The 275159-nt window shown below is 34.3% G+C and overlaps 13 protein-coding genes across 20 annotated transcripts; 3 read left to right on the forward strand and 10 right to left on the reverse strand.

The window, feature by feature from the left end:
* Positions 1 to 30792: 30792 nt before the first annotated feature.
* LOC126753387 (lysosome-associated membrane glycoprotein 1) lies at positions 30793 to 46290 on the reverse strand. The gene is made up of 5 exons (XM_050464786.1): positions 46194 to 46290; positions 45886 to 46134; positions 32977 to 33357; positions 32498 to 32716; positions 30793 to 32443 (listed from the first exon to the last, which is right to left on the reverse strand). Exons 2-5 carry the CDS (start codon positions 45947 to 45949, stop codon positions 32106 to 32108), a joined length of 1002 nt encoding a protein of 333 aa, XP_050320743.1. The 5' UTR covers positions 45950 to 46134; positions 46194 to 46290; the 3' UTR covers positions 30793 to 32105.
* Positions 46291 to 46991: 701 nt separating this feature from the next.
* Positions 46992 to 48045, reverse strand: LOC126753400 (uncharacterized). The gene is made up of 3 exons (XM_050464809.1): positions 47935 to 48045; positions 47643 to 47863; positions 46992 to 47205 (listed from the first exon to the last, which is right to left on the reverse strand). The coding sequence occupies exons 1-3, from the start codon at positions 47935 to 47937 to the stop codon at positions 47061 to 47063; spliced, it is 369 nt and encodes a 122-aa protein (XP_050320766.1). The 5' UTR covers positions 47938 to 48045; the 3' UTR covers positions 46992 to 47060.
* Positions 48046 to 51381: 3336 nt separating this feature from the next.
* LOC126753388 (sodium/potassium-transporting ATPase subunit beta-2) lies at positions 51382 to 171530 on the reverse strand. Of its 6 annotated transcripts, none has more exons than XM_050464787.1 (8): positions 171416 to 171530; positions 162367 to 163182; positions 100760 to 100900; positions 96984 to 97103; positions 95203 to 95369; positions 95015 to 95125; positions 94208 to 94373; positions 51382 to 61186 (listed from the first exon to the last, which is right to left on the reverse strand). In XM_050464787.1, exons 2-8 carry the CDS (start codon positions 162494 to 162496, stop codon positions 61083 to 61085), a joined length of 939 nt encoding a protein of 312 aa, XP_050320744.1. In that variant the 5' UTR covers positions 162497 to 163182; positions 171416 to 171530; the 3' UTR covers positions 51382 to 61082. The 6 variants fall into 6 exon arrangements, with proteins under 6 accessions (XP_050320744.1, XP_050320747.1, XP_050320749.1 ...); XM_050464790.1 differs by having other exon boundaries at positions 171467 to 171521; XM_050464792.1 differs by having other exon boundaries at positions 162367 to 162802; positions 171416 to 171520.
* Positions 171531 to 179588: 8058 nt separating this feature from the next.
* Positions 179589 to 180497, reverse strand: LOC126753695 (tigger transposable element-derived protein 4-like). The gene has a single exon (XM_050465371.1). The coding sequence runs from the start codon at positions 180495 to 180497 to the stop codon at positions 179589 to 179591; it is 909 nt and encodes a 302-aa protein (XP_050321328.1).
* A 16789-nt stretch (positions 180498 to 197286) lies between these two features.
* LOC126753365 (cytosolic 10-formyltetrahydrofolate dehydrogenase) lies at positions 197287 to 205826 on the reverse strand. Its single transcript, XM_050464757.1, has 4 exons — positions 205488 to 205826; positions 198741 to 200452; positions 198293 to 198680; positions 197287 to 198216 (listed from the first exon to the last, which is right to left on the reverse strand). The coding sequence occupies exons 1-4, from the start codon at positions 205491 to 205493 to the stop codon at positions 197587 to 197589; spliced, it is 2736 nt and encodes a 911-aa protein (XP_050320714.1). The 5' UTR covers positions 205494 to 205826; the 3' UTR covers positions 197287 to 197586.
* A 4330-nt stretch (positions 205827 to 210156) lies between these two features.
* On the reverse strand, positions 210157 to 215866 carry LOC126753384 (putative gustatory receptor 39b). The gene is made up of 3 exons (XM_050464780.1): positions 214954 to 215866; positions 211526 to 211696; positions 210157 to 210240 (listed from the first exon to the last, which is right to left on the reverse strand). The coding sequence occupies exons 1-3, from the start codon at positions 215851 to 215853 to the stop codon at positions 210157 to 210159; spliced, it is 1155 nt and encodes a 384-aa protein (XP_050320737.1). The 5' UTR covers positions 215854 to 215866.
* Positions 215867 to 220198: 4332 nt separating this feature from the next.
* On the reverse strand, positions 220199 to 230254 carry LOC126753363 (dynein axonemal assembly factor 1 homolog). The gene is made up of 6 exons (XM_050464753.1): positions 229887 to 230254; positions 229445 to 229815; positions 229269 to 229367; positions 229113 to 229177; positions 228414 to 228499; positions 220199 to 225638 (listed from the first exon to the last, which is right to left on the reverse strand). Exons 1-6 carry the CDS (start codon positions 230080 to 230082, stop codon positions 221206 to 221208), a joined length of 5250 nt encoding a protein of 1749 aa, XP_050320710.1. The 5' UTR covers positions 230083 to 230254; the 3' UTR covers positions 220199 to 221205.
* A 3242-nt stretch (positions 230255 to 233496) lies between these two features.
* LOC126753364 (uncharacterized) lies at positions 233497 to 244562 on the forward strand. Of its 3 annotated transcripts, none has more exons than XM_050464754.1 (12): positions 233497 to 233857; positions 233939 to 234193; positions 235044 to 236396; positions 236459 to 236950; positions 237322 to 237439; positions 237504 to 237639; positions 237901 to 238030; positions 239116 to 239313; positions 239695 to 239763; positions 241508 to 242269; positions 243094 to 243549; positions 244045 to 244562. In XM_050464754.1, the coding sequence occupies exons 2-12, from the start codon at positions 234100 to 234102 to the stop codon at positions 244500 to 244502; spliced, it is 4266 nt and encodes a 1421-aa protein (XP_050320711.1). In that variant the 5' UTR covers positions 233497 to 233857; positions 233939 to 234099; the 3' UTR covers positions 244503 to 244562. The 3 variants fall into 3 exon arrangements, with proteins under 3 accessions (XP_050320711.1, XP_050320712.1, XP_050320713.1); XM_050464755.1 differs by having other exon boundaries at positions 239701 to 239763; XM_050464756.1 differs by lacking the exon at positions 239695 to 239763.
* A 555-nt stretch (positions 244563 to 245117) lies between these two features.
* On the reverse strand, positions 245118 to 247229 carry LOC126753370 (THO complex subunit 5). The gene has a single exon (XM_050464765.1). The coding sequence runs from the start codon at positions 247120 to 247122 to the stop codon at positions 245191 to 245193; it is 1932 nt and encodes a 643-aa protein (XP_050320722.1). The 5' UTR covers positions 247123 to 247229; the 3' UTR covers positions 245118 to 245190.
* A 375-nt stretch (positions 247230 to 247604) lies between these two features.
* On the reverse strand, positions 247605 to 248533 carry LOC126753398 (transmembrane protein 138). The gene is made up of 4 exons (XM_050464807.1): positions 248285 to 248533; positions 248150 to 248222; positions 247898 to 248069; positions 247605 to 247831 (listed from the first exon to the last, which is right to left on the reverse strand). Exons 1-4 carry the CDS (start codon positions 248416 to 248418, stop codon positions 247722 to 247724), a joined length of 489 nt encoding a protein of 162 aa, XP_050320764.1. The 5' UTR covers positions 248419 to 248533; the 3' UTR covers positions 247605 to 247721.
* Positions 248534 to 248920: 387 nt separating this feature from the next.
* On the forward strand, positions 248921 to 249821 carry LOC126753399 (60S ribosomal protein L24). The gene is made up of 3 exons (XM_050464808.1): positions 248921 to 248968; positions 249128 to 249203; positions 249266 to 249821. Exons 1-3 carry the CDS (start codon positions 248964 to 248966, stop codon positions 249653 to 249655), a joined length of 471 nt encoding a protein of 156 aa, XP_050320765.1. The 5' UTR covers positions 248921 to 248963; the 3' UTR covers positions 249656 to 249821.
* A 618-nt stretch (positions 249822 to 250439) lies between these two features.
* LOC126753379 (protein disulfide-isomerase A5) lies at positions 250440 to 252641 on the reverse strand. Its single transcript, XM_050464775.1, has 4 exons — positions 252427 to 252641; positions 251730 to 252375; positions 251065 to 251670; positions 250440 to 251006 (listed from the first exon to the last, which is right to left on the reverse strand). The coding sequence occupies exons 1-4, from the start codon at positions 252451 to 252453 to the stop codon at positions 250720 to 250722; spliced, it is 1566 nt and encodes a 521-aa protein (XP_050320732.1). The 5' UTR covers positions 252454 to 252641; the 3' UTR covers positions 250440 to 250719.
* A 2178-nt stretch (positions 252642 to 254819) lies between these two features.
* LOC126753366 (uncharacterized) lies at positions 254820 to 259774 on the forward strand. Its single transcript, XM_050464758.1, has 4 exons — positions 254820 to 255588; positions 255666 to 256518; positions 257200 to 257960; positions 258440 to 259774. The coding sequence occupies exons 1-4, from the start codon at positions 254998 to 255000 to the stop codon at positions 258782 to 258784; spliced, it is 2550 nt and encodes an 849-aa protein (XP_050320715.1). The 5' UTR covers positions 254820 to 254997; the 3' UTR covers positions 258785 to 259774.
* The last annotated feature ends 15385 nt before the right edge of the window (positions 259775 to 275159 follow it).

Below are 275159 nucleotides of genomic sequence, written 5' to 3' on the forward strand. Positions count from 1 at the left end.
GTCAATAAGTTTTTGACCAACTTTAAGCGAGGATTTTTTCCGTTACGGCCCATTTTCGGAGCATCATCCGCTAAACTATAAAACAAGTCATATTCATAAACCTACGGCTCGTCATCAGTAATGATGCATTTGATTTGACAATGTAGGGCCTTCAGCTATGTTTTCAAGAATCTATTATGGGATCAATACTCGACGCCGTTTTTGCAAAAGATTTAGGTATTTTGACCAGAGGGTATTCGACACGCATTACACCTAAGCCATTAATGTGAACGACAAGATTTTCAAGCAAACTTGTTATTCAATTTTTTTCGTGGTAAATATTACAATATAATCTCTTCTCATCGTTAACAAACATATACAAAACAATTATATAGGGATGTTAAAAACTCATATCATAAACACCTCTTTCTGAAACAAAGTTTAATGCAACTTCGTCCAGTTTACTGAAGGTGCGAAACCACCTCTGTCTAGCGAAAGCAGCACAGTCGAGAAAAAAAATGTTGACATGTTTCTTCGTCGTCTTTTTGTAGCTTCAGCGAATATATACCTACTGAGCGATATCCGCTTGCGTTCTATTTGGAACCAGAATATCTTTCCATGCAATTTCTTGTTGGTGACTTTTTCTGAAGGTATTGAACTCCCTGGTAGAATATCAGCTGGCAAATAAAATCCGGTTACCTAAAACTCTACCATCTATTGTCACTATCTATCACAAAACGACCTCGGAGAACCGACCCATTCCCTATCTGATGATATTTGGACGGTAGTTCACTTCCTTATTAAGTCAATGGTAAAACTCTACCAGTGATGCCGCTATCTATGGTGAATCACTATCTACATCAGTCAAAACGAAAGTGCCGGAATAAAAATATTAGAATGAGGCCCGGAGAAATATTTCTTCAATGACAACCATCTGATGATATTTGGAGTCTTGACTAAAGCTAATGAACAGCTCTCAACAGAAAACTTCAAAAATCAACCTTCCTTTGAACCGGCCGTGTGGGCCGAATAAAACATTAATAGAAACACATTATGAAGCCAATGTAGAATATTTAAAACAGAAAAATATATCTCAACAAATCCATGACCAATTAAAATGAGCAAACTTTGGTCACATCACGAAGCAGGTTTGAACCAGAATTCTGAACTTACTTTCTAAGAGTACGAGATCGACCACAACACGTGCGGGATGAATACCGAGAATTGAAGAAGAAAGGAGACGCATCTGCAGACAGAAAAATGCTATGAGATTATAAGCTGGCCGGACAGGGGAGCTCGACCGAAAAAATGGCCGGAACCGGAATACTCTGAACCCCCAAAGGTGGACTGATGCCCAGAGTATATATTTGGAAGGATACTTCTCCAGGCCTGCTGAATGGCAGTGAATGCACAAACCAGAACCCGATTCTCTGATGACAAAACGTACCATTACCCGACCAGAATGCCCGCCTGAAGAAAGGGGCCCTGCTAAAACACGGCGGCGAATGATAAGGAGCAAACATAGATTGTAAAAATCAACAAATGCCCAACGATTGGAATTAAAACTTGCTATGAAAATACTTTGCGACATAGCCTCCTCAACATCGAAGATGGTTTGATGGTGAAAGAAAAGCCCACCGTCAACAAACTGATTGGACCTTATCAGTGTAGCTTTAGACCTGGCAAATCAACAACCGACCAGATATTCAATGCGCCAAATCTTGGAACAGACCCGTGAAAGGAAATCGACACAAATCGTCGATTTTGCTTTCTCAGCACGAAAAGGACTTTATGCCGCGGTGTCTGAATTTGGTACCACAATAAAAAACCAGTTGAGCAACACCAAAATGATTTTTATAAAGACCGTTCGATACCAAACGATTTCAGACAAGGCGACTCCCTATCGTGCACTTCTTCAACCTGCTTCTGGAGAAAATAGTACGAGCTGCATAACCAAACATAGAAATCATCTTCTATAAGAGTGTACTGTACGCCGACGATATTGAACTCATCGCCTCACCAATTCGTTAAGGCTGGACAAGGAAACATGGGTCTGGTTAAGAACAAAATGATTCCTGTCATCAAACAAACAGTCGTCGCAGATGGCTTCACGTCACTGTTGACAGAAAACTTAATAATTTAAAACATAGACCAAAAATAATCGCAAACAGGTGCTAAAGTAGGCAATTAACCTAAAGGTCTCTGATGAAACCTATAAGTCGCTCAAATTGTTGAAAAGGTTTGGACGTTGTCAACAACTGATGAGTTTTACGAGTTTTCGAGAGAAAGTTCTGGTAAAGATTTAATATTCCTTTTCGCGTTCAGCGAATTAAAAGACAGCGGCTAGAAGGTTGTTTTCTTTTGAATTTCTGGAAGGACCAAGTTTTTGAATATTTACTACTAGCGAAAAAGTCACTGGCGAGTTGTTTGCTATAATCACGTAACTGTGCCAATTAAGAAGAAGAAGAATTGACAACTTTTTGCCCTCACAATTTCTCATAAGCACGAAACAACAAAAATATAAATGATTTTTATAAAGACCGTATATAATATCAGTTGTATTTATATAAATAAAAATGAATCGTCAAACTGTATGTACGAATAACGTTCAATAACGCCTGGACCAATTCGCAATTCTTTTTTTAAATGTTCTATCCAAAGGAAAAATTTTTGAAAAGGGCTGAAATAATCTTGATGAAATTTTCAGAGGTTGTTTGTTGTGGATCGGGAAAAGAAACAAAATACCTTTTACTTTTCATGAGAAGTGTGTTTCAAAAAGTAACATTTTCCAACATTTTTTTAAATTTTTGTTTGTTTGGTTTTTCAATATTTTGATTTGTAAATTATTTGAATCGTGTTATTGCGGTCGCTTGCTTTTTTATTCTGGCTATCCAAAGGAAGAGAAAACTTTACGTGTGTTTCACAAAGAGGTCAATTAATGAAATTTGTTACGAAGCCACGAAGAGGTCGCGCGTTCTTTTACCATCAACGTATGGCAGCACAAGGAAAGGCAAGAAGTACTCCCAAAATGCGATGACATACGAGCGGAATTATGGATCGCGGTCAATCAGCTCGCGATCGCAACGATATCACAGCACGACTTTTTAAACAATAGCTGCGATGTTTGATGGTCTTTATCTTGAAGCAACCTATGGTATATATGGTGCTGTTAGATGCTGAATGTATTCTTGTGAGTAGCAAAAAAGAGGTTTGCCGCACGCACACATTCGTCTTTAGATGCGGATGGTGATTACACCAGATCAAATTGATGAAATCATTTCAGCGGAAATTCCTGATTCAGAGATAGATCCAGAATTATATCTCATGTGCTTTTCTTTCGGAAACGGAAATGGTTATTGGCCGTGAACGATATGAGATCAGCAGTATCAAATGGGTCGATATGTGAACTGCAATAAAGCGCTTTGTAGGATATTTACTTTTGCAATTCATGAAAGTTTTCCGACTGTTGTGCGTCTCACGGTTCAACTTCATTTAAGTCATCGCGTATTGTGAATGGTACAGTGTGTGCAACTTTTTGAGAAGCATGCCAGCAGTTGGATTTGCTGGAACATGATAATCACTGGAAACAGACGAAGGACAATGCGATAGTTACTTTGCATGCCACTGAAGTTCGCACACTTTTCGCGAAGATCATTTTGACATATCAGCCTTCAAATCCATGTCAATTATGGTTTACGAACAAAAATGACATTGCCGATGACATTTTACATTGTATTCGCTAAGAATTGGAAATGGGCAAATTTCGGTTGATACTTCCAGTGGTTTGATATCAAATTTTACCTCCCTTTTGTCAATTCGCTTCAACGGAAGATGAACTCATCACGAATGTTTATCCGAACATTGGCCAAATTATCGTAACTGCAATTGCTTGAGTGCACGCGCAATTTTAGCTGCCAAAAATTCCGATGTTAATGACTTAAACTGGAAGATTCAAAGTCAAATTCCGGGAGGTTTGCGCTGATATAAATCGATCGATCGTCTTGACAATGAAGACGAAACCGTAAAGTGTCCAGTGGAATTTCCAAATTCTTTGGAGAGGCTTGGTATGCCCCAGCATCATTTGCGTCTCAAAGTTGGATCTGTCATTATTATGTTTCGCAATCATCATGCGCCGAAACTGTGTAATGGAACCCGACTGATTATGACGCAGTTATCGAATACAAGGGACAGCCATTTCAGTTCAAACGTATTCAATTTCCAGGGAAAATTGCCTTTGCGTTGACAATCAAAAGGACGCAAGGAAATTGGAAAATGCTTTGTTTTTCACACGGCCGATATACATATGTGGCGTGTTGACGAGTTGGAATCCCATCTTCTCTGTATATTTACGCAACAGAAGAGAAATCAAAAAATTATGTTTATTAAGCTGCGCTACGTTAAAAAAATGCAGAAAAGTCGAAAATAAATCATATTGGACACAATATAATTTCAACTTTTTTTCATTTCAAAACACATAATTTCACGCAGGACAACGGCTGCGGGGTCAGCTATTATCTGGATAAAAGTCTATCAGAAAAAGGACAATAAGGTTCAAATATTTTCAAAATCCTATCTATCATCTCTACGTTCTTGTTATATTTATTATAAATATTTACTATATGGTGGTTTTTCGTAAGATGAATGGATGGATTCATGTGTACAAATGAGGAAAGTTCTCTGATTGCCACTTACTTGGGAGTGGCCAGAAACGATTATTTTACATCTGGCTCAAGCAGCTTACGACTTTCGACCAATGAACATCCGTTTGAAGACGTGCTAAAGTGAGAAACCGAAACATCCACTACACAGGGTTGTGCGCTGGGTTTGGAAACCCCCACGAAAAAAACGCAATGTTTGGAAACACCACGTTTCATCACCAGTCACAATTCACGCACAGTTCCGATGGAATTTCCGATGGAATTTTCCGTGATTTATGTCCTCACGACCACTTTAAAAACTTTGAAACCACTCGCGCACTCTGCTACAGGATAGGCAATCATCGCCATAAACTTGTTTCATCAATTGTGAGGTTTCTGTAAAAGTTTTACCAATTTTCAAACAAAATTTAATGTAGGCTCTTTGTTCGGAGCTCATTTTCGCACCGATAACACAAACATACTAACACTTAAAATGCAATAACTTCACTTCCAATAAATGAAATGTCGTGAAATTCTTACTGGCCAATCGATAAAGATAGTAGATTTTAACGCACCAGTCGACATATAGATGGCGCCACCAGGGGGCGCTAGATTCAAAAAGTCCTGTTTACTTTGGAATGCACCTTGTATGTCAGCAAAGGGAATAACTGATTTTATTCATTTTTGGTATCAGAAAAGATGTTCGTTTATTGTATTTAAAAGTTTCCCACACTGACCGCTTTGTTCAATATAAAGTTAGACATAGGCACATGAAGTGTCCATACTCAATATCAGGTGGTTTAAAAGAATAAAATCTTATTCGACACTTTTTAGATGAGAGTTGCCATATCTTAGCGGCACCATTTCTGTGGAATTTGATATTTCCATTGGTGCTTAATTTATCTTTGGTAAAGTGAAACAACATGAATTCGAAATGCTGTCATATGGGAAATGAGAGTGATTTTTGGTCGGACTTATTCAAAACAAAATTTTATTAATATTTTATAAAGCTATTTTATTAACAAAACTGTTTAAATACCAATTATCAAGCTTTTATTATAAACATATATTGTTTGAATAGAAAATAATTATCTGCTATAGTTTGATATCTCTTATATTTGTGGTCATTTCGTATACATATTTAATGCCACTAACAAAATATATTATTTTCAAAATAAATCAGCATCAATTTATGTACAAAAATTTACTTATATATAAATAAATACTATATTTGTAAGTATATATACATATATTTATGTATGATATGAATTTTGAAAGCCGCAAAAAATCTCAAACTGCATAAATAAATAGCATTTTGCGGTCACACTGCATGCCTCGTATCTACATAATTCAGTTAAAAATATGATTATATAAATGTCTGTATGTGTATGTTCGTAGCAAAATTTAATGTATTATGACAATCAGTATTAATGGAGCAATGATATAATAAACATATTAAATGTGTCTGCTTTATTTGCATTTTATTAATATACTGTAGTACATCAATAAGCAAAATGAAAATTGAAATTCTTCTGCAATTGTGGCTGAAATGTTGCCAAAGTATTCGTTTTTGTTTTAATGTGTTTGTTTATTATGATACGCTCATTTACACGTATTAAAATAATTAAATATTCATTCTAATTAAGTCACATTTAATAATGAATGTCAACGAATTCACATACATACATAATTATTAGGAATAAATCATTCGTGCATTTAGACAAGAGGTGGTTTGGACATACCATCACCTTAAATGGAAAATGTCATTACGTAACCATCATGGCGTAAAAGTCATGAATTGAACGAATTCCACAAATCCTCGTACGTTTTTGGATTGCTTCACGCAGTTAGCGTTGAACTTGTAGGTGGTACTCCGTATCGACCGTTTAACCTTGAGGAAAGGATACATGAGTTTCTAGGTCATTTAAGTCGAAGAACACAATAAGCATAACCTTCACGCTCGAACGCTCTTGATGAGCCTTTTTAGGTCATGGCGAGCCAGGATGCATTCACTGAGACGTTTGAGCCTTACTTTAGAACGGGTAGATTATTCTACTATAAAATCGCATATGCGGGAAATATTCGCATTATACTGAACAACTTTGCCTAAGTGAATATGGACCAAAAACCGGTTTCGAGGTCGCGATTTTTAAGGCGAGTTTTATTTGAAATAATCAACTTTTGTTTTCACACAAGCTCTCAAACGATTCAGCCATTGATCAATACCAGCACTCACATTTTCTACTGTTATCGACGACGCCGCTCGAACCAGAGATTTTTTCAGACTCTCCAAATTTCTGTAAAGCATTGTTTCACCGAAAATATCTCTGAAGAAACTGGTTGAAGAGTTTGTTGAGTTCCTTAACCAGAAGCATATGGGCCTCGCTAAATGGGGTAAATGTGCTACTATATACATTCAGTTATAGTCCGGAGTGCAGTGTTCTGACATGTCTGAAGCTTCTTTGTCGGGGTTTCACTGCATCCAGACGACCTCGTTTCTTGGTCTTTTCTCCATGAGTTGTCAGTTAGCAACTTGAAGATTTTGTTGCGTCTCTGTTATCGCGGTCGTATGAGGTATGAAGGAGCGCAGAACTACAATTTTAGGATTATTAAAAGTCGGACTTTTAACGTCAGCAACTGCAATGTTAAAGTGAATATGATCGCTGTGGACTTAGAGGAGAGTATTAGGTTCTTTGCAGAGATTGGAGGTTGGAGATATAGAAGTTTACTTTGGAACACATGCTATCGATTACATTGCCCGTCGTCAAAATCGTGTGATTGTCAGCGTAGAAGGTGATTGAAACCCGCTCTGATGTTTAAGGGAGTTTTGAGGTATAGAAATTAAACAATAACGGGGCGAGGACAGTACCTCTCTTTAATTATTCTCAATTTGAACTTTTTACCTCGAAACAGTAAACTGGTCTGGTGGTGAGTGAATTTCGAGAGTAGCAATTTTTCAAGTGTCTTCTCAACTGGGGAATGGAGAGCTAACGGGCAATAGAACTCCTCTTTTTTTGAGGGTTCAGTGGTGGGCCACTCTTCCACACATTGAAACGTAGTCTGCGACAAGTTGAGGTTGAGTTGGTTAGGAAGCTTACTCCCAATAAGCCTAGGTAGATAGGCCCTTCCCTTCCCTTCGGTCGATGTTATGCAGTGTGTAGGCTAGGCCTCCATCATTATCTCGCTCGCGATCCTTACGTATAACGTTGAAACCTGCTCAACTCGGAAGATCTGAGAGGTGGTTTAACTTGGTTTCTTTGACCGTAGCTATCGATAGGGTTTCCCGGCTCATGAATGCAGCAATCTTCTCTATCTTACTTATGGGAGAGAAAAAGTCGCTGGAGAAGAAGACCGATGAGCCTTTTCGGGATCGGTGAGAGCTCACGGGAAATATTGGAAAATACTTCGGGATGCATCAATTAACTCCAATTTCAAGCTACCTAACCAGTGCAGCGTCTTTCAAGCATAAGTGACTGTTTTTAAAGGCGCGGTAAATCAAAACGTAGTCTCATCTAGAGCGGGAACCATAGTAGGAATGTGGTACCAGCTTTGAGCTCACTGACCGTATGCTCGAGACTAACTACTGGATCGAGTTACTTCATAATTAGGCTGATTTAGGTGCAAGTACCTACTTTCGTCTCACAAAACTAAGACTTAAAAGATTTATCATAGTTCCATAATGTACTTATATATAAATGGAGTGTGATAACATTCAAAGTGGCAGCTCTTGAAGCTTTCGAAGAAAACAATATTTAAAATATGAACTGAACAGCACTTCATAAATATAGTTCAGCAAGTTAAAAAATAACAGCCAAATTAGCTTAATCATGTCGTCAGAACGGTTATGAAGAGTTGCAATATCTTCAGTTCTGAAAATAATGAACGCTTTTCGTACAAGTAGTAACCGAAGTAGACCTTCTTTACAATTTTAGGATTCGATTCATTTTTTAAACTAAACGATTCATGATTAGATAATGTTCCTTCTCAGAAGGAAATGAAAATCTTGAGAAAAAACGAAGTGTTATACATACATTTTTATTCACTTTATTTCTTCCTCTACCAAACATCAGCAGATCCAAGTAAATTCTAAATTAGAAAATTGAGAAAATCTAGTTAAATATAAATACATTAAAAAACGCATAAATTGAATAAACGCCCAGCGCCTATGAATCGTTGTAAAATGTGACATATGGACGATGTGTCGAAGGCGGTGAGAAATCAAACTGAACATTCGCCAAGAGAAGCGCAATCGACAGGCGGCTACGTCCCTATACGAATGTAGGTGGCTACATTAAGGTGCTTTCGTGTTGACGCAAAAATCGCTCAAGTGGCTAAACGTGACTGGAATATGAAATAAAGCTATTACCTATGCTAAGCGCTTAGGCACTCGCTTACTACGTCCACGCATGCCGAGAATGCAGCGAATTTAAAAGACATGCGAAAAATGTGCACAGCTCAAAGCGAAAGTGTGGGAAAAAGCAATCCTGTGGGAGTGCACATCAAAGGATGTGCACACGTGTGTAGATTTACATATACATAGACATATGTCTGTATGTATGCGCTCGTAAATGGGGATATTCAAATTTGAGTACTCAGCATCGCAGCAGCACAAAAATTCAATCATTCGGCGCTATTGCAAATGTGCTCGCATGCTGATGCATACTGCAACTCTAACCGAGCTAATGCTTACCCACTCTCTCATTTGGCTTCGAAAGCATTCTTCCTTAGTATATTGCATCGAGCGAAGCTGCATTTCACACATCATTTACTGAAAGAAACTAAGCAGCAGGGTCTTACCCACACTTCTTGCTCTCTACCAATCGTAGCATACATCAAGGCTGTCAAGCCGATAAACCGGAATGCATGTAAATGGGATTTGCTGCTTTAATGCAACATGATGTGCTTACTTACACTGATACGATTGATGATTATTTTGTTGCAAAATTTTAGAGCTTATATGCATTTCCTTAATTTAACTCTACCTTTAATGAAAAAAAAGAATCATTCGGTTTCATTCGGATAATGGATAATTAGCACTAGATTATAAATAGTCTATAGTTCACAACATAAGACATCATATATCAAATATACCTGTTGGAGTAATGGAGTAGAGACAAAAATTTCAATATTGAAATGTTGTCCACAGGCATAATGGTAAAATAAGGTGATCCATTTGGAGGGTCCATACTTAAAAAAAAAAAAATACAGAAACTTCAAATATAATGGAACATTTTCCATTTACCATTCGAAAGAACATTCTCTTGCATTTAATTTTTGAAGATTATCTCTTTCAGATGGCCCATCCGTTGAGTCCAATTTTCGATGACTCGTTACAGCATTTCGACTGGTAATTGGCGAATGACACGCCTGATGTTTTGCTCCAAGGCCTGAATTGAAGTGGAATTAACCGCATGGACTTTAGACTTTACATATCTTAACAAGAAAAAATCTAACCTTGTGATATCACATGATCTTGGTGGCCAACTGACCGGCCCAAAACGTGAAATTATCACCGAAGTGCTCTCTCAAAAAATCCACTGATTGATGCGATGTGTGGGAAGTGGCTTGTTAAAAGCAAGTGTCGCCGTGATCAAGAGCTTCAATTTCAGGCCTCAAATAGTCTGTTATCATGGCGCGATAAAGGTCGCGATTGACGGTTACGTTCTTGCCGGCAAAATTTTTTAATAAATATCGACTGATGATTCCACCGGCCTACAAACTACACCAAAAGTTGTTTTTTCTGGATGAAATGACAGCCCTTGATTCTCTTCAGGTTGCGGTTACTCTTCCGCTGAACAAAATTTGTATCGAAAACGTCGGACCTTCTTGGAAATTTTCAAGAGCTCTTCACGTAAAATGCGCCAATGTGTTCCACACGTCAAACCGAGTTGTGCGAACGGCGCCAAATCAACTCTCCATGGTCTTCATGTACACACACAACTACAGCTGCTATACGTACGGCCGAAAAGTGTATTAACGAAAGGTGCGTATTTTTTCTGTTCACAAAACATCGACAGAGGTAAGTTTGGGAAGGTTAGTGGAAGAATACACTATCAGAAACCATCTATATCAAATTCAGTTTCGGGCTTCTGGATGCAGCGCTTGCCAAGCGGAAGTAGCTGGCGTTAAGGTGGCAGTAGATGTACTGCTTCAGCACGTAGCCTCCTCCAGAGCGGTGACTATCAACTCCGATGGTAATGTGGCGATACCACCCTTAAGTTTTCCGACCGTATATGATCTCTACTCCTTTTTTTTGGCATCGAGTTACTTTATAATTGGACTGGTTTGGATGCCTGGCCACAGTGGAATTGGAGGAAACCTAGGTACCTCTGTCTTTCAAGTTGTAGGTGAACAAGTGGGAGCTGCGCTAGCTTCTTGAAGTTCCCTACTGGATGTTTGGTTGGGATAAGAGATCTAAAGATCTTTTCACCCTCAGCAAAGTTCACCTTTAATAGTTGTAGCTGTCCACTGTCCAATCGTAATTCATTCAGTAAGCTTGATAATCTCACCAGACGCCAGTTGCATAGGCTGCTTGGATGAAGGTTAGATGGAATTATTTCACTATTTTAGATAATTATTATTTCAGTATATTCCTGTTGGATAAAGCTACTAAACTTAGTGCATACTTAATGTCTACGAAAAGATGTGGCGACTAAAAGAAAGATTCAAGACCGGTGCATACTTTTGTAGAACCCCCAGGGGTGATATAGCATACTAGAATTATGGATATGGAAAGACTGAAAAGTAAATCTAACCAAAACATTTGTTTGAGTAATATATTTTAATAATAATCTGAAAAATATACACACGACTCTCCCATTATCATAATTTACATAATTAACAATAGTACCGCACGCACGATTTCCCTCAACAAATACGCACATTATCGAGTTGTAAAAAGCATTTTTAATCCTCTCAGCCTCCTTTGCCTAATAGAGTAATTTAATATACACACAATTGCTTTTTAATACTCCCAATGACATGCCAACTAAATACTTTATGGCATTTGAACACAACACAGCACAATATAACGGGACATAGCGCACATAGCATACATTGCAAAGCAGGCAACTTTTTGTCGAGCATAAAATTGAGCTTTTAATAGCAGAAAGAACTTCATTTCTACGCGCAAACAATGCTGCCAGATTCCCACAACTACGTGTGGCAATATGAAGGCAAGAAATGCAAATAAGTGTCGAAAAGTTGACATCATTAAAAGTCGAAATAATTGTTTGCTTTGTTTATGCAAAAAGTTTCGGTAGGCGTTTTGGGTTGCCACACGCTTCACTTGCCACTACTCACTGGACTCATTAAAATGTGCTGCCAAACTATGCAAGTACGAGAGTGGCCCCGTAAATACTTACTTTCATTTATTTTTGAATAGTCCTAGTAGACGGCTACTGTCAAAATTACAGCTGATTCGTACTCGTAGCTGTAGTTTGATAGCGTACGAAAGCGAGTGTTTTCGCGGATTTTAGAAAAAAATAAAAATAGAAATTCGATTGGAAAAGAATCCAAAGGAAATAAAAATTTGGATGCCGAATAGATGATAAGAAGTATTCTATTTTAAACGAAAATTGGTCTTAGATTAGCCACATCCAGATAACGTGAGAAAAGTCCACGAGCTCATATAGCTGAGACTGCAGGTATCCTGCAGTAAAAATTGAACATTAAAACCCTATCGGCGAGATAGGTGCCGCGTTTGCTCACTTCAGACAAGAAACACATTAGTGTTTGACAATATTTGAGCGCTATCCGAAGTTGTTTCTGTATCGTTGTGTCATCGTCGAAAAAGCATAGATCCAATAGGACTCATCAGTGTGGTGTAACTGTTGCAATGAAGACGAAGACTTGCCTATCGACGAGAAAGGTAACGATATGAACACCGTTTTCTGGAATTCACAAGGTCGCTTGGCTCACGAACTACTAACCCAAATTATTCAAATTTGGTCCCGTCAGTTGCAAGAATGGTGGTGTTGGGTAAACTCTCCAAAAAAATTTGGGGTTGGTGGATTAATAAGACGGTATACCCTCACGCTTTAACTGGGAGTATAGCTTTCAAGTAGATGGCGCAGGGGCATACGACTCGCCATCAAAACTTGCAAGAGATGGATCAAAAATGGCTAATGATGTGGGAGCCAGAATCTATTTTTCTTAACTGGATCTCAGGCGAGACTTAAAGCTTCTAGAATACTGAAATATCTCCCAAGCGGAAGTCCTTATGGTTAAAGAAGCTGCTGAAATATCTAACAACGCAGGGAAGAGCATAAAAAAGATCGATTTACACGTCGATAGTCAAACAGCAATTAAGGCAATAAACTTACTTCAGAGAATCTCCTTAGAATCACGGTTTCAGTAGATGTAGTGGCTGCATATATACTGGGTTCCAAGCCAAAAGAGCATTCCGAAAACGAAATAGTTGATGAGATACGTAAGTCACCAAAAACGATACATAATGATGTTTTCGAGAGGACTAACATACGGATCAAGGTAAGATGAAATACCTTAAGGACATAGAAGATTACCAAAATCATGTAAATGGGCCCCGAAGAAAACCACGTTTGGTTTTTACTTACACGATATGGAAAAAACTGTCGGACTGTAGTTTGTCTAATGGCGTCATATAGGAGCCGGATGGGCATTAGTAACCACGATACAAGCAGAAAGCGCAAGCAAGTAGGCAAAAAAAAACCGCTGAGCTTCTCCTCTAGTTCTGTCCAGTCTTATATAGAACTTGTCTTAGATATCTAGGAGCTTCGCAGTTCAAGAGACTAAATGAATTAAACTGCAGACCCGCAAAAAAATTTTAAAGATGTTTTTAAAGATGAGTATTATGTGTAAAGTGCTTCGAGCTAAAAAAAAATAAATATTTTTATTTTTCTTTTGTAGCATAAGTACTTATCGATCCTCTCTCACATATCTACACGAAAAAAACTTCTTGCTTGAGGCTAAATTTCCCATTTCTATGCGCTGCGATGCAGGAAGCGGCAAAAATGTCAAAGGCAAAAAAATGTAAAAACTTCACAATTTAACGAGGGGAGTTGAGAGTTCGACAATTTGGCTATAGATTTTTTAGGTTCATCAACCCATTTAAACCCACCCACATTTATTTTGACACAAAAACGAAAACGCCAACCATCACTTGGCAAGCAACAAAGTCTACAAAAACGAAATAAAATTAATGTGCAATGAAGTCATAAACTGTCTGCAAAATGGCGCCACTCATTCTCCGCACCCATGCAAATATATAAACGTACATAAATACATACGGACATATATATATATGTACCTAAAATCATGCATACAATATATCCTTGCGCGAACTGCAGCAAAAGTAGCTTAGCTCTGCTCAATCCGCACGTCCCCAACTCCTCTCACGCTTTGAGCAACGAAAAATTTCACAGCTTGAGGTCATTAAAATGACGCTATTTTGTTTTTTTGCGCTTGCTTATTGTTTTTGTTTATTGCTTTCCCTTTTGCTTTTTCTTGTTTTTCTTTTCCGCATTTCTCTTAGCGCTTACATCACCACTCTGCTTTGCTTAATCGCCGCCTTTTGTCGTTTGTATTGCCGGAAAAATTTTCGGGCACATTTTCCAACACTCGGCCGATGATGTCAACGTTATCAACACCGTTAGCTGCAGGGTATGAGCGCCGCGAGTGCGCCTCCGCATTGCATTGCTCGGCAATATTCATATTTGCAGTCCGCTAGGCAGCCAACCGACCACTCAAGCGTGGTAATAGGCAGTTAACCAAGCTTGAAGTTGATGAAAATTTTGGTTTGGCGCGTGGAAAACAATAATTTTGCATTTTATTTGTCACTTCAATGATCCTGTGCGTGGGCGGGGCGTTTTTCGCACTGCTGCAGAAAGTTAAACAGCAGAAATAAACTTATTCAAGCGTACTTGTTGACAAGTGTGTAATGAAATGTGCTAAAATCGTTTGGAACCGGATTTTATAGTTCTGTTTTTTGAAGGGTCATATTTCTGTTTATCTGTTAATGCCGAGGTTTCTTTCATATATCGACGGATGGGAAAAATGCGTGTAAGATCTACCACAACGGCCATATAAAACAGCATCGAGTTCTTATATTAACGCTGGTGAACGTCTACCTACAATCTGTATAAAACCAAAGATCTTCAACATATTGCAGATATGCGCCCATGCCCGACGGAAACAAAAGACATTGTGACCAAAGATACTTTTTATGAGTGTCAACTATGAGAGCTGACATCACCAATCTATCAAAATTGCTTGCGAAAAAGAATTGGTGATTTTAACGCAACGATGGATAAAGCAAGTGCTTTCGGTAAAATAGTCAAAGAATTCAGTCGCCATAATAAACACCTACTTCGTCGGCGTCCAAAATATTATTCTACAAATAACCTGGATTCCCAAAACTAGATTCTGGCAATAAAAAATACGTCAAGTTACCTGACTGTCTCCGGATCGAAAATCGCGCAAAAAAATTAATCGTGTAGGACTGACCATAATTACTATGTCAAATATAAACGCAATCTGTCAAACCAGTTTGTTTACAGCAGCTGCTTAGGTCGGTACACCTCAGTAGTGCGTTCCGATTTCTACAATGGACAAAAATATCGAACAAGTCAATTGTCTTAAACTTTGTATTTCTTACCACATTTCGAATGTTGGAAAAGGCTTACAGTGATTCAGTTTTGTCAAAAGCACAAGCCTACGAGTGGTACAAAGACGCTCGAGAGATCGTTGAACACATGCTTCGTTCTAGACGACCTTCGACGACTTCAACTGGGGAAAATATCAAAAAAGTGAAGGATATGGTGCTTGAAAATCGCCAGACAAGTGTTAGAGAGATGGTAAGAGGCCCAACATCGCTCGCGAATCCGTTCGAATGATTTTAGTGGATATTTTGTGTAAGAAACGCGTTTTTTCTCGACTCGTCCCGATAAAGCTGAATTTTTTTCAAAAAGAGTACCGTAAACAGGTGCCTGTGGAAATGCTTGATCGTGCGATTCCGATCCCACATTCATGGAGAGCACGATAACTCCCGAGAAGTTTGGGTGAGAACATCTGTCGAAAACAGCTCGAATTATAGAAGCACAATTCATGGATTTTTCACGATGATAATGCCCCAACACATCAAGTTGGAAAGATACGCTGGGGAGCGACGTAAAAAACTGATGTGATAATAAAGTTTCAAAACTGTGCTGAACACAATCTTTACCTTTCTCTTAGAGAACAGTCACTTCTTCTTCTTCTTTACTGGCGTAGACACCGCTTACGCGATGACTTTCAACAGTGACGTGGAAGCTAAATCGTTAGTTCGACGACTATTTGTTTGATGATAGGAGATATTTCGTCTTGCCCTCGCTCACTGCCAGACCCATTTGCTTTGCTTAGAACAGTCATTTACCTTTAGTCATCGTAATAAAACGGAAAAGGTGGCAACTATTATTCAAGTTATATTTTCTTCAAACTTTTCAAAAAGTACACTTAAGCTGATTTTCAGGTTATCTAAACCGTTTAAGTTTTAGGATAGGTAGGTTGGTAAATATATTCAAAAAGATGACTTAAAATTTAAATTACTTTTACTGGCAAACATTTTTTGAAATGCTCAACTCCATTATTTTCGAACTGTACTGGGTTAGGTTAGGTTTTTTTGGATTGATTTCTGAGGTACAGACAATTAAAAACAAGTTCTTTGTTATATCAAAAACGGCAGATAATGAATCTAGACCCTCATGTATTGACAAAGTGCTTTGAATCTATTGAGTTTTTGTTTTCTTTTGTTTGAAAATTGTCATTTTATCTACCGAAGCCGAACCGAAAATTAGGAATATATCATTGGAACCAATTGACTTACCGAAATAAAGTTTAGGTAGAAATATTTATATCGTAAAGTAATTTATTAGAACCAATTGATTTAACCCAAACCCCAAACAACCACTTTCGAACACGTAGGACTTTAAGGCCTTAGGACCTCTCTCTATAACAATTAAAAGTTTTCTATCAAATTATGACCTTTCTCACACCAGTTTACAAAATAAAATTCGTCAACTTATTCCGTCACCCCCGGCTGACACGTCAACCACACGTTGCCTTCCGGGCCAGCCAGCAGTCACGTGCATACGTTCGACACAATTTCCACAAATTACTATACAAAATTTCACAAACCGGAGAACAACATCGAAAACACAATTTACATGCAGACGAGTACGGAAGACACAGACAGACACACATACACAAAGGGTAGTTGAGAGTAAAAACCGCAAAACCAACGCAGCTGATACTCGGTTGAGAATGTAAATCGGTGAAAATTAGCCGCTGGTAGTCAACAATTGTTGTCCAAAACTGAAATTCGTCGAGATATTTTTTCTCATGTGTCAGAATTACAGCCATGTATAGTACATATGTAAGTATATAAAGGTGTGTACGATCACGGTGTCACGTGCTTATTTTATTTGTGAAAAATAGTGTCGAAAAAATTACACTTCCCAGCGAAAACCGCTGAATATGACGCGGGAATACGAAATTTCCATTTAACTTGTTTTGCTACAGACTGCTGTTGACCTGTTGTAGTTGTTCTTTCGCATAGTGATTGTTGATTGATTGTGTCAGACCGCTGCCCACTCATTTGGTTGCGGTATTCGGAAATTCAGGATTTTACTATTGAAAAAATTTGAGCTGTTGACAAACTAAACCAAAATATAAAGGCGCTAATATTATCAAATCTGCTTTGGAACTCAGTTCAATTACATTGGGGCTTTTAAATAGCAGATATCGCTTTAAAAACCATCGAAATAGTTTCGATGTAAACTTGAACACTAAGTGAGGAAACTCAGAGGATGTCGGTGTAAATTTCTGATGGAGGGCATATCCTGCTGAAAATGCACGAATTTTACGCCTCCAAATCTGATTGTTTAAGACGAATTACTTCATATAGACGCCTCAAAACGGCCAAGTAGTATTCCTTATTGCCCATTTGACCCAGTAAAATGATTTAGTGGTGAACTAGTGGGCTTCAGTAGCTAGATCACCGCTGGAAGCTCTACAAGCGTATGCTTCGGTATTGAAAACTTCTCTTAGTCGCCGCATCTTTTCGTAGAATTTTTGCCACAATTACCACTATGGGACAGCTTGTCAAAGTCTACTCACGCATTTCGGCCTCTCTCTTTTTTTGTCTGCAAATGCGTTTCGCTTCCCTCTTCAGCTTTCGGTATGTATCCCATCCCGCACGTGTTGGGGTCGATTGTAACGTTGCGAGGTAGGCAGTCTGTTTTCTCTCCGCTGCAACACGGCACTCCTCATCGTACCATCAGTTCTTTTGCATTTTCCGAAAACCAATGGTTTCGGTTGCAGCTGTACATAAGGAGCTTGAAATGCCGTCCCACAGTTCTCTTTTATCGAGTTGTTGACGAGTGCTCTCAGAGAGCAGGAGTGCAAATCGAGTAGAAAATCGTTCGGCTCTCTGTTGTGATTGCAGCTTCTCGACGTCAAATTTTCCTTATGCTAGTTGACATGCGTTTTTTGCTGCCCAGAGGCGGGTGCGAATCTTGGCTGCAACAAGACCTCGGAGCGTACGCACGTTTAAAACACTGGAGGCGTATCTTTCGTCTATGACAACATGATCGATCTGGTTGTTGGCTTTAATAACCGGAGACAGCCAGGTAGCTTGGTGAATTTTTCTATGCTGAAATCTAGTACCACATATAACTATATTTCGGGCCCCGGCGAAGTCGATCACCCTCAACCCACTTGAGGATGTTTCCACGTGGAGGCAGAATTTACCGCCTGTTATGCAAAAGATAACTTCACCCACCCTGACATTAAGGTCGAAAAGCACCATTTTGACATCGTATGTAGATGCGTTCCAAGCTCATATTAATCTTTGGTTACATCGTCCTTCTCTTCCGTCGGGGCATGGACGCAAATCAGCGATATGTTGAAGAACTTCGCTTTGATGCGGATTGTGCCTAGACGTTCATCTACCGGGGTGAATGACAGTACTCGGCAACGGAGTCTCTCTTCCACCACGAGTCTCACACTAGTGTGCTCCTTTATATTGCCACTGTAGTAAATGCCACAAGGACCTACTCGTCTTAGTCCTTGTCCCGTCCATCGCACTTCTTGGACGGCAGTGATGTCAGCCTTCACTCTTACGAAGACATCAACCAGCTGGGTAGCGGCACGTTCACAATTAAGAGACCACACATTCCTTAAATCGTAATCCTTAATGCGTTTGCAGTCGTCATCATCAAAAAGGGTGTCTCTCATATGAGGCTGTTGATTCCTTTTCATTGGGGGCGTTTATTTACGTGGCGGATCCCAAACCCAGCGCACAGTCCTGGGAAGGAATGGTTCACCTTCTCGCTTTGGAGATAATTTTTAAGAAAAAAGAAGAAACCTAAAGGATACTTGGTCCAAGACCGAAAATCGTGCGCTGCTTGAGCCATATGTAAAACTCCAGTGGCGACTCCCAAGTAAATGGCGCTCAGAGAACTTTCCCCACTTGCGTGTTTCTTGTTTTTATAGTATGGAGAAGCATCCAAAGCCGGAGTGCGGAACTTAAACCGCTAAACCTAATTTACTCCCAATCCAAGACTCTCCCACGGAACCACAAAATAAGGTATTACTTCGTGGAAGTGACAAGGCATTTTACATCTCCTCTATGGCAAGGACGGATTGACGGTTATTAACTTTGTCATGATGGAAGTTGCCGCTTCGCAAACAGCTTCTCAGAGGACTGACACATAATTGCAAATAAATTTTCCACCGTTAAACTACCATTTGTTTTACAATCGCTGCAATCCTTTTTTAATCGATGTCTTCGAAAAATTTTGCGGATATTCTGGCCTAACGTTATTAGCAATACTAATCTCTGGACCGTAACCAAACAGCTACCGGTCCATATCGAAATTCGACGTCGTAAATGGAAATGGATCGGCCACACTCTACGAAAGCCTCACGACGACATTAGCAGAACAGCGCTAGATTGGAATCCGCAAGGAAGCCGAAGACGCGGGAGACCAGCCAACACCTGGAGATGGGAAGTCGAAGCAGAAGCACAGAGAAGTGGTTATTCTTGGAAAGAAATTAAATTTATAGCTGTAAATAAAATGAATTATAAGTTGTTTATTGAGGCCCTATGTTCCACCTAGGAACTACGGGAAAATATATATATATATAAACTCCCACCTAGTGCGTTTCTAACTTTTGTCTATTGTTTAGAAACCGAGGACGATGGAAAAATATGTGTTCAAAGTCTTCTATGGACTCCATACACCTCGAACAATACAGACTGATGTCATTTTGAAATTATTATAGCTAGCCTCTGAAGCACCCATCCCGCTTAATATTTGAGTCAGGTGTCTAGTTATCCACGTATAGATGTCAGGTATAAGTCCGTGGATCTACCGACCATTGGTTGAGGGTTGCCACCGTTGTATAAATTGTTATTCCTAAAATATAATAAACAATTCCGAAGTTTGCTAACCCTTTAATCTAATTAAAAACTTCGTAGACATTTTCAACGACACACTTTTGTAATGAATATTGAAGACGTAAAAATCCCAAAATATAATAAATTATTTTAATGAAAGTAAGCTTGCATAAATCTTTAAAGTTTCTTGGTCTTTAAAGCTTACGAAAAGCTCACAAAACACTTCCTGCTATTTGCGTGAAATCTTAATAAACCTGCTTATTGTGACTGAATATTAATGAAAATTCCAAAAATTGTATTTTCCCCTTTTTAATCCCTTAATTCATTAACAAAAATACTTCCTTCCACCCGAGGGCTTTACGTCTATAAATAGTTATAATAAAATGCAAAGAATTTTTAAATCCCCTGCCTCATTGAAATAAAATATTTGCAAGTCAACTCTTTTCTTTCAATATGCCAAAGTCACACAGCCTCACACTCAGCCGAGAAAACAGTCACCGAAGCAATTTTTCACAAGTCAGCCGCATTTTCTTTCGCTTCAATAACATCAAAGTCGAAAAAATCCTCTTTTACTCTTACTTTTTCGTTCCTCCTTCTATTTGATATGCAAATTTCTTCTCACTTGTTTCTTCATTTTTTCCGCATAGACTTCAAATTTTATTTTCATATTTCGCATATTATTCGTCTCATGCGATTATCGTTAAATATATATTATTTTTACTCGGTAATCGTTTCCGCCAATGAATTTTATTTGCTTTGTGTGTGTGTGTGTGTATTTTAAGTACCAAAATTTGATGGATTTGTTTTGCTGCAACATCTTGGCTACAAGGAAACACTGAAATACACTTTCTTTGATTTTTTTATCTCCCCAGAATACATACTGCATATTTACTCATACATATGTATATATGCTCCTTCTATATACTCCTCAATAAAAATTGAATTTTCTCTTAACCGTTATTGTATTTATACGTATTTCTTACTTTCCTCTTTATTGCACAATATAAAAAAGCAAATTCTTTTGTGAGATTTTTCGCTTTGTGTATTAAAATTTCATTTATTTTGTGCATTCAAGCGTTAATTAAAATTATTTTCAAAATTTCTATAAAACTGCTAACAATAATACTCACACTTTAACATAAATATGTATATACTACTGTGATCAAATAGAAAGGTGAATTTTGTCCATTTCATCTCCTTCAAAGTAGATGAATACACTTATGCCAACGAATTTTCCAGTCATCATAGCAATTGGAAAAATTATCCATCGTGATCAGATCGGAGACTTCTTCGATTCAGCTTTTATACCCGCAGTTGAGTCAAAACCTTGTGCTCGGAGTGGTCACGTGAATTTGCTGAATAGCCAGAAGTTACACGAAGGTAAATCAGGCGAATGCGGTGGTTGCGGCCCGATATTAGTTGAAAATGTGGCGAAATGATCACGAATAACCAATGCAGTATGAGATGGTGCATTATCGCACTTCTTTGTTCAATAAAATCATACATAGTAAAAATCACAAAACGACGCGTATCTCAAATACTAATGAATATTTTATACCTTAGCTTTTATATTTATTATATAACTAGCTGACCCCGAAACCGTTGTCCTGCGTGAAATTATGTGTTTTGAAATGAAAAAAAGTTGAATTTATCATTTCACTTTATTTTCAATGCAACGCTGCTTAATAAACAACATTCTTTGGTTTCTGTTGCGGTCTACAGAAAAGATGGTTTTCCAACTCGTGAGCACGCCACATATATCTGGCCGTGTGAAAAACATAGCATTTCTAAATGTATGCCATACACTATGTGACTATCCTTGTGTCCTGTTGATTGTCATCTCAACTGCAATTTTCACTTTAAACTGAATACGTTATAATAACGACAGATCCAACTTTGAGACGCAAATGAGGCGGTGGCATACCAAGCCTCTCCAAAGAATTTAGAAATTCCACTGAATAATTCACGGCGTCGTCTTCATTGTCAAGACGATTGATCGATTTGTATGAGCGCAAGTTCTCGGAATTTGATTTTGAATCTTCCAGTTTAAGTCATTAACATCGGTATTTTTGGCAGCTATCGTAGTTACGATAATTTGGCCAATGTCCGAACATTCGTGATGAGTTTATCTTTCTTGAATTGTTAAACGGTAGATGGAATTGATATCGAACCACCGGAAGTATCAACCGAAATTGTACCATTTCCAATTTTTAGCGAAGACGATGTAAAATCTCTTCGGCAATGTCATTTTTGTTCGTAACCCATAATTGACGCGGATTTTAAGGCTGATATGTCGAAATAATTATCGCGAAAAGTGTGCGAACTTCATTTGCATTCGAAGTAGCTATCGCATCGTCCATCGTTTGATTCCAGTGATTATCATGTTCTAGCAATTGTAATTGCTGGCATGCTTTTCAGAAAGTTGCACACACCATACCATTCGCACTGCGCAATGACTCAAATTAAATTGAACTGCGTACATTTATCAATAGCAATCGAAGTTAGAAGCAATCGTGGTTTTTTCGTATGGATTGTAAAAATTCGTCTTAATGCATTAGTTGAGAACACACCTGGATGTCCATCTACTGGTTTGCCTTGCTTTCTGCGCAACTATTTCTTCGACGATGCATTCCATGTATAATATCAGCGTATTTCCGAATAGAGCAATGTTCTCGCAAACGGATCACTGACGAAAGTTGAGAAAAAACTCGTCAATGTTAATTTTTTTGCTGGTGGTGTTTCCACTGGCTGTACTGTATTCTTTGGGTTGAAATACACTCTTTGACCATTCTCCAAATTAACTGCGAGACGCACCACAGTAGGAAAACGATTTCACCAAACTGCAATACTCAACATTGATATGAGTTTTGAATGTGAATTAGACAATAGTGGTGAATAGTACGATCCGTGTGTTGTCAACTTCGATATTCACTCTTCTAAATTGAATGCTGAATATTCTGCCATTGTTATCTGGTTAGCGATTGCCGATAGAGTGGATATCCATCATTTCTAGTTTGTGTTTCCGAAAGAAAAGCACGTGGATAGTGTTTCATGCATTTATTGTCAGACAAACAAACCGAAGTGGTATTGTGATGTCCGCAAGGTACATGAACCATATTGGTTTTCAGCAATTCTTATAATTCTGGATCTATCTCTGGAACAGGAATTTCCGCAGAAAAGATTTCATCAATTTGATCTGGTGTAACCACCATCCACCATCCAAAGAAGAATATGTACGTGCGGCAAACCTCTCTTTTGCCACTCAACAGAGTACATCCAGCATCTAACAGCACCACATATACGTTGCATCAAGATAAAGTCTACCAAACATCGCAACTGTTGTTTGAAAAGTCGTGCTCTGACATCGTGACGATCGCTTGCTGATTACCCGCGTTCCATAATTTCATTCGTATGTCATCGCATCCTGGGAATACTCGGTCATGTGCTGCCAATATATGTTGATGTCAAAACGAACGTGACCTCTTCGTGGCATCGTAACAAATTCCAATCTGTAATTGAGCACTTTGTGTGAAACACACATAACGTTTTCAGTGAATAAAATAAGTAAAACGACAAATTTGACAATTGAAAAACAAAAGAAAAAAAAATGACAAAAAAATTTTTGTGAAAAAAAGGTAACTTTTTTGGAATTGTCCCATTTTCCTACTTTTCTTCACAAAAAGCAATGAAAATTTTATCAAGATTGGTTCAGCCGTTCTCGAGCATTAGCGTTACTAACAGCATTCATTCGTTTGTATGGGAAAAAGAAAAACCATCTTTGAGCCTCGATGAACATTTAAAAAAAAAGAATTGGCAAAATTGGTCCAGGCGTTGTTGAGTTATGCGCTTAGCAACACATTTTGCGATTCATTTTTATATACTACATATATAAGATTTAGCGATTCGAAAAACACGCAAAGTATGAATTAAAAATTCACCTTTCAATTTGATTACGGTACTATGTGCACACATAAAATAAATATTGTCCGGGAAGTAATAGGACTGAGTCGATATAAAAAAATTTATTGAACCAATCTTTACAATTCTTTAAAAACTTTCAAAATAGACTCCTTCTGCGTTGATGCAGCGCTGCCAGCGCGATTTTCAAGCATTGAAGGCGTCACGGAAGGCATTCTCCGGAAAAGCCTTGAGAGCCAAGGTGCATTCTGCTTGCATCCCCTCTGTCGTGTCAAAATGCTTGCTTTTCATCGGCCTTTTCAGGCAAGGAAACAAAAAAGTTTCTTGGCACACTTCCACTTGCCGCAATTTCTTAGCGTCAGTGAGCACTTTTGGGACCATCTTCTGCTCTGTCATAATGTCATGAACCACAGATTTTGATAAATTTAACATTTGGGCAATTAAACAAATACTTAGTCGCCGGTCTGAGTTCAAAACTTTGCGCACACGAGACACATTGTCGGTGTTTGTCGAAGTGGCAGCTCTCCCAGCAGGGTCTTCATCAGCGACCTCTTCCAGGTCCTCCAAAAAGGCCTGATGCCACCGAAACACACCATTTCTTGCTAAAGCAACATCTGGGTAAGCCTGCTTGATCATACCAAACGTCTCTGTCGCAGATTTACAGAGTTTCACACAGAATTTAATCGCGTTCCTCTGCTCTAACGAACGCTTCATTTTCAGCTTGCACCACTCACAGAAACACGTCGCGCGAAAATGTTTTTCCTGACTCTCCAGGTGCTCGGAGACAACTGACCAGTCGCTCGTTAGCTATGAACGCCTTTTACCGAATCCAGTCGGTGCGCGCACGCTTTGAACGTCCTATTACTTACCGGACATACCCTATACTCTAACCATGGCACTTAACGCCATCTTCACATAGTGCCAATAGACGGTGCGTCGCACGCTTCTTGCTCATATACCCACAAAGGAGTATGGGTGGGAAGGCGGAAGAGAATCAGGTGGAGGGATTTAATGGCAGGATAATAGATAGATAGATAGACTGATAGAGAGGCAAATACAGCTTCTTGAGTAATGTCTTCCAAGTCGAGGTTGCAGCCATTAAGGTAGCAGTAGAGGACAGCTTCCTTAAGAGCCATCCACTCAGATAACAGGGTGCCAATAATACCCTTAACAGTCAGTCCGTTACCCTAACCTCGCTATCAATAGCATCGAGTCTCTTTGTGATAATACTGATGGGTGTCAGGTCACAGCACAATCGGAGGAATGTGTAAAACTGATGAGCTAAAAAGGAAAGACACTGTAAAACCGCTATCAATAGAATGGGAGAGGGTCGGTGCTTCCGTATCCTCTTGTGTTCTACTACCAAATAACTGGGCCACCATCGGTACGTGCGCTGTCGCAAAATCCATAGTTGTGGGGCTTTTATCAGGCCATTGCCCTATTGGCTGTAAGACACAGAAGCTGCATGGAAGAAGACGAGGTAGAAACAACTCAACACTTCCTTCTTGACTGTCTCTTTGTCCTAAGTTAGCCTAGGCTCTCCATAGTTGTGGGGCGTGTGCATATTTGTATTGGCTACTAGGCATTTTCCTAATTTATAAGTTCGAACACAGGAGTTCTTCTTTTCGATGGCTTCACAAAGGACTACACATAGCAGTCCACGTGCGATCTCTCTAGATCAGCTATTTAACCTAACTTAGGTACAAACTTCGACTTTTTTTTTGAGAAAAAAAATATTTGTTGTTTACACTTCAAATGATTGGTTTAAACTGAAAAATACGCAGAAGAACAGTGGCTTTCCAACGCATGCTCGGAGCAATGGCGTCATAATCAAGGCGTAAGCCATATATTTGAAAATGCCATGAATATAGTTATCCAAAAAGAGACGAGGGAGATATAACAATTTTTCATCATGGAGACTGAATTTACCGACTGTTGTGCCAAAGATACCTTCTTTACCCAGCCTGACGTTAAAGTCGCCAAACACAGCAGCTCTCATAGGTGCACTCCAAGCGCTGATAGAAGACATCTTTGGTCACATCGTGCTTCTTTCTAGAGGCAAGACGTTCATCCACCGGGGTGAATGCCAAGACTCGGCGACGGAGTCTCTCTTCCACCACGAATCCCACACCGAATTTGTGCATCTTTATATGGATTATGTAGCAAATGCCACAAGAGAATAGCGCTCAGAGAACTTTCCTCACATGTGTGATCTTCTACACATGGGTCCATCCTCCAATATATATATATATATATGTAAGTTGTAAGTAGTTTTGTGTAAAGGAACGATTTTAAAAACATTCCATAGAATCGGAAGAATGGGTTGCAGTTCGAATTTTAAATCCGAATATGAGTGTGTTCAGTGGTGATTGATGGCACAGCTTTCGGGAGCAAAATCTTTGTAAATAGCTTTGCTGCCAACAATTTTCTCACTCTATCGAAAGCTATAAATTAGTTATTAGTGAACCCACAAGCCCTATACTTAGTTATTATTCATATATACCACTTTTTTCAAAATATGCTCCACAAAGTTAAGTGCAAAAAAATATGGCACAGACTTAAGTAGATTTTGAGGAAACCAATTGACGACGAGCAGACTTATTAAAAATATTTAAACAAACAATATTAAATCTGTCGTTCAATTTCTGGTGAGCCACTGATGTCGCAGGAGCACGCCATAAGTACGCATATTACCATATTGCTCATGAATATTTAATCGCTTCAATGCGTTCCTTCAAATCACTTTCGATCACCCAACAACGCCGCTTCCCATCGCCCTTTGTAGCCATTAAAAATAAAAGGGCAATAGCCTTTCGAATTTTTATTGCATACACACAGGCGTTCAACATCACGCTCCAAGTGAGCCCGGAAACAATCATGTCGTTTATGTGGTTTGCGCCCACCACCTCTTCTTCTTCTCATTTTCTCTCTAACCAAGCGAATGCTGGGCATTTGCCTGCAGTAACAATTTCGAACGAGTATTACAGTTAGTTAGCATGTCGGCTATTGAAATCAGGTCGTGCAGTCTCGCCTTTAGTCGCGGCATTTGGCTCGTTTGCTGTTGGTTGCCCTCCCAACTTTGCTTCGTCGCCTTTTGGCCGCAGTTTTCCAATTTTTATTGCACCGCATCAAATCGAATTGTTATGGTTACGCTGAGGCCATGAAATTCCACTCAATTGAAATGTTGTGCTGCCGCAATGGGTGACTTTATTAAAATTCCATGCGAATTTTTATGCGCCCCTATATTAACAAAGTCTTACGGTGTACTTTAAGCCAATACCGATATGATCAAATATAGATAAGAGCATAAACATTTAGGGAGAATATATTTGGTTCATAGAGAGCTCCATCAGGGAGTCCATAATTAATCTGAAGCAGTGTATACGCCTTCATCCAATCGGTAAAAAGCGTCAACTCTAGAGAGTGTTAAATATTTTGCAGTGCAGGGACACGAAAGTTCGGAGAGTAGTTTCTGTTAAGAGAGATATCAGCCACGCCAATTCCAGACTTGTAAGTGAGTCTGTCTATAGTCAAAAGTCGAATATGCTGGGTGTTGAGTTTCAACCACTGAGTTCATTTATGGTTCACATCTTCCGAAAAAGAGAATCAGCCCTATCACGACCGCCGAGTTCCCGTGACTTTAAGTAAGTGCTTTCCTCTTTATTTTTGGTAAATGGTGAATGTGTTAAACTACCTTTTGGTCTTCTAAACTAACGAATTTGCTATACTATTTGGACTAAATACGCCTCCGTCGTTCTAGTCAAGGTGATAAGCGCTGTCGAACTTGAGATAAACATCGAAAAAACGAAAACAATGAAGGCCAATCACTCCACCTGATGCCAAATAAAAATTGACAATTATAAAAACCAGTTCTTCGACAGCTTCTAAGGCACAAAACTCAGAATATTTTCAGCAAGCGTGAAAACATGACCGGTCTCGAACTTTCAGAAATTTCAAGTATTCATCAAGTACCTACGAATCATCTACAAAGTAATATATTCCAAAACTCTAAAGAACCAAGCACTTTGGAGTTAACAAAAGCGTTTAGCGAAAACGGAATCCGTACTGAAGCAATTAAAGCGCAAAAACTGTTGAAAAACTGACATCCTTAGGAAGGCACCAGATGCTGGAATCCGCACGGAAAAGAAGAAGTGACCAACCAAAAGCATCATGGAGAAGATTAGTACTGTGCAAATTGGTAGATTCAGTAATCACCTAAAACATCGCAAAGACCAAACCCTCAATCGTGTGAGATGATACATAAAGAAGTAACAGCAAAAAAATGTTAATTGATAAGTCCAGAGAACACCGGAAGCAACTTGTTATCAGGCGAAGTCAGTTTCTTAAGAAAATCGGCTTAAAATAGTTTAAAGCTTTATATCGAATAAGCGACCCAAGCCATAACGAATTTGTTGAAACAATTTTTTCAGATTTGCTAAAGGAATGGAAGCCAATATATTCTAATTTATAACTCTCTAAAGCAGGGAAGTTAAGAAAGAAGTATTGAGAAAACTTTACAAAACTGTCTTCCAGACAACTTTCACAATTAAATTATAGCAAGATTTTTAGCTATACCCAATGAGAACTTTATAACTACAGAAAGATAAACCTTACTGAAGGCATTGAGGTCTGACAAGAGACAATGGTGTTCGTACTTAATAGGGCAATAATATTAAGAAAATGTTCTTTCTTGGGAGCTTATAAACCGGCATATCACTAACGAAGTGAATACTAGTCAACCCAAAGGAGCTCTACGTCCAGTACTCTAGACTACAGTGATGTGGAAAGCTGAAACTTTAATTGAGGAAGAGTTCACGACTGTCCTTTCTTCTACCGAACTACCAGGGGCTTAGCCATATAAGGCATCCATTAAGTATTGATTACCCTTGATTATTTTTGTTGAGTCATAGAGTCTTCAAACGCAATTGATGCTTATAACAATGAAAAACCGCAAAGGACCGCGTGTTAATTTAGTTGATGATACAGGTCAAGTAATCAAATTGACTAACGGACGGATGTTTGTTTATATGCTACTTAACTGCTAGATGGGTGGAAAATATTAAGTTCTTGGAAGTATTTCGAAGTTTTAAGTGGGTATGCACAGTACCCACAATTCCACAACAGCTTACCGGAATTGATCCAGATTTTATCCGGCCAAGGACTGTAGTTTCGGCGATCTAACCTCGTTTGGGTCGGTAAGTGTTAGAATAAGATTATCAACACTGGACAAACACTTTGCAGCAGGGTTCCTCCGTATCCTCCTGACTCGTGCTGGCATTGGGTCCAACCCGGTTCCGTAGGAATTTTTCTGCTGCATCTGCGCCAAGAGAGTCATACAAATTCCACCGCGGTTAGGTGTAATGCATGCAATGGATGCAGCCACCTTAAGACCTGCTCAGTTCTTAAGACCCACCGGGAATGGACCACGAGTTACGAAGCCCCAGGCTGCCAACGCACTACTGGGACCTTAGCCTCTACGGCTGTGTAACCTGCACATAGTTCGCGCACTACGCTACCACTCCACCTGCTCCGTCAGGCAACATGACTTCCACTCTGATCTTTATCACTCACAAAAACCCGCAACTATTTAACTGCAACGGACTCCAGAGTAAGATCGAGGAGATAGTTGCACTTATGAACCGGCAACGCGTATCGATAGCTGCGGTTTCAACGTTTTACGCAAAGATCGCAAGCGAGATAATGGTGGAGGCCTAGCCTTCATAATGCACAACACCGTGCAATATCGTCTAATCGATGGAGACATCGACCACAGGGATACTACCGTAGAATGTCAAGGTATTGCATTTCGGTCAAGCGATGTCGACATCGACATATGTATATGTACATACATATGTATATGTACATCTCCCCAGTTACATATTGCCCTACAAGATATCACCCGAACACGCATCACGACCTTTGGCATTCCTGCTTGTCAAATGATCGTTGGGGGTAGAGCTGGCGGAACTGATTGACGATTCGACATTCTGCACAATGAATGACAAAGCCCCCACCAGAATTAAGGGCGCCTGTAATAGCTCGCCCTCTATTACCATTGCTATAATATGATATATGTATAGCATAACCTGGCGACTTATGCTAACTCTCGCATCAGACCACCTACCCTAAATTATCTCGATCGAGAAACCTCCCGATTTTGTTTCTGTGGACAACCGTACCTTTGTTAACTTCAAAAAAGCTAACTAGGTCTGCTTCACAGAGTTTACTGAGAACAACTTCACCGCTCTTCCTATTCCAACGGACGTAAACGTTGGCGAGCGTCGATTCCGCAAGGTGATCGCAGCAGCTGCCGCTCGCTTCATTCCGGCTGGAAGAATTGCGGAACTCCGCCCTATTTTCCCAGCCAAAGCAGCTGTTTTAGCTAACGAAAACAAGCGAATGAAATGAATAGAGCACTTGAAGTCTTGCCTCCCCACCGGCGTGAGTAAGCTTTGAACTACTGTTAAGGCTTTGTCTAATCCAAAGAGACATGACGACCGACTTGAAATCCAATTCAATGGTCATGCCTCTTCGGACCCTAAAAAGTGCGTGAGCTATTTTAGCCGCTTATTTACATTGCACCCTTCGGTAGACAAAGCCAAACGATGTATTAGCCGACGGGTGCGCAAAATGCCAAAAGACCGCGCATCACTTACTTTCACTGTTGAGGAGGTGCAGAGTATCATCAACAAGACAAAAACGTCCAAATCCGTTTGCACTTATAAAATTTACATGCTGAAGCTAAAGCACCTAGGGTCGACGGGCATAAACTTGTAAATTTATGAAAACCTTGTATGTGTATTTTGACCGAATTTGTACTTAATAAAAAAATACAATCCGTTCAGTTACCTCACTTTATTTAAGGCCAAGTTTAAATTTTACAATAAAAATTTTTAAACAAAATATATATGCCAAGTACCTAATTTTAAACTAATTTTCTTCATAGATTTCATATACATTACTGAGATGTTTGGTAAATTTTTTGTGATTACACAACGATATGCAATATAAAAAATTGTATATATAACATAGTTGTTGTATTTGTAATGAAATCATAATAGCATATACACATACTTCAATTATGCACTGAAGTACATATTTTTCGAATACATACAATGATTAGCCAATTCTTTAAAATATTAAAATACAAATACATACATATGTAGATATAGAACAATAAGAATCGTTTAATAAAGTATAGAAGCGTGCTTATAGATACTATTGTTTTTTTTTTTGTGTTTGTTTTTCTTTTATTTTATTATTGTTGTTTTTTTCTTCTTCTTCATGCTTTAAAATATTGATGTTGTTGTTGGTGAAGATTTTTAAAGTGTTTGTATATATAGCTATTTTGAAATATTTAAGTGTATAAGGTTATTTATAAAAGAACAAAACATTTTTGTATGTAAAAAGGAAGGCGTTTTTAGAAGTCACGTCTCGCAAGTTGACGACAAACTTACTAAACAAAAGAATTCGTTTCATATATAATGTTACTAATTAATATATTTTGCATATGCGCACTAAATCGTTTTGAGTAAGAGCTATAAAATAATAAAAAATAATAATAATAACCGATTAAAAAAATAAAATCTGAAAAAAAAACTTCTGCACTACAGTGCACTGGGGCATGCAAAACTAAGTAGTTAATTGTTGGACACAATGGTCCGCCTATATTTTAATATTTTCTGTAACTGCACCCTGTTTGCTATAGAATTATAACTGTACTTAGTGTTTATTAAAAGTCTGTTGGATTAAAATTGCTAATTGCAGTGCATTTACTTGCTTGTATTACGCTCGTTTTTACTGTTTTTTGTTATTGAATGAATATCTTAAATGACTGCTCTGTTTTTTTTCTATTATTTTGCTGTTTTTAGTTGTTATTTTGCATATTCTTTCCCTTTTTGTATGTTACGTGACAAAGTAAATCAAAACTCGGCAATTCAATCTTTTTACTCATTCTCTCTCTCAACCAAAAAAAAAAAAAATTAAAACGCTAATATTTTTTTTCCTGCTCGATTTAAAAGAAATTGTTTCGCAGTATAATCCTATACAAAAAATAACCACCCAGCGTGCCCCCCACAAAATCTACGACCGCCTATGCCTACATACATATATAATTACTGTCACTAACGCCAAACAAGCAACATGCTAATCGCTTAGAAGCTCATGTAGCCACGCGATGTGGAACGACGGCGCGCACACAAGTACGAAATCAATACGATTAGTATGAGTGCGGCCATGGCAATGCCGACAGCAATGGGTACAATATCCATTGTTTTCGGCCCATCACAATCCATGGCTGTGGAGAAGGTGTTACGATGATCCGTGATGAATGCCTCGGTTTGTACATTGCTCAGCGTAATGGTGCCAATTACTTTGGTATCTTGCATTACCTCAGTCATGTTGAATTTTTGTGCACGTGTGCAATGGTAAGACATTTGTACCGGGGTGACGAACTCATCACCGTTGTGGATCAGTTGGATGGTCTCGTTATCTACAAAACATATTCGTTAGCAACAGTTATTTATAACTGCAAATACTTATTTACCCTTAGCATCGGGGAAGTGTTCGCTGGTGAGTGGTAAAGTAATGAAGATCTGTTTCAACTCGCTAGTCTTGTTAACCATATCGAATTGTAGTACCATAGAGTGTATGGCTTCAACAGGTCCCCAAATAATGTGAATCGTTTGTGAAATGTTGGCACAATTGGAGTCTTCGACCTTAGCATCCTTGGGGATATTGTATAAACGGGAAGCAGTTTTGTTTTCTGTAATTAATTATTTAAAAATCATATTACAAATATTTAAGTAAATATAAAAAAGGGAGGGGAAAGGTGGATAGATATCAAGGACAATTTATCCGGAGTACGGAGTTTTCAAAGGAGCAACAATGAGATTTTTTTTACTACAATCATCCCCAAGCACGAAATTTTCTCTCTACGGCACCGTGTATAAGTAAATCGAAATCACATAAATATTTTTTTCCAAATAATAATATTTATGTAAAATTAATCAAAAATTGCCTCACCTTTGGTCTCATAGGTAACATTCAACTGTGCAGCAAAGTGCATAATAATACAGCTGGAGTTCCACATGCCAATCTCTGGTGCTGGGAATGGCGCTGGCGCAGGTGTTGTTGTTATTGGCGCTACAGTAGTGGTGTTGGGTGCAGCGGGTGTAGTTGGTGCCACTGTACTGGTGGTCGGCGCTGCTGTTGTAGGTGCTGGTGTAGTAGTTGTAGTTGTAGTTGTTGAAGTTGTAGTGGTTGTCGAACTTGTGCTGGACGTCGTGGTTGGTGTGGTAGATTTCGGTTTTTCTACACCTTCATCCTTTGCAACAACTGGTGCTACTGATGCTGCTGCATCAGCAGGTAATTTTGCATTGTCCAGGCTCACATCGAGTTGGGCGGCTATATTTATAAGAAAACATATATTATATAATTATAATCAACAAATGAAACACTTCCAAAAACATATTAGATTAAAATTTGTAATAAAATAAAATAGTTAGTAGTAAAGTTTAGTATAATAGTTAATATTTTACCAAAATATTCTTAGATATTCTCTTTACGATACTATTTTTTATTAAAAATAATTATATTTTTATTTAAATTTAATAGTACAGTAATTATAGCTTTGAACTAACGTCTTTGAATTAAAAAATAATTTTAATTTCTCAGCTGAAAGAGAGTTACCCAAATGAAATCAAAGTAGGCACGAATTATGTGGGAAAATTTTTATTTTTATAAGTCACCCTGTGTCACCTGTTTATTTACATATTTTGTTGTACTAGAACAAAAGATAGCAAATAAAATCTAAAAACGTGCAAATTAATAGTTCAATATGCACATACACATAATATAATCTAGAACACAAAAACAATTTGTGAAACAAGCTCAACTAAATACGAAGTAACTGCTTTGTCTTTAAAGTTTAAACTTACTTTTTTCTAGTTCACAAAAATATTAAAAAAAATTATTTTGAACGCTTTTGTGAGAATATCTGTGTTTATAAGTTATATTAGTGGAGGCCCAGGTTCCATTTAGACACTTTAGAAAAGTATTTTCAATCTCATATATGTACATACTAAGTGTGTTGCAATCGAGCAAAACTCTTCGACTATTGTTTATTTACTATCACAGCTTTTAATTTCTACAAATATACTAATGTTATCTACATATCAAATCAAATCAGATTTTAAAATCGCATACAATTACATATAAATAAAACTTGTGACAACAACTTTTCTAGGACAGACTACCAAAGTTTAGCGAACTTTTAGTTTCAAACTTGCTATAAAATTACATTTTATATAATATGAAGGTAAAATCAAAGAAATTGATAGTATATTAATGGTGCTAAGACTGCAAATTTCAACACATGCACACTTGTTAAGCTCTAAAAATAATGTAGCTTTGCGACAGAGGGTAAATGAGAGTGATTGTATGGCTTAAGTCTTGATTTCCCTTATGCAGCTTGTTTATTTAATAGTTGTCAGTCAATATTATTATCAATTTCTTTGTGCAAAGCATTCGCACTCGGTTTTCTTCCACGGAAATCAAGCGAATCGTCGTCATCAACGACTACTTGTTGGATCAGCGAAAATAAAAACTAGTCACGAAAAAAAGCAAATAAATAAAAATAAGTAATGATCATGATTCATAGAATGTAAAACGAAACCGCGATAAATGCAGATTATTTATGTAGGTTTGTATGTTTTCAAGTGTGACTTGTTTAGCGCAGAGCTATAGTTGTACTTGTATATTAAAGTAAATTGAGTCGTCAAATCTTATAATAATGTAGAAAGCTGCACATGTCCAGATGTATGTAGGTAGTACATACAAACATATATGGAACAGATGCAAATGATGAAAATAAACTTATTTATATCAAATATGTAACACAATATCAAGATAAGTGAGAAAAGCAAAAATATAAAAGAAAAAAACATAATTAGTTAGAATTATTTTTTCAGGATTATATTAAAAAACAGTATCTTTCATTCAGTTTTTCATGGCAGTTAAGTAATTTCAAAAATATAAAAATTAATAAGAGAAACAAAATTTATATAGCGAAAATACAACAAAAGGGCGGAAAGCAGACCCGTAGAGATAAGATGTGCAACTGGCTGGTACTGACAATGAAATCGCAACAAAAATAAGAACAATAAAGTGCAAACGCAGTGCAGTCGATTGACAGTAGCAATGACCACACAAGCAATTTGCATGGGTGAATGGAGGTATGGTATTAAAGTACAGTAATAAGTATGACGCACAAAAAAGAGTTAAACCAAAAACAATAAACACAGCATATGTATATATTTTATTTAACAGCAGAAAGTAAAGAAAATAGCTTGCTGTTTTGTAGCGATTTTTTTTTTTTTTCAATGGAAAAGTAAATATTTGCATACATATTTATGAGTATTCATTTCAGAACGTTCTTATAATTTGCATAAAGAAACAAATTATAATTTTTTTATTTAAAGTTATAATATAATAATTCATACACATATACCTATATTAGAAAGCAAACTTTAAGAATATCATCTTGGGATTTTCCATTGTAGAAACAAGTAAGGAAGGGCTAAGTTCGGGTGTCACCGAACATTTTATACTCTCGCATGATAAAGTGATAATCGAGATTTCATTATCCGTCATTTACATATTTTTCAAATACCGTATTTTTGTAAAGTTTTATGCCGCTATCATCATTGGTTCCTAAAGTACATATATACTCGTATTATACAGAAAAGGCATCAGATGGAATTCAAAATAGCGTTATATTGGAAGAGGGCGTGGTTGTGAACCGATTTCACCCATATTTCGTACATGTCATCAGGGTGTTAAGAAAATATTATATACCGAATTTCATTGAAATCGGTCTAGCAGTTCCTGAGATATGGTTTTTGGTCCATAAGTGGGCGAGGCCACGCCCATTTTCAATTTTAAAAAAAAACCTGGGTGTAGCTTCCTTCTGCCATTTCTTCCGTAAAATTTAGTGTTTCTGACGTTTTTTGTTAGTCGGTTAACGCACTTTTAGTGATTTTCAACATAACCTTTGTATGGGAGGTGGGCGTGGTTATTATCCGATTTCTTCCATTTTTGAACTGTATATGGAAATGCCTGAAAAAAACGACTCTGTAGAGTTTGGTAGACATAGCTATAGTAGTTTCCGAGATATGTACAAAAAACTTTGTAGGGGGCGGGGCCACGCCCACTTTTCCAAAAAAATTGCTTCCAAATATGCCCCTCCCTAATGCGATCCTCTGTGCAAAATTTCATTTTAATATCTTTATTTATTGCTTAGTTTTACGCCCATTTTGTGGGCGTGGCAGTAGGCCGATTTTGCCCATCTTCGAACTTAACCTTCTTATGGAGCCAAGGAATACGTGTACCAAGTTTCATCATGATATCTCAATTTTTACTCAAGTTACAGCTTGCACGGACGGACGGACAGACGGACGGACGGACAGAGACATCCGGATTTCGACTCTACTCGTCACCCTGATCACTTTGGTATACATATGTATAACTCTTTTAGTTTTAGGACTTACAAACAACCGTTATGTGAACAAAACTATAATACTCTCTTTGGCAACTTTGTTGCGAGAGTATAAAAAAATAAGAAGTGATAAAATATTATACGCATACAGTTAAATAATAAATTTAATGTTATATTATTTTCAGTCAAAGCATTTTTTGATAGCTGCGCAGAGTTAAAACTTACATATTTACGTACATATTATATGTATGTAGATGTACATATACATATGGGCATTTTCACAAAAAGGTCCACCACGCGTGCAAAATTCAAACAGTTCCTGAAAACTTTCTGTTGATGAATAATAAATCTCAAATGTGTTAATTTTATAAATATAAAGGAATTTTTATTTTCTTCTAATTTTGAGCCGAAATATACAACGAATACACAAAATTTACAAAAATCTGACTTTTTTGACCAAATATACCAACGGTTTTCCTTGTTAAATTCCCTAATTCAAAGTAATACTATGATGTTTTTATAATTTAAAAATCTTCTGCTGATAGTAACATAATGTTCAACAAGCAGACAGACTGAGTGGAGATCGAATAACGGTAGTTTTTTGTGTTTCTTCTGCTTATATTCGTATGTCGCGTCCGTTACCGAAAAACATCATTTATTGTTCTCATTAGTGAACAAAGTGTTGAAGTGTAAATTGCTTTCAGACTAAAAGCAGATACATCATTTCACTTAAAAAAAGTAATAATTGGCTCTCGGCAAAAACGATTAAAAAAATTTATTGGTGTTTGAAATTCGTCGCGTCCGTTACCGTAAACCTTAAATATTAAATAAAGTTGTAGAAATTGCATAAAATTAAAATTTTATTGATGGCAAAAACGGCAAAAGAAACAAGAAAAGTAATAACAATGAAGTATAGAGAGAAAATGAAAGAAAATGAAAGAAAACGTCGAGAAATGGCAGGAATACAAGAAGAAAGAAGCAAAACGAAAGCAAGAGTACCGAAAAAGATTATCGCAAAAAAAGAGCATAAATAATATTGACAATTTGAATTGCGAAATTTACAGCTGTAAACAAACGATGGGAAAAGCAATTAAAAAAGTTGAGGCTGCGCTACCTAAAAACCTGAATAGAAAAATAGCTATCCTCAAATATTTATGCAATAAATATATTAAGCCAACAGAAACGATGAATGAAAATACAACCAAGTCATCAAAAAGCCAGATGCGCGAAAAATTAATTGAACAATTCTTTTTGCAAGATGGAATCAGCGTTCAAGCTCCTGGGAGAAAGGATACAATGATAATCAATGGGAAAGTAGCCTCAAAACGTTTTATGCTTATGACCTTAACAGAAGCATATCAACTTTTCAAAGCCGAATATACCGAAGAAAAAGTCTGCAAAACTATTTTTATTCGTTCTAAGCCAACTTACATTCAGTTAATCAATAATTTACGACACAATATGGGTATCTGTAAGTACCAAGCAAATTTTATTTTTCTACTAGAAGGCTGTACAAAGATTATACCGCAGATTCCTGCCAAAGCTGAATTATTTCTTACATCAGTTTGCTGCGACGTTATGAATAAAAAGTGCATGGCTAATAATTGTGACAGCTGTGTACGCGATATTAAAGACGATCTAGTTCCAATATAGTTTATTAATAAATTTAATACGCAAATCAAATGGAAACAGTGGAGAAAAGTAGATGATCGCATAACTTTAAACTACACTATTGGTCCATTAATCGACTTAATTCATGATGTAGAGATTCAGCTACCAGCTTTTAAAATGCATTGTTTTGTTAAACGTCACCAACAAAATTACTTTGAAACTAAAAAAAAAATGTAGCAGCTAATGAAATTGTTATGCAAGTTGATTTTGCTGAAAATTATCGCTTGACATTCCAAGACGAAGTTCAAGATGCCCACTTTAGTTATAGTTAAGAGTTTGCATTGGTTTTCATATTTCGACAGTAAATTTATTGAAGTTGCTCGGACCGCCTATTCATTAAAGAAAATAATTAAAATAGACCATACTAAAAACTAATAACTTTCTTCTTAATTTTTTAAGTCATTTTTACTAAAATGTTACTTGAATTTTTAATTTACGTTATTGGTTTGCTTAATTTTCAATAAAATTGAAGTGTTATAATGAAAAAATTGTATTTCTTTGTTCTTGGAAGATTTTGTCGCGTCCGTTATGTCGCGTCCGTATTTCTTCTATACTCAATTAAAAAAAACTAAGGGAAAATTAACATATTTCATAAACCTACGAATAACAGTCATCTGTTCGCATTTATTAATATATATATTTTTATATATATATAAATCCTTAATTTGCTGAATTTTGTATATTTCTGAATGCGCCTCAAAAAAACTTCTATTTTTTGTCGCGTCCGTATCACTTTATAATTGCTTATAACTACGTACTTATTTGTAGTAGAACCTTCCCGTATATATTAAAATCTAGTACTGCGTCAGCCCTTCAAAACAATGTCAATATATATAAACTTTTCCTTGTCTTCTTTGTTTTGGACGCACTTAAAAGCGTACGAATGTCGCGTCCGTTACCGTGAAAATGCCCATATGTATATTATGCGCTAAATACAAAGCCTTGCATATAATTCAAAATGACTTCATCATGTGAACATGTGTACATGAATTTTTTTTAGGGGAGTCCCCGAGTGATTTATATGTATAGATCGTTCTCATAAATAATTGAAATCACTTAAAATATTTAGCAAAAAGAAATCAGAAAATTTTAATAAAAAAAAGTATTACTTTGGAGGATGATTTAATTATTTACATATGTATATTAAACATTTTTTAATACAAATCAAATAAATTTATTTTAATTTTTTTACATGAATTTCTTTTCTTTACATATTTTACGAGTGTGTGTGATTTACAACCCATTCTCCTATAGTTATCACACAAATACAAAATTTCTTGGCTGAATTGACTGAAAAATATATTTTTTATCATAAAAACAAAGCAAAACAGCTGATTTTGACATTATGAGTTAAAATACTTTTGACAAATTAATTGATTGACAAATTTCATTTTAGTGAATTAAATAAATTAATTAAGAAGTACACGCATATTATACGAGGTATTAGTCCCTCAGTTCTTAAGATATACATAGATTTTACCTCCGCTCTTTCCACCAAGAAGCTGCTTTGTTGCAATCAATATCGAACCATTAGACAATATTCAGATCGGACCACTTTAAATACTTATAACTGTCATACAAACTGACGTAACAAAATCAAGATAGAGATATTTTTGCTTTTTTTGCTTTAAGAAATCAATTGTGAAGGCTGTGGAGGGCATTATAACTTTTTTCTCGTTTTTAATTGCTAATGTTATCTACACCTAAGATTAATAGTTTTTTCCATTTTGTTTTGATACGATTTACAATTTTCTTTTACTCAAAAGCCCACATTATCCAAGTTAACAAATTCATAGTTCTATTGTTTATCTTTCTACGCAATTATATTGGTTGCAGTAACGCAATATGCGTTTTCAACTGTCAACAGAATCTCTAAAACCACTTTAGATTTGTTGTAGATACCTACATAAATTCATATGTGCGTATGTAAAATTAAATGCATATACCATATTAAATTTAATAAAAAGAACACATTTTTATTAGAATTTTCTCCAAATATTTCTAGCCTTCACTTATCACAGAATGACTGATTAGCTAAAATTAAAGGAAATTACAATCTTTAGCCAATTGCGATAAGGAATGAAAGAGAGTTATTTACATTTTTTAACAAACAAAAGTAAGATAATGCACAGAAACTGGTTAGTGGGTGTGCAAAGCAATGAAAATGCAAATACTTGCACAGATAAGCATTTGTAAATGGGCAAAGGAAAACAAATAAACAATGCAAATAAGTACATATAACTGATTTTAATTGTTTGCGCAAAGATGCATTAAAGTACAACAAGTAAATATGTATGCAGGTAACAGCAGAAAAGCGAGAAGTAATATAAACTCAAAGTTTATTTATTTAACTTAAATTTATTAAAATTAAGTTGAGTATACGCTAAAGCTCAAATACAGTAATTCCATATAAGCCAGACAATGTAACAATTGTTTGTGCTTTTGCTGATAAAAACACGATAAAAGCAAACAAAAATGTGGAGAAACACGAAATTACAACTGTTGTGTTAATAAATGTAAATACCTAGCTATTTCGTTGCGAGGAAATGCAGATATGGTTATTTGTACATGTTTATACATTTTTTAAATTTTTCTTTAAATAAATTAATATTTTTATACCCTGAACAAGGTATATTAAGTTTCTAGCAGACAGAAGGTAACGTTGGAGGTCTTATTGAGCCACTAGATCGAACAAAATCAAGTCATTGTATACAAAACTTTTTTATTTAACTAGATATCTTCACGAAATTTGGCATAGACATTATTTTCATACGCTTGTTTTTGTTCTTGAGTATTATATATAGTTTCAGTGCAGACAGGTTTACTTTTTTATTGCTTTCTTTAAATTTAAGAGCTGTGAAAGCAAATATTTTATTACAAAAATTTATTTTTATATTTTGAGCACTGCTGCTGAGTTGACAATGTAGAATAGAAAATAGTAATATTATATTACTTTAAATAATATTATTTCTACGCAGTACTAATTTTAATTTTTCAAATCCGCTTGTTCCAGAAACATGACTTACTTTTTTAAAGAATAAAAATATTTTTTTTTATTACTCAACACCTGTGTCGCTTTAGAAAATATAATCATAATAGCATGACATGTGACATGCATATTACGCTAGTAAACACATGTGATCGAAAATATTTGTCAGTGAAAATAATTCCATTTTTATTTTATTGTGAAAAAAATAAAACTAAAAAAAAAAATTTTGAATTTTAAAAATAAAAATAATTTTTTTTTAATTTTAAAAATAAATATACAAACAATTATATGCACATATTTATAAACTTAACATATTGTTACTTTTATAATTCAGTATAAATATCGCAGCTAGGCTTCAGTGAAATTTCGTATGATATCACGTTTTCACTGAAACCAAGCAGTTGTTTCACAACCGGACATTTTTATATACTTACAAATTTTATTATTATTTAAACTTAATATAGTGTGTAGACACCGTTAATAAACAAAATAAACTAGTTTGCGGTTAGTAAATAATAAATACACATCAATGTTATGTAAAGCAAATTACCTTCTTAATGTAAATATTGAATAAAATACTTTTTTGCACACTACACCCACAAAACCGCTAGAATAAGCCACAACTATCGATTATCCTAAGTGCTTTATGAGAAAATACTTATTTGTATGTATGCATTGCAGCAAAAGTATAGGTACAAATACTAGAACATGTGTAGTGCTCTTGCCAACTTGAAAACCGCAAGTCTACATTTGCACTTTAGTTTGTCCAGAGTTCTAGTTCAATGCCACAGAGGCTGTGTGTAGGCGTTGGCGGCTCGACTTATGTAATGCCAACAATTTACCACTAAATATTACGCACATTATCGTCAAGCATTGCAATGACATTTAAATGCCATACTATATTTATTACTGTTATATAATAGGCAAATGCGACCAAAACTTGGATTCAATATTTATAATAAATAATATGATTTTATATGGCAGTTTCCCGTTTCTGAAGCGCCCAATTTGGCAGTTATTCTTAACATTATTGTACAGGGAGTTAGACGTGCACCCTCTTTACACAGCAACAATTAAATAATGACAACAAAAATGTAGTGTAATTGCATAAGAATGATGCAATTGCTTGAAAAGTGAATAACTACACTAATGAGTGATGAATTGAAGTACAAATGTCGTCATAAAAAAAATATGACCAAAAAATTTAATGTTTGATGAAAAAAATCGCCGAAATGATCGTAAAAAAATAATAACAGAAAAAACGTTATGTGCGACTACATTGGAGCTATAATACCCTTCACAAGTTTATTTTGATAGGATAATAGGGTATAAAAAGATATTTATACCGACCAATCAGCTTGTATAACAGCTACAAGTTATGATGGTTCAATCTGGAAGGTTGTACCGTGGGCGATCGATCGAAACAATACGCTCGGCAATTAAAGCGTTACCTTGGAAAAGAATCTATGTTAAATTTCGTGAAGATATCTTGTCAAATGAAAAAGTACGTCATAAAAGAACTTGATATTGAACGGTCAGTTAGTATGGCAGCTTTATGTTATATTCTTCCGATAAGTGAGCAGCTTCTTGGAAGGAAAACGACTTGTGCAAAATTTAAAATCGATATCTCAAAAACTGAGCTACTCAGCTCGACGCGCTTATCATTCCTATATATACTTCATAGTGTATCCGACGTTTCTTTCAGAGAACATGAAAAATAATATAGTGGGCGGTGTAAATAATGAAACCAGCATCACAGCGATTATTAAAAAAAAAATAATCGTAATATTTATACATATGTGTACGTACATACATATGTATGTAGGCAAGTACGAATCAACTTTAGTTGAATCAGCGCATATTTGTATACATATGTATGTATGTAATTCTAAACGTAATCAAAGGAAATTGAGGTCTAGCAACTCACTACCAACCGCAGCGATTGGCCGCGGAACAAAAAGTCACAAAGTGCAATGCAATAGTAATGGCAATTCATACATCCATACATACATATGTACATTTGCTTATAAGGTATATGATGATAGGCATATTTCTAACTGCAGCCGGGTGGGATTTACTTAGATACATATGTACATCGTAAAACTGCGGATGGAAGGGGGTGTTTGTTGATCTCATAGAACTGAGCTGAGAATATTCGAGACCTAAAGTCGTACAATAATAGTCGGGTATTTATGTACATTTTGAAACCATGTACATACATAAGTAGATGTATTAGGTTGCTGGCAGTGATTGGTACCAAGAACTTTCAGTAAATAAGGATTTAAGCATGTATGTAATATGCAAAATCCTATTTGACATGGCAAAATGTAATTTATTTTTTTTTTACAAAAACAGAAATAATTAAAAAATTAAAAAACAAAATCAGGTATAAAAGTATATAAAAATATAAAAAATTAAAAAAACGTTAATTTTGTTTTGGTAGAAGAAAAAAATCAATGACGTACAAAATTATTTGCATGCATAAGTATTTAAATATACGGCAGTGAAATTCACATATGCACAGACATACTTAGGTATGTACTATATGTATATGTATATATCGGGTGATTTTTTAAGAGCTTGATAACTTTTTTTTAAAAAAAACGCATAAAATTTGCAAAATCTCATCGGTTCTTTATTTGAAACGTTAGATTGGTTCATGACATTTACTTTTTGAAGATAATTTCATTTAAATGTTGACCGCGGCTGCGTCTTAGGTGGTCCATTCGGAAAGTCCAATTTTGGGCAACTTTTTCGAGCATTTCGGCCGGAATAGCCCGAATTTCTTCGGAAATGTTGTCTTCCAAAGCTGGAATAGTTGCTGGCTTATTTCTGTAGACTTTAGACTTGACGTAGCTACGTAAATAAGCAAAATTGCCGCATTTGGGGTGAAGAGCAACCAGAAGCCGTTCAAGAACTGCCCATGCATCCCGAAAAATGCACTGTTTGGTGTGGTTTGTACGCTGGTGGAATCATTGGACCGTATTTTTTCAAAGATGCTGTTGGACGCAACGTTACGGTGAATGGCGATCGCTATCGTTCGATGCTAACAAACTTTTTGTTGCCAAAAATGGAAGAACTGAACTTGGTTGACATGTGGTTTCAACAAGATGGCGCTACATGCCACACAGCTCGCGATTCTATGGCCATTTTGAGGGAAAACTTCGGAGAACAATTCATCTCAAGAAATGGACCCGTAAGTTGGCCACCAAGATCATGCGATTTAACGCCTTTAGACTATTTTTTGTGGGGCTACGTCAAGTCTAAAGTCTCAGAAATAAGCCAGCAACTATTCCAGCTTTGGAAGACAACATTTCCGAAGAAATTCGGGCTATTCCGGCCGAAATGCTCGAAAAAGTTGCCCAAAATTGGACTTTCCGAATGGACCACCTAAGACGCAGCCGCGGTCAACATGTAAATGAAATTATCTTCAAAAAGTAAATGTCATGAACCAATCTAACGTTTCAAATAAAGAACCGATGAGATTTTGCAAATTTTATGCGTTTTTTTTTTTAAAAAAGTTATCAAGTTCTTAAAAAATCACCCGATAGTACATAACACAATAATATTTTTGACTAACGCAATAACAAAACGGCACTTTTGTCCTATACAGGCATGTGCTAATAGACTTCTTCCCAATTATATGTTTGTACATATGTATATGTATGCATATATTTTTTCTTATTTACTATTTAAAACTGTGATAAAAACGTGAATAGCGAATAACTGGAAATGCTTTGTTTCTCTGTCAAAACAAAATTGGTAAAAATAGAAATTGGCAACAAATACACTTCAACGATTATATTTACCTAAGTCGTGTATAAGTATAAGTATTTATTATATACCTATGTATGTATCGAATGCTTTGTTTTGAGTTTGCGATAACAAGACTTAATATGAGGGATGGATAAGAAAATAATATGTATATTTTAACACAATTATAATGAGAAATTTTAACTAAACAAAATTGGTGCTTCTTTAAGAAAATTTCTACTCCAATTATATTTCGAAAAGTATTCGCACTAACTATTCTGACTAATATAAGAGGTTTGTATGGTAGCTGCATATATGTATGCTATAGTGATCCGATATTGGCGTCAATTTAGCAGGGTCTCGGAGAGAAAGGGAGGAAATTTTCTATGCGATTTCTCAAAAACTGAGGGGTTAGCTCACAGATATACAGTCAGACGGATAAGGCTAAATCAGCCATTGAGAAACACGAAAATACATGTAATAAAATACTTTGCAGCTTATCATTTAATTAAGCATACATTTTACATTAAAAACGTATTTCACAATAAATTAATATGCAAAGAACCTTAAACAGATAACAGCAGCAGCGCTTTAAGCACAGTGAAAACGGTGCAATTCGGCGACATTCCCGCTATCGCTACTTGCAGCTGGCCGAAGCAAACCCTTTAACTTTTCCCCATATAGTATAACTAATTAAAAGCATTGGGAGAAGGCACAACGCAAATTACAGCGTGAAAATAGAAATAAAATCAAGAAAAAAGCAAGCATATGATTGTTAGCTAAAAAAAAACATGAAAATTTGTGCACAGCTCAAAACGGATTGCGCTAATGGGCTGATATGTCCAACCACTACATTACCTGTCAGTAATCAAATTAAAGTTTTTTTTTCATATAGGCTACAATTCAAAGCTTACGTTAATAATATGTCAAGTGGAGAATATATAATCAAATTACTTTAAATTAATGCAGTAATTGACAAATAAATATATAAGTATGTACATTGTTATTAAAGTTTATTACTCACCACAAACTAGAGCGCTGCAAATACTCAGCACCAAAGTCAAAGTCAAATATTTATTATGAAACATGTTGATAGCACTAGCCAACACACAAATATTATTTATTTTTCGGCTTTCCAAATGGTGCAAATGTCAGTGTTTATGAAAACTTTAACTGCGCTGCAATGATTTTTCCAATTATTTTCCGTACTCCTTTGTATCCAAAACGTATAGCATTTAAAGTAGACGAAATACTAAAAATAACATTTATTTGCCTAAAAAATAAACCAACGTTTTAAATTTGATGCTTCTACTTTTTTTATTGGCAAAATACAATTTATTTGGTATTTTGACTTTAAATTTCAGCAAGCTCTTTAAAATTTTCTACGTCTTTTGTTCTTGCCACTTCTTTGCGTACTTCAAAAACTGACCGAAATGCAACAACAAATGGCGAACAAGACGAATGATTCAGCTGATTCAGCTACATAGCGCCCTCTGCCGTAAAAGCAGAAATGTCAAAAAATTCAATATGACTACCATAAATGTGAACGTGCTCGAAGTGAAAATGCAAATGTACAGTGTCTACCAATAATGACGTGTTTTTGACACGTTCAGACCCACAGTCTGGGCTACGTATGGTCTCAGTATGTACTGTGGTATGGTTATGTTCGTTTACGGAATTAAAAAATTTTGTCGGTGTGTTCTGCAAAATTTGTCATTTCATCATGTCACGTTTCTCTTTGGTCCAACACTTGATAATTATCCAAGATTGTTGAGCAAATTCACATTCTCCGGTGGGTACTATAAGAGGAGTTCGCGCCACTATGGCATGCCACCTCCCCACCTGAGAAAAGGAAATATCGCTGCCGTTCAGGCAAAGTGCAGTAGTTGATATTTAGATGAGTTTATCCTTAGCTCTTAAGAGGATATTAGCTTTATGGACGCATGATGCAATGTACCAATTGACAGGTTATAAGAAAATATTTATTCTAAAATAATGTTTTCTGTAATCCTATATCGTATTTCCATATCACCTTGGTGTTATAATTTTCGTGGCAAACTTAATATACTTTATTAGGAGATGTTAGAACCTTTCATCTCCACAATTTCGTCACGTTAAAAATAAACTATGTTTATGTTACAACTAAATATTTATGTATTTATGCAAAACTCTTCTCCATTTCTATTAATGAAATTACATTTACAAATAGCTGGGATTGCGATCCATCATTTTTTCGACGGTGGCATGTGGCTGGTTCTGGAACTCAAAGTGATCGGGATGACCGAGTATGTCGGAGAAGTCAATCATTTCATCTCTAGCTAATATAATATCACGCATCATGTGGCTAAAAAATATAATAGATATTAATAATAAAAGTGAAATAACTGAGGTTCAAAAAGCTGTATAAACACGAGATGGTTAATGATACAAGTTTAAAAAGTTGCTCTAAGCTCAAATTTTCATAATGCAATACAATCTTTGTATTATGAACTTCGAAGTTTCACTTAAAATTCAGTTTTTGGGATTCTTATAAAGAATTCCTTCATAGCGAATATTTCTATACTACGAATTTTTCCAACCCCTATAACTGGAATCTTCAGGGAATTTTTACGGAATGTTTAACACAAATGATGGAAAATGGATGTTTCTATATAACGCAGTTTTTTTGAGATTCGCTATATGGAATTTCGACTCTATTATACGCCATATGTTACTGTCTAAATGGGTTTGAACTTAGCTCTGACACTTTCTAGAGTTCGTATAAGCCACACTCGCACTCACCTCGAATTGAGGAATGGTAGACGTCCTACTTTATTAGCGGCATATAATTCCATACCCATTTTGAGTGGTACTCCCTCTCCTTCCCTATTGCGTACAACTTGCATTACCCAGTCTTGTTCAGCATCTTCCACGGGTAACTTCAATTTCGTTTGCATTAAGGCATTCTTGTGAACTGGTGTTGCCCATTCTGACGATGCGCTCAAAATTTGTTGTGCTGGTTCCTTTATTGATTGGAGACGACATATGTCGTTAAATATAATTAATAAACTTTTTATATCAATGAAATACTTACCATTATATTATTTGTTAGAATTATTTTTTGCCAAACTGAATGACAATACAAATTGTGTGGGGATAATAATTGCGCTGCCACCTTTTTTGGTTGTCAATTTAGACATAAACTTAGTGGGATGCCAGATGAATTATAAACTTTATCGAATAAAATTTTTATGCTCTGTTTACATCATTCTGTTTTAATGATTTCTTTTCTAGAAAATATTTAATAATAAAATTTAATTTTAGTTTACAAATTATATGTTTTTATGGTATGATTTATTCGATTGTCTTCAAAACCTGTTACAACGTAATTCATATTTACAAAAATGTAGAAACGTTTTCTATTTGAAGTTTTTCGAATAACGAAAGTGTCTATTAAAAGCAATTGTTGTTGTTATTGTTATAGTAATTTTAGTAAGTTGTAGGAGTTTAATTGGTCGCGGCAGAATTGTAGTAAGCCTGGGAGTGAGGGAGTGACATACAATCGGAGGTTGCTGCTAATGGACTACCAGCGACACTGAGGTTTTTGCAGTGTTGTATTACTTGACAACGCCATCGGAATTTGTTGTGGGGACAGACTCCTATAATAAAGGGCAACGAATAACAACAAGTCACGTCAGGTGCGCAGGAACAAGGAACATGTCAAAAACTGTCACTAACAGGAGCAAGAGCTGTAGTTGACGGATGTAATGTTCCGACCTACTCCTTTTGGTCTGACAGACGCAACAGACTGTGCGAGATGTCAGGAATTACCTTACCGTTCTTGCACAAGGATTGGAGTGGAGGATAAAGATTGGGGATGGTACTGATCATACTGTCTAGTTGAGCTCCTTGAAAACACGGGGGTGCTTTTCTGGCCACTCGAATGGACTGGAGTACGCCTCCGCAGCAGCGTTTGTGAACCTATTGGACAGTGTTCAGTCATAATACTTACAATTGCAAGGTTAACTTGGTTAAGAGCAAGTTGTAATAGGGACTTCTTATCAGGGCCAGAAAGATCTCGAAGTCGTAAAAATAGTCTGCAATGGGTGACGGTTTGACTCCAACTACGCCAATCACTGAGAGGGAGTCGGTGAAGATGTTTATGGCTCCATTGTGAATGGCGGTCAATGCAAGCCTGAAGTTAGTAACGTCCGAAGTCTGTCGGCGTATTGTCTTATTCTAATTTCCAAAAATCGCCGGGTTTAGGCTGTCATATTAGATGTCTATCACCGCAGGCTATAATTTCAGGCTTATTCCATCAATTACTGATGATTTTTATTACATAACGGGTTTTTTCAATAAGAGCGTTACAAAAGTTTTTTAAATAAAAACGGTTTGGCATATCAATGAAAGTCTTTATTTATGTGGAAGTACATCCGTTGCCATTATGTATGGAACTCGATTTCTTTTGCATGTCCACCATGCAGAAGTCAAGACGCTAAACCCAATTTTCGACGATTTTCAAGCATAAATCTGCCGATACTGCTGCAATTTCACGTTTGATATTAATACGAAGTTCATCCATCGTCGCGGGCTTGTTGACATAGACTATTGGCTTGACGTATCCCCAGAGAAAATAGTCTATCGGCGTCAAATCACACGACCGAGGCGGCCAATTGACTGGGCCATTCCGTGAGATAACACGTTCACCAAACTTGGTTTTCATCGATCATGACATTTGCTGTGTGGCTTGTGGCGCCGTCCTGTTGAAACCACATATTGTCCAAATCCATATCATCCAATTCGGGCCAAAAATATTCGGTTATCTTTGAGCGGTAGCGAATTCCATTCACAGTAACGTGCCGGTCTTGATCATTACGGAAGAAGTATGGCCCAATGACGCCGCCGGCTCATAAATCGTACCAAACCGTAATTTTTTCGGGATGCATGGAGTACGTATGGTTAAAAGTATATTTTGCTGATTAACGAAGCCATGCAGCCAGAAATGAGCTTCGTCGCTGAAGATGATTTTTCCAGATGAAATCATCCGGTTCATTTTCAAGTTGTTGCTCAGCCCAATTCACGAACATACGACGATTCTGGTGATCGAGCGGCTTCAATTCTTGCGTCAATTTGATCTTATAAAGATGTAGGCGAAGATCTTGAGAACGGCGTGTGAGAGACTGATTTGGGTTTTTCTCAATTGATGCGCTAGCGGCCACAATATTCTCGACACTACGCGCGCTTCTTTGTCTCACTGGCACGGGAACATGTACTGTGCCTGTGAATTAAAATTTTTCCACTAGACGCTCAATTGTTGAAATGACAGGACAATTATGACGAATGTAATTGTACGTAGTGCTCTTAAAGTTGAGGCCACTGACTCCGAATTTCGGTAGTACATTTTAATAATTTCGACTCGTTGTTGGATCGTATATCTCTCCATGATATGGTAAAATGGCAAACTTTACTGAAGAGAAATGTGAAAAGAGCGGAAAAAAATATGGCGTCGTGTGCCATATTTCCTATCGGTCTAGTTTTGTAGCGTCCCCTTATATGTTATGTTAAGAAAGTAAAATTTGGAAATGGAATTTTTGAAACACACAAAAGAATTCTAGAAAAGTAAAATTAATAGTTTGAAATTATGAGAATTTTCGAAACACGCATAAGAATTACTGAAAAGGAAATTATAATATTTGGAACGTTTGAAATTTTCGAAACACATATGAGATTTGAAAATACAACCTTATTTAAGTTTATAACTATTAAACGTTTAGGATTTTCGAAACATATATAAGAGTTGCTAATTGTAATTTTCGAAACACGCATAAGAACTATTGAAAGGTAAAATTAAATGTTTGGAATTTTCGAAACACTAATAAGAATTGTGGAAATGTAAAATTAGTAGTTTGAAATGATTGGAATTGGAACATATAAGTAATTGAAAAGTAAATTTAAATATTTGGAACGCTTGGAATTTTCGAAACACATATGAGATTTGAAAATACAACATTATTTAAGTTTATAACTATTAAAGGTTTGGAACATTTGGAATTTTCGAAACAGTCATCACAATTGTAAAAATGTAAAATTCATAGTTTGAAATGATTGGAATTTTCGCAACACGCATAAGAGTTACTGAAAGTAAGTTTAAATATACGGAACGTTTCGAATTTTGGAAACACATATGGGATAGGAAAATACAATCTCATTTAATTTTATAACGGTTTTGCGCTTATGTGGAACGAGTGGAATATTTGAAACACAGTTACAACAGGCGCTAGACTAATACAGAGCGAAATTTAAAATGTCCTTAACCTACGAGAAAACCACAAAGTATTTTTAAAAAATTTGCAATCGAATTTCTCTCTGTTCCTCACCCAGCCATTGCGCCTATATATGTATGCATTAAATACTTCATGAAATCTTTGTTTTTTGTTTTTTTTTTCGTGTGGTACTTTATTAGCTTTTTATTCAGTAATTTTCAATTCAAAATTTGTTATACTCTAGAGAATACGCAATGTTACTAATTATGTATATGTTTTTTTGGTTTTGTTTTTTTTTTTTTTTATTATAGGCATTCTACAACGTTCACGATCCTTCGGCTCGTTTTTGTATTATACTGGTTTTTTGTTTGTGTTTTGCTTCACTGCAACTTCATTGATGCTGCCACTGTCACATGGTCCCAACGTGGTGTGTTTGTGTGTGTCTGTGGTTACAACCGCTGCTACAGCTGAACGCTCCTGAACTTTTAAAAACTCTTGCCGCCATTGTTTTTGCTTTATTATAATTTTTTAACATTATTATATTATTGAAATGTTAAATTTATAAATTTAGTTTTTTCTTTTCTTTTTTTTATATTTACTTAATCGTAAATTTTACAAGAATCTTAGTTTTTTCTGCTTTTTGTTTTTGCTTTAACTAATTAATATTTTTTCACCTGCTCAGTTGCTACCAGCAATGCATATTTAACAACATACTCTTCATTTAATAAATTTAATTATAATTATCTTAAGAGCTAAACTGCTTAAATTAGAAGTGTATTCTCTCAATATTTCTTTGCTGTTTTTTTTTATTAATTTATTTTATTTTATTTTGCTGCTAATTTCTTCTATGCAAATATTATTTGTTCACTATTTTTATTTTTGTTTAAGTAACTAGTACACCGCTGTCCATTAATTTTTTTTTAAATTGAAATGAATAAAAATTAAATAAATTATGTGGCATGAAAAACAATAAAATTTCAATTATATAAATTTATAAAGCAAAAGCAAATTTATTTTTGAGCATGGCAACCACCAATAATAAAAAATACATTTTTTTAATTTTTTTTTTTTTTTGTGTTTTTGTTGGGAGCAACTTTCGCCGCTGGCGTCAGGTTGTTATTGCTGTCATCATCCACGCGCAAAACTCACCTGCTGATATAGTACGCTACCCTACACACTCTCTCTCTCTCGCTAAAGCTGTGCTCAGCGCTCTCACGCTAACAAGCAAAAATATTATAACATTAAAATGCCAAAAATCATTTCGCCAACATCATAACGGTGCAGCGGTAAATTTGACAGCTTAGACCGCCATACACACCAAAGACCAATGTCATAACAGTGTAGCGGTAAATTTGACAGCTTAGACTGTCAAACGCAACACTGTCAGCGAACGCCTACTCGGCCTTCGCACTCGTTTGCCCAATATCTCTTTGACGTTGTGTTGTCTTGCGCGAATTTTCATGCGTTCCTATACCCCGCTTAATAGTGGAAACCCGTTAACCATACCCTATTTGATCGTCTTTGGGGAGTTGTGGCGTGTTTATATGTATGCAATATATCTAGGTGGCGTCATGTGGTGGTTATGTTGAATTATGCGAAAATGTTTGTGTTGCATGTTGCTTAGACGTTGTGACGATAAACTGACGCCCGTGCTGACAGTTGTTAATGCATGCATACTTATATTTTTTTTTATTATTTTATATATTTATTTTTTTATTTCAACAACTGAGTAGTTAAAAATTGTGGAAATGCATTAGAAATTTATAAAACTACAGACACAGTTGTTAAAGCGTATATAAAGCTTGCTAAAATTGCTAATTTTCGCAAAGTCATTATTGTTGTTGCCAACTGCAGCGAATCGTTATAACTTTTAATCTTTTATATAATATGATTTGTATACAACATTTACATAGTTGTTTCTAACATTAAAAATTTACAGTAATGCATATAAATAAGCATACATAGTGCGAGCATGTATGGGTAGATGGTATGTATATGTGTACACTGATTTTGTGTATAACTGTGTATGTGTGTGTGTGAGTAGCATTGCATACACTCAAATAATTTTTACATACATTTGTGTAAAAAATGGCAGTTTATTCTCCACTCTTATAATTAATACGAACATTTCCAACACTTTATGTTAACATGGTTATCCTTACAACACATCGTGCAAAGAAATGATGCTATTCGCAGGCTTGGCATTATGCATATGGAATATATGCGTGTTTTGAATGTGAAATTGAAAGTGCGGAACGTTTGGAATTTTCGAAACATGCTAAAGAAATATAGAAAAGTAAAATTGAATGTGTGGAACATTTGGAACTTTCGAAATACGCATAGAAAATATTGAAAAGTAAAATGAAAGGTTTGAAACGTTTGGAATTTTCGAAACACGCACAAGCGTTGTTGTTAATATAACGTTATTGCAATTTATAAGTATTTTACGCTTAAGTGGGACGAGTGGAATATTTGAAACGCAAGCACAAAAGTCAGTAGACTAAAACAAAAAGTGATATTTCGTATCTCTTTAATTTACGGGAAAGCAACAAAGCATTTTTAATGAATTTGCAATGGAATCCGATATAATCTGAGTGTTATTGGGACTCTTGGAATAAAAAAATTATTATAAATATTTGTAAATTTCTATAAAAGAAGCATGTTAACAATTTAACCTCAGCACTGGTATATGGTCTCAATTTGCCTGCCGTTTTAATTGCAGCACTTTATTTAGGAGCAGTTTGGAATTTTCGAAATATCTTACGCAACTTGATTGCTGTGTTTAGTTGAAACACAAACAATACAATTTCTTATGCGATCATTACTGCATTCTTTTAAAACACAAACAACAAATTTTATTATGGGATCATTATGGAGGTTTTGAAATATCGCACACAATTTGAAGCTTGCGTTCTTTTAAAACACACGCAAACAACTACAGTATGGGAACAGATTGGAATTTCCTAAGCACCCCACATTCATTTGAAACGCAAACGGAAAAATTTAATAAATCTAATTTCAATTGGGACACAAATTTTAATAACGGTACAGTTTGGAATTTTTGAAACATTCCAATTAGTTTATTGGCAGCATTAATTTTGAACATAGACGAAAAAATTTAATAAATCTAATTACAATTGGTACACAAAAGGCATATTTTAATAACGGAACAGTTTGGAATTTTCGAAACATTTCACATAGTTTATGGGCCGCATTCATTTGGAACACGGGCCAACAAATTTTTGTACGGAAACAGTTTGGAATTTTCGGAACCCTCCTTGAAACACCCTCATTTGAAACACAAACAACCAAATTTAATAAATTTCACCATTCTTTGCAATTTTCAACGCACCTCTGCTCACTCGCTCGCTATTTGTTATTAGTATTTCTTTAAAAAATAAATATTTAAGTACGACTACTTAATTTTGTTGGTTTTTATTATTATTATTATTATCATAATTATATTTGTTTAGTTAGTAGCATACGAAAAAACATTTACTAGCAAAAAGTTAACATTGTTTTCAATTATCATCATTAGCAATTTTACGTTCGTTGCAATCCAACACTGCTGCTCTCAACACTCGCACTCTACCAAATAGTGCTAACTCAGCGTTATGATATTTTATTTTAGTTTTTAAATTTGTTTGCAACAAATTAAACTCTCACCACATGCTACTTTTGCTGCATTATTATTTATAATGTGTTCATTAATATATAGATAAGTATATAATTTAATGCTAATTCAAATTAAATTATACACATTAATTGTTATGTAATTTTCTTACGTGTGTGTATTGCCATTATTCACGCTGCGTGGCAGTTACGTTAACGTTACAGACAACTCAACGCTTACGCTTACGAAAACAACTTTGACTTCAGCAGCTAACGCTTACTTTCGTTTGCATTGACATTGTTTTTGCGGTTGCTGTTGTCAGTGATTACGTGGCGTCAGTTTATCGTCACAACGTTAAAATAACAATATTTTTTCTTTAAGGTAATTTAAACGTAACGGCTTTTGCGCAAAAAAGCGAAAGTGTTTAAAAATATCACACACTCACACAATTACATAGTTGAGTTGCGTGTGTGTGTTACATGTGTGGAGAGCATGCGTGCGAGAGCGGTACATACATACATACGTACACTCGTATTACATATATATACATACATATACATTTATGTTTGATTAGGCAGTTTAAATTTGCAGTTAATAACGCTGCGCGGCACTTTACGTCATCATTATACATGCACATAGTACCTACAGTGTGTTACAAACGTGTCGAAAACAACCAGCACAGCACAGCACAGCGTGAAAAGCCTGTTGCATACATATACTACATACATATGTATAGTATAGTTAATTAAGTAATTTTTTTTTTTTGGTTTTTTTCTTCTCTCTCACTAGTATTTTGAATTAATTAGTACTTTCTTTTGCTTACTGCTGTCATACAAATCATATACATACATATATATTTATTGTTTATATTTCTTTTTTGCTTGGTTTTCTTTGACTATATACGAAATTACACACAGCTTACAATTGTTTATTTGTATTTACTCTTTTATATGCTATTTTATACTCATTTGAATTTCTGATAATGCATTTTTCACATTTTTCCTTTACTTTTATTTATTATTAAAAATTTATTTACGCACTTGTATTTGCAATACTTGACTAAGCATGATTTTCAATATTTGAGTGAGTAAGTGTGTGTGTGTGTGTGTGTGTTATACTGAGCATCTGTACCGTTATTTTACGCATGCGTGAGTGGTTGCGTCGCCTGAGCGCAAATGAAAAGAATTTCAATGCAAATATAAATGACTCGAACGTATGAGTGCGGTTGCTGTCCACGCTTAAGAATTGCTTGAAAAATAATGGTTGTGAACTTGGCTAAAAGATTGATTGTAGCAAATGTTAGAAGCAAAGGAAACAGCGTTTGAGTGCAAGGAAAAGTTTTTGAGAGCGCTTACAATAAAAAAAATAAGTTTAAGTTATTATTAGCGCCTAATACCGTTATGAGTTCATTAAGCAATATCTTACTCAGCTGTTGTAGTTTTCTTGAACTCCAAGGTTTATATTGTGCATTTTATTGTATTGTGTTTTTTGTTTTTCCTTCATTTTCTACCTGGTGGGCATTTACTATTCTAATTAGGTGTATACTTTAGTTTTTAATAATTAAAATTTAGACGCCGTAAAGCTGCTTGGTAACTCGTTCTGGGTGGGTGGAAATTGCATAAGCGCGTAAAATAAATTATTATTAATATATTACAATCGAGTGTCCATACTTTTGCTGGCAGAAAATGTTTAAGGAACTTTATTTTTTATTTGTTAAAACAAATGGTTTTCGAATTTACGCTTTTCTAACATGAAAGAATTATCTTAAAAGGTGTTGCTGTCTTGGTTAAAGTGAGCACAGAGATTGAAGGTGACAGTCTTGGCTAAAACACTGCGAGAAAGTGTTTGAAAAATGTTTTGAAGTTAATATAATGCAGGTAAAATGGAAGATTAAAAAAAAAGAAAAAAAAACGTAAAAAAAAAAAACAAAACAAAATAAAATAATTAAAAAATATTATAATTATTATTTTTTAAATTCAGAAAATTAACAAAAATTTATTAAATTTATAAAAAATATTAAGTTTTCTTAAACATATTTTTTAAAATAAAATAAATTCTTTTTTTTTTTGAAAAATTTAGATTTTAAATTTAATGAAAATAATTGAAATCATGTTTGTTTTCATGAACATATAATTTATAAAAAAAAAAATATTTTTATGAAAAAAATAAATTTTAAATTGTATAAAAAAAAATATTTTTGTGGGATATTTTAAAATTAAAAAATTTTGGAAATTATAATTTTATAAAGAGCATATTTTGATTAAAAAGAAATAAAGTTAATTTTTTTTAATTTTAATATTTTATGACTTTATTTTTTCCAAAAATGTTTAAAAATATTTTTTTTTCATAAAATTTAATTTTACGTTTTTTCATAAGAATATTTCATTAAAATTAAAAATAAAATTTTTCTGATAAAAAGTAAAAAAAAATTAAATTATTACTAACGAAAAAATAATAATTTTTATAATATAATAAATAAATCATGCCAAATGTAGCCTGAAATAAATATTAAAACACCAGCAATTTCTTTTAACACAAAAATACAAAAATTTAAAATGAAAAATAATACAGTTTGTTTTGTTCCCAACATTATTTTTTGAAATTCAACAAAGTCAACAATAAATTTTCTAACGATTACAGCTAAGTTGTACATGTGTGTGTGTCGTAGAGGCTTGTTACAGTGTTCTTAAGCGTACAGTGTGTAAAGGCAGAATACTTATTGCATAAAATGCGAACACAGTTTAAGTACAGCTTCATAAAATAAGCAATCGAAAAATAATAACAAGAATATATTATATTTTTAAGGTAAAGGTAATTTTCAACTTCCGGGCGATTAGAAAAAAATTTACTACAACGAAAATTTTGAATTTAATTTCAACTTCATTTTATAATTTTTCTGCAATGTGTTCTTTTATGTTTTATTGTATTTTTTGTGTTTATGTGTTGTGTACTTTACGTATGCTTAATTATTTTTCATGTTCTCATGTTTCATTTGCTATTATTTTGTTTGATTTGTTATTTTTTACTTTGAAAAATTTTCTATTATAAATAATTTGTTTACTTTTCTGCTTCATTCTTAACTGCACACTATACTCGATTTAATTATAATTCAATTTTAACTATTTGCTAATGTTTTTGCTTACTTAGTTTTTTTTTTTCATTTCTCGCTAGTGTAATAAGTGAAGGGGATTATTACTTTTTAATGTTAAGTTGTCATTGTTTATTCATTAAATTTTTTTTTTATTTTATGCTGTCACATTGCTGTAATTTTATATAATTTGTATTATTTATGCTTATATATATTATAATTAACTAATTTTTGTTTTTATTTTTATTTTAAATGTCAATTATATGCTCACAAGTTATTTGTATTAATTTTTATTTGCATTTCGTTTGTTGTTAGCAATCGGCGTTTGTGTGCTTCATTGCTAGCTGCTTTGTTTATTGTTTTTTTTTTATAATTTATTTTTAATTTGCTAAAATAATGCGTTTCTTCTCACAAATTTTATTTAAAATTCTACAATTCATGTACCGTTTAGCTTATGCTTTCATAAGCAGCTTATTATTTTTAATACTTTTTGCTTTAATTTATGCTTTAAATTTTATTTTTTTATTTAATTTCAATTTTGCTAAACTTTTATACTGCCTGCTTGCTTATTTTTATTTTATTTTATTAATAAATTTAATATTATATATATATATTTTTTTTTAAAGGGGAGGGCGCTTAAATTTTAATAACAAATTTAAACAAAGTTTTCTTTGCATAACTTTTACTTTTTTTAAATATTAATAATAATTTAATTTATTAAAAGTTTAATTTTCGCTGTCTTCAAACAGCGTTTACAGCGTACGTTCATACATATTTGTGTGTGTTGGTGAGTGTTTGTGTTGTTGGCATGATTTTTTTTTTATGGTTGTGTTGGTTAGCTGTATATACTTTTTGGGGCGTGGTTAGTTTAGTTTAGCAATACATACATGATGTTATATATATGTACATATAGGCATATTGTATGTTTGTAAGACTGTTAGGGCAGGTCAAAATGTGATTTTGTTTAAAAAAATAATAATATTTAATGTCATGCGATATTTTTTCTGTCAAACAAAACTAAAAAAAAAATAATATATTAAAATTATTTTGTTTTTAATAGATTGTTTGACATTTTTATTTTTTTCTTTCAAAAAATGTCATGCGATATTTTTTTTTTGTAAGTAATTTTCGAAGCGATTACTGTGAAACAAGTAAAACTGTTCCATTCTTATTTTCTGCTGCGTTTATTATTTCATCTGCTAAGTATTCTCTTTGTTTTTGGTTGTTGTTTATTTTTGGTTGACATTTTAATTGCATACGTTTCAGACATGTATATGTATTTATTAAAAAAAAATGGTATGCAATATTTTGTCTGTCAAACAAAATTTTGAAAAAATAATATATTAAAATTTTTTTTTTAAATTAGTTTACTTGAATTTTTATTCTGTTTTGTTGACATTTTATTTATTTTTTCTGTCATGCGATATTTCTTCTGTAGTAATTTTTGTAGCAATCACTGTAAAACAATTTTTTACTTTAAATGAGTTTGCTTGTCATAAATTGGGAAAAAAATATCATGCGATTTTTCCTGTTAATTGCTGGAACAGTTTCAAAATTAGTTTGTTTGAGATATTTATTGAACATACTTTTTTGTCGCAAACGAGTTCAGACATATGTATATCTAAGAAAAAATTTAATTTTTATCCAAAAATTTAATTGCACATACTTTTCATAGCATGCGATTTAGCTTGTAAACGGAAGTTGTTTGTAAAACAATTCAACAATAAGTTTTCTTTGTAATAGTTTAACATATTTTATTTGCACTCTGCTACTTAATTTTTGCTTCTGCTTTGCATTTTACATACTTACAAATGTTTTTGTGTTTTTGTAAATAAGATATTTTGTTTTTCAAATCTGCTGCCCAGTGTAAGCATGTTGTTTATTTTTGTGGTTATGTATTTGTTTGTTTTTGTTGCTTTTTGTATTTTTTCGCTGCGCTGGTTTTCGTTAATTACCTTTTTTTAATTAATTTTAATTTTAATTATAATCATAATAATAATCATAATTGTTTATTAAACTTGCATTCACTAGTCAAAAATATCAACAAATTCTAATAAGTATTTTCAATAATTAAATTCTACTGATTTTCAAAAAACTTGTTTTTCTTTTTGCTTTTCATTTACTTAAGTAAGCGCTAAAGTAAGGAAATAAGTACGAAAGAAGCGTTTGCATTTATTATCAAAATTGTTAGCGCTGTTGCACGCTTTATTTAAAGCAATTATTTCTTTTAACTACATACATACATACCTCTTTTCGGTTTTGGGTACTAAATACCATAAATCGTATTTATTTCATAATTTATTGCGCAAAATAAAATTAATTACAAATAATCATATTTTTCGGTCGCTGCTGTTGCTTTTTATTATTTTTTGTATTTTTGCCTTTTTTACTATTTTTTTTTTGTGTCTCCAAAAATAATATATATACGAGTACGTATGTACATATGTATTGAATGATGCCTTGTTACGCTTTGTCTATTAAATTAATTACTTTAATTCTTATTTTTTATGCATTTTCATTTAATTATTTTACTTTTTTGGTTTGCTCTCGCTCTATTTAGCAGTGTTGCCGCAGTGTTTTTTTTTACTTTTGTTTGCTTCAATTTGTTATGTGTTTGCATGTTTTCGTTCTCGCAAAATAAATATTTAGCAATTTTTTGTTTCAAGTATTTTTTTTACTATTTTGCACACATTTTTTAGTTTTTCTTTGTATTATAGCCTTTAATTTTGCTGCTGCTGTTGTTGTTGTTGTCACTGCTCGCATATGCACTATGCAAATAGCGCTTTTTATTTATGCTTTAGCTCATTTATTTTTTCGGCTTGTTGTTCTTATTCTTTGGTTGTTGCTGTATTTTTCATGCATTCATCTTTCAGCTTTCTCCTAGCTTGCTCTCTCATTCACTCCTTCAAGCACATAGCTACATTGCACTCTCTTTTATTGATCCTATCTCTCTCTCTCTCTCTCTCTCTCTATCTATCTACCTTCGCTCCTCTCTATTTATGCTGCTTTTGTTTTTGCTCCTTCCTGCATGTTTCTTGACTTAATTTTGCTACTATTTTGTTGTTGTTTTTCTTTGTTTTTATTTTTACCTCTGTTATTGTTTTCTTTTAATAACTGTAGTCCATTTTTATTTACTGCTGCGTTTATTATTTCACCTGCTAAGTATTCTCTCTGTTTTTTTTTTGTTGTTTATTTTTGGTTTTGTGTGGTTGTTATGGTTTTTTTTATTAATTTATTTTCTGTGCTTCGTTCACTTATTGGCTGCGCGCAAGCTCTTAATCAACCATCAATTCGAAGTGGACGGATCCTTTCCTTTCTGCGCGATCGTGTTTGATGTTGCTTGCCCAGGCTTTGCATTCAATGTTGATTAAAACGCCGGCTATAGGAAGAGTGAAGAAAGACAATTTATAGAATATGATTTAAAATATAAAGGGAAAAAATAAGTAGAAAGTTTCGAAAATTTATAATAACTGTTTGCAACAGTTCGAATATCAATTTAACTTCATAAAACTAATATTTGCTTTACGTCGGCTTAATAAGGGCTTAACACTTATACGTGCATTTCGAAACACCATTTCATTTCTTGTATATGGCTCCTAAAGCACTTAATAATAAATATAGAAAAACGGAATTATCAGTTTGAATGTCAATAAAAATTTGTAATTTCAATTTATAACGTCCCTAAAACAATTACATCCTCCGAAAAAAAAATAAGTTTTGAAAAAGTGATTTTTACGGTTTGAGTGTCAATTGAAATTTGTAAGAGCGAATAATTTCTCTAATTAAGTGGATTTAATAAACCTCAATATGTAGACTATGTAAATTTTTATATGAACGAAACGAACGGAATTTTCGAAACACCACTTCATTTAGTTTTTTGTACATCGAAGTATGCGCGCGCAAAAAAAAATTACACTCATCTGTTGTTATACAGGATTTGTCCGGAAAGTAATAGGACTGATTTTCTTCCGTCGCGACTGTACTTCGGAGCGTGCGCGCACCGACTGGATTCGGTAGAGGGCGTTCCTAGCTAACGAACGAGCGGCTGGTAAGTTTTCACCGATTAACTGGAGAGTCAGGTGCAAGCGACCGCGATAGAGACGTTTGATATGATCAAGCAAGCTTACCCAGATGTTGCTTTAGCAAAAAGTGGTGTGTTTCGGTGGCACCAGGCCTTTTTGAAGGGCCGGGAAGAGGTCGCTGATGAATGAGCAAATCCAAAATGAAAACGATGCACATTGTCTTATTTGACATCAAAGGCATCGTTCAACATGAATATGTTCCTCCTGAACAAATCGTCAACGCCAAGTTATACGTGGAAGTCTTCAAGAGACTCAAGGTCTGACAAGACATCGCAGCCGATTGTAAGTTGCACCACGACAACGCCCCGGCTCACACCGCCGTAGGACTTTTTTGTTTCGTTGCTTGAAAAGGCCGTTGAAAGCCAAGCATTTTGAGACGACAGAGGGAGTCCAAGTAGCATGCACCTCGACTCTCAAGGCTATTCCAGAGAATGCCTTCGACGCCTTCAATGTTTGGAAATCGCGTTGGCAGTGCTGCATCGACGCAGAAGGAGCGTATTTTGAAAGTTTTTAAAGAATTGTAACGATTGATTCAATAAATTTTTTTTAATCGACTCAATCCTATAACGTTCCGGACAAACCCTGTAGGTTAGGTTAGGTTAGACGGCTGATAGATGATCGCACGTGGACTGTTATACTCGTATATAGTTCTTTGCGAAGCCATAGAAAATGAGAATTCGTGTGTTCGGACTTACAGATTGGCAAAAAGTTTAATAGCCAAAACAAATTTGCAAAGGCGCTTAATTTCAACTCCCGCCAGGTCGGTGGATAATATAATTCTATACCGTAATATTATAACCATTGATTGTTGTCTACACCGGTCTACAGTGGTTTTATAGCCATAAATATATAAATAATATAATATCGATTTTGGATATATCTGTGCCTACAGTTTATAAAACTAAAACTGGCTTGAAGCAAAACAACAGACATATTTATATGTCAGTTTGTTTTGAAAAATAGACATATATTTGAGTAAACAACGAATGAAATGTAGAAATTCCAAATGACAATATCTTTTTAAGGTCCAGCAGTACTCTACCATTATATGACTATCCCATCTACTTTGATACCTTGCTTCCATTACTTTTAGGCAATGGTGGAACCGCTTTTCACTTACAAAAATTTATTCACATATTTTAGATATTCATCATTGCTAACGTTGATTTTGAGAAAATAACTTTGTTGTAGTTGTTTTACACTCTTATTCAGATCCATTGGCGAACTGTACCAATATCTGGGTATTTAGCGACATCAATTTCATTGAGGAAAACAAAGTTAAATATTGTTATTTTAGATAATTTTAATTTTTAGTAAAACCTTGAAACCTTCAGCATATTTTCGGCAATCTGAGAGTAAGGATCACTTGATGTTTGTATAAGCGAAAAAGGTGCGCATAGTCCTTATTATGACTGCAAAATTTTAATTACTAAAAGGCCAATATATATCAAAATACCTTAAAAGCACTATTTGTGCGTTTGGCTTAATACATACATACATACATATATACTATATAAGGAAATAATCATATGGAATTTAAAATTTGAGATATGGGGAAGAAGACGTAGTTTTCCTACTACTTTCTTACTTTTTACAATGCAATATAAGAATATCACGATAATATTATGAACCAAACTCAAAATTGCTTTAGTTGCTCTTGAGACATGAAGAGATATTACCTAAAGACGGCCTACCCATGGAAGGCTCTTTTATTGATCCTTATCAAGCCTTTATGCTCAAATATTGGGTGTGAAAACTATTTAAATTTAATTTATATGGTAAGTTATCGCACTCGTAGTTTTCAACATAACTATTATATAGGTTGTGGTGTGATTCTCATACGAAAATGCTAGAAGCATATGTTCAAAATCCAAATTCCCTAATTCAATTCATTGTACTAAACTACTGGCGTATCCGCAGCATCAAACTCCTCAGCCTCAGATGCATTTGTACCAAGTTTCATTAAAAAATATTAATTTCTACTCAAATTAGAGCATGTTCCTGATCAATTTAATTTTACAACTATATATCTATTTCGTTTAGTTTAAGGGGGTATTCTGGTCTAGAAGCATGAATTTCAGGTAATTTTTAAAGTGTCGTAAAAACAAGGCACTTAATATTTTTACTATCCATTTTTTATTAGTTATTTGATAATTTTAGAAGAGTACAGAAAAAAATTAAAAAAAGTAAAAAATTTCAAAAATTATGAGCTGACGAAGTGGGGGGTCTCTAAAAATTTCCACGTGACCACACCCATGATTTCAACCCTCCTAGTTGTCTGAAACCAAAAAAAAAGATTATTAATCTAGAATAATGTCGCAATGGCCGGAACTACGGAAAAGTGGAAAAATTTTTTTCACAAAATGGCGACTGCCTGAAAAAAAAAGTTTTTTGGATCACTTTTTCTGACTATTTCGTATTTTTAAAAAATAATAAAAATAAAAATTTGGGAATGGGGCTTGTTCCAACCATAGACAAGCCTATAAAGAAGACTCTATAAAAATTTCAAGTAAATCGGTCCAGTAGAACCTGAGAAATCGTGGGTATCGTTCCGAAAAAGTCAGTTTTGAGAAAAACGCCTTTAAAGTTTGGCGTAAAGTCTTTTGTTCGATTAGTTCCGGCCGAACCAGTTTGGATGCCGGGTCAGAAAAATGCCTATATCTCCGAAAATAATTTGAATTTTGAAAAATCCGCTTGTAGTTAAACTTTGAAAATAAAAAAATAAAAATTTCAATTTTTTTAAACTTTTAGACCAGAATACCCCCTTAAGTGGCTATAAAGAACCTTTAGTGAACAAAACTATTATACTCTGTAGTAGCACATTGCATGAGAATAAATTTAAAACTTCAAAAACAAGCTGTCCTTTATGCAAGACCTCTCATTTGTCTATATATACTATAAATGTACTTATACTCTGTGATTGTATGGTTTTATGCAATTATGTATTTTTACCAACATCAAGTAGCCAAATGGTAACGGAAGCGGAAACGGAAGCGCGACAACAACGTTCATTTTCACGCTGATGAAAATTAAATGCCAACCACAAACAATACTTCACATACTTAAGTGGAACAAGTAATAATAAAGCAAACAATAATGAGTAAAGAAAAGAGAATAAAACTGGCACAATGGTTAAGTAGAATGCAAGATGTGATTACATGTAAGTTATATGTACTATACATACATACAAGTGTATCTTCGAGGCAGGCCAGCTGAAGAAAGGAATCATTTATATATACTATTTATAAATACATATTTTTGTGGCATGTGTATATACATACATTTGTTGCATGTATTATAATATATGAAATTCATGCCACAAGTGTAAAGAAAAGTTGAGCACAAAATTATACCTACAAACGCTTATGTGCGTATAATTTTCAATTTAAGTGTACTGTGTACTGTGGACACAGTGGGAAAACTTTTCTTATTTATAATTTTCCTTCTAAGTACAGCAATTGTGCACACACACACACACACACTGATACATGTGTACGTGTACTTTTATTAGGGTAGGTGAAAAAAACGAAAGTTTTTATACTCCAAAAAAGATCTTCTCTTAATATTCAGTAAAAGTATGAGCTCCTCATATTCATAGGAAAGTCCTCCGCTTCTAAATTTACTATTTTTTCTGTATTATTGGAAAGCACAATTCATACCTATAAAGTAAAAAATTCAATCGACTTTTTTGACTCACCCTAATTTCTATGGTACATACTACTCGAGAGAGTGACAAGTGTCCGCTGCTGCAAGGAAATTTCTACTACTTCTTCTCATACTCTTTATTGCTTGCCACAAGTGCTTTTCGTTGTTTTTAAGCGCACAAATAAAATAAAAAACACACATACACACATGCACGCATGGATATACAACTGTAAAAGTATTATGTGTGTACAATACAATCAAATAGCAGTAGCCTTGAAGCATTTAATGTGACAATTGCAGTGAGCAAACATCAACAATAAACACCTACACGCATATAGTTGTACATATATGTATAGTATATGCACACAAATGCAAACGTGTAATAGTTGGAGTGAAATGCCTACAGCGATGACAAGCGACCAGCACAATGTGACATGTAAAAAGTTGCTCATACGCCCTGGAGTATGCAAGGCGTACGTAGTTGCTTGCACGCAGCTGAAGGCGTGTGCCAAACAGAAAGTGTACATGCGTGCACATACAGTTAAATATAAAAATAGAGCGATATATTTATACGCAAGCTGCTGCACAAAACTATTGTGTATATCTGTATATTTACTTAACGGTGTAGAACATTGTCAAGCAATTGAAAATCAAATCCTTGTATTTTGCTGCTAAATTCGCCAGCTCACGTATTTTCTTGGAATCCCATTCTAATATTTTACGATTTCTATGTATTTTCAATGCAATTTCTTGTCACAATTGTTCCCCAACGTTTTTGTTATGTGATTTTTTGTTTTTTTTTTTTGGTAAGCAATCAAATTGCCAGCGCACACTCTTTATTTTTCGCCTGAATTTGAAAAAATAAATTTTCCCATTGTTCGTCCTGCTGACCACAGTTGGTTGGTCAATATTTATTTTTATTTTAGTAGTCGAAATAAGCTCGCACACATTTTTTGAGTATGCTCTGAGGCATTTATTGTCATATAACAGAATAGATATAATAGAGGATATGTATGAATACACTTGGGTGGGTGAACACATTTGATTGCCTTGAATTTTTAGTCACACGTCATTAATATTACGTCTACGTATAAACACTTCAAGAAGTACTAGTTAAGATTAAGGAATATATGCAAACATTATTAACCACCCTTTAACACACATAAGGTCTAGTAAAAATAGATGCAATATGTTTCCCAATAGCCGAACTTAGTAATCTGTAATCTAGAAGCTAAATTTGTAGATTATGCGCAAGTTAACACAAAAAATCCTCATGAACTAAAGATAATAGTTACTAGTGACGAAAAGTGGATCACTTAAAATGAAATGGTCGTAGTCGAATCGTGATGAGATGCCAGTTACGATGGCTAAGCTAGGAATGATGGTCAGGAAAGCATTGCTATGTGTTTATTGGGATTGGCACTTAATCATTTACTGTGATCTGGCCCCTACCGCCAATTCTTGGTTCGGCTTCTACTGTCAACAATTGCAACGGCTGAAGGAAACAATCGCCAAAAAGCGACTAGTTTTAACCAATAGAAGATAAATTGTGTTCCATCAGGAGAACGCCAGAACGCACATATCGAAAAGTTAAAAGTTAAACATTATTTCCATTTAACCGAAACTTAGAAGAAAAAGATATAACTGTACTCATTGAATGCCTTGTTAAAGGTTTTGGGAAAATCTTGCCATTAAACAAAGAACTACAAAAGTCGAAGCTCAAAGCAATAGTAACGCTTTGGCAACAGCAATGGAAGAAGCAAGTGACTACGAGAACACAAGTGCTTTTTGCCTTAAAAGCCCTCAACACTTACGATGAGGATATTTATCTGAAAATTCCTACTCTTCTTCACGTACTTTGCACTTTGACAGCTACAAATGATAGCGTTGAACGATACTTTTCTTCTTTGCGCCGATTTAAGACGTGGCTCAGAAAAACAATGCTCCAGAAAAGATTGAAGGGCTTAGCACTCTTCAACCTAAACTACGACACTGCTGTGGGACCAAACTTTCGGGTTAAGTGATTGATGTAAAGGAGTTTCGAACTCAAAGTAAACCAATTATTTACTGACAGCTATGCCTCTAGCAAAAGTCTGATACTTTATACAAAGTTCTTTTTCAATAATTGTATCATTGCATTATTATACATAGTAAAAGTATAATAATTGAGGAAAATATTATTTCTTTGTGTATCCGAGGGCAATCTAAAGTTTATAGACTTTTTGGAAAAGTAGTGAAATGAGAAGTTTAGAAAAATACGTTACATCGCATATGTTTTTAAGAAGGTATTTTAGTCTAGAGATATGAATTAAACTTTTTTTCATGTTTCGATAATCTAGATATTTAAAAATTTCTCCTTTTTCAATTTTCTTGATTTTTCAAAACTAAATTATATATGTCTATTATATGAACCAAGAAATACTGTAACACTTGATAATTCGTAATAATAAAAAAATAAATGGAAAATCTATAATTATTTTTCGGCTTTGTTGGTTCCTACGATAATGACATTTGTAGCAAACAAGAATACGTCATTGTTTTATTTCAATTGACTGCAAGGCTAACATATCACATTCGATGAAACGATCAGCTGTAAGAGATATACGATGAGCTGACATAATTCAGCGCATTAAAAGACAGCGGCTCCGCTGGCTCGATCATGTTGTCTGAATGGACGAAAACACTCCAGCTCTGAAAGTATTCGACGCAGTACCCGCTGGGGGAAGCAGAGGAAGAGGAAGACCTTCACTTCGTTGGAAGAACCAGTTGGAGAAGGACCTGGCTTCGCTTGGAATTTCCAATTGGCGCCACGCCACAACTCGGCTATAATCGCGTAAGCGGTGTCTACGCCAGTAAAGAAGAAGAGAGCTAACAATCGTGACGACAAGAACGAGGCCTCTTTTCAACCTTTTTTTGAAAATATATTATTAAATTATAATATTAAAATATTATACTTTGAATCTTTACAAAATTGGATGGTAAAAATATCAGTTGCTTTTTATCACAAAAAAAAAATAAAAAATAAAAAATAAAACAGTTCGATTCGAGCAATACCCTTTAATTATATTTTAACAACCTATAATTCATGTCGCAGCATTCTTCATTGAGCGGCAGTTACGACCACCTTAAAATGATAATATAATATTAAAAAGATATTGGTTTTCAAAATATGAAAAAGTCCACTGAATGTGCTGGAAATCTTGTCAACAAAAAAAAGTTATAATACTTTTTTTAATATCTCATAAAAAGCTTTTGCAGAGTATTTGGTACCATGGAGTATTCATGTCTCCACTTTCAAGTTTCATTCAGTTCATGAGTAAGTATTCATGAGTAAGACAAAATTTAAATATTGGTTAAAACTGTTTTATATCTGATAGCAGAACCTTAAAATGTTGGACATATGTACTTGTACATATGTATGTAATTTGAAGTGGTAAATCGTACTCAATGAAACACTCAATGCCGAATTTTTTGAACATACGTTATTTTGCATTTTAAGTGACGATATCGTCCCCTCAATATAACAATAGCGTATAATTTTTTTGGGGTTTTGAGAAAATCGAGTTTAAAGTTTTTGTCAAATCAGATGTCTATTAAAACCTCAATATCCCGGTAAATAAAAATTCTTCATTGGATTTTTCGATGAGTACATTATACCGTTTCTTGTCTTTAAATTTAAAGTTTCTTTATTCTACGCATCCTTTAAGACCATAATTATGTTATTCAAAGCGCAAGTCCTCCATATAGGCCATTTTATTTTTTAAGGAATTCGTATGATGTATCTGATACACTATTTTATTTTGTATGGTATACGCTGTTTTATTCAATAATTTTACGGTATTTTTATTAAAATATTTGATCTCAAAAATATCAATTTGTAACATTATAAGACAGTAATTAATTCATAGTTTTATTAATTCAGTGGCATTTATTCATTACCTTCCAATCTGGGTTATTATAAACCAAAAATTGTGACAAATGAAGGTATACATTGCGTAAATCAAAAATAACTAGAAATTCATTCGTCTCTTCCTCTGCTACATCTGGCTCATCTAAACAATTTCGCTTGTTTCCACCTCGTAAGTTAAAAAAAAAATGACTGCGAGCCACGAGGAATTACACTCTTTTTGCACAAATTTTGAAGATCATGCAGCTTTCGATTACAAATTGGCAGCTCTTTATTGTATTTGCCAGTAAACGAAAAGTTGAACACCTCTTTTTGAGGTATCTCTATGTCCGGCAATCCCACAGCGAAATCAAACTCATCAGTCTTTGGAGCAATTTCCACAACGACTGGTGGTTTCGTGTCACAGCCTGTTGATATTTACCTTGCTTACTTCACTTAAATTATATAAAAGACGATACTCACTCAGATGTTTAAAATCCATATTTTTAATGAACAAACTTTCTCTGCGAAATGAATTTACAAGCTGAAATTTCAAATGACTACAATATTTCCTTGGCATTCATGTAGTCAAAACAACGTAAAAATCGCATAGGCTACTACTCTTGTAAATTTCTGATAAAACTTTCGAATTTGTATTGAAAATAAAACAGCTTATGTGGAGTATAGAAATGGTCGGAATAAAACTATTTCTCAAACAATAGTGTATATTATTATAAGCTATTTTATGAGTTAAAGTTTTGATAAATTGTACTTATTTCTACAGGCTAAAATGGAAAATAATGCGCATACAATATTATTCTTTTAACAACTTTGCAGTAGCAATTTCAAGCAAAATAGCGCATATGAGCTTATACACTTATTGAAGGAATTTTTTGAACATGAAATTATACACCATTTTTTCCAATGACATTTTGACCCACTTTGTGGAAGTAGAATTTGACGAAATTTTGACCAGACATAGAATCAATGATGGAGATTCTAAATGCTCAATAAAAAAATAATGGCGTATGAGCACATACGCTATTGTTATATTGAGGGGACGATATATACCATGAAATTGTAAAGCTTTCCTCTCATTTTAAGCTGTAAACTACATACTATCTTTTACATAACATTTCAATCAATGTAGTACATGTTGCCGACTTTTGCCACAAACCGCTTAAACTTAATTGAATTTCACTTATGGCCAAACGGCACCCACAGAAAATCGTATAGCGTTTGCCACAAGAACCGCAAAAAGCAGAAAATCTTAAACTTTGCAAGCAAACGTGACACTGCAGCACACAAGTTAAAATATACACGTATTTTTCACTGTTCTAACTTGCAGAGACATTTATGCTATGAAACATATATATTTATATCACATACAACATATCATCTGCTTGTATATTACACTTATCTGCTGTGGCAATTCGACCGAATTCCAGCGACAACTTCATTTCATGCATGTTTCAGTTGATTTGGGTACTTTAGTATAGCCAGCGATTGCTGTGTGTCCACACACTATATAGAAACACATATATTATATAGAAAATTATATGTATGATATATATAATGGACCACATTTCGTAGCAAGTTCCTTACATAAACCAAGCTTCGCTAACTATTCGTATGCCCAAGTGCTGATTGCTATTTAAGGGGCAGCATCGACCCTGCGCTCTTTATAGCTGCAGTGTTTCAGGGTATCGCAAAGTTTGTGGTCATTATTGTTGTACGTATTACACATGTGAGAATCCTAGTACATACTTGAGGTTCCCCTTCAATATTATTCGTTTACTATTTTCCACTATTATCAAAGTATTTTGTTAGTGGAGACTCTTGCTTATACGCTCTTCTGGTGCATTACTCTAAAATTAAAGCTTAAATACCCTATAACCCTTTTTGCTTGTTCTTTTTTAAGTGTGCTCTAATTTTTCGAATATCAATCAATTTGATTACTTAACTGAATACTTAGCCCATTTTTTGTGGCCGTAGAAATATACTCAAAACAGTTCTTATATAATGTGTACGTTTTGTACAGGGTTTTCCAATAAGAGTGATATGATTTCTTAAAAAAAACACACACACTAATTGTTTTTTTATTTAATGTGAAGTACAATTGATACAATTAGGTTCTGAATATAACATCATTCAAATGGCCTCCACGATTTCTTTTGCCGGAACGAATTCGATGAACCCAAATTTCGATTACTTTTTGCACTAAATCAAGTCGTATGTCATGTATAGCATGTTCGATATTGACATCTAAAGCTTGAAAAGAGTCTGGTTTATTGGTAAAGACCAACGACTTCAGATAACATCACAAGTAGTAGTCTAGTGGTATGAAATCACAGCGTCTTGGAGGCCATTCAATGTCACAATTTCTTGAAATAATCCAATTTCCAAACTTGTCTTGGAATAATTAAATTGTTGCACGTGCTGTCTAACAAGTAGCCCCGCCTTGTTTGTACCAGTTGTTGTCAAAATCAGAAAATCAGCTTCTTACAATTGCGGCCATAAAAAGTTGGTTATCACCGACCTATACCGCTCTCCATTGACAGCAGCGGTTTCACCAGCTTCATTTCGAATGAAGGACAGGCCGATGATTCTACCAACTTCTGTTCTTGAATGTGAACAATTTTATATGTACGCCCAAATTTCTTATTTCTGCTTTCTCAAAATCCGGCAGGTTATGGTTTGAGACAGTTCCAATTCTTGAGCACGTCTTAGAATCGATAAATGTCGGTCTTCAGCTACACTTGCATGAAAAACAGCAATGTTTTCATTACTTTGAGCGGTTCTTGTCTTATTGACACTTGAACATTATGTAAAGAAACAAGTAAGGAAGGGCTAAGTTCGGGTGTCACCGAACATTTTATACTCTCGCATGGTAAAGTGATAATCGAGATTTCATTATCCGTCATTTACATATTTTTCAAATACCGTATTTGTGTAAAGTTTTATTCCGCTATCATCATTGGTTCCTAATGTTTATACTCGTATTATACAAAGAAGGCATCAGATGGAATTCAAAATAGCTTTATATTGGAAGAAGGCGTGGTTGTGAACCGATTTCAGCCATATTTCGTACATCTCATCAGGGTGTTAAGAAAACATTATATACCGAATTTCATTGAAATCGGTCTAGTAGCTCCTGAGATATGCTTCTTGGTCCATAAGTGGGCGGCGCCACGCCCATTTTCAATTTTTAAAAAAAGCCTGGGGGCAGCTTCCTTCTGCCACTTCTTCCGTAAAATTTAGTGTTTCTGACGTTGTTTGTTAGTCGGTTAACGCACTTTTAGTGATTTTGAACATAACCTTTGTATGGGAGGTGGGCGTGGTTATTATCCGATTTCTTCCATTTTTTAACTGTATATGGAAATGCCTGAAGAAAACGACTTTGTAGAGTTTGGTTGACATAGCTACAGTAGTTTCCGAGATATGTACAAAACTTAGTAGGGGGCGGGGCCACGCCCACTTTTCCAAAAAAAATTACTTCCAAATATGTCCCTCCCTAATGCGATCCTTTGTGCCAAATTTCACTTTAATATCTTTATTTATGGCTTAGTTATGACACTTTATAGGTTTTTTCCGCCATTTTGTGGGCGTGGCAGTGGGCCGATTTTGCCCATCTTCGAACTTAACCTTCTTATGGAGCCAAGGAATACGTGTACCAAGTTTCATCATGATATCTCAATTTTTACTCAAGTTACAGCTTGCACGGACGGACGGACAGACGGACGGACGGACAGACGGACGGACGGACAGACAGACATCCGGATTTCGACTCTACTCGTCGCCCTGATCACTTTGGTATATATAACCCTATATCTGACTCTTTTAGTTTTAGGACTTACAAACAACCGTTATGTGAACAAAACTATAATACTCTCGTTAGCAACATTGTTGCGAGAGTATAAATATACGATAAATAGCGAGCACAGGTGGACGATTATTACTAACATAAAATGTCAAAAGCGCATGAAAAAGTTGCAATTTGAGAACGTTTTTTTCATAATAAGATTGAATAATTTGTAAACGTTGTTCTTGCGTATAGCTTTCCATGATGAAATTGTAAACATTACTGAATACAATAAAAAATAATTGCGGATCATGACTTATTAAAAATGGCCGAAATGAGACTTAGAAATCATATCATCCCTATTGGAAAATCCGGTATTTAATTTTTAAATTTAAGTAAATATTAGGTATTATTTCATACTAGTATCTACCAAAATATTAAAAAAAGGTCCCTTTATTCTTAAGGGTACTGATTAATACTTCATGGAGTAGCACACGTATAACCGACAAAAATATTTTCATTAATCTTTGAATTATTATCTGTGAAAAAAGTTTGAAAATGCCCGAAATCGGGTACTGCAGTTCAATAATCACATTTAACTAACAAATTAATGTTTTTTTTATGAGTTTTGAAAAAGATTAACTTCATTTATAAGTACGTTCACTCGAAGTAAAAGGCGCAGCCGGCAAGTATCAACGGCTCTTTGAGCCAGAGAAAGATTTCATAAGTGAAAGAGCAAACAGCCTAAAACCAGAAAAACAAAACAAAAACATTCCTACTAGTAAGCGCTTAGCATCACTTTCTGGAGTTGAGAGTTCTTGAATACGATATTCCGTTACTATATCAATATCGATAGAACTCTACCGAAATCGATTGCTATCATTAGAACTAAAATTGGTGCTACGGCGTATCTAGAAACGTTTTAAATGGCACGAATCGTAAAACTAATCAAAGCTGAATTGTCCCTGATGACAAAATACCACACACCAATACCTCTACCTCAATATCTCTATGTATACTGAACAGAATTATAATTTCTTCTGCTTTTCACTGGAATTTTTAACGCATATGCATATGTATCTCTCAGAATGGGAGATGTTTTAATAATGGCATGCAAGCCATTTACAATTGATGTAATGCAAACATGGTAACAAATATTTTTAAAAGCGGTTCTATTTTCCTTAAGACCCTGTAGGAAACATGACAATTTCCTTACTTCTGGTTCAGTTTACCTCGAATTTAGCTATTAATATATGTGATAGTTTCTTAAAATTAAGCGAACATGCTGTTGTAAGGGATTTAATTTTAAAATTGATGAAATTGGTTTACTTCTTCGTCTAGCTTCTACACGAGTATAATAAATATACTGTGTGGACAGTGAGTCGCCGATGACTAGTGAAATAACTTATTGAAACTGAATGTGGATGTTACATTAACCACAAGTTAGTTTATTTATAATAATCTCTCTCTTACTACGTGAGATAATTGGAAACCAATAACCTTGACATGACCATACATACATATATACTAGTATGAATATATCATTGCATTGGCTAATTGCTTGTTTTGTCCAATATCCGTATCTATTTTGTACGAGTAGCTGCAATTGTTTCTATTTCCAGGTTTATATGCCTAAAAATATGCATGTGTATATATTAGGGTGTTCGTTATTTCTATGTATATTCGATTTTCTTTGTAGACGCTACCTGAGGTTTCATTTTTGAAGAAATTTATCCAAAACAGCTTTTTATTTTCAATTTAAGCAGCAACTCAATAACTTTGATTTTCCCACATATTAGACATTGCAATTTTTGATATTTTAAATAAAAGTTTTATACTAAAACTTTTGACCTTTAATTTCGAAAATATTATATTTCGATATATGTACATACTAAAAAAAAAGGAATTTTTTTGTTACATAGAAACGTTCCTTTATCCGATGTCAAAAGTAATGTATTCATATAGTACACCATGTCGTATGAGCAACACAAATTTCATAACTCAAAAAATGCAAACCTGCAGCACAGTTCATTTGATGTATAAATATAACTGGATATAACTTTTAAAGAAATGGAAAAAGCATTCCGAACTTTTTTGTAGAGCGGAATAATTTGTATGAGAATATCACTCTTTTAAAGTTGTAGCTTTACTTTCTTAATGCAAAATATCAAACAATTCCATGTTATATACGTGATGAAAGTAATATAAGAGAGATACGATTTATATTGAAAATAAAGTGCTTATTTATGTTGGATATTATTTTTTAGGGCAAAAGCTTAAATTTCAAGCGGAGTCCGCTAAAAATCAACTTGGGAAACAACAGACACCCTAAAACTTGCACATATACATATAATATATAAATTTATAGAAACAGCACCACTGCGTTTTATCTACGCTTATCTACGCGGTTTTTTGTGATTGACTATTAGTTCGTTGTTTGCAATAAATGTGATATTTTTCTACATCCTTTGTTTACCCTTTATTTCAATTTATACCATTTATTTGATTACTGCTGCACTGCTTGCCTTATTGATTGATTTCCGGTGTACTCGATGGGGATAGACAATATTGTATGCCTTTCAATGGAGTGCAATTCATTTGTGGTTTGTTGATTTTTTCGATTATGTTCTATATTATTTCATATATTTCAATATAAAATATTTCTTTTGTACTCTCGGTACTCTATATATGTATTTTATTTCAATTTATACACCACACGCAACAATTGCGTAAGGCAAAGCAAACTGATAGGTTTGTATACGTACATATATACAGGCAGGCGTGCTCTGAAAGTTTACATACTGTTATATTGTACTCCCCTATACTCAATTTCTTCACAAACTACAAACATATATGTAAGCACATGTCTATCTATAGTTTCTCAAGCACCATCACCAACATATTGTTCACCCATTTTAATCATTAAGTGCCTTTGTGTGTATTTTATTATTAAATATGTCCGCATATACTTACATGTGTACACGATTAAAATATAGTAATGATAATGTATTTAAATACATACTATTTTGTATAACAAAGGACATTAAGGTCACCATTGTTGTGGCTGAAGCACGGCGTTAATGAGTAAATGATTTATTTATAGCATACATATAGGCGCCATTTATTTAATAGACAGCATTGTAGTGCACATATCACATACCGTATGCGTATGATATTATGAAAGTAAAATAGAAAACAGATTTTTTTTACTAATTTCCATGTAACGGTTGTTTGTAACTGGATTATGAAGGCTATACAGACTTTTGCATATATAATTTCATGTAATGAAAGTATTAAGTGATATTATATGTCTGTTACCATGTGCGATTACGCAACTAAAGACCATAACTTAAGGGATTTCGTTGTTAGGGAAGATTTTCAAGTTTGTTTGCAACCAGGGAAAGGTTGTAGTTATATTAATTTTAACAATATGAACGGCTACAAAAGATGATATGAATATCGTCAGCACTTGATGTAATAAAACTTTGATTTGAATTATATATATATGTACGTTGCAACCTAGCATTAATTTGTTTACGAATATATACTTAAAACGCTAACAATATCGACAATTGATAACAATAAATAGAACAACCGATAAAAAAAAGAAAACAAAACGAAGCACGATGTAGGGGTGCCACACGTGCTGAATCCCAACGAAATCGATCTGTATCATAATGAAAAGGGAGGCGCTAACGACAACATCAACTAAGCACAGTTGGCGTCGTTATTTGTTAAGGATTAGACCGCCTGAAGCAGAAAATCACCCAGAAACGGCCAAAAGGAGATGAATTGTGTTCTATCGGGGCAACGTTATTGATTCGACAAAGATTCTGGGATCTTGGTTAGTACGTTGGAGTAGACGCATAACCATATAGTAGGGTCCTAGCACCAAGTGATTACTACCTGTTCCTGTATATTAACCAATAGGGACGAGGGCTTCTATGAGTGCGGCATTATAAAATTATCTGCAAAACAGTACCAAGTTATCAAAGAAAATTGTTCATATTTACCAGTGTAAACCAAGCCAAATAAAATCTTCAATTTAATTTTAAAAAATATATTTCTTTTAATTGCAGCTATTACAAAATAAAACAAGAAAAAACGGTAACTTCGGTTGCACCGAAGCTAAATACCCTTCACAGGTGCATTTCTGTTAGTAACTATGTGTTCAGTTTGTATGGAAGCTATATGCTATAGTTAACCGATCTGAACAATTTCTTTGGAGATTACATTGTTGCCTTAGAAAATAACATATACCAAATTTCGTTAATATATCTTGTCAAATGTGAAAGTTTTCCATACAAGCAAATGATTCCGATGGTTCAGTTTGTATGGCAGCTATATGTTATAGTGGTCCGATATCGGCCCTTCCGAAATATAAGCGGCTTCTTCAAAAGCTAAAAATTGAGGGACTAGTTCGTATATATACCGACAGACAGACGGACAGACAGACGGACAGACAGACGGACATGGCTAAATCGGCTCAGCTCGACATACTGATCATTTATATATATATTTTATAGGGTCTCCGACGATTCCTTCTGGGTGTTACAAACTTCGTGACAAACTTAATATACCCTGTTCAGGGTATAAAAATAAAATTCCTTTAGCGAATTCTATCATATATGCTTGAAATTGTGAAACGGCAATATTTCGTTTTTATATAACTAGTCTGAAAAATTGAGCGAGAAGTTATCCCAAAATATGAACTACAAGTCCGCAAAAGCTTCAGAGCAGAAATCAGTAGAAATTCTGCCACAAATCTTACAGAACAGATACAGATCTTTTTCAGGTATTTTTATTTCGTATGGTTGAAATGAGCTGACAGAATAAACTGATTTATTTATTTCTATTTCATGACTAGAAAAAAAATCGATAGATGAACTGACACAAACTTTTTCTGTAGCTCAAGTCATATGTATTTAACATAACTTGCTTCTATATTCAGTGGCTTGTTCTATCAGTTTAAAACTTTAAGATATACCCTATCGATGAATGGTTTATATCATTTTTGTAGTTCTGAAGAATTTCACTGGTGCTTTTAAGCAATTATTGAAGTTCAATGAGTATAGTTCTTGATTATTTATTTCTACCGATAGTTATAGAGAAATAATATATTGAAACACTATTATAAGGTTAATTAAGTTATGATTAAAGCATGCATTAGCTTCTTTGTAGAATATGGTCGGACGAAGGCATGCCCAACGATTGGAATTTAAGTGTGATATGCCTAATCCATAAAAAGGGAGACCCCACAATCTGCGCCAACTAGCGTGGGATAAGCCTCCTCAACATCGCATATAACGTTCTATCGAGCGTATTGTGTGAAAGATTAAAGCCCACCGTCAACAAACTGATTGGACCTTATCAGTGTGGCTTTAGACCAAAAAATCAACAACCGACCAGATATTCACCATGCGCCAAATCTTGGAAAACCGTGAAAAGAGAATCGACACACACCACCTCATCGTCGATTTCATAGCTGCTTTCGACAGCGCGAAGCTGTCGAAGCTGAAGGCAGAGGAGCTGCCTTTACGCCACGATGTCTGAATTTGGTATCCCCGCAAAACTAACACGGATATGTAAACTGACATTGGGCAACACCAAATGTTCCGTCAGGAGGATCGGGCGACTTCCTATCGAACGATTTCTTCAATCTACCCCTTGAAAAAATAATTCGAGCTGCAGAGCTGAAAAGAGAAGGTACAATCTTCTATAAGAGTATACAACTGCTGGTGTACGCCGCCGACATCGATATTATTGGCAGTAACAACCATGCCGTTAGATCTGCTTTCTCCAGAATGAATAAGGGTGCGAAGCAAATGGGTCTGGTGGTGAACGAGGGCAAGACGAAATATCTCCTGTCATCAAACAAACAGTCATCGCACTCGCGATTAGGCTCCACGTCACTGTTGACCGTCATAACTTCGAAGTCGTAGATAACTTCGTCTATCTTAGAACCAGCATCAACACCAACAACAACGTCAGCCTCGAAATCCAACGCAGAATACCTCTTGCCAACAGGTGCTATTTCGGACTAAGTAGGCAATTGGGAAGTAAAGTCCTCTCTCGACAAACAAAACCAAAACTCTATAAGTCACTCGTTATCCGCGTCCATATATATGGTGCAGAGGCATGGACGATGACAACACGAGTTTTCGCGTAAAAGGTTCTGCGGAAGACTTATGGATGAAAACACTCAAGCTTTGAAAGTATTCGATGCAGTACGCGCAGGGGGAAGCAGAGGAAGAGGAAGACCTCCAATCCGTTGGAGAAGGACCTGGCTTCGCTTGGAATCTCCAATTGGCGCCACCTTGCGAAAGAAGAAGAAGTTATGACTAAAGAAAGCACAACAGATTTTGTTAAAGCTTTTTGAACAGACACAGTTATGATCTGTTGAGACGATACAGACATTCTTTATGCATGCACGCGAACTAGTAACTCAGTTATTGAAATCTGAATCTGTAATTTTGTTAATGTCTTTTCCCTTCCAAGTAACTGTTCATTTGTCGGAACCGATAATAATGGAGCACTATAAGTTATATCTGCCATAAAAACTGAGCGCTAAAAATCGAGTCTTTGAATGGAAAACTTTTTTATTTGGCAAGATATCTACGCAAAATTTGGTGTAGAGTGTAATTCAAGATAACTCTCAATTCTTGAATACATTGTTCAAGATGATACCTTTTATGCTATAAAAACTGCATCTGTGACGGATATTCTAACGTTTAATATATACGAAGTTATTGTGAAACTTAAAACTTAAATTAAGCACCACTGATAGCAACGAAATTTATAGCGCTTTATGTTTGATTTCCGTTTCCTTTGCGAACAGCATTGCGCTGCAATTTACCGCTTCCTTATGGCAACTCAGTAAGCTTCCAACTAAGCAATTTATGAATGTTGGTGAGCAGAAAAGTGAATGATTGCTGACAAAAGCTGTGCGGTGTCAAAATTTTGAGTGAACAAAAATACCATTTATAAAAAATTATGGTTTCAATGGAATTACTTGTACATTTAACGTTGTAATATTGTGGAGCGTAAGATTTTCATTTTAACATTATATAAAAGTTTGCATAACTGTTGCAAAAATGCGCAAAAAAATCACGTTCACATCACGTGACTGCATTTACAAAGTTTTCACAGTGACCACATTTTTTCCGCGTTTATAATACTCTACTTTTGTTTTACTCATGCCCTCATCTAATATGCCGACATATTTTAATTGTATTCCCCCATATACATATATAGTCGTAGTCACCTGCGGACATAAGTAAACCGGCAATAATGAGCACATTTAATCCCATTAGCGCCGCGTAGGCAAGCAAACATGCACGTATATCTGACGAGAGACACCAGCTCTGAAGGTTGTACCGCCAGCCGCAAAAGACCGCGCGGATAACCAACGAATGCCAGCAACAACAATGAGATAGCTGGTGTGTAACAAAAATTGCAGCCTCAGGCAATCAAGCGCTAAGTCACGTACTTCCCGGTGTCACGTTGCTGTCGTTGAGGACCTTAAGGGATTTAGGTCGCCATAGTATGCAGTTTTTACTGATTGCATTTATGTAGTTGCCGCGGCACCAGTAGTTGTGAAAGGGGATTTCGCGATAGTCAATAGAATTTTAATTTAAGTGACGGTGATAAAAGAAAGCAGCACGAAGAGTGTGCGTTAGTGTGGGTGCGGTGGAATTATGCATTTATGTTAGTTAAAGTGTATCCTTGAAGGGATTTAAATTCCTTTTTTTTTGGTACTCGCATATAAAAATTTAAAAATAAATTGCTATAAAAGCAAACAATTTTATCTTATCCATGCTTTCCTCTATAATATTATAAATTGTTTGTCTTTTATGTATAGAATTTTGCTTAAAACTCTAATATAATATTTATAACTCCTCATTAATTAGACCACTCGCAACTTGAAAAATATTTTGATGAAATTTCAAAAAAAAAAATTTATTTTTCGTTGCGATAATTTATACCTTTAAAAAAGCATACCAAAATTTTAAATCAATATCTCAAATAATTTTTGAGTTATTGCTTACTAATGTGTAGCCGCTCAACTCAATCGGTTTATCTTTAAACACGTTTTCAAATTGACTGCAGCTGCAATTCTAAGGTAAATTATATTATGCTCCTGATTTTTCCCGCTTACTTTGTATATACAAGGTCTGTCGCAAAAGAAACAGGACTGTTAAAAAAACAACAAAAAATTAATATTTTTCAAAAGTTATATCTTTTTATTCAAAGTACTTTCCTTGTGCTTCGATACAGCGTTTAGCCCGGTCAATTAGCATTTCAAATGAGTGTTTAAGGTCATTTTTCGGAATGCTCTTGAGAATATCGGTCGTCGCCTTTTGGATAGCTGAAATGTCCTGAAACCAGTGTCCTTTCATGGGTAAATGAAGTTTTCCAAATAGGTAAAAATCACAGGGTGCCAGATCAGGTGAGTAGGGTGAGTGATTAATGGTTAATATGGAGTTTTTTGTCAAAAAATCAGTGACAAGAGTCGACCGATGAAACGGCGCATTATCGTGCAACAGGCGCCAGGACCCTGCCTCACGGTATTGTGGTCGAGCACGACGAATGCGTGACAAAAGGCTTCATAACACCAAGGTGAAACACAGCAATAATCGTTTGGCCAGGTGGGACGAACTCTCTGTGTACAATACCCTCGGAATCGTAAAAACAAATCAGCATTGTCTTTATTTTTGACTTCTGAAGACGGCCGCCTTCTGATCATCACTGTGGTTCTCACAACCTTCTTGGAATCGCTTAAACCACTCATGCACATTACTACGGGATAGGCACTGATCACCATAAACTTTTTTCATCATTTGAAATGTTTCAGTAAACGTTTTCCCAAGTTTAAAACAAAATTTAATATTTGCTCTTTGCATTTTACGACCGATGACCACGAAATGTCAACAAGAGATCAAACTTTTTATTTCATATACCCACCAATAGGTGGCGCCACCAGAAACAGTTATATTTAAAAAGTTCTGTTTCTTTTGCGACAGACCATTTGTATGTCTCTATAAAATGGCCTTCCAGTTATTCGATTGTACGAGTATGATAAATGTAATTTAGCGGCCAAAAATATCTCATTTATGGATAAAATCCTATTTAATTAATTCGCTTATAACTAGTGTTAATTTTTTGAAAATTTTTATGTTTATGATATTCACTATATGTGACCTGGTCTACGGAAAGGGGGCTTAGGTGTCAAAAAAAGGAGAACAATTAATGAGATAACGAGAAACTGACGATTGTTTTTAACAGCTTTTCCCAGAAAACTAGTTTTCGCACGTTAGCTCCCTTTTTGTAGACCAGGTCACATATACATATCTATAAAAATATTCTCAGAATTATAGAATATTTCGTTGAGTAGTTTTCTTTATGAAATCCTAAAACATCCTTTTATCAAGCGCTCACACTGTGTTTGGCTTCAACAAAATATTTGATAATACTTAAATTAAAATTCATTTAATTTACTAACTCACTTTTTTCACAATATCAAATCGATCAAGTGTGCCGTTTCGAAGTAAACCGATAAATTTCTCAATCAAATTGACAAACGACTTTTCCTTAAAAATGAAGTATACTACTGCAAGCAAAAAATTGGAATTTTTTTTTAAATTCAACCCATTCGGCGAAATATCTTTTTTTAAAACAAATGATCAATCGGCCAATCGGCAATATCGGGGCAAAGGTGAGCAGAAGCCGAAAAAACCACGTCAATGCAGGGCAAAAATCAAACTGTCAACAAGGAACACTATTTGAGTGTCATGCGTCGTTCGCACGAGGCTATGCGTAAGTAGAGGCCGGAATTGTGGGCCGACAACTCTTGGTTTTTGCAACACGATAATGCACCGTCACATACTCCACTGATTCTTCGTGAGGTTTTCGCCAAATTTTCAAACAATATCTTGCTGCAACCATCGTACTCGTCAGATTTAGTTCCGTGTGACTTGTGGCTATTCAGCAAACTTAAACGAACGCACCGGGGAAACCGTCTGGATTCAATTGAAGACGTTAACGTGAATTGCTTCGCGCATTGAAGGCTGTTTCAAAAATTACTTAAACAATTGTTTCAAGAATTGGAAAAAACGTTGGCACAAGTATAATGGAGCCAGGGGGGACTACTTTGAGGGAAACGATATATATTATGAAGATTAAATTAAGAATTTTAGATTTATAAACAAAGTCGTACTATTTTTTGCTCATAATAGTAATATTTTTTCAGATATGGAAAATTTGTTAGGTGACATCACGAAAATCGTTGAAAATCTCCGATTTCGCAGAAAACTGATAAATTTCTCTTGAAATGATGAATAAATTAAGATAAAATATATTAAATAATTATTAAAAATTATTACATACACAATTATTTTGTTTACGTTTTCTTAAATGAAGGCCGTTACCGTTCAATACTAACTTGAGATTATATCTCGAACGAAATTTGGTTTTCACTCTATGCCTTTGAACAAAGTTAGCTTTCCATGTTCGAACCCAACAGTCAGCGAGAATATTAAGCATCATCGATTCGTCATTTCGTAAAACGTTAGTCTCTTGTCAAAATATTTACCTACGAAAGCAAGCACAAAGACTACGAGTTTAAGTCGGTACAAGAAAATTTGCAGATACTTCACTAACCGGCTTCTTTATTGCTCTCAAGTTTTGCTTAACAGATTTTCGATAGGGTTTTACTATTGTTAATAGCTCTATCGTGAAATACTTGCAAAAAAGTAGAATATCTAATTTATTATTAAACAAACATTATTCATTTATTGACTCTACTGCCTTAAGACTTTAATTAAAATAAAAGACTTATAGAATGTATGAAGCTTTGCCGTTGTTATAAGCTCAGAGGATTATGAAATATTATCTGGTAGGGAAATACAAATTCCTTCATAAAAAAAATAAACGAAATCAAATAGACAACTTTTGTAGAATGTAAGCTGTCTGGGTTCTTTAAAGATATCAATTAATATACTAATTTGAAAAACAAAATTCAAATAAAAATACAGCAAAATATACTTCACAAGTCATCGTGGGGATCACTCTCTTGAAATTTCAAAAAATACTGCTGATGTCAACGATCATCCAATTAGGTATGCAGCCCTCACGTTTATTCAATTTGTTTAAACAATTTCATAAAAATTGAAGAATAAATATTTTTAAGCCTTTTTCATATCTCTCCTTTTCCAATGCTATTATAATACCTATAATTACGAACTGCACAACTGGCACTAGTTCTCATGTAAATGCCATGAAATATTTCCTTAAATAGCTTTACAGTCATATATGCGTATATAATAAGTAAGCTGTTCTCGGTACCAGCATAAAGAATTTTCAGACACCACCCTTGTACAAACATATATTTTACACACCGTATTCTTGACTACCCATATATGTAAATATAATAACAACAATGCTACCATCATAACCAATGAAAAGTTCATTATATAACACACAACCAGGTACAGTAAGCAATTGTGTGCGTGTGTGATTATATGCACTTGGTGATGACACAACGTGACATACTGCCCTTATTGTAAACTTGCTACTTGCTGTATTTCACAAAAATAAACACAAGGAAGACACACAAACCCTTGGTATAGTACAGCAATTGCAGAAGTAACGATTTAAAATAATATTATGTGGAATTTATGCGGTTGCACACATACTTGTAAATACATACACGGTTGAGAAAATTCAATAATAAGTGGAGGAGAAATATAAGTATAAACAAGTAAGGAAGAGCTAAGTTCGGGTGTCAGCTTATTTGAGATACGCGTCGTTTTGTGAGAGTAAATTCTTTGAACTTATTGAACAAAGAAGTGCGATAATGCACCATCTCATACTGCATTGGTTATTCGTGATCATTTCGCCACATTTTCAACTAATATCGCGCCGCAACCACCGCATTCGCCTGATTTACCTTCGTGTAACTTCTGGCTATTCAGCAAATTCACATGACCACTCCGAGGACACCGTTTTGACTCAATTGAGGATATAAAAGCTGAATCGAAGAAGGCTCTGATGGCCATCACGACGAGGATTTTACCAAGTGCTATGATGACTGGAAAATTCGTTGGCATAAGTGTATTGCAGCGGGAGGGATTACTTTGAAGGAGATGATATGGACAAAATTCACCTTTCAATTTGATCACAGTAGTATGCTATATAAAGTCATCCGGTGGTTCGAAAATCTTTATATTGGGTATATGGGGACCAAAGGAGGTATTAATCTCATTCAACCCATTTGTGGCACACAGACATATTACTACCAAGAAAGGATTCTCTCTGAATTTCAATTATAAATTTCACACATTGATCGATATTTTAGGTAAAAAGTCAAGTATAAGCACTGGGTCCACTTATCCAGTACCTAGGGGCTTGAACTTGAACAATTTTTGGCCATACTCTAAAGGCATTATTCGTATGACATTTTCTCACGTTACATTAATTATTAATTGCTTCTTCATTTGTGCACTGGAAAGGAAAGAGCCAGATGGAATTTCAAATTGTGTGATTTCATTGATTTTCTCACTGTAACATACAAGTATGAATGCTATAGGATTTCCACATACCAAATTTGGTTAAAATCGGTTGGGTGGGTCTCGTGATAAGTGTTTTCATCTTAAAGTGAGCGCTGCCACGCCCGTCGTGCCTCTGACGTATTTAGTTATTAATTTATTTAATTTTTAGTAGTTTCGAACATTACTCTTGTTTGGAGAGTGGGTGGGGTTATCTTCCGATTTCATCAATTTCCACACTGTCGGTATGAGTTCTTATGCTGTTTACGCTAGATCAATTTTGTTGTTGTAGCTTTAGTGGTTTGGGAGATATGTGCATTAACCTTATTAGAGGGCGGGGTCACGACCACTTTTTAAATATTTTTTTTCACACAGATACCCTTGCTACTACGATGACCTGTGCAAAATTATAGTTTCATATCTTAATTTATGACAACTTAAAAGCTTTCGGTTAATGGAACCATTTAAATGAGGCTGAATACAAAAAGGAAAACGATGTCTGATCCCCTACGGGCAAACTCTTAATATGAACCTGTACTGTCAACAATTGGGTTGTCTGAACTATGCGTTTTCGCAGACACTGTCAGCTTTGATAAATAAGATAGGAATTGTATTCCATCAGGACACACACACCGATAGTGGAACTCCGGGAGGTTTGTTCGATGATTCTTTTGCATCCACCATATAGTCCGGACTTGTTATCAAGTGATTGGTGATTGTCAATCGGACCGAGAGTTTATATGAGAGCGGCATTATGAAGATAACTCTTCGTTTTAATTAACTTCTGTTAAGTGACTACAACCTTAATAGGAAGAAATAAAATTTTGTATGCGAGTTTGAGTGTCCACTTTCATCACTTTCAATCGGAGAAAAGTAAATCTGAGTTCCAGTGTTCAGATTAAAGAGAAAACCCGAAAATAAGTATGTGAAGAAATATATAATTAGTTGTGTCGGTAATAATTTTTTGCAAAACGTTTTAATTCGGATCAGTTTTTTTCAACTTTTCGAATATGTTGTCGAGACACTGATGAAGTAGTTAAATTTTGATGCATGAATAGCGGTTAAAAAGTTTAATAGAAATTATTTTATATTTGCTTTTGAGAAAGCAACGTTAATGCCTGGAAAGAGGATAATATCGTTTTATTTTGAATAAACATGTGCGAAGATTTGTTCCGATGAAACAATTATTTCATGGGAAATTTTAAATGAAATTTTGGGTATCCAGTTATGGCTTCACTTATAAATATTTTCTATGTGTAAAATCATACGAGACTTTAATAATAAAGTAATATTTGAAATATGTGCTTGGCAGAAAAATTGGATTCTACTTGAAGCAGTTCATCATGTGCGTATGTTTTTCATTCCTTTCATGTGTCTCCTTCTTCGACAAAAAGAAAGTGTCGACAGTCAAAGCTGTTCGCTGCCGGGTAAACCCTCAGGACAGTCTGTTAACGCTATGCATGCTTATGATAGCAAATTAATATTTTTCTCCCTTTGTGCATCGCTATTTTTCTCTACTCTTTTGCAGACATCCGCGTTCTATATAAACTTCAATATTTTGTTATACTCTAGCAACATATTGCCACAGAGTATAATAGTTTTGTTCACATAACGATTGTTTGTATCACCGCAAAATCAAATCGGGTTAGATATAGCGTCCGAGTGACACTCTGACTGTTCGTCCGTCCGGTTTTGTAGTGGTAGTAGTTCTTTTTGTAGGGCCAGAATACTGCCGAGTTGACAGGATAAAAAAATCCGGGTCCGTTCCGCTTACATAGACCAGACTGTCTTGTGTCTAGTCTGTCTGACCGTCTGTGCAAGCGATAATTGAGTAAAAACTAAGATATCTGATGAACTGGCTCCAATTTTTTCCAGGCAAAAAAGTGAGGAAGAGTTCGTAAATGGGCTCAATCGGACCACTGCCACGCCCACAAAATTCCATTAAACCAAAATTAATATATAATTGAAAATTGGAGACGATCCTTTTCTTACAGTTTTCCTTTGTATTACAAATGGGTTGAATCGTAACAAGCCTCACGTACCTAAAGTTTTTACCCCGACTTTAATCCATGCAAGTTACAAGATTATAAAGTATTTGGTTATACCCAAATTTAGCCCTTCCTTACTTGTTTTTTGATAATTTCGTTGGTGTTTTTTTTGCTTTTACATTGAATAATGTCTGTGCTACTTCAGCAAAAATTTGCATATCTCTTTTTACATTTTGCACCAATAGTTTGCAATGTAAAGCAACGTTTACGCAAACACAAAGCGGAAATGAAACGAAGTCACAATTACAATAAGTACCGTTGACTTGGTTGGTTACAACTTTTGAATGCCTGAGTGTTGGCACATTTGCATACGTCGAACATTTGGTGAGGACGGTGTCATTTACAAGCCAAAGAACTGGAGTGCAAGAGCTTATGGATGAGTCGACGAAACAACGGAACCGGCTAAATATGCACACGAATGGCAGAGAAATTAAAATAAACTCGTTTAATGGCTCAGAAATGCTTGATCCACTTTGACGCTGAATGCTGAACTGTTACCGTTGTTATAACCGCTTGTGCACGTAACTGTAGTATACATACAAGTATGAAATATATTTATATGTAAGAGACTAGTACAGAGAGTTACATACGATTTTGTACGTGTAGTACTGAAGCTTATTGCATAACAACTGGCGCAAGCTGGATAAACCTAGTAATAAACAGCACAACGCAGCGCTTTATTTAATTGCCGAGGGTTTCCTTTCCAATTGACATATTTTTATAAAATTTTTTATTTTTTAATATAATTTTTTGCTTGCAAACTCACGTACTAGCACATATTATATAATGGGTTATTAGTGCCTTTCATGCATAATAAAAAGTACAATTAATACATAATTAAAAGTAAATAGTGTAATTAGTCAGCATTTGTGTTTTACACACAAATAAATCCGTAGCAGTAACAAATTAAAAGTGGATTAGGGTGGGCCTTTCAAGTTATTAATAAACGAGGTTAGTATGTAACAACTGTTATTTATTGTATTTTGTATTATTAAAAAAAAATTTTAGTTCTTATACCCTGAACAGGGTATATTAAGTTTGTCACGAAGCTTGTAACACCCAGAAGAATGCGTCCGAGACCCTATAAAGTATATATATAAATGCTTAGTATGTTGAGCTGAGTCGATTTAGCCATGTCCGTCTGTCTGTCTGCCTGTCCATCTGTATATATACGAACTAGTCCGTCAGTTTTTAAGATATCGTTTTGAAATTTTCTCGTCATTTTCTCTTTAAGAAGCTGCTCATTTGTCGGAACTGCCGATATCGGACCACTATAACATATAGCTGCCATATAAACTGAACGATCGGAATCAAGTTCTTGTATGGAAAACTTTGACATTTGACAATGTATCTTCACGAAATTGGGTATACATTATTTTCTAAGGCAACTATGTAATATCCGAAGATATTGTTAAGATCGGGTAACTATAGCATATAGCCGCCATACAAACTGAACACATAGTTACTAAAAGAAATGCACCTGTGAAGGGTGTATTAGCTTGGTTGCAGCCGAAGTTAACGTTTTTTCTTGTTTCTTATTAAACTTACTTTCGTAATTTGTTGTTGCAACAAAAAAGTCATGTATACGTTTTTTTAGAGCTTAGAGCCTCAAGTTATGCACTACAGCCATACATAAACTGTATGTAGTTCCAGCCTTTCTCTAGTTTTAGACGGTCTAACTGACCACTGCCCTGTCGGCGACCATCTGGTATGGTAGGGAGTTTTACCGGATGCCAGTTCTAGAAGCTGTTTGGAAGAAGATAACGTACTGAGCTGGTTGATATATACATTAAGGGGCTACATGGGTTTGAGTTTCAAAAAGTCGAATTTTTTTATTGTCTTATTAAACTTCACAACACCTCTAGAATATTATTTTAAATTTTCAAGTTGATCCGAGTAATAGTTTCGGTGATGCACCCTTGAGAACTTGTGCGCCCGAGGCTTGGTAGGCTAAGTGGCCGTCTTTAAACTCGTTTTTCTCGAAACTGTGTTTCTAAAGCCGGTTGGATTTCTCGAGAACTACTTAACTGATCCTAATGAAATTTTACACAGGTCTTTGAGATACAATTCTTAAAGACTTGGATGAAGAATTTTTTTTCGATTACAACTATTTGAAAAAAATGTAGCGAAATTTTCACTGAAATTTAAATTTTTTTGTAAAAATTTCTGCCAAAAATCCAATTTTCAGTTTTTTTCCTTCGTCCAAGTTCTAATTTAAGGTTTTAACTAAAACACGTCTTTTTCACTTTAGATGATCCTGTAAGGAGTTATCATGCCAACGCGGGCGCATCTTTTTTCCGAGGGGTCCCCGGAAATGTTGTCGCATAGGCCGAGTTTAAATTGATTTTTTCTAAAAATTTCTGAATTTCTTTGTTATTAGTGTATATTTGTAACAATAAAAAAATTGTAATAAAATACAGGGTGGGCCATCTAACGTTTTACATTTGAATTATCTATATTTCGACATTGGAAACGTCAAATACCATTCGGAATGTGACAGATATCAGTAAAAAGTCTAAAATTTACGAAATGGGAAATATTGAAAATTTGAAAGTTTGACCGAGGATGGTCAATTTTACCGAAAAATCATCTTTTCGGACGAGGCTCATTTTCACCTCGATGGTTAAGTTAACGAGCAGAATTGTCACATTTGGGGCGCTACGTGCCATACAGCAAACGCTACACTCAATCTTTTACGCCCTATCTTCGAAAATCGCATAATCAGCAAAAGAGGTGATGTGAATTGGCCTCCCAGAAGCTGCTGTTAACTTCATTGGACTAGTTTCTGTGAGGAGCTGTTAAAGATAAATGTTACGCCAACCATCCAGCAACAATTCAAGATCTAAAGTACGAGATTCAAGCTGCTGTAGCTGCCATAAAGCCTGAAACCATCGAGAAAGTACTCCAAAATTGGGTGGATCGGATAAGCTACTGTAAACTCAGCTTCGGTAGTCATTTGTCCAAAATTGTTTTCCACAAATAAATTTCATAAAACAACCTTTTAAATAAATGTTAGACCTTTGAAAAATATAAAGCCGTGTTTTCTTTATTGACTTTTTAAATACAAAATTCCATATGGCCAACCCGTTATTTATTTTATTTTTTTTTTTTTTTTTTGAAAAAAGGCTGTTTTTTACCTGAGGCAACCTATGTAACCCCTAATAATTTGTTAAATTTTGATGATTGCGCCAACTCAAAATCTACACTCCGTTAAGAAAGCCCACAAGCGGTAGTAAAACTGGAAAATGATGAACTTTAACACTTTTCGTGATATTTGTAAAATTGTGACAGGTGAGTTAAAATGAGTTGCGTGAGTTATCATCATTGACATATCAAAGGAATGCATAGCTTAAGTATACCATTCGCTCATTCAGCTTGCGATACGAGGAATAAATTGAAAGAACTATGCTACGATGTAGATTTCCATCCACCGCATTTGTCAGGTTTTGGTCGTCAATGACTATTTCCTCTTTCTCAGGTTCAAAAAGTTGCTCCGTGAAATAATATTTCATTCAAATGTGCAGGTCAGGACGGAAAAAGTTATATTTTGAAGGAAGCCATATATTTTCAATCAGTATCAAAATGTTGAAGCAGTTATTATTTGAACATATAGAAATCTAGTGGAAATTATGTCGAAGAAAGAAGTCACATTTTCATTCAAAACACACATTATTTCATTACGAGGCCAAAAGGTTTTTAGTTCATGAAATAAGACTCTAGTAATGGAAATTGGAGAAGCTCTAATTAGAATGCAAACAAAGTAAATGAATAATTTTTTTTAAAGCTCTTAAAATTAGATAAAGTTATCGGAAATTAATTGCGGTTTCGTACTTAAAAAAATTTAATAAAGTATAAGCTCACCATATCATACAGTCGATATAACTCTTGAACCAATAATTGAGAGATTTTAAATTTTGATAACTTTCTTAATTAAAAAACTATAAAGGCAATTTTTTGAAATTATAGAAATGTTCTTTGAACATATTTAAATTAAAAGAAATTTCTTCTATTTTTCTTAATAATTCACTTGAAATCCTAATCGACAGTCGATAAAAAATAGACAAATGTGTATCATCGACCACTTTTTGCCATTTTTCCGCTAGAGAAGTTATTCCATCAGTGTACAACTTTCATCAGTGTAAATCGAAATTTCCAAAACGGAAACGAGCCTTGTGGTACACCAACTAATACTCGTACAGTATCGTCTCCGTAAACTTCACAAATTTCATTGGGGCTGGTGTGGCTTTCCTCCCTTTTTTATACGAAAATTTCAAAATGTAGCGAACTTCCTCATTATTTTCACTCACTTTTGAACAGCTGTAATTTTTTTTTCAAACTTCCCCGAATTTAGCGCACTTTTAATTATATTCACTCACTTTTGAAAGCTGTAATTTTTTTTCCAAACTTCCCCGAATTTAATTTTTAAATGAACCTTAAAATCTCTCATTTCCATCGCTTTATGGTATGACACAATGTGATTGGTAGCACTGGAGATATACGACTGCATCGACAGCTATTGACAAAATACGAAAAGACTTTCTCCACTATCCAATATTTTTAATACAACCGTCAAAAAATATGAATGAGAAACGATGAAAATTACACAAATGTCATAATATCTAGCATGAAAGTGCAAGTTTTAATATATATACTTAATGTATAGATTAAATCTACTGCACAGTCTAAAGTATAATTTTCTATGCGCTCTTAGCATATTATTGGTATTAAACATATTGCGCAGTAAAAATTTATGTCAACTTATCTACTCGAATTAAGAGCATAAACCATGAAACCCAATCTCATAACATAAATAATATTTTTTTTTTTTCAAAATATTCAGGAAGCAGTGCAGCAGGCATTGCCACAAAATTAGTACACAAATGTCGTATAGAATTGCCTGAAATGTGATAGCAAATCACAAAACGGGGGCGGTGTCGTGAATAAACTCAAATAAACGTCACTACAACTTGCGTGCCGTTTATTTCAGGATGGCATACATAAATACTGCTTAGGCAGTGGTTTTGGTAAGGGTTGACAACGATTGTGATGCCAGAGAGGCAGCTGTGTGCGCGGTATGAGTGGCATAACAGATTTCGTAATACTTTTTATGGTGAGAAGAAATATGAATGAAATTTAAGTACATCAAAAAAAGCTTCTATTATATATGTACATAAATGGAAGCAGAGTATTACCGAAAATATTTTCATTTTCTTTGTCATAAATAATTTTAATTTAGAAAATCGTTTCAGCTTAGCAACTTATTGGATCTACTTTCGAAAGCTTTTCAAGTATTTTTCGTATTACTCTAATATATATCATTTGACTGGAAATTTGAAAATTTATCAAGTAGTCTAAAAGCAGTTTGATTGTTTGTCTTTGACGCCTAAATGTATACTACATTTACTCGAATATTAGTTTATATTATTTTGCTGTAATTATTAGTTGTAGTTCTTATCGAAAAGTTTTCAAGTAGTGTAAAACATGTTACTGGTTTTTAGTATAACAACTTCATCCAAAATTATGTGCTTATAAACATATTTATGTATATGACGCCTAATTGTATACTATACTCAATCTCAAGTTTATGAAAAAGTATCTATAGAAAGTGCATGCTCACAAAGAAGAAATAAAATATCTTTTTATAGTGCTTTCAAAGTGAGAAGCAACTAAATTGTTGGCCGTAAGTTCTCTAAGTTAGGGAAAACTATTGCTGACAAACACTAGCATTGTCTATTTTAAGGCGCACATATCTCTAAATAATAGACTTCTTATATTTCAAGCGCATTTTTTGTGAAACTAAAATGCAGCTTTATAAAAACTACCGTTAGAATACGTAAATAATTCTATAAATAAGAAAATATATAATAATTGGCATTTTGAAAAGGGTGAGTCTGCAAGGCAGCATTTCGGAAAATATTATATCACAATTGCTCACTATTTTTCAGCGTCAAAACGTTGCAGCACGTCCATAAATATTCAATGACACATTAAAATGTACCGAAAATGTCCCTAGTGTGACAGCTGTCAATTACGCTGTCACTGTAACTTCATTCAGTGATGGCAATCTCGTGGCACGTGTAACAATAGCAGCTGCTTTTACTGCGGATTTTTCGCACCGTTCGTTATTTTGATGGGCAATACATTTTGAAAGTTTCTAAAAATAGCAAAATCTATCCTTTTTTCTGTCGAATTACAAATTCATTTTACTTCTATGTAAATAGGTAATAGTTTTTGTGAGCGCTGCTCACTTTTCTACTATAATATTTTATGGTTTTCTTAAAAAAAATTAAATTAAAGCTTTGGCTAGGTTGACATTCAACCTGCTTTTTTCTTATTATCTTTGGTAATTAATTATTGAAAAGTATGTATGTATTTTGGAAATTTTCACTTACTTTCAACGGTAAATTGTACGGCAACAATTGGCTGTACATAACCTTCGATATTTTTGAATGGGAAATAATAGCCGGGGAAACCCATGCGTGGATAGTAATCGCGTGCCTTAATATTTTCCACATCGGCAGGGTTTTCACCTTCGCAGGAGATCCAAACGACGCTGGTCTGTGAAATAAAAATTAGTAAAAGTAAGTGGTTAATAAAGTAAAGTAATAATAAACTTCTTTAATATGCATATAAGTTCGAGTTGTGAATATATATTTGGGTCTTAACACTTTTTATACGTGAGTAGCCAAAGAACACTTAGCTCGAGATGAATTGTTCCTGAAAATGCCGGCAGCATCTCTGAGGTCAAATGTTTGTTTCAATTTCCTTATTAGTATTAATGTCTCCAGATAGCTTGGCTCTGGTTGTTTGAAAGATCTTCAATCTTATACGCGAAGTCCCTTATTTCTCCATTGAAATTGCTTAAACCAATTAGTGTTCTTTTAATGCTCACCAGAAAACCCATACTTTTTTCAAAGTACCACGCAATATTAACGAATTTTGGTAGTTAATATTATGTTAACGTTTTTTTTAGTTTAGCGAGTGTTCTTTTGCTACTCGCTCATTAGAAGTGACGAATTCGTTCGAATTAACCAATTACGCTAAACTCAGAAAACAGCCGAGCTTGTGCTCTTGCTTAATAGCCATTTTGTTAGTTTAACGTGTGATCTTTTGACACTCGCTTACAAGAAAAGAAAACAATTTTTTTCTATTAAACGGTGTGTTTTTTTCAATGAAATCTTATTTCTTCACGCACTCACCTGATTTGGTCGCAAGCTTTCCTTCTCTTTAATATGATTCTGCAGTTCGAGAGGCATATCAACTGGTAGGTGTTTTGAGTCGTTATAGATAGCTGGTTCCCAGTTGTAAATCTGTATATAAAAATTGCAAAGAAAATTTTTTTTTTTTAAATTTGATTTTCTCAGTTTGTAGCAAAGATCTGTTCTACCTTATTCAACTTTAGGAATATGCATGGTCTGGCCTGATGATAGCCAAAGTTGTTTTCCTTTGTGCATGGAGCAAAAGAGTTGGCATCAAAAGCGCAAACTTTACCTTCTGGTGGTGGATTTTCGAATGAACAATTCACTTGATTCTGCTTTGGTAGATCTTCATAGGCTGTGTGTGTTTAAAATAATATTTGTAATCAATAAATAGTTATGAGGTAATGTATGAGAAAGTAGGAAGAAAGCATTTTAGTAAAGCAATAAAAGTAAGCCACTTAATCAAGCGATAATTTATGGCTGTAAGGAAGTTGTAATACGAAAAGTATAATTAAGGCTAAATTTTAAGTACTTCAACGCAACTAGAATTTCATATTATTTTACAGCGATAGTTTTTATTATTTTATAGCAATAAACTACATATACATGTAAATATCTATATATTAGCAAACCTTTCTTTTTATTTCTTTTTTAGCAAATTAAACTTGTAGCTGAGATTTTAGTCCCTGCTACAGCTAGTATTAGCATTTACGGATTTTTTCATTTTGAGTTCATCTACTATACACACTTACTCTTAGGCACAGCTAGAAATTATGCCAATTTCAGCATTGAGATAATGTAATATGTAATTAAAAATAAAAGATTTTGAGTAACTGAAATTTTCAAATGGTCTAAATATAAATTGATAAATGCCGAATTCAAACCTAATTCATTTCTTTTGTAACATTTGTGTTTTAGTTTAACTGAACTGTTTGGTCCTTTAGTAACGCATTGCTTCGAATTTCAGTGAGGAATTAAGGTACTTATCTCATTTCTCAGCGCAAAAAAGTGTCCAAATATCTCTTACAAGATGAATTTTGACATACAAGATGAATTCAGACATTTTTTGGAGACTTTTGAGCGCTAAAGTTGCCACCACGTTCTAAATTGGAAAATTGAAAATACAAAAAATTTGCTAATTATAACGCGTTATAGCCTTATATTTTAGAAAACTTTCTTGAAACCACCGATTTGGATAAATTTTCAAAAAGAGATGCCATCTAATTAAACAATTTTAGATAAACAAATTATTACTGCGGCTTCAGTAAACATTTAAAAAATAACACATTATTATAAAGAAAGTATTTTAGAGCTCTACATTTCATAAATTGTTTGGTATAGAGTTGCCACCTTTTTTTGTATAAAAATAATAAAATTGAAAATATTGCTAAAGTAGTCCTAATTATAAACACCGTATATGTATATTCTAAGAATCTTATTTTTGGACCAATTGTTAGATAGTGTTGCCACCTAACAAGAAATTAAGATAAACAAAATAAAACTACGACTGTAGTAAAAAATTTGAGGCTACTGAAAATAATCGAAAAATCTTCTTTTTCGATCACATTCGAAATAGAGTTGCCACCTAACAAAAAAATTTAATATAAACAAAATATCACAGCGGATACAGTTTTGCGTTCAAAAAGACTCTTCTGAAAGTTTTAAATTTACAGTTTTTTATAGAGTTGCCACTTATTGAAAAAGTAAAACTGTATACAATTTTAAAATTTTTTTGAGAAATCTTTTCGTTGTATTCGAGGAGACTTAACTTCAAAAATTCTTTCAAACAAAAATATAATATTCAAATTCAAATGAACAAATTATCCCTTATAAAATACCAAAACACTTAATCTAATCCTAAAACATTGACTGTCTAACACATTTATTACAAATATTGCACACAGAACAATGAAATATAACTTGGGAAATTTAAACTAATAATTTTATGATAATTTGGCTTTATACTCACATTGAAGGAATGATGCAGTTTCATCGACCCAGTATTTGTAATTTTCGGGTCTCGATTTCTCGTACCAGATTAAGGTGCTCTCTACATTTGCCTCTGGGGGCATTGGTCGAAAGCCAAGACCTGAAAAGAAAGAAAGATACATAATTTGTAAATCTTGCAGAAGATAGCAGTGCTTTTAAAGATACAACTATTTCAGTTTTACTCCTTCGCCATGCCTTTCAGTTCTCAACTCTCTTCATTTCGACAATATATCTCACCAATTTATCAAACAATATAAAATAGAAATCAAACCACAAATATTCTGAAAATTTTACTTTTAGATATTTTTTGGAAAGAGTTGCCACTTATAATAATTGAACACTTTTTATTTTAACAATATATGTACATATCTCACAATGTACTATAAAAAATACAAAATGGGTATCACTCTATCAATATTCTGAAAATGTTTAATTCAGAAATGTTTGGCAAAGATTTAAACCCACTCAGTTCGAAAATTTAGCTCACAAATGTATAATACAAAATGGTGCAGAGCCATAAATTGCAAACCCTAATTGAGGCAATTTTCATAAAAGAATTGCCACCTGTAACTATTGAATTGAGAAAAATATGGAAAACATTTTGTCGATCTTAACTTAACTTAAGTTCAAGAAAAACTTCGCTTTTTAAGTTTTTTTTTATTTTTAAATATTTCTTGTAATGGAGTTGCCACCTATGAAAAATAGCTGAGAGAAATATTGAAAAGTATGTACCAAGAGAGAGCCTTGTATGAAGTATTAGGTAAACTTTTGTTTTGGGCAAATTTTGTAATAGAGTTGCCACCTATTCAATAAAGTTTGGAAAAGTATCTCAAATAGTGTAACATTTTTCAGAAAGCATAATATTTGGAAGAGTTTTAATTTGATCGTGTTTTAGAATAGAGTGGCCAAAAACTCTGCCAAATTTTGTAAAATGCATATAGAAAGCTCAAACATGATTTTTGAAAATTATTCAGAAAGTATTTAATATTTGATGACTAGGTTTTTCATATAATTAATTTTAATTTTTAATATTTAATAAGTAGTTTTTTCATATAATTAGCTAGTTGCTCATACGCCCCACCCCACTTATACACAGCATATCAAACGTACTAACCACATTTAATCACTATTAACGGCAGCCTATAAATTATATGCTACCATTTTGGTAAATGATTAAAAAAAAATCCATTACAAAGTAGCTGTAAATTTTCAGCAAGCTCATAAATTTATTTCCAACCCTGCAATTAAAGCTACTCATTAGAAGAACGCTCCCTTGCACAGTGTTCGCACATTTCCAACATCAGTGGTTTATTTTGAAGAATCTAATAAAAATTCAATGTGTATACACACCCACATCATTATAACAACAAAAAATAAAACGACTAACCAAAATTGCTGGCAATAAAATAGAAAAGAGCACACGCTCGCCTGCGATTGCTCATGTAGTTAATCATACGCCATGCTGATCCCAAGCTATTTGCGCGTGCAAATTTTGGTGGCGCCACGAGTATCTAAAATTATTTATTTATTTTCACATTTAGCGTTGTTGTGGAATAAAGAAAATTGAATTAAAATACATTTAGTAATCCTATGCATATACACACAAAGACTATTTGGGAGAGCAGGCACGACCGCATGGCTATAAATATGGAAATTCTACGCCTGACCGCGCATAATTTTTGAAGTGTTCACGCTATCACCACAAGAATTTGAAAGCAGCTAAAACCCGTTTCTTATACTATGCATATTTATTAACTACATACAAATATATACATATGAATAAATAGTATGTATATTATGGTACATACATATATAGTCAAATTACATTCACAAATAATATATATTTGTATTAGAATAAGACATGTTTTGTCATGAAACTTGGACAGCTTTTCGCATGATATTTCTTCATTTCAGTAATTGTCACATGCTTATTGAGAATACCTTGGTTGGTTGAGTAAAAAAGAGAAAGGCAGAAGCGCTCATGAGGTACCAAGTTTTGACCAATTAAGCCTTATGGCAACTCGATGGATTTAATAAAAAAAAAAAGATTTTTTCTCCCCTAGCTGTCAAATGCCTTTTAAGTTGAAACATTTGAGAGTCGTGAGAAATATCTCGTCTCAACCGGCTGAATACTAAGCATTCACAAAGATAATGTTACAGTGTCTCATCATCCTCCGCATGCTCTGTATTCCGTCGATTCCAATTTACCAATCTTCTGATGGTAGGTTCCCTGTAATAACTCCTACAATGTTACTTAGTTTCCTCTTGCCTAGAAGTAGAAACGTTTTGGTCTGCCCCCATCTACACTACGCTAAAATACCTATCTGGTATGCCCTGTCTTGCTATTATTTCAAGACTTGATATATTCCTCTAGTGTCCATTGCTTCAATCAACTCTTGAAGGAGTAGAATGGTCTAAGAAAGTCTGAGGGAATTATATTCCTGGCTACCTCGAGTGAGCCCAGCCATTTGCTTTTTATTTCCTTCAATTACTAATAACTTGGTATCCAGACACTTGCATATGCATTGGTTATCTGGAGATTCAACTCCAGAGTCTTTGACATAATAGCATTATCAATATTGATTGTTATGCTATTATACGACTACTGACTGCAGAAGAATTCGGCCATAGCTCGGTGAGTAATGCGGTTTAGCAAACACCGATAACATGACCCCACTTTTCAACTGGGAAAGAAGGTTTAAAGTAAACATAGGAAAATATACCTAAGCAAAGTTATGCTAGCTACGCGCAACACTCTAAACCTCGACACGGATGGCTCAAAAATGAACGATAGAGTTGGTGCTGGAATATGCAGAGTTAGACATAATGTAATCTTTTAAATTGCCTGACCACTGCAGTATATTTCAAACTGAGGTCTTTGCTATTATGAAAGCTCCGGAGCTAGCCTCTAATGCACCTCCATCCAAATCCAGAGTCAACATCTACGTAGACAGCCAAGCAGCAATCAAGGCCGTAATCTCGTGTCGCATACCGGCAAGAAGTGTCTGGGGAAGCAGAGCAGCAGTGGAAAGTGTTGCCAGATGTAAGCAACTTCATTTCCACTGGTCAGGCAACAAAGACAACGACAGTAATGAAATAGTGGACGAGATTGCCAAGAATGGTGTACGGCTAACATCCGAAAACGTGATCAACATTGGAAAACTCATGCAATGTCTATACGATGATCTTAACAGAAGCATGGTAAAGAAAATCAAAATCCGATGGTACGAGCCAAATAGGTGCAAAACTGCAAAAGTCAATTGCAAAACGATAGGTCGGAAGTACACAAAATTCCTGTTGGCACTCGATAGAAGAGACTGTAGGTACATGATGGGAATACAAACTGGTCACTGTCTGGTGGCGACACACGCCGGAAGCCCCGATCGAGAAACTCCAGGAAATGTCTAGAGCAGGGCACCAGGGAAGCAATGGAGCATCTCTTGTGCACTTGTTCCGCATTGGCAAGACTACACTGTAAGCATCTGTGGTCCCCACGGTACACTGGAGGAGGTATCGATAGGGAAGCCGCAGAGTCTGTTAAAATTCGCTTCAAGCGCAGGCATCCTAAAGAATGACTCTTGGACCTTGGAATTCACTATTTTCGTCTGACACTTAAATCATAATAACCACGTGATTGAACCTTTCTGCACCTAAAATTTCTTACTAGAACATGATTTCCGTTCCTTTCAATACAAATGTTTCCGCCCTTTTCAACCTTTTTAGAAACAAATAATTGCCCAAATAAGCTCAACTTACCTGGATTCGAACCAATCATTCCATCGCCCAATGTCCACTTGGGTTTATCCACTTGCAGTGTTTGATAAAACACAGCCAACATGGCAGCGAAGAATCCAGTTAACGCCGCATAAAAAATAATGTAGAAAAATAAAATTTTTGCTGCAAAGAAAAGAAACGAAAGCGTATAGATTATTAGTAAACATTTTAGAGTTGTGAAACAGTTATCATACAAGTTTTGGTTGGTTTTCAAGAGCTTAAATATACATTTTTAAGTATTTTAAAAATTTATAAAAATTGCATATGGTTGTGAACTTGGATACTTATATTCTAGCAAAGACATATACCAAGAATTTTCCGGCTTTTCCGACATAACCAAGGTACAAGGTCTTTTTTATTTTACCGAATTTTTTCGTAATTAAATTGCTTTTCAGTCGAGAACTGTCTTTGTATGACTTCGCTAATGAAGAGTAGTAGTAAAAACAACGGTATCATGATTCTTATTAATCATGCTAACGCTCGTTTAGTCTTACTCCAGATTGTACAAAAAAGGCAATTGAATGATTCTGATGATGAATAGACAAGATATTCTAAACATTTACGTTTTCGGACGTAATAGAAAATTGTGAAGTAAAGCTTCTTTCTCCATAACGTTTTATGATTCTGTATTTTGAGTATTTTCAGAAAAAATGCCGCGATCTATTATGGCAAACAGCTTGATAAATGATCACTTCATAAAGAACCTTTCTCAAAACAAACAAGAAAAAACGTTAACTTCGGTTGCACCGAAGCTAAATACCCTTCACAGGTGCATTTCTGTTAGTAACTATGTGTTCAGTTTGTATGGAAGCTACATATATGCTATAGTAATCCGTTCTAAACAATTTTTTCTGAGATTACATTGTTGTCTTAGAAAATAACATATACCAAATTTCGTGAATATATCTTGTCAAATGTGAAAGTTTTCCATGCAAGCATTTGATTCCGATCGTTCAGTTTATATGGCAGCTATATGTTATAGTGGTCCGATATCGGCCGTTCCGACAAATGAGCAGCTTCTTGAAGAGAAAATGACGTTTGCAAAATTTCAAAAGGATATCTTAAAAACTGAGAGAGAGACTACAGAAATTACTTCAGAAAATATTTTTGTATTCAATGCAAATATATTGAATGAAACATCAATATACGCCACTGATATGAATTTTAATTAAGATATGATTTATTTAAAATTACCTTCGTCATTGATTTCAGTTAAGCTATCTTCAAAAAACCATTTACCCAGCGCTCTAAGTGTTAGAGCCAATCGCAAGCACACACCTCTGCGACACGATTAAATGTACATCAAATGCAAGAGCGAATTTTTAATATCCAACCAGCTGATACTAATCAGATTCACATCTGTCAACTGTGGTAGCGCCACCGCAGCAATACACGCACGCTCTGCTGCGCCCTCTTCTCTCTGCCTACCTCCATATTTCTATCCTTTACTTTTCTACTGCTTCTAAATTGATATTTGAAAATTTTGTTGTTGGCATTTCAGCGGCGAACCCGCTGCCACTTGCAGCCACGTTCGCGGTTTTCCGAAGCAAAGTAAAGCCATAGCAAATATTGCTGCGTTGGCTTAAGTGGCGGCAGCTGTTTGTATTTATAATGCCTTTTCAGGGTTGCTATGCCGATTTGTGCATAATAATTATTTTCGTTCAGGTGTAGGCTTGTAGGCACTGCGAATTTGCATTTTAATTGACAAGCCAACGAAAGGCTAGCAACTGTTGTTTCTTCTTGCGCCACGATTTTGAGGTTATAAATAGGAAAATATGAGTTTAAGTGGATTTTGAAAGAGATCGATAAAAACATATATGACGTATGTTAAGTTTTCATTATTGTTATTGTATCAAGTACTTGTATTCAGTTTATAAAATTTTATACCTTTGAAATGTTTGTCTGGAAAATATACAAACAAAATCTGCTTAAAGGCTTACCAGTTTTCAGACTTTACATCTAGAAATCATTTTTACTTATTTGTGATATACTTATTGATCCTTTTAGAAATATAGTAGGTCAGATATCTGTCTACTCGTTGCTACATTACAATTAATGTTAAAATAATTATTGAAGATTTTCCTTTTCTGATCGGATTTAGGTCCGTTAGAGATTTGATTAACGTTAAAAATACCCAAAACCACAAAGTGTTTGGCCGCAGATTGAAACTAACAACTAACAACTAAGTCTAAGTAAGAGTGTAAAAGAAGTTTAACTCAATACAAAGCTTAAATAGATCGAAGAAGGTTAAACATTTGTTGTAACACATCTTAGTATTATATATGTAGCATGTATGTACGGTATATTTATATATGTATAGATATTGAAAATAGCATATGTGGTAACCTGCTTGAAGCGGAATCGCCTCCTAGGAGCATCAAGTGGTCCTTCCTCAACTACGTCGACGACATAAGATAATACGCTGACCAGACTTCAGACGCAACTAACTTCAGACATGCCCTGACTGCCATTCACAGTGAAGCCATAAACTCCTTCACCGCCTTCCTCCCAGTAAATGGCGTACTTGGAGTCAAACCACCACCCATTGCAGACGACGAGCTCCAGTATCCGCGAGCATCAAGAGTGATCTTCGCGCAGCTTCATTCTGGATATCAGGTTAAACTCTTACTTATCCAGAATCGACCCCGACATACCAAGTATATGTCCAACACGCGACGAGTACCCACATAACTCTAACTACTTCTTTGCATACCCAGTTAACCCTGCACATCTGACACCCTGGGCCTACCGTTGCATGACCTTGATGACAACTTATCTGAACCTTACCACGCTAAGAAGGATTAAATAACCGTTACAATAACAACAACTTTTCAAGATTTCACCTATTTCAATGATTCAACCGATTGAAAAATTCGGCTAAGGTTGGAAAAAACTGTCGTTGGTACAGGGTTGCTCAATCAGAAGTTAAGAGAACACATTTGTCTAACAAAATCATAACTGACTCAGTTTGGCTCTATATACTTTGAGGAACCGATATTCAGAACTACCATTATAAACATAAAATTGTCTTGGCGCCGACTCGCAATCGTGTCACGCTCTCTCTCGACCCCTCGTTTTACACTATCTATCTTTTTTCTTAATCGAAAAATTAAGATTTTGTCAGGTCATTCAAAATTAAAATTTAATAAAAACTACTTTAGTGAAATCTATTCCAGACTGAGGTGCTAGTTAATGAATAGTATACAGCTAAGCATTTCTAGAACTGAGGCTAGCAGTTCCACATTAAAATCTATTGCGGGAGATTTATTGAAGATATTCTTCTAATATGACAACTCGAGTCTGACATGAGGTCACTTATGGTCACAGAGCCTAATTAACTGGGAAAATTTCCTTATATCTTCCTAATATATCTGTCCCGTGGGTTGACTTACATGTAACCTAGCCATTGAAACTGAGATTTTGATTGGACGTGGTTTAGAAATAAGTTAATTACGTTCTTTTTAGGGAAAAGAAAACTCACTTAGCTTTGTGAGAGCAAAAAGGAAGAGTAAAGGTTGTAATTTGGAATTGCGTAAATACTATCACAACAATTTTCTTTCAGATAATAGGTATGAAAAATCCACCTCATTTGTTAGATCTACATTTCAAATTACACTTCCTTTACTTCGTATTTCTGATTGCTGGCATCCGTTCGAACAAATAGTTTTACTTTCCAATTTTTCATTGTAATTAAAATAGCTTAAAGCGCACTAACATACATATACACACACACATTTACTGCGCTGTATAAAGACATTCCACATTTCATTTTCTTCTAAATTCCATTTTTCCATTTTCCCCCATAGCAATTGAAAGTTAGCCATTGCTTGGCTTGCATACATTCCTGCTGTACATGCATGCCTTTATTTTACCGTTAGTAATGGAGGGAAAATTGCTTGGCAACGACAAGCCAACTAAAGTGCTAGCAATTAGTTCGTACTATACTAATTTTAAAATTTATTGATTTGAAAATGTTGTGTGCGCCAACAATGCACAAACTCTTCCCTGCGTCTGTAGTTGAGGACTAACGCAGCTAGTTATAATTCTATTATGGTTTGAGTTGATGGAATTTTCTTTTTTGTTCGGCGTAGTGAGTTTTCTTAACTATTTTCTGGTTGTTTAGGTTATTTTTAGATTAGCAATAACAAATGCCGTTAAAACTGCATGTGTAAAATAAATAACGAATTTCGGTTGGTAAACTTAAAGTTTTATTATCTGTATAGATCTAGCATACTACATATTCGAAAGTAGTATTAGTATTTTTTCTTGAAGAAACTATTAAAGAAAAAAATAGTCTTAGAAAAATGTAAAAAATGAAAGAATTTTGTATCTTTGTAATATATTTTAAGTAAGTCGTTCCATCTGTTCTCGAACTATAGTGACTTCACACTTTAAAATATTTTCAACGTTGTTTCAAGCTCAAATATACATATGTGTTCAAATGTTAAAAATATCATCTAAGCCCTTTTAAGAATACACTTTTGCCAAATCCAAAATTGAAAAGTCGGAAATTTAAGTCCTTTTCAGTAGCCTTAATTTATTCAATAAAGATTGTTTTTCGAAATTTAGATCACTTACTATAGCTCCTTAATTAAGTCAATTAATTTATCATTCAATAATTGAAAGTCTTTCTAATAGCTCCTTAATTTAATTAGTTCACATCTCTTTCGAATTTTTAAATGTTTTCCAATTGCCACTTAATTTAGTCGCTTAATAACTCACTAAGAAGTACAAATCTTTTTCAAAGCTTTTTCATTTAGTCAACTGTTATTTCGCTCAGCAATTTAAATATTTTCCCATCGATTCTTAATTTAGTCAACTAATATATCTTTCAGAAAATGAAACTCTTAAACTTAGTTAATTAATATCTCTTTCGAATTTTTAAATATAATCCAATTTCAACTTAATTTAGTCACTTAATAAATCTCTAAGAAGTTTAAATCCTTTCCCTAACCTTTGTAATTTAGTCAACTATTATTTCTCTCAGAAATTTACATCTTTTCCTATAGCTCCTTAACTTAGTCAATTAATATTTCCCACAAAAATTTAATTATTTTTCCATGGCTTCTTAATTTAGTCCATTAATAAATCTTACGGACGCCCCTAAATTTAACTGATTAATATTTTTCTTAGAAATTTCGTTAATAAGTTAATTAATATTTCTCTCAGAAATTTAAATCCCTTCCAGCAGCAACTCAATTTAGTCAATTAGTATTTCTCTCAGAAACTTGAACCCTTTCTCATAACTTCTTAATTTAGCCAATTAATGCTTTTCTTAGAAATTGAAATGTGTTCTCATAGCTCTTTCATTTAGTTAATTAGCATTTCTTTATTTTTATTAATTTTTTTAAGGGTTCCTTAATTTAGTCAATTAATATTTCTCTTTTTAATTACATATATAGTAAATATTTGAAAATTTGAAAAATGTTAAATAAAGTTACTGCGTCAAAATGACTATTTATTTCGCTATATAGGCCCAAAGACTCCTTACAAAATGGAAAAACTTTAATGCCAACATGCCGAACAATTTTCTTTTAGCTGCTGCAACAAAATGCTTCGAAATATGTCGATGAAGAAGCTAAAAACTAGCAGCTGTCACTTTGTAATGAAAAAGAAAAAGAACGAAGAAATTGTTTGAATTCTCGTAAATAAGACATGTCGAAAATTGCAAGAAAATATTTGGAATGGAAAAACGAAATAGAGAATTTCTAGAATTTGCCAGCGAAGGGTGGCTAAATGAACTAGCGGAAAAACAAATAAGAAGTTGAGACATATATAAGCAAACAACTCTGCGTTTGTAACTGAAATTGAAATTAAAGATTTTTGAATAGTTGTTGAGTATGGGACGTTATATGCGTTTTTGACATATGTAATTTACATATGACATTTTTTTGAAGATAATTTCATTTAAGGCTGTCTTATTGACCGCGGCTGCGTCTTGGGTGGTCCATTCGGAAAGTCCAATTTTGGGCAACTTTTTCGAGCATTTCGGCCGGAATAGCCCGAATCTTGGTGGCCAACTGCCCATGCATCCCGAAAAATGCACTGTTTGGTGTGGTTTGTACGCTGGTATCATTGGACCGCATTTTTCAAAGATGCTGTTGGACGCTTTCTCGTTCGATGCTAACAAACTTTTTGTTGCCAAAAATGGAAGAAGAAAAGTTTTCTGCAAAAACTCCATCAGAAGTAGGAGCAAACTGCAAGTATATAGCAGTCAATTAAAGATTTCGCTTCGGTAAAATTAAGTTAAGAGTCGGAGCTAGTTGAGTATGGTTAGACGTTATATGCGTTTTTAAGGAAGTATATGCATACAGTGGAAAAGAACCCAATTTATCGTTTTTATTAATATAGAAAACCGGATAAATTCTATATTTTTATTTTCATAAAGCCCACATTTTCGATCTAAATTTTTACATAAAAATTTCCGACTAAAATCACATATTGCATTTATTTTGCTCTTAGATGTTTATATTGGTATTTTGAACATTTTCGTGGAACAATTTGAAACTTCAACTCCTACGAAGATAGCAAAAATCAACATATGTTTTACATGTGTATATGAATGTAGGAACACCAGTGCGTATGAGTAACGAACTTCAGCTATTTATTTGTATTTTCTTGGTATACAATCGAGGTGCTCTTAAACTGATTTATAAAGTTAATTAGAAACATATTTGTTGCACTTTATATTAGATAAAAAGAAGAAAAATTTTTATTGGGGAAGATATTAAATCAATACGTGTATATGGAAGCTTTTGGTTGAAAAATTATTTATTTTTTAAAAAACATATAATAGTGTGTATTTATATGGTAAATTGCAAAAGACATTTTGTATATTTTTAGATAAAAAATAATCATTTTATTTCAGATAGCTTTTTTTATTAACAAAAGTTTTATTTTAACAGAGAAAACTCCTCATTTCTTACAACAAAACTCAATCGTGTAAAAACTGCTTAGTTTAAGTTCTACTACTTTAACATTTCTTCATATCTTTAACATACATAACATAACTGTAGAAAATTTCTCTACACTTCATTATTTTAGCGAAAATTGCACACGCACTTATAAGTATTAACTTAAGTAACTGATAGCCGCAGAAGAATAAGTGCATATGAGCATAATAATAAAGAAGCCACACACAGAGCTTTTTCGCTATTTTCCACCGAGAATTTTATTATTTTTTCACTTTCTTTGACTGCACTTATGACAGTGAGCGCAAAATGTAAAAGTTGCATAGAATTCGCTGAAAAACACATGAGCGTAATATGCCGTTAAGAACATTGTTGATGGTGGTGGTATAATGTATGTATAAGTCTGCTTTTGCATATTAAATGTTGTGCTGATGCAGCTTTTCAGCGGTGGCAAGCGAATGTGATAGCTGTGAAGCTCAGTGAAAACATTTTCATATTTATGGTTTGCTTTCTTTTTTTTACAAAAGCAAAGAACGATAACACAAAAGATATGGTAAAATAGTTGCAAGCATGGATCAGCGCAGTGGAGGAAAATATACTGTTTGCAGTGGAATTTTCTTTATATACAAATTTAAGAAGAAGTAGTAGATTATTTTGATAATAGTAGCTGGGACAACGCTATTTTCTTATGTCAACTTTCGCTTTTTTGTTTTTAACTGACAAATGTTTTTAAAATTAACATAAAAAGTATAAGAATGGTAAGAAAATTTCAAAATTAATTAAAGAAAATAAAAAATTAATTTAATTTAATTTATATAGTAATTACATATTGTAATATATTATTAATTTAATTTAACTAATTATTTAATTTTTTAAATAAATAAATTAAATTAAATTAGTTTTTAATTAATTTTTTTAATTAAATTCCAATTTCTTCCTTCCTTTCTCATATATTTAATTTATATAATAATTATATATTTTAATACAATTTTAATGAATTTAATTTATTTGAATTTAATTAAATTTTTTTAAAACTAATTTTTAGTTTCTTCTTCTAATTCTCTTATATTTATTGATAATTTTAAAACTTAAAACTTAACTTCATTTACTAATTTTTTTTTTAATTTTCTTTAATTAATTATCAATTTTTTTAAAATAATTTTTAATGTTTTGTTTTAATTCTCACACATTTTTGACAATTTAGAAAAAACAATTTCGATAAAAATAGCAAAGCGAATGTTGACATAAGATAATAAAGAAAATAAATTTCGAAAATTTTAAATAAATTTCGAAAATTAAATTAATTTCATATTTGAACTAATTTGTTCCAAATTTTTATTTCAAAGTAGATTAATTAGCTTAACTTAATAGATTTTTAATTTCAAAAGTTAAATTATTTGTTAATTAAAAACTTTGTGGACACCAAATAAGACACCATATAAAATATTGTATGTTTTGTATTGTATTGTAAAAATTAATTTAATTTAATCTAACTAATTTAATTTAAATTTCGAAAACTAATATAATTTTTATTTCAAAATTTGACTAATTTGCTCACATTTGTTATTACAAAATTTAATTTATTACTTTAATTTATTTAATTTTTAATTTAAAAAATTAAAATAATTCTTAAATCGTTTACTTAAGAACTTGTTTGACACCAAATAAGCGTGTCACTATAAAAAATGTTATGCAAAAATTAAATTAATTTAAACTAAACTATCTAGTTTAATTAAATTAATTTTTTTTTATTAAAATTAATTTTTTATATCCACAGGATGAAATAGTGATACTACAAAGAATCGAATTAAAAGAAATAGAATAGCAAAAATAAATACATTAAAAACACAAGAATTCTGAATTAAAATATTTATTTTTTAATGAACATAACAAACAATTATAATCCTTTCGGGTCTAATTTTTGAGATTTTAGGAGTAACTTAAACAAATCAATGAATTTAAAGTAAATTATTAAATTTTTAAATGATTTAAAAAAAAATCTTACAAACGTTGTGGTTATGTGGATAATATGAAAAAAAAATATTTAAAATATGTTATGATAAATAATATTCTAAAAGATTATCAGCAAAAAATGTATTTTTTAACTACTAATTTTACTTTCATAAAACCTGCTTTAAAACTCCATAATTTTTATTGTTCGACTATATCCAGCTCACCTAATATGATTTCACTTTATAAAGAACTGTTCATAACCTTTTTTCTCCATTTTAAACACATCACACACACACGAACGCATGTAGATTACGGCTTTTCATTATTAAGCACGTTTTAATTAAATATCTTGTGTATGCATTTAATAGCGAGAGCAATTTAATCAAGAAGCCGTGATTATGGCGATCGGCTTTTCAGTTTTTTGTGAAAAGCTAACGTTGGCGTTAAAATATAAAATGAAAGTGATTAACAATGGATGATTTCAATCGATGACAAAGAGATGAGTGGGAAACATTATATTAAAAATATATTTAGCCAATGTTTGATATTATTTTTAAAGTGAAATTAATTAATAGAAAAATCTAAAAATATATAGCACAGAATAAAATTTGAGACAAAAATAATACACAAAGCTTTGAAAATTTTTAAACGTCTGCTAATATAAAAACAGTATTTGACAGGGCGTATAAGTAACGTACATATGAATCAAAAGAGTAATTGACTGATAGGAAATAACCAGGCGTCCATTTACGTTAAGTCAAGCCATTAACTGATGATAATAATTTTTTAAAAATGGTATAATTTTGTTGATTATTATATTTTCCAAGCACTTCTATGCTTGGTTTTGAAAAAGTAGCTATTGATTTACCTTAAAATACTAGTTATTTAGGGACTAAATTGCGTCTTTTCAATGTTTTCAATATGATTAAAGAAATAGTATAACTAATGTATGACATAATTCAATCGGCTGCGACTATTTGATTCAAAATAACGAAAAAGACAAAAAATGTTGCTAATTATATTTAGAGGTGATTTATCTATGTCCATCAACCTGTCGGTATAAAATTTTGTACACGTCCTTTTCTCCTCAAGAAGCTACTTATTGGAATCTCTGATATCGTACCATTATAGTATGCACCATTGCTGCTATACAAACTGAAGGATACAATTAAAATGCTTGTATGGAAAGCTCTTTCATTTGACGAAATATTTTCAGAAATTTCGGCATTGATTATTGTCTAAGCCAATGGTGCAATCTACGAAGAAATAGTTCAGATCGGATCCTTATAGCATATATCTACCTCACAAACTGATCGATTAAAATCAAGTACTTATATGGAAAACTTTTTCATATGGCGAGATATCTTTTCGAAATTCGACATGAACCCAAGGCAGCGTCACAAACTCGGAACGAATTGTTCAGATCGGGCCAAAATAGCACATAGCTGTCATATAAACTCAAGTCTTTGTTTAGAAAAATGTTCATGTCACAAGATACCTTCTCGAAATTCGGCACAGATTACGCTACAATCCTCGAATATATGGTTCAGATCCGCCGCCTATAGCTGCCCGACAATCTTCAAATATTATATTCAGATCCGACCCATATAGCTATATACAAACGGCCGTTCAAAATCACTATAAAGCTCTTTTTATGCGCATTTATGCTATAAAAAATGCATCTGTAAAAGGTAATATAGCTTATACGGTAGTTAACATTTTCTTTTTTTATTTGATTTTATCTTTATAAAGTTTATTTTTAGCTTATATTTCAAAGTAACTCATTTCTTTCAATCATTACAATTGTATCTCACATGCAGTATACTTTTAGGCTGTTACCAGATGGCACGAATTTTGCGAAATCGCCCTAGTTCTGTATTCTTTTTATCGTTTCGCAGTTTTCTATAGGTGAACTAGCGGTACAGAATTACATTGGAACAATATGTACCTAAATTATATATAGACAGTATATATTTTACCTATGTATATACTATGTATATAAACATATTGCACTTTTGCTACACCAAGGTTGAGCAGTCAAATGAGAAAACAAAAGTTGCAAATCGTAAAAAGTAGCAACAACATGAAAGTGTAAAAATCACATATATTTGGTAACAAAAGAAATTGTGTAAGAACAAATACAAACATACATACTGTGAATATTAGCAACCCAGAGAACGTGAAAAATTTGTAGAAGAGTAGCAAAAATGTCAAATTAGATTATGTAATTTACGAGTGAGTGAAGTGTAATTTATTTGCAACCTGGCAACAATGGTGAACGTAAGCGCATAAAATGGGAAAAGTTAAAGTAGCAAGGCAGCTGGTGGATAGGCAAGTTGCCACATAAATATCAAGTACGCAGGTGTGTACATATATTTCTTGTTTGTGTTCATAGCTGCGCTAGCACAAGGACAAGCCAGCGTACAGTATGAGGAAAACGCTAGCAAGTTTTATATATATGTATGTATGCAAGTGGTATATATGGTAAGATTATTTGTTTCTGCGCTGCTCTACTCACTTTTTTTGTTTTTGTCTTTTCTGTATTTTAGCGTTGCAATTTAATGAAAGCGTTGCCGCAGGTAACAGAGCGCTCAGGTTAAAGGTGAAGAGAAACTATTGCCACTGGCTAAATATTCGCATATATATTTGTGTGTAGATATATCTATATATTAGTTATATTTGTATAAATGCCTAGAGTATTTTCTTATAAGTATGTAAATAAGTAGATTTGTAATGAATTACAGTTTTAAAAGAAAAGACGTTAACTTTGGCTGCATCAAAGCTATAATATCAATTATAGGTGCATTTTTTTCAAATATAAAAGGGTATAAAATATCTTTATAATGACTTTGAGCGGTCAGTTTGAAGTCAGTTATTTTTTATAGTAATCCGATCCGAACAACTTGCTCGCAGATCATAGCTCTCTTTTGAGTTATAATCTATGTCAAATTTTATGAAGATATTTATAAAAACAGTTTTCTATACAAGAACTTGATTTTTTATGACAGCTACTAGTATAGCCTACAGTGTTTTGGTTTTGTTTGATGGCGGTTTCAACAAAAAAGCAGCTTCTTTGGGAAAAAAGGATGAAGGAAAAGAATTTGAGAACGATATCTCAAAAACTGACAGCCTAGTTCGCGTATATGCAGACGGTCTGACGAGCTTGACTAAATCGATTCAACTCGTCACGCTGATCATTTGTATATGTATGGCAAATGCAACGAGTGCATGACTCAAGTTTAGAACTGGCGGAGCAGAAAACTGAAGTCTTGCTCATAAGTACAAGAAAAGTGGAGGAAAACACCATAGGAGAGTATCAGATTCATTCGCAGTCATACCTAAAATATTTGGGAGTAACAGTAGACTCAAGGCTCAAATTTAAGGACCATCTAGAGTACACTTGCATTTCATATATGGCAAAACTGGGCATAGCATATGCCAGACAAATAAACACAGTGCACAGGCTGTCGGCACAATTATCAGTGCTTTCCGAACAATTTCGATGCACTTTATATGATGTCCATTGACATCCAGGGTGATGAATACGTGCAAATTTGAACCAACTACAGGAGCCAAAAGAAGAAAGAAACGTTTTCAAAGGGCGGTGGACCTCGTACCGGATACCTGGATTTATGGACATCAACATACAAATTGTCCGTCGTGTTACTCTTGTTTTCTTTTATTGCCCGCGCTTTATAAGTGCAAGGGCGTTTTGTGTCAGTCCACTGAGAACTGAGAGCTGTGCCTCAATCATGCAAAACGACATATTAGGCGTCCGTCAGTCCGTGCCATTGAAGAGACTTAAAGTCTTAACACTCCCACCAAGTAATACTTAATCAGGTGGTTCCTTCAGAGAGTCAGGAGGTGGAAGTAGGTTAGGTTTAGCGGATTAAAGTTCCGCACTCCGGCTTTTGATGCTTCCCCCTACTTTAAAAAAAAAGAAAAAAAACAACTTTATAACGAAAATTCACGTTTTGTAAAGAACGTATTTCGCACGCCTCGCTCAACTTATGGTCAACATAATCAGCTTATTGAGCGTACTACTCCGACTGACGTATGCAACGACTTTGCACATGGAACGACAAAGGTCTTATTGGGACTAAATATCCTGGTATACAACTGCTAAAGTGGTTTTATTTGATGGCAACCGGATAGTGAAAGAGTAGCTTAAAATCACAGCAAAAATAATAATCTAACAAGCCTGCGGGGAGCATTGAAAACAAGATGTATGAGGTGGTGCCAGTAATATTACGTTTTATTTGCTTCAGTAGTCTAATATCAGCTGATCAAATTTGACTCAGACTAGTTCATTTAAACTGCGCAACTTTTCATTGATTGGTACAATCTTTTCCATGTATATATATATATTATATTTATGTTCAAAAAAACTTTCTGTTCTCATGCTCTTCTTGAATGAATGCACTTAATTCCAATAATACTTCTACCAACTCAAGCAGTTTTCGAGTGCCATTACAATAAATGTAAAGACTACTAACCCATTTAAGCCCTGTTGGTGTAGATAGTATACCTTCATGTATGCTACCACAAACGCCCCCTTAGCAGCCACACCTCCTATCAACACGCAATAACATACTTCAGTGCTTGGTATCTTAGATATTTACACTCACACACACATACATATGCAGACATATTTGCACACATTGCCTTTCAAAGCATTCCTCAAGTGTACACACCCACGCCTGGACACACACACATACATTGAATACGCAATTCAAGCCAGCGCGTGCAGTCCATTCTACTGCTGTGACACACTGTGAAGCGGAATCGACAAATGCGACAAGAAAACGCACAAATGTCGCAAATAGCGGTGCACAAAACCAATCCGAATTGGAACAGGTAAGGAAGAACTACGTTCGGGAGTAAACGAACTTTTTATACTCTTGCAACTTGCAAAAATCAAAGCTAGAGAAATACCTCAGGGTGTAAAACGTCAACCAGAGGATCGGAATCCAAACAATTATAAATAAATTATAGTGTTTGGAACTTGGGGAGTATGGACCCGATTTTATCTACTATATTAACTACATATTAAAAAAGTTGTTCCTGGGTTTCTTCAAGGTACCTCACATATAATCACCGATCATATGGAGTAAAGTCAGCCGGATGTTCGAAAAAACTGTGATTATTTTTGGGCGAGATCAAGTTTTCGCTCATTTCTGTTTAACTTAGGCACAAGGATATACTGTTACAAGTAAAACACGTTTCTCATTTTCAAAGAGATAACTCAAATATTGGCCGATATATGCAATATAAAGTCACCTGGAAGTTAGAAAATCTTTATATTAAATATAAGGAGGCTCAGGAGGAAGTATTGACAATCTATTTTTGATTCACGGAGATACTATGGTCAGGAAAGGATTCTCTCTCAATTTAAAAAAAATATATCATATAAGGAGGCTCAGTGAAGTATTGACAACCCATTTTTGATACACTGAGACACTATTGTCAGGAAAGGATTCTCTCTGAACTTTGAAAATTTATCACACACATTAACTGATATTTTCAGTTGTCTGATTACTTTATTTTTACTAAGGACCGCACATTCCAACTTTCATCAAGATACCTCAATTTTTATTTCAGTTACAGCTTGCACAGACTGATGGACGGACAGACCCTATATCTATGTATCTCGATAAGTTTTAGGTGATATGTACAATCGTTAGGTGAACAAAACTATTATACTCAGCAGCAGCATGTTGCAAGAGTATAATGAAGAAACCAAATGGCGAAAATGAGAATTGGAAATGAGCACAGTGGTTAGGAAGCAGTAGTCAAAAGGTGTGAGCAGCATGAGGTGCAGTGGAGCAAACGGTTTGTGGCATACATTGGAATGAGCTAGACTTTGCTGATACGCGATATATCCAGGTAACAAAGCAGTGATGTGAAAATATTTGTGCGTAGCGAGTCATTTGGAATTTTCTGAGCTTCACCGTTTCATGTTTGTCAAAGCCACGATTTTTCAAAACGAATTGTACAGACTGATGGACGAACGGTTAATCCAAAATGGCTAAAGTATTAGGTATTTTGGTATCAAACATTGCTGTGGCACTTTGTAATTATTGTTTGAAGTCACTCACTGACTTAGAAGATAATGGCGATGAAAATAATTAAAAAAATATACTTCTTCTTTAAATAAAAATTTGAATATCACATGATTTATTTCAGCAGAGTCTGCTGTCAGTTCAATGTTTGTATGTGTATGTTTTTACCAATGATCTCTAAGTTCAGCAAGAGGTCTCATTGCAGCTGTTTAAGATTTTTGAAAAAAAACTTTAGAAATTCTAGCAAGATATGAGAAGTAGTGCAATAAGATTTTTTTACGGACGGTTCGATATTCCACAAAAGGTTATGTGCATAGTCTTCTTATGGAAACTATCAATCAACTCTTGTTGCAGAATGTCAGCTATAGTGTCTTCCAAGCAGAAGTAGCAGTCAGCAATACATTCCTTGAGTTAGCTGACGGTGCGCTTGAAACAAGTCAAAGAGTTTTTCTATTACATTGCATACATATGTATTAAGCGTAGCATTAAACTACTTCCATATTATATTTGTTTGCGTGCCTGGTCACTGCGGAATTGATGGAAACTGAAAATCCAGTGAGCTTGTAAGAAAAAACACTGATGCTTAAATTTCATAAGGATGAGAATGAGCTGGTGTTTTTATGTTCACTTGCGTTCTTGCGCTGGATAACGAGACCTTCCGCAAGCTTAGCAAGCGTTGGTCGTCCGCTATGAAATATAAGTCTAGTATGTCTAGTGACAATCACACCATTTCTAATATGTTCGCTGAATTCTTTAGGTCCAATTACTCTACAAAATCTCCAAAAGATATTCCGCATCAGCACAAGTAATGTCCGAATTCTGTCATTAATGCACCTACAATTTCCGAAGCAAATGTCTTATATCAGTTAAATATGTTAGAACAATCATTTAATTATGGCCGAGATATGATTCCATCATGCTTTCTTAAAAAATGTGCCAAATATATATGCCAACCCCTAACAAAACTATTTAATTCATCTCTTATACAAGGCTTTTTTCCATCTATATGGAAAAAGTCATTTATAATTCCTTTACATAAGAGTGGATTTAGGTCATCTATTGAAAACTATAGGGGAATAGCAAAGTTGTCAGCAATACCTAAACTTTTTGAAGCAATTATAACAGACGACATAACTTTCCAGATCTCTCCACTAATTTCTTGTTCTCAGCACGGTTTTCGTAAAGGGAAATCTACAATAACTAATTTCCTTGAATTTGTATCACATGTATCAGCGGGCTTTAGGGAGAATAAGAATACTGATGTTATACACACAGATTTTAGCAAAGCTTTTTATAAGGTAAACCATTCAATTCTTTTGAATAAACTTGATCTTCTTGGTTTTCAACCAATATTTCTAAAATGGGTTGCTTCTTATCTTAGTAATAGAATTCAACAAGTCATATTTAACGATACTTTTTCTGATATAATCAATGTTCCTTCAGGCGTTTCTCAAGGCAGCCATCTTGGTCCAATCCTGTTCTTGTTATTTATTAATGATATATCATCTGTTGTTAAGTATTCAAGAGTTTTATTATATGCTGACGATGTACAACTTTTTAAAACATGTACTTTAAACAGCGAAATATGTCAGTTGTAAACAGACTGAAACAACCTAGTTCCTTGGTGTGTTAGATATGACATGCCATTGAACCTTAAAAAATGTGAAACGATATGCTTTTCACGTAGATCTGTAGACTCTACTTCATCCGCAATACAAAACTTTAGGTTGGAGCAAGTATGCAGTTTAGTTGATCTGGGAGTAACTATGGACCCCAAACTCAATCTTAATCTTCACGGATCTTCCACGGTTTTTAAAGCTAAAGGCGCTCTTAGTTTTGTTAAACGTTGGTCTAAAGAATTTAGAGATCCGCTTACCACAAAAATTCATTATACATCTCTGGTATATATATTAGAGTATGCTTCGCCCTAGTTACCAAGTCCATTCGGATAAGTTAGAGTCCGTTCAAAAACAATTTTTACTTTTTGCCTTAAATCATTTGCATTGGGGTTCCAGTTTAAATCTTCCCCCTAACACTAACCATTTAAAAGTTATAAATCTCCCGATACTCGCTAGTCGTAGGAACATGCTTGTAAAACTCATGAATGGGTCAGTCTGTAGCCCATCTCTCTTATCTGATATTAATTTTAACGTTCCCACTTGATCTACCAGGGTCTAAACTCCTTACTTTTAAAATTTTCTGGAACAAATTTTGAGTTAAACGAACCATTCCGCCATATATGTCATGATTTCAATTCTCATTCCAGCACATTTGATCTAACAGACTCACTCTTTACCATTAAAAAAATTATTTTATCTACTCTTAACAAGTAACATTTAAAAATAATTGTTGTTTCTGTAACTGTGCAGCTTAAGATCGCAACGCTTAAAACTCTCTTGCCTTTTATGACTCGGCTAATTCCGCTCGTTCGCGGATTGCGCCCCTCGCGTCGGTTGAGCGCGAGGAGGGTAATCGTTGAGTATTATTATTAAAACTAGTGGGGTCGTGAAAGCTTTCTGGACTAGAGTGAAACATAAAAAGTCCATTGAACTACAAGAAGTCGATCCTAACAGGGTTCTCACTTGGACAAGGAAGAACGCCGACCCGTTGTAACACTTAAAAAATTATTTATATATACTGAATCATAACCACTATTCAGCTACTAACTCCAAGCAATGTTCAAATCACCGCAATGATGAAAATTTTAACTGAACCACTACCTTATTTGTACTCATGTGGTGATACTACGGACTTTGGAGAACGCAACTTATCAAAATTGCATGGAAAAAGATGAGGCAGAAACACCTACACACTTTCTTCTCTACTGTCTGGCTTTCGCCAGATATCAAGGTACTCACTTCTTTTGAAAATGATGTGAAGTGATTGAAATCGAAAACAACCATCTCAACAAAATTGTGGAAGGAATGTGTTTTTCAAGATGCTTTGTCGATAGCGACGGTCAATAAATTCTTAAGAAGTCTGGGCATTGTAACGGACAGAAGAGTTTAGCTGTTCAAGTGACATTAATCGTGGCTCCAAGAGCAACAATATGTTAGCCTAACCTAATCTAGGTGGCTATAAGGAATAGTTTGCAATTGTTGGCACATTTCCAATGAAAGTCCTATTGGGAGTTATTGGAGCAAAATTGGGGAGATACTTTATCATTATTTTTCAAGATTTCTTTGGAAATTTTGCATATTTCCAAAGTCCCTGCTTGCCTGATTAACTAACATAAAATGCTGCCTAAGGAAATCATTAAAAACTTCTTGAAACTTACAAAAAATGCTCCAATTCTTCACTTTAGATAAAATCGACTCTTTTTCGCAACAAATTTCCTCAATATACATATATTTAAACCTACTTTCCTCTACATAATATGTACTTAAAAACATAAGAATGACAAAATATTAGCACTACTCCTTCATTTTATTTTCTTGCACGCATGTCTCCCTCACATTAATTCCATTAGCAAGAGCACTCCTCCTCTTTAGCGAATAATGGGCGTAATCAAGGGTCGATAGCATTACTCTTGAGACTTATAAATGGCTCTTCCAGCTGAGCATTAATTTCCCTTTAATTATCAGCAAAAAAGAAACATGTACATTAATTTTACATAGAATGTTCTATATATGGTATAATACATATATATTAATATATATTTAAGGGCATAACTCGCAAAAAAATAAATAAGACAACCGAATTGGTTGTGATTAAAGTATCACATGGCCACTGTCCAAATAGCGTCGTAATTACATACATTTATTTCGTATTTCGCTTCTTATCAACATCTTCGGTGGCTTGAGGGAGATTTGGTTTTTAATGTCATACACTTTTACTTATCTCAAAGCTTATATATAAATATATTATATATAGTAAATGTTTACGTATATATATTTCAAGCAACTCACACAAATGACATCTGAATCATCACTGGAGTAGCCAACGCTAAGCTGCATAAGAGCACAAGTGGAGCATCTCACCCTGGACTACTTCATTTTTAAGCGGATTAGCTAAATCGCGACGACTTATAAAGTTAGCTTGTGCATTACTTATCTGCTCTGCTCATTTTTTCGCTTCCACATTTTAAGCGGACTTTACTGAATAGAATTTTCTGTATGCGTTGGGATTTGGCTGTCTTATCATAAAGTACAAAAGTTGGTAATTGAACTTCTTTAAAAATATAAAATGAATGCATTTTTCATTTCGAATTTCATTGAGGGCAAATTTTAATTATTCTATGCATTTTAGTAAATTTTTTTTTGTTCTAAGAAAGTTTCGAGTAGTTTAACTGAACGAAGAAGTCGTTATAAATAAGAAAAACAAATTATATGTATGTAAAACCCTGAGATATTATATATATACATATATAGTATATACATACATATATTTTACATTTCTAGCTTATTTGCAAGGATATGACTTCGAGTTACTTTCAAATATAAATTTACATTTTCCAAAGAAAAAATTGAAAATTAATAGCTTACAAGTCACGATTTAGAATAAAGAGTGACCATTGCGCTTCTTCGTTCTAGATATTGTAGAAGGTTGCCAAGCGTCTACATATCCAGAATGATCCCCGACGTACCAAATAAATGTCCTGCGTGAAGTGAGTCCCCGCATGATTCTAACCACCTTTCTGCATGCCAAATGAATTCACTCATCTAACATCCCTCTCTATATCGTGGAACCTGCTCTTTGATATTATAGCACAAGCATAAACCCTAGGCGAGAATTTGGCAGTCATTCTCCTGTACTCGTAGTAATTGCATCCATCATTATCTATAGTTTCCAGTACAATTTCTCTCACATTTCAATTTAATAACTTTAAATCTCAGTGCAATTTATCAATCTCGAAGGCGCGCAAAACGTACGAGAGAGATGCTAAAATTAGCATGTCATAAATAAAAGTATGAGCACTAATTATGGCATTAATTAAATTTGAGCGAAGCTTATATAGCTAAATAACTTAAACAAAAATGTTGAGTGTGTACGTAATTTATTATTATTTTTTTTTTTGCCGCAGGATATTAACCTCAACACGCCAACGAGTAGGTAAGGTACTAGCATCATTACTAGAAAAGCAGGTTACTTAATTGAGTTGAGACGAGCAATCTAATAGCAAAAAAAAATTATTAAATACAGTTTATACTATAACTAATAACTTTTCTGAGAATATGTACAAATATACATATGCCTACATATATATTAATACACTGCCTACTGACGTCACACAAATATGTTCTAGGAAGTTGCTAGGCTCCCCATAGGCTATAAGAAAATTTAATTATGTAAAAGAGTATGCAGTATGAGTTCAGCTATGAGAGGATATAGTACAGAACTAGCGTATTTCAAGGTATAAGCAGTATTTGTAGCGCGCTCAGCAATTCCAGAGAAATTATGGAGGTCGTTGTATCATAGAAGCGAAAGAGCGCTCATCTTTGTATCACCAATTTCTCTTGCTATGCCTACAAACGCTCTTAATTTCAGCTGGGACTAGTAGATACAGTCACAAACATGCGCAATTGTCAGGAGAAAATACAAAACGAAAGCAATACAAGCACCAGCGAGTTTAAGAGCATATGGGGCTAAGTATTTGTGGAAAATATATACAAAAACTATACTTTTGTTAGTTTTTTTTAAAGAAAATTAATGCTATTATTCAAAAAATTATAAAATAACAACAAGTAATATATTTTTTCAATCTTTTCTTTCTAAAGTACATTTCTAGTTTAAGAAGGAAAAACTGAAAATGAATAGAGTAATCGAGTAACCATCCGAACAACGGGAGAATCTAGAGTGACTATTTCGTTTCTTTAATCAAAAATAATAAAAAAACAACAAGCAATTTTTGTAAGTAGACAATTTTTAAATTTTTTTAGGATAAAGAAACTTATATCTAAAAATTTTCAACTCCCTCAGCGTAAAATATATTAGCTTAAAAGCTAGCAAGATATAAATTTGAATCAAGATTGAGGCCATTTTTTAGCAACGAACATCGTTAAATACATCAGACATGCAATTTATTGAGCTCACAATGCACTTATCCTCACTTTCTTCTAGAAGAAAAGCACTTCTTATTAGCCTAAGATACATATTTAAACGCTGAACACAGTGTATTAAGTTCTCTAAATAGTTTTTAGCACCCAAAAGGATATATCGGAGACCCTATAAAAAATATATATACATAAATGATCTGCGGGACGAGCTGAGCCGATTTAGTTATGTCCGTCTATCTCAATATATGCGAGCAACTACCTCAGAAATTTGTTGTCATACAAACACTGGTCGTTCAAAATCAAGTTCTTGTATGGAATGATGTCTATATATAGTATTTCCCAACTAGATACAGAGTTGCTCTAGCAGAGCTATGAGCGCTAATTATATAAAGTTACTTTATTTTTGTTCAAAAATATACATGTACATACTTGTATATATGTAAGTCTTGTGAATATTTCAAAAGTTCACACTCAAATTTGAAAATTTGTTTCAGAGTGGTTGGAAGTGCATTCGGTGATCACTCGGAAACGGCAAAAACGATTAGTCTCAAATTTTAACACGAACTTCTTAAACATATTTTTTATTACTTAATCGAAGATTTTTTCTCACCGAAGATCTCAACGTCTTTTTTGAGAGGAGCTCTCGGAGATCAGCTGTAGTTACATTCCAAAAAAACTTTTTTTTAATACTAAGTCTTAAAATATAGTTAAAAGCGATCATAATATGCGTATAAATTCTTGGATCAATAAAATGAAAAGCTTTCGCAGAAAACATTCTGGAAAATTCGTTTTTACTCGGTCTTCTAACTGTATACTTGTACAACCCCTTAATACCTAAACAGCTTATTTAGAAAACGCTCTTTTTCTTACAAACATGTTTCTTTCTTATGTATGTAATATAATATCCTCTTGTAAATATATTTTTTAACGGTAATTCAATACTTTGATTTTTCATACTTTCCTACGTAATAGCAATGTCGCCATTAATCTCACATCACAATGTGTACATAAATCAAGTCAATTTATGTATGTGCAGCAGACCATAAATCAAATAGAAGGCGAACAGAAGGATAAGCTCAAGGGATGTAAGCTTTTGGGAAGAAATGTGATTATGACTGGTGCGTATATTAAATATTATGAAACTCAAGAAGGAAATAAACGGAAAACAAGAAAAAACGTTAACTTCGGCTGCACCGAAGCTAATATACCCTTCAAAGGTAGTAACTATGTGTCCAGTTTGTATGGAAGCTATATGCTATAGTGAGCCGATCTGAACAATTTCTTCCGAATTACATTATTTCTATGAACAATGACTCACACCAAATTTCGTGAAGATATATCGTCAAATGAGGCAGTTTTCCATACAAGCAAATGATTCCGATGGTTCAGTTTGTATGGCAGCTATATGTTATAGTGGTCCGATATCGGCAGTTCCGACAAATGAGCAGCTTTTTAAAGAGAAAATGACGTTTGCAAAATTTCAAAACGATATCTTAAAAACTGAGGGACACTAGTTCGTATATGTACAGACAGACGGACAGACGAACATGGCTAAGTCGACTCAGCTCAACATACTGAATATTTATATATGTATATACTTTATAGGGTCACCGACGCTTCCTTCCTTGGGTGTTACAAACTTCGTGACAAACTTAATATACCCTGTTCAGGGTATAATGAGTCTGAATACATATTGTATATTGCTTTGTATGGGACACAAGTTCTTATTCAAAAAGTTATCTAACGGTAAACGCAAATTTAGCGAAACTGCCGCTTATCTGTAATGATTTTATGAACTATTAAATTGAAGGATTTTTTACCATTACTGGTTCCCATATTTTAATCAAAATATAGAATAATGTCTATATAAATCCGTTTGTATATTTTAATCTTTCTACGTATTTAATTGTATAGTAAAGTTGTGAATTGGTATTATGGAACGCCGCAACACAACTCAACTCAACAATGAATATATACTTGAAAAAAGTGGCATTACTATTTTCAATTATATCGTAGGGGTAGACAGAAATTTATCAAATAAGTAATATTTTTTAAAACTTGCAACCGCATTTTGATAGTTAAATACAGTTTGCTTAGGTTAAGTATTAAAGCTGGTACCCAGAACCAAGATAACGAGCAACACAATTGGACAGTTGATCATGCATAACTCAAGTTTGAATCATAACAAGAATAGTTGCCGTCAGAAAGACTTAATACTGTATAATTTACTCATTTAAGTATATCAACACAACTAGTTGAGTGGTCTGTAGGTTGAAATTTTCTCAGACACAATTCAACTTAAAATCATAACAGGAGTATACTTCAGAGGGGCTTACAGGTTGAGTTGTCTCATACACAATTCAACTTTGAATCATAACAAGAATAGTTGTCGTCAGAAAGACTTAATACTGTATAATTTACTCATTTAAGTATATCAACACAACTAGTTGAGTTGTCTGTAGGTTGAAGGTAGGTCTCAGACGCAACCCAACTTAGAATCATAAAAGAGTATAATTCAGAGGGGCTTTGTGGAGTTTTCTGTTTGAGTTGCCTCATACACAATGCAACTTTGAATCATAACAAGAAGAGTTGTAGTCAGAAAAGCTTAATTAACTCATTTAAGTATCAAAAGATTTAAATATAAGATTTAAAAAAAATCTGAAATGTGCATGTAACTCATTATAACGATTCACTCTAATTTATGCAACAAATGAGCTTCCTTTGTCGCCCTTTTTTTATATATGAAAATTTACTGTTTCCGAACCTATTAATACAGTATTTTCTGCCTTGGAAATTTTACGACTCAACAGTCGCAACAATACAATATATATTTTTTTTTTTCAACCAAATGGAAAACTCGTTAATTGTTTTTGTGAGTTTTAATGCTCATGCATTTACTTGCATAATCAACATTTATGTATTTCGTTTGCTAAAAAGTTTGCAGTTGACCTCATCACATTTTACAGCCTTACAATTTGGAGCGCACTAATTAAATTGTTGTGGCTTCTAAATTTTAGCCATTACCACTTTATCAGGCTAGTTAACATAGCTAATTGGGCTACTAAAAGTCACACACATATACATAAATACAATGTTTACACATATGTGTGCATGTACTCAGTTGAGCTCGTTAATTCGCGTATCAGTGCCGAAAGCAGTTAACGACACGCAAATGGCTTCATTATCGCGCAGCCACCAAGTCACCAATACGACGGAAAATTGATAAGTAACGCTCGTTTGCTTTTTAAGATATAAAATCGAAAAATGGCACAGCAGTATTGGGGAGCGTTAAAAATGTGGTAATTATGCATGTAAGCATCTGTACATAACTTTTTAATAAAGTTGGAAGTAAAGTTTTGACTGCAGTATTTTAATTACAGAAGCAAAGACATTAAAATTTCTGCGAATAGTTTTGAAACGCATACCATTCTTTTTACGAGAAACCAACAAGATAGATATCCAAAGCAAGGGATAATTGGCGCTATCCTCGGTGTATATTATGTTGACAGTATGTCGGATTTGTGCGAATGTTTGTTCGATTCATCACTCTGCTAATGTTAATTGGCTCGAAGGTAGCTATTGAGCTGATACATTAGATAGCCGTTCACGTAATTTGACTTGCAATTGCAATAAGTAGATAAAAATGGTCATTAATAGCCATTTCTGGCACTTATTCTTCGGATTTTGTGAATTTCTTTCAATGCTTTGATCGAAATTTTTGGAATATTGTGTCGCCTAATGCAGTTTCAATATACTCGTTTTTGCTATAAACTTCAGCTGAGCTCGAATTTCGGATTTTTTCGGTTTCAGCTCATCTTAGCAGCGCCATTCGCTAGAATGTTGGATTGTTTTGAGAACACATTCATAAATCTGCGTCTTGTCACCAATGATAATGCGTTTGCTGCATTGTGACGCATATATTTTGCCACCTCTACTCAACGACTTGACTTGCACAAGATTTAAGTTTTTTGATAGAGATGTTGGGAGCCTCTATTTTTTCTCTGATACAAGAAGGACGATTGTGAAAGATTGTTCCTGTAACTTTTTCGATGTTATCGTCATTAATAGAAATGGGTAGATGACCCGCTTTTCGAAAACTTTTTGACCTACACTGAATGTTTTATACCACACAAATATTATTTTGTGGTAAAGTAGCCATGATTCCATTGGAAATACAAACTTTCAGTAAACTCGCAAAAGTTTTCTTCTTTGGTAAAAATCGGTTTCGATTCGCCACTTCCCTGTGTTTCATGCTATATTTCTTTGATTTATAGTACACACATATATTCGATTTCAATGACTTGTTTGTTCGATTCGCCATCCTCCAAAGTTTGTTTATAGCTGTCGTAATGTTGGATGAACTGATTGCAAGCAATGCTTTTTGAAATATTTTATACCGTTAGATTTTGAATTTAGCGGAAAAAGTCTTTTGTTAAAAAAAATGAGACACAATTCTTATGAGAAGTTTCGGAACAATACAGGTATAGGCGACCTAATGCTAAGCTTCCAGCGCAATAGATACTTATACAGTTGCGCAATAGATATACCGTTGCTTTGAGACATTAGTTAGGCTCATTCGTTGGAAAAATATGTAATTTGGAATATATCAATATGTTATCTAATATAAATGTAGATAGTATGTACTATAACCACAAATCTGTACTCCGCAGTGGGTACAATTACGTAAGACCACACATACGTACGTACATGTATGTACTTATATTTCAGTTGATACTAATGGCCAAAGTTGTTACTTTTGACGCCTTTATGGGCAATTTTGCGCCTAAAGACGCTAATATGCCGCCAGCAACAACTACAACAATAAACTCGCAAACAATCAGTAGATAGTCCCACCGTAAATAGAAGCGCCGTCGTTATTGTCGGAGTCGTTAGCAAAATGCATAAAAGAGGAAAATTTTACACTTTGCAAGAAATTGAAGGCAATTACGACGCAATCGATGCGCACCACACGCATACACTAGTACATAGAGACGCTTGTGTGGCAGATTGGCAAATATCAATCGCAAAATCAGAACAGCCAACGGAAAGATGCACTCGTTAGATGCCTTGCAAAGCGCTAACGACGGGGTAAGGCTGGGGCAAGCGTTAATAAAGCATTTATATACCATATATATAAATATTTATGATTGCAAGAGTTGGTATGTGTGAGTGTGTATGCATATGTACGGAGAGATATAGTAAACATAAATTTTATATAACGACAAACGAAGGCCTTTCATGTTTGCATATAAGAGTGCATATGTATATATATATGTACATATAAATGTATGTTGAGATGTATTATGTACATATGTATGTATATACAAATATTATGCTACGTATACAAGTTTGCCCGTATGTACATTCACTTTTTGTCACACACATATTGCTCTTGCAATCAGTAGATTTCATCAACAGATTCCTTGAATGTGTCAATTGATTGTCTCTCATGACTACTGGCTAGCTAGTGTTATTGTTTTTGTTGTTCAGCTTCATATGTCAACGTTGTTTGCACGCTATTCATTTGTGCAGCACAGCAACGTCAACATCATCAATATATTCATTGTTTTCGCTGCTAAAAAAAAAGATTATTTATTGCTGTATTCACCACTGATGGACGCAATAATGTTCTCTGATCGAGTTTGTTTAGGCATTTATATGCACGATATACTTACATACATAAGTGCTTTTATTGTTTCAACTTTGGCACTTAAACTCGAGTTGTTACTGCTTTTTAGTAATTTTCTCATTGTAAATATGAAACTTGTATCAATTAGGTGTACTTTTATGCGAGTGAGAATGTTTTCAGTGTTGTTTTTGAGGTACCACTGACAGTGCTATAGATATGTAAATACTTGTTAGTAAAAAAAAAAATATTTTATTGATAAAAAAAATTTATTGATGAAAATTTATTTATTTTTATTTAATTAACGAAAATCTATTTTTTAAATCGAACAAAATAAAAACTTTAACTTTGGCTGCACCGAAACAATAAAACCTTTCGAAGATGTATTTATAATAACTTATCAGGGTATGAAAAGATCTTACTGTTTTTTTCGATCGTTCAGTTTGTATGGCAGCCAAATGCTATAGTGATCTGATTTGAACAATTTGTTTGAAGCTTATAGCGCTGTCTTGAACAATATTCTATGCTAAATTTCGCGAAGATATATTGTCAAATAAAAAAGTTTTCCCTATAAGAAATTAATTTTGAGCCATCACATATGTTGTATAACATAAAACTGTGGTCCATAAACGAGAGTTAAAGCTCAGTCATATAGCACATAAGCAAATCAAGTTAAATTAGACAATGTTAACAAGACTTTACAAAATGCACCTAACTTTCGAAATCGTAGTAGATAACTGTAAAATATGCCGTATTTTCTCTTTATTTTGCTCCATGTTTGCGACGCTATAACTCACACGTGTTAGCGCGTGAAATGAGCTTTCCAAAAGTTAGGAAAGCAATGATCCTTATTATATAATATGGGTTGTCAAAAAATGCGACGATTTTTTTTATGAAAAAATGAAAACTACGCGCTTTCAGCGCCAACTAGTCTCTTTCGAAAATACCGCAAGATTTTTTGACAACCTATACCACATATATTTCATTGTACTGCAATTCAAGATAATAACTTCATATTTAATAAAAAAAAAACTTAAAAAAAGTGTAAGTGTTTTTTCTTACTAATTAATATATAACATATGTGACCTGGTCTACGAAAAGGGAGCTAACGTGCGAAAACTAGTTTTCTGGGAAAAGCTGTTAAAAATAATCGTCAGTTTCTCGTTATCTCATTAATTGTTCTCCTTTTTTTTGACACCTAAGCCCCCTTTCCGTAGACCAGGTCACATATATTCTTCTTTTTCTTTATTGGCGTATATATTATACATACACAAAACACTGAAAGCTCCAATAAACGACGGAAAATAAGGCTTCATCAGAAGTAATCTCTTTACTCTACCAAATGGGGAAGAAAGATATTCACATATTTTAAACAAAATCAATTTGGTATTAAATTAATATTTATATGACGGTATTTGATATAAACAAAAGAATATGAAATATTATAATATTCCTAAAAATAAATGGGTAAAGTGGTTTCAACCCATATCGTTTTTTATGGATGTTTAAGTATTATAAAATAAAATTCGAATAAAAATTGAAGTAAGTTAAGTAGCACTGTAATATCGTTTTTAATATTGTTTTTGTTTTTATTATTTCAACGAAATATTAGTGAATACTCTAATTTCGCAATTTCGGAAGCTTTCATAATTTTAATTTCTCATACATTATAATTGAGGGATGCTTTTTTGATATATGTATTAGGTACTAGGTATTCCAATAGGCAGCATATGATTTCTAGTTTTCGTTTCGGGCATTTTTAATATTTCATGGTCTGTAATTTTTTTTCTATTATATTCAGTAATGTTTAAAATTTCATCATGAAAAGTTATACGCAAGAACAACGTTTACAAATTATTTAATTTTATTCAAGATAATCGTTCTCCAATTGTAACTTTTTTGCACTTTTATGGCCATACTAATCGTCCACCTGTGCTCGCTATTCGTCGAATTGTTGAAATTTAGAGCATATATTTTCTTTATATAATATTCAAGTGCGAATAAAACAAAAAAAAACTGCCTGAAGTAATGAAAATATTGCTGCCGTTCAGTCAAGTGTTGCTAAAGATCGCAATATCTCGATTCCAAGACTTGCTCTAGAATTGGGACTGTCTCAACCACAACGTGGTGGATTTTGAGAAAGGATTTGGCCTTGCATCCGTATAAAATTTTTCTCACTCAAGAACTGAAGCCATTGGACCACCGTAAACGTCGTTAATTTGCAGATTTTGCCTTGGAACAACTTAAAGTAGATAACAATTTTTTTTAAGAAAATCATCATCTCCGATGAGGCCCCCTTTTATCTGAGTGCTACGATGCATAAACGAAACTATCAATTTTGGCGCGAAGAAAATTCCCAAATTATGCATGAAAAACTCCTAAATTGACAGTTTGGTGTGGTTTTTGGTCTGATGGAATCATCGGTCCGCACTACTACTGAAGCAGATGAGACCGTTACTGCAATGATGAGCGGTATAGATCAATGATAACCAACTTTTTATGATCGCAATTGAGCAGTAGAGACATACATACACAACTCAGCCATTCAATACTCACAGTTCCTTAATTAACATTAAACAATTTTTTACTGTCTTTTGAAAAGTAATTAGAAACCACCAAAGCTTTCAAAATAATTACGAGCATCGAAGTCCATTTACTATGTTGTTGACATAGCGCTAATGGACAGTGTCTGTCAAACTGTTGCCAAGGGATAAAATCGCGTATACGCTAATATTGGTAAAAGCAGTAAACCCTTGCGGTAATTACATTGTGTTCAGCCACACAAAGGAGTAGTGAGTATTCCACGCAGGATACACATAAGTAAACCAAACCGTGTAAATCGCTTAAACAACAAAATACAATTAGTGTGCTAATCTGCGCTCATAGTGAGTGTAAATGGCATTAGAAATTGATGGAAGTCAATTTATCGTGTGTAAACTAAGGCTCAAGTTACCAGAGTTGCGCAGCATACTTAGTTATTCAGGGATTTTTTTAAAGGAGTTAGAAACTTGAAAAAAAGACTTGTAAGTCAAGTAGATACTTCGTTTGAAGTTTATATATTTATTAAGGGGCTATACCAGTGTGACACTTTCAAAAAAAAAATTTTTTTTGTTTTGCTTTTTTCGATAGCTTATATATTCAAAAATATCCTGTGAAATCGGCGAGGTCGTATTTTAAATAGTTTTTGAATGGCAGCGTTCTAAATAGCGACCGCTCAGAGGTGCAAACATATATAAGCGAAACTTTAAACGCGTTTTTCTCGAAACGACATTTTTCAAATTTGCTGACATTATAACTCAACGAGAAATTAACCGATCGACTCCAAATTAAAACTGGATATAGTTGAATACATTTGCTATACAATAGACTACGATCTTTTAGATTGGCTGAAAATTGTCAATTTGGCATTAAAAAAACGACAATTTTTTTCGTAAAAAAACGATTTTTTTTTCAAAATGGCGCCATTTTCTTAATTTTTGATATTTTTCAAAGATCGTAGTCCATTGTATAGAAAATATATTTAAGTTTAATAAACATTTTGAATTTTTTTGTTTCAGCTACTCAATCGACCGGAATCATGCCAGCAGTTGAAGCACTTTTTTTTTTGGCACTTCCGCAGACAGCACATTACTCCGTTATTTTTCAATATATTTGTAAAATTTTTTTTTTTTTTAATATAGATAAAAATATACTTTATTACGTCCATAGAACGTCGAAACATTCAATCTAGTACTTTCTTTTAAAAAAATTCACGAAAATCGCCTAATTTTTCAGGCGTCACACTGGTATAGCACCTTAAATTTCAAAAATAACAAAATAAAATAGTTCAGAAATAATTTGATTTTCATATAAAAAACAAAAAACATTTTTTTAATAATAATAATAATTTTACTTGCATTTGAAAATTTATAAATAATTTGGAAACGGGGAATGTAGAATATTTTTTTTTACAGAAATGGAATATGTATGTATGTATGTATATTAGTATCTTATTTTGAATATAGCGAAAAAATCTCTTAAAAATTATATTTATAAATTCCGTGATATAGAGTTGCCATTTTGCATAATTGAGAGTAAAAGTTGTACAATTAAATTATTAAGTCAGTATTTGCATATAATAACTATTCAAAAATAAAATTTTAATTATATAGTATTTTCTTTTTATGCCCTGAAAGAGTTATATCTAGTTGATCTTTAGTCCTTCTTAGTGCATTCTTTTAAGATATCGATCAAAAATTTTGCACACGTCCTTTTCTCTCAAAGAAGCAGCTTATTTGTTGGGAGCGCTGATATCGGATCACTATACCATATGGCTGTCATACAAATTGAACGATCGGAATTAAATACTTGTATGGAAAACTTTTTAATTTGACTAGTTATGTTCACGAAAATTTACATGAATTAGTGTGTAAGACAACGATAAAATCTCCGAAGAAATTATTCAGATCGTACTGCTATAGCATATAGCTGCCATACAAACTGAAGGATCGGAATCAAGTCCTTTTAAGGAAAACTTTGTATTTGAGAAGATATTTTGATGCGTAAAATATACGAAGAAATAAGTTAGATCAAAGCACTATAGCATATATATGTACATATATACAAACCGATCCACTAAAATCAAATTCTGGGTTTTAAAAATATTTTATATGCCGAGATATCTTCACGAAATTTCGCAGAGATTTTTACCTAAAGCATTAGTAAAATATTTGTGTACATTTATTAGATCGGACCAATATAGTTATAACTCTCACACAAACCGACAGATTAAAATCAAGTTTTTGGATGGAAAACTTGACCCTGTGAAGGGTATTCTACTAGCTATTTTATTTTATTTTATTTTATTTTATTTTATTTTACTTTATTTTATTTTATTTTATTTTATTTTATTTTATTTTATTTTATTTTATTTTATTTTATTTTATTTTATTTTATTTTATTTTATTTTTTTTATTTTTATTTTAATTTTTTTTTATTTTATTTTAATTTTTTTTATTTTATTTTATTTTATTTTATTTTATTTTATTTTATTTTATTTTATTTTATTTTATTTTATTTTATTTTATTTTATTTTATTTTATTTTATTTTATTTTATTTTATTTTATTTTATTTTATTTTATTTTATTTTATTTTATTTTATTTTATTTTATTTTATTTTATTTTATTTTATTTTGTTTTATTTTATTTTATTTTTTTTATTTATTTTATTTTATTTTAATTTCATTTAATTTATTTTATTTTAAATTAATTTGGAATATATTCCAAACAATGGCGATAATTTTGGATTTTGATATATTAAAATTATCAGTAAATATCCACAAATTAATCTCTAACTTATTACTTATATGTTCAATAATATTTAGCCTCTTTATAAATATAAGAAGCCTTTTTCAACTTATTTTATTATAAATATACTTCAAATAAACACCGCTATTTTGATTTAATGACCTCAGTCCACATTCACATTAATTAGAAAAAAATAAGCTTTCAATTAACCAACGAAGTGCGTGCAACCATTAATCAGCAATATTTCTAATGCTTAGCCATACAAAGCCACGAGTGTTTTAGTCACTTGCATTTGCTTATCCCTACCCCACTACTTCCTTGCTGGTCAACGTTCACCTTTTCAGCAGCAGCCTTGACATTTACTGCATTTCCTTTTATTTGCTGTGACTATGGACAAATGGTATATATAAATATTTGTATATGTGTGCAAGTGTGTCAGTGCGTGCCTCTGCGTGCAAGTTGCGCAAATTGTGCATGGAAATTTAATCAGTGATTTTGCCACATTGTAACAGCTGCGGTGAGCGTTGCATGGTAACAGCTGCACCCACAGAAGGCGAAATGGAGAAAGAATGTAAGTAAATGTCGTACTAGCTATTCGATATTTGCAGAGGAGAGGGAAATTCAAACAGTAATTGCAAACCACAAATGACAAAAAAATAAGCTCGCCTTAAGCTTTCACTCCTTGCGTGCGCCAGTGATCATTGGAACAGCAGGAACTGCAAATGCTAGAATGCCACTGTATGTGTGAGTATGATTGCGTGTGTGTGTGTGTGTGTGACAACCACAGCCAGTGACATTTTGCGGTGGGTGCTGTAGTCAGTAATATAGAGGTAGCAGAGGAGCAGCTGCTAGGCAAATAAAAGCCGCAAGGTTGGCTAGCTAGGACTCTCAACTGCATACCACCCGCTGGACGACCCTCAACCAAGATGAAACTAACGACTTACGGTGCTAAGGATCAAGAAGTAAGAACACACTTGAAAATAATTTACTCTACTTCTTTTTAATTGCTGTTATTCTCAGCACGGGGGCATCGGAAAATTCGAACCATTTTACAAATTTGTTCGGAAATTTCTTTTTGCTCTGTAGTTGTGTTCAATTATTCGAAAATTTTGTTGTGTATGTAATAGTATGTAGGCATTTAATTGTTCTTACACATTGTGCATATGTATGTAGACACATATCGTTGAGCATACGGACACCCTATTTCATATTTACGTGCGGTATTCCAATTAGCATTTCACTTTTCTGTTTTTTGCTTTTCTATTTTCAAGTTAAATGAAACCAACATGTCATTTGAATTAATGACTTCAATTAAATCGAATTGTAATATGCATATGCACTATAAACACTGCAATAACAATTATTTGGATGCACTGTCAGCATTTAGGGGTGTGACTTTTGGCGTTGCAGAAATTTTTTAAACAAAAAATTTAATGAAAGAAATTTTAATTAAAATTTTTCAATGACAACTTCAACATAAAAACTCACAACATTTTTTTTTTTTTAATTTTTTATTTTATTGTGGTGGGACGCCGTGCTTATTTGATTATGTCACTTATATGTAAAAAAGAAAGCTTAACACTGAACTTTTGAGCTCCGATTTGAAAAAAATAACCTTCATGCTTCCATATTTTATATAACTTTTCAATTGATCAATAAAAAATTTGTAAATTAAATAATTAAGAAAAAAGCAATTCGAGACTCTAAGTTGTTTAAAAAGAGCATGTTAAAATTATAAGAAAATCTCAGACACTAGCTGAACAAGTTTGACCTGAATAGACAATTGTATTTTTCATGTATTTTAATAAAAAAATTTCATATCGCCTTCAAAGCGTTCTCCTCAGTCAATATAAGCATCCCTCTTTCCATACACTTTTTATAACCCTCGGAAGCGATGGCCTTCGGAGACTTCAGAGAATTTTTGAAGCGCCATTCGCTGATGTTTTGGTCACCAGTACCAGTCAAATGCGTTTGATTACTGTAAAGGTTCCTTCAAGGTTCGACGTCCTTTCTGAAAAATATTCAGGTTTTTAGGTATTAGTCGAATAACGACAATCTTCATCAACGACACAATAACCATTATAATTTTAGTTAACCTGAAAGAGACTTGGAAATCCCCTGCTGTCTCTCTATGTTATGTGGTGGTGAAGAAGACTCCTCAAAACCCTACCCAAAACATTTCATATGGAGATCAAACTTCACTTGAAATAAAAAAGTAATACCAATCAGGAAAAAAATTGTTCGATTCGGTTAATGCGCGCGGTTTAAAGGTACCAACCTGAGTAAAATTTGATCAGATGGTATAATATTATACTTTCATTCAAACTCTGCGTTATTCTGATGCCATTTAACATACAATTTCTATTTAATTTGCCATATGGAAGATTAGCAATTCCTCTGAACATAAATATATATTTAACTTTTCCCATTAATATTCCTGCAATTCCAAATATTTATCAATTAAATGTTGAAAAGGGCATCTTGATTGTCGTTAGTTATTTGTTTTACATGATTTGAGACTTCAATAAAATATCTAAATTTTATAAATGGAAAGCAAAAACTAAAAGAAAACTTGACGAAATCTACTTTTAAGATTGTTCTGGTCGTTTTAACAATTATAGCACTCATTTCGATAAATAAAATATTTGTATATCTATAGTTTCGTTTAAAACTAGTTTCATAATATCTAAAATTGTTTGTTGTTTGTTTAAACTGGAAATTTAATTATTTACATATTGTCTTGTTTTAGTTTAATATAATCTTGATAGTCATACCCCTATTGTCTTTTGTGCATAACATTACAAAATATTCCCAGAGCAATGTAAAAATAGCTTTTATGCCCCTCATTAAACCTAATAGCACGCTGTGAATGAGTAACAATAACTGCAAATTCTGTGCTTCTGATCGTAATTGGTTAATAACACAAACCATTCTGTTATCGAACTAAATATAAATAAATGGTAAAAGCAACCGTAACAAGAGAAATCAGATAGAAAATTTTTGTTAATAAAAGTAAGGAAAGAACAAGTGAGGAAGGGCTAAGTTCGGGTGTCACCGAACATTTTATACTCTCGCATGATAAAGTGCTAATCGAGATTTCATTATCCGTCATTTACATGTTTTTCAAATACCGTACCTATTTGTGTAAAGTTTTATTCCGCTATCATCATTGGTTCCTAATGTATATATTATACAGAGAAGGCATCAGATGGAATTCAAAATAGCGTTATATTGAAAGAAGGCGTGGTTGTGAACCGATTTCACCCATATTTCGTACATGTCATCAGGGTGTTAAGAAAATGTTATATACCGAATTTCATTGAAATCGGTAAAGTAGTTCCTGAGATATGGTTTTTGGTCCATAAGTGGGCGACGCCACGCCCATTTTCAATTTTTAAAAAAAGCCTGGATGCAGCTTCCTTCTGCCATTTCTTCCGTAAAATTTAGTGTTTCTGACGTTTTTTGTTAGTCGGTTAACGCACTTTTAGTGATTTTCAACATAACCTTTGTATGGGAGGTGGGCGTGGTTATTATCCGATTTCTTCCATTTTTGAACTGTATATGGAAATGCCTGAAGGAAACCACTCACTCACGACTTTGGTTGACATAGCTATAGTAGTTTCCGAGATATGTACAAAAAACTTAGAAGGGGGCGGGCCACGCCCACTTTTCCAAAAAAATTACGTCCAAATATGCCCCTCCCTAATGCGATCCTTTGTGCCAAATTTCACTTTAATATCTTTATTTATGGCTTAGTTATGACACTTTATAGGTTTTCGGTTTTCGCCATTTTGTGGGCGTGGCAGTGGGCCGATTTTGCCCATATTTTTTTTGCAATCTTTTGCAATCACAAAACTAAGGAAATTGGATACCAATTAAAACTACAACGCGTTAAAAAAGCGTGTCAGAAATGGTGCTTGAAGGCTACAAACAGTAGTCATTTTTGGTTCGGATTGTGACTGATGATGAAAAATGGATCCATTACGAAAAAACCGAAAGGTAAAATCATGTGCAGAGGTTCACGCAAGTGACGAAAGTTCTCTGAGCGCCATTCACATGGGAGTGGCCAAAAATGATTCTTTTACATTTGGCTCAAGCAGCTCACGACTTCTGGTCTTGGACCAAGTATCCTCTGTGTAGCAAACAACATCCATTTGAAGGCTAGCCAAAGTGAGAAGGCAAAATATACCTCCCCAGGGTTGTGTGATGGGTTTGAGACCCGCCATATAAAAAACACCCCCATCAAAAGTAGAAAACAGCAGCGGATGAGAGACCCTACTTTTGATAGCGACCACTGCAAACGTATCCCTGCAAAACTAATACTGACGTTGAGCAGTACCAAAGGATCCGTTAGGAATGGAAATCTCCAAACCGTTCGATACCAAACGAGGTTTTAGACAAGGACACACTATTGTGCGACTTCTTCAATCTACTCCTGGAAAGAATAATTCGAGCTGCAGAGCTAAACAAAGTAGGTACAATCTTCTATAAGAGTGTACAGCGGCTGGCGTACGCCGATGATATTAATATCATTTTCCTCAACCGCGCGCCGTTAATTCTGTTTTCTCCAGAGTGGATAAGAAAGCGAAGCAAATGAATGGCAAGACCAAATATTTCCTGTTGCTCTCGAAGTCGTAGATAATTTCGTCTATCTTGGAACCAGCTTTAACACACACACCAATCTAACGCAAAATAACTCTTACCAACAGGTGCTACTTCGAACTGAGTAGGTAATTGAGAAGTAAAGTCCTCTCTCGACGAACAAAGAATAAATTTTAAAAGTCACTCATCACCCCCGTCCTGGCATGGATGATAACAACATCTGATGAGTCGCGGTTACGAGTTTTCGAAGGAAAGGTACTGCGGAAGATTTATTGTTCTTTTGCGCCTTGGCAACGACAAGTACCGCAGTCGATGGAACGATGAGCTGTACGAGATATACGACGACATTTTTGTATTTCAGCGAATTAAGAGACAGCGACTACGCTGGCTAAGTTATGTCGTCCGAATGGATGACCAGCTCTGAGAGTATTCGACGCAGTATCCGCCGGGGAAGCAGAAGAAGAGAAAAACCTCAACTATGTTGGAAAGACCAGGTTGAGAAGGATGTGGCTATACGTGAAATCTTCAATTAGCAAAAAGCAAAAAGGAGAAACAACTGGCTATAAATTCGGTTATAACCACGTAAAGGTTGGTACGCAGCTCTCAAGTAATTGCTCAAGAAAAAAAATACATTATTTCTCAAGTAATTTTGACAGCTGGTTACGCATTGTGAATGATCTACATTAGAAGAGCAAGAGAGAATAAACAAAGAAAACAAACTTTGTGCGGCGTAATATGTATGTGTGTATGTGTATGGTAACATAAATATTTTCATTGAGATTTAAGAAATGTTGTTGATGATTGGTAGGTTTTATACAACATTTCAAAATGGAATATGCTTCATTATAATGGCTTCAACTAATTTAGGATGAATTTGACGATTACTTCGAATTTCCTTCAAGAAACAATTGTTGATTTGATGTTTCTTCGCAAAACCAGGTTTGCCATATTCACATTTTACTGAAAAAAAGTATCAAAAATTAGTACTAGATTTCTTGAGAGCTGCGTACTAGCACAAGTAAATTTATCGCAGGAAAGTTTCTTGACCGTTTCTTAAGCGATTTTTTAATTGAAGTTTTTACGTTTCTTGAGAGCTGCGTACTAAGCTTAAGCAGTGTTTACGCCAATAAAGAATAAGCAGAAGAAGAAGTGATTAAGAAACTCAGAGTTCAATAAATAAGTTAATACTAAAAAGTATTAACAATTGTTTACATAACTTGTTAAGAATTAAGAAAATATAAAAACCTACATAAATTTACTCCAGCATATTTTGAGTAACATCAAATATTTGTTATATTTCAAAATATAAAAATTTAAAGCGTAAGAAAACAGCATTCTCGAAATGTTCTCTACAACTCGCTGTCGTACACCCGCAACACATCAAAGTAAAATGTGAAAAACAGTTATTACTTGTAACCATTTACTAAGGTGACGGAAGTGCACTTATACGCGTAAACTTCCGCAAACAACTCTTAGATTTACTATGCTGCAACTACTTTGTCACTGTCAATGCAACGCTGACGCCGCCTTCTGCTCACCAGCTGCCAAGCCAATCATTGCCGCGGGCAACTGTCTATCCAATGCAATGCAAAATGCAAAACAACATATGTATACACAGATAGTATTGTAGTAAAGAGTAATGTGTTAGAATTGTAAATACTTGTGTACGCATAGTCAGGCACGCGCAATAATTTTGCACATAGTTCAAGGATTTCCACTGCCCCATCCATCTTTCGACATATTTCACATTTTTTATATTGTCATGTGGAGGTGAACTCTTATTTCCATCTTTCTTCTCATATAAACTATTTTCTAAAATGCCATACTGCGCCTTTGGCGCTTTTAAATTCATTTGAGGATTTGCACACGCCCACAAGGTTAGATTGTTACACACCCTCCACCTGCGCGCCGCTGCCTTTTTCCTCCATTACTTTGCATACCTGGAAGTTCAGTTGGCGCTCTATGTAACATTATAGCTTAAGGTTTTCATATTTTTTATATTGATTATATTTTCTTCGCTACTTTTTTGCTACAATTTGTGTTACTTGAGTATGCGTAGTCCTTGTGCACTTCCGTTGTATCCTTTTTGTGGCACTTTTGCTTAGCTTTGAATATGCCAAGAAAAAAAGACACTGCTTTGACTATTTTGCTTCTTTTTTATATTATATCCATTCAATTATTTCTTTCTATTTTTTTTGCTTTTACCTTTAAGCGCATTGCTTTCACGCTCTGGTTGAAATTTCAAGTTAATGAAAATAATCTTACTGTCATTGGAAATATGTTTTTTTTTCCTATTTTCTACGAATTTGTTTGCTCTTTTAATGCACTTCTTGAGTGCAAACAATTTTTTAACGAAAGTCATCAGTAAAGCGACCAAAAGTATACAATGAATAAATGCTGAAATTCAGCAAAGTTGGACTCGTTATCAAAAATGGGAATAAACTGCTTATTTTCCATCCAAGTAAAGTGCATTTAAATCGCTAGTGATTTAATATGAGTTGCTTGAGAGCGTAGAAGAGGGAGCTGTATTTGCCATTATATCATAGCTGTGCAGTTATAGTAATTCGGAAATTTGCAAATAAAAGCGGTTTCGCCGGACAATATTTTTTCGAGAGGATCACTAAGTTAAACACTTATAATTTGAAAATTAAGTAGGATTCTATATCGCATATAATGAAGTTACGAGAGAATCAGCAGACATTTAACTCTCAGTTAGGCATTCATATTGAATTTTCAATGTCTTTTACGAAGTTTATTTACTAGTATTTTCAAATAACCAACTAATATCTAACCTCAACCCTAATAATACGTTAATGCCATGGAGACATAAAATCGTGTTTATGGGTAATTTGGTGGCATATCATCACCTAATCCAAAGAATGTCACTTAGAAGTGGAGAAGCAGTAGATGACGTGGCTACCGCAGCTGCCTATGCGAGTACTGGGTAAGTAATAGCTGATGAAATTGCCTGTAGTGGCATCAGTCTAACTATCAAACCAGTATAGGAAGCGTAAATCGCTAAAAACAAGGCTCGAAAAGACTTTAGGCTGATTTTTGGCCTAATGATAAGTCACAACTTATTGGTATCCCATGCGAGCCGATGGGGCATTAGTAACGACAATATGTGCAATAAGTGGAGGGAAGTCGGCTGGAGAGAGGCGCCTCTTACGCTGCTGTCCAGCATTATATACAGTATAATTATCTAAGCACCATATTGAGAACATATCTTAAACTCGAGTTTATGATAAAAAATTAATATACCAAAATTATTCCAAATTTACGAACATATTTTGCTCTCTACTTCTTAGAGGAGTTAACCAAATGCCTCCTCTTAATATTACAGCCACATAATTTTATATTATAAACACATCTGTTATTATTAACCACAAATACAGAATATTTTATGCCCTTCAAGCAGGTAGCTCTTACTGAAAAATAATTTTCTTGATTGCTCAACAAAATATATTCAAAGCGAGTTTAAACCTGTATCATTTCTTTAACGGTGGTTAGAATTCTGTAAATATCTGTAACAAACAGAGTCAATTCAGATCTTCATAACACTACTACACCAGTAGATAAAACTTCCGCTTACATAATATTGATTTCATTACAGGTATTCTTTATTATATAGTGATTTGCCCCGAAACTACTCTAACAATTTTTCTCCCGTTCTTTGAAGTATATTCTCCTAACATCTTTAACGGAACAAAGTGGTATTGATCGGATATTTCGAAAACAAAAGCGGACTTAGTAATATATTGAAGGAGGGTCAACGTTAAGATGCAAAAACCCCCAGATTAGTCATCAGTTCGGTGAAAATGGTAACGTGTACTTAGGTATAATCATCGAAACCTTCTCAAGCATATACCAGACATAGTTCTTACTGAAAACTAAAGATTAGTTGATTGTTTAACACAAAATTTGCAAAACGAGTTTACATTTTTCTCGTCTTCTTATCTGTGGTAATTGTTCTGGTAATGTCTGTTGCAAAAGCAGAATACACTGGTTGTTCTTCAGTTCAGTTCAGTCTTTGAAACATACCAGTAATTCAATACATGTGGTACCTGTTAAAAGACCCTTCGATTGCTTTCAAGTGGAGATAAGACGCTAATTTTAACCTCTGCTCTGAGAAATAAACATTGTTCCGTAGAAATGGTGAATGTGAAGTATGTTAAAAAACCCTCCGAAACTTTGAAAGCTCTGCAGCTCAAATTCAGGAATCTGAATCTACCATTACCATTGCGATGAAAATCTCTCCTTATAGTGATAAAAAATTTGAAACAGACTAAATAACGATAACCAATTCTTTGCATAAGTATAGGCTTACAAGCCGACTAGGGTTAGTTAATTGGGTCTGATGGAGATGTACAATTTTATACTATCTTTGTTAATTAAATCATCATTCAGCAAAAGTTATGTAAAATAAAGTAATCACTAATTTAGTTGCTTTTGTAAAATGACCATTAATATATGTATAAGAAAAGCATCTGTGGATTTGAACTTAAATTACTGAGTAGTTAATTGCATTAAGTCCATGTTATCAACCTACCGCTGCTAGTGCACATTTACATATTAGTGTTGCAGTCTCTACAAATTTACTGTACATATATACATATGTATATGTATAGTACAGTACAGTAAATACAATTTGGTCTTCCCTTATCGCAAATAAATGAGCTGTCAATTGCATTAATGAATTGTGTGAAAATATGATAAGGCGCAGCTGAATAATGAATAGTTTTTCGATGTAATCCGCTTGTCTTCATTAAGAAACCGCAACATAAATACAAATATTTTATTTATTTAAATATATATATATACATATATGAATATCGAAACGATTTCGAAAATGCAGCACAAATTATAATGTCCAAAGACACAGCGCTTATTTGTCATAATAAATTTGTATATGCACATACATACATATATGTATGGTATGTATAGTATGTATTCGAACGTAATGCTTTCGAAATGTTCCATGCCATTCTTATTAATTATGGCACGGTTAAATATAGTATATAGTAGGTGCTGATAACGATAGGTTGAATTTATTATTAAGCTATTTATAATTGCACAAATCTGTTAATACATATTTTAAATAGGAAAAGCTGAAATGTTTTTTTTATTAAGCTCAAATTTTTGCTATTAAAAGGAGAGATCTAAATTGCTGAGAAGTTAACTCGATCTACGTGAGAACAGCATTATCGAACAGTCCAAAGTTTTACGAATTATAACAATTTAGCTTTTATACTTTTCTATGCTATTATTCGCCAGAAAATTTTGAAATGTTTGCTCTCTCAAAGAAGACCATAGATGAGTTTACACTTTTCGTTTAAAATAATGATCAATATATTTGGTATTCCATCTAAAAGCATAATTTATCTTTCCAACTAATAAAAGAAAATTCAACAAAACTAGGTAAGAGATTAAGAACCTCTTTCTTCTTCCCAAACCCTTTAAATGTCATCAGAGTTCTATCGTAAAATCTTCCTCATGCTTGTATTACAACACTTTTATATTGCAATCCTTTTAAAACAGCTGATCCAAGTAGGGGTACTTTTTTTAATAGCCTTTTCTGACAGATCAGGGTACTATTCGCAACACCATCACCCATTTGGAGACTCAGTATTCATTATTGGATAATATTCGACCGAATCAACCAGCACGCAATGAAGAAAATATAGCAGCAGTAGCTGAGATGTGTACGCAAAGACCGTAGAGAGTTGATTTGGCGCCATTCTCAGTAACTCGGACTGACGTATAAAACGACTTAGCGCATTTTATGTCGAGATCTTAAATTGAACGCTTTCAAAATACAGCTTATGCTAGAACTGAAACCGCTCGAACTTTTCAGGCGACATCGCGTCGCTCTTTGGGCTCTTGAAAAGTTCCAATAACAACCGACATTTTCGAACCCAATTTTGTTCAACGATGAGGCCCATTTCTGACTCAATGGGTACGTAAACAACCGCATTATGGACGAAGAGTAATCTGAAGAAATTCAAGAGCTGCCATTTCAACCAGAAAAACAACGGTTTGGCAAGGTCTGTTTGCCAATGTAATCAGCGGTCCATATTTCTTCAAAAATGAGGCCGGTGAGAACGTAACCATCAATGGCGATCACTAGATTGATTGAAAGTACACTTTGGTGGGCACATAACTTCACGTTTTGGGCCGGTCGATTGATCATCAAGATCCTGTGATATCACACCGTTAGACTTTTTCCTGTTGGGATATGTAAAGTCTAAATGTATATGCCACTTCGATTCAGACCTTGGAGCAAAACATCATGCGTGTCATTAACGAGCATCGAAAATTGGTCTCAACGGATCGACCATCTGAGACGTAACCGCGGCCAACATTTGAAAGAAATAAATGCCTAAGAATGTTCTTTCGAGTGGTAATAAACATTCCCCATTAAATTTGTAGATTCTGCGTTTATTCTTTAAAAAAGGGAATTTCGAAATGGATCCCCCTGTATAAGGGATGATTAGCCCCCCTGTATAAAAAACGCAGAATCTACGGCCTAAGAAGGTCGTGTGAAAATTTTAAGCTGAATGATCCAACCGTTTCGGAGAAACCGCATCGATTCTAAAAATATAATATCATATAAATTTAATTTGGAATCGCTGGATTTGTGCAACAACGCTAGGGCTTGAGCAGCCCCAAAGTTGTATCCCATAAGTCCAAACTGGTCTGAACACCTGCTTGTAGACTACAATTTTTTTATTTGTTGGTTAATGCAGAGTTTTTACCAAATAGCCAATACATGTTTCTGAATTTTATTTCTAATTCTTCTTGTTTCTTTTTGATACATATGTGCACTCCATCTAAGTTTTGTGTCCAGGGTCATGCCTCGGTATTTCGCAGTATTGTGATATGGTATTTGCACACAGCTACCTTCAATTGCGACAGTAAAAGCTGTTTCATATTTATTTTCATATTTTTTATGCTGAAGGTGCATACCTTTGTCTTTCTCTTCCATATCATTCTGGTATTGCGGTGTCAAGTTGAGAATTTTGTGTAAAGCTTATCACTTTGACAGCAGCGACGTACAATCCACTACAGCTTCTCATGTTTTCCCAGCTGACAGTGTGTCAAAAAACTATAGAGCTGAAACATATGCAAAGGCTACGCGTTATACATTATACATTTCACGAAATTCTGCGCATGCCATGCTGTCACGCGGAATAAATTGATGAATTTTTCGAAGTGATTCTTATCATTTATTTTCTTTAGTTTTAGCCAGTATTTTAGCGTATTTCATTTATACAATGTAAAGCATTCCAAAGATCATTAAAATCTTTTCAGACCTTCTCTTGAGTTCTGAGTAGTGTAACTAAGCCGTCTTTGCTTTATTTAAATACTAACCTATATAATTATCCAGATTATTTCGTAATAGTTCCAGACATCTGTAACTATTTGTGCGCATATTTATAGAATTTCAAATCATTTATTGTTTATTTTATACTACATATATAGATTATAATGCCGTCAAACAGCTAATTTCTCGTTTGCTGACGCATTTTAATTGACAACAATTAAGTGGCGCATTGCCGACTGATATTCAATTTATTTATATTTTATATCTACACACATAATTGTATATACATATATGTGTACATATACATACCATAAACTTTTGCAATGTCAATGACGTGTATGGAAAGGCCGGCGAAAATGCAGTGAGTATGAGAGAGCAAATAACCGTGTATATGAAACTGAGAGTGGATATGAAGACTATTGGCATTTAATTAAAATTTATTATTTACAAGAACATGTTTACATACATATAACATGTACATATGTTTAATATGCATTAGGGTGGTTCTACTAAAATTTCTTTTTCTCTTGTTTTCAACTCTTATCACCTCAACTGTTTCTATTTGATGTGAAAAATTCTTCTCCAAACATCCTGGAATCCCCCATTTTTATTTTATATCTTAAGTAAGGTTTTTTTTTAATTAAAATTGAATTTACACAGGATTAATTATTTTTTTTTTTAGAAAAAAAAATTTCTAATTTTATATTTAAGTCCTTGAGAATAAGGCAAAGTATGATTATCTCTGCAAGAGGAGTAATTAGAGCCATTTAAAAATTACTAAATTTAAAATTTGTATGTCTAGTATTTGTTAATTTTTAAAATTTAGTAATTTTTTACATCAAATAGAAATATTTGAGATTATTAGAAAAAAAAATTAAGATACATTTTTTTTTAATTTTGCAAATTTTTTTTTTAAACTTTAAAAATTTTTTAATATTCTAGTATTTGTTAATTTTAAAAATTTAGTAATTTTTTACATAAAATAGAAATATTTGAGTGTATTAGAAAAAAGATTAAAATACATACATATATATTTTTTTTGAAAATTTTGCAATTTTTTTTTTTAATTTTCAAAACTTTTTACTTCAAATGGAATTTATAGTTTACCAAAAAAATTAAAATTTAATATTTACTTTTGAAAATTGAGTAAATTTATTTTTATTGAAATTTTCAAATTTCATTTAAATTTTTTTTTTGTAAATTTTCCAAATTTAATAATTTTTTGTACGAAATATAAATACTTGAGGGGTTAAGAAAAAAATTATATACAACATTTATTAAAAATCTAGCATATCTTTTTTTTTAATTTTCTGGCATAATTTCAATTTATTTTTAAATTTAGAAAATTTAATTTTTTAAAATTTTTAAAATTTGGTAATTTTTTACATCAAATAGAAATACTTGAAAATTTCAGAAACAAATAAAATTTAATATTTACTTTTGAAAATTTAGCAAATTTATTTTTATTAAAATTTTCAAATTTCATTTCAATTTTTTTTTTTGAAACTTTCAAAATTTAGTAATTTTTTGCATCAAATACATATAACATACATACATAAATATTTGATAGGGTAAGAAAAATATTATATACAAAATTTTTTGAAAATCCAGCATATTTCTTTTTTTTAATTTTCTGGCTTAATTCCAATTCATTTTTTTATTTAGAAATTTTAATTTTTTGGAAATTTTAAAAATTTAGTAATTTAATTTTTTTTTAATTTTAAAAATTTAGTAATTTTTTACATCAAATAGAAATACTTGAGAGTTTCAGAAAAACATTAATTTTCAATATTTTGTTTAAAAATTTAGCAAATTTCTTCTTTTTTTAATGGTAATTTAAATTTTACATTTGAATTTTTTGACGTCAGTAAAAATATTTGAAAGTTTAAAAAAAAAATTAATATTTAATATATTTTTTTTTTGGAAAACTTAGCATTTTTTTTAATATTCGAAGAATTTAAATGTTTTTTTTGGAAAATTTTGCAAATTTCTTTTTGAAAAAATTTAGTAAATTCTATCATGAAATATAAATTTTTGGAGGTAGAGAAAAAAAAATAAAGTTCAACATTTCGAAAATGAAGTACGTATTTTTTTACTTTTTGAAAGTTAGTAATTTTTTTTTAGTTTCAAAATTTAGAGTTTTTTGTACTAAATAAAAATATGTTTAATATTGAGACATCCTAATACACTTACATTTACATATATGTAACTGTTTGTACAGATGTAGTAGTTGAATTGACGAGAAATAATAAAATTTACTGAAGTTTTCATTATTGGGAGCAGAGATTGCAAAAGCAATGATAATCTTAAATTATTTTTACAATTCATGAATTAAAATTCCTTGAATGTAAACAAAAATATATTCTGGTTTAAAAGCTACTGCTTTAGTTTTTAATTAAAAACTAAATCACATTTCTTTCGGTTTTTACTTTAGTGAGGCATGTTACTATTGTAAATAAACTACATTTGCTTAAATCGAAAAACGTTCATACATATGTATACATATCAATATATATGTATGTACATACATATATATAAGTACATATTTATATGTTACGACCAAAGTCATTTGTTTACAATGGAATTAATTATTATTTGATAAAGAAATATTCCGCACACAAATTTGTATACACAAGCACATACATACATATATACATACGCACATGTAGTATGTGCATATGCGGGTATAAATGTACATAGTATGCCAACATGTGATTACAAGTGTGTTCTTCAAATGTGAATTGAAAATTACATTTTCAGAGCACAAGCAAAAGTTTAATTTAATTTCCAATAATATGCAATTCCAATGAAACTCATTCCTATTCATTTAGAGAACAGAAACACATTTTGTAAAAAATAAAGAAAAATGTTATACTTAAAAGTGTATTTTGCATAAATTTAATTATATCATAAATAAATTAATAAAAATTACAAAGTTTGGAATTAAAAATTCTGCCCGAAAAAATTGATATGAAATATGCATTTCTGTCGCACTATAAATGTAAACCCTCCACTATGAATAAGTTTCGCCACAAGTAATAACAAATATAAGTACTACGTACTTTCGTCGAAAATCTTCACAATTTCTTGAAGCGTGCTGTTATAGTAACTTAGCAGGCATAAACTATATATTTCATTAGAAAAGCCATTCTGACTCAGATTAAAATGTTAAAAATGTTTTGTTGCTTACGCAAAGCAATCTTTCCCATCCACAGATATGTATTTCATCGAGGAAATAATAAAACAATATTTATAGAATTCATAATGATTTTCGAATATAAAATACTTTTATAACAAACTTAATAAAAAAAACACGAACTCTAACGGAAAGCTCTAAGTATCACTGCTGATCGATTCATCAATCTCATCTCAATTCGGGTATAAGTTTCATACTTAGAAAGGAAATAGTATATCGATGTCGTGCTTTACCGAATCTGTGGACAGCAAAAAAACTTGACTTTCAAATAGCGAACGTCCATGTGATATTACGTTTCCGTCACAAAACTTTTATACTTAAGCTTCTTACAAAATCTAAAATCTTTCAGAGCCAATCTAAAACTAACAGATCTCCAAATTTGTCGAAAAATATGGGAGCAGACACAGAGATAGCAGATGATCTAAACTTCTTTTATGAATGTACTGAACACATTTTCGTTAATGTTTTGAGTATAAAGCACGCCAATGCTAGACTCGAACCAAAAGACCTGAATGCGCCCCATATTCTAGCCGAATTGTGACTGATTTTTTTGCACGTAGTTTATATGGCGGATAAAAATTATGTTCAGTCTATAATACAAAGTTATTGATCTTTTGGCAGGTTATAAGCTACTAGATATCGAAAAAATTGTCAGTTATTTCGCAAAACGGATAACGAAAATGGAAAAAAATCTCTTGTTTTATACTTTAACAGCTGTTTCTTAATGATTTAGCTATTTCTGATAGTAGAAATTTCACTAACAGGGACTAGTAGCTCCCTCAGCTTTTTACGCTTTCAACTTGTGTCCTCTTCTACTAGTTTCTACTGGTTTTTTGGAAATTTTACTGGCTATTAATAGTAATAAGATAATACAACTTTTTCAATTTACCACAGTAAAATACACAACTCAAAATAAATTATGTATGTATGTTATTCCTTTAAAATCCAAGAGATTTCAGCTATAGAATTTTTTCCTAAGCGGATCGAAAAATTTATATTTGGAAGCTAAATGTACCTACTTTTGAATCGTATCTTAATTTTTTTTATTTTATATAGCTACCTATGAAATTATAATAATTTTTTTTTATTCTATATATAGGGCCGTTACTAGTTCTAAAATACTCATGAACCCTTATCATTTGAATGAAGTAGGATCTCATCTAATTAAATTTTTTTCTGAATTCCATGTCAAAGATCCTTTGGATGTAGACTTCATCATTTTCTCAACAATATAATGGGTTGTCAAAAAAGTCTTGCGGTATTTTTATTGATTTTTTTTTTTTTTATTGAAATTGAAATGAATTTTGGATGACTCATGCCCAGCTCTTGACCGATCCTACGGCTGCTACTATGCCGGTCTCTTTGGACCAATTCAGCGATTTTATCGCAATTTTCGACGACAGGCCTTCCGGAGCGTGGCGCATCTTCGACCACCTCTACACCAGAACGAAAACGTTGAAACCATGTTGTGCGGTGGAAATGGAAACTGTATCGGGTCCATAAACTGCACAAACTTTATTGGCGGCTTGAGATGCATTTTTGCCTTTATCGTAGTAGTACTGTAAAATATGCCGTATTTTCTCTTTATTTTGCGCCATGTTTGCGATGCTATAACTCACGAACGACTTAAAAGAAACGACAGTCAATCAAACACGTGTTAGCACGTGAAATGAGCTTTCCAAAAAGGTATAGCATGACCCGATGCGACGAATAAAACTAGAACTACGCGCTTTCAGCGCCAACTAGCGAAAATACCGCAAGACTTTTTTGACAAAGTAGATGCTATTAAATTAGTTTAGTAAGAATAGGCGAATATTAGTTGAAATTCTCTACTAATCAGATTCAGTATCCGAAAATCCGTATGGATGTTAGGAAATTGAAATGCATATAGACTCAGTAATATGGTTGAATCAGTCAACTCAATTCTGTCCATCATAATAGCAAACAGTGTAGACATAAATAAAGAGTAATAAATAGCATTACTTTTTATCAAATATATTTTTGTTTTAATTTTCCTTCTTTTTTATTCAATTTATCTCCCCATCGATTCAACCCTTTCCCAACCTATGAAATCATATATTCTCCTGACTGACGACTTTTTTAATAATTGTATTTTCTTTCAATTTTAATATAACCTATATTTATTACATCCTGTTCTAAATAATCGGAAGAAATTTTTTCTTATTCAATTTTGTTTAACCATGCAGATTCTAAACTCGCTTTATCCTATCCTTCTATACTTTAGAAACATCATTCATTATAATTCGCTTTCCTTTCCATCATCATATTTCTTTCCTTTGGCAAAAGAGTTCCCGTCATTAACTAAAACGACTAACAATTACATATGTATATTTTTAGTCCTTCCACTCCAATTACAAACGAATTGTTAGCGCGGCATTCGAGTAATTTAGCAACTTCTGCTATGCAAAAATGTGGCAATTATTCAAATTGTTCTTCATGTAAATTTAGTGGACTACATTTCCGGGCCAATTTTCACCCGCTCTACATTGCATTCCACTTGCAACTTCCTGTTTCCTCTCAGCTCCATTACGCCTCAATGGAATTCAAGGCATTTCTTCTTCTATTTCCGACGTTCATGGCCAACAGTTGCAAGCCAATTTTTTCCCTGGCATTGACTGCAGCTATTTGTAATGCTGAAATTAAATATCCACCACCGTCCATGACTGCTTATATAGTATGCTCTCCCTACTCTCTCCCAGTTTTGCCTATCACGACGGTCCATTCATTCGGAAAAATCACGAATAATGCATGGAAATCGATCTATCAGCGCCAGCTGCCTGACATCCTTTTCATCTTGTCCAATTATATATCTCACAGTTGTATCCCGACTACAGCAGCCGACTTCAAAAAAGTAACGCCGTATAACTACGTGGCATTGAGTAAGCCTTAGTTGCTGTTGTTGTTGGTAAAAAATGTCACCAATTGCATTGAAGTATAACAAAGTATATTTGTAGTTGTTGCAAGAAAGAATGCGGTGAAAATAAATTGCTTAACCAGAGTTCTGTATACCATACACACATGTACAAATATTAAATGGGCACACTGTAATGTCTGCAGTTGCCTGCAGCTGATCGCAGTGCGGTCTGCAAAATTGATTGCAAGCTAATTGCATTATTTATTATATTGCTGACGTCTGCAGTGGTATTTTTCCAATCGAATGAGTTGCTGCAGCTGATGGCGATTATCTCCTTCCATTTTTGTCTCCCATTTCGAATCGCTTGCATCATGCTTGTTCGCCATGTAATGCCTTTTTCCTGATTTCTTTATGGTCGACATTAAATTATGTGTTATCGCTTGGTTGGCAGTTATCCTGATTTAAAATCTATTTTTAGAAGCAGTTCTAAAAATTTTTGTACTTGTGTATCTGAAGCTAATATTTTTCAAGACTCAGAAGTGTATATGTAAGATTTGAACAAATTTGATCCGGGCTGGTCCATATAAACTGCGCGTGAGAACCGTATCGATAAAGTTATTTCCCACATTGGTATCTTATTTCTTATGTTCGTGTGAAATTTGACCCCTATGTGTCAATTAAAGTAAGTTTAGCAGTTGTTTGTTTTTGGATATTTTTAGCATGGCAAAAAAATTAAACAAGGAGTTTACTATAAATTTTCTATGGCTACGGATTCAAAATGTTGCTGAAGTGTTTTTCGGGAGTTTACTTTATTACAAACACAAATAATTATGTAAGTGGCACAAAGTATTCAGTGAGAAGGTCAGGAAGTCATCGAAAATTTGTCTCATACCAATCGTCCATTAACTCAGCACATTTCGGATAAGAAGAGTTCCAATGCTAGGCTCACACCAAAGGACCTGAATCTTTCACAAAAACGACATCAAGTAGAAGTCGCAAAACAGATACTTAACAACATACATTCATCAAACGCATAAGGAACCGAAACCAAAAAAAATGTAAAGGCATGAAAGCTATCCCAACCAAGGCTTATATCAAGTGTAAGGAAAATTAAATTAAGTTTAGGTATGCTTTTATTGGTTTTGAAGGTGATAATGAAGTTCAGTCCGGGTTATATTTGATCAGATGTACTTATGAAATTATTATTTGATTAGATGTACTTATGAATCATATCTTTGAAATTTTTATTCTTAATAGAGAGCTGTTATAAGTTCCGAAATACTCACAAGTCTTTATCATTTCAATAACGTAGACCCTCTCATCTGATTCAAAGATTTTTCTGAATTCCATGTCAAAGATCTTTTTGATGTTTAAAATGTTTGTCGGGACGTATGAAGATCATACTCTTATCAGAAACAACATGTATAAGAAGGTTTCAACGTTTCAGAGATAATAATTTTGATGTAAGAAGTAAAGAACGCTTCAAGATCCATCAAAGTACCTGGCTGTTAGCTGCTACCCACATGCCGTATCTACCAGACTTGGTGCCTTCCGACTACTATTTGTTTCTATCGATGCGACACGCATTGGATGAGCATAAACCTCTACATACAGCGGGAAAATAGTTCAATAGTGTTGGATGATTGTAGAAATAAATTATAATCAAGCTAGATTATATATGAAGGTGTCGAAAGTGCACAACTCGTTTAGATGATACTACCTAATACTTATATACTACATGTGCCAATAATGAAACAACATTATAAACATAATAGTTAAACGAAGCCACAAACCCGGTTTTCTCTTTACGTTTACCTTTAAAATCAGTTGAAATATGCAGTTTGTTAGACCCTATACTTCAGCACTCAACTTCTACTTTCCAACTCAGCAGTTTTAATCACATATAATTAAACAAAATATAAATAAATAAATGTCATTCAAACTTGTTGCAAATCAACAGAAACAATTTTATAGGTTCACATAGCAATTACGCCTGAAATCGCGCTTTAAACTTTCATAATTAAATATTGTTGTTCTCTTTTTTTTTTTTGCATTGAAGTGCACACTAATTAGCAAGCGCAGTGACTGTGAAGCTGTTAGATTTGTGAGCTTTTGTTTGCATTTGTTACCTTGACGAGGTGTTTTAGCAACAAATATGGAACGCAAAAGTTTAGAGCAATTCGTAGAGAAAGTTTTTCAATTAGCAAAGGAAAATTATTACCGTCAGTTCAGCACTTTGAAGTATCATAATAATCAGTTCCGGATACTTTATTGCCAACAGTGATCAAATATAAATTCTATTTAATAAATATATTAATAAAAATGTATTCATATGCAAAGCGCATTTATACCTAACAATTGGAATAATTTCGTTCATGTATTTTATTTCCTTATAATTCTCATTCAATTTATAAAACTAATTTTATATATAAATGAACCAATTTTAGTTTAAAACTAGCGCGAATAGCTCTGAACCTCCGCGTTTAAAGGTAAAACATGTGGTAAAATTAAAAAATATATACATATATTTCGTCAAGCTATGCCTTTAAAAGTAACCTACTCAAATTTCAGGCACGGAGAAGGTCGGAATCGTTGCAGCAGTGGAGGACTTTTCGAAGATCGCTTGTAAATCGAAAAACATTTAATTTTTTTTAACAAAATTTTACTGTGTAGTCTTGCATTTAATTTTTTTAAGTTTCCAAAAACCGCCTTCTTTTAATATGTCACAGCAACTTTCAAGGTTTTTCTATATCTTTGGTACGAACTTTGTTCTAATTCCGAATTCTAATTTTTAGTAGAACGCCTTATTCTCGAGCGTCAGTAGTAAAGGTTATTATAAGTGAAAAAATATTATTAAGATCAACACTTCGACTATACTAGAATTGTAAAAAATGTATTTTTTTTAGAAAATATTATATAGATATTATATCCTTCTCTGTACGTACATTTAACGTGTATTCTTTTCTTCAATTTTTTAGTTTAATAATAAAACAAATTTGGAAAGAATATTAAATAAGCTTATTCCAGCCTTAATACAGATTATTGTCATCTGAAAAAAAATTTTAATAAAAATTTATAGTTTCAAATTTCTGAAAGCGTTCGAAAACCATCAAAATATCGAATGCTTTATTAAAAAAAAACTAAGTATATTAGAGTGTTTAAAAACTGCTTGACATATTATAATATTTAACTCTTGTGTTGAAAAAACAAAGTATTTTTTTTTTGTTTTTAGGAAAAAATACTTTTTAAAGAAACACTTTTTATTAAAAAATCCATAATATACTGAAAAAAATATTTTTTCTTAAAATCGAAAAAAAAAATATTTTTCCAAATGCAAATAAAAAATATTTTTTTAAAAGCAATTTTTTTTGTTTTTTCAATAATAAAATTTTTTTGAAGAATTTTAACAAAGTTTTCCCCCATCATTTTAAATAATTTTAATTTATTTGTCTAGTAGCAATAAAACTCAATTATTGAGGTATGCAGTGTTTATAAAAATCTGTTTTTACTATGTTGCCACTTTTCACTCAATATTTCCATTTTAATATTCAGGAAAATTTATCGTTTGAGAAATAAAAAATATTTATTAAATACATATTGAAATATTAGTGCTTGTCGCTAAGGATTGCCATAATTTTTTTTTTTTAAAGAAAGAGAAAACTTTAGCTTTTTATTATACGGCTATGGTTTACTATGAATCAGTTACTACATACTATTTACACATACACCAATAATGCGTAGATATAACGCGTTACACCTAACATTACATTCGTAGACTTGCGCTTATCTCCTCCACTACATCTAGGTTACGTAAACAGTTACATAATTTTGAACATTATTTTCATTTTTTCCATAGTTTTCAACTACGAATAGAATAAGCGCAACAAGACGTCCTCAAAAACTTCTAAATAGCATGACAAGAATGGCACGTAGCATTACAGCAGATACAATACGATTTTAACCTACTTAAGAGTGCATACATATTTACAAGCGGTTATATTGCTAGTTGGGGTTGTGAGAGTATAGCAAGTGTAGTTGTTAAGCACGATAGCCAGGCTGTAACCATTTACTCGCAAAGTAGTAATTTCAAATATATTATATAGTACATATGTTTGGTAAATAACCACACATATAATATTGAGTTGTCTTAAGGCAGACTTCTTTTTCGGCTGCCAAAAAAGTTTTTCAATTTGATTATACCAACACTAACAAGTTCCTAACCGAAAACTATTATTTTGCATGTTTTGGGTATAAACAGTTACACAAGTGTAATACCTACAACAACAAAATGTTTTATATCAATAATATTTTGTAGCTGGTGTTTTGGCATTCAAGTCCATAGGAATGAGGTTAGCATTGATTTTCTATTTAACACCACAAAAACGTACGAAAATGTATATTCACCTATGCATATATTCTATTTGTGTTTACTGTAATTTGAATGGTGTGTATGGTGGAAATTTCGTATAATGAAAAATTGTATACATACACATTTGATACTACTACCCACAAAATCCTTTCTCGAAGGCACGAATGTATATTGTATACATGCAAGGTTCTTGTCCAGCAAGAAAGAAAGTCTGAAACTACTTGCCACCAAACTGATTAAACCTTGTAAGTTCTTAAGTAGTCGTTTCACAGTTGAACAAATATTCACATAGCAAATCCTGGAAAAGGCCCGAGAATATGAAATCGACACCCGCCATCTCTTCGTCGATTACAAGGCAGCTTTCTATAGCTATATAAGGGATCATGTGTTTGACGCATTATTTGTTTGCAAAATTATTGAGAATTGAGAAAGACCCGCAGTGTCCTCAAAGTAATAACGAGCCACTCCGAACTTTTAAATAACAGGCGAGGTTTCAGGCAAGCGGATGCCTTAGCTTGTGACCTCTTCACCTTCGTATTGGAGGGCGATTTGCGCAGAGCAGTCACGATATTTTTCCAATCCGGCCAGCTGCTTGCCGATGAAATAGACAAAATTGGAATAGCAAGCAGGTTGAATCCGAAGCTTTTTGTGACTATCGAGCGAAAGTCTGGTCCAAAATGGAATTGTCAATTAATGAGGGAAAAACAAAATATCTGCAGGTTACCAATAGCAATTTGAAAGAGAATGAGCTAGTAATTCGAGATTATATTTTTGAAATAATTAGGAACAGTAACATTGTTGCGAACTGAGAGATCCGGTTCGCTGCTATTATGGGCTCTGCCTCTCTCGACAAAGTTAACACCCTAGAAGTCGCTAGTAAATACTCGTAGTTCGGTTTGGCGCTGAAGCATTGACGATGTCAAAAGTTAATGAGCTGGCACTTTCAGTATTCGAGATTTTGACTCTTTACGTTTTGGCGACGACTTTTATGTCCAAGTAATCGACGAGATGTAAGAGTTAAACCTCAACATTTACATCACCCAGCGAATAAAAAACCAGCGGCTGAGCTGGCTTGGTCATGTTTTGAAAATAGTTGATGACGCGTCATCGAAAAATATGTTCTATACAAGAGTGGGTGATAGTAAAGTGGTAGTATAGGTCTCCGGCCTGGTAAAGAAGTAAAAGAAACAGTGACGAAACTTGATGAACGAGATTGGAGAAGGCACGCGCGTACCAGACGTTACTCTATACTTAAGTATGTGCTGTAAGGGCTCCTGAAGTCTAAGTCCTCCTCTATGTTATGAATCTTATGTTTTCAGATTATTATGAATCTTATGTTTTCAGATATATCACTATAGTAAAATTATAATTTTTGTTGCTAGTAAGTCAAACCTATTTGAAGATCTTGTGATATATTTATTTTTCTTAAAAAATCTGAGATCCAACACTATAAATATAACTTTGCTCCAATAAGGTAGCATTCACTAGGTCTAAACATTGCTAGAGGGGGTGTATTGAAGCAATACATTGAAATACCCTGTTCCTAAAGTGGTTCGATGACTAGAAATACTACTCGTTTCTATATATTTCTGGTTTTGACTATGAGAAAAAAAGGAATTACATAATAAATCAAGTTAAAAAAACAACAACCCAACACCTTTACTTTTGCGAATTACAAATCGAATGAATATATAAGCATTTATCTGTATATAACCTCAAATTATCTACGATAAAATAGACATCATTAATAATTCTCGACAATAATTTGCACCCCAAAAGATAGATAAATTTACAATCGAAAAGAAAATAAACACAAAGTGTGGGAGACTTAATAAAAGTCCAAAGAAAAGTTAGTAAGAGGTAAAATTGGAGCATAAATTTTTTATAGTCATGTGCTGTAAGCACGAAACTATCAAACGATTAGTCATACGACAACAACAGCGTTATACACTATGTACTCGTACACATACAGACTTATCAATATTAGAAGCAACAACATCAATACAATGGGTGTTACGTGACAACCCAACACGACGACATACACCACTTGCTTGCCACTTAATACATACTTATATATAAAAGTGGGCACAACAACTCCACTCATAGTTGCAGCGCAAAGTTTTGGTTAACCCCAATCACCACACCAGTGTTCAATCTAATTGCAGCTGTCATAAACGAATGTATGCGCCCATCCATACATACGTACATACATATGTATTCACTTACTACTCCATGTGTTAGCCAACTTTGGCCAAGCAACCCCACGAACAAATACTTTTCCGAGCAATCGATCGATTTAATGCGTGCCAGCGTATCGCATGCGACCAATATATTTATGCCTGATTGTATGTGTTTCTATGCTGATATTATATTTATGCGTGTTTGAGTTAGATTGTTGGGGAGCTTCTCAAACTAAAATTCTTTAATTTGGTTTGTTTGCTGTAGAGACCATGTAGGTAGGGAAAAAATGATCAGGGGTTTGATATTTTGGATTTTTTTTCATACTAGTAGTACTACCTAGGCTATAATTGATTGTGGGTTATAGAAAACTTCTATGGTAAGCTCAGTATAGATAGCTTTAGTATTATGCAATAGTACCAATTTGGTTAAATTAAGTCTGCGGCATGTTGAACAAAAATATTAGTACATTTTTTATTGAATGGTTGGAAAGTTATAAAGACATCGATTCCCCGATTTTTAATTAATTAAGTTTTTATAGCAATGCGTAAATAAACTGTGGTGTCAAAATCCTTGTGTAATTTAGCATAATTAGAATCCATAAAGCATGTTATGAGCATTATCACCAAAAATTTTAAAAATAATCGTGGAGTAATGCTACCAAATGTGACTGAATTTAGTCATAACTACATTCACGCGATTAAATGACGTAACTTGATTATTATTCGATTATTCGAATATTCCGAACACACGTTGTAAAGCTAATGCCCTTATGTATCTAGAACCTTAAACATTATTTTTTGTAGGGCGAACAAGGTTTGTCGCAAAAGAAACATGACTGTTAAAAAAACAACAAAAAAATTAATATTTTTCAAAAGTTATATTTTTTATTCAAAGTAGTTTCCTTGTGCTTCGATACAGCGTTTAGCCCGGTCAATTAGCATTTCAAATGAGTGGTTAAGGTCATTTTTCGGAATGCTCTTGAGAATATCGGTCGTCGCCTTTTGGATATGTCCTGAAACCAGTGTCCTTTCATGGGCAAATGAAGTTTTCCAAATAGGTAATAATCACAGGGTGCCAGATCATGTGAGTAGGGTGAGTGATTAATGGTTAATATGGAGTTTTTTGTCAAAAAATCAGTGACAAGCGTCGACCGATGACACGGCGCATTATCGTGCAACAGGCGCCAGCACCCTGCCGAACGGGATTGTGGTCGAGCACGACGAAGGCGTAACAAAAGACGCGTCATAACACCAAGGTAAAACACAGCATTAATCGTTTGGCCTTGTGTGTCTAGAACGTAAAAACAAACAGCATTATTTTTGAAGACGACCGCTGAAAGTCCATCATATTTGTTAACAGTTTATGCACATTATGAAGATGGTCACCATAAACTTTTTTCATAATTTGAAATGTTTCAGTTAACGTTTTCCCAAGTTTAAAACAAAATTAAATATTTGCTCTTTCATTTTACAACCGATGACAAAAGTGGTCACTTTTTTATAACATCGATTTAAAAGTCTTAAAATTTTTACGAAATGTCAACAAGAGTATATTTTACCCACAATAGGTGGAAGACAGTTATATTTAAAAAGTTCTGTTTCTTTTGAAAACCTTGTATTTGTTAACAGTTTATGATGAAGATGGTCGATCTTGACAAAAAAGTTTGAAGATGACTTGGAAGACGGAGAACCTGCTGGGCGGTCAAAAAAAGTTTGAAGATGGGGAACTGTAAGTATTAAGAGCTCGATGAAGATTGTTGCCAAATACAAGAAGAGCTCGCCAGAATCTCTGCGAGTAACTCAGGCGGCGGTTTAAAGGCCGTCGGATACATTCAGAGCCAATGAAATTGAGTGTCAAATGAATTGAAACCTAGAGACGTTAAAAGACGATTTTGTCTATTAGATGTGCCTATGTAAACGCCACAAAAAGAATTAATTTTCGGATTATCACTGGTGCTGAAAATTTTAACCATTACGACAACCCTAAATGCAAACAATCATATGTGAAATCTGGTCAACCAGAAAAATCTACAACAAAGCCAAATATCTATGACGCCATACTACATTATAGCTTCTGAAACCGGATGAAAGCAGTAATGGAAAACTCTACCACCAAAAACTTAGCAAATTGAAGTGAGCGTTTGCTGAAAGAAGTAGATACTTTCTACCTTCACAATGCAAGACCGGTTAAAAACTATTTGGAAAAGAGCAGCTGCAAAGTTTTGTCGCATCCGTCTTATAGCTGAGATCTTACCTCTTACGACTACCATTTGGGCCAGTATGTGCAGAACGCTCTCTCTGGAATGCGATAGCCATCAAGCAGGCTATCAAAAATTTAGCTTGATTCATCTTTGAGATGGAACCCACAAATTGCCAGAATGATCAGAAAATGTTATAGCTTCAGATGGACAAGACTTCTATTAATGCTATTAAAAATTTGTTTCTAAAAATAAATGTTCAAATAGTGAAAACCCCCACGACATTGTTAATAAAATCTATCTTTGTCATGGTGTGCAATTCGTTGAAAGGGATCATATCAAACAAGAGATTTTGATATCAAATCGAACTGTCCTTATTAGGTAAAATGGATGAAACCTCTATATAGTTCATATTCTAGCATCATATAAGCCAAAGAGAGAAATATTTCAAAGAACGTTACCGACTGTAGTAAATTTCCGAGATTGCCGAAAATACCGGGAGAATGAGATAAACAGAACGAACAATTTGTACACTCTTTAAGGTTTAGAAAAAAGTAAAAGAAAGATAATACCTACCTATAATTTGTCAATAAACTGTACTAAGTTACTTGAGAGTATAGAAATAGAACTAATCTCCATCTTGCTCTTTCAATTTTTACTGTCAAACGCCATCGGTTTCTTTGCAATATCCAGGGCATTTTCGAAACAAATATGTGCTATTGATCTGTAGTAATCATACTTTGAAGTTGAAGTTTTGTATTCAGATTTCAGCGAAGTTATAGTAACAGTTAGAGAAAGAGAGTGAAAGAGCAAGAGCGACATGCCATAATTCTTGTTAAAATTTACAGAAATTACCTAAATCTTTAATATCTGATATTTGCAAACAGATTAATCAGATCAATTAATTCATAGCAGTAATTAGCAACACATATAATTACATCTATGAAAAATAAAACAATTAACTAACTTAAAAGTTTAATTCAAACATTTGAAGATATGGCATTAACACTGCCACATTGTTGGCATATAACAGTAGTGTAATTTATCAAAAATACTGAAGTGAGAAAGTTATTTATAGCCGACGTGAAACAATTTCATTCATACATTTATCTTCAACTTTAACTATCTGTTCACTAAAACTGCCCGCAATGTTGTTTTCAAGCATTGTCTCTACGCTTGTGGCGCCAGAATTGTCGTGTGAAATAAATAAAGTTATCATGATTCACATGCAATTTTGCAATTTATTTCACTTTAGTATTGGCAATTTTTATTTTTGCAAAATTACTAGTAAAATGCAAAGTTTATTGTTCGAAATCGCTATTTACGGTAAAGCTTTTCAAGTTGTTAATAGTGCGTGACCAGTGGAGTTTTAATGAAGGTCGGCAGATCGTAAATTTAGAAAATAAAATATTGATAATAATTTTCATCAGTCTTGCATTGGTTCCACTACACACTACTTCTACATAAAATGTACCAAATTACTTTAAAATCTCCTCTCCGCTGCAGAATACCATTTTCGAAAAGTTCTTTCTCGATAACCAAACTCAATTATTAATTTGCGCCGTAAAATTCTAGCATGTTTCTGACTGACTTTTAGACCAAAGTGATATTTTGCTTATTCCTGCAATTAATTACTAGATTTAACATTATTTTAAAGAAATCTGTTTGGTTTTTAATTTCAGAAGATTCAGTTCAGAGATATAGTGCTCGCCGCAAAGCGTCTTTTTTGAGAGGAGCTTGCGGAGATCAGCTGTAGTTCCTTTCCAAATAAATATTTTTACTAATGCTAAGTATTTAAATACAATTTAAAGATACCATAATATGTGTACAAAATTTTGGAACAATAAATTTAAAAGTTTCCTCCAAAAAATTCTGGAAAATTCACTTTTTCTTCTCCTTCTAACTGTATATAACCCCTTAAATGAGTGGATTAAGTTTTTCAGGTTTTCTATCAAAATAATGTATATATTATAAAGAAATATATATTATTAATATTATATATATAAAAAAATATATATAAAAAAATTTAAAAAAAATTTTTAAAAATTTAAAATATTTTTTTTAATACAAACAAAAAATAAAAATATAAAAACAATTTTTTAAATTTTTAATACAACAAAAAGTTATATTTTTAGTATATAGTATACCATAACTCAACACAAACATTCTTTTATATAGCAAACGAAATTTTTGCGCTGGAAATCGATTTTCTATACTTCGCCCTTCATGTTGAAAGAGACTTCTTTCATAAGTTTACAGACGAAGGCAAAAAATTTGAGTTTTGGTTATCAAATGGCTATATATTGGTTAAAACTGACAGCGGAAGCTGACAATTTTGTGCTACATATAATGTAAGCAATAAACAACTCAATCAATCATGCTTTAATGATACGTTGTTTCGCATTTAAGGTGACAATATAAAAGTACAAGTAGGTACACTTATATTTTTATTATTATTATTACACAACCACCATACAATTTTTATCGTAAACAATAAATGCAATTTATTGAGCGTAAAGTGATAGTTTTGACAGTTATCAGTCAAATTGAAGCCGCCTAACAGTTTAATAAGCTTTATAGATAAATCATAACTGGCAGTTGCGTGTGCAAAACGTCAAAACTGTCAAAAATATCTTGAAGATAATACATTTTACCCGAACAAATATAAAGTAAAGCGCAATTATTTTGCTTTTATATGTAGAAAATTTATCTATAAACTTTGATACATACAAATAACACGAATTATTGATTTACATAACTACCGCTAAATAAGCATTATTGTAATATGCATGTACAGTGTATAGACACCGTAAGTTCACCAAATAAAATGCACAAAAAATCTTCAAAATTTGCGCAAACACTTTTGGCCTAACCCTTCCACGCTTGCATATTAGCTACCAAATTTTGAGAGGATTACGTAAAAAAACTTTATTCTACGCTTTTCTTATGCTCTCACCAATAACCTTTCAAAAAGCACAATCAAATGTATTCTTCTTTTAATGGTACTTACCCCAACTGCCTCCTGTTCGTCCAAGGCATTGGCTAGTTTCACTGTTCCATATGAATTTTTTGAAACCCTCCCATTTGCCCATCTTTGGCGGTGGCGAATAGTATTGTTCTGCTATCTTCTTGTCGGCCATTTTTGCTGTCTTGTGCTTTTTTTCTTTAGGCTGCGCTCTTAGTGAAGTTGTTGCTTTTGGTTGATTTTCTACTGCTTTTTCTGCGGCTGCTGCTACGGCGTTTCTTAACTGTTACTGCTGTAGTTGCTCGACTTTTGTTGTTTTTTTTTTTATTGTATTGTAACTGTCTTGTCGATTCGATGACTGAACTCGTGTAGCAGTTGAGAGGGTTTCTTGTTTTTTTATTTTTAACTTTATACACTTATTTTTGTGGTATGCAAATGTTTTTAATTTTACTTTTATTTTATTTTTAGCTCTTTGTGTCGCCTATTTTTGTTGGTAATATTTAAAGTTTATTAGCTATGTCATTAAAATAATTCTTTATAGGATTATTTAATATTTAACTTTTTGCTTAGTAATTTTGTTTTTTCGTATAACAACAAGCAGTTTTATAGTTTTCCTGTTTTTATTGGTTTTAGCTTTAACTTTTCTTATTTTACGGAAATATTTTAATTTATCTTAAATTTTTTTTATGAAATTTTCTTTTATCTCTTAATCAACTGGGTCGAAACATTTTTATTGTTTTTTATTTGGTTATTTTCACTGGTATGTTCGTCTTAGAATATTTTCTAAATATTATTTTTCACTGTGATACTACGAGTTGGCTATTGCAATTCGTCAATTTGGAATATCAATGCTGTTGCCACCTATAGGAGGATAGGAGTGAAAGTTTTTGTGTTAGTTGAGTTGTGCGTACCACCATCAGCTCATAGTAATGTTGTTATGTAAAGGTTTGTAACGGTTAAATTTTCCATAACACAAAATACAAATGATTCATTCACATGCGCTGGAAGCTTTCACCCACACTATGTGTTAGCCACGCGCTTTTAAGTTTTTTTAGCTTTCGTTAAGTCTTTGCCAATTTATAGATTTACAATAACTTCTAAATTTAATACTACAATGAGATTTCATTCTTTATCACATACTCTTATCAAAAGCTTTCATTCGATTTGCGAGCTTTCACAAAGTTTCGACTTTTCTTGTTACAAAGTTTGCTTCCATCAAAGTCTTTTCTTTTACAATTACTTCTAAAGTTAATACCCACATCAGCTTTCATTCTTTATCACATATTCATTTCAAGCGCTTTCATACGTATTGTAAGCTTTCACTAAATATATAAACATTTCTTGCTGGATACTAGTTATGTATTCATCATATTACATCGTTTTTAACTAAAAATGTTTCAGGCTTGAAAATGTGAAGTATTACTCTTTTTAAAATCAATATGACAAGAATTTTCAAAAAATAACATTTATTACCTAATAGCGAATCCGAATAAATGCTTCTCGCCAATTATGCTCAAATTAAGATTTCTACATCATATTATTATATAATAATGCTTGCTGATAATTTACGAAAATTTTATTTTATAATTCAAAGTTTCGTGGAAATTTCAAAAAAGCTTCTAAGGTTTCTCCAGCAAAGTAGTATTTCATAAGAGAGCTACTAATTCTTTCTGCAGTTTAAATTTATAGAAAATATTTACTTAATCTACTATTTAGGTAACTTGAAGGTTTCAAAAAAGCTTCTAAGATTTTTTCTTAGTAATATTTTAGCTCAAAGTATAGAATTTTGTTTTGAAAACATATACATTTATCAAATATGGTGAGAGTTGGTCGACCACCGCAATCGAAGTAAAGAGAATTAGAAATTTGTAGATTTATAGTAAAAACACATGAAAGAATATCGTGAGTCTCTATTATGGCTCCACCAAGCAAAAGCTGGACTTCTTTGAAAAAGACACACCACAAGAAAGTTAATAGCCTTGCGAAACTACATATGAAAGTTATGCAACATATAATATTATTTTTAGTAATTTTAAGAAGCTTTGAATCAACTCCATAAACAAATGAAGTAAAAGCTGATACTACCTAATCGCATATTATTGGTTGTTCATTTGGTACATTAAGATAGTATTGTACCCAAAACACTACATAACTGTGAATTTTTAAATGTGATAATTACAATTATCTAATATTTTTAACTTCATATGTTTGAGAACGGTTGAAGAGATTTTTATTTTTTATGTTAGTGTGTTCTCCTGAACACATATTATTTTTAATTTGGCAACTCTATGCGCAAGCTTATTTTATTCTTTGGCAGAACTCGAGAGTTTCAAAGTCAGCTTTGAATTTTATTCAATAGAATTTGGTTGCCAACTTATATAAATGAAAAATATGCACATGTTCTCAGAACTAGTACTAGACACTTGGGAACAAGCCGCCAGGAATCACATAACATGTCAATACTCTTAATATTTTCGCTCACGTATCAGATGACACATTTGTACACATACATATATTCACACAATTTTATTACCGTTAATACGCTTGCCGCTATATATATAGGATATACCATGAGTTCCACAAGGACAACTCAAACCATTGTTAGTTTATTTATTTTTTCTTGCCAATAAAATTAAATATCGTTGTGCAAGTTTTATATACACCAAACTATTTTCACAATCTAAAGAATTTTATTTTCAAAAAATTTCAACAAACTTTACTGTCGCTGCTGCGCCGCTACCTTTGCTACCCTCAATAAAATAACTGCTACTACTAACCGACTAACTGACTGACTTTATGCCTGCCGCTATTGCTGCTGTAGTCACACACAGAAATTACGATTATGTAACAGTGCACACTGTGTAAGAGGCCGCAAAGGAAAACGCTGAAAATTTTTCCACACCAACAACGAATGTCATACACGATGAGACACCGAGAAAGAGCATGCATGGTCACGAGTCATACAATATATACACGAATTGTCGGAAATGGCGTATGTGGCGAAAGCAATGAGAGCGACACGAATCACCAAAAGCTACAACACTCGTTTCTTAAGCAAAAACAATGCAAAAGGATAAAATCTGGTAATGGTAATAGTGCTAAAATGTGGAAAAATTACAAAAAAAAAAGTACTAAAAAAGAGAGTTTAAACTAGTTGGAAAAGCTGAGAATGGCTAAAATGAGAGTAAAGATGGCTTAGAGCTTACGCGATAGGTGTGTGTACTAAAAAATCAGACGAAAGCCCGTACACACTTAATATGAGCGAAAAATGAAGGACGAAGGATATGAAAAAATGAATATGGTGGAAAACTGGAAAACCAAATACTGGAAGCAAGTCGAGCAACATAGCATGGGTATGGTCAAATCTGTGCAGGCTATAATGTACTGATTTATAAAGTACATAATAGCGTAAGCTTCAAACTGCCTGTGTTGACCAATTATAGTAGGAGTTATGATTTTTGGTATGCCATATGTTGAAATTGTGAAAATATAAAAGTTTTTTTTTAAGTGCCTAGGTGCAATAAAGTGCAGAAGAAGGATGTTCCAACAATTTTTGTTATATAATTTATGTGCAGAAAAGCTTAATAACTTTTTTTTTGGCTATACTTTTGATTAGGTCACCTCTCCGAATCGCTTCAAAGTTTATACAGAGGTTCCTCATGTGATGAAAAGCAATTTCCCAAGTTTGTTTTTTGATGGAAAATGAAGAAAAAATTTTAAGTGACAATAAAAAAAAAATTTTGCAAAATTTAATGAAAATTCCCAACAGATAAATAAACAATTTCAAAATTAAATTTGATAAAATTGCATAAAAAATTTCAAAACAAATTTTCTAGTCAATATAGCCTTTCGTGGTGTACATATGGTATTAAAAATGTGATTACGTATGCTACGTTTTCTCAAATTTTTAACGTCTAAACGTCTAAAATGATTGAAAGATTTATATTCCTAAATTTCAGACATGGTTCCTATTTTCTGGTATTATAATCGGCGTAAAGAGCCTCAGATTTTTTTTGCAAAGTATGTAAAAATTCTATGAAAACAATAAATGTAAAACCCGTAAAGTGTATTTTATTCTTCTTTAATTTATCTCTGTCTATAAATTTTCAAAAGTCCACCTACCTACTCAGAGCAATGTCTGTGTCCATTAAATTCAAAACCAACTTGGTCTAAAACTGACATATTGAGCCAACATGTAACATCAGCAGAGTGCTTCTAAGAGCAAAAAATAGTAAGACTTTGTTCATGATTTTCAAATTCATGATTTATTCTTCAAAATCTATGTCGTTCCCCTCAAAGTAATCTCCCTTGGCCCCATTACGCTTGTGCCGACGTTTTTTCCAATCCTCAAAATAGTTTTTAAACTTAATTTCGGAAATATTGTTATATGCGCGTAGTGATTCACTTTTAATGTCTTCACTGACACAAAACGGTTTCACTGGAGCAAAAGCCGCTGGTCGTTTAATTTTGTTTCACGAAGAATCAATGATAGTGAATTATCGTGGTGCAAAAGTAAAGATTTGCCGATCTTTTGCCTACAGTAGTAGGCAACTGACATATTGAGCCTATACATATATGTACATATAGTATAACAGCAGCTGAGTAGGTACATTGCCTAACCGCCACTCGATATGGCTAGGGTCGAGATTATGAATAATTATTAGCTACAACAACTATTTCTTGTGACATCGTTTTTTCATTGAGGAAAATATTTTTTTTATTTATTCCTGACACCCGCTCCGCCCTTGCATAACTACTTAGGGGCTTTAGTAGCAGAATAACTTCAAGAAACATGCCACAAACGGCAAAGGTCGTACGGCAATATAATATATCATACAATATAAATATTTTGGATGAAAAAATGGGTCACTAAATGCAATAATTTGCTTTTCGAACGAAGTCGAAAGTGCAAATACGATCGTAAACATTGACCCAAATCGACTAGGTTTTTGAGGCAGTCAATCGAATAAGCAGAGAATCACATATATGGCAACTAAATATGAACCATAAACCAACATTTGTTGAAAGTAAAATTATAGTCCTGTTATTTCCCAAATGATCGTGGTTATGTAAAGGTAGATTAGGTCAGATATTTTAGATTTAAAGATTGTTCGGTGATAAAGGAAGAAATATGAAACTCAAAAAACCTATTCAAAGAAACAGCATTGTTAATATGTTATGTTAAGGGATTTGCTATAAGTATATCGTCAACTAAAATGCAAAACAGTGTATCATTAAAAAAATTAGTTTTTTATTGCTTACGATTCTCTACATCATATTACATATACATACTTGTATGTAGCGGTCAGGTATAACCAATATAACCAAATCTCAAATTTTGTTTCAATATGAGCAGTTTTCATTGTAAACTTATGAAAAGTGATGTTACGTTATATGCATTGTAGGTGAGGACATAGGTCTTATGAAACGATTTGAAAATCACTAAACAAAAATAATTACATTTTTATACAGAAGAAAATCTCATGATTTAAGATCACAAAAAAAATTGCATAAATTGTTTTGCTCATAAATAGAACAAAGACTATATATTTTTTCATTTGTTCTAAAAGTTCAAGCATCTTATCTAGTTCTAGAGAGATTTTGACCAAATGTCTATTATTGACCTCGCAGAGGATCTTATAGTTAAGACCAGACAGGGTTTCTTTGCTAGAAGCTGTAGAAAAAACAAAACAAAAATTTTATAAAAAAGAGTACCAAAGCGGTTGGTAATATCATATGCCATATGAGTGCTGCGTAAAATTGTGGGGGTACACATTGTAGTAGCTGCTTCATTCATGGGTGCAGCCCTAAATTAAGAAACTAGATCGTAGATTAAGCCAGCTCGTAGCAATTACTATTGTTAAGGACGCTTAAAAAGATTCTAAACTTTCTGTTTTTTTTTGTTAAACTTTCGTATTGTAGTATGTAGTTTGTGTAGGAAGGCTTTTCAAAAAGATTCGGATTTTCAATTATATTCCTGCAAAAAGTTTAAGTAATAAAGTTTTAATAAATAAAAAATCGTTGTTTTTTCTAATTTTTTTACAACAATCAACCCTCATTTTATATTGATTTAGGTCAATAAACATTCACTAAGGTAAATAGCTGATTTGCATTTTATTCTACTTTCATTGCTTACATTAATACCCTGACTAGGTCACGCAGAGCAGGTTTTTCACCTCTGCGCTTGATTGCATGCTAAGCAAAAATTGATTGCAGAATTTAAATAAAGACTTTAAAAACACCTTCTTGCGTGTATTTGTTAAGGCAAGCTTATATAAAACGTATTTAAAGGGTGTTAAAATAAAAGTGAAGAAAAAATGCGTTATAAACTTCAGGGGTATTTTTAGTATTCAACTAAGTTTGTAATAACCAGACGGATATATAATATAATAATATATAAAAATTTGTCGGCATCACCGATATCAGCTGCAATACAAACTGAGCTGTTTAAATTAAGTCCTTATATGGAGAACTTTTTATTTGTCAAGATATTTGCACATAATTTGGCAATTATTGTTGTCCAAGGTCTCGCTACAATCTCTGAATATATAGCTCAAATCGCAACAATATAGCTTATGGCTGTCATATAAACTGAAGCATTAAAATAAATATTTTTTATATCTTTTTATGCTATTAGAAATATATCTATGAAGGGTATTATTGCTTCAGTGAAGCCGAAGTTAACGTTTCTGCTTATTTTCGTTTTGGAATAAAAAATTCTGAATAATTATATTCGATAAATTAAATGTGAATTGAATGAAATAAATGTAGTGATCAGAAACAGAAATATTTAAATATACAGAAATGTATATGTGACCTGGTCAACGGAAAGGGGGCTTAGGTGTCAAAAAAAGGAGAACAATTAATGAGATAACGAGAAACTGACGATTATTTTTAACAGCTTTTCCCAGAAAACTAGTTTTCGCACGTTAGCTCTCTTTTCGTAGACCAGGTCACATATATAATATCTATATATTGCTAAGCATATGTATATAACATTTTTCTCATATTATGAAACATTTTCTTCGCTGAGTATTTATTAAGATGGCAGCACTTGCAAATGAAAATTGTATAATAGCGCACAATAGAACTACAGAAAATTAATAATCGCCATTCGCGGCTGTTGAAAGTATCAAGAATACACCATCGCCGCAATATCACCGCACAATGCAATGATGACAAGTATAATGATGGCTTTAGGCAACATAACGGTACTTGAAAACAGCACGGTTGGCATGTGACAGGGTATGGCAATATCAATGACAGCGAAAATAAATTAAAGACAAAAGAACAGATTAAAAAAGTTACGAAATAAAAATGAGCGAAAAAACTTTTGTGCTCATATTTCACTGAAGGCTTACGATTGCGCAAGTGTGTGGCGGAGTGCAGCGAAGAGATTAGAGATTTTCAAAACGGACACGTTCTTGTGATGGCGGCAAGAAAGCTGCAGGCCAGCACGGAAACGCATGAAACGCCATGCAAGGAAGAAGCAGGAAGGAGGCGCGGCATATCAGACCAACAACGACGAAGAGAATGCTGGAAAAACTGGCTAACTTTGCATAGTTACACATACAAATATATGTATATACATACATATGTACGAGGATATGTACGTAAAATGAGCGCACCTTGCGATGACCAAGCATGTGAGTAAGTGAAAATTCGTTAAAACGAAAATCCGAATTTCATACGTTCGTCAACCGTTATGTAGTGTTGCTACCGAAAATCGGCTAACGGTTTACGTTAACGGCATCACAGGCAAAATCGCGCAATGAAGCGAATATAGCCAGCAATAGACTTGAAGCACGCGACCGCCCGAAAAGAATACGAAGCCTAATATAGCCTGGCGGCAACAATTCGTTAGCTAACACATATACGCAAACAAACACACACACATAAACATATATTTATATACATATATAAATGGAGGTGCACGCGTTGGAGTAGTAACACTTGGAGGCGCGTAGACACAGACACAGAATGCGTGTCACTAGAGCTGTAGCGAAATTATGTATTATCCTTGCTAGGTGCTCGGCAATTGTTGGCTAGTAGGAGCAGCCACTTGAGTGTTCCATGACACTCTTTACTCATAGTTAAATAAGACAAACTGCTTCGTTTGTTGTCGTGCGCTCGCTCGCTTTCCTACTCGTGTTGACGTGCTCTACCTCTCTCTCGTACTATAGCAGGATATTCGTGCTGGCGCTGAGGCGCCTGGTTCTCGACGAAACTATTACCAAATCGGCATAACGTTTTTATTAAGTTGAATTTTTCAGCAAAGAAAGAAAATATTATAGTTATAATTTTGCCAAAACCTCACTGCAGCCACACCGTTACATAATTTTTGTTTTTTTTTATCGAACTTTTGAAAATTTAAAAGCTGTAACATGAATTTTCATCTCTCTATCGCCCAGCATAGTGTGATATAACACATATATTTTTTTCATGGCTGTCCTTGAAAGTCCTTTTTAGTTTCCATGCGAATTTTAGACTACACACAGATTATTTAAAAGTTTTTCTTTCATAAAAAACGTTTTACTTTAGAAAATAGCTGCATAACTTGTCGAAAAATCGAATTCGTGTATGTATTTGAAAAGTGACCAGGATATCAAATTCCTTTGGCACATTTTTTACTCGCACGCACACATTTATATAAAGCATACAAATACACACACTTTTCAAAAATCACACAAAACCAAGTTTTTACCACTTTTTTCAATAAAAAAATTATTATTTTATGCAAAACTTTTTCATGTCTTTCAAGCAATGTCAAAAAGTCCCTCTTCAATCAGAAAATCCTTCACAGTTTGGCTTTTTCACGTTCGATTTTTCACCAGGCTTTATGTAATTTTCACGATATAGCGCCAGGCGCGCATTATACTAGTGCGAAAGAGAAAAAGCGAGAGCCGAAGACCGAACATATAATATCCAGCAAGTCCACTTTTATGAAAATTTTCACAAAGTTTTTACTTTTTTCGTAAAAAAAAACTGCACATTTTCACTAAAAATGTTTTTGAAAGATCTGTATTCACTCGCACCCACACACACACACACACACTGATTATAGTATATGTATGTATTTTGCAGAAGCCTTTACTGCTTTCTGTTGTATATTTAATCCGCACTATACGACGAGTCGAGGAGCTACCGTTCACAGTTAAAACGCCAATGATAGTGTCTTCGCTGCAACTGACCGAAACGACTTATCGTACGCTTGCTCTGAGCTATGGCAAACGGCACCGAACGCTCTATATTATCGTTGCGCTGCTTTACGCCGTGCTTCGGCTGGAAAAAGTCGCCAGAAATGTGCTAAAAAGCAACGACGCAGCAGAGAGTGAGTAATGTAATAGATTGTTTGTGAAACAAAAGCTCTTATATAAAGCTTTCAACTAGTGCAGACTGTGGTGGCAAATTTCAAATCGAGAAATGTGCTAGTTGGTATATAAACTGTTGGGTGGTGTTCTATTTGAAAGCTTGTGTTAATGGATGATTGAGTCGTAAAGCAGTTATTTCAAAATAACTGCAGAAAAGCTTTCCTTAAAAACGTTGTTAGAGATCTTATAAAAGAAATTTTGAATTTTCTGTGCAACGTAAATCTCTTTATAGACTTTATCACGTTTTTTCGTAGATACTACCAGAAGTTCTAGCAAAATTAAGATAATTATTATTCTTACATTAAATTGAAGTTTTTATTTGGCGTAGTTAAGACTACCGATTTAGTAAAAAATACACCCTTTTGTACGATAACATTTTTCCAGTTTGAAATTAACTTCATTACGCCACTCTCATAGAAGCCCTCGGTCCAATTGACAAAAAACTGGGTAGTCGATTTTCACAAGCCCATAACAAATGCCTGTTAATCCCACCAAACACATAGTAAGATCTTCCTAACTAAAACGTCAGTCCTGCCTTGGCCACCGTTAGCGTATTATTATAGCGGTTTATCGCGTATTGACCACAACCGTTTTTTTTTTTATTTTTTATAGTAGGTAAATCCGCTAAACCTAACCTACTCCCAACTCAAGACTCTCCCACGGGACCACCGATTAAGTATTACTTCGTGGGAGGGGCAGACAGGACAAGATGGCAATTCGGTCTATGAGAACGTGGGACACACACACACCGATCACATTCTGGTTAATCGAAATTGTACTTACAGACAGAAGATATCAAGACCGGAGCATACTCCTGTAAAACCCCCCGAGGTAATATAATGAATGACACTCAGAGCAGACTAAAATGATGGAGGAAACACTTCTCCAGCCTACCGAATGACAGTGAAAGCATAACACCAGGAGATGGTGAACCCGATTCCCCAATCGATGACGATACCTTGGACCTTATCAGTATGACTTTCGGCTTAGCTGGGATCGACACACATCACCTCTTCGTCGATTTCAAAGCTGCTTTTGACAGCACGAAAAGGAGCTGACTTTATGCCACTATGTCTAAATTTGATATCCTCGCAAAACTAATACGCCTGTGTAAACGACTTTGAGCAATACCAAAATCTCCGTCAGGAAGAGGAAGGACGTCTGCGAACCGTTCGATACCAATCGAGGTTTCAGACAAGGCGACTCTTTATCTTGCTATTTCTTCAATCAACTTCTAGAGAAAATAACTTGAGCCGCAGAGCTGAATCGAAAAGGTACAATATTTTATAAGAATCATGGGTCTAGTAAGGAACGAGGGCAAGAGTCAGCAAACAAACAATCGTCGCATTCGCAACTTGGCTTCCACGGCACTGTTGAGAGTCATAACTTTCAAGTTGTAGATATTTCCGTCAAACTTTGAACCAGCATTAACACCAACAACAACATCAGTATAGAAATCGAAGGCAGAATAACTCTTGCCAACAGGACTGAGTAGATAGTTGAGAAGTGATGACCCTCTCAACGAACAAAGACTAAATTCTACATGTCACTCATCATCCCCGCCTTGCTATATGGTGCAGAGGTATGGACAGTGACAACATCCGATGAGTCGACGATACGAGTTTTCGAGAGAAAGGTCCTTTGCGCATTGGCAATGGCGACTATCGCATTCGATGGTACGACGAGCTTTACGAGATATACGACGACATTGACACAGTTCAGCAAATTAAGAGACAGCAGCTACGTTCACTAGGTCATGTCGTCCGAATAGACGAAAGCATTCCAGCTCTGAAAGTATTCGATGCAGTATCCGGCGGGGTAAGCAGAGGAAGAGGAAGACCTCCACTCCGTTGGAAAGACCGGGTAGCGAAGGACCGTGCTACACTAGCGCGATGTTATAAACTCGGCTATAACCAAATTTCGTAAGCAAAAACGTTGCGAATGTTGGAAAAGGCTTACGGGGATTCAGTTTTATCAAAACCACAATCTTACGAGTAGTATAAAGCCTTCAAAGACGTCGAGAGATCATTGATCGTTCTGGACGACTTTCGACCTCTTCTACCAATGAAAGTATTAAACAGGTGAAGGATATGGTTCTTGAAAATCGTCAGGCAAGAGTTAGAGAGGTGGCAAGAGGGCTCGAGATCTCCCGCGAGTCCGTTGAAATAGTTTTCGGTATGAAACGCATTCTTGCTCGACTCGTCCCGATAAAGATGAATTATTTTCAAAAAGAGTACCGTAAACAGATCTATTTGGTCCAATAACGTAATGATTACCATCAACCACCGTATTCATCAGATTTGTCTCCGTGTGATTTTTTCTTGTTCTACAAACTGAAATTGCCGCTCCTTGGGACCCATTTTCAGTCGAGATAAAACAAAATTCGGTGAAGGTGCTGAAAGCTATCCTAAAAAGTGCTTATGGAAACTGTTTCAAGGACTTGAAAAATCGTTGGCATAAATATACTACATCTGGTGGGGATTACTTTGAAGGCGACAAAATAAATATTGATGAATAATTAAATATTTAGTGTTTTATTTACAATCTCTGGGTACTTTTTTGTTTATTGTCCCAATAAAAAATATTTTCTCAAGGGTTAATATCACATTAAAGGGCGCGTTTCTATGACACTTGTTCGCTGAATGGGCTTTTATCTTTCAGTATAAGTATATTCAAATCTGGTGTGTCCGAAGAAGTTCGTGAAAAATATTATACTGAACGAACCAACTTTCAGGTTGTTAAGTATCTGAAAGACGATAGGCAAAAAAAACATTAAAAAAGAACTCATTTGTACAAAAAATTCATCCAAAACAAGTAAGGAAGGGCTAAGTTCGGGTGTCACCGAACATTTTATACTCTCGCACGATAAAGTGATAATCTAGATTTCATTATCAGTCATTTACATATTTTTCAAATACCGTATTTGTGTAAAGTTTTATTCCGCTATCATCATTGGTTCCTAATGTTTATATTATACAGAGAAGGCATCCGATGGAATTCAAAATAGCGTTATATTGGAAGAAGGCGTGGTTGTTAACCGATTTCACCCATATTTTGCACATATCATCAGGGTGTTAAGAAACTATAACATACCGAATTTAATTGAAATCGGTTGAGTAGTTCCCGAGATGTGGTTTTTGGTCCATAAGTGGGCGACGCCACGCCCATTTTCAATTTTTAAAAATAGCCTGGGTGCAGCTTCCTTCTGTCATTTCTTCCGTAAAATTTAGTGTTTCTGACGTTTTTTGTTAGTCGGTTGAGGCACTTTTAGTGATTTTCAACATAACCTTTGTATGGGAGGTGGGCGTGGTTATTATCCGATTTCTTCCATTTTTGAACTGTATATGGAAATGCTTGAAGGAAAAGACTCTATAGAATTTGGTTGACATAGCTGTAGTAGTTTCCGAGATATGTATAAAAAACTTAGTAGGGGGCGGGGCCACGCCCACTTTTCCAAAAAAAATTACGTCCAAATATGCCCCACCCTAATGCGATCCTTTGTGCCAAATTTCATTTTAATATCTTTATTTATGGCTTAGTTATGACCGTTTATAGGTTTTCGGTTTCCGCCATTTTGTGGGCGTGGCAGTGGGCCGATTTTGCCCATCTTCGAACTTAACCTTCTTATGGAGCCAAGAAATACGTGTACCAGTTTCATCATGATATCTCAATTTTTACTCAAGTTACAGCTTGCGGACGGACAGACGGACGGACAGACGGACGGACGGACAGACAGGCATCCGGATTTCAACTCTACTCGTCACCCCGATCACTTTGGTATATATAACCCTATATCTGACTCTTTTAGTTTTAGGACTTACAAACAACCGTTATGTGAACAAAACTATAATACTCTCCTTAGCAACTTTGTTGCGAGAGTATAAAAACTGAACTATTCCAACTAAAGACATACAATTAAACAATTCAAAAATTTTGAGTTTAAATTCCGAGCAAGCGGAACTAAAGCGTTATTTATAAACATTTTTTTCTTAATTTTATGGAACTCCCGATTTGACAAGAAGAGATGTTATAGAAACAGCTAATATTTAAGCTCCAAAAATATAGTAATTTCTCTCTCTATATATACACATCACACACATATAAAACATTGAAATGTGAAACTTCAAATTTACGTTTTGTTTGGAAAAGAAATATGCAAATTACTTCCTGAAACAAATATCGAATCTATTACTAAACTCCACTGTATAATCGTAAAATTTCCCATATGTACGCTTTTGTGTCAAATTTTACACATATCAATAAAAGTGCTCTGAGAGACAACATTGCAGAGCGTTCCATGCGCTAACTCTTGCACTCTTTCAATACTGAACTAAGAACTGCTCTAATTGGAAATAAAATCGGTATGGCAAACACTTAACCGTTACTCAGTACTACAATACAGCTGTGGGTGCAGTCCCTCAAGCCACAACATAGGCGCAGAGACGAATTCCAATACATGTTCACAGCTTGCATTTGCCAGTGCTGAAATGAGAGTGTGCGCATGTGCGGCGAAAGAAGTCATGTACGTATGTCTTCTTGTACCGTGTCTTTGTACCGTGATATAAGAGAAAGCGATAAAGCTGTGTAGAAATTGCTAAAAATAGTAGAAAATTTGAAAATGCTTTTTATTGATTGTTTTCAATATATAGAGAAAGAGAATTGAGGCACCTAACACACGAATGGTCCAACGAGTATCGAAGAAAGAGCGAACTACATAAGCGTTCGGCTTGAGTATTAGAGCAGCGATAGAGTAGTATGACCTATACAAAATTTCTGTTGTATAACTATAGGCGCATATACGGGTATAAAAAACATTTGCGAGTATGTGTGTGTGTGGCTTGGTAGAAGAAAAAGATGAAGCGGTGGTGTATGCGCTGGCACTGTATTGGTGTACTAATGCGATAGAACTTTTCCAACTCTGTTAAATATTTAATATGTAAAATTCATTATTTCTATAAGTGGGTTAAATGAGTATCGGCGCACAGTTAGAGCACTGGCGAGAGTGTGAGAGAGCAAATTCAATATAATAAAAATCCCAAAGCAGCGTTTTAGTGCAGCGTTCTGGCGATTTGGAGTAGGAAATAGCAAAGCGCTTTTATGTGAACCGAAATGTTAATGTGTAGTATGACAATGGAGATTTGGGTACCATTTTGTATGGGGAAAATTTCCAATACAATTATTTTGATACAATAATGTCACAAATAATTATGCAATTGAGTGAAAAATGCAGTTGATGGAAATGTTTGAAATAAAATTTAAAATGTCTAAGCAAATTAATACTGGGAATGTAACTAATTTTTTTATAAAGAGAATTCTTATTTTTTTCCTCTACGCTGAAAAGACTTGAACAAAAATAAATCATTACACTGAATAACACTCGACTGTGGACCAAACCAAATTTTTCGACACAATGAGTCATAGGAAAGCAAAAAATAATTTCTCCGTTTTTCGAAGTTAACATCCAAAATCGAAATTGCTGACATAGAATTTCAATATTGAGTTTATTGAAAAAAATTTTTATTAGTTACGCTATAAGATGTAAGTTCGAAAAAAGTAATAATATTGACATCATCTATATCTCCCTCTTACTTCAATAGCGTAAAACTTTTCTGGGTCAAACTTACCATTACAGAAACTTTCTTTTCGAAATCCGACTCTATTCCAATTGGAAACAGTCCAACAAATTCGAAGTCCTATAAATTTGATAAAAAAATGTATTCCACCATTGAAATAAGAGAAGAGAGTAGTTTTTGAGCATCTTTTTCATTTTCTGGTAACTATTTACTATGATTAATAACACTGCTTTCAATTGCCGTAATTTCGAACTTCAAAGTCAAATATTTTGATTTCGGCTAACTTTGTAGTAAAATATTTCGATTTTGCAGGATAACTACGAAAGACATAGAAATAACTAATCTACTCTCTCTCTCGAAAAAAAATTGTTTGGTCTAATACCTGGAAATAAAATTTTAATAATAAAAATTTAAACTATAATAAAGAGTGATCCTTTCGAGGTTTTCTACTTTTTTAAAGAAAAAAAAACAGAAACTTCAAACTTACGTCTGAGATGGTCCGTCCGTTGAGTTCAATTTTCGATGACTCGTTCGCACATTTCATCTGGTAACTGGCGAATGACACAGGTGATGTTTAACTTCAAGGCCTAAATCGAAACGGCATTGTCCGCATAGGAAAAGTCTAACGGTGTGATCAATTGACCGGCCCAAAACGTGAAGTTATCTGCTCACCGAAGTGTTCTCTCAATAAATCCATTGATCTATTGATTGATGCGATGTGTGGGAAGTGGTGCCGTCTTGCTGAAACGATCAAATAGTCGGTTATCTTGGCGCGATAACGATCGCCATTGACGGTTACGTTCTCACCGGCATTATTGAACAAATATGGGCCGACGACTCCACCGACCCACAAACCACACCAGACACGTGTTCTATTCAGATTGCTCTTTGTCCTAAATGCGGCAATTTTTGTTTAGATACCCTATTTGCCAGAAATTAGTTCTTACACAAGCTATATTTTTTACGCTTTCAATTTAAGATCTCGACGTTAAATGCGCCAAGTCGTTCTATACGTCAGTCCGGCAACGGTTTTAAAACAAATATTATATGGAGATATTGCTTTATTTATTACCGTTTCTACTCCTCTATAGGCTCGTAATATATCGGTTATTATGATTTATACCAGTTGTTAATTCGATTTGCTACATTCCAAGGTTTGACTAATAAAGGACAGCTATTATAACATTGTATGAAGGTAAGCACTTTCGTAATAAGCTCTTTGTCTACTATTGGGAGAAAGTCTGGGATTGTTATTAGATCGACTAATGGGTCCTTAGATGCTTTTTTAAACTCTTTTAGTTTTGTTCATATTAAAAAATACATCTTATTTTTTTCACTTTTCAATATTATTTCTTTTCATCACTTTTTATACCCTGAACCGGGTATATTAAGTTTGTCACGAAGTTTGTAATACCCAGAAGGAAGCGTCGGAGACCATATAAAGAATATATATTAAATGATCAGTATGTTGATATTAGAAAATCTATATTATTTATTACATTAGAAGCTTTTTTGGATTACCAAATAAAGATATGAGGCCGTAGGAGTACTTTTGTGCTGTGCGAAAGCATTTTGGAAATCTTTAAAGCGAATTTAAATAATTACTTCCAGTTTTAGTGTCTACAAATTAGCCGGTTAATAGTATTGAATGGCATTGAACCCACAATGATGGGTGTTACTTCACAGAAATCACCAGATAAAAACATATAGTCAACATTCTTTGTGCTTTTAAAGGTCTTAAATATTTAGAAGACATTGTTAAAGAAGAACTTTAAATCAGAACAAAGGTGTTCCGGAGAATTTTAATTCCTACCGCAATTAGGTTCACTTTGTGAACCTGCTTAACTTTGGTCTTCCACAAATAATATAATATTTGAGAATTTCTGACAAATTCAGCGATTTTTTTTCGAAAATTTTAATAAAAGATTAGAATCCAGCAGATGTTTTGAAATTAAGAGTAACATGATTATTTCCATGATTATTACATACTTCAAGAGGTTATAGTTTTAAAAATAACAAATTAAAATTTTAAATTGATATATCAAGTAGTGTTTGAGTTGAAGTCGTCTAAAGTTTATTATAAAAGTCTAGCCGAAAATTTTAATAAAATATGTAACGTATTACTTCACAAAATACTTTAAATACAGTCTAACTTCCATAACTCGAATCACTATTATCCCAAAAAAAACTTCGACTTACGGAGACTTCGAGTTATAGAAAAAAATTTTTTGTTAAAAAAAAACTCAATTGCTACTTTAGAGTATATTAAATGATGAATATGTATTTTTTGTTTAAAACACACATTACAGAAAACTGTAATAAGTTACAGTGAAGTGAAGTATTCAGAAATTAGTGACTGAAAATTTTCTTTTTTTTTTGTATTTTCAGTAAAAAATGACTCTAATTTGTTTAAAGCCGTATAGTGCTCATCAGTTGTAGTGTCATTTGTTTGCAAATATAAACCCAATGTTCGGAAAGCATTTGGAGGCTGGTGAATAGTTTCTTCTACCGATCCCTCGCCGTCACTCTCCGTTCCGCTTAATATTCGATCATCTAATTCAGGGCAGTAATTCTCAACAATATCAGCATCTGTAGGAAAGCCAGTTGTGCAAAGGTCATTATCTACTGCAATATAATCCTGAAGAGTAGCACTGCAAGTTATTTTATTTGCTTTTAACCATGCTTCGTAATCAGCTTCAATTACATTTTGATATTCATCAGTAGTACTTAAAAAACTCAGAGGTATGTCATCTTCCTCTTCCCATTCAGAGTATTGACCAAATCCAGCTTTTTTGAAGCAATTCGCTATGGTTTGATTTTTGACGTCAATATCCCAAGCTTTTGTTACATGATTGATGCAATCCATAAGTGTAATATCTTGTTTTTCGTTTGCCTCTATACGCTTTAGTGCTTCTTTTACTATTCTGGTACGATAAAAAACTTTCAAGTTTTGAATTACTCCCTGATCCAGCGGCTGTAATTTAGAGGTCATATTCGGTGGAAAAAATGCCAGTTCAATGGCTTTCAGTTTGCTTTGTACGTCTTTTGGATGTGCTGGGCAATTATCAATAAACAATAAAATTTTTCGGCCAGTACTTTGAAAGCGCTTATCCAAATTTAGAACCCATTCTTCAAAAATTTGGCCAGTCATCCAGGCCTTGGAGTTGTAGGCCAGGATACTGCGAGTTGTAGAATGAGAGAAAAGCACATTACTTCGAGTTATAGAAGTCATAATTATGTATTTTCGTTCGAGTTATGGAAGTTCGAGTTACGGAAGGAAATTTATATGTTAATTACTCTCTTAATGCTACTGCCAACCAAGTTCGAGTTATGGAAGTTCGACTGTATATCCATTTCGATTCAACGCAACATTTTCGAAGCTAAGAATTACTGCAAAACAGATAGTACATAGTATTTCAGAATTTGGAAGTAGACTGTTATTAGGGAGTAGCTAAGAGGCCGCTGAAACAAATACAGTAGAGGCCCGCTAATCCGGATCAATTAAAATCGGCCCCTATCCGGTATATAAGGAAATCCGGATTACCAAAGAGATATCAGAACTATGTATTATGAAAAAATATTTATAAATTTCTGTTTGTTTATTATAACAAATAATACACATATTCCAAAAAAATAAAAAAAACTTAAACCAATAAAGCATAAAAGCGAATGTAGTGAATAATAAACATGTGATCCGGATTAGAGAATACAGATAGAGAATTTCGGTCCGGATTACAAGGGACATAATAGAAATTTTGAGTTTTTTAACCCTCTCCGGATTACAGTGGAATCCGGATTAGGCCATGTCCGGATTAACGCGCCTCTACTGTATTGTTGAAAAATTTTAAACTCAACTTTTGCTAGTTTTCGAAAAGTACATAATCATACATATATTAAACGAAAGTTTTTTTTTGGATCTCGGAGTATAAAATATTTGAAAATGATATAGGAATCGGTCACTTTTATGCTGGAGATTATAAAATCTAAGGGAAAGGAAACTTTTTGAAATTGAAGCTATTTGGGGAATGGGGTCACCAGGAATATGACAATATGCTATAATTATCTTCAAATTGGGTGTTACAAAAGCTACGTATAGCATCTTATGAAGGTGAAAAATAAGCTCTACTCCTGAAACCTAACTCTATGGCAACCACTATAAGCAGGTTGAATAAAATTAAGGTAAATCAAGGCTATAGTTGAAAAAATTAAAATTTTAATAAAAACAAGTAAGGAAGGGCTAAGTTCGGGTGTCACCGAACATTTTATACTATCATGATAAAGTGATAATGGAGATTTCATTATACGTCATTTACATATTTTTCAAATACCGTATTTTTGTAAAGTTTTATTCCGCTATCATCATTGGTTCCTAATGTACTATATATTATACAGAGAAGGCATCAGATGGAATTCAAAATAGCGTTATATTGGAAGAAGGCGTGGTTGTGAACCGATTTCACCTATATTTCGTACATGTCATCAGGGTGTTAAGAAAATATTATATACCGAATTGAAATCGATTAGTAGTTCCTGAGATCGGTTAGTAGTTCCTGAGATATGGTTTTTGGTCCATAAGTGGGCGAGGCCACGCCCACTTTCAATTTTTCAAAAAAGCCTGGGTGCAGCTTCCTTCTGCAATTTCTTCCGTAAAATTTAGTGTTTCTGACGTTTTTTATTAGTCCGTTAACGCACTTTTAGTGATTTTCAACATAACCTTTGTATGGGAGGTGGGCGTGGTTAATATTCTGATTTCTTCCATTTTTGAACTGTATATGGAAATGCCTGAAGAAAACGACTCTGTAGAGCTTGGTTGGCATAGCTATAGTAGTTTCCGAGATACGTACAAAAAACTTAGTAGGGGGCGGGGCCACGCCCACTTTTCCAAAAAAATTACGTAAATATGCCCCTCCCTAATGCGATCCCTCGTGCCAAATTTCACTTTAATATCTTTATTTATGGCTTAGTTATGAAACTTTATAGGTTTTCGGTTTCCGCCATTTTGTGGGCGTGGCAGTAGGCCGATTTTGCCCATCTTCGAACTTAACCTTCTTATGGAGCCAAGGAATACGTGTACCAAGTTTCATCATGATATCTCAATTTTTACTCAAGTTACAGTTTGCACGGACAGACGGACGGACGGACAGACAGACATCCGGATTTCGACTCTACTCGTCACCCTGATCACTTTGGTATATATAACCCTATATCTGACTCTTTTAGTTTTAGGACTTACAAACAACCGTTATGTGAACAAAACTATAATACTCTCCTTAGCAACATTGTTGCGAGAGTATAAAAACCTTGAAACCCCTTGTTTAATGTGAAATAAAAATTACTTATTTTGACTATGATTATTTTGTGTGAATTTTTGGGATAAGAACCAGAAAAATAATCGGAATCCCGAACGCGTTGGTCCTCGTTATCTCAAGGAATCACTGGTGGTTACCAAAAATCCAAATTGAAACATTTGTAGATCTACACACCAACTAAAGGTATACCACCACGGCAACGAAATATGATAGGAAAATTTTTAACTAAATGTGCAATCAAAATTTGTAACTAAAACCAGTGACCTTTTCGAAACACCAACAACTTAACCTCTTACTTACTTAGATTGTTTGCCCGCTTTTGACACAAATACTTGCACGTCTATTTGACCTAACAAAAAGAACCACGTGACACACATAGAAATACTCTGTGCACAAATGCACACTGTTGTACGAAGACAGAGGCCACAGGCCATAATCCCCTACACGAGTTACGTCATTCCTCAGCTGTTGTTATCTAACCGAAACGGAGCAAGCGAGCAGCAAAAACAAAACCAACTACAACACATACCAACACATAGTGGCAGAAATACGAAGGAGCGCATAACAAACACAGAAGTTTTTTCACTCTGTGCTGCAATAAAATAGGCAATCAGTATTGTTGTGCTTTTCCAATGCAACCCTGTAGCTATTTGTGAATTTGGCTCTTGGTAAAGTTGCACAGGGATGTAAGTATATATACTCCTGTTTATACAAAACGCCGTGGCGCCACAATAAAAATCCACACCCACACCGAGTCTAGCACTACTTTTACTGGGTGATGTTAAGTTCTCACGGTCTCAATATTTTACATTTATACATATATACACACACACTTGTTTGAAACGAATTCGGCTTCATGCTCATGCTGCTCTCATACACTCTTACCCGTTCTCCACTCACGCTCTTAAGCTTTCGAAGGCAGTGGGTGACGCAGTAAACGCATTGAGCGTATAACTTGGCTTGGAGTCTATGAACTAACGGTTGTGTGTCACCCATTGCAGACGAAGTCCTTAGCGCTGTGGTACGAAGGACATATCGACTACTTTAACGAATGCCGCCAAATGAATATTTTGCAAATGGGCACAATAAAATACTAGCAAACAAAGCCACCTTAGTAGCACCGTTATTGGTTTGTGGAGTATTTCTATTACGAATATAATTTCGTTTACTGTGAATTCGAGTAACAAGCATAACTTTTTTGATTGTTTTCTTCGGCGCTGTGTTCATGTGATTGTCGATGTTTAGCTTTCTTCCTGACTTTCTGCTGACACCGTGTCTCTTGGGGAGAGTCAGCAACCAAATGATTATGGCGTTAAGTTATTATGCACATCGGCACACAGCCAACATTAGGATAGATGAGGGTACAATGTAATACCATACCATTGAACTGGAGTAAAAAAAAAAGTATTTTAATATACTACTATGAGCAAAAAGTAGTAAGACTTTGTTTATAAAATTCCCGATTAATGCCTCAAAACCTATGCCATCCCTTCAAAGTAATACCCCTTGGTCCCAATATACTTGTGCCAACGTTTTTTCCAATCCTCGAAAAAGTTGTTAAAGTAAATTTCGGAAATAGCCTTCAATGCTCGTTGCGAATCACGTTTCATATCTTCATTTTACTCAAAACAGTTTCCCCGGAAAACGGGTGGTTTGGCCGGCTAGAAGGTATTCGGAGTGCACCACACCTCGATAATCGAAATAAAACTGACAACATAACCTTGACTTTTGACCTGCTTTGTCGTGGTTTTTTTAGGCTTCGGTTTACCTTTCCCACGATATTCGACCGATTGATTGGTCTGTTTCCGGGTCATAAGCATAAATCAAGACTCATAGCTAGTAATAATGGGTTGTCAAAAAAGTCTTGCGGTATTTTTTTTGAATTTTTTTTTATTGAAATTGAAATGAATTTTTGAAATGAAATCTTATTGGCGGCTTGAGATGCATTATTGTATTTTCTTTTATTTTTCTCCATGTTTGCGACGCTATAACTCGAACGACTTGAAAGAAACGACAATCAATCAAACACGTGTTAGCGCGTGAAATGAGCTTTCCAAAAGGTATAGCACGACACGAATAAAACTAGAACTACGCGCTTTCAGCGCCAACTAGCGAAAATACCGCAAGACTTTTTTGACAACCCATAATATGTTTCATGACATTTTGGTATTCGGAAAGCATTGTTTCACACACGTCGTGCTTTCACTTTTCTTAGGAACAAATGATCTTTCAATATGATTTTCACTGATCCTTCCCATATAGAAACGATCCCAGTAAGATCTCTTACTGTTAATTGTCGATTCTCAAGCACTAAATCCTTTATTTTATGGACGTGTTAATCATTAGTTAATGTTGATTGTCTCGACCCTCTTGGAATAATTAGTACCAATCAAAAACACTTCCCAGCGACAAACAATTATCACCGAAGGCCTTTTCCAGCATTCAGAACATTTCGGCATCAGAAATTTGATTTCGCACACAAAATTTAATGGAGCTTCTTTGTTGAATAATTTCTCTCGTCAAAAAAATAGCCAAATGCACTTATGTACTTCAGAAAGACAAGCGTATACTAAACACTAAAGAATATTTTGATGTGACATTTGGCACAGATGTCACTGACAGTCATACTTGAAAAAAAATATTACGATGAATGGCTTTTCGCATAAATTTAAATTAAAAAGTCTTACTATGTTTTGCCCACAGTATTGGGCTATTTACTTATTATAAGCATCGGCTACGATGGCCCTCAGGGCCTTCAGTGAATGACTTTAAATGGTTTTAATGGACTCAGTGTGTTACCTGAAGCGAATACAAAACAATACAAAAAAAAGTAACATGAAACCAAATCTAGCAATACGGTGACTGAGATGTCACTCTCATTTCGTGTTTGGCCAAAAAGTCAGCCACGACCATGTCAGAATGTTACGGCTCCAAATCGAATGGTGACGAAGTGAAAAATCCACGAACTTCTTCTTCACTCATCAAATGTTGTCAACGTCTATGCCTCTGCACCATATACTAGCAGAACGGGAATAATGATCGAGAGAGTACTTTACTTTTCTATTGCCTACTCTGTCCGAAGTAGCACCTGTTGGCAAGAATTATTCTGCGTTGGATTTCAAGGCTGACATCGTTGTTGGTGTTAATACTGGTTCCAAGACAGACGCAATTATCTACGACTTCAAAGTTATGACTGTCAACAGTGAGGTGGGAGCCAAGTCTCGAATGCGATGACTGTTTATTTGATGACAGAAGATGTTTCGACTTGTTCTCGTTCACTACCAGTCCCCTTTGCTCCGCTTCTTTATTTAGTTTGAAGAATTCAGAACTATCAACGCGAATATTGAGGCCAACGATATCAATATCATCGACATACGCCAGTAGCTGTACTATAAGAGATTGTGCCTTCTCGATTAAGCTCTGCAGCTCGAATAATTTTCTCCAGCAGTGGATTGAAGAAGTCGCACGATATGAAGTCGCCTTGTCTCATACCTCGTTTGGTATCGAACGACTCGGAGCGGTCCTTCCCAAACCTGACGGAGCTGTTGGTATCGCTCAACGACAGTTTACACAGCCGTTTTAGTTAGGGGCTCCTCAAACATTTCAGCATTCTCAAATCTATATAATTGGTATAAGCGAAAATTTTCCCTATTTAAACTTCGATGATCTCAAAATCTTTTTTAAATATCAGAATCCAGCAAATGTTTTGAATTTAAAAGTAACACGATTATTTCCATAACTATTTAATACTTCAAGAGGTTATAGTTTTAAAAATAATAAACTAAAATTTTAAATTGATATATTGAGTAGTGTTTGAGTTGAAGTCGTCTAAAGTTCATTTTAAAAGTCTAGCCGCTCAATTCAATCAGCTCCATCTTTTAAATGCATATTTCTCAAAACTAATCTTTTAAATTTACTCGGAGACAAATGATGCGATCAATATCTACATGTTCTCCATATATTGAGCAAGTTTTTGATCTAATCAGAAATTTTGGAAGGCAAAAAATTACCTAAATTTTGGGTAAATTTAACTTTTTTTGAAAAAGTGGCAGTATTCAGTCAGAATTCATGCAGCAGAATCACTACAACGTAATCAAATATATTATTTTTCTTAAAAAACTTTAAAGCAATTGATACAGTAACTTTTATTAATTCCCAAAAATGTACTGTTTTTAGGCTGTCTAAATAGACTCCTTAATCACTATTTTAACGAATAACCAGTATCATAGCGAAAGTTTGATTACCACTGAATTGTTTCCGCAAAATACCATGAGACTATTTCTTACAACTGAACAAAACTAAATTCATCAAATCTATAATTTCCATAACTAGTTTTAACGAATAACCAGTATCATAGCTTGTTTGATGAAAGTTTGATTAGCGTCGCAAACATGAATTGCATATTTTTTCTACAATAAAGGCAAAATACCAATAAAATTTGTGCAGTTTATGGACCCGATACAGATTCCATTTTACAACGTTTTCTGTAGACAAAACTAAATTCATAAAATCAAGATCTATCAAGAGCTGGGCATGAGTCATCAAAAAATTTCCACTTTTTTGACAAATATTATACTTAGCCAGCTTTTACTTTTTACGAAGAGTCAAAGCCTCTTACGAATCGAGCATTAACAATAAAAAGGAAGCAGTCTACAAATGTATTTTCTAACGCAATTCAAATTATGCAATAGTACTTTAATAGTATATTATATAATAGTATAAGTTAAGTTAATGCCGCTGAATAATAGCTTACTATTAATTTCAAACTCGTTAAGTGCTTACGTATATATACTCGTATTTATATATTTATAAGTACGAGCGTTATTTTTAGGTCACTTAAAATCGAAAATGATAATACGAGTACCTGTATGAGTGCATAAGTAATTTAGAGACTACACGTTATTGATTGATTAGAAATCTAGCTAGAAATTCCTGTTAACATAGGAAATTCAAGCAGTCAGGGTTTAGAGAAACCTAATCTACTTGTTATAACGACAGAACCATATACAGTGGTGGTCATATAATTAGAAACGACTTTGCTGCATACAGTTTTCTTAATTTATTTTAAAAATTTAGATTGCCACATTAAAACTATAAATTGGTATCAACAAAGTAACACATTTCATTTGAGTTTTACATAAAAAAATCAACAACATTAATTCTATTTTTAGAAAATGAGGTAAACACAAAGAACACCAAATTCAGTTTGGTCATATGTATAATTAGAAACGACAGTAACAACTTAAAAATATTTATATAAAATTGAAAAAATTTATTAAATTTTTTAGTACATTTTGTTGGATACCCCTTATTTTTAACAACATTGTCTAGCCTTCGCGGTAAACTTTGGATTAATTGTTGGCATGTTTGCGCTGATATGCTGTTCCAACTTTGTTGAACCATTTGAAACAACTCGTCATTATTTCACGGTTTTTTTGTCCGTAAGAACTCGTTTCACAATTGCCCATAAGTTTTCAATTGGGTTGGGATCAGGACATTGCGGAGGACAATCCAAAAAATCAATATTTTTAACCGAAAGTCAGCTTTTCACTAACCTGGAAATGTGTTTTGGGTCATTATCGTGCTGGAAAATGTAATGGACTGGCATATTCTCAAAGGACTATGGTTCCATTACATTCTCCAGAATGTTTTTATATAAATGTTAGTCCATTATCCCTTGAACAAGCACAATTGGGCCAACACCATAACAGATCCACCACCGTGTTTTACTGTTTTCACAGTGTACCTGGGGTTCAGCGCAATCTTGGGAAGACGTCTTACATACGATTTTCCGTCGGACTGGAATAAATTGAACTTAGATTCGTCACTCCAGAGAACTCTATTCCAGTAATGGGTATTTTCAGCATTTCCTTTGCAAATCGCAACCGCTTCTTAATATTTTTCTTTTTGATACAAGCGGTTTTTTTTTGCGTAATACACCCACGAAGTCCCGACTCCTGTAAAGGCCTTCTTATCGTCCGAGCTGAGATTTCTACATTAATTTCTTGTCCAGCTTCAGCCTTTATTTCACACGAAGTCATGAAAGAGTTGCTTTTGCTTGTCCTACAAATTATCCGGTCTTCTGCTGGAGTGGCTTTTCGAGGTCTGGTCTTCCTGGTAGGGGTTTCAATTTTTTTGTTTTTTATACAAATGAATAGCTCCAAATACCATTTTACAAACCTTTGTGCGATAGATGACATTGACAATTTCTCCTTTTGATGGCACCTTACAATTAACTCTCTCATTTTGGAAGTATATGACTTTTTTTTGCCCATTCTAATAACTAAAACGTTTTTAATTGAACGTTGTTCAATTGCAGTATACTCACATTATCGCTATGTTCTAAAAAAACCGAGAATTAAAAGAAAGAAGAAACACAAACCGGGAAGTACAAGGTCTGTCGCAAAAGAAACAGAACTGTTAAAAAAAACAACAAAAATTTAATATTTTTCAAAAGTTATTTTTTTATTCAAAATAGTATCCTTGGGCTTCGATACAGCGTTTAGCCCGGGCAATTAGCATTTCAAATGAGTGTTTAAGGTCATTTTTCGGAATGCTCTTGAGAATATCGGTCGTCGCCTTTTGGATAGCTGAAATGTCCTGAAACCAGTGTCCTTTCATGGGCAAATGAAATTTTCCAAATAGGTAAAAATCACGGGGTGCCAGATCAGGTGAGTAGGGCAAGTGATTAATGGTTAATCTGGAGTTTTTTTTCAAAAAATGAGTGACAAGCGTACCATGAACGGCGCATTTTCGTGCAACAGGCGCCAGGACTCTGCCTCACGGTATTGTGGTCGAGCACGACGAATGCGTGACAAAATACGCTTCATAACACCAAGGTAAAACACAGCATTAATCGTTTGGCCAGGTGGGACGAACTCTCGGTGTACAATACCCTCTGAATCGTAAAAACAAATCAGCATTGTCTTTATTTTTGACATCTGAAGACGATGATTTCTGATCGTCACAGAGGTCTTCGACGTCCTTGGAATCGCTTAAACCACTCATGCACATTACTACGGGATAGACACTGATCACCATAAACTTCTTTCATCATTTGAAATATTTCAGTAAAAGTTTTCCCCAAGTTAAAAACGAAATTTAATATTTGCTCTTTGCATTTTATGACCGATGACCAAAAGCTGCTGTCACTTTTTGATCGGTCTAGATCAAACTTTTTATTACATATACCCACCAATAGGTGGCGCTACCAGAAACAGTTACATTATTATATATAAAAGTTCTGTTTCTTTTGCGACAGACCTTGTAATTTTAATTTTTTCAGTAACCAATCAGCAAATAGTCACGTGTTTATTTAGCATTAACGATCATAGTCTACACTACGAATAACGGGGCTTATAATTTACAGTGCGCATCTTAAAAAAAGTATACAGTGATTTAATTTTTTCTGGCAGCTAATTACAAGGTCACCACTGCATATTAGGGATAAAAAAATGCTTGCTTTTTTCGATTGTTTTCTTTTTTTTGCTATTATTTTTATCGACTGGCTCTCTGAAAAATTAGTTGGTAAACATTTCTAAGAAAGATTCTCCAAGTATGAACTCTTAATTGTGACGGGAAGGTATTCCGCCTAACGGTTGCTTATATTTTCTTTTCGTCAGATAGATAAATTTGGAAAATATAGAAATCATAATTCGTTTTCAACTACTTTGAAAAAAATGTTTGTCAAGCACATTTTTTCGTAAACTTAATCGTTATATTAACTTTTGTAATTTGAATTAAGGCAAATTAGCTTTTTTTCTCCAATTTTTCAGACTACCAATCGAGAAAAAACATTCGGTTTTTTATATCCACCCTAATATACCTATCTACAATATACAAAAATACATGGAGTACGAATAGAATCACTAAAGTCTACAAAACATGGTTCGCAGCAAGGCACGTTGGATAGTTTCTTAAGTATTCAGTATCAAACATATGATTTGCTAAGGTATCAAAGCTATAAAACTCTGAATCTAATTAGGAATATTGATAAATTAAAATTCATATATATTTTATTACGACTAAATAATTTATTAATACTTAATTTTTACAAATCTCAAGCACCTATAGCTTAATTTTGGCAATTTGTTGTAGGGATATTAAAACCAGGAAACGAATTTCGCTCTTTCAGGATTCATTAAACTTATTTTTATACACTGAAGTGTATATTAAGTTTACCACGAAGTTTGTAACACCCAGAAGTAAGCGTCGGAGACCCTATAAATATATATATATATATATACGAACTAGTCCCTCAGATTTTAAGATATCGTTTTAAAATTTTGCAAACGTCATTTTCTCTTCAAGAAGCTGCTCATTTGTCGGAACTGCCAATATCGGACCGCTATAACATGTACTTAGCTGCCATACAAACTGAACGATCGGAACAAAGGTCTTGTATGGAAAACTTTTGCATTTGACAAGATATCTTCACGATTTACTGCTTAAGGTAATAATATAATCTCCGAAAAAAAATTTCAAATCAGATTACTATAGCATATAGCTTCCATACAAACTCAACCCATAGTTACTAAAAGAAATGCTCCTGTGAAGGGTATATTAGCTTCGGTGCAGCCGAAGTTAACGTTTTTTCTTGTTAAGTATTCAAACGAATTTTATTAGCACAGTTTAATACAAAATGGTGGCTACTAGGCAGTTGGTAATCTTTCATTGGGGGCGCTTTTTACATGGCGGGTCTCAAACCCAGCGCACAACCCTGTGGATGGGCCTTTTCATTTTAGCTCGCCTTCAAACTGATATTCTTTGGCTACCCAGTGGTTACTTGGTCTAGGACTGGAAATCGTGAGCTGCTTGAGCCATATGTAAAAGAATCGTTTCTGTACACTCCCACTTGAATAGCAATCAGAGAACTTTCTTCACTTGCGTGTACTTCTACACATGACTCCATCCTCATGGTATCTACGCCAATAAAGAAGAAGAAGAGGTGGCTGCTAGGCCAATTTTCGAGATCAGCTATTGAGAGTGGACTTCAACGAGTTCGAGCATCTGAAACGAAATAAGAGACCTGTTCGGTGGGTTAGTTACCAAATACCATCATCGACCGATTTGAAAAATACGGCTTAAAGAAAACGTGTTTAAATGTTTAGGTGCATAAGCTTTGAGAACCGAACTCTTCGACCCTACAGCAGATTGAACAGGAACAAACTTGTATACACTTTTCTACCAATAGAATAATATTTAAAAAAATCGAGCTCCTAGAAGGCTATGAAATATTAATATTTAAAAATAATTTAAGAAACTATCTGAGCTCTTTTCAGGTATGTAGATGATGTCACTTCAGTAGTATTAGATAGTTTCGAAAACTTATATAATTTACATTAATTAAATATTAATTTAATAAATTTTAAATTTCTATTTTTTCTCCAATTTATTTTGGTTCTAATGCACTCCAGAGTATTTAGTTACATAAGCTAAGGAATTATTTTTATTATAGAACATGAAAGTGTGTGCAACAATTGCTAGTTACTACCATGGCGTATACGCAACTACATCCATAGTATTTAGTAAATTCTCTAAAGTACTTGCTTAGTATTACAGTCTTCAAAATTGTATACCACATTTCAAAAGCATACCCATATGTGTCTCATATATGTACATATCACAATGTACAACATAAATTCATAACAGAAAGTTTCTGCATCTGAAGCATTTACACGCACTAATGGTTGGGGCAACCAGCTTCCACGGAGACATTTGTTCCGTCCACTGATCTAACAATTGGTACTAACACATACACACAATGGTATTTAAATTCCTTTACGCAGCTGTGGTATTTTTTTATTATTTTCCAACGCACCACACACACCTACACGCCATGCCTATGTACATCACCTAAATGTGCCTAAATGTATGCCTCATATGTTAGCACAAGTGCACAGGTATTAAAGCTTGTATGTTTGTGTGTTTGTGCATAAATGTGGCCGCGTTCCTTCAATTGCACATATGTATACCCATTTACATATATATATATATATATACATTAGTGTGGAAAAATCCTTTATAAAGATCTTGATTTTGATTTTAATCGAGCAGTTTGTATGGCATCTATATGCTATAATAGTCCGATCTGAACAATATATTCGGAAATTTTGGGTTTGTCTTAGACAATAATCTGTCCCAAATTTCGAGCAAATACCAGGTCAAATAAAAAAATTTGCCGTACAAGCACTTGGCAAGGGTCCGATATTTGTGGTTCCTACAAATAAGCATTTTCTTTAGGAGGAAAGGACTTGTGCAAAATTTCAGACTGTGGCATTACTTCGCGTATATATAGACGGACAAACGGGCATGGCGAAATCGTGCTGATCATTTATATATCATATGTAAAGGTATGATTTAATGAAGTCCTTCTAGGTGTCACACTCATCCTTTAAGTCCTATTGCTCAAATCTAAAGATCTATTTTTATTTGAATAATAAAAATTGCAGCACTCTAGTATACATACTAATATACCCGACTATATCGCATGGATGTAAACATGCATTTTCATACTTTTCATATTTGTTTGCTCGCTTTTGTCTTATTATTTTGCACTGAAACTTCACCAGCATTCATTTCAACGCTCGGAATTCCTATTTTGTTAATCGTCAGTCACGCAAGAAGAGCGAATAGTAAAGCAAAAGAAATATGCTTTCAATGTGCTGGCTGAGTGACTGACTGACTGACTGAGTTGCTGCCATTATGCTTGAATACTCAGCCTATTATATATGGCTGTCCTCCTTGCATCTTGGTATGCTTGACTTTTTTTATTATGGTAGCTCTTGTCTCCTGCAGACTAGGCTTTGTTGGTGGCACAGAATATTTTATGTTCATGCAACACAATTACTGTGGATTATGCGTATGATAAGAAGTTACTATACGATGGATGTAGGTATTTGTGCTACATATGGACATACGAATGTATCATATACTTGAACAATATTTGTGTGTGTGTCTTTCGGAGAATATACTCTTACAGGCAACTGGTAAGTTCGTATAAGCAGCATATACTATATGTATATACATATATGACTGGTTAGAATTCTCATATGTGTGATATGAGCTTTAGAAACGCTAGTCTATGAAATATAGATAATTTACTATAATTAATGATCGTGTCTCGGTCAGGTTTGGAACCAATAGCTCAGGGACCAGTAATCAAGTACTCAAATCAAACGTCTGCGAATCGATTAAAATTGGTCATACTTTTCAAAACAAAACCGGTAAAAAAACGATATCGGCGCAAACAGTGACCAAACCAAGATTGACGGTCAGGAGATTTTCCTATGTATTTGGTGAGATTGGCATAAAATAACCAAAATCTTAATTCGAACTTTTATTGCCAACAATTGGACCGTCGGAAAGAAGCAATCGATCAAAAGTAGTCAGCTTTTTCCTATAGGAGAGGAATTGTATTCAATCAGGACAACCTCAAGCCACAAACACCGATAGTAACTCGCCAGTAGCTCAGGAAGCTTTCTTGGGAGGTTCTTAATCAACCACATCATAGTCCGGACCTTATACCAAGTGATTAACACTATTTCCTGTTATTAGCAAATTATGATGTTGGTGAGGAATTGCTTCGACTAACAGAAAGTTTCAAGACCGGAGCATACTCTTGTTAAAGATAAGTCTCCTCAACATTGCGTATAAGGTTTTATTGGGCATATTGTGCGAAAGATTAAAGGTCACCGTCAACAAACTGCTTAGACCTTATCAGTGTGGCTTTGGCTTGGGAAATCAACAACTGACCAGATATTCACCATGCACCATATCTTCAAAAAGACCCGTGAAATGAGAATGGACACACACCACCCTTTCGTTGATTTCAAAGCTGCTTTCGACAGCACGAAAAGGAGCTGTCTTATTGCTGCTATGTCTGAGTTTGGTATCCTCGCCACACTAATACGGCCATGTAAACTGACGTTGTGCAATACCAAAAAAATAAATCTGAACTTGTATGAAACAAAACTTGTTGAAAAGGTATTTCGGCTTTCCTGAGCCAGTGAAAATCATACTTGTGAAATTCTAGACTTACTACTTGTTGTTACTTGGAACACATTACAAATTTATCTCGCCTAAGAATTTACTGGTAATATCCCTACAACTAAGGGAAGGAGAATCACTTTATTTACTGGATCTAAAATCAGCTTTCCCTTCTTTGAAAAAAAGCTTGAACCACCCACGGATGCTCATTGTACAGTGACTAGTTAGAATTCTTTCAGCTAAAGAAAGACAAAATTTGCTAAGTATAAACAAAGCCTCACTGGATGTCTAATTCCCGACAAATGACTATCAGCAATATAAGTAAAAATGCAGCCTCTTTGTTCGTTTTCAATATTGATAAAACAAACACGATGGTTATTTGGATCGATGACATCGAAGTTTAACATCCATTGATTCATTTCGAGGTTCCCTACTTTTTTAAGGAAAAAACACAGAAACTTCAAATTTGGAGGGAAGGGATTTATTATCATTCGAAGGAACATTTTATGGCATTTATTTTTTGAAGATTATCTTTTTCAAATGTTGGCCACGGCTACGTCGCAGATGATACATCCGTTGAGTCCAATTTTCGATGATTCGTTTAAGTATTTCGACTGGTAACTGGAAAAAGGCACAAGAAAAAGTCTACAGTGGAATACCACACGATTCTTGTGGCCAATCGACCGGCCCAAAATGTAAAGTTATCTACTCATCGAAGTGTTCTCTCAATAAAACCATTGATTTATGCTAAGTGTGGAAAGTGGCGCTGTCTTGTCGCCGTCATCACGATCTTCAATTACGGGTATCAAGTAGTCGGTTATCAAGTCGCGATAATGGTCGTCATTGACGGTTACATTCTCAGCGCCATCATTTTTGAAGAAATATGGACCTATGACTCCTGCGGCCCACAAACCAAATCCCACCCGGATTGGACTGTCGGTCTGTCTGTTGAAATATCTTGATAAAACTTTGTATGCGGCACATCGCCATTGAACGAAAACTATGCAATAAATTAAGATATCAAAATGGAATTTGGCACAGGGGATTGCAGTAGCAAGGGTCACTTGTGGTTAGAAAATTTTGTAAAAGTGGGTGTGGCCCCGCCCACTAATAAGTTTAATGTACATATCTCCTAATCTACTTAAGCTATAATATCAAAACTCACCCAGCACAAATATTATAAGAAATTTCACCGACAGTCCAAAAATTGATAACATCGGAGGATAACCCCGCTCACTCATCATATAAGAGCACTGTTAAAAACTACTAAAAGCGCAATAAATCAATAATTAAATGCGCCAGAGACATTAAATTTTATCTCCGAAATTATGTAAGAGGACTTCATGAGAGCCGATGTGAAAATTGGACGATGGGTGTGGCACCACCCACTTTTTGGTGAAATCCCATATCCCGAGACCCGACTGACCGATTTCGAATTTAATATGTACGTAACTATAATCACGCCTACTTCCCTTATAGCAATTTTAAATTCCATTGATTCTTCCACTTTCTATCACGCAAATCAAGAAGCAATTAATATAACGGGATAAAACTTTGCACGAATGATGCCTTTAGTGCATGCCACCTTATGACCAAAAATTGTCCAAATCCAACAAAAACTATTCAAGCCCCTCTTCTTCTTCTTAATTGGCGTAGACACCGCTTACACGATTATAGCCGAGTTAACAACAGCGCCAGTCGTTTCTTCTTTTCTCTACGTGGCGCCAATTGGATATTCCAAGCGAAGCCAGGTCCTTCTCCACTTGGTCCTTCCAACGGAGTAGAGGTCTTCCTCTTCCTCTGTTTCCCCCGTCGGGTACTATTTCGAATACTTTCAGAGCTGTAGTGTTTTCGTCCATCCGGACAACATGACCTAGCCAGCGTAGCCGCTGTCTTTTAATTCGCTGAACTATGTCAATGTCGTCGTATATCTCGTACAGCTCATCGTTCCATCGAATGCGTTATTCGCCGTGGCCAATGCGCAAAGGACCATAAATCTTTCGCAGAATTTTTCTCTCGTCGACTCATCGGTTGCTGTCATCGCCCAAGCCTCTGCACCGTATAGCAGGACGGGAATTAGAGCGACTTATAGAGTTTGGCTTTTGTTCGTCGAGAGAGGACTTTACTTTTCAATTGCCTACTCAGTCCGAAGTAGCACCTGTTGGCAAGATCAATCCTGCGTTGGATTTCCAGGCTGACATTGTTGGTGGTGTTAATACTGGTTCAAGCCCCTAAGTACCGAATATTTGGACCCCAGCATCTAAAGCTGACCTCTTATCAGAAATATCGGCCAATGTGTGAGATTTATATTTGAAATACAGGGATAATCCTTGGTATATCTGTATGTCAAAAATGAGTTGAATCTGGTGACTTTCCTTATTTGTTTTGAATCAAGTTGAACCATTTGTGAACGTTGTTCAGACGTAAGTCTTTCTATGATGAAATGTCAAACAATGCTGAACAAAAATAGCATGACAACTTCACACAACTCATGCATGATCTGTTAAGAAAAGGCTATTGAAAAAAATATCTCTACTTGGGTCACCTGTTACAATAAGAGTAGTTGTTCGACAGAGAACTGTTGGTTCTGCAAACAGTACCTATGTCATTAAGAGTAAAGTTACACATTACCTGGCTCTTATCTCATGTTGACAAGATTTCTTCTCTGACTTTAAATCTTAGTTGGGCTCTCAGTTTTTCGGCAAAATTTAATAGAGATGCAGATTTTAATTAATTAATATTTTATTTTGGAAAATTTCCATACAATATCTAATAACAACATTAAGTCTATAAATATTTACAATATATTGCACTAAATTAAGTATGACATAAACGATTATGTTTATAATATAAAACCCTTATTTCCATTAATATTTTTCTACCAATTTTCTGCTTATTTCTCTTCACGAAAATTCATAAGTCTTTAATAGCTGCCTTACATTTACATATGTATCCTACCGACTTCTCTTACAACCTTCCATTGCTTCCTTACTTATTTTATGTTATAACCATTGCTCATTCGCTCTAAAATTCAATTGTCACACATTTTGTCTTCAAATACTCATTTAGCGCCTCTTGGCCCAAATCTTTGCCGAAACCACTTTGTTTGAAACCACCAAATGGCGCCGCCACATCAGTCTTGTTGTAAACATTCACAAACACCGTACCCGCCTCAATACGTTCGGCAAAGGATAGAGCTTTGCTGATGTCCTTCGTAAAAACGCCACTGGCCAAACCGTATTCGCTCCGATTGGCACGCTTCATCACTGAATCCACATCGCTGCCGTTGAACTTGGAAATAATCATAATGGGACCGAAAGATTCCTCCTTGGCAATGAACATTTCATCCTCGACATTGGTGAAAACAGTCGGTTCGAAGAAGTAACCCTTGATATTGGGCACAGCTTTGCCACCATATACCAAGGTGGCGCCTTCTTTAACACCACGTCGACAGAACTCTATCAATTTGTCAAAGTGCGCCTTATGATTTTGTGGACCATGCGCTGTGGAACGATTTAGAGGATCACCAATGGTCATTGTGCGAATGTCTTTAACAACGCGACGTACGAATTCGTCGTGAATGCGATCTTCAACAAAGAGACGACCGGCAGCAATACAGTTTTCACCCTTATTGAAGAAGACCGAGGACATACCCTGTAAATAAAATTATCGATATTTATTAACTGATTGGACCTAATTACCTAAAATAATTGTAAAAAAGTCTACTTACATGCTTAACGGCTTTGTCCAAATCACAGTCGGCGAATATAACCAATGGACTCTTGCCACCCAATTCCAATGAGCACTTCTTGAGATTAGAATCAGCACACGACTTCATGATCACCTTGCCGATGGGTGTTGAACCAGTGAAACCCAATTTACGTATCAAAGGATGATCGGCAACGGCTTGGCCTGCACCGGAACCTTGACCGGGAACTACATTAATAACACCTGGTGGGAAACCAGCTTTTACAGTAAGTTCAGCAAATTTAAGCGCCGTCAACGGACAGGTCTGTGCCGGCTTTATCAAACACGTATTGCCGGCGGCAATACAGGCGGCCATTTTCCAGGACAACATCATGAGTGGATAATTCCAGGGCGTTACCAGACCAGTTACACTGCAATCAAACCAAGAGGTTAGCAAATGTTAAAACGAAGATGCCAGTGACAAAACTTACCCAATTGGTTCCCGCTTTGTAAATGTCAACACATTATTGGGTCTAGCTGGGTTCACGGGTATGGTGCTACCTTGTATTTTGTCACACCAGCCAGCGAAATAGCGCCATGCATCGATCGACATGCCAATGTGTGTCTTTAAAGCCAGCGTATACACTGCACCAGAGTCCACCGATTCTATTGTGGCCAAGTCCTCTTTGTATTGCTCCATCAGATCAGCAAGTTTCATCATCAGCTGGCCACGCTGACGTGCCGACACTTGCTTCCACGAGCCATAGAACGCATTATGAGCTGCTTGAACCGCCTTATCGACATCATTACGCGATGCACAAGCGACCTTACAAATCAGTTCCTCATTGGTGGGATTTATAATATCCAAGGTGTCATTGCGTTCAGCATTCACAAATTCACCATTAATAAAAAGTTGTGTGGGCACAGGAATTTCACGTTTGTTGGCGCGCATAATGAAACCTTCGAAAGGCACTTCTACACCAGATGCAGAGCTACCTTGACGTAAATTCTTTACAATCTCAACAAAGAATTCTTCAAAAACCGGTGCCATAAAGACATGTTCATTCTCCAAAGGCACATCGAAAGCATCCTTACACTCCTCAACCAGACGTACCACATCCATGGAACCAGCACCGGCTGCAAAGAAGTCAGTTTCTGCCTCAATTGGCGCCTTAAGTATGGAATTCCAAACACCGCGCAAGATCTCTTTCTTCAACAACTCATCCTCGCTGAATTCAGTGATCTGTGGTTGATCGCTTTGTTTGAACCAATCGGCAGCGTTAATCATCTTGGAACCTTTCTTTATGCGACGTACATTCACAAAGTTACCATCTGTGCCCTGTATGAGTAAGCCATCTGGATGTATGTATGCAGGTGTTTTTAGACCCTTAAGTTTCAGTGAGCCCAGCTGCTTCACCGGTCCAGCCGAATAGATGTGCGCGCCGAACAAGCGTACCTTCTCCTCACTACCATTCGAGTTGAGTACAATCGCTAGAGCGCCCGGTTGTGAGTCCAAGCCGCGCACAAAGTTAAAGATGTTGCTAGCAGGTTGATTCAAATCAACAAATTGATTCTCCTCTTTAAACATCGCTGGATCATAAGTGGCACCTATCTCGGTTTGTGTGATTTTTGGCGCCGTACCAGCAGCTACCATATCAACAGCCACACCCATCGACTTTACGCCCTCCGGATAGAGGAAACGCTTATAGATAGTGTCCAGCGTATCGGTGGGTTCTATGGGCGCCTGCTTTTGCAACAAAATTGGACCAGTGTCGAGTCCATCATCAGCCCAGAAGATAGTGAAGCCAGCATCTTCATCACCTTCGATCAATGTCCATTGTATAGCGCTAGCACCACGATGACGTGGCAATATGGAGGGATGATAACAAATACTACCCAAGTCGGCACCATCAATAACCTCCATTGGTATAAATTGTGAGCAGAAGGGCAGCACGTTGAGTGTAGCCTTAACAGACTTGTATTGCTGTAGTACTTCCGGTAGGGCAACACCCTTTTTACGCCATGAAGCGAATTTGAAGACGGGAATGTTATGACGTGCTGCTGTAGTGGCTAAGATATCTTCGCGGCTACCCTTATCGGGTATGGTAAATACACCCACGACATTGTATTTCTTCTCTAAAATTAGTTCCAAAACATCGGCAGCAAAATTACTCTGACCAATGATGGCAATACGTAGTGGTGGCTGGAAGTAGAGAGAGAAGAGATACGATAATTTAATGTTTATCAGGATTTTGTGAGTAAAAATTATTAAAAGAGTTTGTGTAATAAAATTAACGTTGACTCTAATTAACAAATGTATATTCTAAATTGTATGTAACATATGTAGATCATAAGTCTCTTTTTTTAGAGAGTTATATAAATGTTTCGATCTCTGTCTTCTCAAATACTACACAGATCTAAAAATATTATGAACTTTTAGGCAGTTATTAAAGTGTCTAAATATTTTCTTCAACTGAAAGAGAACAAATAGTTCAAATGCTAAAAAAAATCCACAAGGAGTCGAAATATTTCAAACAAGCCAAAAGAGTACGAAATAGTGGAAAAAATTACCAGATTGGTTGTTATAATTGACCGATGAAATTTGTCGATTAAAAAGAGATCTCAGTTATGTATCTAAACTGCTTCAAAAAAATAATTATAATCCATTATTTCATAAAACTTTCGGAACAAATCTTTATGAATATAAATGACAAATAGAATAAGTTATTTAAAAGTGACCTCGGTTTGGTCATCTCGGAATTTCCACTAAAAAATTTCCATTCGGAAATACTGTTAATTTGAAAAGAGATGCACTAGAATACTGAAAAATTAATTTATTAAAAAGAAGCAATACAAAATTTATTAATATCTTAAGAGATTGTCCTTATATCGGTCTAATACGAAAATAATATAAAATTTCGTGATATTCCATATTCATGATTTGAAAACTGAAATGAAACTTTGAAGAGTCTTCACCAACGGAAAAATGTATTACAAACACTTTGTCAAGCGTTCTATACCTTGTGTTGGACCTTTCATGTTACCCTCACTTATTTAAAGTCAGTCATAATTAAAAAACATTTTAGTAACTCTATCAAAATTTCTCTTTACACGTTACGTACTGTCTGACTGCTATAAGTATAAACAGCTGCATATACATACATGATTTATTTACACACTTATATGTATGTATGTCTATCAACAACATTAAATGTTTATTGTACTTTCTTATATTCATAAAATATGGGCACGAAAAAAAGATTTCCGCAAAGCCTTTTTTTAATAAAAAATTTCTTTAAACAAACATAACCAGTTTGAGGCGCTTTTAATGACTTGGCATTATCAGCACACACCAGTTCTACATGTCAATTCTGTGGAAAAAACAAAATGCGCAACACGTGATGAAATTGATAGCACCGGGCTGCTGAAATGAGTTCAACTAGGTACTATATATTAATAGTTTTACCCGCAAGTGGAGGTTGTTGCACTGAATGTAACAAATACTTTATTAAGCGATTGATAATATTCTTAGAATAATATTATGTGCATTATGTTGTGTTCGAAAATCTGAATTCTAAATTAATGCCGGAAACTAGTCTAAGCTGCTGATTTTCTTATGTCACTCAAATTTTTAGAGAGATTTAGTGATATTTTGGGTCATGGAGAGTAAAGTAGCGGACATTTAAATACATACTCACTTTAAACCCTTTTAACTTTTGTCATATAAAGTTGATCTTACAAATATTATACACCATTGAACTGAGAGGAAAAGACTGATGACGTTCATATTTGCTTTTTTAAGAACTCAGATGTTGTAATTAACAATGATGTATTCAATGAATTCGATTTCAAAATTTAAATATTTATACTTTGGAGGCGAACTTCGAAGCACGTAGCAATTAATTTGTTTGCAATCTCTTAAAAAAAGTTCCGAACCGAAAATATCGAAAATTTACCGATTTACCATGTAGACAACCACTTTGTATTTTCTTAATTTTTTTTCCATTGTCGACACTTCAAAATATTCTATAAATAACGCGATTTTTTGTAACACTTTTTATATTCAGCAAAATATTGCTAAAAATTTCGATTTCTTGGAACAAATGTGTATAATCAAGTTTTCTTTACTAAATTGGTAGTCTCAAGTACCCACTGTTATCAAATATTATCAAATACTTGTAAGTGCTCTTATAGCGCACTTAAGTGCGACGTTTTGTTTAAATGTGTTGTAATTTACAATTATCTGTATCATATTATTAGGTATTAGTCAGTTGTTATAAGTGTAAAGTCAATTGTTGTCTGCGAAACTAAGCACATGTATTGCATAATAGGAAAAAAGAGAGAGAAAATGAAAAAAGTTGCTAGAAAGTAACATTGAAAAGTTGTGGGTATTAAGAGAAGAACACTGAAAATATAAATATTTTTCATGAAATATTTTCTTTTTTTGAATTCACTGTCTTCAGAAAGCAATAATAATTCATAAGTGACGCTTAGAACCAAATTTCATTCGGGAATAATTTTTGCTCATTTTTCGTTTCAAAACAAAAATATTTATATTAGGCTTTTTTCTAATATTTTATTATAAAATCATATAAGCAACTTTAAATATTTTATTTGTCTTTTTTTTCACACTTTGTTTTTGTAGCGCAGCGTTTCTTAGACAAAGCGGCGCTGTTAAAATCAGCTGTTTTCTAGTAGCCATAGAAACTAGCTTCTGAACATTTACTAATAAAATATCTACTATATTTGTTTGGTGTGTAAATACCAAAAGCCAATTATTAAAGATAGTTTCAGACTTTTATAACACTTATTCGACTAAAATTTAATTTAAAATTTTTCACGATGTATATAAAATGTGCTTTTTGAGGTTATATAGTATATTATATTTATGCAGAAACATGTTTTGTTTCTTTTTCTAAGACTAAGGCTGTTATGAAAAGTTAAATTTAAAGTCTTTCTATTTTTAAATTTGAATTGACTATTACTAAAATTTAAATAAAACGTAATTATATAAAAATGCAAATAAAGAAACTATTATACTCTGCAGCAACATGTTGCAAGAATATAAATATATGTATATAGAAATAACCAAAAATTTAAAAGAACATTCGGTAAGAAAGTAAAGGTTAAGATTTAAAATATCTAAATTATAAATTTATAAAAAATTATATATATTACATTTTCTTCATAAATTTCTAAATTAAAAAGCAAATTAATTATAAATATATAAAGAAATGTAATCAATTTATTCAATGTATATTATTTTTTTTTATTAATTACCTTAAAAAATTATGGTAGTTCTTTTTAACTGCTAACAAAACAAAGATATTTTATTACAAGTTATTACTTTAATTAAAGTTGTTTTTATATATCAAAAATAATTTTTCAAAATTTCTGATGACTAAATACTTTTCGCCGAAAAAGATCGAAAATATTTTTTATTAAAAAAATTGTATAACAAGTGAGCATGGTTAAGTCCTCTAAATTAAAAAGAATATATATACATATAAGTATAATTAAATTTTTTTTTAATTCTTGATTATATAAGTAATAGTTTCTTAAATCAAGAATTTTTTATTAATAATTATAAAAATATACATATATTAAAATTTTGAGGAATTTTAAAAAAATTAAAAATTTTTTTTGAGATTAAAAAAAATTAAAACTAAAATTAAAATTTTTTCTGAAATATTTTTTGTCATAAATTAGCTTTTATATGAGCATTCAGTTTATTGAATATAAAAATTAAAAATTTAAACCTTTTTTTGGCGAAATTTTTTGTAGGAGCAAAATGTTTTTAAATAAAAATTAAAAAAGTGAGTTGCATGAGCATATATGTATGTAGTTGTTTTATGTTTAAGGACAGTTTAAAAATGTTGTAGAGCATAAAAATTATAATTTTTTCTTTAAGGAAGAAACTTTTAAGCCCAAAAAATACTTTTTGGAATAAAATCGTTCTTGTAGTAAATGAAATATTATTTTGTTAACAAAAAAAGTATCTTATACAAATAATTTAGAGCGAATATCTTAAAAATTTAGAGCCAAAATTAATTTTGCTAAACAAAATTAGCTAATCTTATTTTTTTAATAATTTTTTAAAGTCCTCTTTTATTTTTTTTCATTCAGGGCAAATATGAGTTTAACAGGCAATTTTACAATCACATTATTTAGAAATTTTGTTGCTTTTGTTTTATTTTATTTATTTTATTTTATTTTATTTTATTTTATTTTATTTTATTTTATTTTATTTTATTTTATTTTATTTTATTTTATTTTATTTTATTTTATTTTATTTTATTTTATTTTATTTTATTTTATTTTATTTTACTTTATTTATTTGATTTTATTTTATTTTGTTTTATTTTATTTTATTTTATTTTATATTATTTTATTTTATTTTATTTTATATTATTTTGTTGTATTTTATTTTACTTTTTTTAATTTATTTTACTTTATTAATATTTTTTTTTGTTAAAAAACGGTCAAAAAATTATTTTTAATTATTATACTATTTTAATGATAATATTTTAAAATACTCTTATACATTTATTCATTCTACACAAATATAATTTTAACGGTAAAAATAATAAAAAAATTATTTAGTTTAAAAATAACTTCTTTCATTTTTTCCGTTACATAATTTTTTATTTCAAATTTAATTATTATTAAGCGATTTTACACATAAATTATGTTCATGAATACTGATTTTTTAGTTTTTTAGTATATATGTAATTAATATAACTTGGAACCAAAAGAACTTCAATACCAAAAAACACAAACAATGAAAAAAATTAACGAAAACTCTTTAAAAGTTGGCCGGATAAAAAAATCGTATGCTTCATTTTAGTATTTTTGCTTTTCACAATTGCATATACATATGTATGTATGTATGTATGTATTTAAATATTATAAAAAAGTTTATCCGAAATCAAAATGAAAAAAAGTATTTCTGATAACACTACTTTCTCGCGTTTTTGTTATTTTGAAACAAAAGTAAATAATAAAGCACTAAAACTGTTAAAGGGAAAACAAAAAACAAATAAATGTAAATTTGTTAACTAAAAAATAATAAAAATAAATCATATCAATTATTTTTTTAACTATGTTTTCACAAGTTTTAGTATATTATATTTTCACTACTGCATAGACACATTTAAATATAAGAAAAGAAGCTTTTTCTAAAAACATATAATAAAATACTCAAAGTTAGCATGAAAAATACAAACTGTAATACTAACAGCCATGACTTTCGTTGCACTGTTTTGCACTTGCACTTGCACTGTTTGTATTTTATTCAGCTCTTGTTGTTTTTTTCTTGGAAAATGCTTTCCTTTCACTCGCCGGTAATTAACAACCAGAAATTACAATACAAATTTCAGCTAAAGCGAAAAACTGCTGATCGCAAATTACTGTAAGCTACACTTCACTGCACCAGCAAGCTAGTAACTATGTATGCATATATGTATGTATGTTGATATGCAAGTAAGACTTATGCAATTTCTTTGTAAAATTAGCTGACTTGTGAATAAAAGCAACGACGACGACTTGCTGCTATGAAAAACTAAACACTTTTGAGTGATCAACCGCCGGACAACTGATATTTATATACTCAAGTTGCGACCGGCAAAGCCATACAGGCAGTGTACTGGACAAATTCAAATTAAAAACATAAAACAACAACACATAAACATGTACATCTTTAAGACAATGATTATAAACAAAATATTAAAAACAAAACTGTAACATTTTGATAGTGCTTAGCTTTAGAAATACTATAAATATATAAATACTTATATAGTACATATGTATAAATATAAATTCGCATGAGTATTGGTGTACTTTCGCAAATGTACAAAAACCTTTAGTATGTATGTACATATAAAAATATATGGATTTACGAGTGCCTTATCGTGTATATTTGAGGGCTTAAGAGATAGTGATTAGAAGCACTTTCTTCGCTATTGTTGCTGTTGTGCACGCAAACGCTCTTATCATCGATTGGTTCGAGCTTTAGGTGCACTTCTTATCAGCTAAACTCTGAATTGGAGCGCCAAAAAAAAAACAAAATTGTTAGTATATTTGTTTGTTTGCTTTGCAACTATATGACATTTTTGTTTTGTTTGTTTACATATATTAATTTCTTTAGAGGTTGACAACGTGCACACGCCCAACTTTTCACGTTTTGTATAGTGCATAAGTTTATATGCACACTCAAAAACTTGCAAGCGTAAGTGATAAACCAGAAAAATGCAGTTTGAATATTCTCAAGTGTCAAATGGTTCCGACAATTCTGCTGATATCAACAATATATTGTATAATATCTAGATAGTATTTGTTTCAATAGGCAATAAACCCAATTTATGACAATCGCCGTTGTGTTTACAGTGATTAGCCCGCTACTTAGCAAAATCTAGTTACAATCCCAACGACCAACTAATATCAAATACTTCTTTTATTATTAGCGGTCGACGTTCAGCAAGGAATGTTCTACGCTGAGTAGTTTTCTGCGGTAAAGAAACTCTAACGTTCGGAGTCGATTTGAAATTTGTGGGACCCATAATTAAATGAGTAAGAGAGGCAGACTCATTAACCTAAAACTCAACGATCTAAACAGCACTTGGTCGCATAAAATCAGGGTCAGTTCCAGTAATGTAAAATCAGCTGTCTTGGCAATTGAAAACTCTTTATTCTGGCTCGCTCTAGTAACACAGAATATTTGATACAATAAAAGAGAAGAAAAATCCGGACTTGACGAATGTAGCTAAAAAAGGTCATTTCATCTTATCTTCTAAAATGTAGTACTTCCAATCAATCAATCATTTAGTGAATACTCGGAGATACTTAAATGATGCAATCAATTTCGAATTTTTTGCATGGTCTGTATATAATTCTTCAAACTATGACCCTACCAGTTTGATATGTTCAAAAATCGCTTTTTAGTCAATTCGTCAAATCGAAGGTCATTGTACAGATAATATCAGATCAGAATGTAGAACACGATTTTTTTTTTTTAGTTTTCAACCACGGAGAAGGTCGAAATCACTGCAGCAGTGGAGGACATTTTTAGCGCCGTTCTAAGTCCCGAGAAACTCAAAATATATTTACTTTTTTCTTGGTTAATAAATTTTACCACGTATGTATGTTAAAAATGTATAAAAATGGTAAGCCCATAAAATTAAAAAAAAATTGATACAGTCATTTTTTTTAGTGCCAAAAATTTGATGGCATGTACCTTAAGCCTAACTGCAGTTTACACGAAAATAGGATTGGAAATTAACATCAGTCTGACTTCAAGTTTATCAGAAAAATATATAACAAATGATGAAACTTACTCACCAGCTATTAAAATATCGATCTGTATAATTAAAATATGAAATGATGTTCACTAAACCCAATTCGGCCTTTAGACAACAGATCAGTTAAAGTATTAATTTCTTTATGGGATGACAAGAAGTGTGAGTATCTGTCCGTCCATTTTTCGCTCCTTCTGTCCGGAACAATCTGTAATTTGAGTAAATATTGAGATATCGTAATGAAGCTTTTTATATGGGATCATTGGCAAAAAATACGAACTCGTTTCGGACCACTGCTAAGCCCACAAAACCCCATTGTTCGAAAACCTATAAAAAGCCATAATTTATTAAGATATAAAACTGTAATTTTGTACATAGGATTACAGGGCATGACGCGACTGTGGTCTAAAAATTAAAAAAAGAGCCATATGTCTGCCAAAGGGGATATTATTTTAATGCAATTGAGTGAGCGTATTTTTCTAAACACAATCTATCTTTGTGCCTAAAATGGATAAAATCGGGCGAAAACTTGCCTTTAGCCCCCATATAACTTATATTTATGATTTTGAAATATCGTCCAGCTGACTTCACTCCATATGTATGTTTATATTATAATTACTTGAGAATAAGTTCCGGAGCAAATTTCTTTGCCCCCCAATCTATTCCATATAATGTTTTCGGACCTTCCACCTCGCTTTATACCGCTTAGGTTGGTGAAAATGTGTGATATTTGAATGAAACTTAGTAGACAAACTTTCTTAAAAGTTATAAATATAATATAAATGAAATGGCCTGTCTAAACTTCACGTCCCTAATATAATGAATTCCGATCCTCTGTTAGACGTTTTTGACATCAACTCAATATATTTAATTTCGCTTCTTCAGTTAAGTTTATGCCACAAATGTACAAGGTGCGTTTCAAAGTAAACAGGACTTTTTGAATTTAGCGCCCCCTAGTGGCGCAATCTATATGTCGACTGGTGACATAGAATCTGCTATCTTTATTAATTGTCCAGTGAGAATTTCATGACATTTCATTGATTGAAAGTGAAGTTATTGCGTTTTAAGTGTCAGTATGTTTGTGTTATCGGTGCGAAAATGAGCTTCGAACAAATAGCCAACATAAAATTTTCTTTTAAAATTGGTAAAACTTTTACCGAAACGTTTCAATTGATTCAAGTTTATGGCGATGATTGCCGATCCCGCAGCAGAGTGCACGAGTGGTTTCAACGTTTTCAAAGTGGTTGTGATGACATAAATGACGGTCAACATGTGGGCCAATCAAAATCCGTGATCACCGGAAATTTCATCGAAACTGTGCGTGAATTAATCAAAAATCAGCCGAAATCATCATTGAAATTCATGGAATTGGAATTAAACATCTCCAAAACATCGATTTATCGCATTTTGACCGAACATTTGGGTTTACGAAAGGTGTGTGCACGGTTTGTTCTGCATAAATTGACTGACGACCAAAAATTTCTCAGAATTCAACATTCGAAGAACGATTATTTGACCAAAAATCACATTTTAACCATTAACCACCGTATTCACCTGATTAACCTTTTCGGAAAAAAAATAAAAAGCTTTATGCATACGTAGAGGTCATTCAAAAGGCTTGCATACTGGCGGCATACCGGCCATACCGGGCAGCGAGCTAAAACACTCGTTCGACATGCTTTTGAACCGTGCAAAAAGCTATAGCCATTTGTTCTGTTTTTTTTTTTTAAGTCCTGTTTACTTTGGAACGCACCTTATATATCTCATTTGAGGATGATTTTAATATAAGATTCGCTGATGTGAAGTACAATATACCAATAAAACAAAGGAAGTCTACGAACTTCAAAATTCGTTAATACCAAATTTGATTGTAACCCATTAACGATTTCGTCGAACAATGAAGTTGAACCCTTTTACTACTTTTGCCAACACCTGATGGCACTTAGTAGCTTGCTTTGGTCCTTACAAGTTGCCAGAGTATAAAACGTTCGATTGCACCCGAACTAAGCCCCTTCTTATTTGTTTTTCTATGAACTTCTTTAAATATACCCTATGTACACATTTCATTTACTGAGCCATGTATTTTATATTTTCTATTTAACGTTTTTGTACCGTTTTCTTCTCATTTGCAATTTAATTACCATATGACGAATTATAGCTGCAAAAGAAATTAATTTTAAATTTTACAAGCAAACCGGTTTCACGCTCACTTCTTGTGAGAAGAGCCGAGCCCCCTTTGCATTAAATAGCTGAATAATTCATTCATAAAAACACACATGTATGTGCTTGCAACCAACTAAATAATATATTTGTATATAAATATATATTTCGGTATGCAGATATGTACGTATGTATACAGGAATTCTTTAAGTATTGCTCACTGGAACGAAATGTTAACGCTGTGTTTAATACTTCCGTAGCCATGCATGCAATTTCAATACATTTCCTGAAATTCAATTGTTTTCAGTATTATTTAATTGATTCCAAAGCCTCTTACACATATAGTATATATTATACATATGTATGTATATAAACTGTAACTGTATATATATATATATATATGCACATTATAGTTCCAAATATTATTTAATCTACTTCGTTTCTTCAAAAATGCTCAGTTCACATCTCCGTAGTCCTCGGGATATGTCCATCGAAATTGTAAAAGTATTACCAAATATGTTGCTATTGCTGTAAAAATCTGAAAAATAACGAAATTAATATATTATGGGACATTTTTGTAGGTTTGTTTATTATGTACAATGGAAAGTTTGGTTCGTTAAGATCGCAACTTTTTATTCTGCCATATATGTATACATATATTTCAACTTTTCTATCGGTTAACATTGTATATAATATATTGCATACACTATACATAAGTACCAGAATAATATGTTTACCTCAAATATTGGGTAGTCGAAAACTTCACAAATTTCATTGGTGGTTTTCTTTTTTTTTCTTTCTTTCTTTTCTACAAAAATTTCTTTTTTATACAAAAATTTGAAAATATAGCGCACTTTTTCATTATTTTCAGTCATTTTTGAAAAGCTGTAACTATTTTTCAAATGAGGCTTAAAATCTCACCTTTCCAACACTATATGGTATGACATAATGTGATTGGTAGCACTGGAGATATACGACTGCAACGACATCTATTGACAAAATACGAAAAGACTTTTTCGACTACCCAATATAAATGAAAATTACACTAAAACTAGATTATAATTCAGCCAATTTTATTTGGCTAAGGTATGCTAATTTGTATTATTTAAGTTAGTATAAATTACCTTTTAACATGTTTTAATATACATTGTGACAAAAAAGTACCCAGAAATTGTTCATTCAACTCATAAACTCATGTCTTATTGGCAGTTATAATGCTCTCCATGAATGTGGCATCGGAGTTCGTACCCAATATATCCAAAATATTCACCAACCCGCAAGAGATATCAAGCTCTCTTGTCATCTCTCTAATACTTGCTTGGCGATTTTCAAGCACCATATGCTTCACTTTTTTCATATTTTCATCAGTTGAAGAGGTCGAAGGTCGTCCAGAACGAGGCGTGTCTTCAACAATCTCTCGACCGTCTTTGTAGGCTTTGTACCACTTGTACGTTTGAGTTTTTGAAAAAACTGAATCACCGTAAGCGTTTTTCAACATTCGCAACGATTTCGCACACGAAGTCTGTTTAGAAATACAAACTTTGAAACAAATTATTTGTTCGATATTTTTATCCATTGTAAAAATCACAACGCACTGCTGAGGTGTATCGACTTAAGCAGCTGCTGTAAACAAACTGGTTGACAGATCGCGCTCATATTTGGCATAGTAATTAAGGACAATCCTACCAACTTTACAAAATACATTTTTTTGTATCTACTATCATTTACCCGGGGAATTTAATTACAATTTCCGGGTGCTTTTTTGTCACAATCTGGATATATTACAATCTTGCATATTGAACATACATACATCCTTCACATACCTTCATTAGTAATCGCAAATCCACAACCACAAATTCTTTAAGCACTATTACCATTGGATCTTGCTTTATTTGCATAGCAAATTCGAATAACAAATCATTGTAGGTTTTTGTATTTGTATATTTGTATCTGCTTTTTAATAATCGCTGCACCAAGATGCCGGTGGATATGCCCTAAATTATACAAAATTCAATATTAGAAGTAAATATAAGTTATACTTGGGTTTTTAAATGAGTTTATAAAATATAAAAGTTGTCATATAATACAATGTGAATTAAAAAGGAAGAGAGTGTTAATCTCAGCTTACTTAAAATTTCTCTGCAACCCATTTAGGTACGGATGAGATCGGATATAAAGAGTCGCAGAGCGATGAAGTTGTTTTAATTTTAAATTGTTTGAAATATCTTGATGAAATTATATACTCATACGTATACATTTTACTATTGCTATGTGAACCAACTTTGAAACGCACGGCTAAATGAAGAACAGCAGAGTTATTGCAATATTGACAGTTCGCTCATTCAATCCAAAATACCATTTTGCCACTAGTACAAGTATATATGTAAATGCCACATTATGTGAGTACCGCTATTAAACCAAAACAATTAAATGTTACCACAAAGATAACATAGAAGAGTTACATTTAATGCGATGTAACTCAAAAATAGCTCGACCAATTTATCCAAATTTGGTGCATAACCGAAATCGGAGAACAATCAACTCTCTTCTCCATATAAAAGAACCACAAAAAACAGTATTAAATTTCACCATAGCTTTCACGTTACGATTTGGAAATACCTGTAATACTTTGAACAAATGATGTCTTCAAGCTGTGGTCCCTACATCTGAAAATGGTGGCAATCGGATTTCAGGTATTCAAATACCGCAAATGAGGACCTCAATTATCTTGGCAAACTATATACTCTTATTAAATTTAAAAGGACTTCTTTTTTCATAAAAATGTGGTTTGTTTCTAAAAATATATAAAATCCGTTAAGTACTTTCGATAGTCATAGGGTTTGTCCGGAAAGTAATAGGATTTAGTCAACATTTGTTATAAAAATCGTTACAATTATTTAAAAACTTTCAAAATAGACTTCTTCTGCGTCGATGCAGAGCGCGATTTCTATGCATTGAAGGCGCCACGGAAGGCATTCTCCGGAATAGCATTGAGAGCCGAGATGAATGCTGCTTGGATCCCCTCTGTCGTCTCAAAATCCTTGCCTTTCATCGGCCTTTTCAGGCAAGGAAAGGTAGGGCGGCTGCGGAAGCGTTGGGATGCCGGCCTTGGTTAGGTAGCTGTTCACAAGAAAGGCGGTGTGAGCTGGGGCGTTGTGGTGGTGCAACTTCCAATCGGCTGCGATGTCTTTTCGGACCCGATTGACCCTTCGTTTAAGTCTCTTGAGGACTTTCACGTAAAACTTGGCGTTGACGGTTTGTCCGGGAGGAACAAATTCATGATGGACGATGCCTTTGATGTCGAAAAAGACGATGTCGATCGTTTTCTCTTTGGTTTTGCTCATTCTTCCCTTTTTTGGTCGAGGAGACGCCAGCGTGTGCCACCCGAGTTTCACACAGAATTTAATCACGTACCTCTGCTGTAACGAACGCTGTATTTTCGGCTTGCATCACTCACAGAAACACGTCGCGCGAAAATGTTTGTTCTGACTCTCCAGGTACTCGGAAACAATTGACCAGCCGCTCGTCCGTTAGCTAGGAATGCCCTCTACCGAAGCCAATCGGTGCGCGCGCGCTCCGAAGTACAGTTCCGGCGGAAGAAAATCAGTCCTATTACATTCCGGACAAACCCTGTACCTCATATAATGATTTTCGTATTTCCAGCTGACTTTATAGCGCTAATATGGTTCAAGATGTGGGATATTTCAACAAAACTAAGCAAAAATATTTTCTTAGAAAGGTTATACTTTAGTGGCGAAAATGGGTCAAATCTTTCCATCCATCCATTAGAATCACTCGACCCTACTGTAAAGAAACGACTACATTCAAGTTTCTCAAGCTAAGAAAATAACTCATAGTAAATAATAACAATAATAACCCAACCATTACCCTCTTCCCGAACAACCGTCGGGAGGGGTGCATCCGCATACGTGAGGAATCAGCCGAGTCATGAAAGGCAAGAGAGTTTTTAGTATGCTATGGAATGGATCGTTAAGTTCAGACAGGAGAAAAGAACTACTAACTACTCCATTCAGGGTTTTTACGTTTAAAACGACTAATGTGTATGGAGGTACACTTAACCTAGAATCTCATCGGAAATACCCTAATGCGAAAAGAACAAAATGTTTTTGAAGCGGCTCTATCTTGTCAAAATGAGTTTGGTATCCATAAAACAGAGTCATATTCCAATATGTGTAGGTCTAAACCAAAGTTTTAAAAAATGATGAAAATCTCTTAATTCTTTAGACCAACGTTTAACAAAACTGAAAACACCTTTTAACTTTGATATCAATAATTAAGACTAAAATTAAACTTAGGGTTTATAGTAACTACCAAATCAACAAAGTTAAAAACTTGCTCCAGTATATAATGTTTTATTACAATAGAAGAGGAGTGTCCATATCAACGGGAAAAACACATCGTCTTACATGTTTTCAAATTCAATGGCGAATCATTTCTATCACACCAAGAATCCAAATTGTTTCAGTCTGTTTCATCAATTGAGGTGTATGATTTAAAAAGCTTAACGTGGGCACTTAATAAAATATTCGATTAGTGTAGTGAAGAGATATTTGCATTATTTTCAATAATTAGTTTTCCAGAACGTAATGCGTTTTAGTGTCACATTCTTAAACATTATTCACATTTTCAGACATCCGGCTTACGTTTTCACCTTAATTAAAAAAAAAACTGCACAATATGGCGTATTTTCGTATAATCAAACAATACTGAGTCAAGCAATCAAATAACTGTCTTAAACAGCATAGTCTCTTGCGCCAACTGCCGGTTTTGCGACATGGAACCGAAAACTCGAGATTTTCTATCTAGAATCTAGAATATAGAAAATCTCGAGTTTCCCAGCAATTTATAAAAACAGGCTCAAAGCGCTTGGATCCATCTATGTGGTCAACGATCACATCATCTTCATCGCGGACAGCAGAGTGCAGGACTTTTGTGCACATATGTGATATAAGAGAGAACACAATAAACCATAGGTTGCAGTGCAAAGCCTCAATTATTTTCTATCATCTAACTGTTTTAGAAGCTTCTTAAAATCATTCTAACCTCACACACCGTTACTCGACCGCACTTATACAACGGGAAATACAGATTATTAAAGCATCTTTTGGAAAAATAGTGGACTACTTTTTAATAGACCTATTATGAGCGGGAGGGATGAACCAATTAAAACTTAACATACGTGCGTAAACTTTAATTTATATTCTCAATACGAATAATTTACTCCACTCACCTGCTGCTTGCAGTTCTGCCCAGCATAGCATGCAAAGCTAATAACCGTTGCCAGTGGAAATGCCGTTGCCATGGTTAAGTATAGGAAATAGAATTCGAAAACCCTTGATAATGTTAGAAACGTCCAATATGAATTAACGGTAATATCCAAAAACATAACCGTTAGTAAGGCACATAGTGACCAACCAAATAAATCATCGAACATAGCTGTTAATTTATATATCTCACTATACACCAATTTCAGCTGCAACAAATAATCGAAAGATTCCAACATTCTGTAATTGACATCCAAACACAAGCGCGGCTTGCACATACGAGAATTGACCACCGAACGCAGCTTCATATTCAAATGTGTCATATAAAAATCGATATAATCCATGTAGATAATGGCCAAAAGGCAGCGGGTACGCAACACCAGAATACAGCCTAACGCATACCAAAAGTAACCGTAATAGTATTTGATCGAAATGACCACCATCGATATGGGCAGGCTGCCATAGGCGATACATGAGTAGCACATATATTTGAAACGTTGACGACGCCGCAAACTCCAACGACACAGCCCAGTTTGTAGGCGCTGCTGAAACAGCCACACAATACGCTGTGATTGTTGCAAGAATGCAAAATGCCGACGATAGGTGCACATTCCCTCGAGCAGGCAGACGCTCAGCGATATACTTTGACTGAGAAAAACCATAACGCTGACATAATTGGATACCAGCACTTCGTGATCCATTGGCTGTACGAAGATCCCATATGCAGTTAGAATCCAATTCGCCGCCAGCATGATGAATGTGTAGATGCGTTGCCATTGCTGGAGTTGACGTTTGCCGTTGTTGGCAAATGGCACCAATCCAACAATGGCCAACCACTTCAATATCGGCTGCCACTCATGCAACATGTTGCCGGAGGCATGTAGACCAGCTAACGTGTCCGAACAATGCACATGTGAGCATGACTCTCGAATAGTTCAAGGTTTCCATTTACCTACATTTGCATATGTCTCCTTATTTGTAGTTGTGTAGTTGGCATCCTATCGAGCGATACATTTACAATAAGCCAGACATTGCGTTATCGCTCACGACATTTTATCTGATAGCGTCCATTCTTATTGATGTACAGCACTTAGCTTAATTCTTCAGGGTAATGGCGTGTGAAAGCACATACATATGTATATGTACGATTGTACGAGTACGTACACAAGCGCAAATAACCATTCGGTTCTTTCATATGTATCGATGTGTTTAGCGGAAATTCAATTTACTAGAAAATTGCAAAATGCAGTTTTAAAACTCATCAATTTAAGTGTTGCAAAGAAAGGCGTCGTGGTCGTTACGAGCATGGTAAAAGACTAATGCAACTCATGAAGCATTCTCAAAACCTACAAGGTCGATTATTTGATTTCCTACTTGATCGCAAGTTCTTGAAGTGAAGTGACAATGTTGAAATAAATTCAACTCTTTGTCTTAATAAAGCCGTTGTGAGTCTTGTCTACATTGTCGTCAGCTCTCTACATATATCGGTCGGTGTTCAAATACTTGTAAGATTCTAAATGGACTTCATCCACCGAAATCCAAAGTATTCCTTTAGACAGGTTTCACTACCTAGAAAACTAGATATTACAATTTTAGTTTAGCTTTGACCAGTGGCGTAGCTACAACTTCGAGCGCCCGGGGCTAAGGCTGTTCTGCCGCCCCCTTTATCTACCTACCTACAAGTTTCATAAGGTGGTTCGAACAAAAGTGAATTTTTACAAAATATTTTCGATATTAAGTATATAAAATTTAGGAACTAGAAGCCACGCAAATTCTGAAGTTCCAAAATTCTTACAATACGGTTTTTGAGAAAATTGATACTAAATTTACAGGGCATCTTATTAAAAGCCATAGAAAAACCCCATTTTCACCCTATATCTTGTACACTTTTGACACAATTTGCAGGAATTTTTGCCTATTTTGCCTACTATTTTTAAGAAAGATATAAGCCAAAAGATATAAGACAAATTCAGAGACTGAAGAGTAATCGAGTAAAAAAATATTTTTCATTGTTATTCAGATTATTACATTGTGAGAGTACAACTCTTTATCTTTAAAATTTGTTGAAGTATTTTTCTGAATATTAAAAAACAGCGAAGATCGTTTTGCCGCCCACAAGACGTTGTGAAAAGTGGCTTTCCTAATTCTTCGTAAATAAGGAGGCGGGCTTCTATGAGGGGGTATTATGAAGTTGCCGTCTATATGGAAACCGATTATCGGACGAAACGGCGCATATTTAAACTAAATTCGATCACTGTAACACTTTTTATAAAGCATTGAATGAAGAGCAAAAATGCGAAAGGGAGATATTTTCCAACCTAATATGATATCCAAATATCCGTAGATTTAATTTTATAGAAAACAAAAACGAATAAAGTTGTTTTCCGCCGTTGGTTCCTTAGAAAGTTTAATGTTCTGTTTAAAATTCTGAATTGTAAGAAGCTTATTCTTTGTAGAAATAAAACTGTGACTCTAGCAGTCCGTTCTAACAATTTTTTTTTTTTTGTGGTTTTAGGTCTAACTATGTTACGAAAACCAAACTTAAGTTTGGTAAATATAGGTCCATTATTTTTCATTAAAGTGGACTTTTATTAAACATAGTTTAAATGATACGATTTTTTCAAATATGCACCATTTTCTTTTGAGGCGAACTTTACCCAAGCAAAATCTTTCCCTGTAGATAGGAACATGTAAAAAATCCTCCTAACCAAGTTCTTGGAGCTTGCAGCGGATCACTATCGATCTGGGTGACTAGCCGTTGTTCTAATGGACTACAATTGCTCTTCCATTTGATAAATCTGGAGGCTTCTAAACTATTGGTTCGTTCAGACGGTCCAATTATTGATAGTACAGGCCCGAGTTATGAGTTTGTAGGATAAAGCATGATATTGTTACCAACTTTTTTTCACATTTAACCATCCTCTTTGGTAATATGGTATATCTATCGCCCACAAAATTTTTTTGCGTTAGCTCTTGTTGTGACACCCAAACATCGAGCTTCATTTTGCCTGCAGTCCTATATCATGTATTATATTTCATTATTATATGTACTATATATTAGAGCTAATAAATCCCCAATAACTTAAAATTACTTATAACAGGTGAAAAGCACCGGCCTGACACATAAGTACATAGATGGCACTACTAAAATTAAATTTGACTGCTGTCGGATCATTAGTTTGTGAATTATAGTACATCATTTTAAGTGAAGCAACTGATAAAATACTTTTTCAAGGGAGGAAAATATAGTTGAAGCAAAAACTTTGCTTGATGACGAGCTCTCGAACATAGCTCCTGGGTTAGTATGCTAAGTTTAGACGTGGTGAAATAAGCATCGAAGACAGTAAACGAAATGGACGCCCAAAAGAGGTTGTTACCGACGAAAGCATCTAAAAGTTCAAAAAATAATTTTGGATGTCCGTAAAATGAAGTTCTTCGAGATAGCAGCTAGTCTGAAGGTAACTGAACGTGTACATCATATCATTCACGAATATTAGGGTATGAGAGAGATCTGTGCAAAGTGGGTGCGGCGCGAGTTCACTTTTTACCAAAAACAACGACGAGTTGATGATTCGGAGCAGTGTTTGGAGATGTTCAAGCATAATAAACCCAAGGTTTTGCATCAATATATTTGACAATGGATGAAACAATGAAATTTAACTCCGAAGTAAAATCGACAGTCATTCGAGTGGACTGTACACGATGAACCCGCTCCAAAGCGTGGAAAAATGCAAAATTCGATAGACAACGTTATGGCGTCTCAATTTCGAGATGCACATGAAATAACCTTTATTGTCTACCTTGAAAAATGAGCGGCCATCAACAGCAACTATTACATAGCGTTATTGGACTGTTTGAAAGACGAAATAGCCGGAAAAAAAGAAAAAGAAGGTGCAGTTTTACCAAGCAAATGCATTAGTGATAACGATATAAAATTTCATAAATGGGGCTTCGAATTTCTTCCACACCTAACGTATTCTCCAGACCTAGCCGTCAGCAACTATTTCTTGTTCTCACATCTCAAAAGAATGCTCGCCGAGAAGAGACTTTCGTCGAATGAAGAGGTAATCGCCGAAACTAAAGCCTACTTTATTACTAAGGGCAAATCGTTTTACAAAAATCATATTGGAAAGTTGGAGGCTCACTCACCCTTGAAGGGAACTATGTTGAATAAAAACACGAATTTAGCAAAAAAAATGTTTTTTTTTTTTTGTTTTCTTTCTTTCAATTGACCTGCTATACCACGATAACAAAACACAGGCATCGTCAATCAATCGCTCTATCGATTTAATTTTTTAAAAGTCCCCTGATTTGATATACCTACCTACAAAATCTCTATGCTCTATCTTATTCTCGAAATAATAATGTAGATTCCCTTGGAAATAAAATATACGTACAAAAAATTCCCACGTGTAAAGCACAAAATAGAATAATGCCGGACGCATCTAATGTTTTTGCTCTATTTGCTCGTCTCTAAAATCAATGAACCAATCGGAATCGTTTTAAGCAGTAATTTATTTTTTAAAATGGTATTTAAAACAGTATGGAAAGGATTTCCGCCTAACAATTTGTTGTTCATGAAAAATTTGTGAATTTTTTTCGCACCAGAATGGAGAGATTCGTTTATTAGCCGCACCACTCAGATGAAAGTGAGCCTCATAGGAGAAGATGATTTTCTTAAAAAAATCGTTATAGTTTTCAAGTATACTATAGATTAAAACTGACCGAAACAACACTTAGACATATCTTCCCCATTGGAAAACCCGGTACACCTGTTGTAGGATGAGACCAAGCCCGTTTGATTCAATATACATATGTTAAAATTTAAATATTTGATTAAAAATAGCTATGCGCTCTTTTACCAACTTTCTCTACTTAAGAATACACCTCTTACTACCCGCTTTTTTGGCATCACTTCTTTATTGACTACATCGCAAGCGATTACAAAGTTTTCTGCACTAGACGTTTTAAGTGTTATCACCGCCATGTAATAGACACTTGTATTTTTCTATTGAAAACATATATTGCAATACTTGAAGAAATGCTATCGACAAGTATTTGGTGTATGCTAAGGATTAGTTTTATGTAATATACTATAAAAAAAAACAGAAAGTTCCTGAACACAACTGAAAGTTAATAATGAAAATAAAAAAATGGAATAAATTTGCAATATAAAATATTTGTGTTATTAATATATATTGTTTTTTCAATTTCAAACATTTTAAATTTGCTTATCAACAAAATTTAAACAAATACTTAGTTTATGTGAGACGTCACTGCTGGTGAAATTCATCACAAACAAGTAAGAGTATTTTTAGTTAAGCGCGGATCATCTTTGAATGAATTATGGGCCATGACAGAAGTCATGTTTGCTTTTTTGTTTTGAAGAACTTGTTTTTCGAGCTTTATACTCGGACGCACCCACTTGACAACAGACAAAATACAATTAAGCTTACAAAATCTGATACTGTTTACGCTATAGAGCATTAAATATCATTACCTCATCTTACTGTCAGCTGACTACTTCCTACCTATAAAGGATTTAGTTTGAATAGCTCTTATACACGATGCTCATTTGCACTTCAAGTACACTTTGAGTATTACATCTATTTTGAAGTGCGGATAACCTCAAGACCTTTTGTTAGCGCACAAACGGCACGACAAGCTAGCGAAGTGCTTAGGTGTTTCAATTTCAGTCCAGTTCGAACCAGTTTCCCGGCGTTTTGAGCACACAACGAATGCGACAAAAAATTGTTTATTTTCTGATAAGAAATATTGATTCCATTAGCTATGCACGATTACATCGCCTGTTAGCAGGTTTTCAAAACCGGTTTTCACTGGTACACATATATTTTCTAACCGGTTTTCGTATTTTTTATAGACTACCGTTAATAGAACAAGAGTTCAATAGACCAAATTGACTAATTGATAAAGCTGGCTTTGTTTTGATTTTCGAGTGTACACGAGTTCCCCTTTCGACGCTAGTCAAAACAGCAGTAATTATAGATATGTACATACATATATGGATGGAAATGAAATGAAATTGCAAAATCATTCAATAATTTGTATACATACTTGTACATATATATTTGGTGAAACCTGGGTACTCATATGGACCATACATACTTGTACATACATACACAGATTATTAATTGGGACTTGGAAAACTTGTGTTTTATAAAAAATATACATAAAATTTGTTTCATATCAATATTTGTTTATGAATTATATGTAATCTCGGCGTTAACCGTTATTTCATTGACCACCTCATCGTCATCGCCAATAACTTCCAGACTGCATTCGATCAATTCGAAATCGCTTTTCTGCGCTGCCTGTATTTGTGCGTCCAGGCTTTCGTTGGTATCATCGTTGAATTGTTTTAGGATTGGTGATTTGAGTAGATTCGCAAGACTGCGTGATTTCTCAAAGTCATTAGCGGCGGATTTCTTGTTAAGTGCTTCAGTTTTGGTTGTTGTTTCTGGTTGTTGTTGGTGTGTTGTAATAGCAGCACTGAGTTTTGTGGCTGCTGTCTCTCGCTGTACTTCGCTTGCTGTGCTGTGATCACTGATGTGTTCAGCTAATTTACTAAGGTTTTGAGGTATATCCTTATATTCAACTAAGTCGTCTGGAAAGTTGGTGTCAACTGGCAATTTCTTGTCATCTGCTTGACTCTGTATATGATCCGCGAATTGGTATAAATAATTTGTGATTTCATTTTCAAGATTCGCCAATTTTCTCATATTCTCTTTGGTCATTTCCTCCAAATCGTATAGATCAACATTTTTGGAGTTATCTTCAACGGCAGTATCGGTGTTTTCTTTCGAATTCTCTGTCTTAAGCTCTGTTTTGCTTGGCTCTTTATTGAAATCGTTCGCATCTTCTATCTCTTTCATGTTGGACTGCTGCTCCTGCTGAGTTTTTTCTTCAGACTCGTTTATTATATCTTTAGCTTCCGTTTCAGTTTTTGCATCTGCTACGCTTTCTTTCATATCTTTCACCGTTTTCAACTCATTCTTCTGCAGCGCTTCGGTTACGCTTTTTACCATCTCTTCCTCGCCCATTGGCGCATCCAGAAATTCATCTTCTGTCTCGACTACACCAAAATTCAACATTTTCTCATATGCCACAACTCCACGCGCTGTTTCTTGATCAATGCCATATTCCTCGTAATTACTGCCATCGAATTTCAGCACGCTTGCCGCCACATCTCTGAGATTTTCACGTTTCTCGTTTAATGCTGGATTAGCTTTCATGAGCTCCACTTTGGCTTTTAAAGTTTCTTCGTCGATTTCCTGGTATATTGCTAAGGGCTTAGGCTCAGGCTCTGGTTCTGATTCTAACACTTCCTTTACTAATTCTTCACACTCATCTACCGCATTCAACACTTCCACATCTTGTTCATCTGTTATTGGTAATACATTCTCGTAGCCTGTATCCAATTCGTGAAATTTTTCTTCGCCACATTGTTGTTCCACCGCTATACCGCCACGAATTAGATCGAGTGGATTCTTGAAAAGTCCACATTTGGGATCTTCTGGTAGCTTATTTACCAGCTCATTTGTTTGTTTGCTATATAAAACCGCTAATTCAGGCTTAGGCTCAGTGTCATGAAACTTGTAGGCCATTTTAGTCATATCTGTTTCATCTAGCATGTCTCTGAAGATACGTGGTATTGGAAATTCGGCGTCCAATTGCTTGATATTCATAAAGTTTCCGCTATTCTTCTTCTCTTCTTTACTCTCTCCAGTTTTAGCCGAATTGGCATTAAATTCCATAATTTTCATAGTCTGTTTCGAAAGAGTTGGCTTAACTTTGCTTCCGCGGGTCTCTTCTTCTAAACGTCGGGTTTCCTGCTTTTCGTTTTCTTTCTCCTTTGTACGTTGCACCATCTTATGCAGTAGCTCATTCTCTTCCTGTGTAAATGGACCTGCATTTTTTGTTTCCTTCACATTACTTTGCTCTACACGTTCCACTATTCTCTGCAATATATTATTTTCATCTTCTGTCAAGTTAAAATCTTCTTTATCCTGTTTGATGATCTGCTTTAGTTCGGTATAGCTGCGTGTGCACTCAACAACAACATCTTCGTTGGGTTTTTCAACTGCTGCCTTTTCAAAGTCCATTTTATCTATAAATTCCTCATCGATGTCATGGAAACCTGTGGATTTCGTTGGTTCCAATGAAAAGAATTGCTCATTTTCCTCTTCTTCTGCAGCCTCACGTGCTGCATCCTCTTTTTCCTTTAACGCATTTGCTTTCTGTATTAACTGCATGGCAGGTATACGTTCGGTGGGTCGATAAGGTAATTTAAAACTTCCAACTCCATTCTCCTCTCTGCGCACCTTCGAGTCCCAAAGACGCGTCGACTCAGTACCATCCTCATTATCGGAATTAGCTGATTCGTAGTAGTCGGAATCTTCGCTATCACTATAATTAAATTTGCTTTCTGGCAAATCTTCTATCTCGCCAGTGTCCTTTTTCACCACAACCAGCTTACCGTCTACTACTTCCAAAGTATCATTGTACTTATCTTTTTGCGCATAAACCCGATCTACTAATTTGCGTACACGCGCATTCTCCCGTTTCTTTTCGACAGCAATTTGTTGATCCAACAATTCACTGGTATCGCCATTAAAATCTCGCAAATTGGGTGATTTTAGGAGGTTCTGTAAACTCTCAGCCTTTTGAGCTTCGGTGGTCGCGTATTTACTTTGAACGGCTGCTCTGTTTTCACACTCTTCGCGTTCTTTCTCAGCCTTATTCTTGCGTGCTATCTCCTGTAGCAGTTCATTGAAGGAGCCCAACACTTCACGTATGCTGCGCACTGGTGGCTTAGGCGATTTTGGTGGATCTGAGTAACTGTATTCTTCATCTGATTCAATTTCACCAAATTCATAGCTCTTCGGCTTGGTTGGTTGTTCTCCGCTTGCCTGCTTCAGTAAAGTCAACTCCTCTAGAAGATCTTGAATTATTTCAGCGCATATTGTATTCGTGTTTTCACTACTGCCACTGTCTCTATATTTTATCTCTTCGCGTATGTCCTTTTCTAACGCTTGTCGATATGCATTGTTAATCTTATACAATTGTTCATTTTCATCTTCTAGTTTTTGTAGTAATTGACGTAGTTCTCTTTCTTCGCGTTCGAAAATTGCGATAGATTTTCCTTGTTGTCTATCAAAGTTTAGGGTTACAACAACATCTTCCTGTTGATTGTCTGCTTCCATGGCATCATTATTAACTACTAGTGTTGGTAGGTTTGCATGATCACCTGGTACATCACTGTTCAATGCTTCAACCTTACGAACTGTACTACCCAACGGAACAACCTTATCGATGTCGCTGGCTTCAGGCGGCACATCGGCACTGCTGCTGCTACTTTCCTCTGTCTCTCTTTCATCAACTGATAATGTTGTTTGGCATTCTGTAGATACTTCCATTTGAGCCACATGCTCATCCACAAAGGCAATGGCGTTTTCTGACGTGGGTTCTTTGCACAGCACATCCATCTTTGCACTTTGCTCTTCTGAGGCGGCATTGTGTTTTTTATTTTCCTTATCTTTATGATCCTGCACAGAGAAACTGATGCTTTGCGTGTTTCCAACCGACTCTTTGTCTTTTTTCATTTCTACGAAAAATTCATCCATGTGTGTCGAAAGTTCTTCAAAGTCTTCCACTAATTTCTGGTTAACTTCCTCACACTCCTGCTCGTATTTTAATTGTTCAGCTGTTTTGGCTTGTAGGAACGCATTATCCTCACTTAATAAACAGATTTTATCTATGTTTTTCACATGGCTGTAACAATCTTGCTGCTGTTGCTGATCTTCTACCTCCATCTGCAAACTTTTTTCAGTTACAATTTCTTCTTCCTCTTCGGTATCCATCATTTCCAAATACTCATCCACCTCTATTTGTAGTTTGATGCGTTTCTTGGGCGAGGGTGTTGAGAGATCATTCATTGTTATTTTAGAAATTGCATCCACCGTCGCATTGTACTCGTCTTTTCCAGCGTCATCGGAATCGGAGAGATTTTGCACTTGTGCCATGCGCCTATTAAGATTTCCAGTTTTCTGCACAACCGCTGGTAATATCTCGTTGTCTAGCAGACGTTCAATTACCCCGCTTGTAATTTCGGAAGAGTTGGTTTCATCAGTGTCGTCATGCTCTGCTACTTCTTCAATAAATACACGCTTCTGAGCAACACTTGTTTCTTTTCTATCATCCCCAGTTATTGCAACTTTCTCTCCCAACGAATCCGTACAAATATTTAATACATTTCCCAAATTACCATCTTTTGTTACTTCTAAAACTTGAGATTTTGTAATGGAAGAATCGTTCATAATTTTGGTTTCTTCTTTATCTAGATTTGAACGCAACTCCAGCGATTTGGAGTCCGCTGAAATATTAGCATTTGAGTCTGTAGTACTTAGTACCGATGTTGATGAGCTAACATTCATGTCGGAGGAAGCTGTTTCCGATTTGCTATCTTCATTCACTACCTCTTCCCATATACCCAATTCCATATTTATTCCAGCATCCACTTCAGCCTGCCGATGTCGCTTCACTTCCATAGAATCTTCATCGGAATCGGATGAATTGAAAAGTGCATCTTGTTGATCTGGTGGCTTATGTCTGTTTCGCATGCGAATTGTGGCTGTGAAGTAAACGTTTTAGACGAAAGATTAGTGCTACCTTTTTAAATATCTAAAATATATTTTTATAGTTTTTTGATATTTGGAATAGGTTATTTGTAGGGATATGTTTGGAAAACAAAGTCGAAACTCGGTTCTACAAAACTTTTACGAAAGGTACATTATTACAGGACTGATTTTTTCCGCCGCGACGGTACTTCGTAGCGTGCGCGCACCAACTAGATTCGGTAGAGAGCGTTCCTAGCTCACGAGCGGAGGGTCAGTTGTCTCCGAGCACCTGGAGAGTCAGGACAAACATTTTCGCGCGACGTGTTTCTGTGAGTGGTGCAAGCCAAAAATGCAGCGTTCGTTGGAGCAGAGGTACGCGATTAAATCCTCTGTGAAACTCAATAAATCTGCGACAGAGACGTTTGTTGCTTTAGCAAGAAGTGGTGCGTTTCGATAACACCAGTCCGAATGGCACACGCCGGCGTCTCCTCGTCCAAAAAAGAAAAGAATGAGCAAATTCAAAGTGAAATCGATGCTCATTGTCTTTTTTGACATCAAAGGCATCGTCTACCATGAATTTGTTCCTCTTGGACAAACCGTCAACGCCAAGTTTTACGTGGAAGTCCTCAAGAGACTCAAACGAAGGGTCAATCGGGTCCGACAAGACATCGCAGCCGCTTGGAAGTTGCACCACGACAACGCCCCTGCTCACACCGCCTTTCTTGTGAGCAGCTACCTAACCAAGGCTGGCATCCAAACGATTCCGCAGCCTGTAAAGGTCGATGAGACGACAGAGGGGATCTAAGCAGCATGCACCTTAGCTCTCAAGGCTACTTCCAATACTCGGTCGAAATAAATGCTTAGTAGAGTCAGTAATTCGAGCAACCATGGATTGGTTTCGCATCACGTTTACTTTAATGTATAATGCGTATTCTCAAAGACGTCGTACAGTGCGCACCGAATACGGTATTGCAACTGCAGACCAGAGTATCGAAAAAAATGCAAATGAGGCAACCGCCACTACGCGCAATAATTGGACCTGTGCCCATCCTCTTTATGCAAGAATTTGAGAAAGGACCTTCGTTTGAGGGCTGCAAAATCCAACTACTTCAAGAATTGAAGCCAACAAGCGCGTTGCACGTTCGATGAATGGAACCAAAGCAATACGGCCTCCGATCCCGATTTTTGCAGGAAAATTTTATTCTGGGACGAAGCTCACTTTTGGTTGAATGGGTACGTTAGCAAACACAATTGTCGAGTTGGATTGTTGGTAATTCAGAAGCAATTTTGAGACGTGAGATACCAATAGGGACGCAATAGAGAGACGATTAAGACTTTTACGTGCCAACCATCCAGCACCACATGGCATAGAGCCAACGAAAAAATCAATTAATTATAGGAAACTTTTAATTAGCGAATTATCTTCGGTCGTGGACCTGCAGCGTGGACTCCAAAGTCGTGTGATTTCACACCGCTGGACTATTTTTGTAAAGTCGATTGTCCGCGGAGATAATCCCGAAACAATTGACGCCTTGCAAGAAAATATTCGGCGCATTATTGCTGACGTACGGCCCCAATTGCTGCAAAAAGTGGTCTAAAAATGGGCCACTCGGCTGGAATATATTCGAGCCAGCCACGACAGTCACTTGTATTTGTATTTTGCCAATGGATGTCGTTGCTGTCGTATATCTCCAGTGCTACCAATCACATTGCGTCATACCATATAGTGAGTGAAAATATTGAAGAAATTCTGGAAATTTCGATGTGAAGGATGCACCTCGCTCTGGTCTACCTATCATTGAAAAAGTCGATGAAATTATTGAAAGTATTGACCAGGTGCATCACATAAGCAGTCATGAGATCGCTAAGGAACTTAGCATTTGTCATCAAACGGTTTAATTAAAAATTTAAAAGAGGCTGGCTACAAAAAGTAACTCGATGTTTGGGTACCACATGAATTGTATGTGACAAATTTAATAGACCGAATTACCATCTGCGATTCTTTGCTGAAACGAAATGAAATCGAACCATTTCTGAAGCGAATGGTAAAAGGAGACGAAAAGATCATGGTCCAAGCGTGGTGAAGCTCAACAAATGGTCGCAAATCCAGGATTGACGCTTCGAAAGGTTATGTTGAGTGTTTGGTGGAATTGGAAGGAAATAATCCACTATGAGCTGCTCCAGCCTGGTCGAACGATTGATTCTAAATTTTACTCTCAACAACTTAAGAGATTGAAGCAAGCAATCGAAAAAAACGGCCAGAACTGATCAACAGAAAGGGCTTCGTCTTCCATCAGGACAACGCTAGACCACACACATCTTTGATATTTCGGCAAAAACTGGGAGAGCTTGGCTGGGAAGTTTTGATGCATCCACCATATAGCCCTGAGTTTGCACCATCGGACTACCATTTGTTTTGGTCAATGCAGAACTCCCTTAATGGAGTAAAGTTCGTGATAATTACTTGTTACAGTTTTTTGCCGAGAAACCAGAAAAGTTTTACACTAATGAAATAATGTCTCCAGCGCAAAATGGCAAAAAGTATTCGACCAAAATATCACATATTTGGTTCACAAAATTATAAATATAAAAAATGAAGTTGAAGTGTGATTAGAAATACGAAAAACTTTTTCGATTACCTAATAGTTGGAAAGCTTAGAGTTTGAAACCAAGTACTTATGGATGACACAATTTTTTAATTGCTTAAAATAAACTTCTCTTGTATGAGGATCCCGAATGCCCTTCAAACAACTTAACCTAAACAATTACGTGTAAACAACTAAACCTACCGTTAACGCTGTCACGTATCTTTTTACGTTCCATACGATTCCAACGTTCATTTTCTTTGCGTTCACCTTCGTAACCACCAATTTTCCTACAAAGGTTGAACACAAAATTAATGTTTTATTAATATTATTTGTAGATATAATGGGTTGTCAAAAAAGTCTTGCGGTATTTTTATTGAATTTTTTTTTATTGAAATTGAAATGAATTTTTGATGACTCATGCCCAGCTCTTGACCGATGCTACGGCTGCTACTATGCCGGTCTCTTTCGACCAATTCAGCGATTTTATCGCAATTTTCGACGACAGGCCTTCCGGAGCGTGGCGCATCTTCGACCACCTCTACATCAGAACGAAAACGTTGAAACCATCGTTGTGCGGTGGAAATGGAAACTGTATCGGGTCCATAAACTGCACAAATTTTATTGGCGGCTTGAGATGAATTTTTGCCTTTATCGTAGTAGTACTGTAAAATATGCCGTATTTTGCTCCATGTTTGCGACGCTATAACTCACGAACGACTTAAAAGAAACGACAGTCAATCAAACACGTGTTAGCGCGTGAAATGAGCTTTCCAAAAAAGTATAGCATGACCCGATGCGACGAATAAAACTAGAACTACGCGCTTTCAGCGCCAACTAGCGAAAATACCGCAAGACTTTTTTGACAACCCATTATTAAAGACAAAGGCAGGTTTAACCCACCAAGCTTCTGCACATGCGCGGTCTTTCGGAAACACTGGACGACTGTCGAGGTAAGTCAGTTCTTTCTAAAAACAAAAAAAAAAACAAAATCAAGTAGACAAATTTGAATGAAAAATGGTGAAATGAAAAGTTTACGCCTCAATTGCGGATACTTACACATTCCAATATTAGTGTCTTGCGGTACTGTGGTAATTTAGATACTACTGGATTACCTTGTAGCACCAACACGCGCAATTGCGGCATTTTTGCGAAAATCTATGGTACATTAAGATTGGTTTGAAATAATTTAAATTGAATTGGTATATTTTTACAGATTCATATTTTCTACTCACCTTCACTACCAAAATATCATCAATACGATTATTCGATAAGTCCAACACTGAAAGTGTCTTACAATTTTCCAAATCCTTAAGACCATCGAAGTCTTTTAAATAATTCGAGGACAAATTTAGCGTACTCAACACTGGCAATACATCGAAGCCACAATTCTCGATTTTTCGTATATGATTCGATGCCAAATTGAGCGTATCTAGCTCGGGGCAGTTTTCCAAATTCTCAATACGTTTTATCAAATTACTTTGTAAAAATAGGCACTTGAGTTGTTTTTGATTATCCAGTCCTTGTATTTCGGATATGGCATTGCTTTCCAACCAAAGGCATTTGAGGCCGGTGTATTCCTCCAAGCACTCAATGCAATCGATGCCTGTGAACCAAATAATTGTATAATCATACATACATACCTATTACTGCGGGTTCACTAGTTTTAAAGCTCACCTTGATAGTGCAGATAAAGCACATCATTAAGCGCCGGCGTCTGATAGAGTTTATCCTTTTTGCAGAGCTCTTTTAGGCGTTTCTTAGTAATACGTGTCAAGCCAGTGATCTCCCTTTGTTCGGTTCTGTTGTTATTGCTGTTGTATAATTGGGCTCCTGTATCACCTCTATCACCGCCAACGTAATAGCGCTCCATAAGTGTTGTTTTAAGTAGTGACGGTTTCAGAACTCTTACGTCTTTTTGATTATCTCCTTTTAAGAGTTTCTTTAGTTTTAATATTTTCGTTATTTCCCTTTAATTTTTTTCTGTTTTATATTAAAATATTTCAAATATTTTTCGTTTCTGACATAATAAAAATTACACCTTGAATTTCTATTCAAATACATCCACAATATTGAAAAGTGAGTGGGAATATTGATTACACAAAGTTGTTGTTGGCAACAGTTGCGCGGCACAGAACCAAAGAGTTGCTCACCATATTATTATTTAAATATGGTGTGGTGGTTGTTGTTTTTAATAATACGGGCTGCATTCAACCTCTGCTCTTATTTTTTTCTCTCATACATACCTATGAAAGTACATACAATTGATTTGAGGATCTTCCGTATGCTTTGGGAAAGATCTATAGGATCCCATACATTTCGAAGTGACAATTGCAAAGATTCAAGATGTATACCCACTCCCAAACAGGTTAACGGCCGTTTCCTGAATGTCTGGTTTGCAGTTATCTGTCAGTTGAGTTCTGCCTAACTTAACTAAAGTTCTTTCTTGCGATAAAGAACCGTTTTTTTAAATGCCAATACTGGTTAATGTAGCGAAAACTCCTTCTTTCGGTCAAGAAGCTTTTTTTTAACCAGAACTTAACTGCTAACCAGAAATTGGGAAAATGGTGGTATCCAAACTTGTCTAGAACTACTTTTTAACCAGAAATTAAGAAAAAAAACCTTATTATGCAGGGTGTCCCAAAAGTAAGGTATTTAAATTTGCCAACATTTAATTAAATTGACTACTCCGACGATTTGTGTTTTACTTTACTTTATTACATAAATGAAGGCAAATTTAAATTTTGTATTAATTTTGGGACACCTTTTACTTAATTCCAATTTTGCGTTAATTTTGGCACACCCTTTACAAATCTCACAAGCCTCTAACCAAAGTGGATACGGACGAGGCCGTTCGGGAGGTGTCGACAGTGTGAAACTGTGTAAAATCAGGTTATAGCCTAATCCACTCCCCATATAAAGATTACACTGGTCAACACTGTGTTTGTCAGACGAACTTTGTGAAGTTTTTGATTTATGTTGGTATACCCTCATTAACAATTCAATCACATCTAGTTTTTTGTGACAGCTACATATAAATTTGAGACCTTATATTTAATAAATGCTTTCATATGACTGTATAACGATTGCATTGGCCCAACTTACACGAAATTGTTCTAATGACCCCGACAACTTTTGAATCTCAGCGCCGCAACTTCACGTCTTTAGTTGAACAGTGCTATTTAGATTATTTTGGTTTTCTAGTTAAGAATCACAATAATTACTGGGTTCCACATAAATGTTGTGTAACGTGTGTGAGGCTGCTAATAAGGAGGATCTAAATAAAAACCCAGACATAAGCCATTTGCTGTACTAATGATTTGGACTGAACCAAAGGATCATGTAAGTGATTGTTATTCTCGTATGACTCAAACCAAAGGCATTGCAACCAACTCCAAATATACGAGTACTACTCAGTATCCAAAATTGTCTTCGGCTAACAGACCCATACATACTACCGAACTGCCTATGCCAAAGCCTTAAAATCGATTTGTATATCTCAAAGAGAAATTCCCCAAACTTAGAGAGGAAAAAATTAAAGAGAGAATAATTTTAGGTCCACAAATACGTCATCTGATAAAGAATGAGCGCATCGAAGAAAAACTATGTAAATGATTTCAAAAATCTCACTTGGAAATGTTTTGTGAACGTTGACCAAAATTTTCTAGTAAACTATAAATCGGAAAATTGCAGAGACTTCATCATTTATACTGGACTCTCATTTGGATTTCTTTCTGGCAAATTTGGGTGCTGTGAGTGACACACATCGGAATATTTCCTTAATGGAGAAGCGTTATCAAGGAAACCCGATTCCCCAATCGATGACGTTGGAATAGATGTTCCATTGCCCGACTGTGATGAGATTCGAATATGGGATATGGTTGGAGGAAAGCATGTCCGACCCCACACCCCCCTTTTGTGGATTGGGTAGAGCCCACTTAGATTCCAATCATCGGACATGCTTTCATCCGACCATATAACCGTGAAATAAGCCTCATTAATAACACATATAAAGTCTTATCGAGGGTAGTATATGGAAGACTGATGCCCACTGCCAGCAATCTGATTGGACCTTATCAGTGTGGCTTTAAGCCTGGAAAATCCACCATCGACCAGATTTTCACCATGCGCCAAATCTTAGAAAAGACCCTTGAAAAGAAGATCAGCACACACTACCTCTTCGTCGATTTTAAAGCCGCCTTCGGCAGCACGAAAGGAACTGCCTCTATGCAGCTATATCGGAACTTGGTATCTCCGCAAAGCTAATAAGGCTGTGTAAGGTGACGTTGAACAACATCAACTGCAAACACCAAACAGTCATCGCATTTCCGACTTGGCTCGCGCAACAAATATCAGCTTTGAAATACACAACAGAATCACTCTGCCAACAAGTGTTACTATGGACTCAGTAGCAATTGAAAAGTAAAGTCTTCTCTCTACAAACATAGACCAAACTCTAGAAGTCCTTCATCATTCTCGTTCTGCTATGTGGTTATAGTGCTATATGGAAAGGTTCTACGGAAGATTTATGGTTCTTTGCGCATTGGCAACGGCGAATGCCGCAGTCGATGGAACGATGGGCTGTACAAGATATACGGCGACATTTACATAATTCAGCGAATCAAGGGACAGCGGCTGCGCTGCCTAGGTCATGTTTTCCGAATGGAAGAGAACACTCCAACATTGGAGGTTTTCGTTTAAGTACCCGCCATGGAAGCTGAGGTAGAGGAAGATCTCCACTCCGTTGGAGCGATCAGATTGAAAAGGACCTAGCTGCACTTGGCGTCAGAAATTGGCGCCAAACGATTGCGCGCTATTGTTAACTCGGCTATAATTGCACAAGCCAGTAAAGAATAAGAGAAAAATATAAAAGTATGATGACCCATTTAAATTGGAAGAGAATATAAAATTGCAAAGTTTTAGGTAAAAAAGATCTACAATTATCGTGTTAATCCTTTTTTATATAATCTCCAAATGTCTAAAAAAATTAACAAAAATTAGAAATACGTAGGTCAAAACCTTCTAAGTTCGAATATGCAATTTGATATTCTTGCAAAATATTAATACAAATACTACAAGCTATTGAAAAAACAAAAAAAGTACCACAAACGTTAAAAAAAATTAATGAATTTTTGTACGAATACTTTTTCACTCACTTAATTTATGAAAACTATTCTGATGTCTACTTGCAACCCTTAAGCTAAATGCAACATTGTAAGCGAACAGCTGTTTTCATAAAGTGACAGCTGTCAGCGAAACAACAATTAAAAGCAACAAACAAAACGAAAGCATAAAATAGAAACAACCTTTTATTAATACTACAAAGAAGTAAGAATGTTAAACTAGTTAAACATAATTAATATCAATATTCTACAATTAAAAAATGTGCAGATAATTTTGTGTGTAAAACGACAAAAAGGGAAAAATGTATAAGAAATGTGAATAAGACAATCGAAATGTAATGTTTTTGTGGTCATTACCAAAGTTTTCCTGTTGTTGTATACGTAATTCTTCCATGGCCATTGATATAGCCATCTACGTTTTATCTTTCCTACGATAAATATATGTGATTGTATTATTCTATGTTTTAATAATTAACACGGAGGTGCGGTTGCGGCAGAAGAAGTGTAATAACAGTTCGAAAATAGGTAAATATCATAATATATATACATATTTACACATATGCAATTCTGCTTAATAATAACGTGCCATTTTCTTCAAAATTTAAGGCGAACAAAGAACCGCGACGCCAGCGGTATTAGTAATTAATGCTACATATTTGCTGTTAAGTGATTTGGCAACTTGTTGGTGTTAAAACTTATTTCGCATAATTGAACAACGAACCTCATGGTTTAAGGCTTTAACGCATTACTTATGCCCCAAAAAAGAAATGATGGATCCCCAAAAAATAACTGAACTGGCAAATTTACTACGTAAAAACGGGGATAAAATATTGAATTCAGAGTTTTCGCTGAAACTATCAGGTATTCATTTTACTTATTCAAAATAATTGAATACAAAAACTCAATGTAAAGCTGTTTTTATTTTTTAAAAGCATGATTCATTTCATTTAGTCTTCTAAATATAATGTAAATTTGAACAAATGTTAATTTTCCAATGTTTTGCTTTTTATTTACTTACTTAATTGTTTCGTCTGTTGATTGTTTTGATTTATTTTGAGCGCCACAATTTGACAGTTTATTTTTAGATAAACATATGTTTAGTCTTCTTCATTTTGTATATTTTTTGCAGGCACATTCATACATACAGCATACAGTTACAAAGTTAAATTCAAATCGGTGTTCTGCAAAATGTTATTATGATATATAAAAACAAGCATTGCGACTCAATTACATATAGTTAGATATACTATTTCATAAATAATTTTTCGAGTTTAAATTGAAAGACCGCCATTGTAGATTTTGAATATATGCGTTTTTTCAACAAAAATAACCATATAAACTAAATATTTTTGGTTTTGACCTAGTTAAAGTGAATATACTCTTTTTTTAGTCATATTTTACGACATTTACGTTAACTGAAATTAACACTCATTTAATTGTGGTACTGTGTCGCAATTCGCCTTCAGAAAATTTTATTACAATTAATTGCATACATGTACATACAGGTATGTATGTATGTAAGTGCTGATTAGGATTTTGCTTTTTCTATTGTCTCCTGCGCCATTATACTTGTGCTTAAAATAGAGCAAGCTCAAAAAGAGCACATCAACTCAGTCGTTATCAGTTACAATTGCTTCTGTAACCTATCATGCAATGCCTTAATGATTTCTAATAATGTATAAATAATTACATATGTATGCAATATTTACAGGTTCACTGCTACGCGCGCTAAATGACTCATTTACGCTAATAACAGATGGCGCTGCCGAAATCGGTGCTTCGCCGCAGACCTTCCAAGTCGCCAAGACGGTCAATTCAAGATCGCCTGTGTTCATTGATTTACAGCTTATTTATGATTTTGTACAAAAGACACCGTTACTCTGTATCATACACTATCCTACAGATGAATACTTTGATGGCACAATTGATATCAGTAAGTTTCGTGCGTTGCGACGTCTCGAAGTGCAGAAGACAAATGTACGACAAGTGGTCGGTATACAACGATTACGTGCGCAACTGCAACAGCTTATTTGTGTCAAGAGTCTTACGGGTGTCGAAGACGTTATAACCAAGTGCGGTGGCGACAACTCGAATGGCTTTGTGTGGAATGAGTTGAAAATTGCCGATTTTAGTTACAATAATTTGCAACGCGTTGATAGCGCTTTGGAATTCGCACAATTCTTGCAACATCTTAATTTGCGTCATAATAAATTGCGCAGCGTAGAGGCCGTCAAGTGGTTGCCGCATTTAAAAACTTTGGATCTAAGCTACAATTGTTTACAATGTGTGCCGCAATTTCATTTAGAAGCCTACAAACGGCTGCAATCATTGAATATGAGTAATAATTTTGTTGAGGATCTAATGGGTATTGCAAAATTGGAAGCACTCACCGATTTAGATCTATCTGACAATTGTTTGCTCGATCACTCGTGTTTATTACCACTCAGCGCGCTTATTACATTAAACTATCTAAATTTGTACGGCAATCCATTGTGTTGTCATCCCAAACATCGACTGGCCACAGCACAATTTCTACACAAAAATACCGCAACTGTGAAATTCCTATTGGACTTGGAACCGCTTTCGAAGAGTGAAAAAGCGGTGACTGGCAGCCAACAACTGCGTCATGTAGGTGCGCTCAATCGCTATGCGCAAAGATCATCTTCCACTTCCATTAACAGCAGCCGTGTGCCATCCTCAACACACACGCCTTCATCCAGTGTGGGTTCTTTGAGTTCCTTCAAATTCAATGCTAGTTCTACAGGCACACTGGATAGTGTTAAAGCAGCTAATGGTACGAATGGCACGCGAAAGTCATCTTCAAAAACGCGTACGGTCGATATCATTGAAGATGAAGGCGCACCTGCGCAAACAACTGACGAACGCGATGAGGCTGTGTTAGCCGAAAAATTAAAACCCGTCAAGGTAACACTGCAAAAAGCAAACATATCAGCGCCAGACACGCAACACTTGGAAGCAAAGAAACAAATTGAAAACCTACGTGAAAAGTATGGCGTCAATTGGTTGCAATCCGGCAATGCGGAAATGATACAAAGCGCCTTAGGTATTTCAATATCTATGAAAATTATGTAAATAAGTTGAAATTAATAAAACTTTATATTGTAGGCATGGAAACTAAAAGTAATACAACAACAGCAAATTCTTGTAGACAACAGCTTGATGACTTTCTGGGTGAACTTTCTGAATCAGCACTTGCTTCATCACGCGCCAAGCCTCAATCACAATATGATACTAGTGAAACGCTTGACAGCTCACTGCATTCATCAACACCGCTTTATGATAGCCATTTAGGTGGTGAAGTGCCAAAACTGGAAGTGCTCGCCTCGCCAATCAAAGCAAATGGCCCCAATGACAATATTGATGCAACTATGTACCAAAGTATGAATAGCACTAACTCGTTTACAAACGAAAATCATACACTTTATAGGTCGGTAAATGATTCCGATAACACATTAATGCAAACGGCTGAAGACTCTTTGAGCTCCGCTTTGGAGCAGGCAAATATGAGCGATGATGCAGAGACTGAGGTGGAGATTGATGATGAACCGCCACATTTGAAGAACGTCTATTCAAATTCTGCAGTTGAAGAGCCTGATGGTATGTGTAATGCCTCAATTTGAGAATTTATTATACAAAGGATCACTATGGCATATAGCTGCTTGTCCGTCTAAATCTAGCTAAAGATTTTTTAGATTCTTTTGTGCTATAATAAATGCACCTGTGGAGCTATTATAATTTGCTTATAGCCGAAGTTTACCTTTTTTCTTGCATACATTTTTGTATAATGAAAAGTTGAAGTTTATATTATTTTGATATATTATAAAAAATTATTTAAAAGTTTGTGTTATCTTAAAAACAAGTGTCCCCTCAAAATTAGAAATAATTTTAATATTTTAATTGTATATACAATAATTTTTTAAAGAAATAATTTTCTTTATTTAAAAAAATATTTTTCCAATTTTTTTCAGTCTCCGAGCCTGAGGACGATGAAGTAACATATATAGTTTACACTATGCCACGCAATGAGGCTGTATTTCTAACCATATCAGAAAACTATTTGCGCGTACGTGATACATTAACGCAAAAGTAACTTTTTACAATATTTTTATTTATATTTATATGAATTAAAAATGTTGCATTTGTATTTCAGAACCATAACCAAGTGGAGTCTGAAAATTTTAGAATCCTGTGATCGCATAAAATCAAACACGATACGTATAAATTTTGATACAATCAAAGCGGATAAAAAGGAACGTATCTACACCGTTGAGGATGGCTTATGTCAGGTAAGGACCAGTGTTGCAAATAATACTTTAAAGAATAACAGATTTAAATTTTTTTATTTCAAAATCCCAAAAATCTAAGTGAAAAATAATTTTCAAATTTGATTTAAAAAATATTTTTTTATTTATTACTCCAATTTTTAAACTAAAAATGTTCTATGAATTTTTAGTTTTGATTTTCCTTAAAAGTCAAATAATTTGATATGAATATATTTGTAGTAAATCAATTTTACTAAAATAACTTGCTCCCTTTAACCTCTGCAGGAACTGGAACGCAAATTACGCGACATACTCTCTCAGCGTGATCTCACCGAAATGAATCAAACCGTCTACCGTTGTGTAAATTGTACTTGTCAATTCGCAGTGGAAACTAAATATAAGCCGCAGAACCAGGGTGAGTTGGCTTAAAAACGAAATGCTGAAGTGTATATGTATAGTACGTGCATGTACTTGTGGGGTATACGTTATTTTCCAACTTGATTTATTTTAATGCATCCTAAGGTGTCAGTTTTTGGCCTAAAAATATTCGTAGAAAAGCTAAACAGGGTATATTAAATTTGTCACCAAGTTTGTAACACCCAGATAGAAATGTCGAAAACTCTATAAAATATATGTATAAATAAATAATCAGCTTGACGAGCTAATTTCATTTAGCTTTGACCATTTGTCAGTCTTATATATGCGAACTAGTCCCTCAGTTTTTGAGATATCTTTTCTCTCCCGAAGCTTCTCACTTGTCGAAACCGCCAATATCGAACCACTATAGCATATATCTGCTATACAAACTGATCAATTGGAATCAAGTGCTTGTATGAAAATTTTTTTCATTTGACAAAATATCTTATTTATGTATCTGCAGAGCAAATAAATTTAATGTACTGTGTTTATTCAGTACACCATGTCGTATAAGCAACACTGAATATAAATCGCCTGCATGAATGCTCACGTTTAAACGAATGTTTTTATGAAAGCAAATCAAACCTTTCTTGTAGAGGGAAAGAATTTGGTAATAGAATATCACTTTTCCAAGATTCAAGATTAATTTTATTAATGCAAAATTTCAAAAAATTCCATGTTATATACAATGAAATTCCTCATAATCGGACACCCATCGCCGCAGAATAAAAAATAAGAAAAAAAAACGGGAACTACAAAATGTACAAACTTTTTTTTCCTTATTTTATCAAATCTTGTCCGTTTACTAGAAATAATTTGAACGAAAAATGATCTCTAAAGTGTTCGTGTCCGGTCATTGGAACGTTTTTATGTCCGGTTATAGGAAATTATTTTTGTGGTGTTCATGAAATTTGTACGGTTATGAGAGGTGTTCGGTTATAAGGATTTTCCGTACGGATGGATCCTTTTTTTGGGCAAACACTGAAACTAATAGGGGTCGTTGGGAAATAGGTGTCCCTTATGTAATGTAAATACATGTGTAGTATGTATAAAGTATGTTATACAAATTTTCTCCTCATATAGCAATTCATTGTCCCGACTGCAAAAGCAGCTTTGTTGCTGAAATACATGACATCCCCAAGCCGCCACTTGAAGCAGCTGCCGAGAAACTATCCCCCGCAGCTATTGTCGAGGAAACACCAATCTACGCGAATACACCGCCGAAAGTAGCCAGCAAGGCCATAGCAAATATTGATGTTGCCAATGATACAAATAGTATTGGTAAGTCCATAACGTGTGTATTGCTTTACTGAAATTTTTTTTTTATTTTGGTGCTAGCTATTTTTATTTTATAACAAATTTTTGTTTTTTTCCGAAACCGATAAAAAAAATTAACTATTTGGTGCATTGTGTTTTCCAAATGTACATATGTATGTATGTTTGTAACTGTTTGTTAACATATGTTAATTTAATTATATTTTAGTAATATATACAAATGCAATAATAATTTTATTTCTTTTCTTCATTTGCATGCCCTACTACGATGCAAACAAACCAAAAAAATATCCACTCAACTAACAAACAATTATCTTGTGTACTGTTTTTGAATCACAATTTTATCAAATTATTAAACTACAACATATATAAACTGCATTGATAAAGTTAAAGGATCCAACAGGCTTACTGCAATTAACACATCCAAATATAGGAATCCACTACAGGGGCTGAAAAGTTAATATCATATTTATTTGAACTGTTAAAACAGCATTTATTAGCAAAAGCAGCATTGATTTCTCAAAATTTTTGCAAATGTTAGTTTTAAAAACGTTTTTGATGTTAAAAACATGATTCGATTTCCCTGATCAATGCTACTTCAATTATTTTCATATATTTCTACTTGCATTTTCAAACCCTGCGCCCAACCTGCAGTGTATGTTAATTAATGCTTTTAGAAAACGGCAAAGTTATCGAAATATTGCTTTGGAATACTCGCAACCGCCTTATAGTAAGGAATTTTCACTGTAGGTTTGTACATTAGGGTTGCAAATAATGCAATTTTGTAATTTCGAAACTCTTAATTAAATTAATGAATTTAAATTTTAATTTCAATCCCAAATACCGAATTGAAAAATGAAAAGAATATTAATCCCAAGCATCGGATTTAAAAATTTGAAATTTTTATTATAATTTTTAATTCCAAAGAGTGGAATAAAATATAAAATAATTAAAATCAAATACCGGAATGAAAAAATGTAATCTAAGAAATCGGATTAAAAATCAAAAATAAATTTTAAATCAAAAATAAATATAATTCATCCCAAGTACCGAAATTTAATACAAATGTAAACTCAAAAATCGGAAAATATTTTTTAAAATTTATTTAAATTGGCAAAAAAAATTTTTTTTTTTTAATTTCCAAATACCCGATCAAAAAATTGAATCGCCAGCTTATAATTAAAAATAAAAAAAAGTTTTTAGAATTCAAATTTTTCGTCTTTGCCCATGTCGTGTTGTACCATTTTGGTTATCTTTTGAGAATTAGGCTTATTTTTAATTGCATATCAACATAGTTTAACTATTTTTGTCATATTTATATTTAATTACTTTTAATTATCAGTAATTTACATCTATCCTCCTTTATCCCTTTTCATTCCAATTTTTTTTTTTTGAAAAAAATTATAATTAATGCATATTTTTTCTGTTTTTAATCTAAGATATTTGATTGAAAAAATATTTTCTTAAATTAATTTTAAAATATTTTTAGTTTTTGTTTCAAGGAGTTTGTGGTTAAAAATTAAAAATATTTATTAATAAAAAATTAAAACTTATATTTATAATCCCAAAAACTTCCTCAAATTAATTTTAAAATATTTTCAGTTTTTATTCCAAGAAAAATAAAACTTTTAATTTTTAACCTCAATAAAAAGTAATGAAATATTAAAAAACTAAAAACTGAAATTTATTTTAAATTGAGAAAACATTTTTAAATTGGAGTAAAAATTTAAAATTGGAATAATTTTAAATAAATTCTATACTTAATCCCAAAATTAAAATTTAATTTTTAATTCCAAATTTTTTAATAAAAGAAATCGCAACCCTGATGTTTGTATATTTTACCTATGTGTAGCAAATATTTGTAGTATAAAATATAAATTTAAAATAGAATAAACTTAAAGTAGCATTAATTTGGGTCTCAGTTTAAGTTCCCAAAATATTTAACAATTTCTAGCAAGCGCATACTAATAAAAACCAAAAAACAATAAACCATTTCAAGCGCACAAAAATAACCCCAGTAACTTAAGCCACGTAACAGCTTGGGTGCAGGGTATCGCATACATCATTACATAATGCAATATGCTTGCATTTTACTATATAAATTTGATTATATGAAAATCAACATTTAAAAATGAACCTTTCTATTTTCACACCCACTCCTTCAACAACTCTATTAAACCACATCCAACAAAATGTAAAGGCTCCGCTAATTCACTTAACGAGTCCTCGTCCTGCTCGAAAATTACCAACTCACAAAACTCCTTTGATTCTAATCAATCGGTTGTGGGCAGCTCCAATACAGAACGTCAACAGGAGTTCACCGGCGAAAGTAGCGATGTCGATATAATTTCCAACCCAAGTCAATCTAGTATCGAGGTTTTGGATCAACACATCGGCCGTAAGGAGTCCGAGGAGCGACGCCTAGCTCAACATATGTCAGCGCTGGAGGAGAACTATGACCTCAGTTATACGCAAAGTTTTATTGAACGCGAATTTGGTAATGCCGCTATAGCGGCTGTGCTAGAAAATCAAATAGTTGAAGCTAAACAAAGAAAAATCACAACAACTACTCCACCAGCGAAAGCTGCTATAAATGCTGAGCCATTAACGATGAACAGCAACAATCCTGCTCCGCAAACTGTTGCTCCCGCGCTGGCTAATGCGGCACATGTCCAGCTCATCGAAAGCAGTTCATCCGGTTCGGTTACGGATAGTGTGTGTACCGCTTATGAACAACAACAACAGCAGGAACTTTTGCAAAAGACATCCTCCTCCGATGAGTTACTCTCCAAGAGTGCGGAACAGGCGATTCTTAGAAATCTGCTGGCAGCGGAAAGTTTTTCCTCAAACTCACCAGAGCCAATAATAACACAAACGAAATCAGCAAATGGTTCTACTAATGGACAAAGCACGCAGGGCACAAAAAAGGAAGAAAGCAACAAAGTATCATCCATGTTTGGTGGTGAGTGCAATTGCTGTTCCTTAAATGCGTCTGAATAGTGAGACTACTTGATTTAGGCCTGCCTGTCCATCCGCGATATCAAACAGAAACCCCACAATACTTTTTTATATTAAAACTTTTATATTTTTTTTTAAGAACGGAACTTTAGAACTGTTAACCAAGAAGTGTTCTTCTAATTCGAGCTGGAACTAGAAGTAAAGACGATAGAAGGAAATATATAGAAAAACAAATATACCAAATTTAGAGTTTATCGAGGTTCAAGAACGTAAAATAAACAAAAAAGGTTATTTTGATCGAACAGTGAGTATGACGGTATATGCTATAATAGTTCGATATCGGCCGTTCCAACAAATAAGCCCATTCTGTAGAAGAAAAGAACGTGAATAAAATTGCATATTCATATCTTAAAATTGGAAGGAATTGTCGCGTTTATATAGACAGACAGACGGACATGACTATATCGACTCAGCTGCGCTCAGGAATCGCCATACCAACGGAGAAAATGAAAATTATTTGCGAGCCGAATATTGTCGATTATGTTATTAATGTTTATAAGAGCATTTAAATTATTTGAAGGTCGACTACGGATATTTAAATTTGGGATACTTGTTATGAGTTTGTGATTGGTCTCACAGTTTTCTATCAAACATGTACCTTCCATTTTGAGGTTAACACGAACTTCTTGAAAACCTCTTAAAATACATAAATAATAATACCTAAAAAATATTTCCAATTCTAAAACTTCCAGTGCGCATTTAGTTCACAGTAACAGTCAAGCCCATTTAGATAGATAAAGCATCTAATATTTTTTATTTCTTCCACAGCTCTTGTACAAACCACCAACAGTCTTATGTCCAGCTCCAGGAAAACAAATTCGCAAGCTGACCAAAAGTGCGAGCCCTACAAATTCAATTATACAGATTTCAATGATGTGGATCACCGCCTCAAACTGTACTTCTATCAGACGAAATTCGACGAGAACGAACAGTTCAAATGGTTGGCACGCGGACGCATATATAATGACAATACAAAAACGCTCTGCGCAGGCATAGTGGTGATGTCCACCTGCAAGTGCTATCTAATGGAGGCATTTGGGCCCGAAAATGAAGATGTTGCGAAGTGGTTGCGCCTACTGGTGAGCGTCACGGCAGATCGGCTAGAATGCATACAGTTGTTGCCCTGGAAACTTGGATTGGCCTTTACATTACGCGATTGGGGCAATTTTCAACTTTTACTACAGGACATCCTGCGCACCGATAGTTTGTTGCTATACTTTGCGAGTAAGTATAAATAAAAAACAAGACTCAGCGTTAACTTCGGTTGTACCGAAGCTATAATACACTTCACAGATGCATTTTTATAAAAGTTTTGTTCACCTAACTAAACTAATCGAGATTGATATAGGGTTGTATATAAGGATGTATATGTATAAATTATCAGGATGACGATACGAGTTGAAATCCTTATGGCTATCGGTCTGTCCATCCATCCGTCCGTGTAAGCTGTAACTTGAGTAAAAACTGTGACATCTTGTTAAAAAAGTAAGGCGGAGTTCGCCATATTTTAGACCCAGTGCTTATAGTTGAATTTATACCGAAAATATCAGTCAATGTGTGAGATACATAATTGAAATTCAGGGAGATTCCTTTCCTGATAATAGTATGTACGTATGCTAAAAAAGGGTTGAACCGGGTCAATACTCCTCTTAGCCCCCATACACCTCATATTTTTTCGAACTTCCGGGTGAGTTAATAATTTTTGTATATTTTGTTTAGATAACTCGCTACCGTCACTGTGTGAACTGAAATATCAACCAACCGCCCTGCTAATGAAACGCATCAACAATGCTGTCAACGATGAACAACTGAAAATGTGCGCATTACTTAATGCCTGCACAGTGACTTGTGGTCAAGCAAAGCGTAACTTGAGTACATGTACTCTTTTAACTACAGACACGCATCTGTGCATCAGCTCAAGTAAATTTGATTGGCTTACTACCTCAGATGCAGACGCTGAAGTGGAGATTTGCATGAAGCAATTAATGTCAAATCTCGTCGAAGTGGAGCAAATTGATGCTAATACCTTTCTAATTAATTATCTAGACGAAACTCAAGATCTGAGTGAAATATGGCAGTGCACTTTTGAGACACAAGAGAATGCCGACAGTTGCTTAAATGCCATTGCACAATCATGGGAGAAACTGTTCGGCGTGTCGCTCTTAAATACGACGTAAAAAACAGTAGCTTTCTAATGCAATTTTAAGCAAATCTATGTATCTATATGTATAGTAAAATATTGTGTTTTTTTTACTAATTCAGGATTAATGAATGTATGGTGCAGCGTAAGCTAAATTATTGACAAGGGTGTTAAACAACTAAATCCAATTGATATAGTTGTAGCCATATGTAAAGTAGGTAAATATATAACAAAAACAAAAGAAGCGAGAACGTTATTAATAACAAATTCATATACGTTTATATTGTATACAATGCAAAACATTTTATATAAAAATATTTAATTAATTAGCATTAATCCTTCGTACGTACATATATACATATATTAATCATTTCTCTATCTACGACACGCATATATAATATGTTCAATAAACATGTCTTGTGGTTTATAAAAAAGTAATTTATCACTATTTGACTTTTGTTCAATTCCATTTACTGCAAATTAAAATTTACTTTTAAAACAATACAACTGTTTTTGACTTTCAGCTGGCAACTTCATTAACCTCCGCTGCACCGAGACTATATACCCTTCACATTCCTTCATAATTTACTCTATGAAGTAAACTATTTTAAGTAATTTGAGTTTGCTTTATGAACTCTTAACCTATAACGAATAACGAAAAAAATATTTTCTTTATTTATATTTTATTTTTTATTACAAATCTATAGCATAAAAACTCTCACATACTATTGTTTAAATGTATTAACAGTGCCTCCTTCGATATAGCGATATGGTCTTGCACGTATACGTTTTGCGAATGCCTTTATGTAGTGCTTCTCGCGGTGATACTCAACTGGATTGTATAGTGGACCCTCCGTCTCCAAAAATATGTCAAAACTGTACATAGTGCGTACAAGTTGAGTCGCCAACAATGCCAACGGATGTTGCAATTGTGGCTGTGTCAGAGAATTTGTCCAAAACTCCATTGATTTTACAGCAGCGCTGTTCATAGCATTATGCTGACCGTTCCAATAAATGCAGATGAACCAATGAGGACTTTCAGTTGGAAATTTGCTACTTATGCTAACGAGGCATTCCATTTTGGCTGAACCGCGTACGACTACGGCGCGATAGAATAGCTGATTGACATTAACCAGTTCTTTGTCGACATGTGGCGATGAGGCCACATACTCTTCATAAGTGAGTGCTGTCCATTGTACGAGACTACAAGCGGGACGTGTGGTAGGCAAGCGTTCTTCTTTAAGATACATATCAATATGCTTTTGTACTAAAGCACGTATCTGTTTAATTAAATTCAAACGAGAATTCCACAATTGTTGAATAGATTTTATTAAATCGGGTATTAGTTTCTGCAATTTCGGCTGTTCTGTTGGTGTATTAGTCACGTTTGTATCGACAACTTCATGAAAAACTTCAATGCAACACATGGACTGCAGCCAACGATATGGACGTCCAAATTCCTTAGCTTTTAGATAATCTAGACATTCTTTTGTTGACATATTAATATTTTTCAACTCGTATTCTGCGCCGGGCACCGGTATACGGTCACCGAGATCCTCATCATTCAAATATTTAAGCACATCCTGTGTGAGTGTTGCATCGGCGAAATTTAGCTCAGTTTCACCCAAAGTTACCACCGTTGCAGCGGTGACAAAGCCCAAACGCTTAAAATAACGCAATTTAATTGCTATAGATTCTTCAGTGTTCTTCGTGCCGTTCCCAATCGTAAACCGTAACTCAAGTGGGTGTGGTTGCAACACGCGCTTACGTTGCTCTTGCATTAAATCCACAAGTAAATCACTATTTCCGCCATGTGTTTTACGCTTCTTTGTAACACTTCCTACCTCTACCTCGTCGGTGTCAGAGCTAGCCCCACTCTTAATTGTCTCCGTCTGTGCTGCCATTTCTAATTGACGCACATCATCTTCACTACCCACTACAATAACACAAACATCGCATTCTTTTGCCAACTCCAGTGCATGTAAATTCATATAAGCTAGATAAAGTGGTTGTGGTAGCAACTGCACTAACTGTTGCAATTTCCATTCACGATCCATAGGTACTTGCAATGCATCTTGCAGTGGACGTGTTGCTTTCAATAGAGTGCGCAATGATGGTGCGAACGATGTCAATTTCTCCGTTTTCAAAATAATATCTCTAAACACCTGTTGTTTGGTATTGAGCAGTTCCTTGCATTGTGCCGACAATTGCTTACGTAAATTTAATTCGCGCTCAAGGCGTGCCAAATGTTTGGCATGTCCTGACAACGGCGTCAAATCTGTGGGCATCAATGTTTTATCATCATCCATCTGCGCTTCATCGTCTTCGGGCACCAATTCAATATCTTCATCTTGACTTTTAAATTTGTGGCAATAGCGTATCTCACGCTTTAAATGGTTAACCTCGTACAGTAAGTTCTGCAAGTGTAGTCGATTGCTGTCCACGCGTACCTTTTCGCGATGTAAGTCTTCACGTCCTGAACGCAGACTGTATTTAACCATTCGATTTACTTTTTTAATCAACACGAAGAGCAGTGAAGCGTACTTGCGTTTCTCGGTCAGTTCATCTGCACGTTCACCAGTGCTATTTTTCATTTTCAGCACTTCTTCAAATATGCTGCGGAGGGTTTCAAAATTTTTGTGCAAGGAATCAGCCATGATGCTAGTAAATAAAAAAAATCCTATGAAGTAAAAATATTAATGTAAACTAAAATATTTCTTTGATAACCGATGATAGCGAAACAAAACTGTTGTGTTTTTGACAGATAAAACAGCGTATTATAAGTGTTGCATTTTTGTTTATAAATTGGTAAATGTTTGGAAAGGTACTTGATGAAATGTAAAAATTAAAACAAAATTAATTTAAAAACGTTACTATAATAAAAAATTATACATAAAATTATATATAGATATAAATTTTAACGACGGAATCATTTCGTTTTATTTTTTTAAGTTCTTAGTAGTGTCAATTAGGTTTTTTATAAATTTTGTAGTAATATTAAGTAGACTTTATTCAGTTTTCGCTGCTTATGCGATTTGAAAAAATATTTCTCCGAGTAGCAGATGGGCACTTCCGCTAAGGAATTCATTTTGTCAAATCTCATCTTCACCTTTATTATTATTTTAAAAAAATTCACACATTTTTGTACATTTGAATTAGATAACTTTATTTTGAGCGATTAATATTTTTAGACGTAAGTTAAGGAATCATGTTTTTTTTTTAGTTAAACTATTTATTATTCACTCCTTAATGCGAATTACTTTACACTCAGTTGTTCGGCAATCCAATCAATATTTTCCTCATCATAACGAGGATCGGATACAACTAAAGCTGTATGTTTACAGGCGTAGTAATAAACAAAAGAAACTACAAATAGAATAAAAAAATTCAATATTATTAAAAAAGGTACATATATATATTATATAAGTTTACCCAATCGCTGGAAAAATGCCAATGCTGTTAAAGTGCCTGACCAATCCGTATTTGGCGCCCACATAACATTGTAAACAATCCATAAATGTTGCGTGGCCGAAAGTATAAAATATGTCAGAGTAGTGATTAGAAAGAACTTACAGCTTCGGAAAATTATAGAGGCACCGCCGACCTGGAGGTAAACAAATTATTGAGATGTATAATTTTTTTGTAGAAAAATTTCTATACAAAAATTTGGTTAGTTTGGCTCACCTCATAAACGCAAGTTGAATGCACAGCAAAAGTGAAGAAAACATATTCACAAATAATGAGAATGTCTTGAGTGCTAAGGGAAATTGAAATTTAATTTACACCGTTATCTAAATTTAATTGCACAATCCTACTTACACATAAAAAACAATAGATAATTGAAGTTTATCACTTAGAAAAATATGCGCAAAGGTATTGAAAAACAAATCAGCTAACAGAAATGTAAATTGCAGCAATAACAATAAGGAGTAACGTCGTAAAGTTAACTTCATATTATTTACTTTTAAAAAATAACTCCAAATAAAACAAGTCTACTTTGCTGTTTTGTTGACTTTTACTCAATACTCTGACGTCAAAATAAAATCTATTTTTTTTTTGTTAATATTTGTTATTGGACCTTGATACACAAACACTACTCCTACACGCGCATGCGTTGTCTCTAAAGGACATATGACAATATATTATAGTTTGAAATAAAGATGTTATATTACTACTTAAATATTTGTACATACAATGTTTTTATAGGTGGGTACAAATCAAATATTATTTATCAAATTTTTTGGAATTGTTCTCCAAAAAAAAAACAAATTTCTTATAGCGTTATAACAGTACACCTCATAAAGTGCTCTTATATTTACAGATGAAACACCCGTTGCTATGATTGATGACAGCTACGTTTATCATCTAACATTTTCCAGCTATCTGCCGCTAGGGGCTGCGCTACCCAGTTAGCTGGTGTTAACAAACTTTGACACTTCACTGACAGCTGTCAATATCGCGCCCATTTCCGTTTCTTTCTACTGACAACAATAGCAAGATGAAGTACGTTTATTCGCCAATTGTAATTTTTTATTTCTTTATATTGCTAACATCACATTTGAAAAGTGAATTTACTATGCATTTTTGTTATATTTGTAACAGAAAATAATTGTGCAAAATGAAATTTGAGGCATATTAATAGTGGTTTATTCGTTTTTGCAGAATCGGATTGTGTTCATTCAGTGGGTACAAAATCTACCCCGGTCATGGCAAGACCATGGTCAAAATTGATGGCAAGGTATGTGATCATTTTGTTATTGTTAAAAAATAGTGTTAAATGATATTCTTTCTCTTTTGTAGACCTTCACTTTCCTCGACAAGAAGTGCGAACGCTCCTACCTGATGAAGCGCAATCCACGTAAGGTCACCTGGACTGTTTTGTACCGTCGCAAGCACCGTAAGGGTATCGAGGAAGAGACCACCAAGAAACGTACTCGCCGCACTCAAAAGTTCCAGCGTGCCATCGTCGGTGCATCGCTTGCCGAAATTTTAGCTAAGCGTAACATGAAACCTGAAGTGCGTAAAGCTCAACGCGATCAGGCTATTAAAGTCGCTAAGGAACAGAAGCGTGCCGCTAAAGCTGCAAAGAAGACTACACAGCCCGCCCAGACCAAGGCTAAGGCAGCACCCAAACAAAAGGCTGCTAAGGTGACACAAAAGTCTGCGCCACGCGTAGGTGGAAAGCGGTAAACTGGTACAAACAGCTGAGACGTTTCATTTGCCTTGCAATTGGAATATGAAATATAAAATAATTACATATACCGCAAGAGTATAAGGAGTTAATTTTCTAACATGAAAAATATAAGTGAAAATATAAAAAACATCGTGCGATGAAAATTTTTGCCCGAAAACAAAAGTGACGTGAATTTAATTTAAGATATATATTTTTTTTTATAAACTAATTGGTGACAAGTAATTGCCGTATGGCGTGTGGTTCTATGTGCAGTTAGAAATCTTCGAAAATTAATAGAAATTGCAAAATAGCTCTATTTAGATGTTAGAACGGCAGAAATCTGCCGAGTTTACAGTCCTTGGCCGGATAAAAATCCGCGTCCATTACGGTTACGTATGTAGATCCGACAGTCGTGGAAACGGAGCACTCTTTAGATCATAATTATCGGTAAACGGTTAAATATTTCATGTCAGATTTTACACATATTAAAAAAATATATTTTTAACAAGTTGAAGTAATTTTTAAAATATTTACAAGCGCAAGAATCTTCATTTGAATAGTAATTTGTCAAAACAATATTCATTTAAACCTCAAGTGTGTTCCAAAAAAAGCTCATAATGCTGATATTAATCCTTCGTTTTTTTTAGTAAAAAGGTGTCGCGTATTATAACGCTTTAATATATTAACTCCCCCTCCTATTTGATTCAATCCTACCCAACCCCAACAATGCCGTTATTCATCCAATGTCTACTAAATTGACAGCTTTCCATAAATATATTTGGGAAGTTACAACAAAGTAACTGAAGTCAAAGAAATATTTTATTTTAATACAAATTGAATACTAAACATGATAGATTTTATTTATCAAAATTCGAGAGCACTGTAAGAAAAATCACACTTGAGTATGTATATAATAGATAACTTATAAAGATAATGCTCACAAGTAGCAAATTTGAACTTATAGTTAGGTAAGTATAAAAAAAGTTTTAGATTCATTTGTAGATTAATTTCGTTGGGTAGTAGTTAAGTTGAAATATACTTTCCAACTCATAAATTGCGATTACACACAGTTATACTGGGATCACAGCTCATCTACCTTGTGTTTGACATGTACAGGTTCACTGGCCGAAAGGTTTGGGTTTGTCATGTAGGAAATAAAATCCTTGCTGCTTCGTCCACCACTGTAATCGGCTTTCGTTTTTAAGTATGAAAAATAAACAATAGTGGGATAACCATTAACACCATGAGATTTACAAAGATTTTGCTGTTTGGTGCAATCAACAGCAGCAAGCACTATGCGTGGATCGTCTTTTAATGCCTCAGCAGCGGCACTAAATTCTGGCTTGGTTTTCTTGCAATGACCGCACCCTGTAAAATAATTGTATTGAGAGTGCATTAAAGGAAATAATTATTCTCCTTTACTTACAAGGCGCATAGAACATTACAAGTGCGTGTTTTTTACGTTTCAATGTGTTGAAATTTTCTTCGTTCAAAAAGAGCACCTCACTACCCTCCTCTTCTTCCCACGACTTCTCCGGTGGCGGTGGTGGTGGTGGTTCTTTCGGATCTTGCATAAACTCGATTATTTTTGCTGCATCCCGCACGTTAACATCAAATTTGAAAACACCATGCACAAAATATTTAAGCGTTGGATAGCCACGTACGTTGAATTGGCCAGCAATTGTTTTCTCTTTAGTAGCATCTAAAGCGGCCAACACACCAGGAATTTTTCGTTCTTTCATAGTTAGCGCCGCTTTCTCATATTCTGGCTTCATGCGCTTACAATGACCACACCAGGGCGCATAGAACATAACTAAAACGGATTTCTCATCTTTGAGTGCGGGTTCAAAACCTTGACTTGTCAAATGCACAATTTCAGAATTCGGATCAGCTGACCAATCAGCTTCCTTTTCCTTTTGAACAGGCGCTGCATCTGGATCTTTCATAAATGAAATTATACCCTCCTTATTATTGTCGCCTTCATACGTGCTTTTCAATTGTCCACGCTCGAAATATAATATGGTGGGAAAACCTAGTGAAAAAAATACATACATACATACATGTTTTTTTTTTAATAAACTAAGTGCACACCTGTTATATTATAGGCACGTCTTGCCGGTGCGTTCTCGGTACGTTCTACATCCATTGCAGCAATAACGTAGGGTTTACCTTTTAATTCTGTTGCCGCTTTAGAATAGTCGGGTTTCAGCCGCTTACAATAGCCGCACCATGGTACATAGAACATTACCAACATTGGTCGTGTATCTTTTTGCATGTGACGTTGGAATGTTTTGTAGTCATCAAAGTGTAACACATCTGCACCCTCAGGATCCTCTTCCCATGGTAAATCTCCGGTGGGATTTCTCATGAAATTTACCATTGACGCAACACTGACTTGACGATCATAATCTTTATGAAAATCACCATCTTTGTAGTGTTTAAATATATAAGCGTTGGGAGAAACCTTTAACTTTTTACAAAGTTTCTTACGTTCACTTTGCAAACAGTCAATTAATACCATGGTTCCTGTACCGCGTACTACATTTGCAGCTTCACGAAAAACCTTTAACTCAACAGGTGCTTCCTTCACCCCCGCAACAAACAATACCAATACATTGGTTTTGGTACGAATTAGTTTTTTGAAATCTTTAAAATCTGCTATATCCTCTACTACCGCATTTTTAGAGTTGGTCTTGGCTCCGCTTTCTTTACTTAGCAACGCCAGCAATACGAATAACTAAAAATTAACCGTTAATAAAATATATTTTGGTCATATATTTTTTCTTACTAGTTTACTCCACTTCCTTATGTACATGTTTTCAGCGAATACTTAATTTATGCCAAAGCAGTGCATGTGTATCACATAAATATACCCTATCTTTCCGTATATCGATTTATTTTGTGTTAATAGTAAACTGTAATAATAAACTTTTAGAACATAATGACTTAAAATTTAAAATAACCAAAGTAAAGTAGCTACTACTTATACACCCACACAGCTGAGAGAAAATTTGATGACGTTAGAAAATGCCGTATGAGCAGCCGATAGAAAAGCCGGTATGCAGAGTTGCAATTTCAAGTAAACAAATTGTTTGGTAAGTGTTTATGGTTAACAAAATTTAAAAAGTAAAAATATTAAAAAATGCACGCTTAAATAAATTTTAATTTAGAATATTCAAGTATGTGAATTCATTATTTAATTTTCATATTTAGGGGGGCACTAGTATTCCATATTATCTCAAGAATGCCTAAATTTCATCTCCCAAATCAAAATTGACATATTAGTACTGTTTTTATACCTATTTATGAACGTTTCACGTTACTTTTCAAAGCTTTAAATTGTTTTACCCAAAACTTACGTGAACACTATTTCTATAGTGTTATATGAGCAAAATGATTACACCAGTCAACAAAGTTAATTGTTTTTGTGTTTTCGTTTTCATGCTCAAATTATAATTTTAAACATTGAAAATTTTTGAAACTTTTATTTTTAGTTCTAAAAGTTTGCTTTAATAATTATAATTTATAAAAGATATAAAATAATAATAATAAAAAATATAAAATATTCACTTTTCAAAATAAATTCCTTTTTATTCTATATTTACAATAAAGCTCTTGGCATTCGACGAACCGGATTAACCGATAGGGCTTTATTCGAATAATAATATTCGGTTTGCAGTATCCGGATAGTCCTAAGACGTCGACTGTTTAATTAACCGTTCGTTGTCGACTATTCGCATAGTAAGCGCTCAACTTTTCATTATTTTTCTTACATTCAAAATTTCTTTCTACGTATATAAATTTATAAAAACTCTGCGGTATATATGTATATACGCGTGCAATTGACATTCTCAGAAATTAAAAAAAGCAAAATCAAATGCTGCTTGGATTTCAAGCAATTTTATTTTAATTCAAATACTCGTAGCAGAAACTTTCTTATCTAAATTGAAGAAAATAATAAAAGAATATAAAAAATATGTTTTGGCAAAAAGTTCAACAATTACTCTGTCCGTATTTTTAATAATTCTTCATGAAAATTTAACAGCACATTCTTCAAATATCATACTATTATGTACCATTGGTTTTTGAAAATAGGTTTTATTTGTTTCTTAAAAAAATCATAAAACCCTTGGTGTTTTAATAATAATTTTAATTTATAAAGATTATTATAACTCTTAAGAAATCTTATGCTGAGTGAAACAACGAATATGGTATATTTACAAGATAATTTCGTTCATCATTATTATTTCAATTATTATTTGACATTTAAATGTAAATTTCGTGTGTATGAAAGAGGAATAAGCAAATACAATCGTTTGACAGTTGACTCTACTTTTTAAAGCTATTCTTGTTTGTAAACAAAACTCCATTTGTTTTATTCGTCGTTTCTCCACCTATCGCCTTTCCGCTTTGCCCCATCAACAAATCATTTTGTTTACAATAGGCCAGGGTGGTAGGTATCAAAATAAGGCAGAATGAATATATATACACTAAATTTCATCTGTTATTACTTAAACAGAAATGACTAAAATTTTAATTAAGCGCTAAAAATTATCAATGCAGCTATGATTCACATTTATTATGCTAATTATGTTATGGTTGCGTGCAAATACATCACTACATATCGATGTGTACGAAATACTCACCGCAAGATGGCGCTGCTAAATTGTATTTTATAATGATTAATATCTTGTTTGCTTTTTTAACTATAAATTTTATTTATTATTTTCGGAGAAGATACATAGCGTTATATCCCGTAATAAAGCGAAAGAAATATTTACAAAAGAGCCATTTTGCGTGAACGCACTCTTTAGAATTTGAAATTTGACAGATGACAAACGTCAACAGCGACACACTTTTGTGGCGTCAGATTAACTTTATTTGAAAACAACTGAAATTTCGTACAGCAAACAATGCCAAATAAGAGCAACTACGAGCTAGCAAATTACGCATTTAGTTCTTATAAAAATATTTAGACGTGAAATTTTCGAAATTGTTATTGTAAACATTTATATTTCCTAATAGTTTTGGTAAAAAAAGGGTATTAGAGTTCTTAGAATAATTGTGAAATTGGAAATACAAAAATTACTAGTTGGACATAAAAAGTGAGTATTGTTGTTGTATTCACAGTGAGTGAGTATTCTTGTAAACGCAGTAGTTCCACGCTCAGCGAATGCGAAAACAAAAGATGAGCGCATAAAATATTGAAAAAGATGAACGCGATGGATAACAATCATAAAGACAGCGAAAAAATGAACAGAATTACAGAATTGTTGAAATGAGTCTTTTTTAGCTCATTAACTATTAGCTATTTATTGTATTATTTAGTTAAAATTTTCCTTTAATTCGTGAACGTTCAATGACAGTGCCTACTATCTGTATGAATTCACAGTACGCGAAAGTAACGACAACGTCTGGACGCTCGTCTTTGACAACAGTCGGACATTGGAAACAACAGCAGCAGCAGGTTCAGCAGCAACAACAGTTGGTCAATAATATTTTGGTACAGCCTATAACAGTACAAACAGCAATCGTGGTTCAACCGCGTAAGGTAAGGGCGCAGGAAGCCAGTACCAGTGGCTTCGTTGGCGCAGAAAAACTCAATCATCCAAATATTGCTACGGTACACATGACGCCCACTAACACAGATACGCCATTGCGGCGTTCGGAAGTGGGCATATACCGTGAAGGAGCGCGTAATGTCAACACAAATCTGTTGGCTACACCTTTAAACGATGATGATGAGGAACGACGACAGGCGCGTCGGCGCACTATGTTACAAAGTGGCAGCGGACGCGAGTCCATGTTCGAGGATAATGAGACTTTGAAGAAATGTTTGGAAATTTATAACGGGAACAAACTTAGTAAGGATAATGCGTGGTCATTGTCCTTAATTGATACGTTATCTACGCTACTGGATCGTCATCACAAGTCGTTAAATAACTTTAAGGTGAGTGTATTGTTTGTTTTAAATTTAAATGAGTTATGAACTGGTTTTTTATGTTTGTTTTATGTATATATATGTAGGTGGCTGGCTCTTCATTAGAAGCTTCGTCCAAAGTTTATGGACTTCGTGTCGACTCTGTACACACGGACGTGTTACGTATGTCTGCAGGTCTAAATGCTCAAAAGTTTGCTGATCGTCAGGCGCAAAGTGATGATGATGACGACGTGGCAACGGGTGGTGAAGGCAATGCAGACCCAAATGCCTCCGCCGCCGTTGTGAATAAAAATGGTGAAAAAGTTGCTGAAAAAGCCAAAACCAAGCCAAAACGTACGCGCCGTGTGGTGTCAACAATCACAAAAAATAAGGACACATTAAATGCACGTTTAGATACAGTACCGTTACAGGATCCAGTGTTTGGCAAACTCAATACAATCGTTGGTTCAATAAATTCCTCAAATCGACTAATGAATAATATTTTATTGACTACTGAATCTGAGCTACGATTACGGACAACATTTCGCTTTTGGGATGCACAACAGCTGGAGGCCGGTTGTGATTATACAGATGCGCCTGCACCTGGAAATACGCCAGCGGACACACCAATGGATGCAATGAATTTGGCACCTTGTGATCGCTTAGTGCAAATAAAAAAAATTGATGAGTTGCAACTACGACCGCTGCACACTGGTTATGTGATCTCCGATACACCTGAGGCTATACCAGACAATAATGATAACTCGGAAAGTCTACGTGGTAGTTTAGATGTACCATTTGAAGATGCGCCATTTGATGGTGGTAATTGTGATGATGGTGGTGGGGAGCATATGTCCATGGCATTTGATATTAACGCGGAATGTGAGCCACTACCATCATTAAATGATCAACCTGCTATGCTGGATGTGGACTATAATGATTTTGAGGAGTTGACTACAGGTAATTAAATATATAAACAAAAAAAAATGGTTATCTTCGGCAGCACCGAAAAGTTTAATACTCTACACAAATAAAAAAGTTCTCCATATAAAACTTTTACTATATGGTATAGTGGACTGATCTAAACAATTTGATCGGTGTAGCGTTGCCTTGGGCAATAATCCATGTCTTGCGTGAAGATACCGTGTCAAATAAAGTGATCATTTTGTTTTTGTTTTTATGGCCGATATCGGCGTTTCAGCTTCTTGCGGAGAAACAGTCTCTAAACTGTATGACTAGTTCGCGTATGTACAGACGGAGAGACAAATGGACAAGGCTTAATCGTTTCTGCTTGTCACTCTGATCATTTATATACATATATGTGACCTGGTCTACGAAAAGGGAGCTAACGTGCGAAAACTAGTTTTCTGGGAAAAGCTGTTAAAAATAATCGTCAGTTTCTCGTTATCTCATTAATTGTTCTCCTTTTTTTTTTTTTTGACACCTAAGCCCCCTTTCCGTATACCAGGTCACATATGTATATTTAAGGGTCTTCGACGATTTCTTCTGAGTTTTACAAACTTCGTGGCAAACTTAGTATACCCTGTTGAGGATATGCATAAATATAAAAAAGATTTAAATCAAAATAAGTCAAGAAATTTTTTAATCCTGCTTTATTGTTATTTTTTTTATCTTCTATAGAGGAGCGCACAGCTATAAATAATTGTCGTGGCTTGCGCAAAGCACCAGTTTTGCTGGAAGACTTACGTCCGGTTGATGCAACCTCAAAACTCGAATATTCATATCGACCACTAGATAAAATATCACAATTTTGGGCCGGTCCATCACATTGGAAATTTAAACGTGCGCGACCGCGCCCGTCTACGGCGCCGACATTACAGGGTGTGAATAATCAACGGGCTCCAGCACGTCGTGGTCATGCGCTAAGTAAGAAGCGTTCAAAGCAATTGAAATTCGAGCAGGAATTCGACGATATTTTCATTAAAATAGAGAAGTACAAAGCACGTAAAGCGAATTATCACAAGAAATGGGATCAACGCAAGCTCAAATTACCAACCGATTTGCAATTAAATTCGGAAATGTTTAATAAATTTAAGTGTGCGCCGAGCGCTGTAGTGCAACCGGTTGTTGAGGACGATGACATTGAGTTGGCCGGTGGCGATGGCATACATGGTAATGATCATGTCAGCGCAGCTGATGATCATTTTGGCGATCACGATGATGGCGCTTGTGCCGATCTGGGTGGTGGTGATGTGGGTGGTTTGAATAGCATGGGTGGAAATGTTAGCATGGTTGGTGACAATATGGGCAACGCTTCGCAGAATGTTTTCGGCGACAATGGTGAACTGGAGCCGCCACCCTTAGATGGTATCGGTGACGATAATCCTGCCAACAATACAGTATTGGAGATTGCAACGAGCTTTGATGGTGCGCCAAGTCAGGTGAGTGCCTACAAATGTTCAATATATAAGTATGTAGTGTCAGTGTAATCGTGGTTGTATTCGGGGTTAGATTTAGTCAGAGACTTGAAAAAATTAAAATTTTACATAATTTGTTTTGTTTAAATTTTTTATTTTATGAAATGAAAAACATATCAATAAATAAGGTCTCGACTTTATTTGACAGAAATTAAAAAATATATATAATTGTATAAGTAATATATGTTGATCCAGTTGCTACCAAAGCTCTTTACGGTGGCCATTAATTGTAAAAGTCAGAAAACCGCCATGCGGACTATAACAGGATATCTCTTGATGTTTTCGAAGAAACTAAACCCGCAGTCACCTGCTTGGAGCAGAATTTAAAAAAAAATCTTTTGATGAAAAAAATAATAAATTTCTGGAAATTCTGACTACCCCTAACCTCTTCATTTCTCATCCGAGTTAATTAATATTTTATACATTTTATTTACAATCCACAGGTCACCAAAATCATAGTGCCCTTTGCGAAGCGTGCCAAAGTTATCGATATGAAAAATTTAAAACGTTGCTGCACACAATTGATAAATAAGCAAATCAAAGAACCAACGCCGCCGGAACAAATACCGCAACATCCAATTATACAGGAGGAACACTTTGCAGCCGGCATGGCCAGTTTCAAAGATGTATACGAACACCTGCCCGACGTTTTGTCCCAGAATATGGTGGAAGCGCTTTCGCCCTCTATTGCTTTCTACTCAGTGTTGCATTTAGCGAATGATTTCAATTTACGTCTGATACCACAACAAAATTTGGAAGATTTCAAAATACGACAATTAATGGATTGATAACTGTTTATGCTTAGAATTGGTTGTTGTTGATGTTCATAAGAATTTCGGTATAATGACGATGGCGATAAATTGACTGTGCTGTCCCGTGACCAGTTAAAGAAATTTCAAACGCCCACCTTAACAAAAAATATAAATAAAAATTTAAAACTCATATTTTTACATTTGTAATGAAAGCCCCGTAAATTCCCAAGAAGTTAACAGCAACAACAACAATAAAATAATTTTAGTTTTTAAGTCACTCTAATCATTTACTTAGTTCATTTTGTTAAGTACACTTTCTACGGAGCTATATACATAATTTTTTCATTAATTTCAAAAAAAACGGACTTCTATATATAAATTTGTTGTATTTCATTTGACTTTATGACCAAAAAGAAACATGCCAAACAATCTGAAAACATTTTTTTTGTTGCAAATTTAACAAAATTTCTCTTGTCAAAATCCTATGTTGTTGGGTACTTTGTTAAATTTTGTATTGGAACACAAAAAAATTAAAAAGCAAGTATTTACACATACATACATATTTATGAAGTGATATTTTATTTCATTTACTCTATAAATACAAATATCTTTGCATGTGTTAGCAACAAAACAAAGCACAGCTCGTTTGCATATTTGGGCACAAAAGTATTTACAGTGGTATAGGTACTTTAATGTTCACAGCAGGCTAATTATGAGTGCAACTTTTCTCTTTTATATATCAAAGTATTTTTCTGTAAGTGCCTCAATATGAAAAAGCGCTTTTCATGAAAACTATAATTGGTATAAGATGCTTAATAAAAAAGTGAAATAATATAGTATGTACAATATAGAAATACCAGTTTTATAGAAAGGAGATTGACGTTATTATTGATGTCATAAATTATAACACTTACATTTTCATAACATATTACATTTTCGTTCAAAAGTTGAGCGACATAAAAGTAGATATCACTCATTAATTAAAAAAAAACGGCCACAACTCAAACGAAGTTATTCAAAAATAAAGAAAGAAAATACAAAAATTAAGAAAATACAAAAATTAAAATGAAAAAAATTAAAATAAAAAAAATTAGAATAAAAAAAATTAAAATAAAAAAAATTAAAATAAAAAAAATTAAAATAAAAAAATTAAAAAAAAAAATAAAAATTTCATTGAAAAAAAAATATTTTTTTTATTTTCTTAATTGTATAAAATTAAAATAAAATATGAAGAAAAAAAAATTGAGAAAAGTGAAAAATTATTAAAGTGAAATAAAAAAAATTAAAGAAAAATAAAAAAAGAAAAAAACATTAAAGGGAGATAAACAAAAAAAATTAAAAATTAATATAAATATGTTTATAATATTATGATTTTTTTTCGCAGATAACAAAAATAATTTTTTTTTTATTTTCCAATATAGTATATTTGAGTTGTGTCTCTATAATAAAGCTTTCTCTAACTGTTGATAAAGGTCAAAATTTTATTTCGCGATTTTCAACAAAACCGTAGGTTGTATAAAAATTTGAGCGGAGCTGGACTTGAACCTAGGAAGCACAACCCTGGGACAACTCTAAATAATCAACTTTTTTTTTATAGAATATTAACATACAAAGACGTTATTGCGCTCATCATATTGAGAACTTGTTTGTTTAACAAGAAAGTTTTACAAAATTTTTGAGTTGTGGCTGTTTTCTGTTTAGTGTACGATGGGTTTTGAAATGCTTTCATTTTAGAAATTCAATATTATTACTTTATTAACTTAAAAAATTCATAGAAATAATATTCATAATTAATTACAATATTTTCTCCAACTCTACATTCATTAATGGAATTTTTTAGTTTTATATTATTAATTTTTTTACTTCATTTGTTTTTATTTTATTTTTAAAATAATTTTTTTTTTCTTATATTTTAATATTTAAATATTTTATTTTTTAATTTGCTTTTCTCAATTTTTTTTTTGTTTGATTGTTTAAGATTTTATTTTTTTTATATGTATGTATTTATTTTTTCTATATTTTATTTTATTTATTTATTTATTTTTTTTTTTTATTTTATTTTTTTTTTATTTTTTTTTTTTTTTTTTTTTTTTTTTATTTTTTTTTTTTTTTTTTTTTTTTTATTTTTTTTTAATTTTTTTTTTTATTTTTTTTCTTTTATATTTTTAATACGAAAATAATTTTGTTTCTAAATATAAATATTTTTTTTTTGATATTTTTGTGTTTAATTGTTTTTTTTTTTGCTTTTAAAAATGTTTGCATTTTAAAATATGTTAAATAACGCTTTTAAATGAAAAGTTAAAGGTTTCAATTTCAGGTCTCGAAAGTTTTTTTTTCCTGAAAGTTGAAATATGTTTATCATACATATGTTCGTGGTATCAAAAATAGTAAACAGAATACATTAGTTCTATTTATTTTTTAATTTTACTTAACTTTTCGAATATTCTCCAATCATTTTGTTCTTAAGAACTTTTTCCAGTAAATTTCCAGTATTCAATTTTGTTATTATATTGCCACTTCGACAAGTGGGAGATAAATATTTTGCAAGGCTCTTAAAAGTAAGAGTAAAAAATCTCATTCGTTCATAAATAACTACATTCATTTTACATGCAAAAATTACGAAACAAAAAAAAAATTCCAAAAAGATATAAATGAAAGAATTAGCATTCAATTGGCTTACCAGTAAGTTGCATCTTCGCCGTCCATAACTTGAGGTTAAATGGATAATGCACTCGTTTGGCATAACAATTAAAGCACGCACTCGTGCATAGCTGCATATGTACATATTTACAAACGCACGTCAATACATTGTGTACTAATATATCATACTCGTAGTACATATAATATACATTCATATTTAAATAATTTTATATACATAAATGCATATATACTTATATACATATATTCTATTTATATCGACGTTGTTGGTATATAAATTATTATGATTGACTTTTCAAATAAATTTATAAAATTAATCAATTTGTGTTGATATTTTTTATAGTACTATATGTAAATACGTACGGGGTGTACAAACAAGAACGACGATGTTAAAATGAAATAAAACACTCAAATTTGGTCAAAATGGGTTCTCTTTTTTAGTTACGCTGCTAACTTTATGGCATTGATGGTTTCAACAAAGTGTCTCCACACAATTCGCTGAATGTTGTTTTCGAGTACTTCGAGCGTTGCTGGTTAAAACCCGTAAACATTTGATTTAACATACCCTCAGAGAAAATAATCTAGAAGCGTTAAATTACATGATCTTGGCTGCCAAATACCAAATCTCGGAATTAACTAGTCGCCAAACTTTGCACGCAATGTGATCATGTTTAGGTGAAAAATGAGGCGACGCACCGATGCAATTGCGTTTCCTGCATCACATGAAGATTTGAATCACGATAATTTTGTTTGTTGGCGAAACCATTAAGCCGGAAATTGGACTCATCTGAGAGGATACTGTGGGCGTCAAAAATAAGTAAACAGCAATGCTATCAACATTAAAGTGTTTATTACAACGCAGTCTTTAATACAACAATAACAAGTTTTGCTATAGAATTCAAGGCTTATAATATGACTATTGTTTTTTCTGAGGTTATGTCGCTAAAATATCAAATTTTACAATGAGTAGGCGAACAACCACTGAAACGGTTAAAAAATCATATTAGATTTGCATAAAGAAAGTAAATCTCTTCGCGAAATCAAAAAAATAGTTGGAAGACACCATTGCACAATGGAAAAATGATTGATAAACATGTTAAACATCAGATTGTTGAAAATTTGTCACTGCCGGGTCGACCAAAGCGCCTTACTGACACTGAAACGCGATCAATAGTACGGGAAGTAAAAACAAATCCAGTTTCAAACGCTGTCAAATATCAAAAGATATGTATAACGGAGATATGGGGTAAGCCCGTAAGTGCCAGTACAATCAGGAGAACATTGCACAAAAGCGGTCTGCATGGACGGGTACCACGAAAAAAGCCCTATACATTAAAGGCGAATCAACAGCAGAAGTTGAAATTGGAAAAAAATACAATACAAATCAGGCTGCAAACTTCTGGGAAAACATTTTGTATACGGACGAAAGCAAATTTGAAATATTTGAAAAAAAAATCTAAAATTTGGCGATCCAAAAATAAAGCCTTGATGATAAGTGTGTTACCAACACCGTAAAGCACGGTGGAGGAACGGTTATAATTTGGGGCTATTTGGCAGTCCACGATTATTAAATTAGATTATTTAAACAATTAAAAAAATAACGTTGCTCCAAGCATTGAAAAATTAGGACTATCAGGAAATTGGATCTTTCAACAGAACAACAATTCTAAACACAATTCCAAAATTTTTAATGAGTAGCTGTTAAATCGAATACCAAAACCCTCCGCGGTCCCCAGACAGTAATTCTATCGAGCATCTGTGGGAGCACCTTGACCGAAAAATCAGGCAGAGGAACATTTCAAGCAAGGATGACCTAAAAAAGAATTGAGCAAAATCTCTCCAGAATTTACAAAAAATGTTGCAGAATCCAAGCTTAGAAGAGTAAGTGAGGTCCTGAAGTCCAAAGGAAAGTAAACAAAATACTGGAATGAATATTTTTTTAGTTTATGTACATATGTACATATATTTTAGCTTTACAGAACTTTGTTTACTTTTTTGACGCGAAAAAACGAGAGTATTTTTAATTTTAGTGAATTATTTTTGGCTGTTTTTAGTTTTTGTTTATTATTAATACTAAGTTAAACTCTCATAATATAAACCTTGAATTCTACAATAAAACTTTTTATTATTTTATTAAAGACTGCGTTGTAATAAACATTTTAATATTGATAGCATTGCTGTTTACTTATTTTTGACGCTCACAGTAGTTTTTTGATTGATTTTTTTTACAGTACCCACCGGAGAACGTGAATTTGCGTAGTAATTTTAGGCGATTGTTCAAGGGTTGTACCAAAATGAAACGTGGCATGACGAAGTGGCAAACCTTTCTGTAGTCACTGACAAAATTTGACACAAATCCGTAAACATCCATAAGCAAATAAACCACCAGTTGTCAAAATCGCGTCAGCCCTATTCGTCGACGCTATATGTGTATTAGAGCGGGTCGATTTTTTTCAATGAAATCGCATATGTGGGACTATTAGGAGTGCAAGTTCCAGCTTATCCTACTGTTTTTGAGTGGAATTGGCTGCGGCGGCTTAGCTATTGGATAAAGGAGAAGAGTTTGTGTTCTGGCTTTACCGAGTTTCATTCATTATGCGTTCTTTTGATACTTGCTTGATGAATTATTAGCTCAAACCATAAATAAATGTGAAAACTTCAGGCACGACTATAGAGAATGTCTCATTTTAACATATTATACAAACTTATTTTATACTTAAAAAATTATCAAATATTATTTCAAAAGCAGTGGACATCAAATTGTACAAAAAACTCCCTATTGGAACACCTTGCCGACTATATAGTATCTCATTTTAGCAGACTTATTTTATACTTAAAAAATTATCAAATATTATTTCAAAAGCAGTGGACATCAAATTGTACAAAAAACTGATCTTCTTCCTGGACAAATGGACAAATCTTCAACGCCAAGTTATTCGTGGAATTCCTCAAGAGACTCAAACGAAGAGTCAATCGGATCCAACAAGACATCGCAGCCGAATGAAAGTTGCGCCACAACAACGACCAGGCTCACACCGAATTTCTTGTGAACAGCTACCTAACCAAGGCCGGCATTCCAACGCTTCCGCAACCGCCCTACAGCCCAGATGTGGCCTGAAAAGGCCGATGAAAGGCAAGCATTTTGAGGCGACAGAGGGGATCCAAGCAGCATGCACCTCGGCTCTCAAGGCTATTCTGGAGAATGCCTTCCGTGACGCAGAAGGAGCCTATTTTGAAAGTTTTTAAAGAATTCAATAAATTTTTTTAAATCGACTCAGTCCTGTTACTTTTCGGACAAACCCTGTAAATAGTACTTAAAGATCAAAAGCCTTTTGCAAATACATCCTGTTTGCTATGGTAATCACGTTCTTAACATTGTAATGCCATTTATAATATATTCGTGTGTAAGCTACATGTGTGTGTATGGATGTACAAGTAAATAAATTTAGCTGGTTGCATTGTCAGTGTTAACATTAGCTGAGCACCTTTTTATACCCTGAACAGGGTATATTAAGTTTGTCACGAAGTTTGTAACACCCAGAAGGAAGCGTCGGAGACCCTATAAAGTATATATATAAATGATCAGTATGTTGAGCTGAGTTGATTTAGCCATGTCCGTCTGTCTGTCCGTATGAATATATACGAACTAGTCCCTCGGTTTTTAAGATATCGTTTTGAAATTTTGCAAACGTCATTTTCTCTTCAAGAAGCTGCTCATTTGTCGGAACTGCTGATATCGGACCACTATAACATATAGCTGCCATATAAACTGAACGATCGGAATCAAGTTCTTGTATGGAAAACTTTCACATTTGACAAGATATCTTCACGAAATTCGGTATAGATTATTTTCTAAGGCAACAATGTAATCTCCGAAGAAATTGTTCAGATCGGATTACTATATAGCTACCACACAAATTGAACGATCGGAATCTAGTGCTGGTAAGAAAAACTTTTGTCTAACTGGTATCTTCACGAAATTTGGTATAGATTATTTTCTAAGGCAACAATGTAATCTCCGAAGAAATTTTTCAGATCGGATTACTATAGCGTATAGCTTCCATACAAACTGAGCATATAATTACTAAAAGAAATGCACCTGTGAAGGGTGCAGCCGAAGTTAACGTTTTTTCTTGTTTATTATTCTACTACAAAGTCGTCAGGAGGATATTGCATGCATTAAATAATATTTACAAATGAAAGTGTAAAATGTGCGTTTTGTGTACTTGTTGTTTGAGCTACATGTGAATCTTATGCTTACATAAATAAATATATAAGGATGCATTTGCTTAGACCATGCCCTGCAGGAAAAAGTTTTACTAATTTTTTGCATAAGTTTGTGCCAAATATTTTAAACTCTGATTTTCTTTAAGACAATTTCGATAAGAAACATGCTAAAGTGGGTATCCGCTTACTATTTTACCGTTATTTGATTATCGAAGTAGCTTATACCAGTTGTTTGTTCGATTCGCTGGTCTCGAATACAATTATTATGTTTGCAATGCTGATTTTATGCTGAATGATGCCTTTGTATGAAATGTTAAAAATTACGCATTTAAACTTTTGCGGCATATAAATCCCAATATATATTTGAATATATGTATGTAGGTATAAAACACGTTTAGAATATGAAATTCGAAGGTCTTAACAACTATGAAGTCTGAACTTTTGAAATGCATACAGTTAATTATTTCTCATTAAATAGGTTTCAAGACTCCTGTAGAACCCCCAGGGGTCATTTAGTGACTGATATTCAGAGCATACTAAAATTATGGAGGGACACTTCTACAGCCTGCTGAATGGTAGTGAAAGCATAACACCAGGAGATGATGAACCCGATTTCTAAATCGATGACGATGAAGCGGACGTTGCATTGATATCTTTCGCCTCAAAAATCGCGCCGTAAGTTTTGCTTTCTCCAGACTGCATAAGTAAGCGAAGCAAATGAAATGGTAGTGAACGAAGGCAAGACGAAATATCCCCTGCTATCAGACAAACAAATGTTTCGGGCTCACACGTCACTGTTGACTGTCATAACTTCGAAGTCGTGGATAATTTTGTCTATCTTGAAACCAGCATTAACACCAACAACGTCAGCCTCAAAATCCAAAGCAGAATAATTCTTATCAACAAGTACTACTTCGGACTGAGTGAGCAATAGAGACGTAAAGTCCTCTTTCGACGAACAAAGACTAAATTCTACAAGTCTGTGCTCTGGGTTGTTTAAAGAAAAGTAATTTTTATTCTTGATTTTCCAAGAAGGAGTCAATACAAATAATTTTAAGTTGTCCCTCTAGGAGTCTCCTTAAATTATATGCTCCCCCAAAAAGTCAAATTTTTTTGTATGATCCCTTAATGAATTTTAGAGTTCTCAGCAGCTTTGGAGCGGGGGGCGGAATGTCGGTGCATAATGTGGTAACCTTAGACTTTTGTTTTAAAAATATCGCTTTTTTTATTCTTCTGTTTTAATTTTTTTCTTGAAAACAAAAAGCTATTAGATAGTTTTTCAAAAGAAATCGTTCTATGCACTCAGCCAGGAATAATACGCGTTATAAAATATAACATTTAACAATAGATCAAAGAAACCATGTTCTAGAAGGTTATACAACTTGACACTTTGAATAAACGACGTTTTTATGAAAGTTTTCGAACTAATCAGGTCCAAGTTCATACAAGTAAGACCAAATACTTTTATAACTTACTCTTCTATCAATATTTTAATATGTTAGTTTATCTCTTTATGCCAGTTTATTTAATTATAACAGTTTTTTTCAATATGTCAGACCATTTTATCATACTAGTTCTCTCAGTTTTTTCAATAATTCCAGTTTATCCCATTATCAGTATATTTCTTTGCACCAGTTTTTCATTATGCCAGTTTATTTCAATATCAGTATATTTCATTCCGTCAGTTTATCTCATTCCCAGTATATTTCTTGTGCCATTTTATCGCATTATGCCAATTTATTTCATTATACCAGTTTTTAATTTGACCAATTTACCGCAATATCAGTATATTTCATTGCATTAGTTGATCTCATTATGACAATATATTACATTATGCCAGTTCATCATACCATTTTTTTTAATAATTTCAGTTTACACTATATCATTGCCGGTGAATTCCATTGTATAATTTTTTCTCATTATGCCAGTTCATTTTATTATGCCAATTTTTTTATTATGCCAGTTTATCTCATTATCAGTATATTTCACTGTACCAGTTAATCTCATTATATCTATTCATTTTATTATATTATACCAGTTTATCTCAACATCAGTATATTTCAATGCATCAGTTTATTTCATTACCAGTATATTTCATTGTGCCAATTTATCTCAATATCAGTATATTTCATTGCATGAGTTTATCTCATTATGACAATATATTGTATTACATTATGCCAGTTTTTTATTTAATTTTTTCAATAATTTCAGTTTATATCATTATCTGTGTATTTCATTGTACCATTTTTTCTCATTATGCCAGTTTATTTTATTATACCAGTTTTTTTCGTTTTGGTAGTTTATCTCATTATGTCAGTTCATTTCATTATATTATGTTTGAAAAATAAAAATTTGTTTTTCATTTATTTTTTCCTAAAGGGCTTGTATGTGCGGTCACCTAAGTTTATACTTATGTGGTATGAGTAACTATAGAGTATTCGATAAAATCATGCAAAGTATCATAACCATAAATGCAATATAACCAACTGCGAACTGTAGCACATATATGTACATATGTGTGTTGTGGCGCTTGAGGCACCAAAGTGCGAATAGAAACACAAAAGCAAAACAAAACACTGTGAAAATTTGCATAAAACACAAATAACTAAACGAAACTAAACTAACAAAGTTTTGCTAATGCACAAAACCGCTAACAACAATAACAACATGTAACAAGATCAATTATGGAAACAAAGCAGAACTCACACATATACATACATATGTATATACAAATAGTACGAGTAGAACATGGAATACAAGCAAAGCAGAACAAAGTGTCGCTGACTTTCTGACTGTTTCTTGTATTTGTTTACATATGCAAAACAGCATAACAATAGCAATAATAAGAATACTGAGTCAAGTTGGTATTGAAAAATTTATTTTGAAATAAAATGAGAAGCGAAACTTCGCACAGAGGTGAATCAGATAATGCGCGAGAAGTGCTTAATGATATATAGTACATACATACGTACATAAAATGTACTTTGTATACCGAGTAGATGTAAATAATCCAAAGGATTATTATATGTTACGTATACGCCACCGGTTCATTGCATTTCCCTGCACTATTAAATGATTGTAGTGGCTAATCAAAATAATTATTTCCTGACTGCCATTTATTTTGTTTGAAAATTTTACAATACTATAGGTCGTGAAGTTTGCAACCAAACCAAAATAAGAGTAGGATGAAACCCATTGGAAAAGGAAGATAATAAAACAAAAATGAAATGAAAATTAATTTAAGGAAAAAATAAAGGATTTTCCCGATTTCTGGAAAAACTACAGGTTCTAATGAAGAACGTTCAACTGAGAAGTTGTAGGTAATAATATGTGAAAATTGGTAAAGAAATCCTAATTTAGGAACAAAAATTCACACTTCAAAATATTTATTTTTTTTTTAAAGTCTTCGGTGAAATTTGTACTTTCTGTTGGTGGTTAGTTTATCCAGAAAATGAAAAAGAAGACCCCACTTAACATTCAAAGCTACTTTTTTACAGTTGCTACTAAGAAATTACGAGTAGATGGACTGGAAAAAAACATGGAACATACATTTTTTTTTTTAATATTTTAAAGTAGTAGTACGCACAAAGTAAACACTTTTATTGGTTTCATTAAAAATATTATATGGTATTCCACAAAATGTTTACAGTTAGAGATTCGGTTTCAGCTATAGCTTCCTTAAGGCGCTTTCGTCTAGTCCGAATGTTAATTTTAATTCTTTACGATTGAACAAACTTGCTCCTTACATCTTCTTCATCTGAGGTTTCGCTTTACATTTTTTTCAAAACTTTTCCGGGGTTCCGCTAAAGAAATTTCTTTAAGAAATCAGCGATTGAAGATTTACTAAAGTCAACTTTAACGCCTTTGTATGTACATATTTCGTGATATATCCCTTACTTGATTCTGTCATTTCCGATATATTTATATATATATATATTTTCGAAAATAACACTTTAGAAATACTAAACTCAACGGAAAAGAAAGTCTGATCTCCTCGGGTTACATGTTTTTATTTAGAACAATTACACTACTCATCAAACCTGAAGGAAAATTTTCGACTTGTCTCCATGTTAAGCCACACATATGCGACGTCTAATTAGAAAATTATTCATTGCGGTCTGAAGGGTTGAAGTCGATTGCTTCAATTATCGATTTAATGGATTACTTGAAGTCTGTCAGATGTCTGGGTTTTGTTTTGACATATCTTGCTTTACATAAGTAAAAAAAGTACAGGTCAGGTGACCTGAAAAATGAAGTTTTTTGTTATTAATTTGTTTTCAAAATTTCGCTGAAGCTCCGCAATAACCGATTGGGCTAAGTGTCTTGCTGGAAATAAACTCAATTGAAAGGGATATGGCTTCGGCGCATTTATGTGTAAAAAACTCATTCAAGATCTCTAAATAACGGTGCTCATTGACAGTTACTGTAGATCGTTTCAAAGAAGTATGACCCGACAATACACCTTGATGATACTGCACACCACTCGTGACTCATAGTAACTCGTTTTGGGTGAAGTTCTGTCTTGTGGATTTGATTTACTTCACATGGTAATTATTCCAGTTTAGATCAAAATGAACCTCATCATACATAAATAGGCAATTTGTCAAGTTATTGTCTTCTTCGGCCATTTCAATAATTTTTTGGCAAAATTAAGGAGGGAAAGGGTTTAACCGGCGTCTTATTTGAACTTTGTACGATAACAGGTTTAAGTCATCATGAGTTATCCGTTGTGATGAACGTCTGCTAACTCCATGTTGTGCCGATAAGTTGCGAGTCGAAACTTTTGGATTTGCCTAAATTGACGATGCAACAGCGCGATTGTTTGTTGAACACGAACATACGGACTTCGATGGTAAATTATTATTCTCAGAAACTTTTTTATTTTTATTGAAAAAATTCCAAATTTCAAATCACTATGTTTAGTCGTCAAATTTTGATAATCAAACTTTGTCGCAGAAATTTTTAAAGTTTGAACTTTCTGAATATGTGAGGGTTATTTTTGAGAAACGAAAATTAGTAGGTTAAATTTTAGTTTGAATGAAAAACGAAAATTCCCATGTTAAATGTATGGGAACCTAAAAAAAAAAATAGCGACCCCTTAGAGTTAAGCTACAGCGCCTGGCTTGAGGGAGGATGTTTTGTTTGTCAATCACTAACATTTGAGGGGGTAAAAGTTGAAAAAAAAATTCCAAAAATTTTTTTGAAGAACCCTAAAGTACATACATACATATGTATGTATATCAACGATTGTTCAAATTTTCCATACAAATGTTATAAGCCTCGGATGAGGTGACCTTCAGTGCCTTCGGCGAATTACTTTTAATGCCTTCATTGCACTTGCATTGGTTATATTCGCGAAGCGGATTTTTTAGTTTCGAAAACAGAAAAAAAATTAAAAGCTGTAACTCGTTTTAGGTTTGGCGAATTGTCAGTCACAATCATTATCGTGATGAAAAATCCATACATTTTGCATTTCCATGCTCAAAAATCCCGTCGTTTACGAGGAATTGCATCACATAGACTTACAAAACGACCAAATTCTTAATTGACTGTTTGAAGTTTTGCAAACACATATTGACATATGGAAAGCCAACTTACCACGAACATAAAAAAAGATTGTAGAAAAAATCAAAAAATTTTTTTTAATGATTTCGAGACAAATTTGATCCGTTGGCATTTCTAGGCTACCGACTTTTTTCTGCCTTTTCGGAGATGTCAATTGTAAGTTTTCAGAGGGAAAATTATAAGTTTTCTACCTAACTAGTTAAAAATAGATCAGAAAATTAATTAAAGCAGAGTCTACCACAAACTACAATGTCTCGTATAAAATTCATGTAAGTATGTATGGAAGTATTATATGTGTGATTATTCAAAATAGTAGTTTATGGAAAAAAAGCAATGAAAAGTCTATTAAGTAAACCAGTTTATGGCCAGTGACCATTTTTAAGCGAAAGTCAATAACATCGACAAACTATGATAGCAAAATAGTATATAAAAAATACCCATCAATTTCCAAACGCTTAATTAAAAAAGGCAATAATGAAGTTTGATATTGGTGGAAATTATTATATTTTGTATGAGTTTAAAAAGCAAATGTTAAATGCATAGTAAATTGTATCATAATGAAAACAACAAATTTACAGTACATGATGAGAAAATGTATGATGTTTTGTTCTTAAGAACGGCAATAATCTATTGTTACTAGGCCTGGACTATAAATTTATTGTGTAGAACTTCCGAAGTAAGCTTCCGTAGTTTCTGGTGAGCCATTATTCTTTCATGTGGTTGGCGTTGTGCTGACGGAATACAATTCCTCTCCCTCCTATTGGTCGCTTCTCAGCGTTTGCTTCCTTCGGACGGTCCAGACGGTTCAGATTCGTTGCAAGTCTGACCAAATATTAGGTTGTCAAATATCTCCCTTCCGCCTTTTTGTCTTTTGAATTTCATGGCTATGTATAAAACGCTACAGAGCTCGTATCTGGCAATACTATACATCTTTGAAGGTCTTGACATAACCTATAAAACGACGCTATGCATGATTAGTTTGGATATTGCGTTCAACAGTTATAGACGTGTAAACAAGGAGTTCACTAACGCCGAAATTCGCGCTATTTTAAAGTTTTCCTTCGTTAAAGGCAAATCTGCTAGAGAAACGTTCCGTGAGATTAATGGTGTTTTGGGGGATGGTACTCTATCACTTCGAACTGCGGAGGAATGGTTTCGATGAGTCTGAGCGGGTGAAAACGACACCATAGATAAGGCAGCCGGCGGAGACCTGTGACGACGAATACAGATCAAATCAATGAAAACATCGAGTTAGAGCGGCATGTGGCATCTCATGACATCGCCCAGAAGATGGGGTTTAGTCACCAAACCATTTTAAACTATCTGCAGAAGGCTGGATACACAAAAAAGCTTGATTATTGGGTGACGCATGATTTGACGCAAAAAAACCTTCTGGACCGAATCAACGCCTGCGATATGCTGCTGAAAGGGAACGAACTCGACCCATTTTGGTAGCGGATGGTGATCGGCGACGAAAAATGGATCACAGACGACAATATAAAGCCAAAACAGTCGTGGTCAAAGGCCGGTGAATCGTTCCAAACAGTGGCCAAGCCGGGATTGACGGCCAGGAAGGTTGTGTTGTGTGTTTGGTGGGATTGGAAGGGACTCATCTACTGCTGCTTTCATATGGCCAGACGTTAATTCTACCATCTACTGCGAACAACTGGACCGCTTGAAACAGGCGATCAACTAGAAGCGTCCAGAATTGGCCAACAGGCAGAATGTAGTGTTCCATCACGACAACGTCAGACCACACACTTCGTTGATGACTCGTGAGAAGCTGCGGAAGCTGGGATCGGAAGTTTTACCGCATCCACCATATAGCTCGGACATAGCGCCAAGTGCTTACCACCTGTGTAAAGTTGAACTCAAAAGAAGCTTGTGAAAAGTGGCTGTCCGAGTTTTTCGCAAATAAGGAGGGGGCTTCTACGAGGGGGTATTATGAAGTTGCTGTCAATGATCTGAGTTCTCTGAACCCCATTCACTTGGGAGTGGCCAGAAATGATTCTTTTACATATGGCTCAAGCAGCTCATGACTTCCGGTATCCTCTGGGTAGCCTAAGAACATCCGTTTCCCCTTCACCGAGTTGTGCGCTGGATTTGGGAACCGCTACGTAAAAAACACTACCAATGAAAAAGCGTAAACAGCCTCGGATGAGAGACCCACCTTTTGATGACGACCGTGGCAAACGAAATAAGGACTACGATATGAGGGCATGAACCTGGAATGTCCGGTCCCTTAATTGGGAAGGTGCCGATGCCCAGCTGGTTGATGTCCTCGTAAGAGTGAAGGCTGACATCACCGCCGTCCAAGAAATGCGATGGACGGGACAAGGACGGATGGGAGCAGGTCCTGATATTGGCATTTTATAGTGGTCCATATAAAAATAGGTGTGGGATTTGTGGTGGGAGAGAGATATCTCTGGATCATCTCAAATGCAAAAACCAAATAAATTTCATTAATACGAGTATAATAAATAATCTAGTGATTGATCGAAGGAATTAGCAAAAAAAATTTCTTTGACAAAATGCCGCCTACTCAAAGCAAAAGGTTCGATTTTGGACCGGAATTCGGGTCTTTACTTGTTTATAAAAATAAGAAATTTTGATCGGATGGGGAAATCCTTCGACTGATTACTAAAAAATATGGTTAAGAAGCCTATGTAAAAATTTCAGACCGATCGGTTAAGCCGTTTCTGAGAAATCTTGCTCACCGACTTTGAAAACACCGTTTCGAGAGATTAAAGTTTTGAAAGCACTTTACATGTAGTCGGCGCGCCTTCACTAATGTCTCTATCGAAAATATTAACCAGATCGACATTTAAAATTTGTGTGTGATACGTCAGATATATATATATAAAGAGAACGATTTTCACTCGATTTTTGAAAATCCTGAAAGCTGTCAATAACTCGGTATAATGTAGAAAGAGACAATAATTTCTTTAAACTTCAAACAAAATTAGCAACTGAAACCATAGATATCGTTATGTGACCAAAATGCCAGTTAGGGCGTGTCGCCAGGGAGAGAAGGTATGACTGCATTACCTCGCAACGTTACGATCGAAACATCACGTGGATCAAAGCTGATCGATTTGAAGGGGCCCGAAATATGGTTATCTGTAGACTAGATTCCAACATGAGAAAATCAAAGACCTGAAAATCCGGATCGAAAAAGAGCTTGACCAGATCGATGGTGTGATAGACAGAAGACACGTCTCAACAACAGACAGCAGAACGATTTTCTACTCGACTTGCACTACTGCTCTCTGAAAGCACTCGTCAATAACTCGGTATAAGGGAACTGTGGGACGGCATCTCAAACTTGTTATGTACAGCTGCAACTGAAACAATTGGTTTTTGGAACATGCAAAAGAATCCAGCCTGTACGACGGGAGTGCCGTGTCACAGCGGAGGAAAACGAACCTGATTCCCCAACCGATGACGATGGAGCAGACGTTCCATTGACCGACCATGAAGAAGTTCGAATAGCAATTACCCGCCTGAAGAACAACAAAGCGGCGCATGGATTGTAGACAGAAATTCAAACACGGCGGCGAAAACGTGAGTATGAAGAGCATGACAAGCTTGGTCGATAGGGGTAATGGTCGGAAAAATGAAAAAATGCCCAACAGATTGGTTTCACGAGTGTGATTCCCCAATCCACAAAAAAGGAGCACAATCTATTGTCAACTACCGTGAATAAGCTTTCTCAACAACGCGTATGAAGTTCTATCAAGCGTATTGGGTGAAAGATTAAAGCCCACCGTCAACAAACTGAGTGGACATTATCAGTGTGGCTTTAGACCTGGCAAATCAATCACTGACCAGATATTCACCATGCCCCAAATTTAGGAAAAGATCCGTGAAAGGAGAATCGACATGCCTACACCACCTTTCTGTCGATTTCAAAGCTGTTTTCGACAGCACGAAAAAGAGCTGCCTTTATGCCGCGATATCT

This window comes from Bactrocera neohumeralis, chromosome 3, assembly GCF_024586455.1.
Source record: "Bactrocera neohumeralis isolate Rockhampton chromosome 3, APGP_CSIRO_Bneo_wtdbg2-racon-allhic-juicebox.fasta_v2, whole genome shotgun sequence".
In the NCBI taxonomy this organism is placed as follows: domain Eukaryota; kingdom Metazoa; phylum Arthropoda; class Insecta; order Diptera; family Tephritidae; genus Bactrocera; species Bactrocera neohumeralis.

Coding starts and splice junctions, on each gene's coding strand:
- LOC126753384 (XM_050464780.1), bottom strand. CDS start 215,853: ATGTTGCATGAGTGGCAGCCGATATTGAAGTGGTTGGCCATTGTTGGA. Junction 211,697..214,953: donor GGCAGAACTGCAAGCAGCAG/GTGAGTGGAGTA, acceptor TGTATAATTTAG/GGCATATCCACCGGCATCTT. Junction 210,241..211,525: donor ATTTGCGATTACTAATGAAG/GTATGTGAAGGA, acceptor GTTATTTTTCAG/ATTTTTACAGCAATAGCAAC.
- LOC126753364 (XM_050464754.1), top strand. CDS start 234,100: ATGATGGATCCCCAAAAAATAACTGAACTGGCAAATTTACTACGTAAA. Junction 239,764..241,507: donor TCCACTACAGGGGCTGAAAA/GTTAATATCATA, acceptor CAAAATGTAAAG/GCTCCGCTAATTCACTTAAC. Junction 243,550..244,044: donor TTTGTTGCTATACTTTGCGA/GTAAGTATAAAT, acceptor TATTTTGTTTAG/ATAACTCGCTACCGTCACTG.
- LOC126753366 (XM_050464758.1), top strand. CDS start 254,998: ATGACAGTGCCTACTATCTGTATGAATTCACAGTACGCGAAAGTAACG. Junction 256,519..257,199: donor TTTTGAGGAGTTGACTACAG/GTAATTAAATAT, acceptor TATCTTCTATAG/AGGAGCGCACAGCTATAAAT. Junction 257,961..258,439: donor TTGATGGTGCGCCAAGTCAG/GTGAGTGCCTAC, acceptor TACAATCCACAG/GTCACCAAAATCATAGTGCC.
- LOC126753363 (XM_050464753.1), bottom strand. CDS start 230,082: ATGGAGCGCTATTACGTTGGCGGTGATAGAGGTGATACAGGAGCCCAA. Junction 229,816..229,886: donor GCTTTATCTGCACTATCAAG/GTGAGCTTTAAA, acceptor TTTGGTTCACAG/GCATCGATTGCATTGAGTGC. Junction 229,368..229,444: donor ATGATATTTTGGTAGTGAAG/GTGAGTAGAAAA, acceptor AATGTACCATAG/ATTTTCGCAAAAATGCCGCA.
- LOC126753365 (XM_050464757.1), bottom strand. Junction 198,681..198,740: donor ACAAAGCGGGAACCAATTGG/GTAAGTTTTGTC, acceptor GTTTGATTGCAG/TGTAACTGGTCTGGTAACGC. Junction 198,217..198,292: donor TGGACAAAGCCGTTAAGCAT/GTAAGTAGACTT, acceptor TTTTATTTACAG/GGTATGTCCTCGGTCTTCTT.
- LOC126753379 (XM_050464775.1), bottom strand. CDS start 252,453: ATGTACATAAGGAAGTGGAGTAAACTA. Junction 252,376..252,426: donor TAAGGAAGTGGAGTAAACTA/GTAAGAAAAAAT, acceptor GTTAATTTTTAG/TTATTCGTATTGCTGGCGTT. Junction 251,007..251,064: donor TGTAATGTTCTATGCGCCTT/GTAAGTAAAGGA, acceptor ATTATTTTACAG/GGTGCGGTCATTGCAAGAAA.
- LOC126753387 (XM_050464786.1), bottom strand. CDS start 45,949: ATGTTTCATAATAAATATTTGACTTTGACTTTGGTGCTGAGTATTTGC. Junction 33,358..45,885: donor TTGCAGCGCTCTAGTTTGTG/GTGAGTAATAAA, acceptor TTATAAATATAG/CCGCCCAACTCGATGTGAGC. Junction 32,717..32,976: donor TGTTACCTATGAGACCAAAG/GTGAGGCAATTT, acceptor AATTAATTACAG/AAAACAAAACTGCTTCCCGT.
- LOC126753398 (XM_050464807.1), bottom strand. CDS start 248,418: ATGAAGTTAACTTTACGACGTTACTCCTTATTGTTATTGCTGCAATTT. Junction 248,070..248,149: donor ATTCAACTTGCGTTTATGAG/GTGAGCCAAACT, acceptor GTTTACCTCCAG/GTCGGCGGTGCCTCTATAAT. Junction 247,832..247,897: donor GGCATTTTTCCAGCGATTGG/GTAAACTTATAT, acceptor TTCTATTTGTAG/TTTCTTTTGTTTATTACTAC.
- LOC126753399 (XM_050464808.1), top strand. Junction 249,204..249,265: donor TGGTCAAAATTGATGGCAAG/GTATGTGATCAT, acceptor TCTCTTTTGTAG/ACCTTCACTTTCCTCGACAA.
- LOC126753370 (XM_050464765.1), bottom strand. CDS start 247,122: ATGGCTGATTCCTTGCACAAAAATTTTGAAACCCTCCGCAGCATATTT.
- LOC126753400 (XM_050464809.1), bottom strand. Junction 47,206..47,642: donor CTACCATTCCTCAATTCGAG/GTGAGTGCGAGT, acceptor TATATTTTTTAG/CCACATGATGCGTGATATTA.
- LOC126753695 (XM_050465371.1), bottom strand. CDS start 180,497: ATGACTTCTATAACTCGAAGTAATGTGCTTTTCTCTCATTCTACAACT.
- LOC126753388 (XM_050464787.1), bottom strand. CDS start 162,496: ATGGCCGACAAGAAGATAGCAGAACAATACTATTCGCCACCGCCAAAG. Junction 97,104..100,759: donor AATGATTGGTTCGAATCCAG/GTAAGTTGAGCT, acceptor CTTTCTTTTCAG/GTCTTGGCTTTCGACCAATG. Junction 95,126..95,202: donor TATTCCTAAAGTTGAATAAG/GTAGAACAGATC, acceptor TTTTATATACAG/ATTTACAACTGGGAACCAGC.